This window comes from Bufo bufo, chromosome 3 (assembly GCF_905171765.1).
Source record: "Bufo bufo chromosome 3, aBufBuf1.1, whole genome shotgun sequence".
Lineage (NCBI taxonomy): Eukaryota > Metazoa > Chordata > Amphibia > Anura > Bufonidae > Bufo > Bufo bufo.
In genome coordinates this window covers 582,922,223-583,210,580 of record NC_053391.1, presented here as the reverse complement: position 1 = coordinate 583,210,580, position 288,358 = coordinate 582,922,223, and the positions used below count along the sequence as shown (strand labels likewise).

The 288,358-nt window shown below is 46.4% G+C and overlaps 4 protein-coding genes across 4 annotated transcripts; all 4 read right to left on the bottom strand.

Moving 5' to 3' along the window:
• Positions 1-23,798: 23,798 nt before the first annotated feature.
• LOC120993921 (transmembrane protein 70, mitochondrial-like) lies at positions 23,799-57,077 on the bottom strand. The gene is made up of 5 exons (XM_040422384.1): positions 56,983-57,077; positions 56,680-56,941; positions 27,592-27,741; positions 25,406-25,517; positions 23,799-24,264 (listed from the first exon to the last, which is right to left on the bottom strand). Exons 1-5 carry the CDS (start codon positions 57,075-57,077, stop codon positions 23,816-23,818), a joined length of 1,068 nt encoding a protein of 355 aa, XP_040278318.1. The 3' UTR covers positions 23,799-23,815.
• Positions 57,078-78,596: 21,519 nt separating this feature from the next.
• On the bottom strand, positions 78,597-119,685 carry LOC120996096 (MYG1 exonuclease-like). The gene is made up of 7 exons (XM_040425801.1): positions 119,440-119,685; positions 97,484-97,596; positions 97,239-97,398; positions 88,249-88,398; positions 79,655-79,777; positions 79,340-79,521; positions 78,597-78,860 (listed from the first exon to the last, which is right to left on the bottom strand). Exons 1-7 carry the CDS (start codon positions 119,659-119,661, stop codon positions 78,701-78,703), a joined length of 1,110 nt encoding a protein of 369 aa, XP_040281735.1. The 5' UTR covers positions 119,662-119,685; the 3' UTR covers positions 78,597-78,700.
• Positions 119,686-133,394: 13,709 nt separating this feature from the next.
• On the bottom strand, positions 133,395-140,460 carry PFDN5 (prefoldin subunit 5). Its single transcript, XM_040425800.1, has 6 exons — positions 140,358-140,460; positions 137,312-137,414; positions 137,164-137,195; positions 136,479-136,553; positions 136,229-136,334; positions 133,395-133,720 (listed from the first exon to the last, which is right to left on the bottom strand). The coding sequence occupies exons 1-6, from the start codon at positions 140,427-140,429 to the stop codon at positions 133,650-133,652; spliced, it is 459 nt and encodes a 152-aa protein (XP_040281734.1). The 5' UTR covers positions 140,430-140,460; the 3' UTR covers positions 133,395-133,649.
• A 7,489-nt stretch (positions 140,461-147,949) lies between these two features.
• Positions 147,950-254,089, bottom strand: ESPL1 (extra spindle pole bodies like 1, separase). The gene is made up of 31 exons (XM_040425799.1): positions 254,020-254,089; positions 250,753-250,852; positions 249,360-250,439; positions 247,415-247,519; positions 246,793-246,913; positions 244,997-245,133; positions 240,251-240,444; positions 228,616-228,858; positions 227,244-227,388; positions 221,872-222,025; positions 221,638-221,777; positions 219,570-219,704; positions 217,093-217,212; positions 216,270-216,441; positions 208,730-208,858; positions 208,478-208,634; positions 207,130-207,239; positions 205,307-206,295; positions 204,832-205,207; positions 197,864-198,034; positions 197,484-197,697; positions 195,666-195,841; positions 195,465-195,592; positions 169,540-169,662; positions 166,414-166,569; positions 159,611-159,781; positions 157,053-157,157; positions 156,688-156,803; positions 155,474-155,557; positions 155,222-155,386; positions 147,950-148,970 (listed from the first exon to the last, which is right to left on the bottom strand). The coding sequence occupies exons 2-31, from the start codon at positions 250,831-250,833 to the stop codon at positions 148,769-148,771; spliced, it is 6,399 nt and encodes a 2,132-aa protein (XP_040281733.1). The 5' UTR covers positions 250,834-250,852; positions 254,020-254,089; the 3' UTR covers positions 147,950-148,768.
• Positions 254,090-288,358: the final 34,269 nt, after the last annotated feature.

Here is a 288,358-nt window from a genome sequence, read left to right as displayed (position 1 = left end):
TGAGTTCGTTCCAGCGAGTCGAGTGTTTCACTGACTCCGTATTCTCTATCCACCACTCCCCCTTCTCTGGAAAAGTGGTTATGCTGGCACTCTGGTTTAGCTGCTACAGCTTGTTCTCCTCCACAGGTGCAGCTTTTCGCTAATGCTCGAGTTCGTGGTCGCTGCAGTGGGACATCCCCCTCAGGTAGGGGCCCTATCCTGGCGCTAGCTTGGCAGTTGCGCCTGTTCAGCGCCCTTCCAGGTAAAGTTTTTAAGGTTAGCTCTACTTAACTGGGACCGTATGGTACGTGGCTTCTACGGATAGCCTCAGGCCACCCCCTCAGTTTTGCGCTGACGGGGCAAGAGTTGGCTATTTCTGTGGGAGCGGTATTGCGTTACCACTACATGCTTGGGTTATTACTGCAGCTCTTTCGTCAGGCGGTGGACTCTTTTAGCACTGAATTCGGTGGCCTCTGCGGGTGGCCCCCTCCTCTGCCGGGGTATGAGGGCTAGCAATACAGTGTGACTCCCCTTGCCTGGCTTCCTCCTCAAGCGGAGTTGTTGGACTTCCACTTAATCCTTGGCTACTTCTGTATAGCGCCGGTCTGAGACGGGCAATGGGCTTACACCTAGCCTATTCTTCTGTCTTTTCCTCCTCTGGCTCATGGTTCATAGCCACCCCGCATGCCTTGGTAGTTCATACGATACTACCTTCCCTCATCTGCATTTGCACGGGGTATTCGTTTGGTGGCCTTCCATTCCAGGCACGCACCGGTCCCGACTGGTGGGCTGTAGCGCCCTCCACATCCCTCCTTGTGCTAACGGTATCTACACGAAAGCTTACCACCTTTCTCTCCAGAGCCAGAGTTCCGGAAGCATGCGACGTGGACGCCCTGATTTCTCCTTGGCGGGAGTTCTCCCCCCCCCACGTGTTTCTTTCCCTCCTTTCCAGGGTTCTACGGAAGATCAAGATGGAGGACATTCCGACAAATCCTAGTCGCTCCGAATTGACCCCATCGCGCGTGGTACGCCGACCTCGTTCTCCTTCTAGGAGACGTCCCTTGGTCACTGCCACTCAGAGACGGCCCTTATTCTCAGGGTCCGGTCTTACATCAGCATTTAGATGACGGCGTGGCTATTGAAACAGCTATTCTGACGTGGAGAGGGTTTTCGGCGGATGTCATCCACACTATGATTCAGGCCAGGAGCCTGCATCGCCCAGGATCTATTATGGGACCTGGAGGTCCTTCCTGGGCTTCTCTGAAAGCCGGGACATCCCCTCACTCCGTTTTTTCTCTCCCCACGGTCCTATCCTTTCTACAATCAGGGTTGGACCTTGGTTTAGCCCTTAGTTCCTTGATGGGTCAGGTGTTGGCGCTTCTGTCCTGGGGCAACTTTCCAGCGTCCTCTGGTTCCCATGGAAACCTTCCTTCAGGGAGTGGCACATACGGTTCCTCTGTACCGTCCTTACCGCCTGGGGATCTGAATATCTCTCAGCGTTCCAGTCTTCTCCCCTTGAGCCCTTGCAGGAGTTCTCACTCCGGCTCCTGTCCTAGTAGGTAGTTTTTCTTGTGGCTATCACATCCATCAGGCGGGTGTCTAAGTTGGGGGTGCTCACTTGCAAAAATTCCCTTCCTGGTTCTTCACAAGGATAAGGCGGTTCTCCGGCCCATTCCTTCTTCTCCTGAAAGTGGTCTCTGACTTCCATATCAATGAAGAAATTGTCCTTCCTTCACTGTCCCTCTCCTTCACACCCTACAGGAGCTAGTTACATTATTGGACATTGTCAGAGCTCTAATCCTAATTGGCAGCCTCCAGTCCCTTCCGGCGTACGGAACCCCTTTTGTCTTCTGGAAGGTCCTCGCTAGGGATTGGTCGCCTCCAAGGTGGCGATTGCATGTTGGATTCGGTCTGCAAATGCTGAAGCATACCGCGCCCGGATCAGGGTTACGCCCTTAGGTGTCACGGCTCATTTTCCCAGAGCGGTGGGCACTTCTTGGGCTAGGAGGAATCGTGCTTCGGCTGCACAGTTGTGTAAGGCAGCTGCTGGTCCTCCTTACACATGTTCACAAGAAATTACCAGGTGCATACTTATGCATCGACGGTTGCTGCTTTGGGCCACGTGGTCTTGCAGGCGGCAGTTTCTTAGATGCCTGCTTCCATGTGTTTTTTCCCTCCCTGTGGACTGCTTTTGGACCTCCCACGGTTCCGGTGTCCCCCAATGAATATGGGCGAGTAAAGGAGATTTTTGTATAACTTACCAGTAAAATCTCTTTCTCGCTCTTCATTGGGGGATACAGCACCCACCCAGTATTGTTGTCTGGCCACAGTTGTGGCTGTTGCTGGTTAGAACCCCGTTGGGTCCTTTGACATGGTTAGTGTTCCACGCAGGGCCGGTGCAAAGATTTTTGTCAACACAAGCGAATCTACATTTTGGCGCCCCCCCCCCCCCATAATTTCACATTTCTGCCCCTCATGATTCATGTCCATTTCTTGCCGCCCCCCCTCATTTCACATTTCTGCCCCTCATGATTCATGTCCATTTCTTGCCCCCACATCATTTAACATTTCTGCCCCTCATGATTCATGTCCATTTCTTGCCCCCCCATCATTTCACATTTCTGCCCATCATGATTCATGTCCATTTCTTGCCCCCCCATCATTTCACATTTCTGCCCCTCATGATTCATGTCCATTTCTTGCCCCCCCATCATTTCACCTTTCTGCCCCTCATGATTCATGTCCATTTCTTGCCCCCCATCATTTAACATTTCTGCCCCTCATGATTCATGTCCATTTCTTGCCCCCCCATCATTTCACATTTCTGCCCCTCATGATTCATGTCCATTTCTTGCCCCCCCCATGTGCTAATATCATAGTGCCTTCCTCTCCCCCTGCCCCCTAATGTGCCAGTATCAAGTGCCTCTCTCCTCCCCCCTCCATGTGCCAGTATCAAGGCGCCAATAGCCCCCCCTACCCCGTTGCAGTAAAGTCCGATATTTAAAAAGAAAACAAAAAACACTTTTATACTTACCTCCATGTCAGCGATGCGATGCAGGCCTCTTCCGGCCTGTGTTCCCACCAGCCTCACAGCTATGAGAGCTGTATAACCAGTTACTTAAAAAAAAAAAAAAAATTTATTTTTTTATTTCTACTGTAGATAACTTTGATACCTAGTGTATACCCATACACATGACAGCTGCCCCAGTACACTGTGTATGGATGTAGCAGAGCTGGGTGTGTTGGGGCAGCTGTCATGTGTATGGATGTACACTAGGTATCAAAGTTACCTACAGTAGAAGTCTTATATTTTTTTATTTTTTTTAAGTAACTGGCTATACAGCTCTCATAGATGCGTGGTTAAGTGACTTGCCTCTGATGTGAAAGGTCGTGAGTTTGAATCCCAGGAGAAACTTTTCTGAAAGACATGTTAAATGAGATTTAAATACACCAGGGTCTCGTGGGGCTGCGTGCCGCTCGCTCTGTGACTGAGACATTGAGGGGCTGCGTGGCACACAGGCTCAGTGGGGTAAGTTAATTGTTTGCTGCCCCCCTTCTCTGCGCCCTCAAGCAGCCGCTTGGGCTGCCTTATGATAGAGCCGGCCCTGGTTCCACATGTTTTCTCTTTGGTGGGCTTGCTTCTCCTATGGCTTGTACACAACCTGAAGCTCTCTCTCCAGGCTGGAGGGGGTATAGCTGCCAGGGGAGGAGCTAACAGCTTTTACTAGTGTCAACGCCTCCTAGAGGACATAGCTATACCCAAGGTTCCTGTGTCTTCCAATGAAGAGCGAGAGAGATTTTACTGGTAAGTTATACAAAAAATCACCTTTTTTGGGTAGAGACGCCTAGAATCCTTATATTATGCAGTATCTTATTGCTTTGGTATCGGAAACAAGAAGACCCTTCACTATGGTGGCTGCAGTTGTTTGCCTCAGTTCCTGTCACCCCTGGAAGCAGATGATTTTGCTAGGAGAGAAAATACAGTAGGGGTCAGTAATGTCACAGTCGTTACCTCTGGCTGTGACCTTCCGTCCTTGCTTGTTCGGCGCTCCTCGCTGAAGTTCTGTTCCTGTGTGTCTTTTGTGGTTCTTTATGGGTTAACTCCCCTGTGTGCCTATTAGGAGTTAATTCTCTGTCTGCTCCATGGGTGTGGTCTCTCTGCTGCACCCATGGAACCTGTATATAAGGCTGAGCTTTCCTCAGTTCTGTGTCAGCTCTCCTGGTGTGTGTTGTCTTGTCCTGCCCTGCTCCTGGTTTGTACTCTTTCTCCCATGCTGCTGACCCATGGGATCCGTGTCTGTCTGTCTGTGCTCTGTGGGTTTCCCTACTTGTTCATTAACGTCGTCTGTCTGTTATCTGTTCTGCCTGTTATGTTTTAGTTACTTTGTGTTTATTCTGATGTCTGTGTTCAGCAAGCCTTTGCAGCAGAGTGGCATGACAAGGCCATGCGGTTTACTACTGGTGGAGCAAGTCCTTCTCTGCTCATTGCCACTCCTGCTCCCTTGCATGAACTCCTGCTTGTATTAGTTGCCCTGTTTTGTATTCATATGTCTGTGTTCAGCAAGCCTTTGCAGCAGAGTGGCATGACAAGGCCATGCAGTTTACTACTGGTGGAGCAAGTCCTTCTCTGCTCATTGCCACTCCTGCTCCCTTGCATGAACTCCTGCTTGTATTAGTTGCCCTGTTTTGTATTCATATGTCTGTGTTCAGCAAGCCTTTGCAGCAGAGTGGCATGACAAGGCCATGCAGTTTACTACTGGTGGAGCAAGTCCTTCTCTGCTCATTGCCACTCCTGCTCCCTTGCATGAACTCCTGCTTGTGTTATTATTTGCCCTGTTATGTTTGCCTATGTGCCGTCGGTACCTTCTGGTACCTGTTGTCCATTCGCTCCTGCTGTCACTGTCTAGGTCACGCTCCAGAGTGGACTCTGGCAACTTCCTGCGGCTAAGTCTAACCCTACCATCTAGGGCTCTAGTGAAAACCAGGAGTTGCTTAGTTACGCCCCTCTGGAGTATTACTAGACAGTGGCGCAGTGGGGGTTTTCTCCCACTGTGCTGACGGTACATAGAGCTCATGTTTTCTCTGTGCTGCCTTTCATGTTTTTGTTTGTGCAATAAACTCTTATGTGTCTGTACCTGATTTCCGTTTATTGCTTGACGACGCGGTGGTCTCTCCTGGGACCTCCAACTCGTGACAAGTAACCTTTGGCTCTCCAGCTGTTGTGAAACTACAACTGCCAGGATACACATTTGCTTGGCCGTTCTCATAACTCCCATATAAGTGAATGGAGCATGCTTGGAGTTTTAGTTTCACAACAGCTGGAGAGCCAAAGGTTACAGGCCCCTGCATTACTGCACCCTATGGAGAATCACTTTTTTCTATGGCAGGGATGCCCAACCTGCAGCCCTCCAGCTGTTGCAAAACTACAACTCCTAGCATGCCCAGACAGCCTACAGCAGGGCATGATGGGAGTTGTAGATTTACAACAGCTGGAGGGCCACAGGTTGAGCATACCTGTTCTATGGGATTTGCATAACACACCTTGAGGTGTAGTGTCCCACTACGTAAGGGTGGGCACTACACAAGGGTCAATTGGGTCACGTTGTTCTCCACCTCCTGTGGAACATGGTCATTGTATTTTATATTGCATTTTGATGTATATTATCATATTGTCTCCTGTGTACCAGGCATGTTAGGGGTGTAGTTCCTCCTCCTAGGCAGTAGAGGGATCTAGGGATCCCCCTAGCATAAATAGACAGGTCTAGTTCAGAGAGGAGTTGAGTGTTCAGAAGCCAAGTGTGCACCTTAGTCAGAGAGTAGCTGAGGAGCAGCTTCTGACATGCAGCTACACTGCTCAAAAAAATAAAAGGAACACAAAAATAACACATCCTAGATCTGAATTAATTAAATATTCTTCTGAAATACTTTGTTCTTTACATAGTTGAATGTGCTGACAACAAAATCACACAAAAATTAAAAATGGAAATCAAATTTTTCAACCCATGGAGGCAGGGGCGTAGCTAGAAATGCATGGGCCCCATAGCAAAAAAAATTATGGGCCCCCCCCCCGTGCCATCCAAAGATCCCCCTCCCCTAAACAGTGCCATCCAAAGATCCCCCTCCCCTAAACAGTGCCATCCAAAGATCTCCCCCTAAACAGTGCCATCCACAGATCTCCCCCTAAACAGTGCCATCCACAGATCTCCCCCTAAACAGTGCCATCCACAGATCTCCCCCTAAACAGTGCCATCCACAGATCTCCCCCTAAACAGTGCCATCCACAGATCTCCCCCTAAACAGTGCCATCCACAGATCTCCCCCTAAACAGTGCCATCCACAGATCTCCCCCTAAACAGTGCCATCCACAGATCTCCCCCTAAACAGTGCCATCCACAGATCTCCCCCTAAACAGTGCCATCCACAGATCTCCCCCTAAACAGTGCCATCCACAGATCTCCCCCTAAACAGTGCCATCCACAGATCTCCCCCTAAACAGTGCCATCCACAGATCTCCCCCTAAACAGTGCCATCCACAGATCTCCCCCTAAACAGTGCCATCCACAGATCTCCCCCTAAACAGTGCCATCCACAGATCTCCCCCTAAACAGTGCCATCCACAGATCTCCCCCTAAACAGTGCCATCCACAGATCTCCCCCTAAACAGTGCCATCCACAGATCTCCCCCTAAACAGTGCCATCCACAGATCTCCCCCTAAACAGTGCCATCCACAGATCTCCCCCTAAACAGTGCCATCCACAGATCTCCCCCTAAACAGTGCCATCCACAGATCTCCCCCTAAACAGTGCCATCCACAGATCTCCCCCTAAACAGTGCCATCCACAGATCTCCCCCTAAACAGTGCCATCCACAGATCTCCCCCTAAACAGTGCCATCCACAGATCTCCCCCTAAACAGTGCCATCCACAGATCTCCCCCTAAACAGTGCCATCCACAGATCTCCCCCTAAACAGTGCCATCCACAGATCTCCCCCTAAACAGTGCCATCCACAGATCTCCCCCTAAACAGTGCCATCCACAGATCTCCCCCTAAACAGTGCCATCCACAGATCTCCCCCTAAACAGTGCCATCCACAGATCTCCCCCTAAACAGTGCCATCCACAGATCTCCCCCTAAACAGAGCCATCCACAGATCCCCCCTCCCCTAAACAGTGCCATGATGGCACTGTTTAGGGGAGGGGGGATCTGTGGATAGCACTGTTTAGGGGGGGATCTGTGGATGGCACTGTTTAGGGGAGGGGGGATCTGTGGATGGCACTGTAGGGGGATCTGTGGATGGCACTGCCATCCACAGATCCCTCTACAGTGCCATCCACAGATCCCCCTCCCCGACGCTCACAGCAGTATATTTATAAACTAATCAGTAACTACTTTAACTTTAATCATTGCTCATTGCTGATTTGGATATCTTACTTTGTCTTAGCTCCGGTAATAGCAGGCAGTGCGGGGGGCGGCGCTCACTCACTGACGTCACGCGCCTGCTCCTCCCACTAGGCGGCGCAGGCGCGTGACATCAGTGAGTGAGCGCCGCCCCCCGCACTGCCTGCTATTACCGGAGCTAAGACAAAGTAAGATATCCAAATAATCCAAGTAAAGAGCTCAGCAATGAGCAATGATTAAAGTTAAAGTAGTTACTGATTAGTTTATAAATATACTGCTGTGAGCGGCGTGGCCCTGTATATTCTAACCCCCAGGCAAGCGTCCCTGTCACCATGGGAACGCCTGAGGGTTAGAATATACCATCGGATTTGAGTTTTTACGATCTCACTGAGCTCGTAAAACTCAGATCCAATGGTATATTCTAACCCCCAGGCAAGCGTCCCCGTCACCATGGGAACGCCTGGGGGTTAGGGCCGGCGCCGCCTGCAGCGCACAAGTATTGTAAACTACCCGGGCCAGGGCTTTACTCATTATCTCCTGGGGGGCCCTGTGGGCCCCCCTGACTTAGGGGCCCGGTCGCAATTGCGACCGCTGCGACCCCTATAGCTACGCCACTGGGCTTGGGACTCCCCTCTAAGAGCTAAAACTGAGAGCTGCTTTGTATGAGCATCCCTGACTCAGTCAGACTTAGGTCACCCTTCTATTACAGGGACAGCCATTCATCCGAAATGAAATACCTGGCTGGATGTGGATGGTCGAGGCTTCCCCCAGCAAAATCAGCTGCTTTCTGGAGATGTTGAGAGAACATCAGCTGATGACTCCAGCGGCCACATTTTCAGTGAACAAGGAGTGAAGGAATGACAGCTCCTTTAACTTAGGGGTTTGCTACGAGGTCTGAAATAATTTAGGGTTCTGGTCAGAGGTTAGAATACATTTTAGAATTGCATTTTAATTTACTCAATTTTTTTTTTTACAATTTTGCAATCCATTAGATGGAACATTAAATGGTGCCACTAAAATGTACAACTGATGCCACAAGTCTTCATATGGATATCAGGGGTGCACCGCCAATGAGGTGAGGCGAGACAATTGCCTCTGGCAGCAAAAGGTAGGGGCAAGAGTGGGGCAGCGGAAGGGCCATGTCCAATAAGCACTTCCATTGTGGAAACGCTCATCTCTACATATTCAACTGCATCGCTGCACTCAGGACAGCAATACAGTGGATACCGTGACGGGACAGCGGAGGTCTCCATGGCCCACTGTTTTCTCTAATAGCCCTATTTCCTGTAGGCTATCAGAGGCCGGTGTCATCATTATCGCGCTGCCTGAGCCGGGCTGCATAGAGCTCAGGGCACAGACTAGAGGAAGTCTACGTCTTGCACTGCATTGCTTATTCTTTATTTTTATTTGGCAGCATGCTGTTGGGGCACAATGGGGTGGGAATCAAAATTTGTAACTGGAGAAAGCACTATGGGGACAGTGTAGCTGTAAAAAGGAGCATATTTGTACTGGCACACATTATAAGGGGGCCACTATGAGGATATTCGTTCTATTGGGGGCAGTAAAAGGGGGTGCTTTTTTGTACTGATACATGTTATAAGGGAGCTTTTTGTACTGGTGCATAAGGGGGTATTTTTTTGCACATTATAAAAGAGGATTTTTGTACTGGCACACATTCTAAGGTGGCCACTATGGGGACATTTGTTCTACAGGGGGCACTTTTTTTTGTACTGGCACACGGGAGCATTTTTTTGTACTGGCACACATAAGGAGGTATTTTTGCACTGCCACACATTATAAGGCCTCATTTTGTCTTCTGCCACACATTGTAGAGGGAGTTGTTACTTTTGGGGGTAAAATGAGGGACATTATTACTATTGGGTGCACTGTTACAAAATAGCGCACTCTGGCAGAGATTATCTTCCTGCACGGCCGCTGCTGCATCTCCCCGTTGCGCAGATGAAAACATCCAGCATCGGGGGGAGGGGGGGCAGCCAATAGCAGGCCGCCATATGAATAAGCCTCCCTAACGTTACCCACGATGCTAGGGAGGCTTGTTCCCGCCGCGGCCTGCTATTGCCCAAGCCCCCCCCCCCTCATCGATGGATGTTTTAATCGGCGCAACCGGGGGTGATACAGCGGTGGCCGTGTCAGCATCAGAAGCGACGTGGGTGTCAGGGAGCAAGGTAAATATAATCTGTGTGAGGGGATCAGGCATATGGGTCTTGGATAACCCATTTAATTCCTTTCTGAAGTATGCCATAATAGTATGCTATGGGGAGCAGATAGTTCCTGCACCAGCCCATACTATTAACCACTTCAGCCCCACTAGCTTAAACACCCTTAATGACCAGGCCACTTTTTACACTTCTGCACTACACTATTTTCACTGTTCATTGCTCGGTCATGCAACTTACCACCCAAATGAATTTTACCTCCTTTTCTTCTCACTAATAGAGCTTTCATTTGGTGGTATTTTATTGCTGCTGACATTTTTACTTTTTTTGTTATTAATCGAAATTTAACGAAATTTTTGCAAAAAAATTACATTTTTCACTTTCAGTTGTAAAATTTAAAAAAAAAAACGACATCCATATATAAATTTTTCTCTAAATTTATTGTTCTACATGTCTTTGATAAAAAAAAATGTTTGGGTAAAAAAAAAATGGTTTGGGTAAAAGTTATAGCGTTTACAAACTATGGTACAAAAATGTGAATTTCTGCTTTTTGAAGCAGTTCTGACTTTCTGAGCACCTGTCATGTTTCCTGAGGTTCTACAATGCCCAGACAGTAGAAAAACCCCACAAATGACCCCATTTCGGAAAGTAGACACCCTAAGGTATTCGCTGATGGGCATAGTGAGTTCAAAGAACTTTTTATTTTTTGTCACAAGTTAGCGGAAAATGATGATTTTTATATATATATTTTTTTCCTTACAAAGTCTCATATTCCACTAACTTTTGACAAAAAATAAAGATTTCCATGAACTCACTATGCCCATCAGGAAATACCTTGGGGTGTCTTCTTTCCAAAATGGGGTCACTTGTGGGGTAGTTATACTGCCCTGGCATTCTAGGGGCCCTAATGTGTGAGAAGTAGTTTGAAATCAAAATGTGTAAAAAATGCCCTGTGAAATCCGAAAGGTTCTCTTTGGAATGTGGGCCCTTTTGCCCACCTAGACTGCAAAAAAGTGTCACACATCTGGTATCGCCGTACTCAAAAGAAGTTGGGCTAACTTTGCGCTAACTTGGGACAAAAATTTAAATCTTTCATGGACTCAATATGCCCCTCACGGAATACCTTGGGGTGTCTTCTTTCCGAAATGGGGTCACATGTGGGGTATTTATACAGCCCTGGCATTTTAGGGGCCCTAAAGCATGAGACGAAGTCTGGAATATAAATGTCTAAAAAATGTTACGCATTTGGATTCCGTGAGGGGTATGGGGAGTTCATGTGAGATTTTATTTTTTGACACAAGTTAGTGGAATATGAAAAAAACAAAAAACAATTTCCGCTAACTTGTGCCAAAAAAATGTCTGAATGGAGCCTTACAGGGGGGTGATCAATGACAGGGGGGTGATCAGGGAGTCTATATGGGGTGATCACCCCCCTGTCATTGATCACCCCCCTGTAAGGCTCCATTCATACGTCCGTATGTGTTTTGCGGATCCGATCCATATATTCGTGGATCGGTAAAAAACATACGGACGTCTGAATGGAGCCTTACAGGGGGGTGATCAATGACAGGGGGGTGATCAAAGACAGGGGGGTGATCAGGGAGTCTAAATGGGGTGATCACCCCCCTGTCATTGATCACCCCCCTGTAAGGCTCCATTCAGACGTCTGTATGTGTTTTGCGGATCCGATCCATGTATCCGTGGATCGGTAAAAAACATACGGACGTCTGAATGGAGCCTTACAGGGGGGTGATCAATGACAGGGGGGTGATCAATGACAGGGGGGTGATCAGGGAGTCTAAATGGGGTGATCACCCCCCTGTCATTGATCACCCCCCTGTAAAGCTCCATTCAGATGTCTGTATGTTTTTTACGGATCCACGGATACATGGATCGGATCCGCAAAACACATACAGACGTCTGAATGGAGCCTTACAGGGGGGTGATCAATGACAGGGGGGTGATCAGGGAGTCTATATGGGGTGATCAACCCCCTGTAAGGCTCCATTCAGACGTCTGTATGTGTTTTGCGGATCCGATCCATGTATCCGTGGATCCGTAAAAAACATACGGACGTCTGAATGGAGCCTTACAGGGGGTTGATCAATGACAGGGGAGTGATCACCCCATATAGACTCCCTGATCACCCCCCTGTCATTGATCACCCCCCTGTAAGGCTCCATTCAGACGTCCGTATGTTTTTTACGGATCCACGGATACATGGATCGGATCCGCAAAACACATACAGACGTCTGAATGGAGCCTTACAGGGGGGTGATCAATGACAGGGGGGTGATCAGGGAGTCTATATGGGGTGATCACCCCCCTGTAAGGCTCCATTCAGACGTCTGTATGTGTTTTGCGGATCCGATCCATGTATCCGTGGATCCGTAAAAAACATACGGACGTCTGAATGGAGCCTTACAGGGGGTTGATCAATGACAGGGGGGTGATCACCCCATATAGACTCTCTGATCACCCCCCTGTCATTGATCACCCCCCTGTAAGGCTCCATTCAGACGTCCGTATGTTTTTTACGGATACATGGATCGGATCCGCAAAACACATACAGACGTCTGAATGGAGCCTTACAGGGGGGTGATCAATGACAGGGGGGTGATCAGGGAGTCTATATGGGGTGATCACCCCCCTGTCATTGATCACCCCCCTGTAAGGCTCCATTCAGACGTCCGTATGTGTTTTGCGGATCCGATCCATGTATCCGTGGATCCGAAAAAAACATACGGACGTTTGAAAGGAGCCTTACAGGGGGGTGATCAATGACAGGGGGGTGATTAATGACAGGGGGGTGATCAGGGAGTCTATATGAGGTGATCGCCCCCCTGTAATACTCCATTCAGACGTCTGTATGTGTTTTGCGCATCCGATCCGTGGATCCGTAAAAAACATACGGACGTCTGAATGGAGCCTTACAGGGGGGTGATCAATGACAGGGGGTGATCAATGACAGGGGGGTGATCAGGGAGTCTATATGGGGTGATCACCCCCCTGTCATTGTTCACCCCCCTGTAAGGCTCCATTCAGACGTCCGTATGTGTTTTGCGGATCCGATCCATGTATTCGTGGATCCGTAAAAAACATACGGACGTCTGAATGGAGCCTTACAGGGGGGTGATCAATGACAGGGGGGTGATCAGGGAGTCTATATGGGGTTATCAGGGATTAATAAGGGGTTAATAAGTGACAGGGGGGGGTGTAGTGTAGTGTGGTGCTTGGTGCTACTTATTACAGAGCTGCCTGTGTCCTCTGGTGGTCGATCCAAGCAAAAGGGACCACCAGAGGACCAGGTAGCAGGTATATTAGACGCTGTTATCAAAACAGCGTCTAATATACCTGTTAGGGGTTAAAAAAAATCGCATCTACAGCCTGCCAGTGAACGATCGCGGCTGGCAGGCTGCAGATCCACTCGCTTACCTTCCGATCCTGTGAACATGCGCGCGTTCACAGGAAATCTTGTGTCTCGCGAGATGACGCACGGATGCGTCCAGGAGGAATGAATCGACCGCCTCCAGGACGCATCCGTGCGTTAGGCGGTCCAAGGGGTTTCCCAGGAATTTATATTGATGACCTATTCTCTGGGCAGGTCATCAACGTCACATAGGTGGGGGTTCAACACCCAGGACCCCCGTCGATCAGCTCTTCCTAGGCCATGTGATATCATGTTCATCGGTCACGTGGCCTAGTCGCAGCTCAGCCCCATTAAAGTAAATGGGGCTGGGGGGCGTGGCCTGACTATGGCGGTGTGAGGACGCATTCTTATGGTGCACACACGCAAAGGGTCACTAGCGGGTGATCCCTCAGCAAGATCCCCCGGAGAAAAGAGCGGGTTGCTGAAGTATTTTGCAGCGGAGCCGGCTGATGGCAAAACAGGCCGCAACCCGAACGCGGCTCCCTTCACGCCGGTGCACCGGAGCAACTCCTCGGAAGCAGAGGTACCACCGAACTCTCAGGGGTCCCGATATCAGACCCAGAGTCGCATCGCGGCAAATCGATAACCTGACTCGCTCCGGTCCAAGCAGGATCTTCTGAGTGGAGGCGCCACTAGGCAGTCGCCATCTTGGGACGCGGCCTCATCTCCTCAGCACTGCCACGCTACAGCACAGACCCCTGGTACAGTAGAAATGGCAGAAGGTGGGAACTGAGGTGAAATCTGGGACATAAGGGAATATATTAAACTCTCTCCCACTAAGCTTGAAATGGAAAAATATGTGGAGCGACTGGAAAACTCATACAAGCAAGAGTTCTCCACGATTAAATCTAATGTGAAAGCTATTGAAGAGAAGTTGGAGGAAGTGGCGTCCCTGTATGATCACACAGCTGCGCAGGTAAATGAGCTTATGAATCGAGGGGAAGTTAGAGACCGTCACATTGGTCACCTTTACCGTCTACATGATGATATCGAAAACCGTAATAGACGGAATAACATCAGGATCAGAGGACTTCCTGAGGCCACTGTAACGGATCCGCTTCCGTTAATGGACGCTTCCTAGCTTGCGCCGAGGACCAAAAGCACCGCACTGGACACCACAAGCACCGCAGACTCCACAACCGCCGTAGCTTAACTGGAGCCGCGCCGTCTTCCTTCCACCCTGAATGAACCTCCAGCATTCAGGACCGTGTGGGAAAGATCTCTCCTCCAGGGAATATGCAGAGCATAGCAATCCCCAGCGTGATACAGCAATTCCCTCCAATAACGAGACAAGGCTGCGTTTTGAAGGGTTAGAAAAACAGGAACTGAGCATGAACTCTTTATTGAGGGCTACCCGCCCGTATTTATGCAGGTCCCCACAATGCATCATGGTCTCCTCCTCTCTGCCCTAGAGACACCCGAAGTGCAATTCAATTATCTCCTAGGACAAAGGGAGACCACCAATACACATGTGGGAACAATAGGAGAGGAATCCCCACCCGAATACACAAAATCCTCCCTTCTGTCTGGGATATAATTATGGATTAACATAACTATCACAGACAGTAAAAATACAGTTTTTAAACATACACTGTAACTTTAAAACCATACATATAAAAATTACATATTTAAACTCTGCATACATCAAACATAAACACTTCCAAAAATCACACAAATCCCTCCAGCGGATCAAAAGTTTAGTGGAAGTCCTTTTATGACCGACCGCAAGCACAACTTCCTGCCCAAAACAGTTCCATAGATTTGGGCTGTGCGGTCGGTCAATTCCATGCAGAAAAATGACTAAGTCCCATCTTCGAACGGGACTTAGTCTCTGGAGCTGAAAGTTCAGTATGGCAGAAGGTAAGGGTCAGCGGCGTTCGTGTATCCGCGCATCCGATTCCAGCTCCACAGAATCCCCAGCATACACCGCTGACCGCGTTCGGTCCCACCAACAGTCCAGACATGCGGCATAGTTCTGTTCCTGAAGGGTAATATGTCCCGGGGCCATAGTCGTAGGGCAGGAGGCTAGCCATAAGTCCTCTACAATGCCCAGTGGCAAATGGCAGTTTATCACAGCCACCAAGACGGAGGACTTGATATCTACATTACAAGGACTCTTTAGCACCATCCTAGGGGAACCTGTATCAGACCGGTTGGAAATGGACAGAGCGCACAGAGCTTTAGCCCCCATCAGCTCAGACCCCTCTAGGCCCAGAGATGTGATCTGCCGTCTCCACTATTATTCGGTAAAGGAGGCTATAATGAAAAAAGCGCGCAACTTTTCTACAATTGACTTCGACGGGGCCACTCTGACGATACTCCAGGACTTATCCAGGAACACCTTAGCCCAAAGGAGGGCACTTAAACCCTTGCTAGACCTCTTGAAGTCAAAGGATATTCCATACTCCTGGGGGTTCCCATTTCAACTGGTGGTTCGTAGGAATGGTCACCGTGTGGAACTGCGAGATCCTGATGACCTTGACATGTTCCTGTCTGCATTGAACCTGCCACCAATCCATCTACCTGACTGGCAGGTCATTCCAGTTCTACCATCTCGGTCCACGAGCGGGTATAGTAGAAGAGCAACCTCAGGGAGGATGAATCCTCAGCAACCAGCGTGACCGTGAATCCGAGGCTGAGTTTATAAGTGATCGTATCTCATGCTGTTCCAGGGACAACTTTGGAGACAAGTATTTATTTGGGGGGATTGAACCTGCATTTATGCTTTCTTCTCTCCAACTGTGTTATTTCCATGTCTATGGCTAACTATCCTATATTTCTCCTTAGGTTTACAGGATTTATTCTATTTGCAGTTAAGTGTTAATGCAATGCTTAGCTATGTAATGAAAGTTGTATGTGAATGTTTTCATGTTCACCTATTAGTCATGGCTCTTAGGGCTTCTCAGCCTTGTGGCGGCTTCCTTGCTCCGTCACTGGAAGTCCGTCTCCTATTGTAACCCTCGTTCTATCAGGTATAGGACGAGTCGGTCCCTCTACTTGGGACAGTTACTTGATATATTGCAACTTACCCCTTTCTTTCTCTTTTCTTTCCTTCCATCCCCTTTACCTCTACCCCCCTGTCTTGATAGTCGGTGATTGCCAGACCTCCTCAAGACGCAGGGTACTCTTGGGGTGGTTTGTGCGAACCATTGACTATTCCCCCACTACAGCGTTCTTAAGCATAGTTCAGAGCATAATTTGAGTTTCTCAAAATGGCGGGTCCGCCTAAAGTGAAATTGGCCTCCCTAAACGTTAGAGGTTTCAACACCCCAGAGAAGCGCTCAGGGGTTTTATACGGCATGCACAGGGAGAGGGTGCAAATTCTGCTGTTACAAGAAACACATTTCAAAAGAGAGCATGTACCAAAAATTCTGTCAAAACATTATACTTTCTGGGCTCATAGTACTAATCCGGATTCTAAATCTAAGGGCGTTTCAATTGCTCTTCATAAATCACTGCCTTATACCTTTTTAGAGTCGCAATTGGATCATCTGGGTCGGTTCCTGTTCCTGAAGCTGCGGATCCATGAGAGAGTGTACACCATTGTGAATATATACCTGCCAAATACCAGACAAAGCAGAGCTCTATCAGGTATTCTTACTAAGTTAGACACCTTTGCTGGGGGATTGGTGCTCCTGGGTGGTGATTTCAACATGATCATGGAGCCAATATTGGACTCCTCCTCGGGTAGAACTTCAGTTCCCTGGTCCACAATCAATAGATCCAAGCATCTGCTACATGCCAGACAATTGGTAGATGTCTGGAGGATACTTCATCCTAAAGACAAAGATTTCACTTACTTTTCCCCGGCGCACCAGTCTTACAGCAGGTTAGATAGATTCCTGATCTCCCACCATGCTTTGTCCTTTTCCCCTTGCTCACATATAGGCACCCCACTTTGGTCAGATCATGCACCAATATTTTTGTCTCTAGAACTGCCAGGCCTGGCAGCCAAAGAATCGACATGGAGGTTGAATGAGACCCTTTTGAGGGATAGTGTCTGTAGAGCTGATCTGGAGTCTTCGACCAGACAATTTTTTGAGAATCACTCACTAGATGACACAGCCCTCCCCTACAGTGGGAAGCGTTGAAATGTGTGTTGCGAGGTGTTTTGGTAAGCCATGGTGCCAGACTCAAAAGAGAGAAGGGAGCAAAAATTAGGCAACTTTTACTGCAGATAGCTGATCTTGAGCAGTCACATAAGCAATCACTGGACCCACACGTTCTTTCTGAACTCACGTCAGCTAGAGATCAACTTAAAAAGTTACTCTCAGACTCTGTTTTTAGGAACACTAAACGGTTTCGCAGCTACCTTTTTGCGCATTCCAATAAACCCGGGAAGGCGCTAGCGCGTTATATACACCCTCGACAACAAGCTGTCTTTATTCCGAATATATATGGGATGCTAATGGTGCTCTAGTACATCATCCGAGACAAATTGCGGAAACCTTTAAAGTATACTACAAGGGTTTATATAACATCCGGGGACAATTTGCGGATATGCATGGAGAGGCGTTTGTTGACCGGATAAATGTATATATGGAAGATACGGCTCTTCCCACGATACCTATAGAAAAGGGAACAGAAATTGAAGAAGATTTTACAGAACACGAGATAGGAGAAGTTTTGAAATCACTAAAAGGGGGGAAAAGCCTGGGTCCTGATGGGTTTATTGCACCCTTTTTCAAGGATTTTAAGGAGCTGTTATTACCTTTTCTCTTAAGAGTATTCAATAGCATTTCTCCTTCTTGTCCCTTTCCTAAACAGTCCCTGGAGGCCCATATAGTCGTAATTCCGAAACCTAATAAAGACCCAAAAGTTTGCACTAATTATCGTCCCATATCCCTGATTAATTGTGACATTAAAATATATTCCAAACTCATAGCGAATCGTCTTAATAGAATACTCCCTAGTGTTATACACGGCGATCAAGTAGGGTTTGTACCTGGTAGAGAAGCCAGGGATAATACTATACGCACAATTAACCTCATCTCTAGAGCTAAAAGTAGGGGGGATCCCCTCTGTCTCTTCTCGGTCGACGCAGAAAAAGCGTTTGACAGAGTTAATTGGGGATTTATGATTGCGGCGCTGAAACAAATTGGTTTAGGCCCCACGGTAATAGGGAAAATTGGTGCTTTATATACGAATCCCACTGCCAGAGTGAGAACAAATGGCATATTGGCCTCCTCTTTTAACATAAAAAATGGGACTCGGCAAGGGTGTCCGCTCTCTCCCTTGTTGTATGTGATAGTCATGGAACATTTAGCTAATGCCTTACGAGCTAACCCGAATATTAAAGGCATACAATTGGGGAACGCGCATCATAAATTAGCCCTGTATGCTGACGACCTCCTCATGTATATTTCAAATCCTCACGTTGCTGTCCCATCTATTCTACAGGAATTCCAGAGGTTCGGCTTTCTGAGTAACTTTAAAATGAATCCCACTAAAAGTGAGATGCTCAATATTTAATTCCCGTCAGATGTAGCTTCCCAAACTCAAAGCAATTTTCCCTTTCAATGGCAGAACGTTAGTTTAACATATTTAGGATTACAAATACCTAGGCAGCTCCATTTACTTTATCCTCTTAATTACCTACCCTTACAGAAGAAGGTACTGCAAAATTTACAGAAATTTTCTTTGAAGCACATCTCGTGGTTTGGAAGGCTTGGAGTCGTTAAGATGGACATTCTTCGGAGATTTCTGTATCTTTTGCAAACTGTCCCAATAAATGTACCAAGGGGGTATTTTGTGGTTCTTCAGAGGGCCATTAATCGATTCATCTGGAATTCAGGTAGAGTTAGGATTGGCTCTGTGGTTCTGGCTAAACATAGAGATAAGGGAGGGTTGGGTCTGCCAGATCTTAGGGTATATCATTCGTCAGCATTGCTGATGAGGATCATAAACTGGTCGGATAGAAACTCCCCGAAACTTTGGATTAAGATGGAAAGGGAGCTTTCCCCAGTAGATTTTTCGGTGGCACCATGGGTTTCCAACCGCCCAGCCCAGGAGGGTTGGCCTTTTCTGGTGAGACACGCCTTGGCCTGTTGGAATTATTGGACCTCGAAATTTCAGATTTCGCATAAAAAAGGTCCTATGACCCCAATCATGAGCAACCCTGATTTTCTGATAGGAGAAAGGGCACTTAATCTTTTGATTTGGCACAAATCCCAATGTCCTAGGGTCCGGGACGCTATGGCACAAAAACATCTACAAAATTATGACTCCCTTGTACCTGAGGATAGACGGAATGGCTCCATGTGGCTTGCATATGTTCAGATAAGATCTTTCATACATAGCTTATTCGACCGAAGGTCACGTCCTGATCTGACAGCTTTTGATAACATCTATGTGAAGCCTGATGTTCATTACAAGCTCATATCACAGTTGTATGGGCTTCTAATGGACTGTAGTAGTCCTGATTTAGCCCCGTTCTTTAAAAAATGGGAGTCTGATCTACAGCTGTCCTTTTCATCGGAGGATGTTCTTAAGGTGTGTGCACTCTCTCGTGGATTGTCTATAGCTGCTCACGCGAAGGAGAAGAACTTTAAAATCCTAGCCAGATGGTATTATTGCCCCTCGACTCTAAACAAGATGTTCCCGAATGTCTCTAACCTGTGCTGGAGATGTAATTCGGAGGTGGGTTCGATGTTGCACATATGGTGGGGGTGTCCAATAATAAAAAAAATTTGGGACCAGGTGTTCCTCATATGTAACAAATTCACGGCTAAAACGGTTCCCAACTCTCCTAAGATTGCTCTTCTATCGCTTATCCCAGGCTCGATGGCTAGTCTAAAGAAAAATCAGTTGCGGTTCTTTCTAGTAGCAGCTAGGGATCGACCGATTATCGGTTTGGCCGATATTATCGGCCGATATTGAGGATTTTGAACGTTATCGGTATCGGCATCTATTTTGCTGATATACCGATAACGTATGGGGAACACAGAACGCGCTGCTCTCAGCGCTCTCTGTGTTCCCTCCGCAGCACAGGGGAGAAGGAAGCAGTGTCTCCCTCCCCCTGTGCTGCTGCTGCCGCCAGTGATAGGAGAGAACACAAGAGGAGGGGCGGGGCTGTGGCCACTGCTCCACCAATGAAGATAAGCCTTTCATTCATTCATATACAGGAGGCGGGAGCTGGCTGCAGAATCACATAGCCGGCTCCCGACCTCTATGAGCGGTAGCTGCGGTCCGCGGTAGTTAACTCCTCAGGTGCCGCGGATCGCAGCCACCGCTCATAGAGGTCGGGAGCCGGCTATGTGATTCTGCAGCCAGCTCCCGCCTCCTGTATATGAATGATTGAGAGACTTATCTTCATTGGTGGCGCAGTGCGCCCCCCCCCCCCAAGCCCCCCAGTATTAATCATTGGTGGCGCAGTGTGCCCCCCACCCCCATCCCAATAGTAAAAACATTGGTGGCGCAGTGCGCCCCCCCCCCCCCCACCCAGTATTACTCATTGGTGGCATTGGCCACAGGGTCCCCTCTCCCTTGCTCCTCCGATCGGAGCCCCAGCTGTGTAAGCCTGGGGCTCCGATCGGTTACCATGGCAGCCAGGACGCTATTGAAGCCCTGGCTGCCATGGTAAGCTCCATGCTGCTGTGTGCACAGAGCACAGAGCAGCAGGGACAGTGTGAGCTCCTATTCACCCTGATAGAGCTCTATCAGGGGGAATAGGACAAGGGTTCTAGTCCCTAAGGGGGCTAAAATTTAGTAAAAAAAAAAACACAAAAATATTAAGTATAAATAAAAAAGATTTAAAAAAAAAAAAAATACACATTAACAATAAACAAAAAAAATACACATTAACAATAAACATATTAATTTTCAGCAGATGTGTAGGAAATTTTTTTTCCCTCAAAAATGAAAATTCCCAGAATATCGGTATAAATTATCGGCTATCGGCCTGAAAGTTCACAAATTATCGGTATCGGCCCTAAAAAATCAATATCGGTCGATCCCTAGTAGCAGCACGTATGGTTATTCCGCGTCGGTGGAAAAAGGTGGATGCTCCCTCTCTCTGTGCATGGGCGTCCGAACTCAGATATTTGTTAAGAATGGAAGAACTTTCAGCACTTTCGCAGGGTATGGAGAATCTATTCTATAGCAGGTGGAATACTCTGGTGGATTTTGTCCATTCTTCTGAGTTTTCAAGGCTACTGGGAGAACTCAGTAATACAGAGGAACTCAGGGAATAATAGTTTTGCAGCACGCTTCTATATTCCTCTCTTTTACAATTGCCTTTTCCTAACCTATATATCATATATAGATTACTTCCTATTTAAGGGTCTTTTTTGCTCTCTTTTTCTGGGCCCTAACGGTTTTATTTTTCATAAATGTTATATGTGAGATGACTTCTCTTGATTCTTTAGCGTCCTTTGGGGTGGGGTACTATAATGCTAAATTGATGTATAATATGTACAATGTCGCTTGTTTGAGAATATTCTCTACACTTTTCTAGTGCTATCTGTTTACTTTTCTCATTTGTATACATTGATTGTCACTGAAAATGTGGATCCTGCGTGATCCTTTACTGATATTTGGATATTTTTGCTGTTGGATGCTCGTATGCTCATTATACGAGATTGATACTTTGGAAAATAATAAAGTGAAGTAAACAAAGTAAATGGGGCTGAGCTGCAATACCAAGCACTGCTGCTATGGGATGTAGGGCACTGTGTGCAATGCGTGATGTGAACGCATTGCGCCCGCACGGAATCCGGAACCATTCATTTCAATGGGTCTGTGTACATGAGCGTTGGTTTTCACACATCACTTCTGCGTTGCGTGAAAATCGCAGCATGTTCTATATTCTGCAATTTACACGCAGCGCTGACCCCATAGAAGTGAATGGGGCTGCATGAGAATCACATCGCATCCACAAGCAAGCGATGCGTTTTTCACTGATGGTTGCTAATAGATGTTGTTTGTAAACATTCAGTTTTATTACGTGCGTGCAAAACGCATTAACTCGCATTGCACAAGCGCGATAAAAACTAAACAAGTGAACGCGATCGCAGACAAAACTAAGTGAACTTGCTTGCAAAATAACGCAGTTTTCACTGAACGCATTCTGCAACGTATCCGGACCTAATCCGCTCACGCTCGTCTGCAAGGGGCCTAAAGCTGCCGGCTGTGCTCACCAGAGCTCCAGTGAGTGCTGTAGCTCCCTGAAACATTTGATTGGCAGGGTGCCGGGACTTGGACCCCGCTGATGTAATCATGATGACTTCTAGGTCATCATAATCAATTTCTGGATTACCCCTTTAAGGCACAAGTTTGGCCCGCACACAGCTGACACCCTATTGCATTGGTCAGGACTGGAGTTAACCATGATCTCAGATGTAGTGATCAATACTGATCTAAAGAGTTACTACAGCAGAGAGCGCCAAGAAAGGTCCCCTGGTCTGGAATGAACTGAAGCCATGCCCAAGGCAGACTTAATAAGTTTCCTGTCAATGTAAGGCTCTGTTCACATCCTGTTTTCATTACCAGTATCATATATGTACCAGGAAAACTCCGGGCACACACATTGAATGTATTTATTATATCCCTCCCCCCGGCCAAGAGTGTGACGTTTTATGCATGCTAGACTTGTCTATTGTGCAATAATAATAATAAAATAAATAAAGTTATCCTGTATGGTATATGCTTTTTTTTTTCTTCTACAAAATGATAATGAAACTATCTGACCTGTTAAGAAAAATGATGTTTTAATATATGCAAATGAGCCTCTAGGAGCAACGGGGGCGTTACCATTACACCTAGACGCTCTGCTTTCTCTGCAGCTGCTGCGCCTTTTGATTGACAGGGCTTGCGCAGTGCAGATCTTAGAGGGAAAAGCCTCCTGAGATCAACCGCATATATATTTATATGTGTACAAGATTTAGAGCAGAACTTTTCAATAACTCCTGAGAGGACTCTTAGGAGAAACAGTAAGAGTCCCGATTACCCCACGCGCGCGCATAGTGATGGACAGCTCTCCCCGTTTCAGTATGTATACACAGTAAGCTGCCAATCATACTGTGTGGGCAGGGTCCTCAGGTGTCTCACCGTCTCTCCTAGGAGTCCTGGTCGGACTTACTCTCTGCACTCGGAGGACACCAGTCAGATTTGCTCAGTGTCATGTTGAGCATGCTATCTAATGTGGGGGCAGACTGTTATAAAGTCCTGTGGGTAGTGCTAAACAGTGACTGACAGCTAAGTATGCATATTCATAAAGGAGAGCCTGTCAATCACCATGTGCACCCATCCACTGGACTGCGCAGAACCGGGCTACATCGGACCCACGCCGAACACACAATGCTGGCGTATAAGGATATGCCATCAGTGTTACGGTATGGTCACACCGAGCAAGGAGCAGGGAAGTGGATAACATTTTCACAGATCTTATCCACACACTGCAGAAAATGTCTGCACCGAGATCCGCACGTAACGCCAGATGCAAATTGTAAATGCCAATTTATGCTGCGGATTTCTCCCTTTGCAATGGAAACTTGCATAATTATGCATAGAAATCTATAGTAAAACCTGCAAGATTTGGTGAGGATTTTGCCCCTGCAGATTTCATCCAGATATGCTATGTTTTTTCTGTAGTGGACCTGCTACATGTGGCTATACTCTGAGGGTCCCAGAGAACCCCTTTAATCGTACTGCGCTCTGAGCAGCTTCTCTTACGTACCATGAGGTATGTACCATCCTTTCATACATATCCTGTGGATGGAAAATTGTGCTCAACTTTACTCAAAACTTCAAGTGTGAAAGGAAGCGTTAAACGTCATCTTGAAAAAATAAAAAAAAATCTTAAGAAAATGACACTTTTACAAACACAAGGTTTATTTTTCCTTAGAGGGAGGATTTAGGTCTTCTAAATTAAAAGTGAAGGGTTTATCATAACCCATAAGGTGCTGATAATCATTGGAATTGGGAAATAACATTGGATTTATCAGCATGGATTTCTTCTTTACATAAAATGTGGTAAACATCTTGCTCACTCCAGGTACTTCAACATCTTCTGGGGAAAACGCTGTCCTTTTCTCTCTAAGAAATGCATTGTAAGTGATTGCAGTATAAAGGTCTCTCTCCTTGTTGTGATATAGGCGAACCACATAGCCCTTGGTCAACAAATGCAAAGTAACAGGAGTAATGAAGGTGAAGAATCCAACTATGCTGAAGAAAGCAATCTTCAATGGAAGACTGTCTACTCCGATGCCAGAATTTGCAAAAATCATTGGCAGAATAATTAAGCTGACCACGCTGGTAGAGTAGGAGAAGAACTTCACCCCTGTATGAATAATAAAGAACAGATTAGTAACACACATATTCTAACTGTATATGTATATATCTGGCAGGTTTAACACTGAAGACACAGTCCCTTTAAAAGCAACCTAGAACTTCGATCCAGAGAAAGCCAAAGACTAGGTGTAGAAAACATGTCTGCTCGCTCTGCTTTTCTAGGGTCTCCTGAATTGTATCCCATCATGCAACACAAAGATTCTGGCAGTATAATTATCCTCAGGATACGTCATCAGTATCTGATCAGCTGGGGTCCGACACTCGGGACCCCCACCGATCAGCTCACCAAGCACATCGCCGTACATAGAATAGTGGCTGTGCTTGGTATCGTGCTCAGCCCCATTCACTTCAATGGGGCTGAGCTGCTCCTAGGCCACGTGACACATGAACGTGTCTTTATTGGCCAGGGGAAAGCTATGAGAAGGTCGTGGTGCTACTGTGAGCGCTGGTACGTTCTCAAAACATCTGATTGGCAGAGGTCGGGGTGTCGGACCCCCACTGATCAGATACTGATGAACTATCCTGAGGATAGGCCATCAGTATACGTCTCATTGGGCAGTCATGTCTTTCCTGTATATCTAATACGAGACACTGCTGAAACACCATTACAGTGTGCAGGCAAAATGCCGATATACCAGATATTTACAGCAGTACAGACACCATATCTGCCCCCCAACACCTATGGCCGCCTGCACCTAGGGCAGAGTAGAGCCTATTCTCCACACTCCCTGTGAAAATACAGACATCAATGTCATCCCATATTCTATCTGCAATAAGAGGGGCATAAGATACTGCCAGGCACATTTAGGAGGGCTTATCTTTTAGGACAAAAGGGGATTAGGATTTTGAAATTCAACATGAAATTTCAATACCCTGTCTGGTCATTTACCGCATATAAAAGGTCACATAGAAGCAGCTCTTCAATATTTTCCCAGTTGACTGGTGCTTGCACCCGCTACCTCCGTGTAAGGTTGGGGCTACAAGGTGACACCACATCATCCAGGATCCAACATCTGGACCCTTGGTGGCAGGTTGATGTCACAGTGTAGCCCCAGTCTTACACTGATGCTGCTCCACCTGCATGGAGGACATCAAGTAGGATGTGGCAGACATATCAGCCAAGAACGTACCAAGCACTGCCGTTCCCAGGTTTCCAATGTAAACCAGTCTGTCCTCCTCATGGTTTACTGGAGTGGAGGACGTGCTGAGGAAACGAACAAACTTCACATCAGGTACAGAAACCTATTGTAGAGAAAGAAATAAAACGTTTGTGTCAGAGAATGTCAAAGCCACAACATGCGTGAAAGACAGGGAAGTGATGCTGGAAGTGGAAATTTAAAGGGGTTATCCCTAGTATAGGCCATCAATCATATATTAGCAGTAGTCAGACTCCCAGCACCCCCAGTGATCAGCGTTTGAACTGGTTCATCCTCAGATCGTGGTACTTTTCATTGTGGCCGTTCAGAGTACTGCAGTTCTCTGCCATTCAGGTGAACGGCACAATACACAGTAAACAGTACTAAACCAAAATAATACAAATAAATGTGTATAATAGACATTCTGCCGGCCCAGGTTTTACTGTAAGGGCTCTTTCACACGAGCGGATCCTGTGCGGGTAATCTGCTGCGTGAATGAGGGCCAAGCCCTCTCTCCGGACAGCAGAGACACGGAGCAGTAACATGATTGATAATGCTCCGTGCCTCTCTGTGATCTATTTACTATAAAATCACCATCAGATAAAGTTGTCACCGTGATTTTGTAGTAAAAAGATCACAGAGAGGCAAAGAGCATTATCAATCATGTTACTGCTCCGTGTCTCTGCTGTCCGGAGTGGGGCTTGGCTGTCTTTCACGCAGCGGATTCCCCGCACGGGATCTGCTCGTATGAAAGAGCCCTAAAGCCAACCACACACATAGGACAGCAATAAGCCAAATGCTTCTCTGGCTGATGATCAACTTTCCTGACTGCCCCATACATGTTGTTGTCCTTCATGTACCACCATCTTCTGCCCTCCCCTGATACTACATTAAAGAGGACCTGTCACCTCGCCTGAAATGCCTGTTTTAATAGCTATATATATTCCCCATGTAATAATAATTCTGGAGCATCTTTTCTTATGTCTCTATGTTGTGCCATTCCTTTGTTATTCCTACTAGAAGTTATGAATAAATTGCTAGCAGTCTGCAGTAAGGGTACAGAGGGGTGGTCACAAGTTGGGGGGGGGGGGGGTGTACCTGCACAGACTCACTCTATCCAATCAGTTGCCGTTTTCAGACTGAGCAGGTAACCCCCCTAACTGGTTACACCCCTCTGTACCCTTACTGAAGGCCAATAGCAGTTTATTCATAACTTATTGTGTAAATAATAGAGGAATAGCACAACACAGAGCCATAAGAAGAGATGTAACAGAATTGTTATTACATGGGGGATGCATGAAGATATTAAAACAGGCATGTCCGGAGAGGTCCTCTTTAAGGTTCTATCTCTCTCATATATACATTGCTGCATCCTTCAGAATTATCTCATTTCTGCATAAATTTGGCTTACATCACATCTGATTTTTACAGAAGTCCTAAAAGTAGATAAAGATCATACAAATGAGTCAAAAGTATTAGACTTGGTAATTTATTTATTACGGAAAGTGTTCCAATATCTCACGTCTGTGAGTGGCAGAAGCATGTCGCCCTCTAGGGCGCAGGTACACAGTGCCCTCGGTCGCCGCACCGTAGCGGCACTAGGATAGAAATGAATGGGGTGGCGGTGCAGCCACAGCCTCAGAATCTCCAGAAATGCAGCAGTGTTGGATTTGTTCCCATTATGGGGTCCCGTCAAATGAGTTAGTTACACTGTGACCCCATTCATTTCTCTGCTAGTACAACTACACTCCAATGCTGGGGCGCAGGCCCCGTGGATCTGAACCCTCACCACCAGGCCTCATTTACATGACTGCATCCATTTTGCAGTCCGCAAATCACGGATCCACAAAATACAGAGGTGGTCCTAGTGCTGTCCACCCTCCCACCCCATACACATCAGTCTGTTTGTTTCCCAACCAATGTGCCTCCAGCTGTTGCAAAACTACAACTCCCAGCATGCTCGGACAGCCTTGGGCTGTGCGGGCATGCTGGGAGTTGTAGTTTTGCAACAGCTGGAGGCACACTGTTTGGGAAACACTAAGGCGCCCATATTAGGCAGGCCTTAGGGTAAGGTGATGATGAGGGGTCCTGATGCACACTCCATACTGCGGTCAGTACAGCACCAGAGGCTACCTGCTGCACACACCACGTGACGCGTAGAGATACAAGGTCAGCCTCACCTGACGCCCGGGCGGCGCTCTGCTCCGCAGGGACAGGGAGAAGACACACGTCCGTGCCCTCCCCAGACACAGCGTCCCGCGCAGCGCCCCCCATACTGGGCAGCCCACAGCATCCTCGTCCTCTGCGCCGCTGACCCGGATGTGGTGCGGCTGTCATTCAGCGCTGCCACCCGGATACATTAAAAGTGACCCGGAAGTGATAGAGTCCACCCCGTGACCCCGCTGCCTGGTTACGGCTGGAGAAACAATAAAGTCACATGACTGGCGGCTGCTGGGCGGGGTTTACCGCTGCCTGGGAAACATAGGGGGAGACGTGTCAACAGCCTAAATAGCGGAGAAGTCAATTAACCCTTTACAGACTGCTCCTCCACAAACATCCAGCAGTGTCCCCAATAAATCAGACTGCCAGCCCGGGGTGTCACATAAGCCGCACCAGCCTCCCAACAGCCGCAGACTTCAGTGTTACATGGAATTTGCTGCGGTTTTCCCAGGAATTTGGGTGCAGAACACGCACTGAAATCAGTGTAGAAAGTCAACCATGTGAACACGTCCTCAGGGTATATTAAAGGGGTATTCTGGTTACATAACGTTAGCCGATATCCATAGGATAGGGAATAACTATTAGATCAGTGGGGGTCCTACCACGTGGGAGCCCCCAAAATGCGAAGCAGCTGGTCAGGCTTGTGCCCTGCCTCTCCATTCATTTCTATGGGAATTCTGCAGGGTAGGCTGAGCGGCTGCTTCATTCATTTCAGGGGGAATCCAAGGGGTATGGAGCCCACCGATCTAATAGTTATCCCTTATCTGGTGGATAGGGATCACTTTATATAACCGGAATACCCCTTTAACATCATACAAGGGATCCTCCACTTATGACCCCACTTTATTAGTCAGAGCTGCAAATGACTTCTGCTATGGCAGACAAGGCATAACTATGTACAGTCCTGCAGGGCCGGCTCCAGGTTCATTTGGGCCCTTGGGCGATAAAGCCTCAGTGGGCCCCCCTGTGCTAAGGCCCCTTGCAGACGAGCGTTCCCCCTGCAGCGAGTCCGCATCGCAGCACCCAGCCTGACCTCCCAGCACTGACGGGATTCACATAGCATTATATTGATTTATGATGCTATGTAACCCTTACAGTGCTGGAATGTATTAGATGACACTAACAGCATTATGCCAGTGTTATCCAATACATTCCAGAACTTTAAGGGTTAGATCAATCAATATAATGCTATGTGACCTCCGGCAGCGCTGGGAGGTCAGGCCGGGTGCTGCGATGTGGACTCCTGCGGGAGGAACGCTAGTCTGCAAGGGGCCTAAGGGCTCTTTCACATGAGCGGATGCCGTGCGGGTAATCCGCTGCGTGAAAGAGTGCCAAGCCCCGTCCCGGACAGCAGAGACACGGAGCAGTAACATGATTGATAATGCTCTTTGCCTCTCTGTGATCTTTTTACTACAAAATCATGGTGACAACTGTATCTCACTGTGATTTTGTAGTAAAAATGTCACAAAGAGACTGTCACCCTTAATTTAAGGGGGGCAGGGTCTAATTGAGGGGGCTGGGTAAGGGTGACAGGGTATGATTAAGGGGGGCAGTGGACTGGCCCTGGGTGACACTGGGTATGATTAAGAAGGGCAGGGGACTGGGTAAAGGTGACAGGGTATGATTAAGGGGGGCAGTGGACTGGCCCTGGGTGACACTGGGTATGATTAAGAAGGGCAGGGGACTGGGTAAAGGTGACAGGGTATGATTAAGGGGGACAGTGGACTGGCTATGGGTGACACTGGGTATGATTGTACTTGTTTGCACTTAAATTATCTGTAATTTAAAAAAAACTGTTTGTTACAAAGATTGTTTTCCTCTTTGTGTATGTTTAGGTGAACTGGGGGGGGGGGGGGGGGGGGCACAAGATTAGCTCGCACAGGGCGCCTGAATACCTAAGGCCAGCCCTGATCAGAACGTTGTATTTGGGCCTGGAATTCCCGTTCTTCTGGAGTAACAAGGAAACCTGGCATCAGGACATTGTATTAGGGCTTGGGCAGGGGCGTAGCTAGAAATGCATGGGCCCCATAGCAAAAAAAATGATGGGCCCCCCCCCCTGTGCCATCCAAAGATCCCCCTCCCCTAAACAGTGCCATCCACAGATCTCCCCCCTAAACAGTGCCATCCACAGATCTCCCCCCTAAACAGTGCCATCCACAGATCCCCCCTAAACAGTGCCATCCACAGATCCCCCTAAACAGTGCCATCCACAGATCCCCCCTCCCCTAAACAGTGCCATCCACAGATCCCCCTCCCCTAAACAGTGCCATCCACAGATCCCCCCTCCCCTAAACAGTGCCATCCACAGATCTCCCCCTAAACAGTGCCATCCACAGATCCCCCTACAGTGCCATCCACAGATCTCCCCCCTAAACAGTGCCATCCACAGATCCCCCCTCCCCTAAACAGTGCCATCCACAGATCCCCCCTCCCCTAAACAGTGCCATCCACAGATCTCCCTCCCCTGAACAGTGCCATCCACAGATCTCCCCCTAAACAGTGCCATCCACAGATCCCCCCTAAACAGTGCCATCCACAGATCTCCCCCATAAACAGTGCCATCCACAGATCCCCCCTAAACAGTGCCATCCACAGATCCCCCCTAAACAGTGCCATCCACAGATCCCCCCTAAACAGTGCCATCAACAGATCCCCCTAAACAGTGCCATCAACAGATCCCCCCTAAACAGTGCCATCCACAGATCCCCCCTCCCCTAAACAGTGCCATGATGGCACTGTTTAGGGGAGGGGGGATCTGTGGATAGCACTGTTTAGGGGGGATCTGTGGATGGCACTGTTTAGGGGGGATCTGTGGATGGCACTGTTTAGGGGGGAGATCTGTGGATGGCACTGTTTAGGGGAGGGGGGATCTGTGGATGGCACTGTAGGGGGATCTGTGGATGGCACTGTTTAGGGGGGAGATCTGTGGATGGCACTGTTTAGGGGGGAGATCTGTGGATGGCACTGTTTAGGGGGGAGATCTGTGGATGGCACTGTAGGGAGATCTGTGGATGGCACTGTTTAGGGGGGAGATCTGTGGATGGCACTGTTTAGGGGGGAGATCTGTGGATGGCACTGTTTAGGGGGGAGATCTGTGGATGGCACTGTAGGGGGATCTGTGGATGGCACTGCCATCCACAGATCCCCCTACAGTGCCATCCACAGATCCCCCTCCCCGACGCTCACAGCAGTATATTTATAAACTAATCAGTAACTACTTTAACTTTAATCATTGCTCATTGCTGATTTGGATATCTTACTTTGTCTTAGCTCCGGTAATTGCAGGCAGTGCGGGGGGCGGCGCTCACTCACTGACGTCACGCGCCTGCTCCTCTCACTAGGCGGTGCAGGCGCGTGACATCAGTGAGTGAGCGCCGCCCCCCGCACTGCCTGCTATTACCGGAGCTAAGACAAAGTAAGATATCCAAATAATCCAAGTAAAGAGCTCAGCAATGAGCAATGAGCAATGATTAAAGTTAAAGTAGTTACTGATTAGTTTATAAATATACTGCTGTGAGCGGCGGGGCCCTGTATATTCTAACCCCCAGGCAAGCGTCCCTGTCACCATGGGAACGCCTGTGGGTTAGAATATGCCATCGGATTTGAGTTTTTACGATCTCACTGAGCTCGTAAAACTCAGATCCGATGGTATATTCTTACCCCCAGGCAAGCGTCCCCGTCACCATGGGAACGCCTGGGGGTTAGGGCCAGCGCCGCCTGCAGCGCACAAGTATTGAAAACTACCCGGGCCAGGGCTTTACTCATTATCTCCTGGGGGGCCCCTTGGGCCCCCCTGGCTTAGGGGCCCGGTCGCAATTGCGACCGCTGCGACCCCTATAGCTACGCCACTGGGCTTGGGACTCCCCTCTAAGAGCTAAAACTGAGAGCTGCTTTGTATGAGCATCCCTGACTCAGTCAGACTTAGGTCACCCTTCTATTACAGGGACAGCCATTCATCCGAAATGAAATACCTGGCTGGATGTGGATGGTCGAGGCTTCCCCCAGCAAAATCAGCTGCTTTCTGGAGATGTTGAGAGAACATCAGCTGATGACTCCAGCGGCCACATTTTCAGTGAACAAGGAGTGAAGGAATGACAGCTCCTTTAACTTAGGGGTTTGCTACGAGGTCTGAAATAATTTAGGGTTCTGGTCAGAGGTTAGAATACATTTTTTGGCTTGGTTTGGGTCTGAATTAATTCAGAGGTCAGGTCTGGGGTCTCAATTACATATACAGCAAGCTGTAATGCATAGTGTGCTCTGACTCCTTTTTCCTGCTTCCAGTACATCAACTTCAGGAACTGAATGTTCACTTGTCACCTTATATGTATAATCCACAATTGATATTGACACAATATAATGTTATTCAGTTCACCTACGATATGTGGTTCCAATGTTATGGCTGATCGGTGTGTAATGTACTGTGCACCGCAGTTGGGCAGCCATATAGCAGAGCAAGTTTTCATTGCAACTTTAATTCTGATTTCTTTTCCTTAGGTGAGGCCATCAGTGCTTGATTTCTTGGAGTCTGCCATGTCCCCTTCATAGTATACACAGGCACAATACACTGCCCCTTTCTGCAGACCATGCCCAATTCTAATAGGCCACACATCCTTTTCATGACATGGCACTGCCCCCTCGGTGTACATTTGGGTGCCAGAGCTGCATCTGATCCCACACACAGGTTCATGGAGGACTGTAGTACGGGAAGTGCCAGAAGTCTTCCGTGATGCCCAGGAGATTTGCCAACTCATGCAATAGATCTCTCAATTTGTCAGGAGCCTCCTGGATATTCTTATTTTTTCTTTTCTTTTTGCTTTTTATCTCAAATACAGAATTAAATTAAACATATCGCAAAAAAAAGTTAAATACAAAAGCAGAGAAATAAAAATTTAGAAAATTTAGAAAAAGAGTCTCTTAATGGCTTGGATAATTAAAGCATCCCAAAGTTACTGATTTTTAAAACTAGGCTCTGTCAGGAAGGTGAAAAATAACAGGAACGGATGAAATCCATCTAGTGGGATTAATAATAATGCTTATTTACTGCATAGTGAAATAAAAAAAAAATTCCTTTAACCATATGTACCCTGCTATAAACAAAAAAGTTTAAGTATTTCAGGGGAAAAAGAGCAAAAGTATGGACACTAATGGGAAATTTAATTTGCATCAACCCTACCAACACTTTGCTCTGGGGGTAATAATTGGTCCACTCACAGTCGCACACATCAGTTGTGCTGCACTCAGGGCTCGGGCTGTTGTGTGCTCCTCCAGTCCCAGGCTGTAGAGAACAGAGAGCTGCTGATTGGTGGATTAGAATCTGATCAACCAATCAGCACTTCCCCTCAGAGACATGAATGATAATTGCTGTTACCAACTGTCATTCCCGGTTACCGGCTGCAGGAGGAGGAAGATCTCTCCCAGCTCTGCTGCATCACACCCCCCTCTGTCTGCAAGAGAGAAGCATCCGTGTGTCTGTAGTGAAGTCTGCGACCCCTCTTTAGATCATGGTAAGTTCTGACATTGCAGGAGGGGGATCATTACTGTACCAGGGAACTGTATGGGATGATTTATGTGTATGAAGAGGTTCATCTAAGGCTACTTTCACACCTGCGTTTAGGTCGGATCCGTCTGGTATGTGCCCAGACGGATCCGCACCTATAATGCAAACGCTTAGATCCGTTCAGAACGGATCCGTTTGCATTACCATGAACAAAAAAACAAAAAAAAAAAAAAAAAAATTATTATTTTTTTTTTTTTTGTTCATGATAATGCAAACGGATCCGTTTTGACTTTGCATTGAAAGTCAATGGGAGACGGATCCGTTTGAAAATTGAGCATACTGTGTCAACTTCAAACGGATCCGTCCCCATTGACTTACATTGTAAGTCTGGACGGATCCGTTTGCCTCCGCACGGCCAGGCAGACACCTGAACGCTGCAAGCTGCGTTCAGGTGTCCGCCTGCTGAGCGGAGCGGAGGACAAACGCCGTCAGACTGATGCATTCTGAGCGGATCCGCATCCATTCAGAATGCATTAGGGCTGGACGGATCCGTTCGGGGCCGCTTGTGAGCCCCTTCAAACGGAACTCACAAGCGGAGCCCTGAACGCTAGTGTGAAAGTAGCCTAAAGCACTGCATAAGACGAGCGGAGCTTGTTCATAGCAGCCAATAAGGTTCCAGCTTTCAGACCATTTGGAAAGTGCCTTTGGTTCATCTATTCACTGCCCCCTTTATCGTACTGGTCACTTCCCACCCTAATTTATAGATCACTGCCTTATCTTACAATTCACTTCCATATATTACTGGTCACTGGTAACTTACTGGTTATTACCCTACCTTACTGATCTCTATCCGCCCTATTTTACTGCTAACTGTCCTATCTTCAATTAATTAATGATATAGAACACCAAAGAAGATATGTTGGGAATTATGGGTTATCTCAATGTCCTGTTTTTGGGTATGGTCATGAATTAGTAAAATCATTTTTTTGATACTACAATTGGGGTTATGGATGATATTTATTGTAGGTGACTCTCCCAATTTACCCATTATTAATTACTGTATCGCCCATTATCGTATGTATCCGTGATCTTAATAGTCTGACATTTCCACTGTCCTGTCTTACTGGTCATTACCCTATCTTACTGGTTATTATTCATCCTATCTTACTGGTCTCTGTCCTATCTTACTGCTTACTATCTCCCTTATCTTCCTGGATGCTGCTCTATCTTACTGGTCAATGTTCCCCCTATTTCACTGGTCACTGTCCCTGGTCACACAAACAACAGCAACCATGATAACACCAAGGTAAGGAGAAGCGATGATTAAGGCTACTTTGAAACTGGCGTTTTGGCTTTCCGTTTGTGAGATCCGTTCAGGGCTCTCACAAGCGGTCCAAAACTGATCAGTTTTGCACTAATGCATTCTGAATAGAAAAGGATCAGATCAGAATTCATCAGTATGCCTCAGTTTGCCTTCATTCCATCTCCATTCCGCTTTGGTGTCCGTCTGACAAGACTGAGCCACAATGTAAGTCAATGGGGACGAATCCGTTTTTTATGACACAATCTGGCACAATAGAAAACTGATCCGTCCTCCATTGAATTTCAATGGTGTTCAAGACGGATCCGTCTTGGCTATGTTAAAGATAATACAAACAGATCCGTTCAGAACGGATGCAGACGGTTGTATTATCGGAACGGATCCATCTGTGCAGATCCATGACGGATCCGCACCAAACGCGAGTGTGAAAGTAGCCTAATTATTAAGTCCACTGCTTTTGGTAGTTCATAGCACAAGGAGAGATCTATCATTCCTGTACACCAGAAAACTGATAAACAAAAGTTGCAAATTCTGTTTAAAATGTTTGTAAATGGCGTTTTACTGCCAGCCTTTCCATTTTTTGAAAGGGGTGGGCTTAGACATCAGCCCCAGAAGATTTACTTGATGTATGCCAGTTTTCTGCTGTACATGATGACCGAAATCTATGGCAGCTGTGAGCTGGTCAAGAATTCATTCAGGGCGCATAGACTGTCAGAGGATGCACTTAATTTGTAACCAGGTATGAACTTCATGATAAATTAAATGCATCCCCCCTGCTCTTGATAAATTTCCCCTGAGATGTTTGGTGAGTGGAAAACAACTCCAAACATGTTCTGACAGTTGCTGGCTATTATGGGATGATGGGAGTTGTATTTCTACAGCAGCACTTGCTGAGCCAGAGGTCGTAGACCATTGTTCTAGAAGTTGAAATAATTTCTTGCATCAATCGTTATCAGGGTTTTTGTTTATTTCTAGTTTACATCAAATTTTATATTTCTCCTCTATTGCCTCCACAATTGCCTGGAAATGATTTATATCTTGTATTCTTCCTTGCAGGTGTGCACATGTCCATTTTGTAGGAAGGGTGACATCACAGCTACAGAGTTGACCATCTGATAGCCTAGCTCGACTGCCCACCTCTCCTGAAGACCCCCTCAGTCGAGTGGAGGACATCATCTCTGAAAGAGGGTCCCACAGATGCATCCTAGCAGTTTGAGCACCACTCCTACAAGAGTCAATGCCCTGAGTGATTTCACTAGGGAATTACTCCAGGATGGTACTTGTGTTGGGATACACCTCTGGCTGACTATCATCATTCTATAAGATAATGATGTAGGTGTGTGCTGTCAATAACCCCATAAAGATTTGTGAATGTTTAGATTAAATGGCTACTATCAGACAACCAGGAATGGATGTCTAACATCCCATGATCTATGCAGCTTATCTGGATACTTCATGCAGTACGGGAAGTCTAAGTGGCCATTTATGGACAGGTAGGAAAGATAGTTAGCTAACAAATGAGAAATGCATATATGAGTGATAATGTAATAATCAAAAGAGGAAAAAATGTGGCAGGAAAGAATTAACTCTGATTTCTTGTATCAATCATTATCAGAGTTTTGGTTCATGTCTGGTTTCTTTCCACTTTCCTGCTTCTCCTCTATTGATATAACATTCAATTATTGCCTGTAAATGATTAATATGTTATATTCCTAGTTGAGGGCGTGGATATGTCCATTTTGTAGGAAGGATGACATCACAGCTACAGAGTTGACCGTCTGATAGCCCAGCTCGACTGCCCACCTCTCCTGAAGACCCCTCAGCTTTTTGAGAGTTGGGTGGAGGACATCATCTCTGAAAGAGGGTCCCACAGATGCACCCTAGCAGTTTGAGCACCACTCTTACAAGAAGAGTCAATGCCCTAAAAGCGTGATTTCACCGGGGATTACTCCAGGGTGGTCCTTGTGTTGGGATGCACCTCTGGCAGGCTGTCGTCATCCTTTTAGGTAGATAATGAAGTGAGTGCTGTCAATAACCCCATAAAGAAGCGGCAATGTTCAGATGAAATAGCAACTATGAGGTGGTCAGGAAGGGGATATCTAACATTCCCCAATGTATACAGCTTATCTAGATACTTTATGCAGTACATTCAATTTAAGAGGCCTTTTCTAGACAGCTAGGACAGATAGTTAGCTAATAAATCAATGAGAAATGCATATATGAGTGATAATGTAATGATCAAAAGAGGAGAAAATGTGTCAGGAAAGAATTAACTCTGATTTCTTGTATCAATCATTATCAGGGTTTTGGTTCATGTCTGGTTTCTTTCCACTTTCCTGCTTCTCCTCTATTGATATAACATTCAATTATTGCCTGTAAATGATTAATATGTTATATTCCTAGTTGAGGGCGTGGATATGTCCATTTTGTAGGAAGGATGACATCACAGCTACAGAGTTGACCGTCTGATAGCCCAGCTCGACTGCCCACCTCTCCTGAAGACCCCTCAGCTTTTTGAGAGTTGGGTGGAGGACATCATCTCTGAAAGAGGGTCCCACAGATGCACCCTAGCAGTTTGAGCACCACTCCTACAAGAAGAGTCAATGCCCTAAAAGCGTGATTTCACCGGGGATTACTCCGGGGTGGTCCTTGTGTTGGGATGCACCTCTGGCTGGCTGTCGTCATCCTTTTAGGTAGATAATGAAGTAAGTGCTGTCAATAACCCCATAATGAAGTGGGAATGTTCAGATGAAATGACAACTATGAGGTGGTCAGGAAGGGATATCTAATATTACATGATGTATACAGCTTATCTAGATACTTCATGCAGTACATGCAATTTAAGGGGCCTTTTCTAAACAGCTAGGACAGATAGTTAGCTAATAAATCAATGAGAAATGCATATATGAGTGATAATGTAATGATCAAAATAGGAGAAAATGTGAAAGGAAAGAAGTAACTCTGATTTCTAGCATCAATCATTATCAGGGTTTTGGCTCATGTTTGGTTTCTTTCCACTTTCCTGCATATCTTTATTGATATAACATTCAATAATTACCTGGAAAAGATTAATATGTTATAATTCTAGTTAAGGGTGTGGACATGTCCATTTTGTAGGAAGGATGACATCACAGCTACAGAGTTGACCGTCTGATAGCCTAGCTCGACTGCCCACCGCTCCTGAAGACCCCTCAGCTTTTTGAGAGTTGGGTGGAGGACATCATCTCTGAAAGAGGGTCCCACAGATGCACCCTAGCAGTTTGAGCACCACTCCTACAAGAAGAGTCAATGCCCTAAAAGCGTGATTTCACCGGGGATTACTCCGGGGTGGTCCTTGTGTTGGGATGCACCTCTGGCTGGCTGTCGTCATCCTTTTAGGTAGATAATTATGTGTGTGTGTGTGTGTGTGTTGTCAACAAGTCCATAATGATGTGTGAATATTCAGATGAAATGGCTACTATGAGGCGGCCAGGAATGGATGTCTAACATCCCATGATCTATGCAGCTTATCTGTATACTTCATGCAGTACAGGCAGTCTAAGGGGCCTTTTCTAGACAGGTAGGTTAGATAGTTAGCTAATAAATCAATGAGAAATACATATGTGTGATAATGTAATCATCAAAATGGTGAAAAACGTTAAAGAAATAAATTATTTTTGATACCCTGCCTGCCTGTAATCGTATTTCATTCATATTAATAATATATTCTGTTGTGCTTGAGAAAATTCTACTTATAAACGCATAAAAACTTTTTTAACAAGAAGACCTCATATCTTGAGGACCCGTCGAGCCTACCATCAACACCTCAACATTCCAAGAAGACAGAAGACAAGGACACATATCTCTGGAATATGACTGATCGCATTCTAATTAGTTGTTTACCATGTTCAATACTACATGCTCTTTGCATGCTGTATGTGACTATATTGTAATCTTGTCATATTACTTTATTGTAATCCCCTGCGGGGACTGTTAAAATGAGTGGAGAGGCAATTCTACTTGAACTAGATGATCGCGTAAGAATGCCTTCATTAAACTGGGCAATGTTAACCAGTTGTTGACTGCCCATTTATATACATCTGGGGGGGGGTGTTGCATTTAACTCCACAAGGACATTTCTGAGTGTCCTTGCAGAGTTAGGATACTTTCACATCTGCGCTTTCACTTTGAACTATTGAGATCCGTCATAGGATCTCAAAAGTGGGGAAAACGCTTCAGTTTTGTCCCAATTCATTGTCAATGGGGACAAAACTGAACTGAAGGGAACAGAGTGCAGCAAAATGCATTCCATTCCGTTTCATTGTGTTCCAATGACGCACACAAAAACACTGCAAGCAGAGCTTTTGAGTGCGTCCTGGGATGCAGAGCAAGACGGATCCGTTATGACTCACAATTGTGACAGATTCGTTTTCTCGGACACAAAAAAAAAAGATCCGTCTTACAATGGTTTTAGAGACGGATCCGTCATGGCTATTTTAGACATAATACAATCGGATCCGTTCGTAATGGATGCAGAAGGCTGTATTATCATGACAGAAGCGTTTTTGCTGATCCATGACGGATCCAGCAAAAATGCAGATGTGAAAGTAGCCTTAGCAGTTGCAAGGACATCATGCATCTGCAGAAGCAGTATCCCCCTTAGCTTGGGCTAATATGTTGGCCTCTGTTACAGGAGAAATCAGCAATTAAAAGAAATGTCAAAAAATTTATTAAAACATTTATAAAAATTATAAAACACCACCAATCAGGGGCATTGCTGGGGTCTCAAAAGATCCAGGGCCCAAGCCCCAATGCATACGGCTCCAGTCGACACCCCACCACTCGCACTAACACTAAAGACATTTTAGGCTACTTTCACAATTGCGGTAGCAGGGTCCAGCAGGCATTATAGTGATTGGGGCCGGAGCAGACTTCCGATGGCATGGTGGGTTAGTGTTAGCACGGTTCCGGCAGGCTGTTCCCCCACTGGAACAGCCTGCCAAAACCTGCTGCCGCAAGTGTGAAAGTAGCCTTAATTGCTTTACTTGCTGCATAGACACTATCAAACATACAGGTGTCACGGCGGACGTGCACAAAGACTAACAGTTAAACCACCAACCAGGCTCTAGGTGAGAGGCAGGGAAAGGGTCACCTCCTAACTTATCCCTGACCTCTCTCCCTGCACTGCTCAGCCCACATGCATACCTTTGTGGTAGGTATGAAGTGTCCCCGTGCCTGGACTGAAACACCCTAAATTCCCTGAGATAGTGAAGAGGGGAAATAGGAGCAGCCTGCTCGCACAGAACCTGGATGGGGAAGATGACACCAAACAATCAAACAAGAAACCACACTTATCTCTCTGCGCTGGAACAGACAACCTTCCTCTCCAGCTTCCAAGACTTAAGTGAATAAAATAATCCGCTCAGAGCACTGGGGTGGAGTGCTATTTAACCACCTCCGGACCGCCTAACGCAGGTTCGCGTTCCGGAGGCGGCAGCCCTGCGCACAGTCACGCACATATGCGTCATCTCGCGAGACGCGAGATTTCCTGTGAACGCGCGCACACAGGCGCGCGCGTTCACAGGATTGGAAGGTAAGCGAGTGGATCTCCAGCCTGCCAGCGGCGATCGTTCGCTGGCAGGCTGGAGATGAGATTTTTTTAACCCCTGTGGGGATCCGCTCTGGTAGGCAGTGGTAGCGGGTGCAGTATAGAGGCATCACAGACCGGTCTTGGTGTAAAACACAATGCTTTGTTTATTCACACGGTGCATATTTGTGAAAGACGGTGCAGTTCATAGGGAGGGTGGTCACACACAGCAAAATAAAAGTTCAAACACAGCAAGTCCCTGCTGCAGGCTACTTGAGGCCTGTTTCCGTCACATAAAGCAAAGTTTATTTAAAGCCAGGAGTAATGTCACCTTTTCTCCTTGGTGAAGTAAATCCACGGGTCTGGCTCCTAGCCACAGGACATGGATCCCTCCTGGATTCAGCTGCGGGTCCCTGCACACTCCTTTCCAGGCCTCAGCACGCAGCCCAGCTCACCTCCACTCCTCACTCTCACAGCCAGAGAACACAGAAGCTCCACACTGTCCCCCACACCCTTGTTGCTGGTCAGGTTTTAACCTTCCCTGCAAAACCTGGCCTGGACCGTGGGGAGACAGGCACCCGCCCGCATATCTGCCTGCTCCCAATAAGAGCCGGCCCGGATCCGTTGTTAACAGCGTAACCGCTGCAAAATGCACTTTTCCGGCTCTTACTCCAGCGGGGCCAGGACCCCCGCTGGCACGTACCTCCCGTTTACCACCACCCCAGGTACTCTCCTACATATCCCCCCCCTTTGTTCAATCCTGAAGGGTTGCACACCCTGTTCAATCCTGAGAGGTTGGACACACGTACAACAGTGTACCCGGGACAGGGCATCGGCATTCCCCTGTAAGCGGCCTGCCCTGTGTTCGACACTGAACTTAAAATTATGGAGGGATAAGAACCATCTGGTGACCCGGGCACTCCCCTCCTTGGCCCGGCTCATCCACTGAAGAGGGGAATGGTCGGTCACCAGACGGAACCTTCTCCCTAACAGTTAGTACCTAAGGGACTCGAGGGCCCACTTAATGGCCAGGCATTCTCTCTCTACCACGCTGTACCTGGTTTCCGCTGGGGTGAGTTTGCGACTCAGGAAGACAACAGGGTGTTCCTCCCCACTGATTTCCTGAGAGAGTACTGCCCCTAGGCCCACTCCAGAGGCGTCCGTCTGAACGACAAATTCCCGTGTGAAGTCTGGTGTCACCAAAACCGGGGACCCACACAGAGCCGACTTCAAACGGGAGAACGCCTCTTCCGCCTGCTCATCCCAGCAGACCATCACAGTCTTCCTCCCCTTTAAAAGTCTTGTCAATGGGGCCGCCACTGTGGCAAAGTTGGGGATAAAGCGCCTGTAATATCCTATCATCCCTAGGAACGAACGTACTTGCTTGGTGGTAAGAGGTCTGGGCCAGCTCTTGATCGCTTCAACCTTGTCTACCTGGGGTTTGACAACTCCCCGCCCAATCACGTATCCCAGGTACCGGACCTCCTCAAACCCGATCGAACATTTTTTTGGGTTGGCCGTCAGTCCGGCTTTTCTAAGTGAATCGACTACGGCCTGTACCTTGGGCAGGTGACTCTCCCAGTCCTGGCTAAACACGATGATGTCGTCCAGATATGCCGAAGCATATGGACGATGGGGCCGTAGGATGACGTCCATCAATCGCTGGAAGGTGGCTGGAGCGCCATGTAGGCCAAAGGGCAAAACTTGGTACTGAAATAACCCCTCGGGGGTGACAAAGGCAGTCTTCTCCTTTGCCGCCTCCGTGAGAGGCACCTGCCAATATCCTTTTGTGAGGTCGAGGACCGAGAAATAGCGAGCTTTCCCTAGCCGTTCTATGAGCTCGTCTACCCGGGGCATGGGGTAGGCATCGAATTTCGACACTTCGTTGAGCTTTCTAAAGTCATTGCAGAAGCGCAGAGTACCGTCAGGTTTTGGGATGAGGACTATGGGGCTGGCCCACTCGCTCCTTGACTCCTCAATCACCCCTAACCTCAACATCGACCTTACTTCTTCTGCAATGGCCTGTCGCCGGGCCTCCGGTACACGATACGGCTTTAACCGTACCCTGACGTGGGGCTCGGTGACGATGTCATGTCGGACTACCGAAGTTCGACCAGGAAGCTCAGAGAACACGTCCCTATTTCGACTCACCAACTCTTTGGCTTCCTGAGCTTGTTTGGTCAACAGACCACCCGCTATCTTTACCGCGGAGGTGCCCTCCGGGACCTCGGGTGGAGCTGGGATCTTCCCCGCAGACAAGACAGTGCTGGGGCCGTCCCCAATGAGACACTCCCTATCTCTCCACGATTTCAGTAAATTTACATGATATACCTGTTCTGGCTTCCGCCGGCCTGGCTGGGATATCTTGTAATTCACTGGCCCTACCTTCTCTTTCACCTCGTAGGGACCTTGCCACCGTGCCAAAAACTTACTGTCAATGGTGGGGACTAGCACCAGTACCCGGTCACCCGGGTTAAATGTCCGGACCTGGGCACTCCGGTTGTATACCCGGCTCTGTGCCAGTTGGGCGGCCTCCATGTGTTCCCGGACGATTGGTAGGACTGTCTCGATACGGTCCTGCATCTTTTCTATATGCTCTATAATACTCTTGTGTGGGGTGGGCTGTTGCTCCCACGCCTCTTTAGTGATGTCCAGCAACCCTCTTGGCCGTCGACCGTACAATAGCTCGAAGGGCGAGAATCCCGTAGAGGCCTGGGGCACTTCTCGCACTGCGAACAATACGTACGGCAGCAACAAGTCCCAATCCTTTCCGTCTTTGGCTACGGTTCTTTTAAGCATAGTTTTTAGGGTTTTGTTAAAGCGCTCCACTAGTCCGTCGGTTTGAGGATGGTATACGGACGTGTGTAACCGTTTAACCCCTAAAAGCTTGCAGAGCTCCCTCGTCACCTTAGACATGAAGGGTGTCCCCTGGTCGGTCAGGATCTCTTTTGGAATCCCCACTCTTGCGAACATGCCCATGAGTTCTTTAGCTATGAGCTTAGCTGAAGTATGACGTAGTGGGATCGCTTCAGGATATCTGGTGGCATAGTCTAAGACCACAAAGATATGCTGGTGCCCTCTGGCCGACTTGTTTATGGGGCCTACCAGATCCATCCCTATTCTTTCGAAGGGGACCTCAATGATGGGCATGGGTACTAGGGGACTGCGATAGTGGGGTTGGGGGCTCGTCATCTGACACACTGGACAGGATTGGCAAAACCTTTTGACCTCCTCATAAACCCCGGGCCAATAGAACCTTTGCAGAATCCGCTCTTGGGTTTTTTTTACGCCCAAATGTCCACCCAGCACGTGGGAGTGGGCCAAGTCCAGTACCACACGGCGGTATGGCTGGGGTACCACAAGCTGCTCCACTACCTCGTGCTGCACTTTGTCCACCCTATACAGCAGGTCCTGGTTAAAAGCCAAATGGGGAAACACCGAGTCGGCCCCTGGGTGCTGAGCCACCCCATTTACCACTGTCACCCCTTCCCTCGCCCGCAATAATGTCGGATCCTGGAGCTGGGCGGTCCCGAACGTGTCACGGGATACCTCCAGGTCCGGGATGGACGGGGTTTCCACGGATTCGCCTGCCAACACCTCTAGGGGAAACCTATCGGGATGACACTCTACAGGTGATGTGGTGACCCCTACGGCTGGTATCCCCGCATCGGGATCCTCGGGCACTGGGCCAGATTGTCGTCTGTCCCTAAGGGAAGGCATATCGCTCTTCCATAGAGTCCAGAATAAAGGAAAATCCCTTCCCAGTATGGCGGCATAAGGGATTTGGCGTCCCACTCCGACGACATGCTGCACCTCTTTGCCCAACACGGACATGGTAACCCTGGCAGTGGGGTACTCCCGGCGATCCCCATGGATACAGACAATGGACAGGGTTTGCTTCTCTGGGAGTGTCTCAGACACTAAGGACGCATGCACTAGGGTTACCAGGCTCCCAGAGTCCAGCAAAGCATTAATCGGATGCCCATCGATCAAGACTTGGCACAGAGGTGGCATATCGGCGTCCGGCCAGGCATCTGCGGTACATACAGGCCGGGCAAAGAAAGAGGACCGGCGAGCGAACCCGCAGTCCATGGGTTCAGGTGTTTGAGGACAGTTCACTGCCCTATGTCCCAGGCCGTGGCAGTGCCAACATTGAATCCCCGTGGTCCCTCCCCGGTCTCTCTTCCCTGGAGTAGGACTAGCCTTCCCCCCCTTTGTCGTTGGGTCCCTTTTTCCGGATCCCTAGCCTGAGAGGGAGCCTGACGGGATTCCCGTACCTGCGCTGAGTCCCGCACCAAGTCCTGGGTCGCCACATACCTCTCGACTAGGCTTACTAACTGATCCAGGTTGCCGGGGTCTCCCTGACCAACCCAGCGCTGTATGGCCCTTGGCAGGGTCCGCACCAAACGATCGACCACCACCCGTTCCACCATCTGCGAGGGGCTCAATGTCTCAGGCTGCAGCCATTTTTTTACTAGGTGTAACAGGTCATAGGCCTGGGACCGAGCAGGCCGGGACTCAGAGAAGGCCCACTGGTAGACTCGATGTGCACGCACATAGGTATTAACCCCAAGACGAGCTAACACCTCCCCCTTCAGCCTCTTATAGCTCTTGGCTTCCTCCTGACTGAGGTCGAAGTAGGCCTTTTGTGCGTCTCCCACTAAAAATGGTGCTACTACTTCGGCCCACTGTTCTGCAGGTAACCTTTCCTGTTCCGCAGTGCGTTCAAAGACCATCAGGAATGCCTCGATATCATCCTCGGGGCCCATCTTTCTTAACGCTGAGCACACCTTATCCCGGGCAGCAGGTAGGACTGCGGTTCCCCCTGGGACGGCTTGTTGTTGTAACACACGCATGGACTCCTGCATAGTCGCCAGTTGCTGGGCCAGTAGACTATTCAACTGCCGCTGGTCTCTCAGGGCTTCCTCATGTCTCCGAGTAGCCTCCTCATTACTTTGCACCAAGTGTCTAATGGCTTCCTCCATCTTATCTGGAGCCACAAAACTTGCCGGTTTAATATATGACATACAGTCCAAACAACCCAATTTTTCGGCCTCACTGCTGTTTGCCCGCTGAAGCCACCAATTGTGGGGATCCGCTCTGGTAGGCAGTGGTAGCGGGTGCAGTATAGAGGCATCACAGACCGGTCTTGGTGTAAAACACAATGCTTTGTTTATTCACACGGTGCATATTTGTGAAAGACGGTGCAGTTCATAGGGAGGGTGGTCACACACAGCAAAATAAAAGTTCAAACACAGCAAGTCCCTGCTGCAGGCTACTTGAGGCCTGTTTCCGTCACATAAAGCAAAGTCTATTTAAAGCCAGGAGTAATGTCACCTTTTCTCCTTGGTGAAGTAAATCCACGGGTCCGGCTCCTAGCCACAGGACATGGATCCCTCCTGGATTCAGCTGCGGGTCCCTGCACACTCCTTTCCAGGCCTCAGCACGCAGCCCAGCTCACCTCCACTCCTCACTCTCACAGCCAGAGAACACAGAAGCTCCACACTGTCCCCCACACCCTTGTTGCTGGTCAGGTTTTAACCCTTCCCTGCAAAACCTGGCCTGGACCGTGGGGAGACAGGCACCCGCCCGCATATCTGCCTGCTCCCAATAAGAGCCGGCCCGGATCCGTTGTTAACAGCGTAACCGCTGCAAAATGCACTTTTCCGGCTCTTACTCCAGCGGGGCCAGGACCCCCGCTGGCACGTACCTCCCGTTTACCACCACCCCAGGTACTCTCCTACACCCCTAAAAGGTATATTAGACGCTGTTTTGATAACAGCGTCTAATATACCTGCTACCTGGTCCTCTAGTGGTCCCTTTTGTTTGGATCGACCACCAGAGGACACAGGCAGCTCAGTAATATGTAGCACCAAACACCACTACACTACACCCCCCCCTGTCACTTATTAACCCCTTATTAACCCCTGATCACCCCTGATCACCCAATATAGACTCCATGATCACCCCCCTGTCATTGATCACCCCCCTGTCATTGATCACCCCCCTGTAAGGCTCCATTCAGATGTCCGTATGTTTTTTACGGATCCACGGATACATGGATCGGATCCGCAAAACACATACGGACATCTGAATGGAGCCTTACAGGGGTATGATCAATGACAGGGGGGTGATCACCCCATATAGACTCCCTGATCACCCCCTGTCATTGATCACCCCCCTGTCATTGATCACCCCCCTGTAAGGCTGTATTCAGATGTCCGTATGTTTTTTACGGATCCACGGATACATGGATCGGATCCGCAAAACACATACGGACATCTGAATGGAGCCTTATAGGGGGGTGATCAATGACAGGGGGGTGATCACCCCATATAGACTCCCTGTTCACCCTCCTGTCATTGATCACCCCCCTGTCATTGATCACCCCCTGTAAGGCTCCATTCAGACATTTTTTTGGCCCAAGTTAGCGGAAATTTTTTTTTTTTTTTCTTACAAAGTCTCATATTCCACTAACTTGTGTCAAAAAATAAAATCTCACATGAACTCACCATACCCCTCATGGAATCCAAATGCGTAAAAATTTTTAGACATTTATATTCCAGACTTCTTCTCACGCTTTAGGGCCCCTAGAATGCCAGGGCAGTATAAATACCCCACATGTGACCCCATTTCGGAAGGAAGACACCCCAAGGTATTCCGTGAGGGGCATATTGAGTCCATGAAAGATTGAAATTTTTGTCCCAAGTTAGCGGAAAGGGAGACTTTGTGAGAAAAAAAAATAAAAAATCAATTTCCGCTAACTTGTGCCAAAAAAAATAAAATTCTATGAACTCGCCATGTCCCTCATTGAATACCTTGGGGTGTCTTCTTTCCAAAATGGGGTCACATGTGGGGTATTTATACTGCCCTGGCATTTTAGGGGCCCTAAAGCGTGAGAAGAAGTCTGGGATCCAAATGTCTAAAAATGCCCTCATAAAAGGAATGTGGGCCCCTTTGCGCATCTAGGCTGCAAAAAAGTGTCACACATTTGGTATCGCCATACTCAGGAGAAATTGGGCAATGTGTTTTGGGGTGTCATTTTACATATACCCATGCTGGCTGAGATAAATATCTTGGTCAAATGCCAACTTTGTATAAAAAATGGGAAAAGTTGTCTTTTGCCGAGATATTTCTCTCACCCAGCATGAGTATATGTAAAAAGACACCCCAAAACACATTGCCCTACTTCTCCTGAGTACGGCGATACCACATGTGTGACACTTTTTTGCAGCCTAGGTGGGCAAAGGGGCCCACATTCCAAAGAGCACCTTTAGGATTTCACAGGTCATTTACCTACTTACCACACATTAGGGCCCCTAGAATGCCAGGGCAGTATAACTACCCCACAAGTGACCCCATTTTGGAAAGAAGACACTCCAAGGTATTCCGTGAGGGGCATGGCGAGTTCCTAGAATTTTTTATTTTTTGTCACAAGTTAGCGGAAAAATGATGATTTATTTTATTTTATTTTTTTTCTTACAAAGTTTCATATTCCACTAACTTGTGACAAAAAATAAAAACTTCCATGAACTCACTATGCCCGTCACGAAATACCTTGGGGTGTCTTCTTTCCAAAATGGAGTCACTTGTGGGGTAGTTATACTGCCCTGGCATTTTAGGGGCCTGAATGCGTGAGAACTGGTTTGAAATCAAAATCTGTAAAAAATGGCCGGTGAAATCCGAAAGGTGCTCTTTGGAATGTGGGCCCCTTTGCCCACCTAGGCTGCAAAAAAGTGTCACACATCTGGTATCACCGTACTCAGGAGAAGTTGGGCAATGTGTTTTGGGGTGTCTTTTTACATATACCCATGCTGGGTGAGATAAATATCTTGGCAAAAGACAACTTTTCCCATTTTTTTATACAAAGTTGGCATTTGACCGAGATATTTATCTCACCCAGCATGGGTATATGTAAAATGACACCCCAAAACACATTGCCCAACTTCTCCTGATTATGGCAATACCAGATGTGTGACACTTTTTTGCAGCCTAGGTGGGCAAAGGGGCCCACATTCCAAAGAGCACCTTTCGGATTTCACCGGCCATTTTTTACAGATTTTGATTTCAAACTACTTCTCACGCATTCGGGCCCCTAAAATGCCAGGGCAGTATAACTACCCCACAAGTGACCCCATTTTGGAAAGAAGACACCCCCAGGTATTTCGTGATGGGCATAGTGAGTTCATGGAAGTTTTTATTTTTTGTCACAAGTTAGTGGAATATGAGACTTTGTAAGAAAAAAAAATATTTAAAAATCATCATTTTCCGCTAACTTGTGACAAAAATTAAAAAAATTCTAGGAACTCGCCATGCCCTTCACGGAATACCTTGGGGTGTCTTTTTTCCAAAATGGGGTCACTTGTGGGGTAGTTATACTGCCCTGGCATTCTAGGGGCCAGAATGTGTGGTAAGTATTTTGAAATCAAAATCTGTAAAAAATGGCCGGTGAAATCCCAAAGGTGCTCTTTGGGATGTGGGCCCCTTTGCCCACCTAGGCTGCAAAAAAGTGTCACACATGTGGTATCTCCGTACTCAGGAGAAGTTGGGCAATGTGTTTTGGGGTGTCATTTTTCATATACCTATGCTGGGTGAGAGAAATATCTTGGCAAAAGACAACTTTTCCCATTTTTTTTATACAAAGTTGGCATTTGACCAAGATATTTATCTCACCCAGCATGGGTATATGTAAAATGACACCCCAAAACACATTGCCCAACTTCTCCTGAGTACGGAGATACCACATGTGTGACACTTTTTTGCAGCCTAGATGCGCAAAGGGGCCCACATTCCTTTTAGGAGGGCATTTTTAGACATTTGGATACCAGACTTCTTCTCACGCTTTGGGGCCCCTAAAATGCCAGGGCAGTATAAATACCCCACATGTGACCCCATTTTGGAAAGAAGACACCCCAAGGTATTCAATGAGGGGCATGGCGAGTTCCTAGAATTTTTTTTTTTTTGGCACGAGTTAGCGGAAATTGATTTTTTTTTTGTTTTTTCGCACAAAGTCTCCATTTTCGCTAACTTGGGACAACAATTTCAATCTTTCATGGACTCAATATGCCCCTCAGTGAATACCTTGGGGTGTCTTCTTTCCAAAATGGGGTCATTTGTGGGGTGTTTGTACTGCCCTGGCATTTGAGGGTTTCCGCAATCATTACATGTATGCCCAGCATTAGGAGTTTCTGCTATTCTCCTTATATTGAGCATACGGGTAATGAGATTTTTTTTTTCCGTTCAGCCTCTGGGCTGAAAGAAAAAATTAACGGCACAGATTTCTTCATTCGCATCTATCAATGTGGATGAAAAAATCTCTGCCAAAAAAAAAAAATGGAGGGGAAAGGCGTCTGCCAGGACATAGGAGCTCCGCCCAACATCCATACCCACTTAGCTCGTATGCCCTGGCAAACCCGATTTCTCCATTCACATCAATCGATGTGAATGAATAAATCATTGCCGGGATTTTTTATTTTTTTTTATTTTTTTTTATATACAAAGTGTTTGCCAAAGTATATGAACACCGCCACCTCCTCAGCTCATATGTCTCGGCAAACGTAGCTTTTACTGCAGAGGAGAAATTTCGTCTTACAGCGCCGCATACACCGACTTGTGTGTAATCTGACAGCAGCGCAATGCTTCTGTCCGAATGCACATCAGTGCTGCAGCTAGTCGTTCGGTTGGTCCACCTGGAAGGTAAAAAAAACAAAACAAAAAAGAAAAAACCAGGCCGGCAACGCAATAAATTTATTAACTTTATAATAACTTTTGAACATAACATATAAACTTTATTGAACTGAACGTTAACTTTTATACTTACCGGTGATTTTTTTTTTGTTTTTTGTTTTTTGTTTTTTACCTTTATAGAACAATCCTCTCCTTCCCCATGGGACAATGTGCAAAGCGCAAATTGCCCAAAGATGTGGCGAAGTACGTTATGCACTTTATCCCAGGTGAAAGGAGAGGTTTGCAGCAGCTGTGAGAGAAAGGGCCCTAATAGCCCTGTGTGCCTGTCCTGTGAGATGCAATCCCTATGCTAAGTGTACCTGTGTGTGGTACTTCCGGAAACACTCTCCTAAGCATAGGGCAGGGTGGTCAGGACAGTCAGGACAGAAATAGCAGGTGTCACGCCTTATTCCACTCCTGCTACAGACACAACATTTTTTTCGGGGTGGCGGTTGGGTTGAGGTACCAGGAACGACACTGGGGAAATGTCGCTCGTGTAGACGGCTAACTACACTGGTGGTTGGGGCCACGGAACCTCCTGGATACAGGAGGTTCTCGATGATCTCTTCCTGAAATTTGAGGAAGGATCGTGTTCTCCCAGCCTTACTGTAGAGAACAAAACTATTATAGGCAGCCAATTGAATTAAATATACAGACACCTTCTTATACCAGCGTCTGGTGCGTCGGGAAACTAAATAGGGAGCCAACATCTGGTCATTGAAGTCCACCCCTCCCATGAGCGCATTATAGTCGTGGACACAGAGGGGCTTTTCAATGGCACGGGTTGCCCTTTCAATTTGGATTGTCGTGTCTGCGTGAATGGAGGAGATCATGTAAACGTCACGCTTGTCTCTCCATTTCACCGCGAGCAGTTCTTGGTTACACAAGGCAGCCCTCTCCCCCTTGCAAGACGGGTGGTAACGAGCCGTTGGGGGAAGCCCACGCGACTAGGTCGCACGGTGCCACAGGCGCCAATCTGTTCTAGGAACAAATGCCTGAAGAGGGGCACACTTGTGTAAAAATTGTCCACATAAAGATGGTACCCCTTGCCAAATAAGGGTGACACCAAGTCCCAGACTGTCTTCCCACTGCTCCCCAGGTAGTCAGGGCAACCGACCGGCTCCATGGTCTGATCTTTTCCCTCATAGATCCGAAATTTGTGGGTATAGCCTGTGGCCCTTTCACAGAGCTTATACAATTTGACCCCATACCGGGCACGCTTGCTTGGGATGTATTGTTTGAAGCCAAGGCGCCCGGTAAAATGTATTAGGGACTCGTCTATGCAGATGTTTTGCTCGGGGGTATACAAATCTGCAAATTTCTGGTTGAAGTGGTCTATGAGGGGTCGAATTTTGTGGAGCCGGTCAAAAGCTGGGTGGCCTCTGGGACGAGAGGTGCTGTTGTCGCTAAAGTGCAGGAAACGCAGGATGGTCTCAAAACGTGTCCTGGACATGGCAGCAGAGAACATGGGCATGTGATGAATCGGGTTCGTGGACCAATATGACCGCAATTCATGCTTTTTAGTTAGACCCATGTTGAGGAGAAGGCCCAGAAAAATTTTAATTTCGGAAACTTGGACTGGTTTCCACCGGAAAGGCTGGGCATAAAAGCTTCCCGGGTTGGCGGATATAAATTGAGTGGCATACCGATTTGTTTCTGCCACGACTAAGTCCAAGAGCTCCGCAGTCAAGAACAGCTCAAAAAATCCCAGGGCCGAACCGATCTGAGCTGTCTCAACCCGAACTCCAGACTGGGCGGTGAAAGGGGGAACTACAGGTGCGGCTGAAGTTGGTTACTGCCAATCAGGGTTTGCCAGCACCTCAGGGACTCTAGGGGCTCTACGGGCCTGTCTGCGCGGTGGCTGCGACGGGGTAACTACTGCACGTGCCACCGTACCAGCTTCAACTGCCCTTCTGGTGCTCGCCACTTCACCAGGTTTCTACGGCAGTGCTGGTACTAGGTCCAGGATGGGCTGCGCTGCTGGTGTATGCCTCACCACGTAATCCGACAGCGCCAGCCCCACTCTGCTGCCCTTGAAACGGATCCTGCACAACCTGTGGTCTAGCGACACGGGGCCTGGTACGCCTGGTGCTATCAGGGACCTCAACCTCCTCGTCCGAACTTTGGGTCAGAGTGCCACTGCTTTCTACAGGTTCATATTCTAGATTCGTCAGATGAGGGTTCCCATTCCTCATCCGATTGGGTCAGAATCCTGTAGGCCTCTTCAGAAGAATACCCCCTGTTTGACATTTGGACTACTAAATTTAGGGGTATTCCCTGAGATTACCCAAGAAAAAAAGCAAGCCTGTCTTACAAAGGGGAGGCTAGCGAAGTACCGGAGGCTGCTGCGGTTGATAAAAAATATCAAAACTGATTTTTTTATCGCCGCAGTGCGTGTAAAGTGAATGTGCAGTGATAAAAAAAATAAAAAATTTTTGCCACTGCGGTGGGGCGGGCGTGGGTGAACGCACGTGTGGGCGACCGATCAGGCCTGATCGGGCAAACACTGCGTTTTGGGTGGAGGGCGAGCTAAGGTGACACTAATACAATTATAGATCTGACTGTGATCAGTTTTGATCACTTACAGATACTATAAAAGTACAAATGCTGATTAGCGATACGCTAATCAGCGAATAAAAGTGACTGCGGTGCGGTGCGGTGGGCGCTAACTGACGCTAACTACCTAACCAAGGGACCTAAACTATCCTAAACCTAACAGCCAATACTAGTGGGAAAAAAAAGTGACACTGATCACTTTTTGTCTTTCACTAAGTGATTGACAGGGGGCGATCAAGGGGTTAATTTGGATGATGGGGGTGATGGAAGGTGATCTGGGGCAAAGGGCAGTGTTTGGTGGGTACTCACAGTTCTGTCTGCTCCTCTGCTGGATCCAACCGACGAAAAGGACCAGCAGAGGAGCAGACAAGCCATTTAACACCTTATATTTACTAATATAAGGTGTTAGATGGCTTCTGATTCGGTTTTTTAAAAATCAGCAACCTGCCAGCAACGATCATTGGCTGGCAGGTTGCTGATGCAATACTCCTTTAACTTTTGCCGGCCCGCGATGCGCATGCGCGGGCCGGCTGTGACCGAAATCTCGCGTCTCGCGAGAGGACGCGCCGGCGCGTCCAGGAGGAATCAATCAACCACCTCCAGGACGCGTCGCTGCGTTCGGCGGTCCGGAGGTGGTTAAACACCCTTAATGACCAGGCCACTTTTTACACTTCTGCACTACACTACTTTCACTGTTTATTGCTCGGTCATGCAACTTACCACCCAAATGAATTTTACCTCCTTTTCTTCTCACTAATAGAGCTTTCATTTGGTAGTATTTCATTGCTGCTGACATTTTTACTTTTTTTGTTATTAATCGAAATTTAACAAAATTTCGGCATAATTTTAAGGCAAATTATTTTGAAAAGTGGGTCACATTTTGTCACGTGAAAACTGGCTGATCCTCCATTTCCACAGGACCCCAATATATCCATGACCGGCTGTAGTTACATCCCCTGCCCACACCAAGGCTTGCCTGGCATTCCTCCCTGGACCAGCATCCTTGGCATTAGGCCTCATGCACACGACTATGTATTTTGTGATCCACAAGATACAGGTGACAGACATTTTTTTGTTAGTTTTTTACTGATCCACTGATTTCAAAGTGTCCGTGGTCTGCATTTAGTGGCCAAGTATAGGACATGTTCTATCTTTTTGTAGAACAGACATACAGATACTTAAGATACACGGATCATCAGCACTTCATCATCTGCTGGTAGGTAGTTCATGTTAATCCCTTGTCTTCTGGGTTACATTTCTGTATGTGGTTTTTCAAACTTTATTAAAAAATATAAAACTTTTGAATGAAAGAATTTCTGGCACACACCTTTACGCTGTTGGCACTGCTAAACCAACAATAGCTTTATTTTTAAAGGGAACCTGTCACTAGATTTTTGTGCCCTAGACCACCAGCATTGTGTAATACTGCTGGGCTAAAGGGGTTCTCCGTAAGTTCAGTAGTGATTATCTATCCTTACTGGATGTTAATGTCAGATGGGCGCCACCCCGCTAATATGCTGTTTTCAAGAGCTGCTGTGCAGGTGTAGTCACCATATCTGGTTACTGCAGCACTGCTACTGTTCACTTGAATGCTGCAGTAACCAGGCATGGCCTCTAGGCGGTGTACAGAGCTGGCGGACAGCAGCTCCTGAAAACAGCTGCGTGGTAGCGGTGATCTGATACTGATGATCTAGCCTAAGGATAGGCGATCTGTACATTTCGCTGTCAAATCTCACCATTAGAACAATGGGGGACATTTACTATTCATGTTATGCCAGAATTATGGTGTAAAATATGACAAAAATAATGGCATTTTGATTTGCAGCAAATATATCAGCTTTCTCCTTATTTTTCACCAGATAGAATGAAACATGCCAGAATAGTGTTTTGAATGTTAAAGTGGCTACTAAATTGGCTTATATTGCCCCCCCCCCCCCCCATTTATCAACTTGTGTTCGGCTTATAAGGCGCAAAATGTAGTGCTAAGTGAAGCCTGCTTCTGTGGTAGTGTAAATTGCTAAAAAGGCAGACGGCAGATCCGATAGACGCGACTTTTATTAAAAACATTTTACATGTCTCATATTGGCCCATACAAAATCAGTTGAGCACGGATGCATTGTCACAAATACAGATAAATATCTGATCTTAACACTTTGGCATAAAAAAAAAAGGGGTGAGGAGCCTCTCTCTTCCTCTGTGGTTGAAAAGCCCCCCCATCATCCATTCCTCAGACTTTCCTCGCTTGCTTGGCTGAAGGCATATGCTCTCTTCACGTTTAATTATATCTTCAGGTTTTTTTGCATACCTTGTGACCATACCTAAGAACAGTCACCAACACCGAAGTAAAAAGGGTGGGAAATTTAGGGGTGCTGTCATGGACTCTTGAAAATCAAATTACCGCTAAGTGTAATTATTATTTTTCCCCTATCGTCCATGACAGCACCATGAGAGATCCCAGAAAAAAGTAGGGTGGGACCACGGCCTGGAGAACCTTGCGACCAAAGTCAGAAGGAGAAGAAGAAAGATCCAACCTATAGTGCTTAAAGCTATTCTGTCATGAGATTTAAGGCCTATAACCTAAACATATGGCCAGGTCCCTACCGATACCCTGAATTCAAAACAGACCTTATTAAATGTGCCTGTGGCTCTATTAGCATATAAAACAGGTTTTTATAACCTGTCATTCACGTACCTAATGTGTCCAAGGGGACGTCTCATCATGAAGGGTGCCCAGCGCCACCTTCCGACTAGAAATCGCCGCCCTCCCTTTCAATAGAGCCGCCTACCTCACCTCATCGCCGCCTCCCTCATCTCAGCGCCGCCTCCGAAATCGTCCGCTCTCCTCAGCCAGATCCCGCACGTGCGCACTAGGCATAACATGAGGGACCGGACGATTTCGGAGGCGGGGCTGAGGTGAGGAAGGCGGCGATTTCAACTGGGAAGGCGGCGCTGGGCACCAGACGGAGATGGCTGCAGCCGGGCACCCTGCAGGATGAGACATCCCCTTGGACACATTAGGTACGAGAATGACAGGTTATAAAAACCTGTTTTATATGCTAAAAGAGCCACAGGCACATTTAATAAGGTCTGTTTCAGATTCAGGGTATTAGTAGGGACCTGGCCATATGTTTAGGTTATAGGCCTCAAATCTCATGACAGAATCCCTTTAAAGAAGGTCAAAGGAGAGGACCAAGTTGCAGATTTGCAGAGGTCTTGGATTGAAGCTTCTGCTCTCTCTGCCCAAAAAGTTGCCACCGCTCTTGTTGAGTGAGCCGACCATCCCCGGGGGAAATCGGCTTCCATAGGGAAACATAAGCTAAACAGATAGCCTGCCTTATCCACCTAGCTAATGAACTTTTGCTAGCTGATTTTCCTCTATTAGGGCCTGCAAATTGTATAAAACAAAGAAATTGTCTTCCTCCACCCCTTAAAAGCCTCTAAGTAAGCTAGTAAACATCTCCTAAAATCCAAATGATAGAGCTCAGCTTCCTTAGGGTGATCACAAAAGGAAGGGAGAAACACTTCCTGGCCCTTGTGAAAATCCGAGACTACTTTGGGGAGAAATGCTGGGGCACAGAGAAATCCTGTCCTCCTGAATGGATGAACGTATATGCCTGTAGTTACTTCTTTCCTACTTTTTAATAAAGTAGAGACTACCGACCCCGATAGCCCCTTTTTGATCAGTTGCGACCTTTCAAAAACCAGTCCTTGACACAACAGATCAGGAAGGACCCATGGCTCCTTGACAGACAGTAGTTTTAACCAGGTTAACCATGCTCAACGGGGCCAAAAGGGGGGGCTATCAAGATCACAGAAGCTCTGTCTTCCCTTATTTTGTTCAACACCCTGGGAATCAATTGTAATGGAGGGAAAGCATACAGAAGACCTCTGCCCCAGGGCTAAAGGAAGGCATCTACTGCTGAGAGAATCCCATGTACAAAGGGAATATAATTTTTTCACCTTCCTATAGCAAACAGGTCTATGTCTGGCAACCCCCACAGGCTTACTATCTTTGCAAATATGTCCTGATTCAAGGACCACTCCCTCTGGTCTAGTCTGTATCAACTTAGGTAGTCTGCTTTCCAGTTGTCTATACCCCTGATATGAAGGACTGATATTGGAAGGGAAGGTGTTGTCACTAAGGGAAATATTTGATTTGTAATTCCCATCAACTCCTTGGATAGGGTTCCCCCCTGATGATTTAAGTAGGCCACCACGGAACCATTGTCAGACAAAACCCTTAAATGCCGGTTCAGAAGCCAATCCAGGATCTTCTGCAGAGTCTTCAGAACTGCTGTCAATTCCTTTGCATTGGAAGAAATCTCCCAATCTGCACTGCCCAGGATCCCTCAAAGACTCTGTCCAGAACATGGGCCCCCCACCCAGACGGACTGGCGCCTGTAGTGATTACTAAAGGGTTTACCACCTTCCACAGAACCCCCTGATCTAGATTCTCCTGTATCAACCACCATTCTAGTGACCGACGGGTCTTCCTGGAAATTAGAATCTTGCTGTTCAGCTCCTCTGGTCTCCCTGACCATGACTGGAGAATCTCCCAATGGAGATCCCTGGAATGAGCTTGAGCCCACAGAACTGCTGGAATGCATGATGTCAAGGTACCAAGGACGGACATAGCTTTCTTGACTGAAACACAAGGGCATAGAATTAGATCTCGCACCACTGACCTTATTTTGTTCACTTTGTCCAAGGTCAGAAAGGATCTCTGGGAGGTTGAGTCGAGCAAAATCCCCAGGAACCTCTGCGACTGTAGGGGGATCATCTTGGACTACTCCATGTTCACTATCCAACCCAATGATTCCAGGATCTGAATTACTTGGTCTGCCTTTGAAAGACAACTCTGCCTGGATGGGGCTACTATTAAAAAAAAAAATCGTCCAGGTAGGGAACAAACAAGATGGCTGCTCACATAGGAGAGGACATCTCCACCACCAACTTGGTAAATATGCAGGGAGCCATAGAAATCCAGAATGGAAGCACCTGGAACTGAAAGTGTCTTACTCTCCCCATGTAGCTGGCCAGCTAAGACCTGTCCTAGGTTGCTAGTATAGCTTATATGAGTCCTAATATGTGTTTAGTACTGCTAATAAAGCTTATTTGAACTGAACTGACTCCAGACATCATAGGAATAGCTATAGACAGATCGACAGACAGAAAATTAGGCAAATCGATCAATCAAGAGAATGGGGGGCTTGTGCTCCTCAGTATGAATGTAGCAGAGGTCATACATGCGCGCTGCCTCTCATTCATCTCTATGGAGATAGTTGAGCTCTTGTACTTCTCCGGATGTCCCATAGTCTTAAAAACTGTGGCATGCATGACAGTCTGCGGCTCCATTCAATGGGGATCACGGGCCTCTGTTCTTGTGATTGAGAACTGGACCCACGCCTATGAGTGAGGCATGGATGGGAATGATTGCACTTCCTACACATGTTCTAATAGACAATAAGGGGCAGTAATATTTTTAGGAAAGCGGTGAGATCCCTTGCCTGCAGGGCTATTGTGCAGTTGTGCCGTTTTGATTTTATATTATATCAGGGATAGAGATCCTTCGGAACTCCAACTGATGTGAACCTACAACTCCCAGCATGCACACTTGCTCAGCTTTTTTCAGAAATTTCAAAGAAGTCAATAGCGCATGCTGGGAATTGTAGTTTCACAACAGCTAGTGTGCCGATGGCTGCTGACCCCTGTGTCATGGGTACCATTGCTGCCAAAAAAAATAAAAAATAAGTGGTGGTCTTATACTGTATTCCATATGGAGATGATTAAAGGGGTCAGTCACTTTTTGAAGCCCCCTTTACAATACCATAAACAAGTGGGTGCTGGGAAACCTGCTGTCCATGGACTCCATGTACAAACAGTGGCCACCAGCAGCAGCCACGTCTACAGCAATCAAGATGGCGGAGGTCACGTCATTTACCCGTGTGCCCGGCTGTGTCCTCTTCTGTGCCGGCTCAGACAGCATTCAGCGCATGCGCAGATACAGGGGGTCCTGCCGCATGTCTGCACATGCGATGAATGCTTTCAACTGCCATTTTCATTACTATGGACGGGATGCTGGAGTCAACTGTTTACACACAGAATCCATGCGAGGGCCCAAGAACTGGTGAGCTGCACTAAGAGATGGGGGAGGGATGGATTTCCTATGTAAGCACCCCGCAGTTAATGGCATAAAGGGGGTCGCCCATTCAATCCACTGAAAATAAATGGCGGCACGCTCCCCTGGGTGCCATATAACCAATGCATTCTCTATGTAACATAGACCCCACAGAGCACCATACAGCGACACAATGAGGGCCTACACTGCACAGTCCTGAGCGGCAGGGACTCTGTGCCCGGATTCATCCAGACTGGAGATTCCTACGTCAGACCTGATCTTCTGGGCCCCGGAGTGAGATGGACCAGATATATGAAGAGGAAGACGATTCTTAATAAATTAGACACATCTCAGGCCCACCGTGCGCCACAAAGTCAAATCCATGTCCTCTAGGAGCTGGATTAGACACGAGTTATAATTTATGCCGGTTCCTGGTGTAAATTATAGTAAATCCGGGGGAAGCTTCGCTCCTCACATTTTTGAACCACTTTGCTAAATTGTCGAGAAGCACAAAAAGGTTGCATATTATGGTGTAAATACAGCATGTGCCACAATCTGTGACTTTTTTCCGCCACTATTGTACACACAAACTTAATCATGCGGTTTCCCTACAGACAAAGCCGGGAGGGGATCCAAAAAGAAGAAAAAGTTTAATAAAATGTCAGGGAAGTGAAAAAAATAAGAGACTAATAAACTAGAGGAGATAACAACCATTGTAGATACTGAGCAGTTGGCAGGAAGCATCATGGTGGCCAGGCTGTGGTGATGTCACAAAGCACTGATCTACAGCAGGTTCCTCTGTATGACATCACAATGTTCAGGAACCTAGAAGACACCTCTGCACAGTCAGCTCAGCGCCATTTTCTTGAGTTCACACCTCGGTGTAAACTGCATTTTGGCTCCGGAAGAGAGAACTGGATTTTTCTTCTAGTGTTTGCTTCCGATTGTTTTTTCCTTTGAATTTTTCCCCTCAAGGCCCAATAATATCGGGGCCACTTGAGGACATTTTCATCAGGTCCGGCTCGGGAAACCAGAGATGGGATCCCGGGAATTACGACAGCTAAACGCCGATAACAACTCCTGGCTCAGTCGGCCCGAGAACGAGGGTAAGTGATGCTCTAAAGAAGAATTGGGCAGACTTTGATTTCATTATCTGTAGTGGGGACAACCAGTCTAAACTCCAACAGGACACATGGGTGCAACTATGTAATCTGGTCATAACTGAGATGTAAAAGGGGGTGAACATTGAGATGTTACAATAATACAACCGCCTGCATCTGTCATGAACGGATCCGGTTGTATTATGTCTTATATAGCCATTGAAAGTCAATGGGGGACAGATCTGTTTTCTATTGCGTCAGAGAAAACGGATTTGTCCCCATTGACTTACATTGTGTGTCAGGACGGATCCATCTTGCTCCACACCACATCGCGGACAGATTCTGTCCACGATGGGAGTGCAACCAAACAGAACGCATTTTGGCACACTCCGTTTCGCTCAGTTTTGTCCCCATTGACAATGAATGGGGAGAAAACTGAAGTGTTTTCATCCGCTATTGAGATCCTATGATGGATCTCAAAAGTGGAATTGAAAACACAGATGTAAAAGTAGCCTTACACTGGTTAAAGGGGTTGTCCAGACTTTAAGTGACAGTCTATCCTCATAATAGGATCACAGGATGCTCGGCAGGGGTCCGGCACCCCACATCCTTGCCGATCAGCTTTTCCGTGTAGCTCTGTCACCAGAAGTCAACGCTGGAGCTACAGTGGACAGCGCTAATCACAGCTCTCATTGACTTCAATGACAGCAGCAGTGACAAGCGCTGGACTCTACAATGCTGATCGTGCAGTGAAGTTTCAGCTGATCAGTGTGCGGGAGAGGTGTCCAATTACTGACGATCAGCTATAGATGGCCTGTCCTGAGAATGGACTATTACTTAAAAAAAGCTGGACAGCCCTTTAACAGGAACCAAAAAGACCACCTAAGTCACTATGTCCAGGCTACAACAGCAGACAGATATAGAAGAAATACTAGATAGATCCAGTATCTGGAGCCCATCTTCTGTTCTGTCAATCATATACTGGAAATAATTCCATTCGTCTTCATTTCTTTGCTCTTTTTTTTAGGTCAGACTATCCTGCGAGAGCGATTAAGATCAGCATCTGGGAGAGACAGGCAACATCCTAATGTCTCCGGAGTCAGAGCTCCACCTCGGCAATTACCATCTGCCAGGGAGAGAAGCCGCTCTCCAATAAGAGCTGAGCCGGCCCAAGACCCCCGACCATCTGGGGAGAGCAGCCGGGAGAGTGCTGGGCCCACCACCCCTGAGTTCCAACATCCTCGGCCCATACCACCGAGCCGCAGGACCAGGGAGATGCAGCCACCCAGGAGGTCTCCCATACACCCTGCATGGGATCGCCTCTTTAGCATCTTAGAACAGCTGCAGGGGATGGGCACCATGAGACCTCAGGCCATACCACCGCCAGAGCCCCCAACACCGGCTCCACTGGGTGTGCCCCACCAGCCTCCACCAAGCTTCAGGGCCCAGCAAATTAGAGACCTCCCTGCAAGGACCATCAATGCAGAGGAGAAACAGTCTTGCATCATCTGCCTCACTGATTTCATCCAGGGTGAGCAGGTGACATCCCTGCCATGCGGCCATTTATACCATCCTACCTGCATCGCCCAGTGGCTCCAAAACAGCCACCGCTGTCCCTTGTGCCGCAGGGACTGCTTTTAGCGGCTCTAAAAACATCATCTCCATCTTCTGTCAATACCACCAAGACAGAAAAAAACTGCACGGGGCGCCGAGGGGGCGTGAAAATTGCTGTAAGAGTCTTTGGAGTTTGCCCAGGTAAGTGACTTTTACATGTAGCAAAATTTACATAATTTTCTCACTTACTCTTTTCTTAAAATATATATTTGTTTTTTTAGATTCCCACCTATGGGATGACTCCATCTTGGTCACCATCCAATTTCATGCACATAAACAGCAATGACAAATCCACTGCAGGTGCAGTGTTCTGCGGATGTAGCACCTGGGTCAGTCTCTGGACCTCCTGATCTGCAAAATTCTCTTCTTCTACTCCTCAAAAAAAGACTAAACACCAACAGTATCAGAGGAGAGACCTGCAAGGCTGCCTCATATCCACCTACCTCTCACCTGAAGAACATCACCGACAGGTGGAGGACACACCTTCGTCCACTGCATCTACAAGGCCTACAAGACTTGATAATGAGTATCCCTTCTCCAAGTTCCAAATTCCTGCTCGATCCATCAGCACCTGCCATGGGGACTTTCTAATGGACTGTAATAGACCACATAACATCTCTGGTCCACCTCCACTTCTTGAGGAATAAATATTGCTGGTGACTTACCGTACTTCTGCTCGTCCATTCTTAGTGAATGTTTCTATCTCCATCTTTCTGATCACAGCGGGCCGCCTTCCATTTTCCCCCAGCAGGGGGCAGGGCTTGCTCCCTGTAATACTGCATGGGCCTCCTCTAAATCCTTTTTGGGTGCTGTCCCCTCCAGGTATTCCCTATCTATTCCCTAGACTTGAGTCATCAAATTGTGTTTTCTGAAGTTTTTAACAGGAACCTGTTATCATTTCACACGGCCAAATAATCATTTATTCATGTCCAGTGTTTGTCCAACAACCCACTGGTGTACTTTGTAGATCTAAAAGTGTAAACCACATTACAGTCATGCGACATATTAAGGTGCACCAATTCATACACTTGGCGCAGGCACACAAAGCAAAGCCAGACTTAAAACCGAGACAAAAACAACCTTAAATGATAAATTACCCCCTTAATGCTTGAATATGTTATCGTGCTCTATGCATATGAAAAGAGCGCTTTAGTTGAGGAGACTTATAGGCCATACATGCTCCTCTGGAATTCTGGGAAGAAAGGTATGCAAATGTAGCATCCAAGAACTGCCTATGTACCATCCCTTGCGAAGGAAAGTATTTGGCTCCACCTTTAGGGTACTTTCCCACTTGCGGCAGGACGGATCTGACAGGCTGTTCACCCTGTCGGATCCGTCCTTCCGCTATTTCGCCGTGCCGCCGCTCCATCCCCATTGACTATGAATGGGACGGGGCGGAGCTCCGGCGCAGTTCACAGTGAGAGGCCGCCGGACTAAAAAGTCGGACATGCAGGAATTTTAGTCCAGCGGCCTTTCGCCGTGCACTGCCGGAGCTCTGCCCCCGTTCCCATTATAGTCAATGGGGACAGAGCGGCGGTCCAGCGGCACGGCGAAATAGCGGAAGGACGGATCCGAACAGCCTGTCGGATCCGTCCTGCCGCCAGTGTGAAAGTACCCTAAAGGTGGAGCCAAATACTTTCCTTCGCAAGGGATGTTACATAGGCAGTTCTTAGATGCTACATCGCCTGACCAATTTTTTTTAACCATAAGGCCCGCCGGGCAGAGTTAACGATAGCGGCTCTGGCAGATAATCTAACAGTGTCTGCAGAGACATCTGCTAAAAAGTCTGCTGCCTTAGCAATAACTGTTCTCTGGGGACTCCATCTTTAATCTGAGACTCGAGCAGTTTGATCCATAAAACCAGGGCTCTGGCTGTGCAAGTACCGGCAATATTAGGCTTAAAGAGGCCCCCAGCGATTCCCATGTACGTCTCAAAAAACTGTCTGCCTTCCTATCCATAGTGTCTTTTAACTGACCCAAATCATCAAAGGGGAGGGAGAATCTACGGGATACCTTTGTTATAGGAACATTAATCTTTGGGGCCAATCCCAAGATTGACTATCTGATTCCTCAAAAGGGATACTTCCGCTTCACAGATGACAGAATAAAACTCAGTTTAGAATGTCATATGCCCCCGTACATACCCTCCATCCATACCACAGGCGCAGGGGTAGACGGCTCCTTCTGGTCACCAGTACTCTCCATGACCTTCAACAGCCTGGATCCGGACCTTCCCAAAAAAGATCTCGGCTTGTGGCTGGGTATCTAAATTTAATCTGGTCTGCAGGAACAAATCTCACATGCTCTCGCGTGCACATGACCCACCCGGCCCGTCCTCTTATTATAATATGACTCCACCCCCTCCCGGATTAGCGTGCCGCACGGGGAGCCTGTCTGGACTGCCGGAGATGCCCGCAACAGCAGGAGGCATTTCCGCCCGGTTAGTACACGGGGTGAGGGAAGAGTGAGGCGGAGGTGGACTAGGCAGCTCATCGCGTGTCTCCTCAGCACGTACTGAAGTCAGGCTACAAGCGGGAAGATGAAGGCACAGCCGCTCAGTACAGATGCCCTGCTTTCCAGTATAGTGCCCAATGGTGCCATGTCTTCGGGGTGTGTGGAGCGGGGAAGTCCCCCGGCGCCCCCAGCTAATAAAAAAAAACAACTCTCAGATGCCCAGGGAGAAACTACTCCCCTCTATGGCCATATCTGTAGGATCCACTTCCTAGGACAGGAAACAAAAAAAAAAACACACACACACCACATAGGGAAAAAAAATAATGTATCGCGTTTATAAAGTGACAGATTATTAGCCTAAAGTTACAAAGGACATCAAAAGGTGCCGACTATTTTTAAAATAAGGTGAGAGAAGTCACCACTTTTGACTCGTGATGCAAGGATTTTTCTGGTGCAAAATACGCCATTATTGATAAATATCCTCCATTATATATTAAAAAGAGCCTCACCTATAGAAGGAGCTATATGTAAATGACTGGAGAAGAGTCCGGAGTGCAGTGTACCAGCTACAGCTCCTTCTGTACACTGGACTCAGAATCAGACCCCCCCCAATCGTTCTAATATTAACGACCTGGGGATAGGTCATCAATAGCCAAGTACCAAAAAATCCTTTTCACTAGTTGCCGAGGTTCTTAAAGGGAAACTGACTGTCACCATGAAAATGCTAAATAATCTACAGTAAGGCAGCATGTTATAGTGCAGGAGGAGCCGACTTACATTGGTTTTAGCGCCGGATCCGGTTTGTTAAGTTTCTCTTTAATACAATCACATCCGAACAGAACAGACGCATCTAGATATATTAAATCAAACCAAAGCGTTTTACTCCAGTTTTGACATCCTCTGCCGGATCTCAAAGCCGGAATGCAAAACGCATATGCGAAAGGAGCCTAAGCCGGTGAACTCTGGCAGAACAGCTTGCATGATCCGTTAAACCCTTTACATGTACGGCACTGGAGCGATTTGCGAACATGGCTGCCGCTCTCACATGCAGCGAGCGTCATGGCCGGGATGTCTCTTCTGTTTCAAACAGCAGAGACCTGGGACTAATTACCGTGACAGCAATAATGCCGATTGCGGTAATTAAACGGTTTAGATGCTGTGATAAAGCGAGATCATGGCATCTAAATGCGCAAAAACGCGGAAGCTACCGATGCCCCGTGCGGCCAATGGAGGCATCAGTAGTTGCGCTGAACACTATGAGCCTCGCTGACTAGGCTGATCGTGTTCATACTACAATTCTTATATGGTGAGTACGTTCCAACGAGTCGAGTGTTTCACTGACTCCGTATTCTCTATCCACCACTCCCCCTTCTCTGGGAAAGTGGTTATGCTGGCACTCTGGTTTAGCTGCTACAGCTTGTTCTCCTCCACAGGTGCAGCTTTTCGCTAATGCTCGAATTTGTGCTCGCTGCAGTGGGACATCCCCCTCAGGTAGGGTCCCTACCCTGGCGCTAGCTTGGCAGTTGCGCCTGTTCAGCGCCCTTCCAGGTAAAGTTTTTAAGGTTAGCTCTACTTAACTGGGGCCGTATGGTACGTGTCTTCTACGGATAGCCTCAGGCCACCCCCTCAGTTTTGCGCTGACGGGGCAAGAGTTGGCTATTTCTGTGGGAGCGGTATTGCGTTACCACTACATGCTTGGGTTATTACTGCAGCTCTTTCGGCAGGCGGTGGACTCTTTTAGCACTGAATTCGGTGGCCTCTGCGGGTGGCCCCCTCCTCTGCCGGGGTATGAGGGCTAGCAATACAGTGTGACTCCCCTTGCCTGGCTTCCTCCTCAGGCGGAGTTGTTGCACTTCCACTTAATCCTTAGCTACTTCTGTATAGCGCCGGTCTCAGACAGGCAATGAGCTTAGACCTAGCCTATTCTTCTGTCTTTTCCTCCTCTGGCTCATGGTTCATAGCCACCGCGCATGCCTTGGTAGTTCCTACGATACTACCTTCCCTCATCTGCATTTGCACGGGGTATTCGTTTGGTGGCCTTCCATTCCAGGCACGCACCGGTCCTGACTGGTGGGCTGTGGCGCCCTCCACATCCCTCCTTCTACAGGGAATCTTCCATTGGTCCGGGTGTGCTAACGGTATCTACACAAAAGCTTCCCACCTTTCTCTCCAGAGCCAGAGTTCCGGAAGCATGCGACGTGGACGCCCTGATTTCTCCTCGTGTTTCTTTCCCTCCTTTCCAGGGTTCTACGGAAGATCAAGATGGAGGACATTCCGACAAATCCTAGTCGCTCCGAATTGACCCCATCGCGCGTGGTACGCTGACCTCGTTCTCCTTCTAGGAGACGTCCCTTGGTCACTGCCACTCAGAGACGACCCTTATTCTCAGGGTCCGGTCTTACATCAACATTTAGATGACGGCGTGGCTATTGAAACCGCCATTCTGACGTGGAGAGGGTTTTCGGCGGATGTCATCCGCACTATGATTCAGGCCAGGAGCCTGCATCGCCCAGGATCTATTATGGGACCTGGAGGTCCTTCCTGGGCTTCTCTGAAAGCCGGGACATCCCCTCACTCTGTTTTTTCTCTCCCCACGGTCCTATCCTTTCTACAATCAGGGTTGGACCTTGGTTTAGCCCTTAGTTCCTTGATGGGTCAGGTGCTGGCGCTTCTGTCCAGGGGTTCCTCCGTACCGTCCTTACCGCCTGGAGATCTGAATATCTCTCAGCGTTCCAGTCTTCTCCCCTTGAGCCCTTGCAGGAGTTCTCACTCCAGCTCCTGTCCTAGTAGGTAGTTTTTCTTGTAAATATCACATCCATCAGGCAGGTGTCTAAGTTGGGGGTGCTCTCTTGCAGAAATTCCCTTCCTGGTTCTTCACAAGGATAAGGCGGTTCTCCGGCCCATTCCTTCTTCTCCTGAAAGTGGTCTCTGACTTCCATATCAATGAAGAAATTGTCCTTCCTTCACTGTCCCTGTCCTTCACACCCTACGGAAGCTAGTTACATTATTGGACGTTGTCAGAGCTCTAATCCTAATTGGCAGCCTCCAGTCCCTACCGGCGTACGGAACCCCTTTTGTCTTCTGGACGTACTCGCTAGAGATTGGCGGCCTCCAAGGTGGCGATTGCACGTTGGATTCGGTCTGCAAATGCTGAAGCATACCGCGCCCGGATCAGGGTTACGCCCTTAGGTGTCAGGGCTCACTCTCCCAGAGCGGTGGGCGCTTCTTGGGCTAGGAGGAATCGCGCTTCGGCTGCACAGTTGTGTAAGGCAGCTGCCGGTCCTCCTTACACATGTTCACAAGAAATTACCAGGTGCATACTTATGCATCGACAGTTGCTGCTTTGGGCCACGTGGTCTTGCAGGCGGCAGTTTCTTAGATGCCTGCTTCCATGGGTTTCTTCCCTCCCTGTGGACTGCTTTTGGACGTCCCACGGTTCCGGTGTCCCCCAATGAATATGGGCGAGAAAAGGAGATTTTTGTATAACATACCAGTAAAATCTCTTTCTCGCTCTTCATTGGGGGATACAGCACCCACCCAGTATTGTTGTCTGGCCACAGTTGTGGCTGTTGCTGGTTAGAACCTCGTTGGGTCCTTTGACATGGTTGGTGTTCCACGCAGGGTCGGTGCAAGGATTTTTGTCAACACAAGCGAATCTTTGGCGCCCCCACCCCCCCATAATTTCACATTTCTGCCCCTCATGATTCATGTCCATTTCTTGCCGCCCCCCCCCCCTCATTTCACATTTCTGCCCCTCATGATTCATGTCCATTTCTTGCCCCCCCCCATCATTTCACATTTCTTCCCCTCATGATTGATGTCCATTTCTTGCCTCCCCCCATCATTTCACATTTCTGCCCCTCATGATTCATGTCCATTTCTTGCGCCCCCCCCCCATCATTTCACATTTCTGCCCCTCATGATTCATGTCCATTTCTTCCCCCCATCATTTCACATTTCTGCCCCTCATGATTCATGTCCATTTCTTGCCCCCCCATCATTTCACCTTGCTGCCCCTCATGATTCATGTCCATTTCTTGCCCCCCCCCATCATTTAACATTTCTGCCCCTCATGATTCATGTCCATTTCTTGCCCCCCATCATTTCACCTTGCTGCCCCTCATGATTCATGTCCATTTCTTGCCCCCCCCCCCATCATTTCACATTTCTTCCCCTCATGATTCATGTCCATTTCTTGCCCCCCCATCATTTCACATTTCTGCCCCTCATGATTCATGTCCATTTCTTCCCCCCCATCATTTAACATTTCTGCCCCTCATGATTCATGTCCATTTCTTGCCCCCCCCCCATCATTTCACATTTCTGCCCCTCATGATTCATGTCCATTTCTTACCCCCCCATCATTTCACCTTTCTGCCTCTCATGATTCATGTCCATTTCTTGCCCCCCCATCATTTAACATTCCTGCCCCTCATGATTCATGTCCATTTCTTGCCCCCCCATCATTTCACATTTATGCCCCTCATTATTCGTGTCCATTTCTTGCCCCCCCCTCATCATTTCACATTTCTGCCCCTTTATGATTCATGTCCATTTCTTGCCCCCCCCCATCATTTCTGCCCCTCATGATTCATGTCCATTTCTTGCACCCATCATTTCACATTTCTGCCCCTCATGATTCATGTCCATTTCTTGCCCCCCATGTGCTAATATCATAGTGCCTTCCTCTCCCCCTGCCCCCTAATGTGCCAGTATCAAGTGCCTCTCTCCTCCCCCCTCCATGTGCCAGTATCATGGCGCCAATAGCCCCCCCTACCCCGTTGCAGTAAAGTCCGATATTTAAAAAGAAAACAAAAAACACTTTTATACTTACCTCCATGTCAGCGATGCGATGCAGGCCTCTTCCGGCCTGTGTTCCCACCAGCCTCTAGTGTTGAAGATTTGGTGCTCATGTTCTTCTTTAGCCTGTCTTTCAGAACAGTTTATGCTGGGCAAGACACTTACCCACACAGCTATGAGAGCTGTATAGCCAAAATAAGACTTCTACTGTAGATAACTTTGATACCTAGTGTATACCCATACACATGACAGCTGCCCCAGTACACTGTGTATGGATGTAGCAGAGCTGGGTGTATTGGGGCAGCTGTCATGTGTATGGATGTACACTAGGTATCAAAGTTACCTACAGTAGAAGTCATATATATATATATATGTATATTTTTTTTTTTTTAAAGTAACTAGCTATACAGCTCTCATAGCTGTGTGGTTAAGTGACTTGCCTCTGATGTGAAAGGTCATGAGTTTGAATCCCAGGAGAAACTTTTCTGAAAGACATGTTAAATGAGATTTAAATACACCAGGGTCTCGTGGGGCTGCGTGCCGCTCGCTCTGTGACTGAGACATTGAGGGGCTGCGTGGCACACAGGCTCAGCGGGGTAAGTTAATTGTTTGCTGCCCCCCCCCCCTTCTCTGCGCCCTCAAGCAGCCGCTTGGGCTGCCTTATGATAGAGCCGGCCCTGTTTCCACGTGTTTTCTCTTTGGTGGGCTTGCTTCTCCTACGGCTTGTACACAAACTGAAGCTCTCTCTCCAGGCTGGAGGGGGTATAGCTGCCAGGGGAGGAGCTAACAGCTATTACTAGTGTCAACGCCTCCTAGAGGACATAGCTATACCCAAGGTTCCTGTGTCTTCCAGTGAAGAGCGAGAGAGATTTTACTGGTAAATTATACAAAAAATCACCTTTTTGGGTAGAGACGCCTAGAATCCTTACATTATGCAGTATCTTATTGCTTTGGTATCGGAAACAAGAAGACCCTTCACTATGGTGGCTGCAGTTGTGATCAGTTGTTTGCCTCAGTTCCTGTCACCCCTGGAAGCAGATGATTTTGCTAGGAGAGAACATACAGCAGGGGTCAGTAACCTTTGGCTCTCCAGCTGTTGTGAAACTACAACTGCCAGGATACACATTTGCTTGGCCGTTCTCATAACTCCCATATAAGTGAATGGAGCATGCTTGGAGTTTTAGTTTCACAACAGCTGGAGAGCCAAAGGTTGCAGGCCCCTGCATTACTGCACCCTATGGAGAATCACTTTTTTCTATGGCAGGGATGCCCAACCTGCAGTCCTCCAGCTGTTGTAAAACTACAACTCCTAGCATGCCCAGACAGCCTACAGCAGGGCATGATGGGAGTTGTAGATTTACAACAGCTGGAGGGCCACAGGTTGAGCATACCTGTTCTATGGGATTTGCATAACACACCTTGAAGTGTAGTGTCCCACTACGTAAGGGTTGGCACTACACAAGGGTCAATTGGGTCACGTTGTTCTCCACCTCCTGTGGAACATGGTCATTGTATTTTATATTGCATTTTGATGTATATTGTCATATTGTCTCCTGTGCACCAGGCCTGTTAGGGGTGTAGTTCCTCCTCTTAGGCAGTAGAGGGAGCTAGGGATCCCCCTAGTATAAATAGACAGGTCTAGTTCAGAGAGGAGTTGAGTGTTCAGAAGCCAAGTGTGCACCTTAGTCAGAGAGTAGCTGAGGAGCAGCTTCTGACATGCAGCTAGATAGCCCAGGCTCCTAGCTTGCCTCCAGGAGAAGGATTTGCCTCCTGAAGATATCTAGCACCTTAAAAAGTACAGAGCAGAGCAACTGCATTCCAGCCAAGTAGAAAGCTGAAGGGCAGAAGGATATTTACAGCAAGAGGATTTATAACAGAGGAAGTTTTCCCTACCCAAGGATAAAGCCAGCAATAGGGCATACGGGCCTTGGAGAAAGCCAGACAGGATCTGAGGAAAAGTGCAGCCTGATCTGTAAGTGTTATGCCCTCTGAGTATCTTGCAAAGACTTTGCCTGACATTTATGTGAAGCCTGCCTGTTACCAACCTTTTACCTATGGAACTAACTAAAGACTGTATATAGTTGAACTGTTCAGTTAAAAGACGTTCTGGTTCACTGCAACTTTGTGTACCTCAATTATTCCTACAACAAATCGGTGTGCCACCGTTACCGGCGTCACAAACTTTAAGAGATCTTGCCAAAGGCACACTAAACCTACAACACCCAGGGCACCTCACCTACCACCTGGCCTGGTCCCTATACACAGAGAGTGCCCCAGAGGTTCCATGTGCCAGCCTCTCCATCACTGCTGTATGCCTGCCCAGGGTATATAAAAACTGTGAGTACCAAGAGCAACCCTCGTTTGTTAACTACCCCTGTGACCTCACATTCACTCACCCTGCAGGGCTGCGTACTGCATATTTTGGTGTCACAAACAGAATACGGAATATTCCTACGCCATAGTGGAATCTGAACTGTGTGCCATTATTGCCTATAAAGTGATAAATGGCCTATCTGTTTATTTGAAAATTGTTGGGCCAAAGAACTGTGAAAAATCGCGGTGTGAAAACTGTATATTGTGGACTGTTTGCCGCTTCCTGAGTCACCGCTTGCCTAAGCTGACTAGAATTATTGCTGCGCCATCGCTGTATTTTGTTGGCAGGAAGATTTTGGCGCCTTCTGCTGAAAAGCGGGAAGGACTGTATGTTCGCGCCACCGCCTTATCATCTAATTTGCATGTCTGCCAAGATGGACTCCACCTCCCCCATGTTGGAGTACCTAGGGGGCGGCCTCCCGGATCAGTGGGAGGTCTTGTGTGAAGTATTGCGTGCCGCCCAGTCGTGTGCAGAAAAGGGATCGAGCATGTTGCAGAGTGGAGAGTCTCCTGCCGGAATGGCCTTACCTGCAAACAAGTACCCAGAGCCTGCAATGATTGAAGAGGGAGAAGCACCGCCGGCCTATACTCCGGGACTGGAGAGGCGACCCTGCTTTCCACCGCGGTCGCAGCCCGAGCCGTGCCTTGGCTCGCGGGATGGATTTATAAAGCCCTCTGCGCAATGGCCCTTGTTGATGGCCGAGATACGTGCTGCGGCAATACAAAAAACGACCAGAAAGAAAATCTACTTCGAGGAGCTTGCGAAAACTGTCTACGAGCGTCACGCGAATACTCAGCCCCGTCTGGAGAGAAGGATGGGGGTAGTGGTGGCGTTCAATAAAAACCGGGGGTTCAGCTTCATTAAAGACTACTCCACAGGCCGAGACCTTTTTGTGAACCGGAGGTCTGTAAAGCACAGCTACCTACCTAAACATTTGCACATCCTCCGCGAAGGAGAGGAAGTGGAGTTCACCCCCGCTGAGGGCCTGAGAGGTCCGTATGCCACAGCCGTAGCCCGTCCCAAGCTGGGACCAGAGGATTGGGAGGAGCCCACCAGTCCGGAATGTGAGCAAGAGAGACCGGTGGAACCTGCTCACAATACGTACCAGGAGAGGGGTTCCTTCACCGGCCCTAATATCTTCTGGCAGCCTACAGTGCTGGAGAAAGGGGTGAGTCCCTTTCCCTCACCTGAATTGCCCTGCAGGGAGAAGACACGAGCGGAGATGGAGAACATGCAGAGATTCCACGAGACCCTTGATGTCCTGCGACGAGGAAAAAGTTGCGGCCTTGCACCTGAGCCTGCTGTGACAGTGCCGGTTCCCTGCAGCGGAGCCTCACCCGAGAAAGTGGAGGATCAGATCGCCAGGTTAGAGATCCATCTTCATGGCCTGCACCAACTTGTTGCGTCCAGTGTGGCACCGATACCACCGGACAATAGTGATCCGCCAAATTACTCTGACGTCCCCGAGCCTGCAGTAGAAGTTCCCGTCACCACCAGCTCGGCGACCCCCATCGCTGTGCCCACCGTTGCTGTACCTGAGAAACTCTGCTATGCCAGGAATCGGGTCCGTTGCCTAAAGCCGGCGCCACCCAGACCTATGGAGCCTCCTGCAGCATCAACCCCCAGGCTTGCGGAGCCTATACCAGTGACAGGCCCATTTATTACACAGTTGCCTGTTAATACCATTTTGTGGGCCCAGCCAAGTATTGATCCACACAGGCCACGACTCAGAGCGGAGCCAGGATGCACCACATCTGATGACCAGTATGAATTGGATACGTACCTGTGAGTAGGCCTGCTAGGCCATAACTGCTGAAGGACCCATATACACTGCGTGCAGAATTATTAGGCAAATGAGTATTTTGACCACATCATCCTCTTTATGCATGTTGTCTTACTCCAAGCTGTATAGGCTCGAAATCCTACTACCAATTAAGCATATTAGGTGATGTGCATCTCTGTAATGAGAAGGGGTGTGGTCTAATGACATCAACACCCTATATTAGGTGTGCATAATTATTAGGCAACTCCCTTTTCTTTGGCAAAATGGGTCAAAAGAAGGACTTGACAGGCTCAGAAAAGTCAAAAATAGTGAGATATCTTGCAGAGGGATGCAGCACTCTTAAAATTGCAAAGCTTCTGAAGCGTGATCATCGAACAATCAAGCGTTTCATTCAAAATAGTCAACAGGGTCGCAAGAAGCGTGTGGAAAAACCAAGGCGCAAAATAACTGCCCATGAACTGAGAAAAGTCAAGCGTGCAGCTGCCAAGATGCCACTTGCCACCAGTTTGGCCATATTTCAGAGCTGCAACATCACTGGAGTGCCCAAAAGCACAAGGTGTGCAATACTCAGAGACATGGCCAAGGTAAGAAAGGCTGAAAGACGACCACCACTGAACAAGACACACAAGCTGAAACGTCAAGACTGGGCCAAGAAATATCTCAAGACTGATTTTTCTAAGGTTTTATGGACTGATGAAATGAGAGTGAGTCTTGATAGGCCAGATGGATGGGTCCGTGGCTGGATTGGTAAAGGGCAGAGAGCTCCAGTCCGACTCAGACGCCAGCAAGGTGGAGGTGGAGTACTGGTTTGGGCTGGTATCATCAAAGATGAGCTTGTGGGCCTTTTCGGGTTGAGGATGGAGTCAAGCTCAACTCCCAGTCCTACTGCCAGTTTTTGGAAGACACCTTCTTCAAGCAGTGGTACAGGAAGAAGTCTGCATCCTTCAAGAAAAACATGATTTTCATGCAGGACAATGCTCCATCACACGCGTCCAAGTACTCCACAGCGTGGCTGGCAAGAAAGGGTATAAAAGAAGAAAATCTAATGACATGGCCTCCTTGTTCACCTGATCTGAACCCCATTGAGAACCTGTGGTCCATCATCAAATGTGAGATTTACAAGGAGGGAAAACAGTACACCTCTCTGAACAGTGTCTGGGAGGCTGTGGTTGCTGCTGCACGCAATGTTGATGGTGAACAGATCAAAACACTGACAGAATCCATGGATGGCAGGCTTTTGAGTGTCCTTGCAAAGAAAGGTGGCTATATTGGTCACTGATTTGTTTTTGTTTTGTTTTTGAATTGTCAGAAATGTATATTTGTGAATGTTGAGATGTTATATTGGTTTCACTGGTAAAAATAAATAATTGAAATGGGTATATATTTGTTTTTTGTTAAGTTGCCTAATAATTATGCACAGTAATAGTCACCTGCACACACAGATATCCCCCTAAAATAGCTAAAACTAAAAACAAACTAAAAACTACTTCCAAAAATATTCAGCTTTGATATTAATGAGTTTTTTGGGTTCATTGAGAACATGGTTGTTGTTCAATAATAAAATTAATCCTCAAAAATACAACTTGCCTAATAATTCTGCACTCCCTGTATGTTGAATTTAACAGTTTCAGGACAGGAGTCCTATGTTTTGGCCCAAAGAGCTGTTGCCAGTTACCCACGGCCCAGTGGTAGTTGAAAAACCACTGAGGATACCAAGTGCTCTACTGCCATACTGTTTACCAGGACATCCTGCCTGCTTTAAAGTGCCAAATCCAAGTTGTGCCTGCTTTTTCTGTTATGCACCTTACCCTTTTTACCCCCCTTTTCAGGTTGAATAGGGATATTGCAGCACTACTTTTATCTACCAGGACTTGCCAGGGGAAAGTATCCCTGAAATGTAGAGTTCTGTGCTTTGACTTTTATGTGCAATCTTAATTCAAGAACTGTGCCCAGAGATGACCACAGTGCTTATGGGCCTCTGAGATGCTGTTTTATGGGACTATTGTATTTTATTATTATGGACTATCCTGGTTATCCCTGATACGCTGTGCCAGGTCAGCACCCCTGTTCCCTATACTATCCTGCGTGAAGAGAACAACGCCCCTTTTCACTGCACTTGTTCCTTTGCCAGCGGAGCCGCCTGATATTTTCATTGCAAATGTAGATGTATGTGTCTGCTTTGCATTTTTGTCTTTCAGGTCGCAGTTTCCAGCTGGGCGAGCCCCCTGTGTTGCGCCAAGGACGGGCAACTTCAAAGCAACAGGGTATGTAGTATCTCACTATGTAAGGTTGGGCACTACACAAGGGTCAATTTGGTCACGTTGTTCTCCACCTGCTGTGGAACATGGTCATTGTATTTTATATTGCATTTTGATGTATATTGTCTCCTGTGTACCAGGCCTGTTAGGGGTGTAGTTCCTCCTCCTAGGCAGTAGAGGGAGCTAAGGATCCCCCTAGTATAAATAGACAGGTCTAGTTCAGAGAGGAGTTGAGTGTTCAGAAGCCAAGTGTGCACCTTAGTCAGAGAGTAGCTGAGGTGTAGCTTCTGACATGCAGCTAGATAGCCCAGGCTCTGTTGTGCTTTTTCATAAGTGTAAACAGTTATATCTACTTATTTTAGTTATAATGGGTATTCATTGCCTTTAAGAGCAATGATGATTTTATATTCACCGTTTTGTATGGACTTTCATGTAGGCCAAAGTAAGTCCATGAGAAGATTACTGTGCTGTTCAAAAGCTAGTGTTATAGTAACAATATATTATACATTTAGAAAGTTAGAAGATACACCGCACCTGCAGATTCTGAGGCTTCATTGTTTTTCCTATCTGAACATGAATTCCACAGTGTGAGAATTGTCTAGATGTTCCTCAAAGTATACATTCATGTATCAAAGTTTGTCCCTCGGCCCTGAGACAAGGCCTCTAGACGTGAGAGGTGTAGTAGTGAAAATATCAGGCATGTATGAGTTAACCCTTAATGGTATGATGCCTATTGCTTATACAACAGTGCCACCTAGATATGAGCAGTTAATACTACATCAGTAGCAAAAGTGCATTCTGGGTAGTATTATGACGTCAGGCTCCTTATCAATGCACACACCCATCCAACAATGATTGGAAGTTCCAAACTCGGAGGGCGTGTTCATCTGATAAGTTTTGGGTTAAGAAACCAGTTACCAGAAAAAAAAGGAGGAAGGGGAAAAGAAAGAAAAAACAAACAAACAAATAAACACATTTGGATTATAGATCTCTGGAGAATCATTTGGATTATCAGGAAAAACTCTTGAGAGCTGACTGCCCCAAGACTCTGCACATCACTTGACCCTTGGGTAATGTATATTTTTGTTTTATGTAGTATTGATCTAAATTAATTGGCTTGATACTTAGTCAAATACCCGCTCATTTGCGGACGTGTAACGTTAGTTGCCACATCAGTATTCTCTCTTGTTTCAGTTACGATGCATATAACTGAATAAAAGGGATAATACTGGAGAAACTCTCTGTTGGGAATCTTTATACTCCCTAGTTTGACATCAAGCCAATAATTTATAAGTTTTGTTGCAATACTACGATTATCTGAGTTTGGTCATCATTTTTGGTGGAGCAAGGGCTCGTATCTGTCATCTTCTTGATTGAGTTTTCCGCATAATCCATTGATTGTATATCTCTCACAAATTTAAAGCTGTATTGCATAATATTCTTGTGTTGGTTGAGTATTGTTTTGCTGGCATCATATAGTGGTGAATTCTGGGTACTGCATATCATTGTATATTATTGAAATTTATGTTGATTCATTTTTGATTGTATTGTAAACTATTGTATAATAAACCATCTATATTTTTGCATAGACGCTTGTACCCTGTTTTACTGATTGCACAAAATAATCAGGTTCTTGATCGAACTCGTTTTGAGATGATTATGTCCATCTCCCAGATCAATATCGTTTGCATAATTTTTATTTTGATCCGCTAAATTATTATTTTTTAAATCTTTATATAAAGCATTTGCTTTATATACCCGACAGCTCCCAGCTTGCCTCCAGGAGAAGGGTTTGCCTCCTGAAGATATCTAGCACCTTAAAAAAGTACAGAGCAGAGCCACTGTATTCCAGCCAAGTAGAAAGCTGAAGGGCAGAAGGATATTTACAGCAAGAGGATTTATAACAGAGGAAGGTTTTCCCTACCCAAGGATAAAGCCAGCAATAGGGCATACAGGCCTTGGAGAAAGCCAGACAGGATCTGAGGAAAAGTGCAGCCTGATCTGTAAGTGTTATTCCCTCTGAGTATCTTGCAAAGACTTTGCCTGCCATTTATGTGAAGCCTGCCTGTTACCAACCTTTTACCTATGGAACTAACTAAAGACTGTATATAGTTGAACTGTTCAGTTAAAAGACGTTCTGGTTCACTGCAACTTTGTGTACCTCAATTATTCCTACAACAAATCGGTGTGCCACCGTTACCGGCGTCACGAACTTTAAGGGATCTTGCCACAGGCACAATAAACCTACAACAGCCAGGGCACCTCACCTACCACCTGGCCTGGTCCCTATACACAGAGAGTGCCCCAGAGTATCCATGTGCCAGCTTCTCCATCACTGCTGTACACCTGCCCGGGGTATATAAAAACTGAGTACCAAGAGCAAGCCTCAGTTTGTAAGCTACCCCTGTGACCTCACATTCGCTCACCCTGCAGGGCTGCGTACTGCAGAAGCCAGCCAGCATCAAGAGTCTGTGTGCTAGGACCTGGTATGGCCCCCAGGACTGAGGCCCAGTTGTAACCCCTATAGTTATACCACCAACTAAAGTAATATTGCCCCATAAAGAAGTTAGTCTCACATATTTGAAGTTGTTACGGCAGGACAATGCCCTTTACCAAGGTCCCATACCTGGAAATAATTTTAAATATGGGTTTACAGAAAAGACATAGCTAAAGACCAATTTAGTAAATGATTTTTTCCGTTTCATCCAGTACCCATTTGTTACAGTCAAACCCTGTGAAATAGGACATACATGTGTAGTCAGCATCTACAAGCAGAGGTGAGTGATGCTCCCCTTCCTGCTCGTAATATCTAGTTTTTATTTTATTCACTTATACAGCGCTGACAGACAACAAGGCTTTACAGACTTACTTGCTGTTTCAAAGGATGCTCACAATTTAAGTTCCCTATCAATATGTCTTTGTATGAGTTTCCTCCCACGCTCCAAACATGTGGAGAACACCCAAATTCCATGCAGATGTTGCCTTGTAGGGCTGGTCTTTGGTTTGAATCTGACCAAGGACATCAGTGCAAACTACTGAGCTGCCCGGGTGGATGGGTCCTATGTAGTATCGCCTCAGATATGTGCTGATGTATAGGTGCAGAAATGAGCATACTGCTCGTATATACACTTTAGAAGACAAGAAAGTAGAAAAAATAGATTTTCTTTCTTCCTGGGTGTGCCGAGAGCATGGATCCTCAACTTCTATCATTTATATACTATTTACAGCCTATAAAAACTTTTTAAATTGGATGTTGTGAACTGCAGAAGAGGAAAAAAATAAATCTAAAAAATACTGCACCAAGCTCACCAAAGCGTCATGTACAAAGATACAAAATCTACATGAAATATTGCTGCAAAGTAAGCCAACCAATAGTTGATAAAGTTAGAGAAAAAAAAGTGCCTATCCCTGCACCACATTTGTTATCTAGCCTGAGCCCCTGGGATGAATTTGGTGCGTGTCACTGACAGTTTCCACTGTCTATAGGATTAGTAAACCGCTCCTATGTGCTCTCGACATACATCTCAGCCTTCTGTTTATATAAGAAAGTGCAGCCTGCCGTGCTTTACTATACAACTGAAAAAAAGTAAGCCGACATACCACCCCTCTTGGCCTCCACTGGCTGAACTAGGGGCCAATGGCTAACTTTTCTCAGCATATACATTAAACGTATGGTTCGGTGCTAGTAACTATGCCCGTGTTTAAACAAACCCATCCCAAGGGTCAAAAAGGGCTACTGTGACCGACTATCCTGTTGAGTGCCTCAGGTTGTGCATGTACATGAACAGTCACACAACATGGTCAATACAAAAATATTTAGTGATGCCACATGGTATAAATACAAATTGTAGATTTTTCCGCATTGAATGGTACAGTTGGCTGTATCCTACGTAGTAACAACTCTAGGACGTCAATGCTTTCCGTGCCATCTCCAGAGCACCTTCCTGTGTCTCGTTTCCACCGATGAAACCGCTGGCATGAACAAAGATGCAACCAGGAATGCCACTAATGGAGGAGAGATCATCTGCTCGAAGACCACGCCAATCCTCTGGTAGAGAAAGCCTAGAGAAGAGTACAAGAAAGGATTTGCCAATTTTCCCCAAAAAGAACAAGGAAACAGGACATCTGATTCTTCTAGAAAACCATCAACTATTCTCTTACATTTCAATGAGACTATCATCTAGAAACAAAAATGTAAATTACACCAAATGACCAAAAAAATCTAACAATGTGATTTTTAGAATAAGTAAAGCCCATTTTTCCCTCTTAAAGGACCCCTCTGTGAACAGAATACATGCTCAGAAAGCCGCGGCCCGGAAGTTCAGGGCCGTGGCACGGAAATGCGGATGCGGACAGAACACTGTGCTGTCCGCATCTTTTCTGTCCCCATAGAGAATGAATGGGGACAGATGTGGACATGTGAATGGACCCTTAAGGTAAGTTAATTACGAGTATTTGTGATCCTGTTATTTATGCAATTCCTTTATCTAGAAGAATATAATGCCCCATAACCAAATTGAATTATCCTAATTACTACTAACCGATTCTGAAAGGTGTTGGGACCTGTGGGAACACACTGCACCCTCCACTTAGCGCTCTGATCTGGATAGATCACGTATTTAATTTGTTTCTCCAGATTGATTTCTTTTTCCACTTGGAATAAGTGCTCCTTCCATGGGCATCCACCTTGGGCCAAGATCACCACTTCTCCACTGCCATCCGCCTGTAAGAGACAGCAGTTGTCACTGCACATTACTGCCCCTAGAGGCAGACCAGAGACAAGTACACTGTCACTATGCTCAGGATTGGTCTCTGTTCCAAAATGCGGAGGCTAAAATCAATCACGGCTACTGAACCTGGAATCGCTGTCTGATGGCTTCTTCCACCAAAGATCGAGCCGGCAGCCAAGAACGGTGGTAAAAGTCCAAGCGTGACACAAACTCTGTCCCTGCCAGTTCCATCGCCTTCTTAAATCCAGCCTACAAAAGTAAATTTGTGAGAATACACATTACAATGCGAGCTGCATGTTCAAAGTTGTACAACTTATGCCATTTCCTCCACATAAGCGCCATGTACATTAAGAAGAAACCAGTCACAAAATACTCCCACAGCTTAGAATACAACACGATGTGTAGAAAATACTGCCATGTTCTCATCTACATCTCCGAGATCCGCCAGGACATTGTTAGTAAGTCTTACTGAGAAATTTAAAGGGAACCTGTCATCAACTGTACGCTGACCGCACTGAGGGCAGTATAAAGTAGTGACAGAAATGCTGATGTCAGCGGTGTGTCACTGATCAGCTAAATGTAAGTGGTTGCTGAGAACCAGCATCATAATCATTGCAGACTGGGCCTTGAAAAGAGTCAGATCTACCTGAGAAGAGTCCTGGTTATCCATAATCTCCTGCTCTCTCACCCATCTGCTGATGATTGGCAGTTCTCTCCTAGAGAGAAAGGGAGACAACTAGGTAGAAGCCTGTCAGTCATCAGCAGATGGGCAGGAGAGCAGGAATTCATGTATAACCAGGACTCTTCTCAGGTAGATTTAACTCTTTTCAAGGCCTGGGCTGCAATGATGATGATGATGCTGGTTCTCGGCACCACTTACTTTTAGCTAATGAGTGACAGACCGCTGACATCAGCATTCCTGTCACTACTTTATACTGCCCACAGTACGGCCAGCATTAAGTTGATGACAGGTTCCCTTTAAAGGAGTAGTTCTGTTATATAAAGTTATCCCCTATCCACAGGATAGGGGCTAACAGATTGGTGGGATTGTTACTGCCTGGACCCCCACCGATCACATGAATGGGGGTTCCATACACAGTGGAGACCCTGAAATGATCAGAACAGCCAGTCGCACGGCTACTCCATTAATTTCTATGGCAGTTTTGAAGATGGCGGAGTACAGCGCTCAGCCATCTCTAAAACTACCACAGAAATGAATGGCGCAGCTGAGCACAAGCCCAACCAACCTGTCGGTTCATCTGAACCAATTGTTATCCCCTGTCCCGTGTATAGGGGATAACTTTATATAACCAGAATAGCCCTTTAAATACCAATAGCCTCCCGATCCCCTACCGATAAGCACAATGAAGAACATGCAGGGACCCTGTAGGCCCTTCACTGCACTGACCACTGGAAGTCCTGGAGGCCATTAAAGGGGTTGTCTGAGTGATCCCTAAATTTGACCAACGCAGAATAGTAAATGTCTTAAAGGGGTTGTCTATACCTGCGTGGCTGGACCTGTGGAGGTAATCACACTTGTCTGATTCTCAACGCAGATATCAGGTCTCCCCCAGTTATTTTAACCACCTCAGCCCCCAGTGCTTAAACACCCTGAAAGACCAGGCCACTTTTTACACTTCTGACCTACACTACTTTCACCGTTTATTGCTCGGTCATGCAACTTACCACCCAAATGAATTTTACCTCCTTTTCTTCTCACTAATAGAGCTTTCATTTGGTGGTATTTCATTGCTGCTGACATTTTTACTTTTTTTGTTATTAATCGAAATTTAACGATTTTTTTGCAAAAAAATGACATTTTTCACTTTCAGTTGTAAAATTTTGCAAAAAAAACGACATCCATATAGAAATTTTGCTCTAAATTTATAGTTCTACATGTCTTTGATAAAAAAAAAATGTTTGGGTAAAAAAAAAATGGTTTGGGTAAAAGTTATAGCGTTTACAAACTATGGTACAAAAATGTGAATTTCCGCTTTTTGAAGCAGCTCTGACTTTCTGAGCACCTGTCATGTTTCCTGAGGTTCTACAATGCCCAGACAGTACAAACACCCCACAAATGACCCCATTTCTGAAAGTACACACCCTAAGGTATTCGCTGATGGGCATAGTGAGTTCATAGAACTTTTTATTTTTTGTCACAAGTTAGCGGAAAATGATGATTTTTTTTTTTTTTTTTTTTTTCCTTACAAAGTCTCATATTCCACTAACTTGTGACAAAAAATAAAAACTTCTATGAACTCACTATGCCCATCAGCGAATACCTTGGGGTCTCTTCTTTCCAAAATGGGGTCACTTGTGGGGTAGTTATACTGCCCTGGCATTCTAGGGGCCCAAATGTATGGTAAGGAGTTTGAAATCAAATTCTGTAAAAAATGACCTGTGAAATCCGAAAGGTGCTCTTTGGAATATGGGCCCCTTTGCCCACCTAGGCTGCAAAAAAGTGTCACACATCTGGTATCTCCGTACTCAGGAGAAGGTGGGGAATGTGTTTTGGGGTGTCATTTTATATATACCCATGCTGGGTGAGAGAAATATCTTGGCAAAAGACAACTTTTCCCATTTTTTTATACAAAGTTGTCATTTGACCAAGATATTTATCTCACCCAGCATGGGTATATGTAAAAAGACACCCCAAAACACATTCCTCAACTTCTCCTGAGTACGGGGATACCAGATGTGTGACACTTTTTTGCAGCCTAGGTGGGCAAAGGGGCCCATATTCCAAAGAGCACCTTTCGGATTTCACTCCTCATTTTTTCCTGAATTTGATTTCAAACTCCTTACCACACATTTGGGCCCCTAGAATACCAGGGCAGTATAACTACCCCACAAGTGACCCCATTTTGGAAAGAAGACACCCCAAGGTATTCCGTGAGGGGCATGGCGAGTTCCTAGAATTTTTTATTTTTTGTCACAAGTTAGTGGAAAATGATGATTTTTTTTTTTTTTTTTTTTTTTTCATACAAAGTCTCATATTCCACAAACTTGTGACAAAAAATAAAAACTTCCATGAACTCACTATGCCCATCAGCGAATACCTTGGGGTCTCTTCTTTCCAAAATGGGGTCACTTGTGTGGTAGTTATACTGCCCTGGCATTCTAGGGGCCCAAATGTGTGGTAAGTAGGTAAATGACCTGTGAAATCCGAAAGGTGCTCTTTGGAATGTGGGCCCCTTTGCCCACCTAGGCTGCAAAAAAGTGTCACACATCTGGTATCTCTGTATTCAGGAGAAGTTGAGGAATGTGTTTTGGGGTGTCTTTTTACATATACCCATGCTGGGTGAGATAAATATCTTGGTCAAATGCCAACTTTGTATAAAAAAATGGGAAAAGTTGTCTTTTGCCAAGATATTTCTCTCACCCAGCATGGGTATATGTAAAATGACACCCCAAAACACATTCCCCAACTTCTCCCGATTACGGAGATACCAGATGTGTGACACTTTTTTGCAGCCGAGGTGGGCAAAGGGGCCCATATTCAAAAGAGCACCTTTCGGATTTCACAGGTCATTTTTTACAGAATTTGATTTCAAACTCCTTACCACACATTTGGGCCCCTAGAATGCCAGGGCAGTATAACTACCCCACAAGTGACCCCATTTTGGAAAGAAGAGACCCCAAGGTATTCGCTGATGGGCAAAGTGAGTTCATGGAAGTTTTTATTTTTTGTCACAAGTTAGTGGAATATGAGACTTTGTATGAAAAAAAAAAAAAAAAAAAAAATAAGCATTTTCCACTAACTTGTGACAAAAAATAAAAAATTCTAGGAACTCGCCATGCCCCTCACAGAATACCTTGGGGTGTCTTCTTTCCAAAATGGGGTCACTTGTGGGGTAGTTATACTGCCCTGGCATTTTCCAGGGGCCCTAATGTGTGGTAAGTAGGTAAATGACCTGTGAAATCCTAAAGGTGCTCTTTGGAATATGGGCCCCTTTGCCCACCTAGGCTGCAAAAAAGTGTCACACATGTGGTATCGCCGTATTCAGGAGAAGTTGGGGAATGTGTTTTGGGGTGTCATTTTACATATACCCATGCTGGGTGAGAGAAATATCTTGGCAAAAGACAACTTTTCCCATTTTTTTATACAAAGTTGGCATTTGACCAAGATATTTCTCTCACCCAGCATGGGTATATGTAAAATGACACCCCAAAACACATTCCCCAACTTCTCCTGAGTACGGCGATACCAGATGTGTGACACTTTTTTGCAGCCTAGATGCGCAAAGGTGCCCAAATTCCTTTTAGGAGGGCATTTTTAGACATTTGGATACCAGACTTCTTCTCACGCTTTGGGGCCCCTAGAATGCCAGGGCAGTATAAATACCCCACATGTGACCCCATTTTGGAAAGAAGACACCCCAAGGTATTCAATGAGGGGCATGGCGAGTTCATAGAAATTTTTTTTTTTTGGCACAAGTTAGCGGAAATTGATATTTTTAATTTTTTTCTCACAAAGTCTCCCGTTCCGCTAACTTGGGACAAAAATTTCAATCTTTCATGGACTCAATATGCCCCTCACGGAATACCTGGGGGTGTCTTCTTTCCGAAATGGGGTCACATGTGGGGTATTTATACTGCCCTGGCATTCTAGGGGCCCTAAAGCGTGAGAAGAAGTCTGGAATATAAATGTCTAAAAAATTTTACGCATTTGGATTCCGTGAGGGGTATGGTGAGTTCATGTGAGATTTTATTTTTTGACACAAGTTAGTGGAATATGAGACTTTGTAAGAAAAAAAAAAAAAAATTCTGCTAACTTGGGCCAAAAAAATATCTGAATGGAGCCTTACAGAGGGGTGCTAAATGACAGGGGGGTGATAAATGACAGGGGGGTGATAAATGACAGGGGGGTGATAAATGACAGGGGGGTGATAAATGACAGGGGGGTGATCAATGACAGGGGGGTTGATCAATGACAGGGGGGGTGATCAATGACAGGGGGGTGATCAGGGAGTCTATATGGGGTGATCACCACAGTCATTGATCATGCCCCTGTAAGGCTTCATTCAGACGTCCGGATGCGTTTTGCGGATCGGATCCATCTATCAGTGCATCCGTAAAAATCATGCGGACATCTGAATGGAGCTTTACAGGGGGGTAATCAATGACAGGGGGGTGATCAATGACAGGGGGGTGATCAGGGAGTCTATATGGGGTGATCACCACAGTCATTGATCATGCCCCTGTAAGGCTTCATTCAGACGTCCGGATGCGTTTTGCGGATCGGATCCATCTATCAGTGCATCCGTAAAAATCATGCGGACATCTGAATGGAGCTTTACAGGGGGGTAATCAATGACAGGGGGGGTGATCACCACAGTCATTGATCATGCCCCTGTAAGGCTTCATTCAGACGACCGGATGCGTTTTGCGGATCCGATCCATGTATCAGTGCATCCGTAAAAATCATGCGGACATCTGAATGGAGCTTTACAGGGGGGTGATCAGGGAGTCTATATGGGGTGATCACCACAGTCATTGATCATGCCCCTGTAAGGCTTCATTCAGACGTCCGGATGCGTTTTGCGGATCCGATCCATCTATCAGTGCATCCGTAAAAATCATGCGGACATCTGAATGGAGCTTTACAGGGGGGTAATCAATGACAGGGGGGTAATCAATGACAGGGGGGTGATCAGGGAGTCTATATGGGGTGATCACCACAGTCATTGATCATGCCCCTGTAAGGCTTCATTCAGACGTCCGGATGCGTTTTGCGGATCCGATCCATCTATCAGTGCATCCGTAAAAATCATGCGGACATCTGAATGGAGCTTTACAGGGGGGTAATCAATGACAGGGGGGTGATCACCACAGTCATTGATCATGCCCCTGTAAGGCTTCATTCAGACGACCGGATGCGTTTTGCGGATCCGATCCATGTATCAGTGCATCCGTAAAAATCATGCGGACATCTGAATGGAGCTTTACAGGGGGGTAATCAATGACAGGGGGGTAATCAATGACAGGGGGGTGATCAGGGAGTCTATATGGGGTGATCACCACAGTCATTGATCATGCCCCTGTAAGGCTTCATTCAGACGTCCGGATGCGTTTTGCGGATCCGATCCATCTATCAGTGGATCCGTAAAAATCATGCGGACGTCTGAATGGAGCTTTACAGGGGGTTGATCAATGACAGGGGGGTAATCAATGACAGGGGGGTGATCAGGGAGTCTATATGGGGTGATCAGGGGTGATTAGGGGTGATCAGGGGCTAATAAGGGGTTAATAAGTGATGGGGGGGGGGTGTAGTGTAGTGTAGTGGTGCTTGGTGCTACTTTACTGAGCTACCTGTGTCCTCTGGTGGTCGATCCAAACAAAGGGGACCACCAGAGGACCAGGTAGCAGGTATATTAGACGCTGTTATCAAAACAGCGTCTAATATACCTGTTAGGGGTTAAAAAAAAACACATCTCCAGCCTGCCAGCGAACGATCGCCGCTGGCAGGCTGGAGATCAACTCTCTTACCTTCCGTTCCTGTGAGCGCGCGCGCCTGTGTGCGCGCGTTCACAGGAAATCTCGCGTCTCGCGAGATGACGCGTATATGCGTGACTGTGCGCAGCGCTGCCACCTCCGGAACGCGATCCTGCGTTAGGCGGTCCGGAGGTGGTTAAAGAGGTTGTCCCACAAAAAATATTGTACAGTTTTCAAACCAGCACCTGAATACTTTTGTAATTGCATGTAATAATAAATGTAGTATAGCCACCGAGTTATCACTGCAAAAGGTGCACCACAATGATATGCAGCTGACAACACTGGCTAATCCCTCAGGCTGATGTTAAAAACTGAGACTTTAGCCAATGTATTCCAGCCAGGAACACATCGGAGCCCTTTTTGCAACACAGTCAAGGTATCTCAGTGTGGCATGGGTCCTACCACTAGACTACCTACGGTGTGTGAACACTGACTGGTGCTAAGATCTAACTCACAGCCAAGCTCCCACATACCTCCATAGTGAGATCACTCATGCAGTGGGAGAAGGGATAGGGCTGCAAGCCCCCCTATAACAGGCCATGTGACACAGGCTACCAGGTGCAACAGAATGCTACCAGCAGTACACAATGGCACATTGTAAACATATCAAGAAAAATTACTGAAATAAAGTGGCCCAATATGGGAGGAAATGCTCAAAAACCCAAACACTGTGGCGTGTTTATAAACGGGAGCAATTCCTCCGCATGTGATCCGTTGCTATCGGCAATCCCCAGTTATAGGTGGAGCTTGCAGCCCTATCTCTTCTCCCACTGCATGAGTGATCTCACTATGGAGGTATGTGGGAGCTTGGCTGTGAGTTAGATCTTAGCACCATTCAGTGTTCACACACCATAGGTAGTCTAGTGGTAGGACCCATGCCACACTGAGATACCTTGACTGTGGTGCAGAAGGGCTCCATTGTGTTCCTAACTGGAATACATTAGCTAAAGTCTCCGTTTTTAACATCAGCTTGAGGGATTAGCCAGTGTTGTCAGTTGCATAACATTGTGGTGCACCTCCTTGCAGTAATCTATGTATTTGTATATTTTCATCCACACACTACTCCATCTTGTGTAGGATGCCTTGTGGTTCATATGGTCCGCTGCGACATCCTCCACTGTAAGCATTTTTTGCTGGGGATTACCGCTAGCAATGGATCACATGCGGAGGAATTGCTCCCCCGGTTATAAACACGCTACAGTGTTTGGGGGTTTTTGAGCATTTCCTCCCACTTAGGCCACTTTATTTTAGTGATAGCCACTCAGTTACTCAATAAAATGCATCTGTATAGCGTCACCTGCATTTTTTTTTTTCTTATTTCTTTGACCTGCTCACTGAGATGGCCGCACATGCTCAGTTTCATCCTTCAACTGCCTCCTGAGCTGTGATAGGGAGAGCATGGACACGCCCCCTGAGCTGCAGCAGAAAAGACACTCCCCTGAGCTGCCAGCTTGATATAAATCTAGCAGAGCAATGAATGGGGAGATATCTGGATCCATGTGAGGTACAGGACTGGTTCTAGCTTTGTTAGAAAGAGACTGTCGTGTACTATAGGATGTCCGATTTTTATTTTTTAAATTAGTCATTGGATAACCCCTTTAAGGTATTATTGGCAGCTTTTAGGATAACTAGCACAACCCTTTTAACATTTAGGCTCCAGGGACATCTTTTAATGCTCCCGATGCCAAGTGTAACGGCCCTTAGTGATAAAAGATTTCCCAAAAAAACCCATCATCTTTTGATATGGATACAACCAAAACTAGATTTTCCAGTGTCTACATGTTGACGACTTATCCTCTGGGGTCCCTGGCAACCCCACCGAGCACCTGTCTTCAGCAGCAATTTTTGTATAATGCACTACAGGGGAAGTAATTATTTTGTGGGGTGTACATCTCACAAAAACACCTAAAAATCACTACAACTGAATGTTTTTGGGCAAAAAAAAAAATTCACACAGAAAAAAAGTACATGTGGCAGCAATCTAAAACACTGCACATACAATGGTGATTTTGAGCACACAGTGAATGATACGCTCAGGGCATGTGAACAGATGCTAAATGCACTCATTGCAATGAAGACAGAATAGAGAATATATATATATATATCGAGGAATGCAGCATCCCAAATACACACGAGAGATTCTAGGAAACGTAACCACAATCGCAGGTCCTTAGTGGTATCCGTCTTATTGCTCAATTAACCAAAGCAACCCCATGAGCCATTACTTCTGTGTCCTGATCAGGTTCATTCCAGCGTGGGTTGAGATGTCCAACTCGGGAGCTCAGGTTGGTGGTAATGTTGTATCTCTGCTCCCCATCAAACTGGGATACTCCATTGTCTATAGCATCGATTTCTTCAACAAAGTTCTCATACATCTAGGAAATAGAAATATTAAAGATTTACACAATACATCCACGTATTGACTTCTTTAAAGAGCACGGACACTTTTGGGGCATTTTCTTTACTGAAAGGCATGTAGTTTCTCTACAAAAGTCATATTTGTAATTTTTATTTTTTTAAACATATTTTCGACCTCTTGGCTTCTGTAGCTTCTATGTATTACAATACACAGCCAGAGCTCATCTGATGGCTTGGTCCCCAAATGGGTCCATAACTTGCAAGAAAAATTCAACTCATATGTCCAAAATTAGGAAACCTCAGACAGACACTGCAGGATGGATTGTAAAGACTGCCTTGGAGCTCATGCACACGCTCGTTGCCAGTTTTGCAGTCCGCAAATTGCAGATCTGCATTTTGCGGAACGGAAGGTCCAGACCATAATAGAACAGTCCTATCCTTGTCGGTAATGTGGACAAGAATAAGACATGTTCTATATTTTTGAGAATGCCCTGTCCCTGAGGAGTGCTGTCCACATCTTTTGCAGCCCTATTAAATTGGTCCGCATCCGACAGGAATTTTTTTTTATATAATATATATATATATATATATATATATATATATATATATATATATATATATATATATATACACACACACACACACACACACACATACATACACACACACACACACACATATATATACTGCTCAAAAAAATAAAGGGAACACAAAAATAACACATCCTAGATCTGAGTTAATTAAATATTCTTCTGAAATACTTTGTTCTTTACATAGTTGAATGTGCCGACAACAAAATCACACAAAAAAAAAAAAATATGGAAATCGGATTTTTTAACCCATGGAGGTCTGGATTTGGAGTCACCCTCGAAATTAAAGTGGAAAAACACACTACAGGCTGATCCAACTTTGATGTAATGTCCTTAAAACAAGTCAAAATGAGGCTCAGTAGTGTGTGTGGCCTCCACATGCCTGTATGACCTCCATACAACGCCTGTGCATGCTCCTGATGAGGTGGCGGACGGTCTCCTGAGGGATCTCCTCCCAGACCTGGACTAAAGCATCTGCCAACTCCTGGACAGTCTGTGGTGCAACGTGACGTTGGTGGATAGAGCGAGACGTGATGTCCCAGATGTGCTCAATTGGATTCAGGTCTGGGGAACGGGCGGGCCAGTCCATAGCATCAATGCCTTTGTCTTGCAGGAACTGCTGACACACTCCAGCCACATGAGGTCTAGCATTGTCCTGCATTAGGAGGAACCCAGGGCCAACCGCACCAGCATATGGTCTCACAAGGGGTCTGAGGATCTCATCTCGGTACCTAATGGCAGTCAGGCTACCTCTGGCGAGCACATGGAGGGCTGTGCGGCCCTCCAAAGAAATGCCATCCCACACCATTACTGACCTAATGCCAAACCGGTCATGCTGGAGGATGTTGCAGGCAGCAGAACGTTCTCCACGGCATCTCCAGACTCTGTCACGTCTGTCACATGTGCTCAGTGTGAACCTGCTTTCATCTGTGAAGAGCACAGGGCGCCAGTGGCGAATTTGCCAATCTTTGTGTTTTCTGGCAAATGCCAAACGTCCTGCACAGTGTTGGGCTGTAAGCACAACCCCCACCTGTGGACGTCGGGCCCTCATATCACCCTCATGGAGTCTGTTTCTGACTGTTTGAGCAGACACATGCACATTTGTGGCCTGCTGGAGGTCATTTTTCAGGGCTCTGGCAGTGCTCCTCCTGTTCCTCCTTGCACAAAGGCGGAGGTAGCGGTCCTGCTGCTGGGTTGTTGCCCTCCTACGGCCTCCTCCACGTCTCCTTATGTACTGGCCTGTCTCCTGGTAGCGCCTCCATGCTCTGGACACTACGCTGACAGACACAGCAAACCTTCTTGCCACAGCTCGCATTGATGTGCCATCCTGGATAAGCTGCACTACCTGAGCCACTTGTGTGGGTTGTAGACTCCGTCTCATGCTACCACTAGAGTGAAAGCACCAGCAGCATTCAAAAGTGACCAAAACATCAGCCAGGAAGCAGGGGTGTCTTGCTAATTGCCTATAATTTCCACCTGTTGTCTATCCCATTTGCACAACAGCATGTGAAATTGATTGTCACTCAGTGTTGCTTCCTAAGTGGACAGTTTGATTTCACAGAAGTGTGATTGACTTGGAGTTACATTGTGTTGTTTAAGTGTTCCCTTTATTTTTTTGAGCAGTATATATATATATATATATATATATATATATATATATATATATATATATATATATATATATATATATATAAAAAAAATTCATAGGTTTCTAGTTAGCCGTGTACCAGAAATCTAGATGACCACTTCTGGTCGCAGCGCCACCCATAGCTGAAAAGCATGCTATTAGTTTGAAGAGCCTGAAATGTTCATTAAAACTAGGAATCCCATAAAAGTCAACTTTCTACAAGATTTATGGTTAACAGAAAATGGTGGGAGATCTAGAAGAAGATCGCCAGTGATGGCTAACCTCAGACACTCCAGCTGTGGTGAAACTACGACTCCCAGCATGCTCTATTCATTTCTATGGAGTTCTGAGCACAGCCAAGCAGGTGTACATCTCGGGAATTGTAGTTTTACCACAGCTGCAGTGCCGGAGGTTAGCCATCACAGCTTTAACCACCTCCGGACCGCCTAACGCAGATTCGCGTTCCGGAGGTGGCAGCGCTGCGCACAGTCACGCATATACGCGTCATCTCGCGAGACGCGAGATTTCGCTCCAAGCCGGCCCGCGCATGCGCATCGCGGGCCGGCAAAAGTTAAAGAACAAGTTAGTCACCAGCCTGCCAGCAACGATCATTGGCTGGCAGGCTGGCGATTTTTAAAAAATCCAATCACAAGCCATATAACAGATCATATTAGTAAATATGATCTGTTATATGGCTTCTCTGCTCCTGTGCTGGTCCTTTTCGTCGGTTGGATCCAGCACAGGAGCAGACTGAACTGTGAGTAGCACCAACACTACACCTTAGCCCCAGATCACCCCCCTGCACCCCAATTAACCCTTTGATCACCCCTTTGATCGCCCCTGTCAATCACCAGTGAAAGGAAAAAAAGTGATCAGTGTAAACTGTCACTTTTTTTTTTTCACTAGTATTGGCTGTTAGGTTTTAGGGATAGTTTAGGCCCCTTGGTTAGGTAGTTAGCGTCAGTTAGCGCCCACCCCACCGCACCGCAGTCACTTATATTCGCTGAATAGCGTATCGCTAATCAGCATTTGTACTTTTATAGTATCTGTAAGTGATCAAAACTGATCACGGTCAGATCTATAATAGTATTAGTGTCACTTTAGTTCGCCCTCCACCCAAAACGCAGTGTTTGCCCGATCAGGCCTGATCGGTCGCCCACACGTGCGTTCACCCACGCCCGCCCCACCGCAGTGACAAAAAATATATATTTTTTGATCACTGCACATTCATTTTACACGCACTGCGGCGATAAAAAAATCAGTTTTGATATTTTTTATCAACCGCAGCGGCCTCCGGTACTTCGCTAGCCTCCCCTTTGTAAGACAGGTTTGCTTTTTTTCTTGGGTAGTCTCAGGGAATACCCCTAAATTTAGTAGTCCAAAATGTCAAACAGGGGGTATTCTTCTGAAGAGGCCTACAGGATTCTGACCCAGTCGGATGAGGAGTGGGAACCCTCATCTGATGAATCTAGCGGGTCAGAATATGAACCTGTGGAAAGCAGTGGCTCTCTGACCCAAAGTTCGGACGAGGAGGTGGAGGTCCCTGGCAGCACCAGGCGTACCCGGCCCCATGTCGCTAGACCACAGGTTATGCAGGATCCGCTTCAAGAGCAGCAGAGTGGGGCTGTCGCTGCCGGATCACGTGGTGAGGCATACACCAGCAGCGCAGCCCTCCCTGGACCTAGTACCAGCACTGCCGTACAACATGGTGACGTGGCGAGCACCAGAAGGGCAGTTGAAGCTGGTACGGTGGCACGTGCACTAGTTACCCCGTCGCAGCCACCGCAAAGACAGGCCCGTAGAGCCCCTAGAATCCCTGAGGTGCTGGCAAACCCTGATTGGCAGTCACCAACTTCAGCCGCACCTGTAGTTCCCCCTTTCACCGCCCAGTCTGGAGTTCGGGTTGAGACGGCTCAAATCGGTTCGGCCCTGGGATTTTTTGAGCTGTTCTTGACTGCGGAGCTCTTGGACTTAGTCGTGGCAGAGACCAACCAGTATGCCACACAATTTATATCCGCCAACCCGGGAAGCTTTTATGCCCAGCCTTTCCGGTGGAAACCAGTCCAAGTTTCCGAAATTAAAATTTTTTTGGGCCTTCTCCTCAACATGGGCCTGACAAAAAAGCATGAATTGCGGTCATATTGGTCAACGCACCCGATTCATCACATGCCCATGTTCTCTGCTGCTATGTCCAGGGCACGATTTGAGGCCATCCTCCGTTTCCTGCATTTTAGCGACAACACCACCTCCCGTCCCAGAGGCCACCCAGCTTTTGACCGGCTCCACAAAATTCGGCCCCTCATAGACCATTTCAACCAGAAATTTGCAGATTTGTATACCCCCGAGCAAAACATCTGCGTAGACGAGTCCCTAATACATTTTACCGGGCGCCTTGGCTTCAAACAGTACATCCCAAGCAAGCGTGCCCGGTATGGGGTCAAATTGTATAAGCTCTGTGAAAGGGCCACAGGCTATACCCACAAATTTCGTGTCTATGAGGGAAAAGATCAGACCCTGGAGCCGGTCGGTTGCCCTGACTACCTGGGGAGCAGTGGGAAGACAGTCTGGGACTTGGTGTCACCCTTATTCGGCAAGGGGTACCATCTTTATGTGGACAATTTTTACACAAGTGTGGCCCTCTTTAGGCATTTGTTTCTAGAACGGATTTGCGCCTGTGGCACCGCGCGAACTAGTCGCGTGGGCTTCCCCCAACGGCTTGTAACCACCCGTCTTGCAAGGGGGCAGAGGGCTGCCTTGTGTAACGAAGAACTGCTCGCGGTGAAATGGAGAGACAAGCGTGACGTTTACATGCTCTCCTCCATTCACGCAGACACGACAATCCAAATTGAGCGAGCAACCCGTGTCATTGAAAAGCCCCTCTGTGTCCACGACTATAATGCGCTCATGGGAGGGGTGGACTTCAATGACCAGATGTTGTCTCCGTATTTAGTTTCCCGCAGAACCAGACGCTGGTATAAGAAGGTGTCTGTATATTTAATTCAATTGGCGCTGTACAATAGTTTTGTTCTCTACAGTAAGGCTGGGAGAACACGATCTTTCCTCAAATTCCAGGAAGAGATCATCGAGAACCTCCTTTACCCAGGAGGTTCCGTGGCCCCATCCCCCAGTGTAGTTAGCCGTCTACACGAGCGACATTTCCCCAGTGTCGTTCCTGGTACCTCAACCCAACCGTCACCCCGAAAAAGATGTCGTGTCTGTAGCAGGAGTGGAATAAGGCGTGACACCCGCTATTTCTGTCCTGACTGTGCTGACCACCCTGCCCTATGCTATGGAGAGTGTTTCCGGAAGTACCACACACAGGTACACCTAGCATAGGGATTGCATCTCACAGGACAGGCACACAGGGCTATTAGGGCCCTTTTACTCTCAGCTGCTGCAAACCTCTCCTTTCACCTGGGATAAAGTGCATAACGTACTTCGCCACATCTTTGGGCGATTTGCGCTTTGCACATTGTCCCATGGGGAAGGAGAGGTTTGTTCTATAAAGGTAAAAAAAACTAAACAAAAAAAAAAAATACCGGTAAGTAAAAAAGTTAAAAAAGTTTAAAAAAGTTAATATGTTCTGTTCTAAAGTTAATAAAGTTATTGCTTTGCGGCCTGGTTTTTTCTTTTTTGTTTTGTTTTTTTTACCTTCCAGGTGGACCAACCGATCGACCAGCTGCAGCACTGATGTGCATTCGGACAGAAGCATTGTGCTGCTGTCAGATTACACGCAAGTCGGTGTATGCGGCGCTGCAAGACGAGATTTCTCCTCTGCAGTAAAAGATATGTTTGCCGAGGCATATGAGCTGAGGAGGTGGCGGTGTTCATATACTTTGGCAAACACTTTGTATATATAAAAAAAAAAATCCCGGCAATGATTTATTCATCCACATCGATTGATGTGAATGGAGAAATCTGGTTTGCCAGGGCATACGAGCTGAAGTGGGTATGGATGTTGGGCGGAGCTCCTATGTCCTGGCAGACGCCTTTCCCCTCCTTTTTCTTTTTTTGGCAGAGATTTTTTCATCCACATTGATCGATGCGAATGAAGAAATCTGTGCCGTTCATTTTTTTCTTTCAGCCCAGAGGCTGAACGGAAAAAAAAAATCTCATTACCCGTATGCTCAATATAAGGAGAATAGCAGAAACTCCTAATGCTGGGCATACATGTAATGATTGCGGAGACCCTCAAATGCCAGGGCAGTACAAACACCCCACAAATAACACCATTTTGGAAAGAAGACACCCCAAGGTATTTGCTGAGGGGCATATTGAGTCCATGAAAGATTGAAATTTTTGTCCCAAGTTAGCGGAAAGGGAGACTTTGTGAGAACAAAATCCAAAAAATCAATTTCCGCTAACTTGTGCCAAAATTTTTTTTTTTCGATGAACTCGCCATGCCCCTCATTGAATACCTTGGGGTGTCTTCTTTCCAAAATGGGGTCACATGTGGGGTATTTATACTGCCCTGGCATTTTAGGGGCCCCAAAGCGTGAGAAGAAGTCTGGTATCCAAATGTCTAAAAATGCCCTCCTAAAAGGAATTTGGGCCCCTTTGCCCACCTAGGCTGCAAAAAAGTGTCACACATGTGGTATCTCCGTATTCAGCAGAAGTTGGGGAATATGTTTTGGGGTGTCATTTTACATATACCCATGCTGGGTGAGATAAATATCTTGGTCAAATGCCAACTTTGTATAAAAAAATGGGAAAAGTTGTCTTTTGCCAAGATATTTCTCTCACCCAGCATGGGTATATGTAAAATGACACCCCAAAACACATTCCTTACCTTCTCCTGAGTACGGAGATACCAGATGTGTGACACTTTTTTGCAGCCTAGCTGGGCAAAGGGGCCCACATTCCAAAGAGCACCTTTCAGATTTCACAGGTCATTTACCTACTTACCAGACATTAGGGCCCCTGGAAAATGCCAGGGCAGTATAACTGCCCCACAAGTGACCCCATTTTGGAAAGAAGACACCCCAAGGTATTCCGTGAGGGGCATGGCAAGTTCCTAGAATTTTTTATTTTTTGTCACAAGTTAGTGGAAAATGATGATTTTTTTTTTTTTTTTTTTTTCCATACAAAGTCTCCTATTCCACTAACTTGTGACAAAAAATTTTTTTTTCCATGAACTCACTATGCCCATCAGCGAATACCTTGGGGTCTCTTCTTTCCAAAATGGGGTCACTTGTGGGGTAGTTATACTGCCCTGGCATTCTAGGGGCCCAAATGTGTGGTAAGGAGTTTGAAATCAAATTCAGTAAAAAATGACGAGTGAAATCCGAAAGGTGCTCTTTGGAATATGGGCCCCTTTGCCCACCTAGGCTGCAAAAAAGTGTCACACATCTGGTATCTCCGTACTCAGGAGAAGGTGGGGAATGTGTTTTGGGGTGTCATTTTATATATACCCATGCTGGGTGAGAGAAATATCTTGGCAAAAGACAACTTTTCCCATTTTTTTATACAAAGTTGTCATTTGACCAAGATATTTATCTCACCCAGCATGGGTATATGTAAAAAGACACCCCAAAACACATTCCTCAACTTCTCCTGAGTACGGGGATACCAGATGTGTGACACTTTTTTGCAGCCTAGGTGGGCAAAGGGGCCCATATTCCAAAGAGCACCTTTCGGATTTCACTCGTCATTTTTTACTGAATTTGATTTCAAACTCCTTACCACACATTTGGGCCCCTAGAATGCCAGGGCAGTATAACTACCCCACAAGTGACCCCATTTTGGAAAGAAGAGACCCCAAGGTATTCGCTGATGGGCATAGTGAGTTCATAGAACTTTTTATTTTTTGTCACAAGTTAGTGGAATATGAGACTTTGTAAGAAAAAAAAAAAAAAAAAAAAAAAAATCATCATTTTCCGCTAACTTGTGACAAAAAATAAAAAGTTCTATGAACTCACTATGCCCATCAGCGAATACCTTAGGGTGTGTACTTTCAGAAATGGGGTCATTTGTGGGGTGTTTGTACTGTCTGGGCATTGTAGAACCTCAGGAAACATGACAGGTGCTCAGAAAGTCAGAGCTGCTTCAAAAAGCGGAAATTCACATTTTTGTACCATAGTTTGTAAACGCTATAACTTTTACCCAAACCATTTTTTTTTTTACCCAAACATTTTTTTTTTATCAAAGACATGTAGAACTATAAATTTAGAGCAAAATTTCTATATGGATGTCGTTTTTTTTGCAAAATTTTACAACTGAAAGTGAAAAATGTCATTTTTTTGCAAAAAAATCGTTAAATTTCGATTAATAACAAAAAAAGTAAAAATGTCAGCAGCAATGAAATACCACCAAATGAAATCTCTATTAGTGAGAAGAAAAGGAGGTAAAATTCATTTGGGTGGTAAGTTGCATGACCGAGCAATAAATGGTGAAAGTAGTGTAGGTCAGAAGTGTAAAAAGTGGCCTGGTCTTTCAGGGTGTTTAAGCACTGGGGGCTGAGGTGGTTAAAAGAAAAGCAGCTTTTGCTGTCCATAAGCAACCAATCACAACACAGCTTTCACTTCCTATTCTGCACTTCTAAAATAAAAGCTGTGCTGTGATTGGTTGCTTTGGGCACCAGAGAGTTACTCTTTCAAACAGCTTCATAAATCCTCCCCTGCTTCAGTTTTGTGTCACTCGCCTTGTCATATAGGACTGGTATAATAGGGTCCTCCTCATCGGTTCCCAGGAGCGTGGCTAGTATCTGTGTGCCAAAGTGGGCATATACCAGGCCAGCGCTGCTCAGCTTGGTAACCCACGGTTTGTCAGGATATAGGCTGTTCATGGTTTCACAGAAAGATCTGCAAAATTTCAAAACATGTAGATGTTACAAAGGCAAGAAAAAAGGACAAAACAACGAAGACATATAGATAGATGTAGTCTCACCTTTGATGGTGGTCGTAGCGGTTCCGAGAAGGGTCATACTCGCCGCCCACATCGACAACTACATCACACTGCGATAAAAGCTGCGGGTCCCGGGTTCTAACAATCTCTGCATCCTGATAAAGGGCAATATATATATTATATTGTTCATTTCATCTCAGAGGCTTCATGTACATTACATAGCAACAAGCTAGTCAGCGGTTAAAACAGTGAGGGTCCTCCTCGCAAGAGCTTACAATCCATCTATCCACATGTACACAAACACGCACATTTCACTCCACTATTCCCTTTGAGTAGGTGGTTTTCGGGATATAATTTGACATCACTCCGTGTATACGACTTCCTGTCATGGATCTTTACCTTCCTCCTTTCTTTGGACTTTTACCACAACAAACAGTTTTGCTCGACTTTCTCATTCATTCCATTCACTGCGATCAGAGAGGGAAGCGGGTGAGAGACTCCATTACAGGATCACACATGACACGGATAAGTGTAGAACTCTTCTGTGGACATCTTTATCTAGGCCTATCAAGAGAACAATACAGCTGTCATCCTAAATCTACTACTATTATACTAACAGATAACACCTCACAGCAGCAATAAACTGACCATGGATAACCTATCTATATAGGAGTTTTATCTCTGTGCCGACTTCTACAGAAGGACAGTAATTTTGTATATAATTTTCTAGGGCATAGTACTGCTTAAATAGAAAACACAGCCAAATAAAAAAAAAAAAAAAAAAAAAAAAGTTTTCTATGAATATTGAGTAAAAGTAAAAAACAAACAAAAAATAATAATTATGGAGGCGTCCCTTTAAAGTTTGGGCGTCAGAAAGGAGGCTATGGGGGGTGCTCTATCGTCAGGACACTGCCCTGTCACATACAGTTGTGTCTGCACATTACATCCCACATTGACCCTTTTATACTTAACCCCATAGGGACACAGCCTTATTTCACCTTAAGGACCAGGCCATTTTTTGCAAATCTGACCAGTGTCACTTTAAGTGGCGATAACTATAAAACGCTTTGACTTATCCAGGCCGTTCTGAGATTGTTTTTTTGTCACATATTGTACTTCATGACACTTAAAAAATGAAGTCAAAATTTAATTTTTTTTTGCATAAAAAAATATCTAATTTACCAAAAATTTGGAAAAATTAGCAAATTTCAAAGTTTCAGTTTCTCTACTTCTGTAATACATAGTAATACCCCCAAAAATTGTGATGACTTTACATTCCCCATATAATTTTGGTAATGATATTTTATTTTTTGGGGATGTTACAAGGCTTAGAAGTAAATCTTGAAATTTTTCAGAAATCCCATTTTTAGGGACCACTACAGGTCTGAAGTCTCTTTGCAAGGCTTACATAATAGAAACCACCCAAAAATGACCCCATTCTATAAAACTACACCCCTCAAGGTATTCAAAACTGATTTTACAAACTTTGTTAACCCTTTAGGTGTTGCACAAGATTTAATGGAAAATAGAGATACAATTTCAAAATTTCACTTTTTTGGCAGATTTTCCATTTTAATAATTTTTTTCCAGTTACAAAAGCAAGGGTTAACAGCCAAAAACTCAATATTTATGGCCCCGATTCTGTAGCCTATAGAAACACCCCATATGTGGTCGTAAACTGCTGTACGGGCACACGGCAGGGCGCAGAAGGAAAGGAATGCCATACGGTTTTTGGAAAGCAGATTTTGCTAGACAGTTTTTTTTGGACACCATGTCCCATTTGAAGCCCCCTGATGCACCCCTAGAGTAGAAACTCCAAAAAAGTGACCCCATTTTAGAAACTACGGGATAGGGTGGCAGTATTGTTGGTACTAGTTTAGGGTACATATGATTTTTGGTTGCTCTATAATACACTTTTTGTGAGGCAAGGTAATAAGAAATAGCTTTTTTGGCACTTTTTTTGTTATTTACAACATTCATCTGACAGGTTAGATCATGTGGTAATTTTATAGAGCAGGTTGTCATGGACGCAGCGATACATAAAAAAAAAAAAAAAAAAAAACATACATATTAGGTAAGTTTTACACAATGATTTCATTTTGAAAACAAAGAAAATGTCTTAGTGTCTCCATAGTCTAAGAGCCATAGTTTTTTCAGTTTTCGGGCGATTATCTTAAGTAGGGTCTCATTTTTTGCGGGATGAGATGACGGTTTGATTGGCACTATTTTGGGGTGCATATGACTTTTTGATCGCTTGCCATTACACTTTTTGTGACGTAAGATGACAAAAAAAAAATGGCTTTTTTACACGTTATTTTTAATTTTTTACGGTGGTCACCTGAGGGGTTAGATCATGTGATATTTTTATAGAGCCGGCTGATACGGACGCGGCGATACATAAATTTAAAAAAAAAGTATACATATTAGGTAAGTTTTACACAATGATTTCATTTTTTAAACAAAAAAAAATAAAAAATAAAAAATCATGTTTTAGTGTTTCCATAGTCTAAGAGCCATAGTTTTTTCAGTTTTGGGGCGATTATCTTGGGTAGGGTATGATTTTTGCGGGATGAGATGACGGTTTGATTGTTACAATTTTGGCATACATGCGACTTTTTTGATCACTTATTACCTTTTTTTGGGAAGTAAGGTAGGCAAAATTTCAATTTCATCATAGTTTTTTATTTTTTATTTTTATGGCGTTCACCGTTAGGGTAAAGTAACATGACCGTTTTATAGATCAGGTCGTTACGGACGCGGCGATACCAAACATGTGTAGGGAATTTTTTTTTTTTTTCATTTTTACTTTATCCTCTTTTTTTTACCCAGACCCACTTTGTCTGAACAGATCTATGCCTTCAGCACAGATCTTTTCAGCACCATGGACAGCAGGATGCCTGAGACGGCATCCTGTTGCCATGGGAACCTTCCCCGTCTGCTCAGTTGTGGCCACAACTGCGCAGACGTGGAAGGGTAAGGACAGGGCTGTCTGGGAGCTCTCTCCCTCTCCCATCGGGGGGCTGCAAAGGCACAGCAGCCCCCCGATCGGAGAGGGAGGGAGCTGCCTGAGCTGTTAACCTTTTTCATACAGCGGTCCGTACGGACCGCAGTATGGAAAGGGTTAAACGGCTGACATCGCATCACCGATGTCAGCAATGTGCTGGCACCCTGGTATACCCACTAGCCACCAACGATCATTCAAGGGGAGGCGGGCGGGGGATCGCAATCCTCCCGCAACCCTCCCCCTGCACCTCCCACCGCCATAAAATAATTCAGGGGGGGGGGGGGGTGAAACATATATTTTGGGCATTAAAGTCAGGGACCGCGGGGATCAGAAACAGCAAAAAGCGCATCAAACTGCAGGTCTGAATTGACCTGCGGTTTGTTGCGATCGCCGACATTGACCCCCCCGCGCATTTAGCCTAGGTGCCTGCTCAATGATTTGAGCAGGCACCTTGTTCCGATCATTGCCGGCCGGGCGGCAGTGATCGGAACACCACATGACGTACCAGTACGTCATGTGTCCTTAAGAGGTTAATGCACTCTTAAGGGGTTTGTATGTCAGATAAGCTCGGCTATTTTATGGCAAGAGAACCCCATTACATATCCCTCGGCATGGTGCCTACTGGGTTGGGTACTTTCACACTTGCGTTAAAGTTTTCTGGTATTGAGTTCTGTCCTAGGGGCTCAATGCCGGGGAAAAAAAATGTTTTATCCTTTTCCCACAGACATTCAGCTGAAGATCATACTAACTGTATTCAGGATCACAATTACTGACAAGTAGGAGAGGATGAGGCATCTCTTTACCTCAGTGTTGTAAAGTAACTTGTCCTGCTGTGCAATTAGGACAGGTTGTGTGTGTCCTAATAGGATGGCGGCCATTTTATTTCTACTAATTGTTCCCTAGACAAAATGAGTCATAACTAATGAAAGGTATTTGGGAATGTATTCATAATAAAGTAATATTTAAGTATTTTCATTTTCTTAATTCACAGGTAACCCTTTTAACGAAGTACCTGTGCAACCTACACCTAAGGTGGCAGTGGAGGTACAGGGAAAGCATAAATAGCCTGTATGACAAAGTGCATAATTCCTTTGTTCCTATGGGAGATAAGCCCCATCCAGAGTGGTCCATCAGCTACATAGTCCACTCTTCCCCTTAAAATAGACATGCACACTCGGCCATGCATGGTTATGATGGAGTCGGGTGAAACAGTGGACAACCTGTAATAAGTTTTACGACTAATACACCTTCTGTTTTAATTCTTCACCATTTCCAGGATCTCTGCTTGCCATCTATGAATAGGAACTCATTCAACATCAACAGGTTGCCTTCTTCTCTCGCCATGACATGTCGCTAGACTGCCTCAGTCATGCGACATCACCTCGGATGAGACAAAAGGATTCCCAACAGTGATGTCATGAAGACCCCGGCATAATTTTAAGGCAAATTATTTTGAAAAGTGGGTCACATTTTTTCACGTGAAAACTGGCTGATCCTCCATTTCCACAGGACCCCAATATATCCATGACCGGCTGTAGTTACATCCCCTGCCCACACCAAGGCTTGCCTGGCATTCCTCCCTGGACCAGCATCCTTGGCATTAGGCCTCATGCACACGACTATGTATTTTGTGATCCACAAGATACAGGTGACAGACATTTTATTTGTTTGTTTTTTTACTGATCCACTGATTTCAAAGTGTCCGTGGTCTGCATTTAGTGGCCAAGTATAGGACATGTTCTATCTTTTTGTAGAACAGACAGATACTTAAGATACACGGATCAGCACTTCATCTGCTGGTAGGTAGTTCATGTTAACCCCTTGTCTTCTGGGTTACATTTCTGTATGTGGTTTTTCAAACTTTATTAAAAAGTATAAAACTTTTGAATGAAAGAATTTCTGGCACACACCTTTACGCTGTTGGCACTGCTAAACCAACAATAGCTTTATTTTTTCAAGGGAACCTGTAACTAGATTTTTGTGCCCTAGACCACCAGCATTGTGTAATACTGCTGGGCTAAAGGGGTTCTCCGTAAGTTCAGTAGTGATCATCTATCCTTACTGGATGTTAATGTCAGATGGGCGCCACCCCGCTAATATGCTGTTTTCAAGAGCTGCTGTGCAGGTGTAGTCACCATATCTGGTTACTGCAGCACTGCTACTGTTCACTTGAATGCTGCAGTAACCAGGCATGGCCTCTAGGCGGTGTACAGAGCTGGCGGACAGCAGCTCCTGAAAACAGCTGCGTGGTAGCGGTGCTCTGATACTGATGATCTAGCCTAAGGATAGGCGATCTGTACATTTCGCTGTCAAATCTCACCATTAGAACAATGGGGGACATGTACTTTACTTTCCTCGCTTGCTTGGCTGTAGGCATATGCTCTCTTCACGTTTAATTATATCTTCTGTTTTTTTTGCATACCTCGTGACCATACCTAAGAACAGTCACCAAGACCGAAGTAAAAAGGGTGGGAAATTTAGGGGTGCTGTCATGGACTCTTGAAAAATCAAATTACCTGTAAGTGTAATTATTATTTTTCCCCTATCGTCCATGACAGCACAATGAGAGATCCCAGAAAAAAGTAGGGTGGGACCACGGCCTGGAGAACCTTGCGACCAAAGTCAGAAGGAGAAGAAGAAAGATCCAACCTATAGTGCTTAAAGAAGGTCAAAGGAGATGACCAAGTTGCAGCTTTGCAGAGGTCTTGGATTGAAGCTTCTGCTCTCTCTGCCCAAGAAGTTGCCACCGCTCTTGTTTAGTGAGCCGACCATCCCCGAGGGAAATCGCCTTCCATAGGGAAACATAAGCTAAACAGATAGCCTGCCTTATCCACCTAGCTAATGAACTTTTGCTAGCTGATTTTCCTCTATTAGGGCCTGCAAATTGTATAAAACAAAGAAATTGTCTTCCTCCACCCCTTGGAAGCCTCTAAGTAAGCCAGTACACATCTCCTAAAATCCAAATGATAGAGCTCAGCTTCCTTAGGGTGATCACAAAAGGAAGGGAGAAACACTTCCTGGCCCTTGTGAAAATCCGAGACTACTTTGGGGAGAAATGCTGGGGCGCAGAGAAATCCTGTCCTCCTGAATGGACATATAAGGAGGGATGATGGAAAAAGCTTGCATCTCACCTAATCTCTTGGCCGATGTGATGGCCACTATGACACATTTTAATGTTAGAATCTTAATGGGGACTTCAGAGAGGGGTTCAAAGGGCGCTTTAACCAAAGCCTGAAGGACCAGGCCAAGGTCCCAAGGAGGGACCCTAGAGATCCTAGCCAGGATGTTCCTAGCAAGGGCCTTACAAAATCTAAACAATCAAAGGATGAGAAGCTAGACTCGAATCAAAGGGCCAAAATCGGAACTTTTAAAAAGGTACTTAAGCCCAACCCCTTATCTAAACCCCTCTGGAGAAACTCTAAAATCCTAGGAATGGTAAGCCGACAAGGTGAAGAAGAAATCCCTAAAAACTTAAAGAAAACCGACCATACTCTAGCGTATATGACTGTAGTTACTTCTTTCCTACTTTTAAATAAAGTAGAGACTACCGACCCCGATAGCCCCTTTTTGATCAGTTGCGACCTTTCAAAAAACCTAGCCGTTAAGTGAAGGCCCTTGACTGGGGGATGTATCACTGGGCCTTGACACAAGAGATCCAGAGTTTCCAGAAGGACCCATGGCTCCGACAGATGGTAGTTTTAACCAGGTGAACCATGCTCAACGGGGCCAAAAGGGGGGCTATCAAGATCACAAAAGCTCTGTCTTCCCTTATTTTGTTCAACACCCTGGGAATCAATTGTAATGGAGGGAAAACATACAGAAGACCCCTGCCCCAGGGCTAAAGGAAGGAATCTACTGCTGTGAGAGAATCCTCTGTACAAAAGGGAATATAATTTTTTAACCTTCCTGTAGCAAAAAGGGTCTATGTCTGGCAACCCCCACAGGCTTACTATCTTTGCAAATATGTCCTGATTCAAGGACCACTCCCTCTGGTCTAGTCTGTATCAACTTAGGTAGTCTGCTTTCCAGTTGTCTATACCCCTGATATGAAGGACTGATATTGGAAGGGAAGGTGTTGTCACTAAGGGAAATATTTGATTTGTAATTCCCATCAACTCCTCGGATCGGGTTCCCCCCTGATGATTTAAGTAGACCACCACGGAACCATTGTCAGACAAAACCCTTAAATGCCGGTTCTGAAGCCAATCCAGGATCTTCTGCAGAGTCTTCAGAACTGCTGTCAATTCCTTTGCATTGGAAGACATCTCCCAATCTGCACTGCCCAGGATCCCTCAAAGACTCTGTCCAGAACATGGGCCCCCCACCCAGATGGACTGGCGCCTGTAGTGATTACTAGAGGGTTTACCACCTTCCACAGGACCCCCTGATCTAGATTCTCCTGTATCAACCACCATTCTAGTGACCGATGGGTCTTCCTGGAGATTAGAATCTTGCTGTTCAGCTCCTCTGGTCTCCCTGACCATGACTGGAGAATCTCCCAATGGAGATCCCTGGAATGAGCTTGAGCCCACAGAACTGCTGGAATGCATGATGATGTCAAAGGTACCGAGGACGGACATAGCTTTCTTGACTGAAACACAAGGGCATAGAATTAGATCTCGCACCACTGACCTTATTTTGTTCACTTTGTCCAAGGTCAGAAAGGATCTCTGGGAGGTCGAGTCGAGCAAAATCCCCAGGAACATCTGCGACTGTAGGGGGATCATCTTGGACTTCTCCATGTTCACTATCCAACCCAATGATTCCAGGATCTGAATTACTTGGTCTGCCTTTGAAAGACAACTCTGCCTGGATGGGGCTACTATTTAAAAAAAAAAAAATCGTCCAGGTAGGGAACAAACAAGATGGCTGCTCACATAGGAGAGGACATCTCCACCACCAACTTGGTAAATATGCAGGGAGCCATAGAATCCAGAATGGAAGCACCTGGAACTGAAAGTGTCTTACTCTCCCCATGTAGCTGGCCAGCTAAGACCTGTCCTAGGTTGCTAGTATAGCTTATATGAGTCCTAATATGTGTTTAGTACTGCTATTAATAAAGCTTATTTGAACTGAACTGACTCCAGACATCATAGGAATAGCTATAGACAGATCGACAGACAGAAAATTAGGCAAATCGATCAATCAAGAGAATGGGGGGCTTGTGCTCCTCAGTATGAATGTAGCAGAGGTCATACATGCGCGCTGCCTCTCATTCATCTCTATGGAGATAGTTGAGCTCTTGTACTTCTCCGGATGTCCCATAGTCTTAAAAACTGTGGCATGCATGACAGTCTGCGGCTCCATTCAATGGGGATCACGGGCCTCTGTTCTTGTGATTGAGAACTGGACCCACGACTAGGAGTGAGGCATGGATGGGAATGATTGCACTTCCTACACATGTTCTAATAGACAATAAGGGGCAGTAATATTTTTAGGAAAGCGGTGAGATCCCTTGCCTGCAGGGCTATTGTGCAGTTGTGCTTTTTTCAGAAATTTCAAAGAAGTCAATAGGGCATGCTGGGAATTGTAGTTTCACAACAGCTAGTGTGCAAATGGCTGCTGACCCCTGTGTCATGGGTACCATTGCTGCCAATTATTTTTTTTTTTATAATAGTATTATTAATAAGTGGTGGTCTTCTACTGTATTCCACATGGAGATGATTAAAGGGGTCAGTCACTTTTTGAAGCCCCCTTTACAATACCATAAATAAGTGGGTGCTGGGAAACCTGTACATGGAGTCCATGTACAAACAGTGGCCACCAGCAGCAGCCGCGTCTACAGCAATCAAGATGGCGGAGGTCACGTCAGTGCCCGGCTGTGTCCTCTTCTGTGCCGGCTCAGACAGCATTCAGCGCATGCGCAGATACAGGGGGTCCTGCCGCGTGTCTGCACATGCGCCGAATGCTTTCAACTGCCATTTTCATTACTATGGACGGGATGCTGGAGTCAACTGTTTACACACAGAATCCATGCGAGGGGCCAAGAACTGGTGAGCTGCACTAAGAGATGGATTTCCTATGTAAGCGCCACGCAGTGTACGGCATAAAGGGGTCGCCCATTCAATCCACTGAAAATAAATGGCGGCACGCTCCCCTGGGTGCCATATAACCAATGTATTCTCTATGTAACATGGACCCCACAGAGCACCATACAGCGACACAATGAGGGCCTACACTGCACAGTCCTGAGCGGCAGGGACTCTGTGCCCGGATTCATCCAGACTGGAGATTCCTACGTCAGACCTGATCTTCTGGGCCCCGGAGTGAGATGGACCAGATATATGAAGAGGAAGACGATTCTTAATAAATCAGACACATCTCAGGCCCACCGTGCGCCACAAAGTCAAATCCATGTCCTCTAGAAGCTGGATTAGACACGAGTTATAATTTATGCCGGTTCCTGGTGTAAATTATAGTAAATCTGGGGGAAGCTTCGCTCCTCACATTTTTGAACCACTTTGCTAAATTGTCGAGAAGCACAAAAAGGTTGCATATTATGGTGTAAATACCGCATGTGCCACAACCTGTGACTTTTTTCCGCCACTATTGTACACACAAACTTAATCATGCAGTTTCCCTACAGACAAAGCCGGGAGGGCATCCAAAAAGAAGAAAAAGTTTAATAAAATATCAGGGAAGTGAAAAAAATAAGAGACTAATAAAGTAGAGGAGATAACAACCATTGTAGATACTGAGCAGTTGGCAGGAAGCATCATGGTGGCCAGGCTGTGGTGATGTCACAAAGCACTGATCTACAGCAGGTTCCTCTGTATGACATCACAATGTTCAGGAACCTAGAAGACACCTCTGCACAGTCAGCTCAGCGCCATTTTCTTGAGTTCACACCTCGGTGTAAACTGCATTTTGGCTCCGGAAGAGAGAACTGGATTTTTCTTCTAGTGTTTGCTTCCGATTGTTTTTTCCTTTGATTTTTTCTCCACAAGGCCCAATAATATCGGGGCCACTTGAGGACATTTTCATCAGGTCCGGCTCGGGAAACCAGAGATGGGATCCCGGGAATTACGACAGCTAAACGCCGATAACAACTCCTGGCTCAGTCGGCCCGAGAACGAAGGTAAGTGATGCTCTGAAGAAGAATTGGGCAGACTTTGATTTCATTATCTGTAGTGGGGACAACCAGTCTAAACTCCAACAGGACACATGGGTGCAACTATGTCATCTGGTCATAACTGAGATGTAAAAGGGGGTGAACATTGAGAGGTTACAATAATACAACCGCCTGCATCTGTCATGAACGGATCCGGTTGTATTATGTCTTATATAGCCATTGAAAGTCAATGGGGGACAGATCTGTTTTCTATTGCGTCAGAGAAAACGGATTTGTCCCCATTGACTTACATTGTGTGTCAGGACGGATCCATCTTGCGCCACACCACATCGCGGACAGATTCTGTCCGCGATGGGAGTGCAACCAAACAGAACGCATTTTGGCGCATTCAGTTTCGCTCAGTTTTGTCCCCATTGACAATGAATGGGGAGAAAACTGAAGTGTTTTCATCCACTATTGAGACCCTATGATGGATCTCAAAAGCGGAATTGAAAACACAGATGTAAAAGTAGCCTTACACTGGTTAAAGGGGTTGTCCAGACTTTAAGTGACAGTCTATCCTCATAATAGGATCACAGGATGCTCGGCAGGGGTCCGGCACCCCACATCCTTGCCGATCAGCTTTTCCGTGTAGCTCTGTCACCAGAAGTCAACACTGGAGCTACAGTGGACAGAGCTAATCACAGCTCTCATTGACTTCAATGACAGCAGCAGTGACAAGCGCTGGACTCTACAATGCTGATCGTGCAGTGAAGTTTCAGCTGATCAGTGTGCGGGAGAGGTGTCCAATTACTGACGATCAGCTATAGATGGCCTGTCCTGAGAATGGACTATTACTTAAAAAAAGCTGGACAGCCCTTTAACAGGAACCAAAAAGACCACCTAAGTCACTATGTCCAGGCTACAACAGCAGACAGATATAGAAGAAATACTAGATAGATCCAGTATCTGGAGCCCATCTTCTGTTCTATCAATCATATACTGGAAATACTTCCATTCGTCTTCATTTCTTTGCTCTTTTTTTTAGGTCAGACTATCCTGCGAGAGCGATTAAGATCAGCATCTGGGAGAGACAGGCAACATCCTAATGTCTCCAGAGTCAGAGCTCCACCTCGGCAATTACCATCTGCCAGGGAGAGAAGCCGCTCTCCAATAAGAGCTGAGCCGGCCCAAGACCCCCGACCATCTGGGGAGAGCAGCCGGGAGAGTGCTGGGCCCACCACCCCTGAGTTCCAACATCCTCGGCCCATACCACCGAGCCGCAGGACCAGGGAGATGCAGCCACCCAGGAGGTCTCCCATACACCCTGCATGGGATCGCCTCTTTAACATCTTAGAACAGCTGCAGGGGATGGGCACCATGAGACCTCAGGCCATACCACCGCCAGAGCCCCCAACACCGGCTCCACTGGGTGTGCCCCACCAGCCTCCACCAAGCTCCAGGGCCCAGCAAATTGGAGACCTCCCTGCAAGGACCATCAATGCAGAGGAGAAACAGTCTTGCGTCATCTGCCTCACTGATTTCATCCAGGGTGAGCAGGTGACATCCCTGCCATGCGGCCATTTATACCATCCTACCTGCATCGCCCAGTGGCTCCAAAACAGCCACCGCTGTCCCTTGTGCCGCAGGGACTGCTTTTAGCGGCTCTAAAAACATCTCCATCTTCTGTCAATACCACCAAGACAGAAAAAAAAACTGCACGGGGCGCCGAGGGGGCGTGAAAATTGCTGTAAGAGTCTTTGGAGTTTGCCCAGGTAAGTGACTTTTACATGTAGCAAAATTTACATCATTTTCTCACTTACCCTTTTCTTGACATATAGATTTGTTTTTTTTAGATTCCCACCTATGGGATGACTCCATCTTGGTCACCATCCAATTTCATGCACATAAACAGCAATGACAAATCAACTGCAGGTGCAGTGTTCTGCGGATGTAGCACCTGGGTCAGTCTCTGGACCTCCTGATCTGCAAAATTCTCTTCTTCTACTCCTCAAAAAAAGACTAAACACCGACAGCATCAGAGGAAAGACCTGCAAGGCTGCCTCATATCCACCTACCTCCCACCTGAAGAACATCACCGACAAGTGGAGGACACACCTTCGTCCACTGCATCTACAAGGCCTACAAGACTTGATAATGAGTATCCCTTCTCCAAGTTCCAAATTCCTGCTCGATCCATCAGCACCTGCCATGGGGACTTTCTAATGGACTGTAATAGACCACATAACATCTCTGGTCCACCTCCACTTCTTGAGGAATAAATATTGCTGGTGATTTATCGTACTTCTGCTCGTCCATTCTTAGTGAATGTTTCTATCTCCATCTTTCTGATCACAGCGGGCTGCCTTCTATTTTCCCCCAGCAGGGGGCAGGGCTTGCTCCCTGTAATACTGCATGGGCCTCCTCTAAATCCTTTTTGGGTGCTGTCCCCTCCAGGTATTCCCTATCTATTCCCTAGACTGTTATCATTTCACACTAGGGATCGACCGATATTGATTTTTTAGGGCAGATACCGATAATTTGTACCGATATTCTGGGAATTTTCATTTTTGAGAAAAAAAAAAATTCCTACACAAATCTGCTGAAAATTAATATGTTTATTGTTAATGTGTATTTTTTTTTAATAAATCTTTTTCATTTATACTTAATATTTTTGTGGGTTTTTTTTACTAACTTTTAGCCCCCTTAGGGACTAGAACCCTTGTCCTATTCCCCCTGATAGATCTCTATCAGGGTGAATAGGAGCTCACATTGTCCCTGCTGCTCCGTGCTTTGTGCACACAGCAGCATGGAGCTTACCATGGCAGCCAGGGCTTCAATAGCGTCCTGGCTGCCATGGTAACCGATCGGAGCCCCAGGCTTACACTGCTGGGGCTCCGATCGGAGGAGCAGGGGAGAGGGGATCCTGTGGCCACTGCCACCAATGAGTAATACTGGGTGGGGGGGCACACTGCGCCACCAATGTTTTTACTATTGGCCGGGATTGGGAAGGGGGTGGGGGGCGCACTGCGCCACCAATGAATACTGGGGGGCTTGGGGGGGGGGCGCACTGCGCCACCAATGAAGATAAGTCTCTCAATCATTCATATACAGGAGGCGGGAGCTGGCTGCAGAATCACATAGCCGGCTTCCGACCTCTATGAGCGGTAGCTGCGATCCGCGGCACCTGAGGAGTTAACTACCGCGGACCGCAGCTACAGTTCATAGAGGTCGGGAGCCGGCTATGTGATTCTGCAGCCAGCTCCCGCCTCCTGTATATGAATGAATGAATGGCTTATCTTCATTGGTGGCGCAGCGGCCACAGCCCATCCCCTCCTCTTATGTTCTCTCCTCTCATTGGCGGCAGCGGCAGCAGCAGCAGCAGCACAGGGGGAGGGAGACACTGCTTCCTTCTCCCCTGTGCTGCGGAGGGAACACAGAGAGCGCTGAGAGCAGGTATATCGGCAAAATAGATGCAGATACCGATAACGTTCAAAATCCTCAATATCGGCCAAACCGATAATCGGTCGATCCCTATTTCACACAGTCAAATAATCATTTATTCATGTCCAGTGTTTGTCCAACAACCCACTGGTGTACTTTTTAGATCTAAAGGTGTAAACCACATTACAGTCATGCGACATATTAAGGTGCACCAATTCATACACTTGGCGCAGGCACACAAAGCAAAGCCAGACTTAAAACCGAGACAAAAACAACCTTAAATGATAAATTACCCCCTTAATGCTTGACTATGTTATCGTGCTCTATGCATATGAAAAGAGCGCTTTAGTTGGGGAGACTTATAGGCCATACATGCTCCTCTGGAATTCTGGGAAGAAAGGTATGCAAATGTAGCATCCAAGAACTGCCTATGTAACATCCCTTGCGAAGGAAAGTATTTGGCTCCACCTTTAGGGTACTTTCCCACTTGCGGCAGGACGGATCTGACAGGCTGTTCACCCTGTCGGATCCGTCCTTCCGCTATTTCGCCGTGCCGCCGCTCCATCCCCATTGACTATAAATGGGACGGGGCGGAGCTCCGGCGCAGTACGGCAGTTCGCAGTGAGAGGCCGCCGGACTAAAAAGTCGGACATGCAGGACTTTTAGTCCGGTGGCCTTACGCCGTGCACTGCCGGAGCTCTGCCCCCGTTCCCATTATAGTCAATGGGGACGGAGCAGCGGTCCAGCGGCACGGCGAAATAGCGGAAGGACGGATCCGAACAGCCTGTCGGATCCGTCCTGCCGCCAGTGTGAAAGTTTCCTAAAGGTGGAGCCAAATACTTTCCTTCGCAAGGGATGTTACATAGGCAGTTCTAAGGGCTCTTTCACACCTGCGTTATTGTCTTCCGGCATAGAGTTCCGTCGTCGGGGCTCTATGCCGGAAGAATCCTGATCAGGATTATCCTAATGCATTCTGAATGGAGAGTAATCCGTTCAGGATGCATCAGGATGTCTTCGGTTCCGGTACGGAACGTTTGTTGGCCGGAGAAAATACCGCAGCATGCTGCGCTTTTTGCTCCGGCCAAAAATCCGGAACACTTGCCGCAAGGCCGGATCCGGAATTAATGCCCATTGGAAGGCATTGATCCGGATCCGGCCTTAAGCTAAACGTCGTTTCGGCGCATTGCCGGAGCCGACATTTAGCTTTTTCAGAGTGGTTACCATGGCTGCCGGGACGCTAAAGTCCTGACAGCCATGGTAAGTGTAGCGGGGAGCGGGGGAGCAGTGTACTTACCGTCCGTGCGGCTCCCCGGGCGCTCCAGAGTGACGTCAGGGCGCCCCAAGCGCATGGATCACGTCATCCATGCGCATGGGGCGCTCTGACGTCATTCTGGAGCGCCCCGGGAGCCGCACGGACTGTAAGTATACCGCTCCCCCGCTCCCCGCTCCTACTATGGCAACCAGGACTTTAATAGCGTCCTGGGTGCCATAGTAACACTGAAAGCATTTGGAAGACGGTTCCGTCTTCAAATGCTTTCAGTACACTTGCGTTTTTCCGGATCCGGAGTGTAATTCCGGCAAGTGGAGTACACGCCGGATCCGGACAACGCAAGTGTGAAAGAGGCCTTAGATGCTACATCGCCTGACCAATTTTTTTTAACCATAAGGCCCGCCGGGCAGAGTTAACGATAGCGGCTCTGGCAGATAATCTAACAGTGTCTGCAGAGACATCTGCTAAAAAGTCTGCTGCCTTAGCAATAACTGTAATCTGAGACTCGAGCAGTTTGATCCATAAAACCAGGGCTCTGGCTGTGCAAGTACCGGCAATATTAGGCTTAAAGAGGCCCCCAGCGATTCCCATGTACGTCTCAAAAAACTGTCTGCCTTCCTATCCATAGTGTCTTTTAACTGACCCAAATCATCAAAGGGGAGGGAGAATCTACGGTATACCTTTGTTATAGGAACATCAATCTTTGGGGCCAATCCCAAGATTGACTATCTGACTCCTCAAAAGGGATACTTCCGCTTCACAGATGACAGACTAAAACTCAGTTTAGAATGTCATATGCCCCCGTACATACCCTCCATCCATACCACAGGCGCAGGGGTAGACGGCTCCTTCTGGTCACCAGTACTCTCCACGGCCTTCAACAGCCTGGATCCGGATCTTCCCAAAAAAAGATCTCGGCTTGTGGCTGGGTATCTAAATTTAATCTGGTCTGCAGGAACAAATCTCACATGCTCTCGCGTGCACATGACCCACCCGGCCCGTCCTCTTATTATAATATGACTCCACCCCCTCCCGGATTAGCGTGCCGCACGGGGAGCCTGTCTGGACTGCCGGAGATGCCCGCAACAGCAGGAGGCATTTCCACCCGGTTAGTACACGGGGTGAGGGAAGAGTGAGGCGGAGGTGGACTAGGCAGCTCATCGCGTGTCTCCTCGGCACGTACTGAAGTCAGGCTACAAGCGGGAAGATGAAGGCACAGCCGCTCAGTACAGATGCCCTGCTTTCCAGTATAGTGCCCAATGGTGCCATGTCTTCGGGGTGTGTGGAGCGGGGAAGTCCCCCGGCGCCCCCAGCTAATAATAAAAACAACTCTCAGATGCCCAGGGAGAAACTACTCCCCTCTATGGCCATACCTGTAGGATCCACTTCCTAGGACAGGAAACAAACAAAAAAAAAAAAAAAACACACCACACCACACCACGTTTATAAAGTGACGGATTATTAGACTAAAGTTACAAAAGACATCAAAAGGTGCCGGCTATTTTTAAAATAAGGTGAGAGAAGTCACCACTTTTGACTCGTGATGCAAGGATTTTTCTGGTGCAAAATACGCCATTATTGATAAATATCTTCTATTATACAGTTGCAAGAAAAAGTATGTGAACCCTTTGGAATGATATGGATTTCTGCACAAATTGGTCATAAAATGTGATCTGATCTTCATCTAAGTCACAACAATAGACAATCACAGTCTGCTTAAACTAATAACACAAAGAATTAAATGTTACCATGTTTTTATTGAACACACCATGTAAACATTCACAGTGCAGGTGGAAAAGGTATGTGAACCCCTAGACTAATGACATCTCCAAGAGCTAATTGGAGTGAGGTGTCAGCCAACTAGGGTTGTTGCGGGTATCGAAATTTCGATACCCAATCGATACTTTTGTCCCGGTATCGATACGATACCGGGATTTCCGTTTTTTCGATACTGGGCTGCGCTTCTGCGCAGTCTAGTATCTCTGAACATGAGCGCGCTGCTATCGGCGCGCTCATGTTCTCTCTCAGCAGCACGGGGAGAAGGAAGCTGTCCTCCCTCCCCCTGTGCTGCTGCCGCTGCCACCAATGAGAAGAGAGGGGGTGGAGGAGGGGCGGCAATGAGAAGAGAGGGGGTGGAGGAGGGGCGGCAATGAGAAGAGAGGGGCAGGCGCACTGCGCCACCAATGATAGGATTACTATCGGAGCGATGGGAGGAGACATCAGCTTCACTAGTGGGCGTTCCTTTTCCCTGCGCTGCGATTGGACAGCGCTACAGCCAGTGAGAAGGAACGCCCACTAGTGAAGCTGATGTCTCCTCCCATCGCTCCGATAGTAATCAGCAGCATGTGGAGCAGGAGAGGAGACAGTAATGGGGCACTGCGGGCGAACGGAGCGGCGCCCAGGACTAAATGGTGAGTGCTGAGACATCGCTGGGCGCCGCTCTGTGTGGCCTAATAGTGAAAGTCTGGACTCATATACAGTAGTCAGTCTTCAACTCATACAGGAGGCGGGTGCCGGCAGCAGAATCGCATTGCCGGCACCCTGCCCCTGACAGGGAGCTGCGATCAGCGGCAGTTAACTGCCGCTGATCTGCTAGTACCCGCCTCCTGTATAAAGGGGTAAAATCATTGGTGGTGCAGTGTGCCCCCCCCCCCCCCCTCAATCCCCCCATCCCATTAAAATCATTGGTGGCACAGTGCGCCGGCCCCTCTCAACCCTCCAGTATTAAAATCATTGGTGGCAGTGGCCACAGGGACCTCTCCACTCCCCCTCATTGGTGGTGCAGTGGCAGCTTCTGATCGGAGCCCCAGCTGTGTAAGCCTGGGGTTCCATGGCAGCCAGGACGCTACAGAAGCCCTGGTTGCCATGGTAACATCCCTGATGCTGTGTGCACAAAGCACAGAGCAGCAGGGACAGTGTGGAGTCCTATTCACCCTGATAGAGATCTATCAGGGTGAATAGGAAAAGGGGTGAAAGATCCCAGGTTCTAGCCCCTAAGGGGGGAAATAGTTATTAAATAAAAAGTGAAAAAAAACAAAACACTAAAATATGAAGTATAAATCACCCCCCTTTTCCCAATTTCACATATAAAATATATAAACATATTACATCGCCACGTCAGAAAAGTCCAAACTATTAAAATATAAAAAAAAAATCTAGGTGGTGAATGCCGGAACAGAAAAAATAAAATAAAAACTGCGCGATTCGCCATTTTTAAAAATGAGGAATGCACGTGGCTTTTTTTGTTTATATTTTTCGCGTGGTATCGAATGGTATCGAGTATCGCAATACTTTTTCATGGTATCGAAACCGAATCAAAAATTTGGTATCGCAACAACTCTACAGCCAACTGGAGTCCAATCAATGAAATGAGATTGGAGGTGTTGGTTACAGGTGCCCTGCCCTATAAAAAACACACACCAGTTCTGGGTTTGCTTTTCACAAGAAGCATTGCCTGATGTGAATGATGCCTCGCACAAAAGAGCTCTCAGAAGACCTACGATTAAGAATTGTTGACTTGCATAAAGCTGGAAAGGGTTATAAAAGTATCTCCAAAAGCCTTGCTGTTCATCAGTCCACGGTAAGACAAATTGTCTATAAATGGAGAAAGTTCAGCACTGCTGCTACTCTCTATAGGAGTGGCCGTCCTGTAAAGATGACTGCAAGAGCACAGCGCAGACTGCTCAATGAGGTGAAGAAGAATCCTAGAGTGTCAGCTAAAGACTTACAAAAGTCTTGGGCATATGCTAACATCCCTGTTAGCGAATCTACGATACGTAAAACACTAAACAAGAATGGATTTCATGGGAGGATACCACAGAGGAAGCCACTGCTGTCCAAAAAAACCATTGCTGCACTTTTACAGTTTTCACGAGCACCTGGATGTTCCACAGCAGTACTGGCAAAATATTCTGTGGACAGATAAAACCAAAGTTGAGTTGTTTGGAAGAAACACAGAACACTATGTGTGGAGAAAAAGAGGAACAGCACACCAACATCAAAACCTCATCCCAACTGTGAAGTATGGTGGTGGGGGCATCATGGTTTGGGGCTGCTTTGCTGCGTCAGGGCCTGGACGGATTGCCATCATCGAAGGAAAAATGAATTCCCAAGTTTATCAAGACATTTTGCAGGAGAACTTAAGGCCATCTATCCACCAGCTGAAGCTCAACAGAGGATGGGTGTTGCAACAGGACAACGACCCAAAGCATAGAAGTAAATCAACAACAGAATGGCTTAAACAGAAGAAAATACACCTTCTGGAGTGGCCCAGTCAGAGTCCTGACCTCAACCCGATTGAGATGCTGTGGCATGACCTCAAGAAAGCGATTCACACCAGACATCCCAAGAATATTGCTGAACTGAAACAGTTCTGTAAAGAGGAATGGTCAAGAATTACTCCTGACCGTTGTGCACGTCTGATCTGCAACTACAGGAAACGTTTGGTTGAAGTTATTGCTGCCAAAGGAGGTTCAACCAGTTATTAAATCCAAGGGTTCACATACTTTTTCCACCTGCACTGTGAATGTTTACATGGTGTGTTCAATAAAAACATGGTAACATTTAATTCTTTGTGTGTTATTAGTTTAAGCAGACTGTGATTGTCTATTGTTGTGACTTAGGCCTCATGCACACGACCGTTGTTGTGTTCCGTGTCCGTTATTCCGTTTTCCGTGATTTTCTGCGGACCCAAATCTGTTGAAAACTCGGATAATGCACCGTTTGTCATCCGTGTCCGTGATCCGTGTTTCCAGTCCGTCAAAAAAATATGACCTGTCCTATTTTTTTCACAGACAGCGGTTCGCAGACCGATTCAAGTCAATGGGTCCGTGAAAAAACACGGAGGCACACAAGATTGTCATCCGCGTCCGTGTCAGTTTTTTTCCTATCATTTGCAAGGCAAACTTGACTTAATTTTTTTTTCACTTTTTATGTCTGGTGATCCTCCAAAAGTCAAGGAAGACACACGGAAACGGATCAGAGAACAACGGAACCCCGTTTTGCGGACCGTGAAAAAATACTGTCGTGTGCATGAGGCCCTAGATGAAGATCAGATCACATTTTATGACCAATTTGTGCAGAAATCCATATCATTCCAAAGGGTTCACATACTTTTTTCTTGCAACTGTATATTAAAGAGCCTCACCTATAGAAGGAGCTGTATGTAAATGACTGGAGAAGAGTCCGGAGTGCAGTGTACCGGCTACAGCTCCTTCTGCACAATGTACACTGGACTCAGAATCAGACCCCACCCCCCCCAATCGTTCTTATATTAACGACCTGGGGATAGGTCATCAATAGCCAAGTACCAAAAAATCCTTTGCACTAGTTGCCGAGGTTCTTAAAGGGAAACTGTCACCATGAAAATGCTAAATAATCTACAGTAAGGCAGCATGTTATAGAGCAGGAGGAGCCGACTTACATTGGTTTTAGCGCCGGATCCGGTTTGTTAAGTTTCGCTTTAATACAATCACATCCGAACAGACCAGACACATCTAGATATATTAAATCAAACCAAAGCGTTTTACTCCAGTTTTGACATCCTCTGCCGGATCTCAAAACCGGAATGCAAAACGCATATGCGAAAGGAGCCTAAGCCGGTGAACTCTGGCAGAACAGCTTGCCTGATCCGTTTAACCCTTTACATGTACGGCGCTGGAGCGACTTGCGAACATGGCTGCCGCTCTCACATGCGAGAGTCATGGCCGGGATGTCTCTTCTGTTTCAAACAGCAGAGACATGGGACTAATTACCGTGACAGCAATAATGCCGATCCCGGTAATTAAAGGGTTTAGATGCTGTGATAAAGCGAGATCATGGCATCTAAATGCGCAAAAACGCAGAAGCTTCCGATGCCCCGTGCGGCCAATGGAGGAATCAGTAGTTGCGCTGAACACTATGAGCCTCGCTGACTAGGCTGATCGTGTTCATGCTGCAATTCTTATTTTGGCCACCAGATGGCAGGCCAGGATAAGAAGTGAGCAATTTCCAATAGTAAACCCCATTTTAAAAATCCCTGATAGTATATAATGAAGAATTAAAAAACATAATTTAGGCTAGTTTCACACTAGCGGCAGGGGAGCACGGCAGACTGTTCCAGCTGTCGGATCCGTCCTGCCGCTAGTTCACGTGTGGCCCCCGAACTGCCGCTCCGTCCCCATTGACTATTAAGGAGGCGGGGGCGAAGTTCTGGCGGCAGCATGGCGAAACGCAGCCGGACTAAAAGTACTGCATGTTGTAGCTTGACAAAGGCTCCATTGAGAGAGCTGAAATGCTGCATTGCTGTTGGGTGTAATAAAATCCACCTTTTTCACCACAAGACCGGAGTGCTGCCCTCATTCCGCCGATTTTGTTCTACTGTTTCTGGTCCAGGAATTAAAGCGGGATTTGCACCTGGCAACCTAAAGAGTGCTGCTGCTGGATTTTCGTTTTTTTATTATATATATTTATTTTTACACCATTTAGACATAAAAAAGCAATACATATGGGGTATTATTGTAATCGTACTGACCCAGAGAATTAAAGGCACAGGTCAGTTTTGCCACAAACGAAAAGCCATGAGAAAAAAAAAAAAACTATAAAACTGGAGGAACTAAGTCCCCCAACCCCCCCCCCCCCAAATTCCATCCCATTTGGATTTTTTTTTTTTTACCGCTTCCCACTACGTTTTATGCCAGAATTAATGGTGGCATTAGAAAGTACAACTTGTCCCACACAAAAAAAAAGCCCTCATACAGCTGTGACCGGAAATAAAACAAAACACACTCCAGTATTGAAAGGGTTAACACAAGTGTGAACCTACCCTTTAAATAATGTTAATCGAAATGAGACACTTTCTGTCCCTGTGAAAAATTTATATTATATAATATATATATATATATATATATATATATATATATATATATATATTATATATTTTTATTTATTTATTTTTCTATAACACACACACACACACACACACACACACACACCTGTATATGTGAATAAAGCTGAACATGCCGCCTGTGTAAGGAAGGCCTATCACAGGGACAAGTTAACCCCTCTAGAGCCCAAAACAAAGATGGCCTTTGGCTAATAGGCAGTAATGAGAAGCTGGAGCATGGCGAGGACTTGGAGGGTTAACCCCCACAGGACCCAGCACTGAGCCCCGACATACTAGATCAGCACCCCCTGCACACGGTGGATTAGGCGGCCGCCTATAGGCGCACCTGTCAGAAGGCGGCACTCACTCTGTACGGCTCCAGCGTCCCCAGCAGGTAACACGCCAGCGCCTCGTCGCAGTGGAAGGTCCCGTTGTGGGTGCCGATTTTCAGCGCCATGGGTCGTTCCTCCCGTCGGGGCCGCTTTGGGTCTTCCGGCATCAAGAGTGGAGAGAAGCCGCCTGCAGAGACGGAGAAGCGGGAGCGGCGGAGCAGATGGACCGTGCGGGACTGCACGACCCGCCACACCATGTGGAACCAAATAGACCGTGGAGCGGAAAGGGTAAAGGTGTGGACCCAACACTTCCGGGAGCCGCTGCGGCCATGGAGAGTCAGGGCGCTTGCCCATAGTAGCGCTCTGTGCGGCTCCTGCTCCGGGCCCTGCTATCCTGATTTTATAGCACTTGTCAGCCCTATTAACCCGTTCCTGACCAGACACATTTTTTCATTCTCTTTAGTACATGCATCCAAAGCTATACCATTCTTTAACCTTGTGCTTTTTTAAATAATCTTTGCATCTTTTTTTTTACAATTTTTTTTATTATAGGTATTATTTTTTATAATTGAGAATGTAAAAAAAAAAAAGAGGGGGGGGATGTCTGTTTTTTTTTAATAGCACAAAATAAAAAGGGGTTATCCAATATCTACCACATGCCCCCCAATGCCCAGGCCCCTCACATAGATTATACTTAGCCGACATGGCTGTCACAGCCTGCTATTGGCTGCTCCGCCGTCGCATTGGGGGGCATGTGTTAGACACTGGATAACCCCTTTAAACTAAAATACTTTTTTTTAAATATATATATATTTTTTGAAATGTACTCTTTGGTGATTTTGATATAGGGGATCTGTAGAAGCCGCAGTCTGAGTGTTCTGTTATTACTATTTTTTATATATATTTTAATCTTTGGCTATATCACATAAGGCTACTTTCACACTGGCGTTTTGTGCGGATCCGTCATGGACGGCTCTGTTCAGATAATACCGTCGTCTGCATCCATTCAGAACGGATACGTTTGTATTATCTTTAACATAGCCAAGGCGGATCCGTCTTAAACACCATTGAAAGTCAATGGGAGACGAATCCGTTTTCTATTGTGTCAGAGAAAACGGATCCGTCCCCATTGACTTACATTGTGTGCCAGGACAGATCCGTTTGTCTCAGTTTCATCAGACGGACACCAAATCGCCGACTTGGGGCTGACGTAGAACCTCCTGACATGCACTGCAGGGTGGATCCGGGTCGGCTGAGACCCAGCGTCTTCTACAGTCACCCAATGATCTCATGATCGCCAGGATCGGAGCAGGACGCGACTGCCACTGCCTGATCAGGGGTCTTTATTTCTCTATCTACTGTGTATGGTTTGGGACCCTTCTCCTGGACCCACGTTTGTCTTCTGGTGTGCCATTGAAATGTACATGGCATTCATTGAGTGGCCTATATGCAGCGATGGAGAAGGAAGGGATTCACACAAGTGTAACACACAGCATTATGGCATGTCCCTACCAGACCATGGATCTCATCACCCAAACTAATAGTGCTATAGGGATCGATGAGGTTAGATCAGGTCCTTCAACCTTTGATCAGGTCCTTCAACCTTGATGTCAGGCCAAGACTTGCGGCTGTAATTAGACTTAGGCTACTTTCAGATGAGCGAGTTGCACAGAGCGTGAGTATCAGACAGCTCCTGTCCTGAACTTCCAGCACTGCCGGGGTCACAAAGCATTATATTGAGTTAAGATGCTATGTAACCCTTTCACATTCACACGTCCGTAAGTGTTTTGCGGATCCGCAAAACACGGACACCGGCAATATGCGTTCCGTATTTTGCAGACCGCACATCGCCGACACTTAATAGAAAATGCCTAATCTATTCTTGTCCGCAATTGCGGACGAGGACATGTTCTATGAACGGATACGGGCAGCACACCGTGCGGCCCCATAGAAATGAATGGGTCCACAATTCCGTTCCACACAATGCAGAACAGATTTGCGGACGTGTGAATGGACCAACCCCTTTCACACGGGCGAGAATTCCGCGCGGGTGTAATGCGTGAGGTGAACGCATTGCACCCGCATTGAATCCAGAACCATTCACTTCAATGGGGCTGTTCACATGAGCGGTGATTTTCACGCATCACTTGTGCGTTGCGTGAAAATCGCAGCAAGCTCTATATTGTGCGCTTTTCACGCAACGCAGGCCCCATAGAAGTGAATGGGACTGCGTGAAAATCGCATGCATCCGCAAGCAAGTGCAGATGCGGTGCGATTTTCTTGCATGGTTGCTAGGAAACGATCGGGATGGGGACCCGATCTTTATTATTTTTCCTTATAACATGTTATAAGGGAAAATAATAGCTTTCCTAATACAGAATGCTAAGCAAATTAGGGATGGAGGGGTTAAAAAATAATTAAACTCACCTCATCCACTTGTTCGCACAGCCCGGCTTGTCTTCTATCTTCTTCTTTGAGGACCTGGCACATCTTCTTATCCCTGGGAAAATGAATTACACAGGTTGCAGGTCATAATGTAACCACCCAAGCGATACTCCGTCTAAGCTATAACTAACAGTTATGTTTAGACATTTCCATCTTACCATTCAGATGGCAACCCCATGCTGCATAACGCACACTCCTTATTTTTCTTCTTTGCCCCCACTTTTTTGGGCTTAGCTGGGGCAGAAACCGTGGGATCCTCGGACCGCTTCTGATGGCTCTCGTCCTCCATTGCTACTCAGAAGAGACGCCGGCCAACAAACTCGCGCTCCTCTCATAGGCGCCTGTAGATAACGTCACTGCCGGCGTCAGAGGCCGGCCATGTGACTTTAGGAGCGCTCCACGGCCTGCTCACAGCCGGAGCCGCTCCTCTTCCTCCCCCTGGTGGTCAGCGTCTTCTTCCGGCGTAACACATGCCGCCGTCTCCCCGTACACTGCCGCCCCCTCCGGAGCTCAGTTGTGACTCTGCCAGCTCTTGCCGTCTTACCAGGGATCGCAGGTTAGTGGGGAACCACCAGAGGGAAGGATCCAGCATGTCGATCTGCAGGCTTCCCATCAGAGACAGGAAACCACACTGAAGAGGAGGAGTATGCCCGCCCGTTTTATTCTGCAGGTTTCCTGTCTCTGTGGGGCTGATCCTCCTCTCTCCGGTGGTGCTGTCATGGGCGATAGGAAAAAGGACCTTTGGTGAGGTCACTGCGCTCATCACATGGTCCATCACCATGGTGATGGACCATGTGATGAGCGCAGTGACGTCACCAAAGGTCCTTTTCCTCCTAGGTCCTCAAAGAAGAAGATAGAAGACAAGCCGAGCTGCGCGAACAGGTGGATGAGGTGAGTTTAATTTTTAATTATTTTTTTTTTTAACCCCTCCAGCCCTATTTTACTAAGCATTCTGTATTAAGAATGCTATTATTTTCCCTTATAACCATGTTATAAGGGAAAATAATAAAATCTACACAACACCGATCCCAAACATGCCGATTTTTCTCACGCGCGTGCAAAACGCTTTGCACTCGCGCAGAAAAAAAGCGCATTTTCCCGCAACACACCCCCATTTTTTCCCTCAACGCCCGTGTGAACCCAGCCTTAGAGGTCTGGAATGTATTGGATTACACTGACATAATGCTGTTAGTGTTATCCAACACATTCCAGAACTGTAAGGGTTACATAGCATTATAGATCAATATAATGCTATGGGACCTCGTCAGTGCTGAAAGTTCAGGACGAGAGCTGTCTTAGGCTACTTTCACACTAGTGTTTTTTGCGGATCTGCAAAAACGCTTCCGTTACAATAATACAACCGCATGCATCCGTCGTGAACGGATCCGGTTGTATTATGTCTTCTACAGCCATGACGGATCCATTGAGAGTCCCTAGGGGACGGATCAGTTTTCTATTGTGCCTTAGGCTATGTTCACATGGAGCAGACGTGTTGGAAATATTTATGCAACTGAAAACTGGTTCCATTCTTCTAAATAGGGTTGTTTCTGCAGCAAACCTATGGATTCCCTTAAACCACATTCACATGAATGAGCCCAGAGACTTCTGCAGCAAATCTGTTACATGTGAAAGTACAATTTCCTGTGTAATGTATACATACAGTTGCAAGAAAAAAGTATGTGAACCCTTTGGAATTATATGGATTTCTGCACAAATTGGTCATAAAATGTGATCTGATCTTCATCTAAGTCCAAACAATAGACAATCACAGTCTGCTTAAACTAATAACACACAAAGAATTAAATGTTACCATGTTTTTATTGACCACACCATGTAAACATTCACAGTGCAGGTGGAAAAAGTATGTGAACCCTTGGATTTAATAACTGGTTGAACCTCCTTTGGCAGCAATAACTTCAACCAAACGTTTCCTGTAGTTGCAGATCAGACGTGCACAACGGTCAGGAGTAATTCTTGACCATTCCTCTTTACAGAACTGTTTCAGTTCAGCAATATTCTTGGGATGTCTGGTCTGAATCGCTTTCTTGAGGTCATGCCACAGCATCTCAATCGGGTTGAGGTCAGGACTCTGACTGGGCCACTCCAGAAGGCATATTTTCTTCTGTTTAAGCCATTCTGTTGTTGATTTACTTCTATGCTTTGCGTCGTTGTCCTGTTGCAACACCCATCTTCTGTTGAGCTTCAGCTGGTGGACAGATGGCCTTAAGTTCTCCTGCAAAATGTCTTGATAAACTTGGGAATTACTTTTTCCTTCGATGATGGCAATCCGTCCAGGCCCTGACGCAGCAAAGCAGCCCCAAACCATGATGCCCCCACCACCATACTTCACAGTTGGGATGAGGTTTTGATGTTGGAGTGCTGTGCCTCTTTTTCTCCACACATAGTGTTGTTGGTTTCATCTGTCCACAGAATATTTTGCCAGTACTGCTGTGGAACATCCAGGTGCTCTTGTGCAAACTGTAAACTTGCAGCAATGTTTTTTTTGGACAGCAGTGGCTTCCTCTGTGGTATCCTCCCATGAAATCCATTCTTGTTTAGTGTTTTACGTATCGTAGATTTGCTAACAGGGATGTTAGCATATGCCCAAGACTTTTGTAAGTCTTTAGCTGACACTCTAGGATTCTTCTTCACCTCATTGATCAGTCTGCGCTGTGCTCTTGCAGTCATCTTTACAGGATGGCCACTCCTAGGGAGAGTAGCAGCAGTGCTGAACTTTCTCCATTTATAGACAATTTGTCTTACCGTGGACTGATGAACAGCAAGGCTTTTGGAGATACTTTTATAACCCTTTCCAGCTTTATGCAAGTCAACAATTCTTAATCGTAGGTCTTCTGAGAGCTCTTTTGTGCGAGGCATCATTCACATCAGGCAATGCTTCTTGTGAAAAGCAAACCCAGAACTGGTGTGTGTTTTTTATAGGGCAGCAGTAACCAACACCTCCAATCTCATCTCCTTGATTGGACTCCAGTTTTCTGACACCTCACTCCAATTAGCTCTTGGAGATGTCATTAGGGGTTCACATACCTTTTCCACCTGCACTGTGAATGTTTACATGGTGTGTTCACTAAAAACATGGTAACATTGAATTCTTTGTGTGTTATTAGTTTAAGCAGACTGTGATTGTCTATTGTTGTGACTTAGATGAAGATCAGATCACATTTTATGACCAATTTGTGCAGAAATCCATATCATTCCAAAGGGTTCACATACTTTTTCTTGCACCTGTAAGACCATATACTGTAATGTTTCATTCATGCCTCCAGAAGTTACTTCGTGTGTTACTCCAGCTGTGACAGTAAAGACCCCCCGACTGCCCCAGTATCGCCATGTAAAAAGCAAAAAGATACAGTTGGAGGGGCACCGCAAAAAAAAAAAAGACAAAATAAAAAAGCTGCTGCACGCTTCCAGGGAGACTAAATCCAAATCCTCACGACAAATGAATAGGAAGAAGGCAGCACTCCAAAATAAATCCATGTTTTATTCACCCAATGTCAGCCTTATTTTGGAGTGCTGCCTTCTTCTCATTCATTTGCCATGTATACAGGACGCAGGCCTCCTCCGCATTTATAGGATGCAAGATGGTGGCGATCACATGCCTGCTTCCTCAGGGGGGTTCCTGACCACATCCACTTCAGCACAGACATTGAACATGTGCAGATACAGACAGCACAATCCCCTGTATCTTGTGCATGCACTGGACGCCTCCAGTTACCATTCAGCACCGCTGCGGCCAAAGTGGAGGAAGCCAGGCACATGCGGCGGTCATCTTGCGGAGGAGTCCAGCTTCCTGTATACATCGCCAGTAATGGGGAAGGCGGGGTAAAATACAAAGTCATGTATGGTTGCAGGAATGGAACGTACTGTTTATGGCCCTTTTTAAAAAAAATATAAAAATGTACATATAAATTGTCTAACTCCTTAAAGAACTGTTGAGACTTGGTCTGGGGATGATGGGCGCTGTGGCTGTATAAGGTGTGATTTTCCTAACTGTTACCACTTACCTGTACTTTCAATGTATTTCCTATACAAAGCATGAATCCGTTTTCTTTTTTATTGCATGTAAAGTCAATTAATTCATACATTGTCTTAGATTAGTCCATGCTGTTTGCAGGGCCCTGTAATCTCATGCTATACCAGTAATGCACTGGCTGGATCCTGCCTATACGTCATATGAACGTACCTCTACATTTGTCATCTGCATCCACAATCTTCCAGGGGTCACACAAGTTGGGGCTACGATCATCAGCTGAGGCTGCGTTTCTATGTCTCAATTTTGGCATGCTGGGAATGCTCCTGATGTAGTTGCCAAACACATCTATGTAGGCCAAAAGTATGTCCTTTTGGTCTCCATCTGGTAGACTTAGGCCCCTTTCACACAGGCGAGAATTCCGTGCGGGTGCAATGCTTGAGGTGAACGTATTGCACCCGGACCCATTCACTTCTATGGGGCCTTGCACGAGCTGTGATTTTCATGCATCACTGGTGTGTTGCGTGAAAATCGCAGTAAGATTTATATTGTACGTTTTTCACGCAACACAGGCCCCATAGAAGCGAATGGGGCTGCGTGAAAATCGCAAGCAAGTGCGAATGCGGTGCGATTTTCACGCACGGTTGCTAGGAGATGATCGGGATGGGGACCAGATCTTTATTATTTTCCATTGTAACATGGTGATAAGGGAAAATAATCACATTCTTAATACAGAATACACTTGAACACTCAGCCTGTCATGTCTTCTTTCTTTTTTGATAAAAAGGACCTGTGGTGATGTCACTGCGCTCATCACCATAGTGATGGACCAGGTGATGAGCGCAGTGACATCATCAAAAGGTCCTTTAGCCAGGTCCTGAAGAAAGTAGAAAGAAGAGGAGATCCGCGATGAAGTGGATGGGGAGAGTTAAATTTATTTATTTATTATTTTTAACCCCTCAATGGACATTTTACTAAGCATTCTGTATTAAGAATGCTATTATTTTCCCTTATAGCCATGTTATAAGGGAAAATAATAAAAGCCACACAACACCGATCCCAAACCCGAACTTCTGTGAAGAAGTCCGGGTCTGAGTACCAAAAATGCTGATTTTTCTCCCGCGCAAAACGCATTAAACCGCTTTGCACTCGCGTGAAAAATCAGCGCATTTTCCTGCATCTTGTCTGGCCCTCACAAGCGACGCCTGTGTGAAAGAGGCCTTACAGTCAGTAGACCGACTTACATAGGCGTCCGTTAACTGTATATATCATGAGCTTTTATGTTATAGTCCTTGGGTCATGGTTGCGTTAAACAGATGCCCAACAGTGTCGTCCATCACCCATAGGCTAGAATGGCATCATAAGCTTTTCACGACATACTGGTCAAACTGATGCCACTATAGCCTATGCTGGATGCCATGCAGCAATCAACTGACTGTTTAATATATACGTCGGCAGCTTTTTGCCGTGTATACGTTAAAGGGGGTTATCCTGGAAATATTGACAACCTATCCTTCGTTGGATATAAGGGGTTGCCATGGGCACATAACACCTTTAGCAGTTTTTGATGAATGTTTCCACAGGAAAAGCAAAACCAATCTAGTACTCCGCTTAATACAGGTGACTGCAGGCTCAGTAAAGGTATATAAGCTTCATATGGAGGGGGTTCCTGTCTAAGGGCTCACGCACACGACCGTATGCATTTTGCGGTCCACAAAAAAACCGCAATTAGACTTACCGGTAATTCCGTTTCCTTGAATCCACCATGACGGCCCACATTGAGATTGACCCTTGACCTCTGTAGGGGCAGGAACACAGAGTTTAAGAACCCCCCACCCCTCCACCTCCTCAGTGCTTTACAATTACCCGAAAGGTGGAACAAAAGTAAAAGGATATTGATTCATACCCTTAAACTCCTATTAATCTTCTGCATGTATATGCAACTTATATACCAAGTTTTTATATATATATATATATATATATATATTTTTTTTTTGGGAAGGGGAATAGTATGGGCTGTCATGGTGGATTCAAGGAAACTGAATTACCGGTAAGTCTAATTGCGGTATTTCCATTTCATCCACCATGACGGCCCACATTGAGACATATCAGATAACTAAATGGGTGGGGATATCGCCTGTAAAACCTTCCGGCCGAAAAGAGCTTCATTCGAGTCCGGAAGATTAAGACGGTAGTGTCTTACAAAAGTATTAGCGCTAGACCAGGTTGCGGCTTTACAGATCTGGTCCAGCGAGACCCCTCCTTTCTCGGCCCAAGAAGAGGCAGTGGCCCTAGTAGAATGGGCTTTAACATTTCCAGGACTGGGCTTGTTCTGGATCTTGTAGCAACATTCAATAGTGGATCTGATCCATCTCGCTATGGAAGACCTGGCTAACTTCTTTCCTTTATTTTTTCCCGAAAACTGAATAAGAAGATTGTTATCCACCCTGAAATCTCTGGTAGAATCCAGGTAATGGATAACTATGTCCCTAACATCCAGGAGATGTAACCTATCGCTAGACCCTGTATGTTCGGATCTAGGGATAGAGGGTAGGAAGATCTCCTGCTCTAGATGGAAAGGGGAGACTACTTTAGGGAGAAAACCTGGGTCGAGAGTTAGACGGATGTGATCTTTGCTGATCTGGAGGTAGGGCTCTCTACAAGAAAAGGCCTGGATCTCTCCAATGCATCTGGCTGAGGTGATAGCAGTTTTTAGGGAAAGGTGTTTTAAAGAGATCTCCGACAATGGTACAAATGGAGGTTTAGGCCTTCTAGGACGATGTTAAGATCCCAAGTCGGAGCTCTGGATCTCAGAGAGGGTCTCAATCTTGAAACTGCTCTGAAGAACCTCCTGATCCACTTGATCGCGTAGCGGATCTCCTCTTCTTTCTACTTTCTTCAGGACCTGGCTAAAGGACCTTTTGATGTCACTGCGCTCATCACATGGTCCATCACTATGGTGATGAGCGCAGTGACATCACCACAGGTCCTTTTTATCAAAAAAGAAAGAAGACATGACAGGCTGAGCGTTCAAGTGTATTCTGTATTAAGAATGTGAATATTTTCCCTTATAACCATGTTACAATGGAAAATAAAGATCTGGTCCCCATCCCGATAGTCTCCTAGCAACCGTGCGTGAAAATCGCACCGCATTCGCACTTGCTTGCGATTTTCACGCAGCCCCATTCGCTTCTATGGGGCCTGTGTTGCGTGAAAAACGTACAATATAAATCTTACTGCGATTTTCACGCAGTCGTAGAAGGAGCTGAGGGCAGAAATTTGGACCTTCAGAGTACTAGGTCTCAGGCCTAACTCAAGGCCGCACTGTAGAAAGTCCAAAATCCTGTTGATGGGAGGAGAGGTGGTGTCTGGGTGCTCAACTCCTAACCAGGAACAGTATTTCTTCCAGATCTTAAGGTAGATGGAGGAGGTCACCTTTTTTCTACTCGCCCTCAGAGTAAGTATCACCTTTTCCAAAAGCCCCCTGCTTCTTAATGTCTCGCCCTCAGGATCCAGGCTGACAGTTTGAATATACCTGGGTCTGGATGAAGAAGAGGGCCCTGGACTAGAATATCCCTCTGGAAGGGAATCTCCCACGGATCTTCCAGCGATAGTTGTTTTAGAGTGGAGAACCAACTTCTCTTTGGCCATAGAGGGGCTATTAGGATGAGAGTAGTTGGTTCCTCCAGGAGCTTCTGGACGACCCGAGGTAGTAGTGGTATTGGGGGAAAGGCGTAGGCTAGTTTCCATTTCCATTGTATTGACAGGGCATCGATTGCCCATGGACTGTCTCCTGGGTTTAGGGAGCAGAAACATTTTACCTGCGCATTTCTTCTGGAGGCGAATAAGTCTACCTCTGGACAGCCCCATCTTTCCGAGATCTTCTGGAAGATACTCCTGTTCAGAGACCATTCTCCTGGATCTACTGTCTCTCTGCTCAGAAAGTCTGCTACTGCATTTTCGCAGCCCCTTAGGTGGATGGCTGATAGAGATAAAGCGTTCTCTTCTGCCCAGGAGAAGATTATTTTTGCTATCTCGCCTAGAGGCCGTGACCTTGTCCCTCCTTGGTGACGCAGATAAGCAACCGTTGTGGTATTGTCTGACATTATTCTTAGGTGTCGCCCCTTTAGAAGACACTCTCCTTTTAATAATGCTTCCAGGACTGCGTATAGTTCTCGGTAGTTGGAGGATCTGTCTCTTATCTCGGCAGGCCAGGTACCCTGTAGAAGATGATCTCCTATCTTTGCTCCCCAGCCTCGGAGGCTTGCGTCCGTGATTACTTGGACGGCCGGATGGTTCCGCCACTGAAGGCCTCCTAGCAGTCTTTTTACTTTCCACCAATCCAAGTCTGTTTTTACGGCCTGAGGGATCCGAAAAATCCTGTCTAGGCTTACTTGTCTTCCGTCCCAAATAGTTAAGATCCAATTTTGGATTACTCTTGTGTGGCTTTGGCACCATGCCACCGAGGGAATGCAGGCGGTTAGGCTTCCCAGGAGACTCATGGCCTTTCTGATGGAGCAATTGCGAGTCCTCTGGAATGCGCTGATTTTCTCTGTCAGCGCAGTAGCCTTGTCCTGAGGGAGGAAGGTCATCAGCCGGGACGAATCCAATTCCACACCCAGGAACCTTATTCTCATGGATGGGGTTAGGGTGGATTTTTTTATATTTATAATCCAGCCGAGGTTTTTTAAGAATTCCGAGAATCTTTGGGTTGCCAGAAGGTTCTCGGATTCTGTCTTGCCCAGAATTAAAAAGTCGTCGAGATATGGAATGATTGTGATTCCTTCCTGACGAAGGTAGGCTACCATCTCTACCACGACTTTTGTGAAGACCCTGGGGGGCTGAGGAAATACAGAAAGGGAGGGCGACATATTGGAAGTGATGGATAGACCTGTCTGGTCCTCTTAGAGCGAATCTTAGATATTTTTGGGAGAGATGATGGATGGGGACATGGTAGTAAGCGTCCTTTAGATCAATTGACGACATGAACGCCCCTTTTGGAATCAGAGGGATTGTGGATGGGATGGTCTCCATCCTGAACCTCCTGTATAGAATAAACCTGTTTAGGGGTTTTAGGTTTATTATCGTGCGAAAGGATTGGTCTGGTTTTTTTTACTAAAAAAAGACTGGAATAAAATAGTCTCCTTTCCTCTAGGATAGGGACCTTTTGAATTACCCCTAGCTCTAAGAGGTCCTGGACGCCTTGCCAAATTTTCGGAAGATCTGATCTGCTCTGAGGTGTGATGCAGAATCTTCTCGGGGGGACTGATGTGAACTCTAGCTTGTAACCCTGAGAGATTACGTTTAGAACCCAGGGATTTGAAGTTACCTGACTCCAGGAGGATAGAAAACCCATCAGTCGCCCCCCTACCCTGGCGTCATTGCTGTTTGTTTTGTCTATTCTGGGGATTGAGGATGAAGCCTCTTCCTCTCCCTCCTTTAGGATAGCTCCATCGGCCAGACTTCCCTTTCCCCCTGTAGGATCTCTGCTGGGGTTGGTACTGACGAAAGGGCTTCTTTTTTGGTTCTTTGTCCTCTGGAAAACCCTTCTTCTTGTCTGCTCCTCCCTCTAGGATCTTATCCAGAGTGGGGCCGAAGACAAATTCCCCTGAAAAGGGGATAGAACAAAGCTTGGCCTTGGATGCCTTGTCTCCAGACCAGGCTTTCATCCATAAAGCCCGTCGGGCTGCGTTAGAAAGAGCAGCATCCTTGGCGGAAAACCGGATGGACTCTGCTGACGCATCGGCCAAAAATGCTGTGGCGGAGGGGAGAAGGGGGAGAGAGTCCCTGATCTCTTCTCTTGGAGTCTTGTTTTTTAGATGTTCGTCCAGTTCTCCTAGCCATATATACATCGCTCTGGCGATGGAGGTAGCAGCAATATTAGTTTTTACCCCAAACATAGCTGACTCCCAGGATTTTTTTAGGAGGCCATCTGCCTTTCTATCCATAGGATCGCCTAGCTGAGAGGAATCCTCAAAGGGTAGGGCGGTCTTCTTTACTACCTTGGCCACTTGTAAATCGACCTTAGGCGTCTGGTTGTATATTTTGCTTTCAGACGGGTCAAAGCAGAGCCTATTCCTGAATTCTTTGGGAACACCAAGCCTCTTTTCTGGATCTGACCACTCCTCCAATATCATTTCTTTTATATTTTCATTGATGGGAAAAACAATAGAAGACCTGGATCTAAGACCCCCAAACATCTCATCTTGTACCGTACGGGGCCTAGGAGTATCTTCAATGCCCATAGTGGACCTGACCGCTCGTAGCAACTCCTCCATTTCATCAGTGGAAAAAAGTATTTTTTATCCTCTTCTAGAATTTCCCCGTCCGACAAGGGTTCCTCATTAGGAAACTGTCTGGATGAGGCGGAGGCCACTTCTACCTCTTCGCCCTCAGAAGAAGAAATAACAAACACTTTGCGTTTCTTAGAAGGGATGGGGTTGCTGGAGGGGGTAGACAAGGTGGCTAAAGAGGACTTAATCTCGTCTGAAATAAAAGACTTCATTTCCGAGAGTATATCTGGTTGCTCTTCCTTCCAAATTTCCGTGGTGCAAGGTTTGCATAGCCTCTTTTTATAATTTTCAGGGAGACGCTTGGAACAAGCACAGCATTTTAAGAGTTTTGTTTTTAACTCCTTGCTGCCCTGCAGAAGGAAGCAATCAGATATCCCAACATTAGTAATTCAGGCTAGAAAACTGAAATATACACCCCCCAGAAGGGGACTCACAGTACTGGTGGCAGAAGGGTCAGGACCTTCCTGGCGGGGAGCAGGTGTCTCAGACATCGCGGTGTAGCAGGCGAGGGGCCGAAAGGAACCGCAGTCTTCTCTTTTAAAAATCCCGGCGTCTGACGTCATCTAGCTGCGCCTTGTTGACGGCGTGGGCCTGCGCCGCACCAGCCTACTAAGGGATACGTGCGTCGCCCGGCCCGCCCATAGAGACGCTCCATGCGCCGCACCTGCTCCCCCTGCCGGACACTAGCGCTCGGCCCTCCTCCAGAAGGAAAGGACGCCGAGCGCAGCGCGCGATGATCCGTGAAGCCGGCACCTCCAACTGCTTCCTCAAGGAGGGAAAGAAGTATGAAGGTATGGGGAAGACCACAGGCCTTGGCATAGGCCAAGACGAGGGTCCTCGATGCTCCTAGCTGGCCAGCCTTAGCCCCTGCCGCGGGAGGCCAGCTGGAGAACCTATAAAGAAAATAAGGTTATTTTATCCTCCATGAAGGAGGAACTCTCCACGTGTTGGCCCCTGTAGGGGCAGGAAAGCACTGAGGAGGTGGAGGGGTGGGGGGTTCTTAAACTCTCTATGTGTTCCTGCCCCTACAGAGGTCAAGGGTCAATCTCAATGTGGGCCGTCATGGTGGATGAAATGGAAATTACGGATGACATCCGTGTGCATCCAGTATTTTGCGGAACGGAACAGCTGGCCTTTAATAGAACAGTCCTATCCTTGTCCCTAATGCGGACAATAGGACATGTTCTATTTATTTTTTTGCACAACTGACATACGGAAACAGAATACGCACGGACAACTGATGCCCAAATAACAACATGAATCGTTTCCTTGAGTCTGGATGCCTTTATATCATATACAAAAAAAAAAGAAAAGAATAAATTAACCCCTTGGCTGAGAAAGCAGTAGAAGTGTCACACACAGTCTCTGAGGCGACGCTCGGCTGGTGCTGGTTGTAGTGAAGGGGTTTACTGCATTGGCAGGCACGGCCAGGGATACCAGTCATCACCCCTCACTGCAGGAAGATGGGGCAGCATCTGCTGTGAAGAGGATCTGTGCCAGGCGCTCGCTGTAGACTGGACTAGGCCTTGGATGTGCCAGCCTGTGCCGCTGACAACTGCTGGAGTTTTATGCTCATCATTTCTATCACGGCTGTAGGAGTAAGCACAAGGGGGTTAAAATCTGCACTGCACATGAGAAAATTCACTACCTGATCTTCAAAGGTTTTATAGGGAGTGACCGCTATGTGGAGCTCGGCACAGACCAAGAACTTCCTAAAAATATAAGGTTGGGTCTATCACAGGGGTGTCAAACTCAATTTTGCCAATAGGAGCATCATCCGCAGCCTTATGGTCGTCTTCAAAGGGCCGTTAGTAATTCTGCGACTGTATAAATGTTGTAGCTACATTTATAGCCCGTTGAAGGCAACCATAAGGCTGATGTTAAGATATTCTTTAATGCAGAGGGCCTACTGCCACCAGTTGCATTTACCTTCTTCACGCAGGAACAAAAAGAAAATGGAGCATTGCAATGATCTGTGCTCGCCAATCCCATCCTGCCCGCTCAGCCACCATGTCAATGCAGTGCGCCCCGGCTGCTCTGCTACCACTGCCTAGCATGGAGGTGGAGCCGTGGCACGCTGCATCGACGTGATCACTGAGCGTCCGAGACAGGATTGGCGAGTGTACATATACATGGGAGTAGTGACTACACTGCCACAGCGCACTGCTCATAGGGGTCGCGCTGCTGCTGCGCTACTCAGATATTATGGGCCTTATTTCTCAGCAGCCACCCACATCACTGGCGGGCCACAAAAAACAAGGTCGCAGGCCAGATTTGGCCCAAGGGTCTTGTGTTTGACACATGTGGTCTATGAGATGTACAACCAGCCCAAGTCGCTAGTTCCCTTGTGAATCTTAAAACAACATTTATTTTGTGTGCAAACCATGTTGCTCTAGGGAGTACCCCTACTTTTTACATTTCTTATTGAGTAAATGCTACAGATAGAGAGCATCAGCATTTGGAACCTATTTCCTCCAAAGCCAAGTAAATCTAAAGTGGCTACTCACCACTCCATTCCCAGCCCCATGCCTGTAAACTTCTGGACTGGGCCACGTGCACCGATGTGGCCAATCACTAGCCTCAGTGGTGATGTGTCCCCAAGCAGTACAAAGCTGCAGGATCAAGATCCACTTGGGGACATGTCACCGCTGAGGCCAGTGATTTGCCACAGCAGCGCACGTGACCCCATCCAGATGTGTACAAGGCAAGGACTGTCTGTAGCCAGGCCAAACCCTCAGCACTGGAAAGGAGCAGCGGGAAGCAGGTCAATAACTTCTTTATTTTAGGATTAATGCTCTACTCACCAAAATAAAAATTTACATAAAAGCGGTTATGCCGGGAAAATTATTACTTGTGCAGTGAATGTCAAATAAAATATTGGTTGGCGTTTCTATGTACATAACATTTTCCTCTCTGGTAACGCCTTCTGCTGTTTCTTCTGTTGCTGAAATTCTGGTCCACCTTCTTCTGCATGTACTAACATGCTCAGTGTCTTCTCTGCTCATTCCCTCCTCTCAGTGCGGTCTCATAGTAAGGCCCCCGTCACACGAACGTGTGCTTCCAGTTGCCGTATTGCGGATCCGCAATACAGGGACACCGTTCCGTGTGCATTCCGCATCACAGATGCGGACCGATTCACTTCAATGGGTCAGCAAATCCGGAGAATGTGGAGTGGTGCGGAACAGAAGCATGGAGCGGAACCCTACGGAGTGCTTCCGTGGGGTTTTGTCCCGTACTTCCATTCTGCAAAAAGATAGAACATGTCCAATCTTTTTGCGGAACGGCTGGATCGCGGACCCATTAAAGTGAATGGGTCCACGATTCGCTACGGCTGACCTACGGTGGGTGTTCGTGCAATTTGCGGGCGGCAGCACGGCCACGGGGCGCACACGTTCGTGTGCAGGAGGCCTAAGGCAGCAGACTCCTGTCATTCATATGCCCCCACCTCTAAATTCATAGAACTGTACCGTTATATCTCAAGCTACATGGTTTTGGGGCATTGCATCGCAAAGTACTATTTATTAGTAGAATCCCTGGGTCGGTGTATGTCTGCTATGCAGGGAGACAGGAGAGCTGACTGCAATGTACTTCTGGGAGATGGAGATGCTTCACTGGCATATGGGACGAGCTGCTGCCCACCCACAGAAAGGGAAGAGACAAGAGCTGAGCAACCAGAGGTGAATTAGAAAGAGAAAAGTTACTCCAGACATATCTGCTTTTCTCTTAAATCCTGAGATAACCTGTCTCAGGCTAGGGTTCCAGCTTAAAAGGATTTTCTGAGACTTTACTACTGATTACCTATCCTCTGGATAGGTCCTCAGTATCTGATCGGTGGGGTCTGACCCCAGTCTCAGAAAAACCCTTTAAGATTTCTAATGCAGTTTTTGAAGCCAAAGCCAGGCCTTTCCTGTATATGTGCACTCAGTTTAGGATCCACTCCTGGCTTGGCTTCAAAAACCACATGAAGAAACCCGAAGGCGCTCTCCTTAGTGGCCGTCTTTATTGCGTCATATAGATGCCATGCTGTAGCGGGAGGAGCGGTATCTACAGAATACTTCCACACTTCATAACCTGGTGCAATATAAAGCTCGGCATCACCTTGCTTCATAGCATGCTTTTCCTGCAGAGCCGGCTGAATCTTCTCAATTTGCTTCGTAAGGAAATCAATCTTTCTCTTGAAGAAATCTTTGGCATCACCCGCAGCCTAGACAGAGATTCAGATCGTGCAGAAGATTAAATATAGTAGTAATATTCCATTCACTGACATAGAAAAGTCCAGCATGGCAGGTAGGTAGCCAAAGGCACCCAAATCTGCATCCACAGAGGGTGAATAACGAAAAACTCTTACCTTATCTACATAATATCCAGTGCCCACATCTATGAGCACATTGGATACGTCGCAGAGTGTACCCGGCACATACATCTGCAGGAAGGCCTGGTTAAGAAACGCATAGCAACCGACCAGGAGATGGAACTTACAGTTTTAGCTCTAAAATGCCATACATTACCACGAAGAGGGGATATTTTGGTGGGAGCACCCACAGTGAGACATGTCAATGATTTTAAAGAGTGTTTTCTTTATAATTTTTTTTGCCTGTATGAGTTGGCAGCTTCATAAAGTACATTAGTGTATAACAAGAGATAACCACTTACGAAATGCAACCCTGGGGGGGTCAATCAGATGATCGCCCCAGGCCCTGTCCCCGGAAACCCCAGCAAATAGCTGACTTTGCCAAAAGAAACCGTTCCCAGGAAATGAACGACCATCCCAGGACAGCTGAAATCCATCAGAGCCCTGGCTCTAAGAGGATGGGGGCTGAGCAGGGCTCCCCCAGCGCCCGTATACCCCAATATGGCACATGTAAGAGAGGTCGTCTCGTATAGCTGCAGGGATGCCTTACATTTATGGTGCAGGGCACAAAGGGGTTAATGATCCCTGTTCAGACTGTCTCAAATGGTTAGGATTTCCATACGAAGTAAAGTAGAGAATCTCACATTCCCCATGTGATATCAACCGCCAGTGAAAAGGATACAGAACTCGTCAGAGGGACAAGAATTAGTTTCCCTGTAAAAAAATAAATAAAAAAAAAATTAAAAATTAAAAAAAAGGAAGGACAATGTTATTGAATATAAAGGGACACAGGCCACCAAGGAAAGGCTGCACAGCGTACGGTCACTTACCTTCATTGCTCTTATGTAACACGCTCAGACACTCCTTCGCCTCTACATACTTGGTTTGCACGACTTTCAGCTGAGCGATGGAGGAGGACAGGAACTCCACTTCCTAGCAGTAAAAACAAGAGGAATTAGGGGAACTGCAGCATTTAAAGGGTTATTCAGCCCAGCCGTCAGTATTAGATCAGTGGGCAATACTACCATTCACCTGGATCAAAACTGCAATACCATGTGCTACCACTGCTAAAAGGATGGCGCTCTGAGTACAATGAGGGTCCAGAGTGATGAAGGGGAGCAAGCGAGCACTGCAGCCCCTTCAAACACCTCGGCCGTTGACACTAAGGGCTCACGCACACGAACGTGCGCCGGCCGTGCCCGTATTGTGCGCCGCAAACAAGGGGTCCACAATACAAGGCCTCCGGCCGTGTGCTCGCTGTATCACGGATACGGACCCGTTCACCTGTAAGGGTCCGCAATCCGGAAGTAGCGGAGTGCTTCCGCGGTTTTCGGTCCGTGCCTCCGCACCGCAAAACAATGAAACGTGTTCCATTTTCTTTCAGTGCGGACGGATCATAGACCCATTCAAGTTGAATGGGTCTGGGTCCGTTTGCGGCAGCCGCATGGATGATGCCCGTGCATTGGGGACCACGTTCGTGTACATGAGCCCTAAGCAGTAGGTGCTGAGTAAAGGTAGAGAGGGGGAGGGGGGGGTGCTGGTATCACACTAAACACAGCTTTTGTCCGTTTTTTTGGAGTAGCAAAGATGTTGCAGCCAGATGTTATATGTTGGCCCATGGAAAATGCCTTTTTTTTTTGTTTTGTTTCCTGGAGTCCTTATCAAATCTCAGCATGCTCTGGGTGTCACACTTTTACAGACATTTTAATACTGATTTCTGTGCAAAAAAAAAAAAAAAATGCAAGCAAAATGTGAAAACAAAACAAAAAAAAAAAGCTAAAAAAACCCCCAAAGAAAACAGTGTGAAAGCACACACCAAGGACGGTTTCGGATGAGAGGGTTCAGTGTGTGGGAGACGTATTTCCCGGACTGAACACTGCTCCTCTAAAGTGAACTCACAGCATTATAATTAGGGATGAGCCAATCGACTTCAGATGAAACATCCGAAGTCGATTCGCATAAAACTTCGAGGATCTCCGTACAGTATTAGAATGTATTGGCTCCGATGAAGTCTCGTGAGACTTCGTGCAATAACTTCATAAATTAATCTGTAATGTAAAAAACCATTTCCAAGTGGTACCTCGGAACCAAACCCGAGCTCGGGAAATGGTTTTTTACAGCACAAATAAATTTATGAAGTTATTGCACAAAGTCTCACGAGACTTCATCGGAGCCAATACATTCTAATACTGTACGGAGCGGACGTTTCATCCGAAGTCGATGCGCTCATCCCTAATCGTAATGATTTCCGATGCTGTGGGTTCCCATCTCACTCTACTGAACTGTAGTTACCGCATTACGCGACTACAATTCAGCAGACTCAGGAAGGAAACCATTATGATGCTGCGAGAAGAATTTAGAGGAGCAGTGTTCAGTCCGGGACTAATACGCTTATCTGAGGCTGGCCTACGGCCTCCATCACAGGAGTGATACGGATTGGTTCAGGGTGCGTTCAGTGAAACTCGCTCCATTTTGAAAGCAAGTTCAGTTTTGTCTACAATTGCGTTTAGTTTTTTTTTTGCGCGGGTGCAATCAGTTTTGATGCGTTTTTCATGTGAGTGAAAAAGACTGAAGGTTTACAAACGACATCTCCTAGCAACCTTCAGTGAAAAACGCATCGCACCGGGACAGCGTCCGGATTACATGGTTTTCACTGAAGCCCCATTCACTTCTATGGGGCCAGGGCTGCGTGAAAACGACAGAATATAGAACATGCTGCGATTCTCACGCAACGCAGAACTGATGCGTGAAAAACAACGCTCATGTACACAGACCCATTGAAATGAATGGGTCAGGATTCAGTGCGGGTGCTGTGCGTTCACTTCATACATCGCACCCGAAAGGGGTCTAAAAGTATGGAGCTTCAGCTCTGCGAGGACGTGACAGCGTATGGACCTCAGAGGAGGGGCCCCAGCATCTTCACTCTGGACAATGATGGCCCTTAGGCCTCTTTCACACGAGCGTGACTGATTAGGTCCGGATGCGTTCAGGGAAACTCGCACCATTTTGCAAGCAAGTTCAGTCAGTTTGGTCTGCGATTGCGTTCAGTAGTTCAGTCTTTTTCTGCGCAAGTGCAATGCGTGATAAAAAAAACCCTGAAGGTTTACAAACAACATCTCCCAGAAACCATCAGTAAACCGTACTGTATCCGCACTTGCTTCCGGATGCAATGCGTTTTTCACTCGAGCCCCATTCACTTCTATGGGGCCAGGGCTGCGTGACGTGAACGCATAGCACCCGCACTGAATCCGGACCCATTCATTTCAATAGGTCTATACGCGGCATGTTCTATATTCTACGTTTTTCACGCAGCTCTGGCCCCATAGAAGTGAATGGGGCGTCAGTGAAAAACGCATTGCATCCGGAAGCAAGTGCGGGTGCAGTACGGTTTTCACTGATGGTTGTTCGGAGATGTTGCTTGTAAACCTTCCGGGTTTTTTTATCACACGCTTGAAAAACGCATCAAAACGCATTGCACCCGCGCAGAAAAAAACTGAACAACTGAACGCAATCGCAGACAAAACTGACTGAACTTGCTTGCAAAATGGTGCGAGTTTCTCTGAACGGGGCCTTAGACTGTAATGCAGCACAATGACAGGTGAAGGGGCCACACACCCTCCGCGGATCGGTGCAGTGCGGAGCCCTCATCAGTCATATTCAACCGATCTGCTACCTGTAGCCCTCCTGCTGTTGTAGAACTACAACTCCCAGCATGCTGGTGTATATGCTGAGCAGCTCCTCCTACACTGAAGTCCCCAGGAGCAGCCGGTGGTGGAGGGACTACAAGTCTCAGCCGGGGCCCCCTACAGACAGGCAGCTGACAGCACACTACCGGCCACGTGCGGCAGTGAGGAGCCGCTCGGGCGCCGTTCTTACCTGATCCAGCTGACTTTTCAATCCCTCGAGCTGCTGCAGAGACAGATCCGTAATGTTCACAGTCTGCGCCATCTTGGAGGAGGAGGAAGAGCTCCTCCTTGTGGCGTTCCCGTTACGGCAGTTAGCGCGACTCTCGCGTGATTTCCTGCCATGAGGACCGCTCTGGTGTCCCGGGCCGTCTCTTTGGTAACGCTTTCGCGTGGGGTCGAAATGCGCAGGCGCAAGCTTGTGAGCTTTCGACTGAAGAGTTTATAAAAGGCTATTCTCAAAACGCATTTACGGTCCTGACCCTAATTTAAAGGGGTTGTCTACTTTTTTTCGTTAATGCAAAGTGCCTAGGTCCTGAAAGAATAAGAACACTCATGCTTACAGCCAATCACTAGCCTCATTGGTCTCAGGCCATACAGTGATTGACAGCAGCACTGGATCAGAGCAGGCTGGACAGATGAATGTAAGTCCGGTTATTATCAGGGATCAGGCAGTTTACAAAAAAATAACATGGACAACTCTTTAGCCCTCAGTAACCCTGCGGGGGAAAAGATCCCTTTCCAGTGGCCAAGTGAAAGTGTTACCCCAGAGAGCGCCCGGTGATCAGGGTTATTCCCATCTCATACATTAATGGATATTGCTTTGCAAATGTTTGAGAAGGCAGCGGCGCTCCAGCAGCCCCGCGGCCTTCTCACTGTTTACCGCTGGCCCAGTGACGTCATGACTAGTATCAACTGGCCTGGGCGGGGCTAAGCTCCATTCAAGTGAAGAGTTTAGCCCCGCCCAGGCCAGTGATACTAGTGGTGACGTCACTGGGCCAGCAGTAAACAGTGAGAAGAACACGGGGCTGCTGGAGTGCCGCTGCCTTCTCAAACAGCTGATCGGCGGGGGTCCCGGGTGTCAGACCTTGGTTCTCCTGACGAAGCCTACGTGGCGAAACACGTGTCGAGGTTGAGGCATTTGGGGACCAATTGTCACCGCGAGCAGCAGCAATATGGGTATGTAATATGGAGACATTGTTGATGTCTAGACTGGCGGCATTACCTAGTGTTAAGTAGTTACCAAGATTACAGGCTTTGTCCATTAGTCATACAACAAGATAACGCCGCAGTCTGACATTCAACTTGCTTTCTAGATTGAGGAGGGTGAAGGGAGTTTTTGGATAATTATGTTAGGGGTCTGATATGATATTTTGCCATTATTGTTATCCATTACAAGCTTGATGGTCACCTGACTCTTCATTATTTTGTGGACCGCGGCTGCATCAAGGTGTGATTTTCCTCCGATGTGATTCTTCGCATTGTTGAGCCCATTTTTTTAGAGGCTCGTTTTTCTGTATCCCATCCCTTTTGACTACAAGTGATATTTATTGTGTGATGTAATTTAATAAAATTATAATTTTTTTTTATAAACAATATCCTCATTTTTTGGTGTTTGCCTTATGTTGTTCTTTTTTGAGGATTGATGTGTTGCTATTATGGGGCGTTGTAGGTCTAATAGTTATCAGGGCCGAGGCAGTTTGCAAAAAAATAACATGGACAACCCTTTAGCCCTCAGTAACCCTGCGGGGGAATAGATCTCTTTCCAGTGGCCAAGTGAAAGCGTTACCCCAGAGAGCGCCTGGTGTTCAGGGTTATTCCCATCTCATACATTGATGGATATTGCTTTGCAAATGTTTGAGAAGGCAGCGGCGCTCCAGCAGCCCCGCGGCCTTCTCACTGTTTACCGCTGGCCCAGTGACGTCATGACTAGTATCAACTGGCCTGGGCGGGGCTAAGCTCCATTCAAGTGAAGAGCTTAGCCCCGCCCAGGCCAGTGATACTAGTGGTGACGTCACTGGGCCAGCAGTAAACAGTGAGAAGAACGCGGGGCTGTTGGAGTGCCGCTGCCTTCTCAAACAGCTGATCGGTGGGGGTCCCAAGTGTCAGACCCCCGCCGATCTGATGCTGATGATCTATCCAGAGGATAGATCATCAGTTAAAAACAAACTGCAGAACCCCTTTAAACGTGGCTGACATCCTTGCAGATGATAATGATCTATCATCAATTGGCTAAAACAATCATTTGTTGTTAAATTCCACCCGACGTTCCTTTTGGTTAACATCATCAGTTTTGATCAACTTTAGACTACTGTGTATGGCCACCTTTATCCCATATGCTGTGGACAGAGGAGATTATCCTAAAGGGGTTTTCAAACCAGCAGCTGGATCTGAATACTTTTGTAATTGCATGCAATTAAAAACTTAGCATAGCCACTGAGTTACTCAATGAAATGTATCTGTACAGCACCATCAGCTTTTTGTTTTTTACCCCTTATTTCTTTGTCCTGCTCACTGAGATGGCCGCACATGCTCAGTTTCATTCTTCATCTTCCTCCTGAGCTGTGATAGGGAGAACATGGACACGCCCCCTTAGCTGCAGCAGAAAAGACACTCCCCTGAGCTGCCAGCTTGATATAAATCTAGCAGAGCAATGAATGGGGAGATCTCTGGACCCATGTGTGGTTCTAGCTTTGTTAGAAAGAGCTTGTCATATACAAGATGTACGATTTTAATTTTTTACATTAGTCATGGGATAATCCCTTTAATATATATTGGCTTTAGGAGGGTTTTCCAGGAATTGATGGCCCTAAGCCTGCTTCACCTACAGACAGATTGATACTTTCCTGTTCCCTGCTGCTCTGGCTCCTGTTTGTCCATCTTCTGGTCCGGGTATTGACATGGTCTCCTGTGTCACTGCAGCCGATGAAAGGCTTCAGCAGGGATTTGTCGCTTGGGGACAACAGCTGAATGACAGTGGAACAGATATGGCCCCCATCTAATACTGATGGCCTATGTTGAGGATAGATCTTAAATAAACTGAAACCCCCTTTAACTTCACAATGTAATATTACAGGTAGGTATAGTGAGTAGTTTACTGTACACTTAGATATATCACTAGTCTTATAGGTACGCATACTGCATCTTGCATGTGTACCCAACTGTGCAGCATCCATAATAAATAAAACCAGTCCCACATACTTGCAGATATGCCCAGGGCAGGCCCCTGGTCGGCCTGTGACAACTGCCTCAAGAAAACACAGCCAACATACCTCCGAGAAAACAGCAGCAGACCTCAGGATCAGGGCTTAGACACAAGTAACTGGAGGTGGACGTGAAGTCTAATACTTAGCACCCATTTGTATTGAGATCATGTTGTGTTTATTTAGCCCTGTTAATGGAGCCCCAAGCAGCAATAGCCTAAAAACCAATTCACTCTGAATACGGGCATGTTGGTTAATTAGAAAGACTATACTAGAGCCTGGCAATAGGTTAGTAATATTAAAGGGGTTGTCCCATCTTGGAGCATATCATTTGGATATGCCCCCAATTTCTGATAAATACAGGTCCCATCTCTGGGATCCGCAGCAATTCTTAGAACAGACTCCTCACCGCACAGGGACCGCTGCCCTCCATTTATCTCTATGGGAGTGCCAAAAGTAGCCAAGCAGTGTGCTCAGCTATTTTCAGAAGTCCCATTGAATTATATGGGTAGTGCACTGCACAATCTTTTTTCAGCAATTATGTTCACATGGCGAACAACTGCCGCATTTATAGTTACCAGCCGGCAACCTCTCCTGCAACCAATTAGTCTTTTTTTCTCCCAAAAATCTGCTTCTCACAATCCTATCTTTTATTGTGTGACGTCTATACGTGACTAACGGTTTATCATCCACTATGCCTCTCAGGCTCCCATCTTTTTTCAGGATATCCCAGTGCTTAAGTATTGCTGTGCGTATAGAATTAGCCATTGGGCTAAATTTAAATGAAAATGCACATCTTTTTTGTTGTTATTTTTATTTTCCTGTTGCCCATTCCTACCATTCCCTCTTTTTCCTGCTAATAACTCATCTTGGGACATTTTCTCAACCTCTTTTATGATGTTCTCATCCAATAAATGTTCAGGATAGCCTCTCTGCAATAACCATTCTTTCAAATGCAGTGCTTGTTTTATATATCCTTCATCTTTGCTATTTATGCGCCTCAACCTAACAAATTGCCCATAAGGCACAGATTTTTTGACGGGATATGGATGGAAACGGTCGTGGTGTAGCAGAGAGTTGGTCGCCGTGGGCTTGCGATAGCCCTCCGTAACCAACTCTCCGCCACAAACACATCCAGAAATTACAAACGTGGCCCCCCGAAATTCATCGCCATACAATTCTCTTCATTGAGGTGCTGTACAAATTCCCTACACATGTTCTCTGTCCCGGACCAAACTATAAAAACATTGTCCACAAACCGTAGGAACAATTTAATGTACTGTAGGGAAGGATTACTGGTATTGAAAATACACTTGTCTTCCAATCTAGCGAGGCACATCTAATACTGATGGCCTATGTTGAGAATAGATCTTAAATATATTCAAACCAGAAAACCCCTTTAACTACACAATGTAATATTACAGGTAGGTATAGTGAGTAGTTTACTGTACACTTAGAGATATCACTAGTCTTAGGCCCCTTTCACACGGGTGAGAATTCTGTGCGGGTACAATGCGTGACATGAACGCATTGCACCCGCACTGAATCCGGACCCATTCATTTCTATGGTGCTGTGCACATGAGCAGTGATTTACAACGATCACTTGTGCGTTGCGTGAAAATCGCAGCATGCTCTATTTTGTGTGTTTTTCACGCAACGCAGGCCCCATAGAAGTGAATGGGGCTGCGTGAAAATTGCAAGCATCCGCAAGCAAGTGCGGATGCGGTGCAATTTTCACGCACGCACGGTTGCTAGGAGACGATCGGGATGGAGACCCGATCATTATTATTTTCCCTTATAACATGGTTATAAGGGAAAATAATAGCATTCTGAATACAGAATGCATAGTACAATAGGGCTGGAGGGGTTTAAAATATTTTTTTACTCGCCTTAATCCACTTGTTTGCGCAGCCGGCATCTCTTCTGTCTTCATCTGTGAGGAAAAGGACCTTTGATGACGTCACTGCGATCATCACATGGTCTGTCACATGATCCATCACCATGGTAAAAGATCATGTGATGAGCGCAATGACGTCATCAAAGGTCCTATTCCTCAAAGAAGACAGAAGAGATGCCAGGCTGCTCGAACAAGTGGATTAAGGGGAGTTAAATTATTTTTTTTAACCCCTCCAGCCCTATTGTACTATGCATTCTGTATTCAGAATGCTATTATTTTCCCTTATAACCATGTTATAAGGGGAAATACTACAATCTACTCTACAACTGACCCAAACCTGAACTTCTGTGAAGAAGTTCGGGTCTGGGTACCACATTCAGTTTTTTATCAAGCGCGTGCAAAACGCATTTCACACGCGCGATAAAAACTGAACAACGGAACGGAATCGCAATCAAAACTGACTGCAATTGGGTACCTACTCGCGCGGGTTTGACGCAACGCATCCGGACACGCTCGTGTTAAAGAGGCCTTATAGGTACGCATACTGCATCTTGCATGTGTACCCAACTGTGCAGCATCTACAATAGATAAAACCAGTCCCACATACTTCCAGATATGCCCAGGGCAGGCCCCTGGTCGGCCTGTGACAACTGCCTCAAGAAAACACAGCCAACATACCTCCGAGAAAACAGCAGCAGACCTCAGGATCAGGGCTTAGACACAAGTAACTGGAGGTGGACGTGAAGTCTAATACTTAGCACCCATTTGTATTGAGATCATGTGGGGGATTCAATCAGCACAACCCTATATGCAGGTGCACATCACTATGGCGAAATACATATACAAAGAAAAAGACACAAATACAATAGCACTCTGCAACCAGCACTCCGCCCTGCCTCTATGCTGGGTGAGGCATTGGTGTACATTTTGGCCAAAGCGTAATAAGCCACTCACCACGTCAAGGTCGCCTCTATGGAGTGGTCCCTAACACTAGTTCCTACCTGTTTGTGGGCCATGATAGCCACACAAAGTCCAGGGAATGCAGGTGCAGCATGCACGCCAAGCACACTCTGCTTTTAACCCCGTCCGGTGCCATTACAGCTTTCATCGGATCCAGGGATGCAAGTACCATGCTGAGCCCACTATATACTTCTCTTGGAGCCAAATGGCTACTGGTAGGTGCTATATAAGCAGACTCAGTTTTATACTGACTTTAAAACCAGCCTCCAGGACAGACTAACTGGTCAGGTGTGCATGACTGCATGGAGATCGCCACACCTCCAATACATACTACAAAGAAAAAATGTGGGGGATACAGTCAGCACAACTCTATATGCAGGTGCACATCGCTATGGCAAAATACATATACAAAGAAAAAGACACAAATGCAATAGCACTCTGCAACCAGCACTCCGCCCTGCCTCCATGCTGGATGAGGCATTGGTGTACATTTTGGCCAAAGCGTAATAAGCCACTCACCTGTATTGAGATCATGTTGTGTTTATTTAGCCCTGTTAATTGAGCCCCAAGCAGCAATAGCCTAAAAACCAATTCACTCTGAATACGGGCATGTTGGTTAATTAGAAAGACTAGACTAGAGCCTGGCAATAGGTATGCAATATGTTAGTAATATTAAAGGGGTTGTCCCATCTTGGACATGTGGGAGCATATCATTTGGATATGCCCCCAATTGCTGATAGATACAGGTCCCATCTCTGGGATTTGCAGCGATTCTTAGAACAGACTCCTCACCGCACAGGGACCGCTGCCCTCCATTTATCTCTATGGGAGTGCCAAAAGTAGCCAAGCGGTGTGCTCAGCTATTTTCAGAAGTCCCATTGAATAAAATGGGTAGTGCACTGCAAAAGTGCAGAGACCGCTCCATTCACTTCTATGGGGCTTGCGGAAATAGCCAAGCCAGCGCTCAGCTATTTTTGGCACTCCCATAGAAATGAATGGAGGGGGGCTGCGCATGCGTGGTGCGTCCTGCATTACTTTAGGGCTCTGTTCTAAGGATAAGTGTGGATCCCTTTGATGGCAACTAGTTCACACTTGTTTCCTTTGGATGGGATCCATTCTCAGTTTTTGGAAATAAAATTAAAACATATGTAAAGCAATGCAAACCATATTGCGGTTCTCTAGTACGGTGTAGGTCCATTGTGCACCAGAGGCAATCTCATCACAAGCAGGAAATGCGGGGTCTGCTCCCATGTTAGCAGGAATGATAAGTTATCTACTGCAGTATTAACCTGCATCTGGTTGATTATTTAGGACTAATTAAAATAGAAAATGGCGTCACACGTGTGATCCAGCGCAGAGACCGCATTGAAGCCACAGGAAGATAATAGACCACCGAGGAAGGCCTTGACAGGCCGGAACGTCCGGTCACAATCTAATACCAATAATTAATTGCGCTTCAGAGATATTACTGGATCATGAATTCTATGTGATGAGATTTGAATAAAATGCCTTAAATTGCAAATGAAGAGCCGTGTGGCGCAATTTTCTATTTTACTTGCTACGACTGACAAGTCCTTGCTGGCACTGGCAACTACGGTGTGCGGTGCTCTACCTTTAAGATAATTTAAGACTAAACTCAGAGCCCAGGAAACTCAAACTAAAGACCAAGCGTAAGGAAGACAGAAGACGTTGTCTTTATTATGCAAGTTTATATATTTCCCTGAACACATTTGCACATTAGAAACATTTTCTTAAACTTTCATCTCTAAAATGTAGTCAGGTATAAATATATACTTCAATATATAAAACAGCCCGTGAGCCTGTGCAGAAATAGTGTACTCATAAATATCAGAACGTAATCTGTTTCCAGTAAAGAAAAAGGAGACACACACCCCCCCCCCCTTCCGATGCTCTGATCCAGAGGGACTGGTCCCCTGCATGTAAGCTTCCCAATGGGGTCAGGTGTGCTCAGTGGTGACATTTCCCCAAGCGGCATTGACCCAGCAGTAAGGCCAGTGACGGCTGCAGTGGCGCACGTGACCCTGTTTGATAGTTTATATGCTGAGCCAGACCCTTGGCGCTAAAATATTAGCCAGCAGGTAAGAACGGTGTTGCATATAATGACACAAAGGATGTTCTTTGACTCCTCCTCCCTACAAACAGTTTAAAGGGGTTTTCTGGGATTTTGATACCGATGACCGATCCTCAGGATAGGTTATCGGTATCAAAATGCCAGAAAAACCCTTTAAAAACATAGGAAATTTAATTTTACTACACATTAAAATAGCATTTACATTGTTTACATATCGGCCGCCTACACGCTGTCAGTATCTGGTCAGTATTTTACTTGGTCAGTATTTGTAAGCCAAAACCAGGAGTGGAAAGTACAGGTAAGTGTAATGGAAATGTAAGTTCTCCTTCTCGTTTTGGCTTGCAAATACGGATAAAAAAAATACTGACCAAACACTGACCGCGTGAAAGAGGCCTTTTTCAGCACTATAAATAGGTTTCTATACAATACATTTAATGTGACTGGGACTATGTCATTGCAGGGCCACAGGTAAACCATAAGCTACAGGAGCTGCACCAATGATGTACTTCAGCTTGGGAGCCTGGCGAGACTCAGATAAGTATTTCAGAAGTGATGCGCCGGGTCCTGCCTTCAACCATCCTTGCAGGAAAGCCACCGTGTACCGGTCAATTTCTCGGTCTGTGACGTCCCACAAGTTCCCGACCACTAGGGGGCTGCATTAAAAAATAAATGTATGAAAACACATTACTTACTAGGGACTTCCGATGGGCAAGTCCTAAAACTTAAAGGGGTTCTGCAGTTTGTTTTAACTGATGATCTATCCTCTGGATAGATAATCAGCATCTGACCGGCAGGGTCCGACACCCGGGACGACCCCTGCCGATCAGCTGTTTGAGAAGGCAGCAGCGCTGCGGCCTTCTCACTGTTTACTGCAGGCCCAGTGACGTCACGACTAGTATCAATGGCCTGGACGGGGCTAAGCTTCATTCAAGTAAACAGAGCTTAGCCCCGCCCAGGCCAGTGATACTAGTCATGACGTCACTGGGCCTGCGGTAAACCGTGAGAAGGCCAATCAGATTCTGAGTCAGATCCAGAGGATAGATCATCAGTAAAAAAACAAACTGCAGAACCCATTTAAGCTAGGTTATACTCTTCCTTCTTTCTTTCCAATAATGCAATCCAAAAATGTGGGAAAATATAATTCTTTTATGGATATCCCAGATAGTAGTTAGGTCTCTGGATGAGGGGCTTTCAGTACCCCTGTTTGCACTTCGGAGTGCATAAGCCGAGTCTGTGCCTCTACCCTTAACCATGTCCCATTCTCAAGCAATGGTCTTCGAGAACTTGTCACCCATCATGACTTGTCTGTAGTAATTAGCAACAACTTACATTCCCCTTGCAAAAATAAATTTTAGGGCATTTTTTTTTTTCTCGCCCATATTCCTTGGGGGACACAGGAAACCATGGGTATAGCTCTGCTCCCTAGGAGGCGTGACACTAAGCGAAAGCTGTAAGCCCCTCCTCCATCAGCTATACCCTTCAGCCTGGAGAAGAGACTGCCAGTTTTTGCTTAGTGTCCAAGGAGGCAAGACACCCCCTGCTTATGCAGGGTTGTTATCCTATGATTTTTATTTTTTACGTATTTCCTAGTGACCCCTCCCGAGCTAGGCACTCTCAGAAGCGTATTAGAGTAGAGCGAGCCTCCTCCTCGGATGCCTCCCTCTCCCCGCCACGCGTGCGCACCCAGACGAGCCTCTCCTCTCCAAAGGATTCGCTCTCTGAAGGTGAATTGGCGGCTTCAGATTTGGAAATGGACTCGGCCCTGCCGTCCAAGCTAGCCTCAGCGATGGGTCAACTCATCTCTGATATACGTGACACCTTTAAGGTGCAGGATGACCCCCCTAGCTCGGACGCAGCTAGCGTCTCCTTTATCAGACCCAGGCAGGCCTCAAAAGTCTTTCCAATCCACTCTGATTTCTCCTCCGTGGTGTCTAAGGCTTGGGCTCGCCCGGACGCCCGTTTTGTCAACCCAAAGAAGCTGGACATTTGCTATCCTTTTCCAGCCGATGTCGTGGCCACCTGGTCTTCCCCACCCAAGGTAGACCCCCCTGTGGCCCGGCTGTCAAAGAACACGGCCATCCCTGTTCCCGACGGGTCCTCTCTTCAGTCAGCGGAGGACCGTCGCATGGAGACCCTGTCCAAGGGCATTTTTGCTGCCTCCGGTTCTGCCCTCAGACCGGTTTTTGCCTCTGCTTGGGCAGGGAAAGCAATCTCTGCTTGGGGTACGCAGCTGGAACAGGAGTTGGACTCGGACATCCCCATCCAGGACCTACGTTCCTTGGCCCAGCTTATTATTCGGGCCGGGAATTTTGTCTGTGAGGCCTCCCTTGATGCGGGAGCCCTTATTGCGCGCTCCTCCGCCCTGGCAGTTGCCGTCAGGAGGGAGCTCTGGCTGAAGGTCTGGAAAGCGGACGCTGCCTCCAAACGTTCCTTTTCGGGGTCCGCTTAGACGAACTTATTTCAGAGGCCACGGGTGGTAAAAGCACCCATCTTCCTCAACCCCAAGCCAGGGGCGCCCCCCGCGGACGCCCTGGTGCGTCTCGTTTTCGGTCCTCCCGCAGGGCCTCTGGGGCTCCCACCACAGCTGCCGCTTCGGCTCCTCCCCAGGACAAGCGTAGGAAGCCGTTTTTTCGGGCGCAGCCCTCCTGGCGCAAGCCGCAGGCTGCCCGCACACCCGCGGCAAAACAGTCCTCTGCCTGAAGGCGCGCCCCCACCCACCCGGGTGGGGGGCCGGCTCCTCCTTTTCAAGGACGTCTGGATGGCTCACGTCTCCGACGCCTGGGCCCTCGAAATTGTGTCCTCCGGATACAAAATCGAATTTGCATCCTTCCCTCCGGATCGGTTCTTTCGCTCCCGCCCCACGCGAGACCCGAAAGACGCGGCCGCGTTCTCCGCGGCCGTTCAAGCTTTACTGGACAGGGGGGTGATTACCCCCGTTCCTCTAGAGGAAAGATTCCAAGGGTTCTACTCGAACCTCTTTGTAGTTCCCAAGAAGGGAGGTTCGGTGCGGCCCATTTTGGACCTCAAAAAGCTCAACCGTTTTCTCCTCCTTCGACGGTTTCGGATGGAGTCCCTCCGCTCCGCGGTGGCTTCCCTGGAGCAGGGAGATTTCATGTCTTCCATCGATATACAGGATGCCTACCTCCATGTTCCGGTAGCCCAGTGTCACCATCGCTTCCTTCGATTCGCCGTGGGGGACCTCCACTTCCAATTTGTCGCCCTTCCCTTTGGACTGGCAACAGCCCCCCGGGTGTTCACCAAGGTCCTGGCCCCGGTTTTAGCCTTACTCCGTTCCAGGGGTGTTTTTCTGCTACCGTACTTGGACGATATCCTCATCAAGGCTCCGTCCCTTTCTCAAGCGGTTGCCAGCGTGGATCTCACTCTAGAGACTCTGGCGAGGTTTGGTTGGGTCATCAACTTCCCCAAGTCCTCCCTTCCCCCCTCCAGACAACTCGTCTTCCTGGGAATGCTTTTAGACACGGGAGCGGCGGAGGTACGTCTTCCCTCGGAAAAACGTCTGATCCTCCGTGGGGCGGTTCGGGGTCTCCTTCTCCATCGTCGACCGTCCTTCCGCTTCTGCATGCGGGTATTGGGGCAGATGGTTGCCTGCTTCGAGGCGATCCCATTTGCGCAGTTTCACTCCCGCCCTCTCCAACGGGCGATCCTCTCCTCCTGGGACAAATCGCCGAAGTCTCTGGATCATCCCTTCCATCTGTCGCCTCCGGTGCGGTCATCTCTCCGCTGGTGGTTACAGTCCCCTCTTCTGGGCAGGTCCTTTCTGCCACTCAACTGGTTGGTGGTTACAACCGATGCCAGTCTCTCGGGCTGGGGAGGCGTGTTTCCTCCCCGATCCGTCCAGGGCATTTGGTCTCCATCGGAGTCCAAACTCTCGATCAATGTCCTGGAACTGAGAGCGGCCCTTCTGTCTCTACGACACTGGACTCATCTGCTGAAGGGTCATCCAGTTCGTGTACAATCAGACAACGCCACGGCCGTGGCGTACATAAACCACCAGGGGGGCACTCGCAGCGCTGCAGCGATGCGGGAGGTCACCAGCATTCTCCGTTGGGCGGAAGCCCACGTCCCGGCCCTATCTGCAATTTTTATTCCAGGGGTGGACAATTGGGCGGCGGACTTCCTCAGTCGCACCACCGTCGACCCCGGCGAGTGGTCTCTTCACCCGGAGGTATTCGAGGCCATTTGCCTTCGTTGGGGCATTCCGGACGTGGACCTCATGGCCTCAAAATTCAATCACAAGGTCCCCGCCTATCTGTCCAGGGCCAGGGATCCGGGAGCTTGCGGAGCCGACGCCCTCGTTCTTCCTTGGCGAGGCTTCGCGCGCCCATACATATTCCCTCCCATCCCTCTCCTGCCCAAGGTCCTTCGGAAGATCGCGGCGGAAGGCGTCTCGGTGATTCTGGTCGCTCCGGACTGGCCCCGCCGGTCTTGGTATGCCGACCTCATGCTGCTCCTGGCAGACGCGCCCTGGCCACTGCCCGCCAGGGAAGATCTTCTCTCTCAGGGACCGATCTTCCACCCGCGTTTAGGGTCCCTACGTTTGACGGCGTGGTTGTTGAGACCACCGTCCTGACACGTAGGGGTTTTTCTGCGGATGTCGTCCGCACCATGATCCGCGCCCGTAAGCCGTCCTCTTCTAGGATCTATTATAGGACCTGGAGGACTTTTTTGGGGTTCTGTGCCGATCTGGGGATTCCTCCGCTCCGCTTTTCTCTCCCCACCGTTTTGTCCTTCCTGCAGAGCGGACTGGCCCAAGGTCTAGGCCTTAGTTCTTTGAAGGGTCAGGTATCTGCGCTGTCCATTTTGTTTCAGCGCCCACTGGCCCCCCTTGGTCCTGTCAAGACCTTCCTTCAGGGCGTGGCTCACGCGGTTCCCCCGTATCGCCCTCCGGCACCGCCCTGGGACCTGAACCTGGTTCTCTCAGCGCTCCAGGCTTCTCCTTTCGAGCCTCTGCGGACGGTTTCCTTGCGACTTCTGTCCTGCAAGGTTATTTTCCTTGTAGCCATCACCTCTCTTCGGAGGGTGTCCGAATTGGCTGCACTCTCCTGTCTGGAACCTTTCCTAGTGTTCCACCAGGACAAGGTGGTTCTTCGTCCGGTCCCTTCCTTCCTTCCTAAGGTGGTCTCCGCCTTTCATCTGAACGAGGACATCGTTCTCCCCTCTTTGTGTCCTTCCCCTTCCCATCCGCGGGAGAGGAAGCTTCATCGCCTGGACGTTGTCAGGGCGCTCAAGATTTACCTGGAAGTAACCAGCTCTTTCAGGCATACTGACTCGCTCTTTGTGGTCCCGGAAGGGTCGCGCAGAGGGATGGCGGCATCCAAAGTTGCTATCGCTCGTTTTGTCAAGATGGCTGTTACTGAGGCTTATCTCGCCAAGGGCAGGGTTCCTCCCCTTGGTGTTACCGCTCACTCCACTAGAGCGGTCGGGGCTTCCTGGGCTCAGAGAAATCGGGCTTCTTCGGAGCAGATTTGCAAGGCGGCCACTTGGTCCTCCTTGCACACCTTCACCAAGTTCTACAGGGTGCATACTCATGCGTCGGCTGACGCTGCTTTAGGCCGTCTGGTGTTGCAGGCGGCAGTTGATTGATGCCTCTGGCGTTGGTTGAGTTTGTTCTGGTCCCTCCCTTCTGGGACTGCTCTGGAACGTCCCATGGTTTCCTGTGTCCCCCAAGGAATATGGGCGAGAAAAGGAGACTTTTGTATTACTTACCAGTAAAGTCTCTTTCTCGCTCTTCCTTGGGGGACACAGCACCCGCCCTTCATTGGGTTACAGTTGTGGTTCCGGCTTGGTTGCCCCCGTTGGGGCTCGACAGTTCTTTTTCCGGTTGGTGGTTATCTTTCACTACTTGGACACGCAACTGGCAGTCTCTTCTCCAGGCTGAAGGGTATAGCTGATGGAGGAGGGGCTTACAGCTTTCGCTTAGTGTCACGCCTCCTAGGGAGCAGAGCTATACCCATGGTTTCCTGTGTCCCCCAAGGAAGAGCGAGAAAGAGACTTTACTGGTAAGTAATACAAAAGTCTCCTTTTTATATAAATCTATGTTGTTCTATTAATTCTACCATAAATTCTTTTTTGCAGACTGTTGGCAATTCATTCAATAATAGAAGGATTAATAGAAGAATTGCACAACAGAGTTATAGGAAAAGATGCTGCAGAATTGTTATTATATGGGGAATTCAAATAGTTTTCTAAATCAGACTTGTCAGGAGAGGTAACCGCTCCCTTTTAAGATGAAGGGGCCAAGGGACCAATTTTTTTTCTTCCAGATTTCTATGCAGCATTTTACTGAAGCCTGCAGTTTCGAAATAATCTCCTGATAAAGGGGTATTAGGCCCCTCATCTTATGTTATCACTAGCAAATTCATAACATTATGCAGTGGGAATCCAACCCCTCGACCCCAGTTATCCAAGTTAATGGGGCCTTATTGTAGCTACTTACACAGTGGCTAAGGCTTAAAGGGGTATTCCAGGTTTTTGCGATTGACAGCCTATCCTAGGAATATTCTACTCCCCTATCCCCCCCACTGTGTAGTGTATGGAGCAGGTTACTGCAGTGCGGCTTCCAATTAAGTCAATGGGAGAAGTGCTGCAATAACCAGTGCCGTCCACTACACACTGGATGGAGCCGTGTAGAGACGGAGCTATTCTGAAACAGCTGTTCAGAGGGGGTATGGGGAGTTGGTGCCCCGCCAATCAGATATAGATGACCTATCCCCTGAGGATAGGCCATCAGTAACAAAGACCTGGAATACCCATTTAACTAATGCAATAGCCCCTTGATTCGAAGCATTGGTGGTGGTGGTGGTGGTGGTGGGGGGGGGGGGGGGATGTCAAACAACTACCCACAGACTTTACTTATTCAGAAACTGATAGACAGTAGACTTACCACCCGGCCATTAAGTATTTCAAGACTATCCCAGCTCCTTCCAGGTTTCCTCGAACTGCCAAGGCAGCACTGCTACATCCAAACAGTAGCACTACTGCATTACAGTCTAGTCGCTGCAGAGTCGGAGCATCCAGGAAGTGTGCGCCTGCGCCATGCCCCACGTAACTGTGTAGAGGACACGTTGTAGTCATACAGTTAGTAGCCAGTGGTATCATAACTTATACAGACGATGCTAAAACCTCATATACTTACATATACAGGTCCTGTTTCGTCAGGGCAGACTGGACCTCATCAGATTTTGGAGCAGATCTAATCACTCCTTTCCATCCTGATTCACTGCAAAACAATTCAGAGGGTTAAAAAAGGACAAACCATCATTCATATAAAAATAGAATGCTCTTATATTCTAATACTAGCAATAAAGCCCATAGAGTGAAAAAAAATATACAGCGGGCTCTAGAAAACTCTGCCCTCTCTTATACCCCCACCCTGTCCTCTATGCGCCATCACTGTCCCATGTGTCACCACTCTGCTACCTATATGCCTATTGTGCAAAAAATACAGCGGGGTCTAGAAGGCTCTGCCCTCTATTATGACCCCACTCTGTCCCCTGTGCGCCATCACCATCCCGTGTGTCACCAAGCTGCTCCCTGTATGCCTATTGCGCAAAACAACAAAAAACAAAAAAACTAAATCTTGGTTGACATTGTTCTCATGAATCATTAAAGTACAAAATACAGAACCATTTGCAGGATGAGAATCCTCCCAGGGCAGAAGATGTGGACCTCCTTCCGCATGTAGCTTTATAGTTTTCATGTTTTTAGATTTTTTTTTGCTTCCCCCATATGTATTATACAAACTGTAAAAACCCTCTGCATAATAGAAGTCTATGGGCTGCAAAACTGATCCGTCCCGTTTCCGTTATGTAAAGGAGTCCTCTCCTGCATAACAAAAACGGGACGGATCTGTTATGCAGCCCATAGACTTCTATTATGACGGAATGAATAATGGAATGCCTCTAAAGGTTATGGTCCGTGGTAACAGAATCCATAACGCAATTCTGCTTTTACCACCAAACGAAGAGTGAACGAATTTCATAACATCAGAGCTGGCTTTCATTAGTAAGTGCCTTGTATTAACTTTGTTTATATGATAAATGCCATTTGCCTCTAAGTCAAAAAAAATATATAGATCGAAATGTATAAATTACAAGTTTTCATATTTTTCCCCACAAATCTATATAATCAATCTGCACATCTCCTCCTGCTCTATAACATGCTGCCTGCAGACTTCACTGCCTTATGTGGTGACAGGGTCCCTTTAAAACACCAACCCAATAAAGGAGCTTGCAGTAATGGATGCTTGTGCTAGATATGACTTTTGAAGAACATTCTTCATGAATCTGAAATACAGATTTTTGTCTAGGAATAGCAGCTTGTTTATGTGGCAGTTTGTGGTGAACTTACTTTTTGAACCAATCTCTGAAACGCTCCTCTGTTCCAGGTAGGTTGCAGTGGGGATTAAGGACATAAAAGGTTTTCTTCGGATCAACCCCTTGAACAAGGACACTCTGAGGCTGGTGCTGCAGGAAGAACAAAGACCGTTTAAAGCTGAAGGTGCCAAACCAAAACCCACTGCCCCTAATCAAAAGGCACAATGCCAGCTTTGATTTTATAGGAGCCACAAATATGTTCTTGCAATAAAATGAAGGAAGGCTGAAGACATTGTGTTCTTAATTCGCTGCCAATGTGGGACACCAGCATGCACTGCCAGTTTTCCATACTTTAAAATGGATTCAATCCCAGCAAGAAGGCGCAGAGCAGCAATGTACCTTTTTCAGCAGTCCATAGTTAAGCAAAAAATGCAGGGATGGAAGACGAGTCACTGATCTGGTGAGCAGGCATGGCATACTTTCCCAAGGCAGCTTCTGAAGGTGCTGTAGAAGGGTTATACAAAAGGGTTAGAAGGAGGTCAATAGTAATAAAGTATTACGCTTAATGCTTTCTAAGCGAAGTATGACATGTACAGAAGAAGATGTTGGAAAGGGGTTAAAGTTTTTTTTTCGATTAACACCACTTATCCCCTACCCCTAGCGATAATGAGAACGGAGTTCAAGAAGCGCTTCATGAGACCGTGCACAACCACGCCATTCTCATGGGGTACTTCAGGACCTCCTATCTTCTGATGGCAATGGATCTGGAGCTCTGTACAAGAAAACCAAAGCTACGACTATTAGGAGCAAATTAGGAAACCAAAAGCAACAAAATTTGAGGCTCAGTAGTGTGTGTGGCCTCCACGTGCCTGTATGACCTCCCTACAACGCCTGTGCATGCTCCTGATGAGGTGGCGGACGGTCTCCTGAGGGATCTCTTCCCAGACCTGGACTAAAGCATTTGCCAACTCCTGGACAGTCTGTGGTGCAACGTGACGTTGGTGGATAGAGCAAGACATGATGTGCCAGATGTGCTCAATTGGATTCAGGTCTGGGGAACGGGCGGGCCAGTCCATAGCATCAATGCCTTCTACTTGCAGGAACTGCTGACACACTTCAGCCACATGAGGTCTAGCATTGTCTTGCATTAGGAGGAACCCAGGGCCAACCGCACCAGCATATGGTCTCACAAGGGGTCTGAGGATCTCATCTCGGTACCTAATGGCAGTCAGGCTACCTCTGGCGAGCACATGGAGGGCTGTGCGGCTCTCCAAAGAAATGCCACCACACACCATTACTGACCTAATGCCAAACCGGTCATGCTGGAGGATGTTGCAGGCAGCAGAACGTTCTCCACGGCGTCTCCAGACTCTGTCACGTCTGTCACATGTGCTCAGTGTGAACCTGCTTTCATCTGTGAAGAGCACAGGGCGCCAGTGGCGAATTTGCCAATCTTGGTGTTCTCTGGCAAATGCCAAACGTCCTGGACGGTGTTGGGCTGTAAGCACAACCCCCACCTGTGGACGTCGGGCCCTCATATCACCCTCATGGAGTCTGTTTCTGACCGTTTGAGCAGACACATGCACATTTGTGGCCTGCTGGAGGTCATTTTGCAGGGCACTGGCAGTGCTCCTCCTGTTCCTCCTTGCACAAAGGCGCTGGGTTGTTGCCCTCCTACGGCCTCCTCCACGTCTCCTGATGTACTGGCCTGTCTCCTGGTAGCGCCTCCATGCTCTGGACACTACGATGACAGACACAGCAAACCTTCTTGCCACAGCTCGCATTGATGTGCCATCCTGGATAAGCTGCACTACATGAGCCACTTGTGTGGGTTGTAGACTCCGTCTCATGCTACCACTAGAGTGAAAGCACCGCCAGCATTCAAAAGTGACCAAAACATCAGCCAGGAAGCATAGGTACTGAGAAGTGATCTGTGGTCACCACCTGCAGAACACTCTTTTATTGGGGGGTGTCTTGCTAATTGCCTATAATTGCCACCTGTTGTCTATCCCATTTGCACAACAGCATGTGAAATTGATTGCCACTCAGTGTTGCTTCCTAAGTGGACAGTTTGATTTCACAGAAGTGTGATTGACTTGGAGTTACATTGTGTTGTTTAAGTGTTCCCTTTATTTTTTTGAGAAATTATATATATATATATATATATATATATATATATACACACACACACACACACATATACACACATACACAGCACTTATTGAACACTGTGTACACGCAAAGTTGATGGCAGGGATGGTAAAATAAAGAGAGCAGGGAGATGACAGCCGCATCCATGATTAGCATGCACCTGCTAACTCTGCAAGGACTTTCAGGAACGTTCTTGCAGAGTTATATGCGAATGTTTAAAATCTACAGACAGGCAAGCAGTTAAAAGGGTTTTCCGAGATGATCTATCCAGATAGGTTATCAGTATCTGATTAGTGGGGATCCGACACCCGGGTCCCCTGCCAATCAGCTGTTTGAGAAGCTTACCAAGCACAGTGCTGGACCTAGGCCACGTGACAGAAGAATGTGTCGTCACTGGCCTAGGAGAAGGCTGTGGCCCTACTGCAAGCACAACTGCCTTCTAAAACAACTGATTAGAGATTAGCCAATTCATTTACTGGTAAAAGGTGAATTGCGTTATGGATTCCATTACCACGGACCATAATGCAATTCTATGACGGAATGCCTTTAGAGGCATTCTGTTATTCATTCCGTCATAATAGAAGTCGACGGGCTGCAAAACAGATACTAAGAAAAGCCATTTATTCAGATAAGCTGGCCCAGAGAGGCAGAAATCGTACAGTGTGGCCCAGACCTTATTACCTGAAGGCGTTAGATAGCTTCACGCTTGAGCTATCTTGTCACTTAGAAAAGTTTTCAGACAGCCTGTCCTAGTAATCTTTCTACTGGAAAAAGTATGGCATCAATATAAAAATATTGTGGCTCACCTTATCCAATATGAGAACCAGATGCCCTTCAGTATGTTCCATTTTCAGTTTCAGCCTATCCACAGCTTTTTGAAAAAGTTCCTCAGCCTGTTCAAACTTTGAGGTACAAAATCCTTGGACCAAAGATCGGATGTGCTGTGGGCGTAAATGGTGGCAGGCTCCTAAAATGACCTGCAGAGAATGAGCACAACCATCTATAATTCACCAATACATTTTGTACTAACCCCTGGATTTCTGCTGCAGATTAAAACAACCGCTGTGGGACTGTCTATGATGGTTATGGCCACCCACTATGTGTTTTAGTTCTAAAAAGGGGCGATTAAGCTTTTTTCTGTGACGTGTAAAAATCCAGTGTATAATGAGGACATTATACAATGTGGATGCGGACAAATGTAGGCAGATCCCACATGTAATGCGGTGGGTGTACATATCCTTCTCTGTACAAAAATTCATAAAATTTTCTAATATACTTTGTCAATTCCTCATCACCATCAAGAAAACTTTTCTCGTAGGATGCATTGGGGGACACAGCACAATGGGTATATGCCCAGCTGCCACTAGAAGTAAAAAGTGTTGGCTCCTAGTATCTGGGCTATACCCACTGCAGATGCAGGAGCAAACCAGTAGGTAGAAAAGCAGTAGGAGCACAAGAAAAAACTGTAAGCCAACAAGTCCTAAACCAGAGAGGACCAACAGAAAAAAAACGTAGCCACAAAGGGTGAGATCTGTGTCCCCCAATGCATCCTACGAGTAAAGAATTTAACGGTGAGTACAAAAATCCAGTTTTCTCTTGAATGCATTGGGGGACACAGCACCATGGGACGTCCTAAAGCAGTCCACGAGGGAGGGCAGAAAACAGCCATGGAGCACAACTCACGGCTGCTTGCTGAACCCTGCGACCCAAACTCGCATCAGCAGAGGCTAAGGAGTGGATGTGATAAAATTTGGAAAACATATGGACAGAGGCCAAGGTGGCGGCCTTGCAGACCTGGGAAGCTGAGACCTGATGTCTAACCGCCCAAGAAGCCCCGACCGCCCTAGTGGAGTGAGCGGTCAATCGAAAGGGAGGAACACGACACTTGGCAACATAGGCCTCCTAAACTACCGACCTAATCCAACGGGATATGGTGGCCTTGGAAGCTTGCAGGCCCTTGCGAGGACCCTCAAGGATCACAAAGAGGGAGTCCAACCGGCGGAAGGGCTCAGTCAACCGAAGATAAACGCAAAGGGCCCTAACAACATCCAAACGGTGAAGAGAACGCTCCCTAGGATGAGAGGGGTTAGGACAGAAGGACGCTAGAACAATCTCCTCGTTAATGTGGAATGAGGACACCACCTTAGGGAGGAAGGAAGGGACCGGACACAGAACGACCTTATCCTGATGAAACACCAAGTAAGGGGATCTGCAAGAGAGCACAGCAAGTTCAGAAACTCTGTGAATAGAAGTAATCGCCACAAGAAAGGAGACCTAGAAGTAGTCGCCACAAGAAAGGAGACCTTAAAGGAAACCTGTCACCATGATTTTGCGCATAGAGCTGGGGACATGGGCTGCTAGATGGCCACTAGCTCATCTGCAGTACCCAGGTCCCATAGCTCTCTGCGCTTTTATTGTGTTAAAAAACCGTTTTGAGTGATATGCAAATTACCTGATATGAGTCCTGTAGCCGGAGATGAGTCAAGCGGAAAGGAGCCCAGCACCGCCCCGCGTCCTCCGAATCTCCTCCTTGCCGGCTGACGTCACAGAGCTGGAGCGCCGAAATCTCGCGATGCGCGAGCTAGCGCATGTGCAGTGTCGGCATCATGTTCATTCCCTGTGCTGGCATCAGCACAGGGAACGAACTACGCATGCGCTAGCTCGCGCATCGCGAGATTTCGGCACTCCAGCTCTGTGACGTCAGCCGGCAAGGAGGAGATTCGGAGGACGCGGGGCGGTGCTGGGCTCCTTTCCGCTTGACTCATCTCCGGCTACAGGACTCATATCAGGTAATTTGCATATCACTCAAAACGTTTTTTTAACACAATAAAAGCGCAGAGAGCTATGGGACCTGGGTACTGCAGATGAGCTAGTGGCCATCTAGCAGCCCATGTCCCCAGCTCTATGCGCAAAATCATGGTGACAGGTTTCCTTTAAACGAGACAAAGGAAAGAGAAATATCATGTAAAGGCTCAAAAGGAGAGGCCTGAAGAGCGTCCGGGACAATGTTCAAGTCCCACGGTTCCACAGGAGGACGAAAAAGCGGAACGCGGCGAGCGACCCCCTGCAGAAAGGTTCTCACTTGGCGGCGAGAAGCCAGGGGTTTCTGGAAAAGAACAGATAGGGCCGAAATCTGACCCTTGAGAGAGGCTAGCCGAAGGCCCTTGTCTAAGCCCGCCTGAAGGAAAGATAAGACCCTTGGAATAGACAGGTAGAGAGGGTGAAACTGAGCAGCCTCACACCAGGAAAAATAAGTCTTTCAAGTATGATGATAAACTCTGGAAGACTGGGGCTTGCGTGCATGGAGCATAGTCTGGATAACAGACTCCGAGAGACCGCGGAACCTCAGAACCGTGGCCTCAACAGCCACACCGTTAAACGCAGCTGATGTAAATTCGGGTGGAGTAGCAGACCTTGGGAAAGGAGGTCGGGACGTAGAGGGAGGCGCAAAGGCGCGTCTGCGAGTAGGAACAAAAGATCCGTGTACCATGCACGGCAAGGCCAGTCCGAGGCCACCAGAATCGCCGAAACCCAGGCAGACTTCAGGCGCTTGAGAACCCTGGGAAGGAGCGGAATGGGAGGAACGAGGTACACGAGACCGAACTGGGACCAAGGAAGGACCAGAGCATCTGAGGCCAGCACCTGAAGGTCCCGGGACCTTGAAAAATAACATGGGACCTTGTGGTTGAGACGGGAGGCGAAAAGGTCTATGTCCGGCATGCCCCAACACTGACAGAGGAAGAAACACCTCTGGGTGAAGAGACCACTACCCCAGGTCGGGGTTTTGGCGACAGAGTCCGCCGCCCAATTGTCGACCCTGGGAACGTGGACTGCGGAGAGGACCGGAACGAAGGACTCCGCCCACCGAAGTATGCGAGATGCCTCTTGCATGACCCTCACGCTTCTGGTGCCCCCCTGATGATTCAGGTACGCCACCGCAGTGGAGTTGTCAGTCTGGATTCGGACTGGAATACCGGAGAGAAGGTTTGTCCAATGAGAGAGAGAGCCAGAAAGATCGCCCTGAGCTCCAGAATATTGATGTGCAGGGAGGATTCCACTGCTGACCACAGGCCCTTAGCAGAGAGGGACCCGAAGACAGTTCCCCAACCCATCAGGCTGGCGTCTGTGGAGATCACCTGCCAACGAGGGGGAAGAAAGGACTTGCCCAGAGATAGGGTATGAGGTAGAAGCCACCAGCACAACTCCTTGCGGACAAGATGGGGAAGACGAACCAGACGGTCGAGGTCTGGCTGGGACTTGTCCCAGCTGGATAGGATCGCCAGCTGAAGAGGCCTGGAATGGAATTGCACAAATGGGATTTCCTCGAGGCAACCATCCGACCCAAAACCCACATGCACGTCCGAAGAGGTAGAGGGGACAGCTTGCGAAGGCGAACCACTGCATCTTGGAGAGCCACCACCTTGTTCTGGGGAAGGAACACTCGACAGAGGAGAGTGTCTAAGGTCATGCCCAGGAAATCCTCTCTCTGACGGAGAACCAGGGAGTACTTGGGATAGTTGACCAACCACCCAAACTGAGACAGGACAGACAGGGTGATACGGACGCTGGCCAGGTTGTCCTCCAGAGACTGAGATTTCACCAACAGGTCGTCCAGGTAGGGAATCACTGCCACCCCCAGAGTGCGGAGGAGAGCGATAAGAGTGGCCAGGACCTTCGTGAAGACCCTCTGGGCGGACGCTAAGCCAAAGTGCAGAGCCACAAATTGGAAATGCAGAGAACCCACCGCGAAGGAACTGCTGATGGGCCACGGCAATGGGAATATGGAGGTATGCGTCATGTATGTCGATGAACGACAAAAATTCGCCCTCCTCCAGGGAGGCAATCACCGACCTGAGTGACTCCATGCGGAAGTGCCGGGTCCGAACAAGGTGGTTGAGCGCCTTCAGATCCAGGATAGGGCGGAGGGAGCCGCTCTTTTTGGGAACCGTAAGAAGATTTGAATAAAATCCCTGGAAGCGTTCCGACACGGGGACAGGAACGATCACTCCGAGGGATTAAATAAAATGAATGGCCCGGAAAAAATCTGCCGCCTTTACGGGACGCAACATGAAAAACCGACTCGCAGGAAGAGTGGAAAACGCTATTCTGTAACCGGAGGAAATGATCTCCAGGACCGATGCATCACCCACGCCACAACTCCTGGAAGTCGAGCAAACGGCCCCCCACATGTGGTAAAGCGCAGTCATGCAGAAGAGGTTTTTGCAGACTGGGGCTTTGAAGGCTTGGGGCGAGAATGCCAGGGAGGTCTGGCCTTGAAGGAAGGCCCTCCCGACTTCTTGTCCGAGCGGGAGTAAGAGTCCCGAAAGGAGCAAAAATTTTTGGACCTTGAAGTCGCCAAGGGAGGGCGACGGCGGTTCTGGGGGAGGAGGGAGCTTTATCCTCCCGTGGCCTCTGAAATAAGCTCCACCAGGCGCTTCCCAAACAGCTTTTTACCTTGAAAGGGGAGAGAGATCAGCACCTTTTTGGAAGCTACATCTGCCGCCCATGAACGGAGCCAGACCGTATGGCGGATGGCCACAGAGTTAGTAGCCGCCCTGCTAGACCAGCGAGCTGATACCAGGTAGACATCACATAGGTACCAGGAAGCCTGGGGGGGGGGGGGGGGGGAGAAGGTGGGACCGACCTGGAGGCAATATTGCAGGCCCAAGGTCCCCCCCATGTCTAGCACATGCTTCCCTGAGCAGACGCCCCGGCCAAGGTGAAGGGTCAATGGTCCTGGAGAGGGGGAGAGGGCACGCCACGTTCCAGAGCTGTACTTGCCCTCTGACGCCCTCAGGCGCGGCAGGGTCACACCATCAGCAGACTCAACGCGGCCCGTGGGAATGCTGGCAATCCACTGCGGCGGCAGTAATGGGGACTGGGTGACCAGCGGTACCGAAGTACGCACCCGCAGAGGGTGCAACTAAAGTGGCAACCCACGATGGAGCACCCCTTGCAGCAGGAGAAAAACCTGCATAAAGAGAAAAAATAAGAAAAAATAAAACAAATTAGCAGCAAGACCTGCAGGAAAAAAGCAGGTGGTGTCTGCCTCCTATAGACACTAGAAAAAAACGTGTTTGCTCCTGCATGTGCAGTGGGTATAGCCCAGATAGGGGGAGCCAACACTTTTTACTTCTAGTGTTAGCTGGGCATATACCCATGGTGCTGTGTCCCCCAATGCATTCAAGTGAAACTGTATTTGATTGCAGTCAGTGAATGAGAACACTCATTTAACCAGTCCTGCTCCCAGACGAAAAGTGGAAGCAGTTGTATTAAATCTAAGCAATGTTCTGAGACCTAAAGAGCCTGATACATTGCAGCAAAGTATCAGAGATTTGTGCAACTGTTACTCAGAGCATTTTCTACACTGGAAAAACAAGTCGCTAATCTTCTGAAGGTCCCATCAACCCCACACTATGGCTCTTGTCCACACTGCACTGCAAGTGAGGACATGTCATTCCCATGGCCACTCCACAGGAATGACACATGGCCGGTGGCAGGCTGACGTAATCCCGTGAGTGGGAGCCACAGCAGTGGATCAGTAGGACCTTCAATTGTTTTACACCCTCTTCCTTCACCAGATAGGCTTAATGAGGGTTTAAAAAGTATGTCTAATCCCACGAAGTATACTCTTAAAAGGGTATGCCATGAGTTTCCTATTGATCTTCTGTGCTCACAATAGGCCATTAAAGGGGTTGTCTCACTTCAGCAAATGGCATTTATCATGTAGACAAAGCGAATACAAAAGACTTACTAATGTACTGTAATTGACCATGTTGCCTCCTTTTCTGGCTGGATTCATTTTTCCATCACATTATACACTGCTCGTTTCCATGGTTATAACCTCCTTGCAATCCAGCAGCAGTGGCTGTGCTTGCACACTATAGAACAAAGTGCTGGTCTATACTATGGTGGTCAGGACTGTGGGACCGCACATAGGCACATATGCGCAGGAGCTCCTGTCTCAGTCACCTCATATCTGTGCTGCAACAGTGACCATAAGCCCTGGGAATGAGCAGTGCATAATGTGATGGAAAAATAAATCCAGCCAGCAATGGAGGCAATATGGACAATAACAATACATTGGTTAAATGCCGAATATCTACCTGATAAATGCCATTTACTGAAGTGAATCAACCCCTTTAATATCTAACCAGCAGCAGTGCGACACCCGTACTTCAACTGATCAGGTCTTCTGTAAAAGTTCAAAAACTGCATAGGCCCATCCACTGTGTAGTAGATGGAGCTGGTTTCTGCAAATGGGAGCAGCGCTGCAATAATCAGCTCCTTCCACTATACAATAGATGGAGCTGTGCAGTTCTGTCGCTACTCAAACAGCTGATGAGCAGGGGTTTAGGGTGTCAGACCCCTGCCAATCCTGAGGATAGGCCATCAACCGTAAAATCCTGGATAACCCCTTTAAGGCAATGTTACCCCCCAATTACACACATACAGTAGCTATTTTGTGTTCAGAGTGTGCAGGAAGAAACAAACAGGCATGCTGCGACTGTCTTCTAATATCCTATCTAGACATTGGTAGATAGGATAAGAGAACAATCCTCAAAAATCTAGTTGTGGTGAAATAGACGGACGTATTTCCAGGAGTCACCTTCAGAAGTGCCGTTTCTTTTCTCCTCCAGCCACATAGTGAGAGCGCCTTAGAGAGTCCTTTAGCTTCTTCTTCTAATACTGACAGTGAACAAGGTGGAGACAGTAGACTCCTCCAACATCCCAGCACCTGCTCCTCTAGGGACTGTATTAATGCCTACATGGGAGAGAAGCAGAGCAGACATAAGAACGTGATGTATTCCTACATACCCACAGACTGCATGCAAATCACAGCTCAGCGTATGCAGGACATTCACCATTAGGCCCCTTTCACACGGGCGAGAATTCCGCGCGGGTGCAATGCGTGAGGTGAACCCACTTCACTTCTATGGAGCTGTGCACATGAGCGGTGATTTTCACGCATCACTTGTGCGTTGCATGAAAATCGCAGCAAGCTCTATATTCTGCGTTTTTCACGCAAAGCAGGCCACATAGAAAAAAAAAGGGTCTGCGTGAAAATCGCAAGTATCCGCAAGCAAGTGCAGATGCGGTGCGATTTTCACACATGGTTGCTAGGAGACGATAGGGATGAGCAACCCCATTAAAGTCTAATAACTATTATTTTCCCTTCTAACATGGTTATGAGGGAAAATAATAGCATTCTTAATACAGAATGCTTACTAAAATGTGGCATGAGGGGTTAAAAAATTAAAAAAAATTAACACAAGAGGATGAGGTGAGTTAAAAAATAAATTTAACCTCTCAAGGCACATTTTAGTAAGCATTCTGTATTACGAATGCCATTATTTCCCTTTATAACCATGTTATAAGGGAAAATAATAAAATCCACTGAACACCTAACCCAAACCCGAACTTCAGTGAAGTCCGGGTTCGGGTCTGGGTACCACATTCAGTTTTTTCTCACGCGCATGCAAAACGCATTGTACTGGCGCGGAAAAATCGGAACGCAATCAGACAAAACTGACTGCAATTGTGTGCCTTCTCGCGCGGTTTTCCCGCAATACACACGTGAAGCAACCGGAGCACATCTGGGACGCCCGTGTGAAAGAGGCCTAACAGTTTTTTTTATAAATAATCTTTTTATTGTAATTTTCAGTTACAGTACATATAAAAAGTATAACAATAAGTCATAAAAAAAGGTGATATATTAATATTAAGACACAGGTGTAACTTATACGCACATATTTTATAAATGTTTTAAATATTTAGTTTCCCTAGGGTGTTTTTATATTTTTCTACATTATACCATTCTGTGTGTTGGAATGGAGTCAACAGATTTTCTATTTCGTGAGTTTGCAAGTGTTTCAATAAAAGTTTTAAATTTTTTAAAGAAATTGTGTTCTTTTTTTCTTTGTTATTTAATGTAGCTATTCTCTCCAAACACATCATGTATTTCATTTGGGATATCACTTCTGTAGTTGTGGGGGTTGTTCATGATACATCTTTTAGCTACTATCAGTACTGCATGGATTATTTGTGAGGTTTGATTTTTCCGGTCTTGTTCTTTGTAATAAAATCTATATGATATCGGGTCTAGTGGTAGATTTATTTTCCAGTGTGCTTCTATATTTTGTTGGATGTTTTGCCAGAAGTTTTGAATGTTGCTGCGCGTCCATAATCCGCGCCATAGGTCTGAGTTTGAGGAGTTACTGTACATCTAGGACAGTTTGTTATTCTTTTTGGATTTTTATCATTTTTAGGGATGTTAAATCCTAGATATACTTTATGTATTATTTTGAAGAATGTTTTTTTTCCATCTTTAGCTATATGTACATTTTTTTACTTTTGACCATCCTAATATTTTTTTTTTGTATGCTTTGATCTGAAAGCTGAAGGGCCCACGTCTTAAAAAGCTTTTGGATAGGTGTATGTGAATAGAAAGTTTTTATATAGGTTTGAAATTGGGGTTTGGTTTTGAGGTGTTTTCAGCGAAAGATCAAATGTTGTTTCTGTAGATTCTTTCATCTAGACTGGAGAAAAGAGATTTGTGAGTAGGTGAGGAACTGGTTATTTTTTAGGTTCTATTTCATTTATTTTTCTGTAAGCCATCTTTTATCAGATTCATGCAATAGTTGACCCGCTGTGCGAATTCATTTTTTTCTATACTTTAAATAATGGGCTGTCTTTTCCAGGAGTAAATTCTATATGGCTCCATAGTGGCATGTGTTTAGATAAGAGATACGGTAGCTTGTGAATTTTTCGGATTTTTTTCCATGTTACCAGTGTCTCTCTTAGGACTATTGATCTCTTAGCTATGGTCAGCCAGTAGGTGTATTCTGTGTGTAAGAGACTTTTGAGATTTTCTGGAGCACACAACCGTAGTTATGGTCCGCATCCGAGTTTTTGCAGCTCCGATGCAGACCCATTCACTTCAATGGGGCCGCAATAGATGTGGACAGCACTCCGTGTGCTGTCCGCGTCCGTTGCTCCGTTCTGAGGCCTCGCAAAAAAAATATAGCATGTCCTATTCTTGTCTGCAAAACGGCATGTCTACAATGGGCCGTTTTTTTTGTATGTTCCGTTTTTATCTGTATGTTTTAATAATATAGGGATGGTTTGAAGTGGATATAGTAATTTTCGTCCCAATAATGATCGTGGTAAATGTTCCCATTTTAGTAATACTTCAGTTATTATTTTTTTTAATAAAGGGGGGTAGTTTAAACTATATAGTGTGTCAGGGGTACATCCAATTTTTAAACAGATTTTAAAAGTGGATTCATAACCTCTTTAAGAAGTGAAATCCACAGATAATAAGGCCACCATGGCATGACTTCATAGGGAATGGCCATAGAGGACGTTTTTACTCGGTATCCTGTGACCATTCCCTTAGAATAAAGAAGATCTGATGCCCATTTGGTGAGTGCCGTAGCCTTATTTCCTGTGGATTGTGCACAGCACCACTACATATGAACATTTGATCCTAAACTATGCGCCACCAGGCTAGCCTGGGACCTGTTTCACAGCTAGACACTCCACAGCAGGGCCAGCTCCCTCTTCAGAAAGGGTTTAGTGGAAAGGATGAAGTGGGTCCGACTGCACTCAGAGACTTTTATTACAATGAAGGCAATTAATTACCTACATCCCACAAGCGTTTTTTCATCTCTCAAAAACACAAGCAGAGTCATACAATATATAGGAACAAGGCTGGAAAGGGATATTTGGGTACCTTCATGCGGCAGTCCAGAGTGGTGCGTCCTTCCCACCATTCCTTTTTATCAGTTAGATTGTTGACTGTTTTCTGTTCTTTCTGAATTTCATCAAACTCTAGTAGCGCTGAGCTTAGAGGCATCTATGGAAAAAAATAGTAGGAGAATGTCATCTATATATAAGGGTAAAGGAACTTTTCTGACTACTACAGGGTGGGCCATTTATATGGATGCACCTTATTAAAATGGGAATGGTTGGTGATATTAACTTCCTGTTTGTGGCACATTAGTATATGTGAGGGGGGAAACTTTTCAAGATGGGTGGTGACCATGGCGGCCATTTTGAATCCAACTTTTGTTTTTTCAATAGGAAGAGGGTCATGTGACACATCAAACTTATTGGGAATTTCACAATAAAAACAATGGTGTGCTTGGTTTTAACGTAACTTTATTCTTTCATGAGTTATTTACAAGTTTCTCTTTGTTTACAGCCATTGACATGTCGCCTAGGTTAACACGTGAGGAGCGGATAGAAATTGTGTTGATGTCTGGTAAACGCAGTAACCGGGTCATTGCAGCAGATTTCAATGCAAGACACCCTGTGAGACCACCATCTCCCATGCTACAGTTAGCAAACTGCTTGCTAAGTTTCGTGAAACTGGTTCAGTGTTGGATTTGCCAAAATGTGGACGCATGAAATCTGTCTCTAATGAAGAAACATCAGTGGCGGTCCTAGCTTCATTCAGCAAGAGCCCACAGCGTAGAACTCGCAGCATGTCACTGGAGAGTGGCATTAGTCGAACATCCCTTCGGCGGATATTAGCTACTCACATGTGGCACCCTTACAAACTCCAGCTACTGCAGCATCTCAACGAGGATGACCCAGATCGGCGCACTGAATTTGCAGAATGGGCAAAACAAAAATTGGAACAGGACCCTCAGTTTACGGAGAAGATTTTGTTCAGTGATGAGGCAAACTTATGTGAATGGTGAAGTTAACAAACAAAACCACCGCTATTGGTCTGACACTAACCCACATTGGATAGATCCCTCCAAGACTGTTGGAACAAAAAAATTGATGGTATGGTGTGGTATATGGGGTACAAAGATAGTGGGGCCATTCTTCATCAATGGAAACCTCAAGGCCACTGGATATGCGAAATTGCTACATGATGATGTGTTTCCCTCTTTATGCACTGAAGCTGGCACGTTCCCTGAGTTTTTCCAGCAAGATGGTGCACCACATTATGGGTGTCAGGTCCGAGCATTCCTAGATGAACAGTTTCCTGGAAAGTGGATTGGTCGTTGAATGGCCCCCAAGGTCTCCCGATCTGACCCCCTTAGACTATTATCTTTGGGGTCATCTGAAGGCAATTGTCTATGCTGTGAAGATACGAGATGTGCAGCACCTGAAACCAGGGCTGTGGAGTCTGAGTCGGGGGAAATTTTGGGTACCTGGAGTCGGCAAACAATGCACCGACTCCGACTCCTACAAAATTTAGATTGGAATAAAAAAAAAAAAAGCAAGTTTAAATGTCCCAATTCACAAAAAGTTATAATTAATGACTGTAAAAATAAAGACCAATGCATGCAGTGCCTCACGTAACCGCAAAACGAACACGTTAAGTGACCGTGAAGAAGCATGCTTTTCATGTGCTTCACTATATGGCACACAACGCACAATTAGGAGCTGCAATACTTATACTTTCCATAGTGTTGTGTTCTGCTTTTACAGGGAACGCAGCGTCCATGTGTAACCTAGCCTCTCACTGATAAGGGATTAAATAAATATGTTTTTTGCAGGACTAGAGAGTGAGACACTTGTATAAGTGAAGGGAATGGAGGGCCAATAGTTCAAGACTGAAGCTGTAAACCATTGGAAAAACTGCTGTCATTTAGCTAAGGCTATAAAAACTTGTAAACTCTGATTGTTAGCTTAACCACTTCAGCCCCCAGTGCTTAAACACCCTGAAAGACCAGGCCACTTTTTACACTTCTGACCTACACTACTTTCACCGTTTATTGCTCGGTCATGCAACTTACCACCCAAATGAATTTTACCTCCTTTTCTTCTCACTAATAGAGCTTTCATTTGGTGGTATTTCATTGCTGCTGACATTTTTACTTTTTTTGTTATTAATCGAAATTTAACGATTTTTTTGCAAAAAAATGACATTTTTCACTTTCAGTTGTAAAATTTTGCAAAAAAAACGAGATCCATATAGAAATTTTGCTCTAAATTTATAGTTCTACATGTCTTTGATAAAAAAAAAATGTTTGGGTAAAAAAAAAAATGGTTTGGGTAAAAGTTATAGCGTTTACAAACTATGGTACAAAAATGTGAATTTCCGCTTTTTGAAGCAGCTCTGACTTTCTGAGCACCTGTCATGTTTCCTGAGCTTCTACAATGGCCAGACAGTACAAACACCCCACAAATGACCCCATTTTGGAAAGTACACACCCTAAGGTATTCGCTGATGGGCATAGTGAGTTCATAGAACTTTTTATTTTTTGTCACAAGTTAGTGGAAAATGATGATTTTTTTTTTTTTTTTCGTACAAAGTCTCATATTCCACTAACTTGTGACAAAAAATAAAAACTTCTATGAACTCACTATGCCCATCACGAAATACCTTGGGGTCTCTTCTTTCCAAAATGGGGTCACTTGTGGGGTAGTTATACTGCCCTGGCATTCTAGGGGCCCAAATGTGTGGTAAGGAGTTTGAAATCAAATTCTGTAAAAAATGACCTGTGAAATCCGAAAGGTGCTCTTTGGAATATGCGCCCCTTTGCCCACCAAGGCTGCAAAAAAGTGTCACACATCTGGTATCTCCGTACTCAGGAGAAGGTGGGGAATGTGTTTTGGGGTGTCTTTTTACATATACCCATGCTGGGTGAGATAAATATCTTGGTCAAATGCCAACTTTGTATAAAAAAATGGGAAAAGTTGTCTTTTGCCAAGATATTTCTCTCACCCAGCATGGGTATATGTAAAATGACACCCCAAAACACATTCCCCACCTTCTCCTGAGTACGGCGATACCAGATGTGTGACACTTTTTTGCAGCCTAGGTGGGCAAAGGGGCCCATATTCCAAAGAGCACCTTTCGGATTTCACAGGTCATTTTTTACAGAATTTGATTTCAAACTCCTTACCACACATTTGGGCCCCTAGAATGCCAGGGCAGTATAACTACCCCACAAGTGACCCCATTTTAAAAAAAGAAGACACCCCAAGGTATTCCGTGAGGGGCATGGCAAGTTCCTAGAATTTTTTATTTTTTGTCACAAGTTAGTGGAAAATGATGATTTATTTTTTTTTTTTTCATACAAAGTCTCATATTCCACTAACTTGTGACAAAAAATAAAAACTTCCATGAACTCACTATGCCCATCAGCGAATACCTTGGGGTCTCTTCTTTCCAAAATGGGGTCACTTGTGGGGTAGTTATACTGCCCTGGCATTCTAGGGGCCCAAATGTGTGGTAAGGAGTTTGAAATCAAATTCTGTAAAAAATGACCTGTGAAATCCGAAAGGTGCTCTTTGGAATATGGGCCCCTTTGCCCACCTAGGCTGCAAAAAAGTGTCACACATCTGGTATTGCCGTACTCAGGAGAAGGTGGGGAATGTGTTTTGGGGTGTCATTTTACATATACCCATGCTGGGTGAGATAAATATCTTGGTCAAATGCCAACTTTGTATAAAAAAATGGGAAAAGTTGTCTTTTGCCAAGATATTTCTCTCACCCAGCATGGGTATATGTAAAATGACACCCCAAAACACATTCCCCAACTTCTCCTGAGTACGGCGATACCAGATGTGTGACACTTTTTCGCAGCCTAGGTGGGCAAAGGGGCCCATATTCCAAAGAGCACCTTTCGGATTTCACAGGTCATTTTTTACAGAATTTGATTTCAAACTCCTTACCACACATTTGGGCCCCTAGAATGCCAGGGCAGTATAACTACACCACAAGTGACCCCATTTTGGAAAGAAGAGACCCCAAGGTATTCGCTGATGGGCATAGTGAGTTCATGGAAGTTTTTATTTTTTGTCACAAGTTAGTGGAATATGAGATTTTGTATGAAAAAAAAAAATCATCATTTTCCACTAACTTGTGACAAAAAATAAAAAATTCTAGGAACTCGCCATGCCCCTCACGGAATACCTTGGGGTGTCTTCTTTCCAAAATGGGGTCACTTGTGGGGTAGTTATACTGCCCTGGCATTTTCCAGGGGCCCTAATGTGTGGTAAGTAGGTAAATGACCAGTGAAATCCTAAAGGTGCTCTTTGGAATATGGGCCCCTTTGCCCACCTAGGCTGCAAAAAAGTGTCACACATGTGGTATCTCCGTACTCGGGAGAAGTTGGGGAATGTGTTTTGGGGTGTCATTTTACATATACCCATGCTGGGTGAGAGAAATATCTTGGCAAAAGACAACTTTTCCCATTTTTTTATACAAAGTTGGCATTTGACCAAGATATTTCTCTCACCCAGCATGGGTATATGTAAAAAGACACCCCAAAACACATTCCCCAACTTCTCCTGAGTACGGCGATACCAGATGTGTGACACTTTTTTGCAGCCTAGATGCGCAAAGGTGCCCAAATTCCTTTTAGGAGGGCATTTTTAGACATTTGGATACCAGACTTCTTCTCACGCTTTGGGGCCCCTAGAATGCCAGGGCAGTATAAATACCCCACATGTGACCCCATTTTGGAAATAAGACACCCCAAGGTATTCAATGAGGGGCATGGCGAGTTCATAGAATTTTTTTTTTTTTGTCACAAGTTAGCAGAAATTGATATTTTTAATTCTTTTCTCACAAAGTCTCCCGTTCCGCTAACTTGGGACAAAAATTTCAATCTTTCATGGACTCAATATGCCCCTCACGGAATACCTGGGGGTGTCTTCTTTCCGAAATGGGGTCACATGTGGGGTATTTATACTGCCCTGGCATTCTAGGGGCCCTAAAGCGTGAGAAGAAGTCTGGAATATAAATGTCTAAAAAATTTTACGCATTTGGATTCCGTGAGGGGTATGGTGAGTTCATGTGAGATTTTATTTTTTGAGTTAGTGGAATATGAGACTTTGTAAGAAAAAAAAATAAATAATTCCGCTAACTTGGGCCAAAAAAATGTCTGAATGGAGCCTTACAGAGGGGTGATCAATGACAGGGGGGTGATCAATGACAGGGGTGGTGATCAATGACAGGGGGGGTGATCAATGACAGGGGGGGGTGATCAATGACAGGGGGGGGTGATCAATGACAGGGGGGGTGATCAGGGAGTCTATATGGGGTGATCACCACAGTCATTGATCATGCCCCTGTAAGGCTTCATTCAGACGTCCGGATGCGTTTTGCGGATCGGATCCATCTATCAGTGCATCCGTAAAAATCATGCGGACATCTGAATGGAGCTTTACAGGGGGGTGATCAGGGAGTCTATATGGGGTGATCACCACAGTCATTGATCATGACCCTGTAAGGCTTCATTCAGACGTCCGGATGCGTTTTGCGGATCCGATCCATCTATCAGTGCATCCGTAAAAATCATGCGGACATCTGAATGGAGCTTTACAGGGGGGTGATCAGGGAGTCTATATGGGGTGATCACCACAGTCATTGATCATGCCCCTGTAAGGCTTCATTCAGACGTCCGGATGCGTTTTGCGGATCCGATCCATCTATCAGTGCATCCGTAAAAATCATGCGGACATCTGAATGGAGCTTTACAGGGGGGTAATCAATGACAGGGGGGTGATCACCACAGTCATTGATCATGCCCCTGTAAGGCTTCATTCAGACGTCCGGATGCGTTTTGCGGATCGGATCCATCTATCAGTGCATCCGTAAAAATCATGTGGACATCTGAATGGAGCTTTACAGGGGGGTGATCAGGGAGTCTATATGGGGTGATCACCACAGTCATTGATCATGCCCCTGTAAGGCTTCATTCAGACGTCCGGATGCGTTTTGCGGATCCGATCCATCTATCAGTGCATCCGTAAAAATCATGCGGACATCTGAATGGAGCTTTACAGGGGGGTAATCAATGACAGGGGGGTGATCACCACAGTCATTGATCATGCCCCTGTAAGGCTTCATTCAGACGTCCGGATGCGTTTTGCGGATCGGATCCATCTATCAGTGCATCCGTAAAAATCATGCGGACATCTGAATGGAGCTTTACAGGGGGGTAATCAATGACAGGGGGGTGATCACCACAGTCATTGATCATGCCCCTGTAAGGCTTCATTCAGACGTCCGGATGCGTTTTGCGGATCGGATCCATCTATCAGTGCATCCGTAAAAATCATGCGGACATCTGAATGGAGCTTTACAGGGGGGTAATCAATGACAGGGGGGTGATCAGGGAGTCTATATGGGGTGATCACCACAGTCATTGATCATGCCCCTGTAAGGCTTCATTCAGACGTCCGGATGCGTTTTGCGGATCGGATCCATCTATCAGTGCATCCGTAAAAATCATGCGGACATCTGAATGGAGCTTTACAGGGGGGTAATCAATGACAGGGGGGTAATCAGGGAGTCTATATGGGGTGATCAGGGGTGATCAGGGGCTAATAAGGGGTTAATAAGTGACGGGGGGGGGGGGTGTAGTGTAGTGTAGTGGTGTTTGGTGCTACTTTACTGAGCTACCTGTGTCCTCTGGTGGTCGATCCAAACAAAGGGGACCACCAGAGGACCAGGTAGCAGGTATATTAGACGCTGTTATCAAAACAGCGTCTAATATACCTGTTAGGGGTTAAAAAAAACACATCTCCAGCCTGCCAGCGAACGATCGCCGCTGGCAGGCTGGAGATCAACTCTCTTACCTTCCGTTCCTGTGAGCGCGCGCGCCTGTGTGCGCGCGTTCACAGGAAATCTCGGCCATCGCGAGATGACGCATATATGCGTGACTCTGCGCAGGGCTGCCACCTCCGGAACGCGATCCTGCGTTAGGCGGTCCGGAGGTGGTTAAAGAGGACCTTTCATCAGAATCAAGTATGTAAACTGAATATACATACATGGAGAGCGGCGCCCAGGGACCCCCCTGCACCTATTATCCCCGGGCGCCGCTCCGTTCTCCGGTGATAGCCTCCGGTAAAGTCATAGTTAGGCTCCACCCATTTGAGCCTGCCGGCGTCTCTTTCTCCTATGCTGTAGCGCTGGCCAATCGCAGCGCTCAGCTCTTAGCAATGCTATGAGCTGAGCGCTGCGATTGGCCAGCGCTACAGCATAGGAGAAGGAGACGCCTGCAGGCTCAAATGGGTGGAGCCTAACTATGACTTTACCGGAGGCTATCACCGGAGAACGGAGCGGCGCCCGGGGATAATAGTAAGTGCAGGGGGGTCCCTGGGCGCCGCTCTCCATGTATGTATATTCAGTTTACATACTTGATTCTGATGAAAGGTCCTCTTTAAACTTTAAACATGACTATGGGATTCTCCTAGGAAAATCGTGTTTTAGAATAAATGCCCCACTGCCCTATCTTCAGCAGCAGATAAATTCCTGTAAAGATCCTATCCTGATGTTTATGCCTGCTGCTACTATCCAGCCACTTGATTGATTAATAAAAAAAAAATTAATAAAACTTTGTTTTCATTGTGTTTGTCTTTTGCTTAAACTGTGCAATACAGTAGACTGTTGGCTTCCCAGCCAGTAGTCCTGTGGTAGGTTGCGTTTCTTTCCCTCAAGGAATGTATAAAATACATTCGCATATTAATACAGAGGAGTCGGAAGTACATAAAACTGAGGAGTCGGAACATTTATCTGCCGACTCCACAGCCCTGCCTGAAACTACGGATATTGGAAGCCTGTGCTAGCATTTCTCCTGCGGTGTTGCTATCAGTGTGTGAAGAGTGGGAGAAGAGGGCTGCATTGACAATCCAACACAAAGGGCAGCACATTGAACACATTTTATAAGTGGTCAGAAACTTGTAAATAACTCATGAAAGAATAAAGTTACGTTAAAACCAAGCACACCATTGTTTTTCTTGTGAAATTCCCAATAAGTTTGATGTGTCACATGACCCTCTTCCTATTGAAAAAACAAAAGTTGGATTCAAAATGGCCGCCATGGTCACCACCCATCTTGAAAAGTTTCCCCCCTCACATATACTAATGTGCCACAAACAGGAAGTTAATATCACCAACCATTCCCATATAAATGGCCCACCCTGTATATCACTGAACGAACTTTTGTAGGGAAAAAAAACAAAAAAAATCTAAAACACACACCTTAAAGGGAACCTGTCACCTGGATTTTGTGTATAGAGCTGAGGACATGGGTTGCTAGATCGCCGCTAGCACATCCGAAATATCCAGTCCCCATAGCTCTGTGTGCTTTTATTGTGTCAAAAAAAAACTATTTTATAGATATGTAAATTATCCTGTTCGTTCCCTGAGGCTGATGCCAGCACAGGGAAGGAACACTATGCTGACACTGCGCATGCGCTAGCTCAAGCATTGTGAGATTACGGCGCTCTAGCTTTGTGACGTTGGGGAACAAGGAGGAGATTCAGAGGATGCAGGGCGGTGCTGGGCTCCTTCACAGTGGACGTGGCTGGGCTCCGGAAAAGTTAGTAGCCTCATTTACATACATACTAATTTTATATATATATATATATATATATATATATATATATATATATATATATATATATATATATATATATATATATATATATAAATAATTGGTGGGGGGGTTTTGACACAATTAAAGCACACAGAGCTATGGGGACTGGATATTGCAGATGTGCTGGCGGCCATCTAGCAGCCCATGTCCTCAGCTCTATATCCAAAATCCAGGTTACAGGTTCCCTTTAATACCTAATGGGCCACAAGGTGCTGGCTGCAACTCCTTTCTGCTAAATCCACAATCACATGAGGCCATTTTGCAAATCAGCTAGGAGTCATTATACTTTGAGTACACTGCACGCTTTTGGAAGGCACCCTCCCATTCAGGGCAACGTTCAGTAAGTGCAAAGGCACCCACTGCATTTAGAGGACAGGGACAATTTTCATTTTTCCCCTCTATTTTTTACTTTTTCCGTTCAGAGTTTTAGGAGGGCTTTGTTTGTTTTTTCGGGACAAATAGTATTTTTAAGGTTACCATACCATGTATTGATAAATGGGGGGGAAATCCTTGTGGGTGAAATTGAGAAAAATACAAACCCAGAATTTTTTTTTTTTTTTATGATGTTCACTGCATGCTAAAATTTCTTTATTAATACCATTTTAGGGTACATATAACAAGCACTTTTTCTTTCGGGGGGGGGGGGGGGGGATAGAGTTTAGGCAACAATAGTGACTCATTTTTGTTCAGTTCAGTATTCACTGCTCAGGAACAACACTTTAAAAGGGGTTTTGCCACTTCAGAAAATAGCATTTATTATGCAGAGAAAGTTTCCACGGTTACGACCTCCCTGCTGTCCAGCAGTGGTGGCCGTGCTTGCACACCAATAGAAAAAAAGCACCAGCCTACGTGACCTCCCACGGTCCTAACCACCAGAGAGGCTGGCACTTTGTCCTATAATGTGCAAGCATGGCCACTGCTGATGGATTACAGGGTGGTTGTAACCATGGAAACAAGCATTGTATAATGTAATAGAAGAATTAATCCAACTAGCAAAGGAAGCAATATGGATAATCACAATACATTAGTAAGTGGCTTGTATTAACCCCTTAAGGACTCAGCCCTATTTCACCTTAAAGGGACTCTGTCACCACTTTCTAACCCCCCCTTTTAAAAGTATTGTTCTCTCCATGGCGCCCTTGTGATTACAAAGGTGTTGTTATAACAAATTCGCCGTCTCGTTTTGATAAAAATACCTTTCATCTAACCTGTCAATCTTGTGGATAAGGTGCCCAGGGCGTTTCTGAAGGTCTGAAGCTGCCGCCCGCCGCCGTTGGTGCCCAGCTCCTCCCCTGATCCTTTCAGTGCCGCCTGAATGTAAAGAAATCCGCCTCCGGCTCTCGCTCAGTGCCCCCTCCTCCTTTTCAAAGATCCCGCGCGTGCGCACAGGCCTGTGCCTGATGCGCCCGTGCGGACATTTAGAATCAGCCTCATTGAGCGAAGTGCGCATGCGCGCACTTCGCTCAACCTCCTCATAAGACGAGCACTGCAGCCAGCCACCCAGAGCCTGCCAAGCGCTGTATGGAGCCGCAGGCTCTGAGTGGCTGGCTGCAGTGCTCGTCTTATGAGGAGGTTGAGCGAAGTGCGCGCATGCGCACTTCGCTCAATGAGGCTGATTCTAAATGTCCGCACGGGCGCATCAGGCACAGGCCTGTGCGCAGGATCTTTGAAAAGGAGGAGGGGGCACTGAGCGAGAGCCGGAGGCGGATTTCTTTACATTCAGGCGGCGCTGAAAGGATCAGGGGAGGAGCTGGGCACCAACGGCGGCGGGCGGCAGCTTCAGACCTTCAGAAACGCCCTGGGCACCTTATCCACAAGATTGACAGGTTAGATAAAAGGTATTTTTATCAAAACGAGACGGCGAATTTATGTTATAACAACACCTTTGTAATCACAAGGGCGCCATGGAGAGAACAATACTTTTAAAAGGGGGGGTTAGAAAGTGGTGACAGAGTCCCTTTAAGGACTTGGCCATTTTTTGCAAATCTGATCAGTGTCACTAAGTGCTGATAACTTTAAAACGCTTTGACTTATCCAGGCCATTCTGAGACTGTTTTTTTGTCACATATTGTACTTCATGACACTGGTAAAATGAAGTAAAATTTTTTTTTTTTTTATTTATAAAAAAAATACCAAATTTATCAAAAAATTTTAAAAAATTGCAAATTTACAAGTTTCAATTTCTCTACTTCTATAATACATAGTAATACCTCCAAAAATAGTTATTACTTTACATTCCCCATATGTCTACTTCATGTTTGGATAATTTTTAGGGACCAGTTCAGGTCTGAAGTCACTTTGCGAGGCTTACATAATAGAAACCACCCAAAAATGACCCCATTCTATAAACTACACCCCTCAAGGTATTCAAAACTGATTTTACAAACGTCGTTAACCCTTTAGGTGTTCCACAAGAATTAATGGAAAATAGAGATACAATTTCAAAATTTCACTTTTTTAGCAGATTTTCCATTTTAATATTTTTTTTCCAGTTACAAAGCAAGGGTTAACAGCCAAACCAAACTCAATATTTATGGTCCTGATTCTGTAGTTTACAGAAACACTCCATATGTGGTCGTAAACTGCTGTACGGGCACACGGCAGGGCGCAGAAGGAAAGGAATGCCATACGGTTTTTGGAAGGCAGGTTTTGCTGGACTGTTTGTTTTTTACACCATATACCATTTGAAGCCCCCCTGATGCACCCCTAGAGTAGAAACTCCATAAAAGTGACCCCATTTTAGAAACTACGGGATAGGGTGGCAGTATTGTTAGTACTAGTTTAGGGTACATATGATTTTTGGTTGCTCTATATTACACTTTTTGTGAGGCAAGGTAACAAGAAATAGATGTTTTGGCACAGTTTAAATTTTTTGTTATTTACAACATTCGTCTGACAGGTTAGATCATGTGATATTTTTATAAAGCCGGTCGATACGGACGCTGCGATACCCAATATGTATACTTTTTATTTATGTAAGTTTTACACAATAACAGCTTTTTTAAAACAAAAAAAAAATAATTAGGGGGGTGGCCAATTTGCTATTTTTTGTCACTTCAACTACCAAATAATTTTTTTAATTAAAAAAAAGTGATCAAAAACAAGATTTTTGTGAACTCACCTGTAAAATCTCTTTATCACTTGATTCATTGGGGGACCGTGGGTATAGCTTGCTGCTGCCACTAGGCTGAAAACGGTTAGCGCCTCCCCTGCAGGCTATACCCCCTCCAGCCTGGAGAGAGCATCTCAGTTTGTGCTCCAGCAGTAGGAGAGACCAGAATAAAGTGAAAATCAACAGAAAACTGAACACAGCCATGAGACCGAACCAAACACAAGGTCCCAACTGGCAAAACAGAGACCCCATGTGCCTTACAACTATATGTGGGTGGGTGCTGTGCCCCCAATAAATCAAGCGAGAAAGAGATTTTACAGGTGAGTTCACAAAAATCTTGTTTTCTCGCTCATATCATTGGGGGAAACAGGACCGTGGGACGTCCTAAAGCAGTCCCCGGAGTGGGAAACAAATACTCCCAAACCAACTTTCTATGGAAGTCACTGTACTGCGGCCTGCAGAACCCTGCGGCCGAGAGAAGCATCCGCCGAGGCCAAGGAATGCACCCGGTAAAATTTAGTAAAGGTGTGTAGAGAGGACCAAGTCGTTGCTTTACACAACTGAGACGCCGAAGCGTGGCGGAGTTGTGCCCAAGAAGCGCCGACCGCTCTGGTAGAATGAACCGTGATCCCGGGCAGAGGAACCTTGTCCCTGGAACGATAAGCCTCGGCAATGGCCGAGCAAATCTACCAAGCAATAGTCACCTTTGAAGCCGCCAAACCTTTACAAGGGCCTTCCGAGATAACGAACAGAGTGTCAGTGCGTCTGAAGGGAGCCACCACAGACAGATCTTCAAGGCCCGTACTATGTCCAGACAATGGAGAGAGTCCTCCAGTGGATGTGAAGGCAGAGGGCAAAACAATGTCCTCGTTCACATGAAAGGCAGAAACAACCTTTGGTAAGAAAGATGGCACTGGATGAAAAACCACCTCGTCTTGGTGAAACACCAAAAATAACAAAAATAATTCCTTGTAGGAGAGAGCTGCCAGCTCCGAAACCCGTCAAATAGAAGTAATGGCCACTAAAAAGGCCACTTTCCAGGAAAGTAGACGGACGGAAACTTCAGAGGTTCGAACGGCGCTGCCTGGAGTGAACCGAGAACCAGGTTTAGGTCCCAAGAGTGCAACGGAGGCCGATATGGGGGTACGGTGTGAGCTACTCCTTGCAAGAAAGTCTTGACCGGACCTAGGACGGCTAGAGTACGTTGGAAAAAAATGGACAGGGCAGAGACCTGCCCTTTGAGTGAACTGAGAGCCATGCCCAGGTCCAATCCTGACTGAAGGAACGCTAGAACTGTAGGAAGGGAAAAACGCCTGGGAGGAAGAGCCCGTTCCTCGCAGAATCGCAAGAAGGATTTCCAGGTCCGGTAGTAAATCCTAGAAGAGGAAGGTTTCCTGGCCCTAATCATGGTTCGAATGACCGCATCAGAAAAACCTCTATGTTTCAGCAGAAAGGTTTCAACAGCCACGCCGTTAAACGTAGCGTATCTAAATTCTGATGGAAGACTGGGCCCTGGGAGAGCAGATCGGTTCTGAGTGGCAAAGGCCACAGAGCATCTCCTAGCAGAAGAATGAGTTCTGAGTACAAAGATAGTCGAGGCCAGTCTGGGGCGATCAGGATTGTCTTGATGCCTTCCTTCCTGATTCTGCGTAGGATCCGAGGTAGAATTGGTAACGGTGGGAACATGTAAAGGAACGCAAAGCTGTCCCAAGGTGCCACGAGAGCGTCCAAATTGTGTGCTGTTGGATCCCTTGCGCGAGAGAGGAAGCACGGAAGCTTGTGATTGAACCTGGACGCCATCAGGTCCACTTCCGGACGTCCCCATCTGAGGCAGATGGCCTCGAACACCTCCGGATGGAGGGACCACTCCCCCGGGTCCACTGTTGTCCGGCTGAGAAAGTCTGCCGTCCAGTTGTCCACTCCCGGGATGAAGACTGCCGAAATCATCGGAACATGGGACTCTGCCCACTGTAAAATGTTTGCGGACTCCTGCATCACTGCGAGACAGAGTCCCTCCTTGGTGGTTGATGGAGAGATAAATGGCCCGGAGTTCCAATATGTTAATGGGAAGTTTGGACTCCGATGGAGACCAAACGCCCTGAACGTCCGTGTGGCGAGAACTTTGCCCCAACCGCGAAGGCTGGCGTCTGTTGTAATGATAGTCCATATCACTGGAAGGAAGGATTTCCCCGCCAACAGATGCGCAGACTCTGCCCACCAACTGAGGGCTGTACGCGTTTGGAGGGACAGCCTGAGCCGGCGATCCAGAGAATCCAGGGATTTGTCCCAAGATGACAAAATGGCTTGTTGAAAATAACTCGTGTGAAATTGAGCAAAGGGAATGGCTTCAAATGAGGCCACCATCATGCCCAGCACCCGCATGCAATCACGGCGTTGGAGTAATATGCGTATAGATCTCTGAATGTCCACGCTCTTGTCCGGTGGCAGGCGTACTACGGCTGCACCTGAGTCTAGTATCATGCCCAGAAACCTGATTTGTGTGGTGGGAGACCAGCAGGATTTCCGTCGATTGACTATCCAACCGAAGCGGGACAGAGTGCTCAAAGTGATCTGAAGACTCCTCGCATTGGGAGACCGTAGACGCTTTGATCAAGATGTCGTCTAGATATGGGAGGAGAGTAATGCCCCTGGAGCGCAGGAGACCCAGGAGGGGGGGCAAGTACCTTTGTGAACACTCTCGGAGCTGTCGCTAGGCCGAATGGCAGGGCGACGAACTGGTAGGGACATGAATGAATGGCAAAACGGAGAAAACATTGATGAGCGAATGCGATGGGAACGTGTAAGTAAGCGTCTTGGATATCCATCGACGCCATGAGCTCCCTCTGCACAATGAGGCAATCACAGAGCGGAGTGACTCCATCCTGAATCGTTGAATGCGGAGGAAGCGTATCACCATCTTGAGGTCCAGCACAGGGCGGACATCGCCTTCCTTTTTGGGTACTACATAAAGGTTTGAATAGAAACCCGTAAATCTCTTTTGTAAGGGGACCGGAATTATCACCCCCCGTATGAGGAGGGACTGAACTGCTTGGAAGAAAGCAGCCGCCCGAACTGGATCCTTGGGCGGCTGGGAGAGGAAAAAACGGTTGGGTGGGATAGATTTGAATTCTATCTTGTATCCTGATGTCACTACCTCTCGTGCCCAAGCGTCCGAAATATGAGTTCGCTACATTTCCTGAAAAAGGGGCTGCACCTTTATGCTGAGGGCTGTTTCCCGGAAGCGGAACGAGGCTGCTGGCTGTGGTTTGAAGGATGGGCCCTTTAGTTAGTCCTGATTGGGTGGTCTGGCTGCAGGTGGGGCCGCCGGACGAGTGCCCGCAAACCTACAAAAGAACTGGTAACGGGAAGATGTGACCCTAGGACGAAAGGAACGTTTCGCCTTGGATTGCGGTAAATGGGTGCTTTTTCCCCCTGTTGCTTCCGAAATAATGTCATCTAGTCGGGTACCAAAGAGTCGAGACCCGGCAAAGGGAAGTCTTGAAAGAGAACGTTTGGAGGATGAATCCGCCAACCAGACTAAGCCATAGCTCTCGGCTGATAGATACCGCGAGAGCCAAGGAGCGGGCAACCATTGTCCCCGCGTCCAAAGCCGCTTCGCAGAGGAACTTTCCTGCCTGGGAAATTTGTACCGCCAAGGACTGGAGTTCCGCCGGAGGAAGATGGAACCAAGACCTTGTGACCAAACGGAGGGCCCACTCCCACTCCGGTGATTTCTCTACCAAACGACCCAGCAACGCAAGGGTGGAATGGGAGACTTTGGAGAGGTCTTCTACTGCCTGGGACAGGGACCTTGCCCAGTAAGGTTCTCCACAGCCAGAGGGGTCTTGCACTCCTGTGGGTTGTGGCAATATGGATGGATGGCTTTGTGGGGCCGCATGACATGCAGAGCATAGTGAGAGTGACTGGCCACGAGGGAATTTTACAGAACATGAAGTGCAGGCATAATAGGTGGTCCTGCAGGGTGCCTGGGGAGGTGTTTTGGCCGGGTCAGACATTGTGTGGCCTCTTTATGCTGGAGGGGGTAGCGATCTCCTAGTCATCAGGGGTCCGGGCAGGATAGGGCTGGTGAGAAGGTGGCCCTATTGCTGGTGGGAAGCAGGGGAGCGAGGCTGCCCTGGTCCACTTGGGGGGATGGGGGGGGGGGGCAAGGCGGTGGGACAACCGACATCTGCTAGCCTCCCAGGGAGACAGACTCATGCGAATCTGTGCCCCGCCTCCTACGACACTAAGCTAAAAACTGAGATGCTCTCTCCAGGCTGTAGGGGGTATAGCCTGCAGGGGAGGAGCTAACAGTTTTCAGCCTAGTGTCGCCTCCTAGTGGCAGCAGCAAGCTATACCCACGGTCATGTGTCCCCCAATGATATGAGCGAGAAAAGTCGCACACTCTTCAAATTGGTATCACTGAAAAGAACCCATCATCCTGCAAACAATTAGCCCTCACAGCCCCGTACACAACTACAAAAAAGTTATAGGGTTCAGAAAATGGTTTATTAAAAAAAAAATTAAATTTTTTTTATACAAGTGTGGTATCGTAACCGTACTGACCTGGAGAATGAAGATAACAATAATCAATTTTACCGCATAGTGTACAGTGTAAAAAACAAACCTCTATCAGAATTGCGTTTTTTCCCCAATTCTACCCAATTTAGAATTTTTTCCCCGCTTCCTACTACATGGTATGCAACCATAAATAGTGCTATTAGAAAGTACAATTTGTCCCGCAAAAAATAAGCCCTCAAAGGCTATGTGAATGGAAAAATAAAAAAAAGTCAGGACTATGGGAAGGCGGGGAGTGAAAAACAAAAAACGCACAAATGGAAAATCTCAGGGTCCTTAAAGGGGTTATCCCATCTTAGACAATGGGGGCATATCGCTTAGATATGCCCCCACTGTCTTATAGGTGCGGGTCCCACCTCTGGGACCTGCACCTACAAGGAGAACGGAGTCGGGGAGAGTTGTGGCTGGAGGACCCCGGGTTTCCCAGGGTCCATCCACAACCAGGCGCAGCTCCCCACCTCTCCCATTGAAGTGAATGGGAGCGCACCGCTCATGCGCGGCTACTGCTCCCATTAATTTCTATGTGGGCGACGGAAATAGCCGAGCCAGCGCTCGGCTATTTTCGGCGGCTCCTTAGAAATGAATGGAGGGCGGCTGCGCATGCGCAGTGTGCCCTCCTCCACTTTGTCCGCTCCGTTCTCCTTGTAGGTGCAGGTCCCAGCGGAGGGACCCGCAGCCATTAGAAATGGGGGCATATCCTGGCAATATACCCCCATTGTCTAAGATGGGATAATCCCTTTAACCCCTTAAAGGGAACCGGTCACCGGGATTTTGTGTTTAGAGCTGAAGACATGGGTTGCTAGATGGCCGCTAGCACATCCGCAATACCCAGTCCCCATAGCTCTGTGTGCTTTTATTGTGTAAAAAAAAAAAAAATTGATACATATGCAAATTAACCTGAGATGAGTCCAGTCTGTCCCTGACTCATCTCAGGAACAGGACTCATCTCAGGTTAATTTGCATATGTATCAAATAGTTTTTTTTTACACAATAAAAGCACACAGAGCTATGGCGACTGGGTATTGCGGATGTGCTAGCGGCCATCTAGCAACCCATGTCCTCAGCACTATACACAAAATACCAGTGACCGGCTCCCTTCAAGGACCAGGCTCATTTTCACCTTAAAGGAACAGGCCATTTTTTGCAAATCTGACCAGTGTCACTTTGTATGTGAATAACTTTAAAATGCTTTTACTTATCCAGGCCATTCTGAGATTTTTTCGTCACATATTTTACTTCATGACACTGGTAGAATGGAGTAAAAAAAAGTAAAAAAAAAATAATAATCATTTTTATTTATAAAAAAAATACCAACAATTTTGAAAAAGTTGCAAATTTCCAAGTTTCAATTTCTCTACTTATATACAGTAATACCTCCAAAAATAGTCATTCATTTACATTCCCCATATGTCTACTTCTGTTTGGATCATTTTGGGAATGCCATTTTATTTTTGTGGGGATGTTACAAGGCTTAGAAGTTCAGAAGCAAATCTTAAAAGTTTTCAGAAATTTTCCAAATCCCACTTTTTAAGGACCAGTTCAGGTCTGAAGTAACTTTGTGAGGCTTACATAATAGAAACCACCCAAAAATGACCCCATTTTACAAACTACACCCCTCAAGGTATTCAAAACTGATTTTTGCAAGCAAATGGAGATGAAATTTCAGAATTTTAATTTTTGGGCAAATTTTCCATTGTAATCAATTTTTTCCAGTAACAAAGCAAGGGTTAACAGCTAAACAAAACTCAATATTTATTGCCCTGATTCTGTAGTTTATAGAAACACCCCATATGTGGTCGTAAACTACTGTACGGGCACACGGCAGGGCGCAGAACGAAAGGAACACCATATGGTTTCTGGAAGGCAGATTTTGCTGGACTGGTTTATTTACACCATGTCCCATTTGAAGCCCCCCCCGATGCACCCTTGGAGTAGAAACTCCATAAAAGTGACCCCATTTTGGAAACTACGTGATAAGGTGGCAGTTTTGTTGGGACTATTTTTAAGGTACATATGATTTTTGGTTGCTCTATTACATTTTTGTAAGGCAAGGTTACAAAAAATTTTAATTCTGAAATTTCATCTCCATTTGCCAAAAACTCTTGTGGAACACCTAAAGGGTTAACAACGTTTGCAAAATCAGTTTTTAATACCTTGAGGGGTGTAGTTTTTTTTAGATGGGGTCACTTTTATGGAGTTTCTACTCTAGGGGTGCATCAGCGGGGCTTCAAATAGGACATGGTTTCAAAAAACCAGTCCAGCAAAATCTGCCTTACAAAAACCGTATGGCGTTTTCCTTGTGCGCCCTGCCGTTTGTCCGTACAGTAGTGCACGACCACATATGGGGTGTTTCTGTAAACTAAAGAATCAGGGCAATAAATATAGAGTTTTGTTTGACTGTTAATCCTTACTTTGTTAATGGAAAAAATGGATTAAAAATGAAAATTTGGCAAAAAATAGCTGTTTTCGCAGTTTTTATTTTTTGACTGTTCATTTGAGGGGTAAGGTCATGTGTTATTTTTATAGAGCAGATTCTTACGGACGCGGCAATACCTAATATGTCTACTTTTTTAAACAACCTCAGCTCCCCTAGCTTAAACACCCTTAATGACCAGACCACTTTTTACACTTCTGACCTACACTACTTTCACCGTTTATTGCTCGGTCATGCAACTTACCACCCAAATGAATTTTACCTCCTTTTCTTCTCACTAATAGAGCTTTCATTTGGTGGTATTTCATTGCTGCTGACAATTTACTTTTTTGTTATTAATCGAAATTTACCGAAATTTTTGCAAAGAAATGACATTTTTCTCTTTCAGTTGTAATTTAAAAAAAAAATAAAAATACATTTCTATATAAATTTTTCTCAAAATTTATTGTTCTACATGTCTTTGATAAAAAAAAATGTTTGGGTAAAAAAAAAAAAAATGGTTTGGGTAAAAGCTATAGCGTTTACAAACTATGGTACAAAAATGTGAATTTCCGCTTTTTGAAGCAGCTCTGACTTAAAAAACTTCCATGAACTCACTATGCCCATCACGAAATACCTTGGGGTGTCTTTGCAAAATGGGGTCACTTGTGGGGTAGTTATACTGCCCTGGCATTTTAGGGGCCCTAATGAGTGAGAAGTAGTTTGAAATCAAAATGTGTAAAAAATGCCCTGTGAAATCCTAAAGGTGCTCTTTGGAATATGGGCCCCTTTGCCCACCTAGGCTGCAAAAAAGTGTCACACATGTGGTATCGCCGTACTCAGAAGAAGTTGGGCAATGTGTTTTGGGGTGTCTTTCTACATATACCCATGCTGGGTGAGAGAAATATCTCTCTAAAAGACAACTTTTCCCATTTTTTTATACAAAGTTGGCATTTGACCGATATATTTATCTCACCCAGCATGGGTATATGTAAAATGATACCCCAAAACACATTGCCCAACTTCTCCTGAGTATGGCGATACCACATGTGTGACACTTTTTTGCAGCCTAGGTGCGCAAAGGGGCCCAAATTCCTTTAGGGAGGGCATTTTTAGACATTTGGATTCCAAACTTCTTCTCACGCTTTAGGGCCCCTAAAATGCCAGGGCAGTATAAATACCCCACAAGTGACCCCATTTTGGAAAGAAGACACCCCAAGGTATTCCGTGAGGGGCATGGAGAGTTCATCGAAACAAGTTAGCGGAAATAGATTTTTTTTTTTTTTCTCACAAAGTCTCCCTTTCCGCTAACTTGTGACAAAAAGTTCAATCTTTAATGGACTCAATATGCCCCTCAGCGCATACCTTAGGCCTCTTTCACACGACCGTTGTGTGCACCCGTGGCCGTTGTGCCGTTTTCCTTTTTTTTTCGCGGACCCCATGACTTTCAATGGGTCCGTGGAAAAAACGGAAAATGCACCGTTTTGCAGCCGCATCCGAGATCCGTGTTTCGTGGCCGTGAAAAAAATATGACCTGTCCTATTTTTTTCACGGCCAACGGTTCACGGACCCATTCAAGTCAATGGGTCCGTGAAAGAACACGGATGCACACAAGATTGGCATCCGTGTCCGTGATCCGTGGCCGTAGGTTACTTTTTATACAGACGGATCCGAAGATCCGTCTGCATAAAAGCTTTTTCATAGCTGAGTTTTCACTTCGTGAAAACTCAGAACCGACAGTATATTCTAACACAGAAGCGTTCCCATGGTGATGGGGACGCTTCTAGTTAGAATACACTACAAACTGTGTACAAGACTGCCCCCTGCTGCCTGGCAGCACCCGATCTCTTACAGGGGGCCGTGATCAGCACAATTAACCCCTTCAGGTGCGGCACCTGAATGGGTTAATTGTACTATCATATCCCCCTGTAAGAGATCAGGGCTGCCAGGCAGCAGGGGGCAGACCCTCCCCCCCTCCCCAGTTTGAATATCATTGGTGGCCAGTGCGACCCCCCCCCCTCTATTGTAATAATAGGTTGGTGGCCAGTGCGGCCCCCCCCCCCTCCCTCTATTGTAATAATTCGTTGGTGGCACAGTGTGCGCCCTCCATCGGCCCCCCCTCCCTCTATAGCATTAACAACATTGTTAGCCAGTGTGCGGCCTCCCATCTCCCCCCCCATCATTGGTGGCAGCGGAGTTCCGATCGGAGTCCCAGTTTAATCGCTGGGGCTCCGATCGGTAACCATGGCAACCAGGACGCTACTACAGTCCTGGTTGCCATGGTTACTTAGCAATAGTACAATAGTAGAAGATTCATACTTACCTGCTGCTGGCTGCTGCTGCGATGTTCGTGTCCGGCCGGGAGCTCCACCTACTGGTAAGTGACAGGGTCTGTGCGGCGCATTGCTAAATGAACTGTCACTTACCAGTAGGAGGAGCTCCCGGCCGGACACGAAAATCGCAGCTCCCAGGTAAGTATGAATCTTTTACTATTGTACTATTGCTAGTAACCCGCTGCCACCAATGATCGGGGGGGGGGGGGGGGGGGGGGAGATGGGAGGCTGCACACTGGCCACCAATGTTGTTAATGCTATAGAGGGAGGGGGGGCCGATGGGGGGCGCACACTGTGCCACCAACGATTTATTACAATAGAGGGAGGAAGGGGGAGGGGGGGCGCACACTGTGCCACCAACGATTTATTACAATAGAGGGAGGAAGGGGGGGGGGCGCACACTGTGCCACCAACGATTTATTACAATAGAGGGAGGAAGGGGGGGGGCGCACACTGTGCCACCAACGAATTATTACAATAGAGGGAGGAAGGGGGGGGCCGCACTGGCCACCAATGATATTCAAACTGGGGAGGGGGTGGGGTCTGCCCCCTGCTGCCTGGCAGCCCTGATCTCTTACAGGGGGATATGATAGTACAATTAACCCCTTCAGGTGCGGCACCTGAGGGGTTAATTGTGCTGATCACGGCCCCCTGTAAGAGATCGGATACTGCTAGGCAGCAGGGGGCAGACATGTACACAGTTTGTAGTATATTCTAACTAGAAGCGTCCCCATCACCATGGGAACGCCTCTGTGTTAGAATATACTGTCGGAAATGAGGTTTCACGATCTAACTCATATCCGACAGTATATTCTAACATAGAGGCGTTCCCATGGTGATGGGGACGCTTCAAGTTAAAATATACCATCGGATTGGAGAAAACTCCGATCCGATGGTATAAAAGGGACTCCAGACTTTACATTGAAAGTCAATGGGGGACGGATACGTTTGAAATGGCACCATATTGTGTCAACGTCAAACGGATCCGTCCCCATTGACTTGCATTGTAATTCAGGACGGATCCGTTTGGCTCCGCACGGCCAGGCGGACACCAAAACGACTTTTTTTTCATGTCCGAGGATCCTCCAAAAATCAAGGAAGACCCACGGACGAAAAAACGGTCACGGATCACGGAAAAACGGGACCCCGTTTTGCGGACCGTGAAAATATACTGTCGTGTGCAATAAGCCTTAGTCTGAGAGTCAGTTTTTTTTTTTGTTTTTAGCAGATTGTCTTAGGTAGGGGCTCATTTTTTATGGGATGAGAGGACGGCTTTATTGGCACTATTTTGGGATGCATATGACTTGTTGATCGCTTGCTATCAGACATTGTGATGTAAGGTGACAAAAAAAAAAAATAATAGCTTTTTTTACACCGTTTTTTTTTTTTTTTTTTTTTTACTGCGTTCATCTGAGGGGTTCGGTCATGTGGTATTTTCATAGTTAAGGTTCTTAAGGACATGGCGATACCCAATATGTATACTTATTATTTATTTTAGTTTTACAAAGTAATATTTTTGAAAATTTGTTTTAGTCCGAGAGCCATATTTTTTATTTTTTTTCTGGGCGATTGTCTGTGGCCCAAAAGAATTAAAATTGGGGAAGGAGATTATAAATGTAGTACTCCATGGAAGTGTAGTACTCCCTGAAGCAACCGTCAATGCAGAGGCCCAGATGATTGGAGCACGTGTCACACTGAGTGGTGGTGTCCTTCCGTATCCCCCTCCTGTGACACACACTGCACTTTTTTTTGGGACCGTCCCTTCTTTCCAGTATGGGGGACCACACCTGGAAAGTGTTGGCCAGGGACGATCCGGGCGCCTCCAGTTCCCGAGGTACTTCGGCCTGCTCTTTCCCGGTCAGAAAAGATCAGGGCCTTGAGGACTGCCTCATAGAACTGCAGGAATTTCCCTGTGTTGCCAGCACTCTGGGACAGTTCATTTTCGAATGGCCTCAAAACTGGAACGTGTCATGGCCACATAGTAGAGTGGGGTCTGGTAGAGGACGTCCCCACTCCAGTACTGCCCGATACTGGGTTTTTTGACTAGGCCCATGTGCAGTACGAGGGCCCAAAACGTCCTCATCTCAGCTGCACTGACCGAAGTGCAGCCACCGGACCTAGCCAAAAAGGAGCCCGGGTGTTGAGCAATTAACTGTTGGGCGAACAAGTTCGTTTGCTCCACCATCAGATTCACAAAGTGGTCACTGAAAAAAAAAAAAAGTAATATTCAGTGAAGCCCATTGGACGAATCTGGATTCCTGGTTGGCCAACAAAGTCAGGAATCACGGGCTCAAAATCCTTTGGGGTACACCGGACAAGTTCACCGGTAGGGGGGTCAGGTGGACTTTTCTGGTGGTCCGGAAAACTAGTACGAGCCCCAGGGCTGCTCATACTAGTGTGGGCCACAGGGTCCCTGGCATGGGGGTCCCCTGGCTCCGCCGCCTTGGGGGCTCATCACCACTAGATGATGAGGAGGACGGATGACAAGAAGAAAGTGGGGTCATCCTCGACCTCACTGGGGCTCTCTGAGTCGGAGACAAGCAGGGCGTATGCCTCCTCGGCCGAGAACGTCTGGCGGCCCCCAATTAAAAGCCCCCCCCCCCCCCTAAAAAAAAAGATTCAGACTCTCTGATCAGCGGTGGGGTGGGCGATGCGCTAACAGTGGCCGGAAGCTAAGAACCTTGCTTTTGGGGGGGGGGGGGGGGGGGGGGGTGTCTAGTGTCGCACAGCTGAGTGTGCTGTGGACCCCAGACACCCGATCAGGGTGAAGCCCTAAAAAAAAAAATGTCCCTCAGTTTCCTGGCCTAATCTAACTTTTCCCTAAACCTGTCCCTGCGAACTTTTAAGTGCCAGATGGCACTAAGGTGGCTCACATGGGGGTGCTGGTCACAGGACCCCCCTCGGAATTGTCACAGAGCGCCTGCTGAATGATTTCAGCAGGCACTCTGTTCCGATCAACGCCCGCCGCGCGGCGGTGATCGGAAATACACAATACGCCCTGTGTCCTTAAGGGGTTAAGGAGTTAAAGTGTAACTAATTTTTTTTTTGTAATGTGTTGGGCCAGTGATGCCGACCATTTTTGTAATATACTTTCATTACTGAAATCATACATTTCTATTAGAAAATAGCTCTAATGTGGCCCATTTTGAGCGTTAGCAGCGCTCCTCTGTCTTCTGTTTACATAACAGTGGAGACTTGCTCAAAATGGGCCACATTAGAGCTATTTTCTAATAGAAATGTATGATTTCAGTAATGAAAGTATATTACAAAAATGGTCAGTATGACTGGCCCTACACATTACAAAAAATAAATAAAAATGAATGACAGTTACGCCCAGATTTCAAACCCAGTGACCGATCGCATCGAAAAGACACTTTCTGTATGCCTTTGAATACTGGCATTTGCAGTGGTGGTTTATGATTTGTGCTGTCTTTTTTATGAAATGCAAAAGGAGTGTGCCTTGAACTTTTGTACATTGCACACAATTAAAGGGGTTCTACCTAGTGTTATCCCCTACAGCAGTGTTCCTCAACTCCAGTCCTCAGGACTCACCTGTCGGTCATGATTTGAGAATATCCCATAGAATGCATACCTGTGATAAGTCCAGATGCATTGACACTAATTACCAGTATATCACCTGCTCAATACTAAGGAAATCCTGAAACCATGACTGGCAGGTGGGCCCTGAGGACTGGAGTTGAAGAACACTGCCCTACAGCACTTGGTCATCTCTGGTAGCCCAGAGTATGAATGAAACAGCAGTGGGCATACAAGGACTGTAGTTCCATTAGGATGGGGACATGTGACCTCTGTTCTCAGGATCAGTGGCGGTCTAAGCGGTCAGAACTCATGTGATCAGTTAGGGGATAACAAATATTTGGCAGGTGGTGCCAAGCATTAAAGTTATCCCCTAACTGATCGCAGACAACTTAAAGGGGTTTTCCTATCCTCTGGATAGGTCATCAGTATCTGATCAGTGGTGGGGGTCCGACACCCAGGACTCCTGATGATCTATCAGCTGTTTGATAAGGCACTGGCACTCTTAGTAGCACCGCAACCTTCTCTCTACTCACCAAGCACAGCGCTGTACATAGTATAGTGGATGTGCGTGGTATAACAGCTAAGCCCCATTCATTTCACCAAAACTGAGCTGCGCCTAGGCCAAGTGACCAATAAATCTGATGTCACATGACCTAGGCAAAGATGAGAGAAGGCCGCTGCGCTACTACGAGCGCCAATGCCTTCTTAAACAGCTGAGCAGTGGGGGTCCATGGTGTCAGACCCACCACCGCATCAGTTTAAAAAAAACAAAAAAACTTTAAGGGTACATTAACAATAGCGTTTTCGTTTTACGGTATTGAGTGCAGTCACAGGAGCTCAATACCAGAAAAAACTGATCAGTTATCATAATGCATTCTAAATGGAGAGCACTCTGTTCCGGATGCATCAGTTCAGTCCCTTTTACGGTTTTTGGACGGAGAAAGTACCGCAGCATGCTGCAGTTTTATCTCCGGCCAAAAATCCTTAACACTTGCCAGCATTCATTTACATTGAAGTCTATTAGTGCCGGATCCGGTATTAAGTGTTTCGGCAAAACGGATCCGGCTTTTCGGTCTGCGCATGCGCAGACCTCTAAAATGCAAAAAAATAATAATTATACCGTATACGGATCAGTCGGACAAATGCCGTCAGTTTGCGTCTGGATTGCCGCGACGGAACTGCCTGCCGAAATCCTATGCCGCAAGTGTAAAAGTACCCTAACACTTGCTTTCAAGGCCTGTTGGATGCACTGGTATTAGGCCTTTGCAGAATCTGACAATTATATTAGACAGCGTTGTCATTTCAATTCCTAGATTCAAGAATTACCTTCAGATGTGCTGTAGGTATTTGTACAGTAACCGGAGTATTTCCCCGTTCAACCCTACAAAGTAGCAACGTATCTCCAGGATTCCTGGTCTGGGAGTCCGCTAGAGTCAGGATGCACACCGCCGTGTCTGGAAAATACCAGAGCTTTGTCAGTGATCTCACAACTGTCAGAACACAAATCCAGGTCTGTAAGAAACATACTTGCTGGGATCTGTTGGATCTGCTCCTTGAACGCATCTGCTTGTAGGGACTGTTTTGGGAACTGGAAAAGGGTCTCAAGCTGTAAGAGATACTGAACCCTGGGGTCTTTGTGATCATCGAGAGACATGCACTGTAACTTGTCAGTCAGATCATCTAAGCCCTCTTTCTTTAGTTTCCTAAGGGATTAAGAAAGCATCATTTATGGATAAATGCCCAAGACACATTTACATTTAAAAAACAAACAAACGTTAAAATGTTGTATGAAATTAGAACATTGCAGCTTTTTTCGTGAACATTGACACTTGTTCAAGGGTGGCGAATGGTGCTGCAGCTTAGTTCCACCACACACAAAACCCTAAGGATAAGAATGGCGCTGTTTCTGGGACAGTAACAATGCATAAACCCTCCCAAAAATTTCATTTTTAATTGTAGATTTTTAAATTTATGTTTCGAATAGTGACACGAGTTATGCGGCAACTAAGTAGCTAAAATGCACTTAAGTCACCTAAATAATTTAGCCTTAAGAAACAGTAACATCTCCCCATGTTCCGGCAGTCATAACTTTCTTTTTTTTTTCCAATTAAGGGCACGTTCATATCTGCAACAGATGCCAAGTATGGGGCCTTCGTCAGACTGTCAAATATAGTGGAGTTTCGTCCTGCATTTTCTTTCTCCACTACAAAAAATAAAGTGTTCTCCTGAACGGAATTCGAATGGACCCAATTATAGTCAATGGGATCTGCTAGGCTCCATTCCGGTTAGTGTTTTGTCGAATTCGGCACTTCTGTTATTTTCCTTCTTCTGCTCCTATAACGGAGCAGAAAAATGGAAATAAATAGTGCTGATGTGAAAGTGCTCTTTGCCTTTTGACCTTGAATTTTGTGGGAAGTTTTAGGGTGGGGGTTAAAAAACAATTTAAACATTGTTTTTTGGCTTTTTTTTTCCACCATGTGGTATACATAAGATGACTATTCTTTGGGTTAGTATAATTATAGTGACACCAAATTAATCGTTTTGAATATATTCTACATGAACAATAAAAACACATTTTTTTTCCTTACAAAATAAGGGTTGCCACATTTCAGAAATCATTAACATTTACAGTACTTTTGTGTGAGACTTGTAATTTTCTTGGGGCTTTTTATTCTGTTTTTAGTAGGAGATGAGTAGCATCACCAATTCTGTACTTTTTTTTACTGTATTTACTGTGACCAATACATGTATTAAATGGAATCTGTCAACAGTTTTGACCATGCTAAAGTGCTGACAGCACTAGGTAAGGGCTGGGGAGAGCAGGACAAACATACCTTTTTTGGAGCCTTTATTATTAGAAGCAATAGGAATATAAATTTTTATGCTGCCAAATTCTGCTCTTGCAAGTGCCCATGAGGCAGAGCTTCACTGTGGAGTAGTAAGGTGCTTTACAGCCTTTGCCTTCTGTTCTGGGTGACATCTGTAGCATCCAAGCAGGCGATCACTACAGTCACCACTCAGCACAGAGGGGAGTTACTGTAAAGCAGCTCAATGCAGAGAGCACCTCCTGGACACTTGCAAGAGCAGAATCTGGCAGAATAAAACTTCACGTCCACACTACTCCTGATGAAAAAATCTCATCTAAGAGGTATGTTTGTACTACTGTGCAGGGAAAAACTGCGTTTGATTAAGGGCTGGCAGTCTGATCCTCACTAAATATGGGCACATATTAGTGACGCGTGTTAGGCTTTTTGTACTAAAATTTAGTTCTGCCCTATGGAAAGAATTTAACAAATCTTCTTAGAAGCTATCCTTATGATCACAATCAATTTATGAACACGTTACCTTAGCTTCCGATGAATGTCACTGAGTAACTGATGTCTTAAAGTGATAGCAACAGATTCCCCAACTAGAAGTGCAGTCATATAGGGGTCTTGTCCTCCGGAGCAAAGAGCAAGAAGTCGGCATATCCTAGAATATAAGTCACAGGGAGGAAAGTGGGCTACAGACTCCAAAGCTTCCTGGAGAAGAGAAGATACTGACTCCAGATCAGAGGTACCTGGTGAAAGCAAGAAGACAATCAAGCAATTCACAAATAAAATGTAACAAGCAATTATAAAAGAACATTTTCATTTGGATACAGTTTCCCACTGTCTAATGTAATAATAAATCATGAGTCAGGCCAAAATCTATAATAGTTTCCATTTCATTTGAATTTTACTTACTGAATGTATCTGGTAGAGAAGAAGAAAGTCCAGAAAAGCTGAAAATGTTTGTATCAGTTTCCCGTTGTCTTGCTCCTGGAGTCCAGCTCTGCCGATCAGCTCCAATATCTCTTCTAAGAATTTCACACTCTGCTACCTTCTCCTTTTTGGAGTATTTTTGTCCCTTGTAACCTAGAGAGGGTTTGTGGTATATTTAAACATATTGAAAATATCAGATTATACACTATACAATCAGATCATGTTCTGCTCACATCACGTTCCGAGCCTACGTCCCAGGTATACAAGGGAGCATCTCCAGTGTATACCTCTGGCAGAAGGCTGCGTCGTACCCCACTGTATAGGCACACAGTGAGATACGTTGCAAACAGGCTCCCATTATTTTAAAAAAGGAGACTTTTGTATTACTTACCAGTAAAGTCTCTTTCTCGCTCTTCCTTGGGGGACACAGGAAACCATGGGTATAGCTCTGCTCCCTAGGAGGCGTGACACTAAGTGAAAGCTGTAAGCCCCTCCTCCATCAGCTATACCCCTCAGCCTGGAGAAGAGACTGTCAGTTGCGTGTCCAAGTAGTGAAAGATAACCACCAACCGGAAAAAGAACTGTCAAGCCCCAACGGGGGCAACCAAGCCGGAACCACAACTGTAAACCCAAATGAAGGGCGGGTGCTGTGTCCCCCAAGGAAGAGCGAGAAAGAGACTTTACTGGTAAGTAATACAAAAGTCTCCTTTTCTCGCCCATATTCCTTGGGGGACACAGGAAACCATGGGACGTTCCAGAGCAGTCCCAGAAGGGAGGGACCAGAACAAACTAGACCAACACCGGAGGCATCAATCAACTGCCGCCTGCAACACCAGACGGCCTAAAGCAGCGTCAGCCGACGCATGAGTATGCACCCTGTAGAACTTGGTGAAGGTGTGCAAGGAGGACCAAGTGGCCGCCTTGCAAATCTGCTCCGTAGAAGCCCGATTTCTCTGAGCCCAGGAAGCCCCGACCGCTCTAGTGGAATGAGCGGTAACACCGAGGGGCGGAACCTTGCCCTTGGCGAGATAAGCCTCAGTAACAGCCATCTTGACAAAACGGGCGATAGCAACTTTGGATGCCGCCAACCCTCTGCGTGACCCCTCCGGAACCACAAAGAGCGAGTCAGTACGCCTGAAAGAGCCGGTTACCTCCAGGTAAGCCTTGAGCGCCCTGACAACGTCCAGGCGATGAAGTTCCCTCTCCCTAGGGTGGGAAGGGGAAGGACACAAAGAGGGGAGAACGATGTCCTCGTTCAGATGAAAGGCGGAGACCACCTTAGGAAGGAAGGAAGGGACCGGACGAAGAACTACCTTGTCCTGGTGGAACACTAGGAAAGGTTCCAGACAGGAGAGTGCAGCCAATTCGGACACCCTCCGAAGAGAGGTGACTGCTACAAGGAAAATAACCTTGCAGGACAGAAGTCGCAAGGAAACCGTCCGCAGAGGCTCGAAAGGAGAAGCCTGGAGCGCTGAGAGAACCAGGTTCAGGTCCCAGGGCGGTACCGGAGGCCGGTACGGGGGAACCGCGTGAGCCACGCCCTGAAGGAAGGTCTTGACAGGACCAAGGGGGGCCAGTGGGCGCTGAAACAAAATGGACAGCGCAGACACCTGACCCTTCAAAGAACTAAGACCCAGACCTTGGGCAAGTCCGCTCTGCAGGAAGGACAAAACGGTGGGGAGAGAAAAGCGGAGCGGAGGAATCCCTAGATCGGCACAGAACCCCAAATAGGTCCTCCAGGTCCTATAATAGATCCTAGAAGAGGACGGCTTACGGGCGCGGATCATGGTGCGGACGACGTCCGCAGAAAAACCCCTACGTGTCAGGACGGTGGTCTCAACAACCACGCCGTCAAATGTAGGGACCTTAAACGCGGGTGGAAGATCGGTCCCTGAGAGAGAAGATCTTCCCTGGCGGGCAGCGGCCAGGGCGCGTCTGCCAGGAGCAGCATGAGGTCGGCATACCAAGACCGGCGGGGCCAGTCCGGAGCGACCAGAATCACCGAGACGCCTTCCGCCGCGATCTTCCGAAGGACCTTGGGCAGGAGTGGGATGGGAGGGAATATGTATGGACGCGCGAAGCCTCGCCAAGGAAGAACGAGGGCGTCGGCTCCGCAAGCTCCCGGATCCCTGGCCCTGGACAGATAGGCGGGGACCTTGTGATTGAACTTGGAGGCCATGAGGTCCACGTCCGGTATGCCCCAACGAAGGCAAATGGCCTCGAATACCTCCGGGTGAAGAGACCACTCGCCGGGGTCGACAGTGGTGCGACTGAGGAAGTCCGCCGCCCAATTGTCCACCCCTGGAATAAAAATTGCCGATAGGGCCGGGACGTGGGCTTCCGCCCAACGGAGAATGCTGGAGACCTCCCTCATTGCAGCAGCGCTGCGAGTGCCCCCCTGGTGGTTTATGTACGCCACAGCCGTGGCGTTGTCCGATTGTACACGAACTGGATGACCCTTCAACAGATGAGTCCAGTGTCGTAGAGACAAAAGGGCCGCTCTCAGCTCCAGGACATTGATCGAGAGTTTGGACTCCAATGGAGACCAAATGCCCTGGACGGATCGGGGAGGAAACACGCCTCCCCAGCCCAAGAGACTGGCATCGGTTGTAACCACCAACCAGTTGAGTGGCAGAAAAGACCTGCCCAGAAGAGGGGACTGTAACCACCAGCGGAGAGATGACCTCACCGGAGGCGATAGATGGAAGGGATGATCCAGAGACTGCGGCGATTTGTCCCAGGAGGAGAGGATCGCCCGTTGGAGAGGGCGGGAGTGAAACTGCGCAAACGGGATCGCCTCGAAGCAGGCAACCATCTGCCCCAAGACCCGCATGCAGAAGCGGAAGGACGGTCGACGGTGGAGAAGGAGACCCCGAACCGCCCCACGGAGGATCAGACGTTTTTCCGAGGGAAGACGTACTTCCGCCGCTCCCGTGTCTAAAAGCATTCCCAGGAAGACCAGTTGTCTGGAGGGGGGAAGGGAGGACTTGGGGAAGTTGATGACCCAACCGAACCTCGTCAGAGTCTCTAGAGTGAGATCCACGCTGGCAACCGCTTGAGAAAGGGACGGAGCCTTGATGAGGATATCGTCCAAGTACGGTAGCAGAAAAACACCCCTGGAACGGAGTAAGGCCAAAACCGGGGCCAGGACCTTGGTGAACACCCGGGGGGCTGTTGCCAGCCCAAAGGGAAGGGCGACAAACTGGAAGTGGAGGTCCCCCACGGCGAACCGGAGGAAGCGATGGTGACACCGGGCTACCGGAACATGGAGGTAGGCATCCTGTATATCGATGGAAGACATGAAATCTCCCTGCTCCAGGGAAGCCACCGCGGAACGGAGGGACTCCATCCGAAACCGTCGAAGGAGGAGAAAACGGTTGAGCTTTTTGAGGTCCAAAATGGGCCGCATGGAACCTCCCTTCTTGGGAACTACAAAGAGGTTCGAGTAGAACCCTTGGAACCTTTCCTCTAGAGGAACGGGGGTAATCACCCCCCTGTCCAGTAAGGCTTGAACGGCCGCGGAGAACGCAACCGCGCGTTTCGGGTCCCGTGGCAGGCGGGAGCGAAAGAACCGATCTGGAGGGAAGGATGCAAATTCGATTTTGTATCCGGAGCACACAATTTCGAGGGCCCAGGCGTCGGAGACGTGAGCCAACCAGACGTCCCTGAAAAGGAGGAGCCGGCCCCCCACCCGGGTGGGTGGGGGCGCGCCTTCAGGCAGAGGATTGCTTTGCTGCGGGTGTGCGGGCAGCCTGCGGCTTGCGCCAGGAGGGCTGCGCCCGAAAAAACGGCTTCCTATGCTTATCCTGGGGAGGAGCCGAAGCGGCAGCTGTGGTGGGAGCCCCAGAGGCCCTGCGGGAGGACCGAAAACGAGACGCACCAGGGCGTCCGCGGGGGGCGCCCCTGGCTTGGGGTTGAGGAAGATGGGTGCTTTTACCACCCGTGGCCTCCGAAATAAGTTCGTCTAGGCGGACCCCGAAAAGGCGGGAACCCGCAAACGGTAGCCCCGCCAAGGAACGTTTGGAGGCAGCGTCCGCTTTCCAAACCTTCAGCCAGAGCTCCCTCCTGACGGAAACTGCCAGGGCGGAGGAGCGTGCAATAAGGGCTCCCGCATCAAGGGAGGCCTCACAAACAAAATTCCCGGCCCGAACAATAAGCTGGGCCAAGGAACGCAGGTCCTGGATAGGGACGTCCGAGTCCAACTCCTGTTCCAGCTGCGCACCCCAAGCAGAGATTGCTTTCCCTGCCCAAGCAGAGGCAAAAACCGGTCTGAGAGCCGAACCGGAGGCAGCAAAAATGCCCTTAGAAAGGGTCTCCATGCGACGGTCCTCCGCTGACTGAAGAGAGGACCCGTCGGGAACAGGGATGGCCGTGTTCTTCGACAGCCGGGCCACAGGGGGGTCCACCTTGGGTGGGGAAGACCATGTGGCCACGACATCTGCTGGAAAAGGATAGCAAATGTCCAGCTTCTTGGGGTTGACAAAACGGGCGTCCGGTCGAGCCCAAGCCTTAGACACCACAGAGGAGAAATCAGAGTGGATTGGGAAGACTTTTGAGACCTGCCTGGGTCTGATAAATGAGACGCTAGCTGCGTCCGAGCTAGGGGGATCATCCTGCACCTTAAAGGTGTCACGAATATCAGAGATGAGTTGACCCATCGCTGAGGCTAGCTTGGACGGCAGGGCCAATTCACCTTCAGAGAGCGAATCCTTTGGGGAGGAGAGGCTCGTCTGGGTGCGCACGCGTGGCGGGGAGAGGGAGGCATCCGAGGAGGAGGCTCGCTCTACTCTAATACGCTTCTGAGAGTGCCTAGCTCGGGAGGGGTCACTAAAGGAGAGTGAACCCGCTGCAGCGGCAGAAGCGGTGGACCCGGAGGGCGCGACAGTAAGAGTGGCGTCCTGCGGGGTAGGCGGCCTGTCTATTAGGCGGCCCACGACATGAGTGAGGCTTTCCACGGCCTGGGACAGGGATCTAGCCCAGTCAGGCGGGTCAGAGGCAGCAGGGAGCGACACAGCGGGCGACTGAGGCTGCGGTGGAGCCCGACATGCAGTACAGTGCGGATCAGACTGCCCCCGGGGAAAGGGTTCCCTACAAGCAGTACAGGCATGGTACCAAGGCTTGGCGGCTGCAGAAGGGTCTGACATGGTGGAACAAAGATGTTGCACTTAAAGTGGGAGACCCCAAGGAAAGAAACGGGGATAACACCCAAGCGACAGTACTGTGGCACGGAGGGGGTTAAAAGTCCTACCAGACCCGGATGATGCAAGCGGCAGCGGTAAGGGGGAACAGACTGAGGAGGCTGTGGAGGAGAGGCAGCAGCACCGGCTTCGGATCGCACTGCAGAGAGGATTCCACGCAGCACTGTGCGATGAACCCGGAAGTAGCGGAGCGCATGTAGGAAGCTCCGCCCCCTCCCTGCCGCTCTGAAGCAGAGCCGCGCGCGCGCGGCAAAATGAACTTAACCCCCAAGGATAATGAAGTGCCGGCCTGAAATGGCGCCGTTCACGCCAAGAAAGCGGCCCCCTCCGCGCCTGGATGTGGCAGAAGGCAGCGTCCCTGCCAAGGACTTGCCCAGATAAACTCCCCTGCCCGGTAACGGTCCGATATCGGGGGGGGGGGGGGGGGGAGGGGTGGGCGCACGATGTAGCAGTGGCCATGTAGTAACAGTGGCCATGGGAGCCCAGGAGGCCTGTAGCAGCGGTGGGAGGGAGGAAGGGGAGGCTGGAGCAGCCTGTCTCACCATACGCTGTCTTCACCCTCAATCCATCCAGCGGGGTCGCCCCTTCAGCTCCTGGCACCGCAGTGGCAGCAAGCCGGGGGAGGGACTTGGCGTGCGGGCGACCCTGAGCTGGCGGGACGCAGGGGAGCGAGGCTGCCCTGGTCCACCTTGTCTTCTGTGGGGGAGGCGGCAGTGCGGAATTACCGGCACTGGCGCAACTCAACCCCGGGAGAAACAGAGGGGTCTAATGCGCCTCTGTTGTCCCTGTAAGTAGAAAAAAACCGAATTAAAAACAACAAATAACGTAAAAATAAAAAATCATAGGAAAACAACCCTGCATAAGCAGGGGGTGTCTTGCCTCCTTGGACACTAAGCAAAAACTGACAGTCTCTTCTCCAGGCTGAGGGGTATAGCTGATGGAGGAGGGGCTTACAGCTTTCACTTAGTGTCACGCCTCCTAGGGAGCAGAGCTATACCCATGGTTTCCTGTGTCCCCCAAGGAATATGGGCGAGAAATATATATATAAAAAGGTCTACTGCATGGTATACATGTTTAACTGCATGTATGAAACAATGTAGTCCTTTATGCAATACAGCAAAAACAAGTATACCAAAGTAAACTGGCCAAAAGGACACTTACAGCATCTGTTGGGTTAATGGAGCCCTATGGATAGTCCGGGAACTTACTGTAGCTTCCAAACCTGATATGAACAAGGCCCAGTGAATGCAGCAGAGTGCATAAAAAATTAGGCATTCCGGAAGAGAAGTAGATATCTTATAATCTCTCTCTTCAAGGGTCTTTCTATTTGAAGAGTATAATAAAAGGCCATATAACTCATTCAATATCGTACCCTACTAGGCGACATCTTGCTGCCAGCATGGGTGATGGGCCAAAGAAATTAACCTTTAAGACGTTAACCAGCCCTGTATACAAAAAAAAAAAAAAAAAAAAAAAGGTCATTTGCTTTAATGCAAATGTTTGTAGACAGGTGATCAAAGATCACCAACACCAGTCATGGTCATTTGTGTATACCCTCTGCTTTTAACCATGGTGGGAAATGCAATCCCTTCAAAGAAGTCCTTTAACACTGCCATCTCCATACAGAATGTATAACTTACCTGTACATCTAAGTAGCAATGATTATTGTGTACACCAGGGATTTTCAGGTTTTCACATCAGACTGCAATTTAAGAGCCTTTCAAAACAGTTAGGTAATATCCAGCAATTTACCTCTTGGTGGTTTTGGCTCCTCTGTATCAGATGCCCGCAGTTCATCAATACTGAGATCTAACAACTCAGGTTCTTCCTCTATCGATCTCAAAACGTCCACAGAAGGAATATCCGTTTTCCCTTGTGGACGGCGCCTTTGCGTGGCAGGAGAGCTGCTCTCTTTTGGGGCTTTTTTTGTGCTTCCTCTTCCTGTCCTGGCCCGACTCTTTGTGATCACTTCATCCTCAGAGTCTGAAGCAGTTGGCACCACACCGCTCTTTGTGCTCCCTCTTGCTCGGGTGCCAGGTTTTGCACGCTCCACTGGCCTTTTACTGTTCCAAGTTGGGTCATTATCAGTGTCATCTGGCATTTCCAAGTCACTGTCGCTGAAATCAACCTGCAAAAACGGTGCAAGAGAATCCCATTTGAACATTAATCTTTTGACATAAGGTATAGAAGATGAACGGGTAAAACAGATTGACTTTTATACACTCACCTTGATCACTGTTCTCGTCTTGCGTCTTCTTGGAGCTCTTGGTTCTAGTTCTGGCTGGGGAAACTCTTCATTATAGACTGTGACAGAACTCTTTTTGGTAACGGTTGATAGAGCAGACTTGGGTTGTGAGGTCAGATGCTCCTTTCGCAGAGGAGTTTGAGCCTTGGTAAGCACAGACTGAAAAGAGGAATCCGGTTCCTCCGGAGAAAATATATCACTGAGATCTGCTGAAGACCTCTGAGATCCTTTCCTTTTATTGATGGGTGCATTAAAACTGTTGACATTACTCTTCAGACTGACAGCTTTTTTCCCTTCTTGCTGTTGTCTCCAGCCCCATACTTGCATGAAGAGATCTGCAATGCATCCACCATGTTTCGTCGCCAGCTTGTAAAAGGAGTCCATTGCTTTGACTACCAAAAGACTCGCCATCCAGTGCTTGGGAAAAGTAGTTGGACGGGAAGAAACAAAGCGTAAGCCATCTTCTAACGTCCCCTCAGGAAGGCTGGGAGGAGGGCTCAAAGATACTATACCCTGGTACACTCGAGCGGTGAGCTCATCAGCAATTCCAAGGTCTCCATCATTTGCACAGAGAAGCCCATTCAAAATTTTAGAGAATCGAAGGTTTATGGACTGACAACGCTTCAGAGCTGATCGCAACAAGGCTCGGCTCTGGGGGTCATTCTCTGCTTGAGCAACCTGCCACCTTGTGCATAGCAGAGAAAGAACAAGGTCCGAGCATAAGGGACATGTGCAGTCTATTGTATGTGACACAAACTGAGGAGGGCTCTTCATAGAGGACAGTGCAGTCGTAGGCGATTCTGGATGCTTTGGCAAGTCTCTGGTATCCACAAAATTAAACTGAACACCCTTCAGGAAGTCATCCTTTGGAGGGCTAGGTGTAAATGCAGGAGTCTTCCCTTTTTTATTTGACTGCTTCCCTTTAGAAAGTTTTATTTTCACTTCTTTTTGTTGAGATTTTGCAGAGAAATCTAACAGAGGCCAAGTGAAAAAAATGTTGGTGAAACTGCACATGTAAAACACATATCATGCTTAAAGACTATAGACACCTTTGGGGCAATGTTTTTTTACACACATTCATTTAAGCCATATTCTTATCAGTTTGATTAGAGTTTAGCTATAATGAGTGTTTATGAGGTGAAGAGATCAGATATAAGGCTTCACACGAGTCATCAGCTGACAGAACTCCGGATGGACACAAAAACTGCTGAAAATTTTTAATGAAGACCAATTGGACAAATTATTTTTAGCCCAAAATGAGTAAAATGGCAGAATATATATATTTTTTATTGCCCTAAACGTGTCTATAGCCTTTAAAGGGGTTGACTCACTTCAGAACATAGCATTTATCATGTAGACAAATACAAGGCACTTAGTAATGTATTGTTATTGTCCATATTGCCTCCTTTGCTGCCTTGATTCATTTTTACATCGCACTATACACTGCTCATATCCAGGGGTTATGGGCACCATTGCAGCACAGATATGATGTGGCTGGGATGGGAGCTGCCACGCATGCTTGCCTATGTGAGCTCCCACTGTCTTGGCCACCTATATTGTGCAAGCACGACCATCGCTGCTGGACTGCACGGTGGACATGACCCCTGTATACGAGCAGTGTATAATGCCAGCAAAGGAAGCAATGTGGACAGTGACAATACACTAATTAGTAAGTGCCTTGTATTAAACTTTCGCTACATGATAAATGCCACTTGCTGAAGGGACACAAGCCCTTTAAAGCAATGCAATGTCATGTTACTGATGACACTGAGTGAAAGGTGTCGATGAAAACAAGTTTAGCTTACCTGTACAAGACTCCATAAGGAAAACCACATATTGCAAATCATCCTCACATTGCTGAGTCTCGGCACGCAAACCCTCTAGCTCAGCTTTTCTCACCAAAAAGTCTGCACAGCTGTAATGGCAAAGATATCAATAAAAATAAATAACAAAGTTCTCTTTTACGTTGAGATGGTTTCTTTTCGGCACTGCTGATCTCCGTGTGAGGTGGGTACAGTTCACATTCAACTGTATTTATTTCATGAAGGTGATCGCGCTGCCAAATACAGAGAGTAACTGACAAGTGAGGCCAGGAAGCATCAGGCTCTTCTCATGCAACCACACATCCAAGTTCCAGCAAGGATAGCCCTATCACAAACAATCCACAAATTTTATTACACTCACAAAGGAGATGAATTAAAAAGCTTTAAAACAAACACCCAAGCTCGTGGATCCGCCTGACCCAGGTTTCGCCTATTCGCTTCGTCAGGATGTTTGTTAAAAGCTTTTTAATTCATCTCCTTTGTGAGTATAATAAAATTGTTAAAGATTATTTTCCTGGTGGATCTTCACTATGTGGACAAAATTCTAACCTCCGCAGAAGGATCGTTCGTGATAGGGCTATCCCTGCTGGAACTCGGATGTTTGGTTGCATATAAGAGCCTGATATTTCCTGACCTCACTTGGCAGCGCGATCACCTTCATGAAATAAAGATAATATATTTCACTACTTCAAAAGGGTACAAACCACCCATGAAAATGTACAAATTCTACCAATAATGAAAGGAATACACATCTTACTTGAACAAAAATGTAATGTCCCCTTAAATTATGTATCTAAGAGTTTAGAAGGGGTTTTCTGAGCTGCGATACCAAGCACAGCCGCTATCAAATGAGCGGTGCAGTGCTTGGTGAGCAGAGAGAAGGCCGCGGCACTACTACAAGCATCAATGCCTTCTCAAACAGCTGATCACCGAGGGTTCCGGGTATCGGACAGGGTTGGTGCTGTTTTTGGAATAAAGCAACCATGTTTTTCTAATCCTGGACAACCCCTTTAAGTTCAGAACAGATGGCAGGAGAAGCTAGAGCATCAGCTGCACAGGATCTTTGCAGGCGAGGATTCAGTATTTGATGGCTGCCTGAGCAAGTGACCCACCCTGACTATCCTGCAGCATCACCTGACATCAGTTCGTAGAGTTACAGTTCAATAAACACAGGTGAAATCATGGCGGATCATCGTATGAGCTCTATGACGATGACGACCTCAAAGTGCAAAATATCTTTATTATACCATTATAAAACTATAGAAAAAGAACGGCACGGGAATATAATACACGATTAACACCAAGCTTGTGGTAGATGGTAACTACTTACTGTCGCATGCTATGAAGACTTTTAGCTAATCTTAGTCCCTCCAAGCAAAAAGACTTTGCCTCTGAAACACTGCCAAGACGGCTCAGGGTGCTGATGAGATCCTGGGAGCAACTCAGCAGATCAGCAAGTACCTGCCACTTCTGGAGAAGGTTCTCTCCTAATCAGAGTCCAAAAAGATAAAAAAAAATTTGATTTAAATAATTTTCTTAATTTCCTATCTACCTCATTCAAAGCAAACTACATTTCTCGTACCATTGTCCACAAAGCGTGTATCAGAAGTGGCCTTCGGAGTGGACAGAACATCATTTCCAAGTAAAAGAAGAACAATACTCCTAAGCAGCTTGTGAGCTTCTGTTAGCGCAGTTTCTGAGTTATGCCATCCTGTAAGTACAAAAACCAGAAGATTCAGAGTCCAGATAACACGATAATCTACAGGCACTCTACAGTATTGCCATTCTGAAAGAAGTATCCCTTCTACAGAACATATACAATGAATCACCCACTTTTTTTTATTTTTAAAGGGAACCTGTCACCTGGACTTTGTGTATAGAGCTGAGGACATGGGTTGCTAGATGGCCGCCAGCACATCTGCAATACCCAGTCCCCATAGCTCTGTGTGCTTTTATTGGGTCAAAAAACGAATATATATATATATATATATATATATATATATATATATATATATATATATATATATGAAGCACGTAAGAAGCCCAAGCAGCTGCTACTAACATTTCCGGAGCCCAGCCACGCCCATTGTGAAGGAGCCCAGCACCGCCCCGCACCCTCCGAATCTCCTCCATGCTCCCCGATGTCACAAAGCTAGAGCGCCGTAATCTCGCGATGCGCGAGCTAGCACATGTGCAGTGTCAGCATAGTGTTCCTTACTTGTGCTGGCATCAGCCTCAGGGAACGAGCTGCGCATGCGTTAGCTCACGGCGCTCTAGCTTTGTGACGTCTGGGGGCAAGGAGGAGATTTGGAGGATGCGGGGCGGTGCTGGGCTCCTTCACAGTGGGCGTAGCTGGACTCATCTCTCAAGCATGGAGGAGACAGGACTCATCTAAGGTTAATTTACATATCTATAAAATCGTTTTTTGACACAATAAAAGCACACAGAGCTATGGGGATTGGATATTGCGGATGTGCTAGCAGCGATCTAGCAACCCATGTCCTCAGCTCTATACACAAGATCCAGGTGACAGGTTCCCTTTAACCACCTCAGCCCCCATAGCTTAAACCCCCTTAATGACCAGGCCACTTTTTACACTTCTGACCTACACTACTTTCACAGTTTATTGCGCGGTCATACAACTTACCACCCAAATGAATTTTACCTCCTTTTCTTCTCACTAATAGAGCTTTCATTTGGTGGCATTTCATTGCTGCTGACATTTTAACTTTTTTGTTATTAATCGAAATTGACCCAAATTTTTGCAAAAAAATGACATTTCACTTTCAGTTGTAAAATTTTTCAAATAAAACTACATTTCTATATAAATTTCTCTCTAAATTTATTGTTCTACAGGTCTTTGATTAAAAAAAATGCAATAAGTGTATATTTATTGGTTTGCGCAAAAGTTATAGCTTTTACAAACTATGGTACAAAAATTTGAATTTCCGCATTTTGAAGCAGCTCTGACTGAGGTTCTACAATGCCCAGACAGTAGAAACACCCCACAAATGACCCATTTCGGAAAGTAGACACCCTAAGGTATTTGCTGATGGGCATAGTGAGTTCATGGAAGTTTTTATTTTTTGTCACAAGTTAGCGGAAAATGATATATTTATTTATTTATTTATATTTTCTTACAAAGTCTCATTCCACTAACTTGTGACAAAAAATAAAATTTTACATGAACTCACTATGCCTGTCACGGAATACCTTGGGGTGTCTTCTTTCCAAAATGGGGTCACTTGTGGGGTATTTATACTGCCCTTGCATTTTAGGAGCCCTAAAGCGTGAGAAGTCTGGAATCCAAATTCGTAAAAAATGCCCAGTGAAATCGTAAAGATACTCTTTGGAATTTGGGCCCCTTTGCGCACCTAGGCTGAAATGTCACACATGTGGTATCGCCATACTCAGAAGAAGTAGGGCAATGTGTTTTGGGGTGTATTTTTACATATACCCATACTGGATGAGAGAAATATCTCTGTAAAAGACAACTTTTCCAATTTTTTTATACAAAGTTGTCATTTTACAGAGATATTTCTCTCACCCAGCATGGGTATATGTAAAAAGACACCCCAAAACACATTGCCCAACTTCTCCTGAGTACGGCTATACCACATGTGTGACACTTTTTTGGAGCCTAGGTGTGCAAAGGGGCCCAAATTTCAATGAGTACCTTTTAGGAGGGCATTTTTAGACATTTGGATTCAAGACTTCTTCTCACGCTTTAGGGCCTCTAAAATGTCAGGGCAGTATAAATACCCCACATGTGACCCCATTTTGGAAAGAAGACACCCCAAGGTATTCCGTGAGGGGCATGGCGAGTTCATAGAAGATTTTTTTTTGGCACAAGTTAGCGGAAATTGATTTTATTTTTGTTTTTTCTCACAAAGTCTCCCTTTCTGCTAACTTGGGACAAAAAGTTCAATCTTTCATGGACTCAATATGCCCCTCAGCAAAACCTTGGGGTGTATTCTTTCCAAAATGGGGTCATTTGTGGGGTGTTTGTACTGCCCTGGCATTTGAGGGTCTCCGCAATCATTACATGTATGGCCAGCATTAGGAGTTTCTGCTATTCTCCTTATATTGAGCATACGGGTAATGAGATTTTTTATTTCCGTTCAGCCTCTGGGCTGAAAGAAAAAATGAACGGCACAGATTTCTTCATTCGCATCAATGTGGATGAAAAAACCTCTGCCAAAAAATATAAAAAAGGGGGGGAAAGGAGTCTGCCAGGACATAGGAGCTCCGCCCAACATCCATACCCACTCAGCCTGTATGCCCTGGCAAACCCGATTTCTCCATTCACATCAATCGATGTGGATGAATAAATCATTGCCGGGATTTTTTATTTTTTATATTATACAAAGTGTTTGCCAAAGCATATGAACACCGCCCCTCAGCTCATAAGCCTCGGCAAACGTATCTTTTTTACTGCAGAGGAGAAATCTCGTCTTGCAGCGCCGCATACACCGACTTTTGTGTAATCTGACAGCAGCGCAATGCTTCTGTCAGAATGCACATCAGTGCTGCAGCTCGTTCATCGGTTGGTCCACCTATAAGGTAAAAAAACGAAACAAAAAAAAAAAAAAAACAGGCCGCAACGCAATAAATTTATTAACATTAACTTTATATAACATTTGAAACAGAACATTAACTTTTATAAACTTTATTGAACTTTTGGAACATTAACTTTTTTGCTTGGGCCTTGTTCACATCAGCGTTCAGCCTTTCCGTTCTCCTGCTCAGTTATAGGAGCAGGAGAACGGAAAGGACGGAGAAGGCACATAACTGAGCCGAACGGAGCCTATAGACCCCATAGACTATAATGGGGTCCGTTAGGTTTCCGCTCAGAAGATGATTTTGGAGCGGAGACAAAAGTCCTGCATGCACAACTTTTGTCTCCGCTCCAAAATCATATTCTGAGCGGAAACTTAACGGACCCCATTATAGTCTATAATGCTCAGTTATGTGCCGAATCCGTCCTTTCCGTTCTCCTGCTCCTATAACTGAGCAGGAGAACGGAAAGGCTGAACGCTGATGTGAACTAAGCCTTACCTGTGATTTTTTTTTTTTTTTTACCTTTATAGGACAAACCTCTCCTTCCCCATGGCACAATGTGCAAAGCACAAATCGCCCAGAGATGTGGCGAAGTACATTATGCACTTTGTCCCAGGTGAAAGGAGAGGTTTGCAGCAGCTGTGAGTGAAAGGGCCCTAAGACCCCTGTGTGCCTGTCCTGTGTCACGCAATCCCTATACTAATAGTGTACCTGTGTGTGGTACTTCCGGAAACACTCCCCTAAGCATAGGGCAGGGTGGTCAGGGCAGTCAGGACAGAAATAGCGGGTGTCACGCCTTATTCCACTCCTGCTACAGACACGACATCTTTTTCGGGGGGTGGCGCTTGGGTTGAGGTACCAGCAACGACATTGGGGAAATGTCGCTCGTGTAGACTGCTCACTACACTGGTGGATGGGGCCACGGAACCTCCTGGATACAGGAGGTTCTCGATCTCTTCCTGAAATTTGAGGAAGGATCCTGTTCTCCCAGCCTTACTGTAGAGAACAAAACTATTGTACATAGCCAATAGAATTAAATATACAGACACCTTCCTTTACCAGCGTCTGGTGCGGCGGGACACTAAATAAAGAGCCAACATCTGGTAATTGAAGTCCACCCCTCCAATGAGCAAATTATAGTCGTGGACCAAGAGGGGTTTTTCAATTACACTGGTTGCTCGTTCAATTTGGATTGTCGTGTCTGCGTGAATGGAGGAGAGCATGTAAACGTCACGCTTGTCTCTCCATTTCACCGCGAGCAGTTCTTCGTTACACAAGGCAGCCCTCTCCCCCCTTGCAAGACGGGTGGTAACGAGCCGTTGGGGGAAGCCCCGGCGACTAGGTCGCACGGTGCCACAGCAGCCAATCTGTTCTAGAAACAAATGCCTGAAGAAGGGCACACTTGTGTAGAAATTGTCCACATAAAGATGGTACCCCTTGCCAAATAAGGGTGACACCAAGTCCCAGACGGTCTTCCCACTGCTCCCCAGGTAGTCAGGGCAACCGACTGGCTCCAGGGTCTGATCTTTTCCCTCAGACTCGAAATTTGTGCGTATAGCCTGTGGCCCTTTCACAGAGCTTATACAATTTGACCCCACACCAGGCGCACTTGCTTGGGATGTATTGTTTGAAGCCAAGGCGCCCGGTAAAATGTATCAGGGACTCGTCTATGCAGATGTTTTGCTCAGGGGTATACAAATCTGCAAATTTGGTGTTAAGGTGGTCTATGAGGGGCTGAATTTTATGGAGCCGGTCAAAAGCTGGGTGGCCTCTGGGACGAGAGGTGCTATTATCACTAAAGTGCAGGAAACGCAGGATGATCTCAAATCGTGTCCTGGACATGGCAGCAGAGAACATGGGCATGTGATGAATTGGGTTCGTGGACCAATATGCCCGCAATTCATGCTTTTTTGTCAGGCCCATGTTGAGAAGGCCCAGAAAAGTTTTAAATTCGGAAACTTGGACGGGTTTCCACCGGAAAGACTGGGCATAAAAGCTTCCCGGGTTGGCGGATATAAATTGTGTGGCATACCGGTTTGTCTCTGCCACGACTAAGTCCAAGAGCTCCGCAGTCAAGAACAGCTCAAAAACCCCCAGTGCCGATCCGATCTGAGCCGTCTCAACCCGAACTCCAGACTGGGCGGTGAAAGGGGGAACTACTGGTGCAGCTGAAGTTGGTGACTGCCAATCAGGATTTGCCAGCACCTCAGGGATTCTAGGGGCTCTACAGGCCTGTCTGTGCGGTGGCTGCGACAGGGGAACTAATGCACGTGCCACCGTACCAGCTTTAACTGCCCTTCTGGTGCTCGCCACTTCACCATGTTCTATGGCAGTGCTGGTACTAGGTCCAGGATGGGCTGCGCTGCTGGTGTATGCCTCACCACGTAATCAGACAGCGCCAGCCCCACTCTGCTGCCCTTGAAGCGGATCCTGCGCAACCTGTGGTCTAGCAACATTGGGCCGGGTACGCCTGGTGGTATCAGGGACCTCAACCTCATCGTCCGAACTTTGGGTCAGACTGCCACTGCTTTCTACAGGTTCGTATTCTGACCCGCTAGATTAGTCAGATGAGGGTTCCCATTCCTCAACCGACTGGGTCACAATCCTGTAGGCCTCTTCAGAAGAATACCCCTTACTTGCCATTTGGTCAACTAAATTTAGGGGGTATTCCCCGAGACTACCCAAGAAAAAAAAAAGCAAGCCTGTCCTACAAATGGGAGGCTAGCAAAATACAGGAAGCCGCTGCGATTGAAAAAAAATATCAAAACAGATTTTTTTATCGCCGCAGCGTTTGTGAAGTGATTGTGCAGTGATAAAAAAAAAATATATATATATATATATTTTTTGTCACTGCAGCGGGGCGGGCGTGGGTGAACGCACGTGTGGGCGACCGATCAGGCCTGATCGGGCAAACACTGCGTTTAGGGTAGAGGGCAAGCTAAGGTGACACTAATACTATTATAGATCTGACTGATCAGTTCTGATCACTTACAGATACTATAAAAGTACCAATGCTGATTAGCGATACGCTAATCAGCGAATCAGTGACTGCGGTGCAGTGGGCTGGGCGCTAACCGACGCTAACTACCTACCAAAGGGGCCTAAACTAACCTAAAACCTAACAGTCAATACTGGTGAAAAAAAAAAGTGACAGTTTACACTGATCACTTTTTTCCCTTTCACTAGTGATCGACAGGGGTGATCAAGGGGTTAATTGGGGTGATGGGTGGGTGATCTGGGGCTAAATGTGTTGTGCTTGGTGTACTCACAGTGATGTGTGCTCTCTGCTGGGACCAACCAACGAAAAGGAACCAGCAGAGAGCACAGAAGCCATTTAACACATTATACTTATAAATATAATGTGTTAAATGGCTTGTGATTAGATTTTTTGAAAATCACCAACCTGCCAGCGATGATCATTGGCTGGCAGGCTGGTGACGAACTCCTCTAACTTTTGCCGGCCCGCACTGCGCATGCGCGGGCCGGCTATGCGCGTTCTCGCGTCTCGCGAGATGACGCGCCGAATCGTGAAGGAGGAATAAATCGACGGCTGCCGGAACACAATCCTGCGTTAGGCGGTCCGGAGGCAGTTAACAAAGAGGCAGAATGATAAAAAAAATAAAAGCTGCATTACTCACCTCACCCATCCTCCCTGTTGCTGCCGTTCTACCGCTTACCAGGCTGGTCTCCTCTTTCTGGTCCTGGCTCAACATGCAGGAAATGGCAGGAGATACCTGATCAGCAAACCATTGGCAACAGCAGTGACCCACCTCAGAAATACTCCTTTATTCAGTGTCGAGTAGGGACCAAAAGTGGAGACCAAGGAGGACCATGGTAAGCGTCAGAATGGCAGCAGAGGGGAAATTGGGGAGGCGAGTAAGGATACTTTCACACTAGCGTTTTTCTTTTCCGGTGTTGAGTTCCATCACAGGAGCTCAATACCGGAAAAAAAACTGATCAGTTTTATCCTAATGCATTCTGAATGGAGAACAATCCGTTCAGGATGCATCAGATCAGTCCTTCCCAGCATGCAGCAGTTTCCTCTCTGGCCAAAAATCTTGAACACTTGCCGGAATGCCGGCATTCATTTCCATTGAAATGTATTAGTGTCGGCAAGTGTTCCTGCAAAACGTATCCAGTTTTTCGGTCTGCGCATGCGCAGACCTTTAAAAATGCAAAAAATTTAATAAATACCGGATCCGTTTTTCCGGATGACACCGGAGAGACGGATCCGGTATTTCAATGCATTTGTCAAACGGATCCGGATTCATCTGACAAATGCCATCCGTTTGCGTCAGGATTGCCGGATCTGAAAGGCAGTTTCGGCGACGGAACTGCCTGCTGGAATCCTCTGCCGCAAGTGTGAAAGTACCCTAATGCGTATTTTTTTTTTTTTTTTTTTTTAAAGAAATAAAATAATTTTAAAAATGCTGCAGATAACTTTACGTACACATGGATATGCCTTTAGTTAAAAGTAGCTTGTCCTAGGTACAACATTAAATTTTCAAATTGAAATAGACATACAAATTATTGAATCTGCCATAAAGCTATATTCACATTACCATGAGAATGGAGCTGCTTGTAGAGATCCTGGGGCAGAATTGAAGGTGGAAGTCTAAGAAACAATGAAAGCTCTCGCAAAATTTGAACCTTTAGCAGGTACCAAGCTTTGGAAGACTTTTGCAGAGATGGGTGTTGGAGAAGATTCACAAGGAGCTGTACTGCTTTCTCCACCTATAATGCAGCAAGTAAAACAGTTAATCCCACTTAAAGAGGACCTTTCACTGGTCCTGACATAATATTAGTACCTGGCAGTGTAGGGCATGATCAGTAGATGTCCCCGCGCTAATGTATTTAAGATCAGCCGCTCCATTGGGGCGCTGTGCCCCTCGTTCCCTTTTGCCACCCTGTATCCTAATTAGTAGCATTAGTACAGAGAGGAGGAGAAGACAGACGTGTTTCTCAAAAGGGACATCTCCTTCTCCCTATGAGCTGCCTAATCGCAGCGGACAGCATCACAGCCAGGGAGAAGGTGACGCCCCTTGAGAAATTATAACTATATTTATTAGGGCCGGTTCATAAGGAGCTTTTTTGACACTGATGTTGTAGCGTTTCCGCCTTGAAACAGCATCCCATTAATTTCAATGTTTAAAAAAAAAAAAAAAAAACAGCAGCATTGCTGGGGCGGAATACGCTCTGAATCTTCCATTGAAATAAATGGGAAGAATAAACAGCTCCGTATGTTTCTATGCAGCTTCTGGGTGCTTTCTGTGCAGTTTTTGGTGTGGATGCACGCCAAAACCACGTGCTGAAAACGCTGGTTTTTATTGAGGTAAACACCTATTGGTATAAAAAAAAAAAACACAAAAAACATGTGGAAAGTACCTGGTTTGTCACTCGGCAAAGATGAGCATGAAGCAGCTGACAGCAACAGTCAGTCAACACGTAGGCTTCAGAGGAAGCATCAGCTCGCAGCAAAGCCGCTTCTGCCTCCTGCAGGGTAACCTGGAAAAATATAATTAAATACAAGGGGTCAGGATAAGGCTACTTTAACACTCACGTTTTGGGTGGATCAGTTATAGATCTGCGAAACGGATCAGTTACAATAATACAACTGCATGCATCCGTCATGAAAGGATCCGTTTGTATTATCTGTAACATAGCCAAGATGGATCCGTCATGAACTCCATTGACAGTCAATAGGAGACTGTTTCATTTTCTATTGTGCCAGATTGTGTCAGAGAAAACTGATCCATCCCCCATTGGCTTACATTGTGTGCCAGGACGGATCCGATTGGACCAGTTTCGTCAAGCGGACAGCAAAACGCTACAGGCAGCGTTTTGGTGTCCGCCTCCAGAGCGGAATGGAGACTGAACGGAGGCAAACTGATGCATTCTGAGCGGATCCTTATCCATTCAGAATGCATTAGGGCAAAACTGATCCGTTTTGGACCGCTTGTGAGAGCCCTGAACGGAGGTCACAAATGGAAAGCCAAAACGCGAGTATGAAAGTAGCCTAAGGTACAATGAGCCAGATACAATGATAACCACTAGAGCCTCATTAGCACGTTAGAATGTGTTACCAAAACAGTATATCGCTGTATTTCAGATGTGTGTATATGTATGTATATTGATACACTATCAATTATTTATTGCTTTTATATAATATGTTTACACAATGTTTTTAATTATTTACGCTACCAAATGTATTTGTGGACCGAACCTGTCAATCCAATTATGTCATTTCCTGTTTTTTTTAAATAAATCCTGGTGTGTGCCACTCTTCTGGGTCAGCCTGAAGAAGCCGATGGAGCGTCGGTGAAACGCATAGCTAAACTAAGACCCGATCACTTTGTTTATGTCTAGTTTTATACTAAAATAAAGTGTGGTTAAATCTTAGCGCCCCGGTAGTACTGCAATTTTTACCTAAATTTACCTCTGATCACCGGGACCTACTCTTGATGCCCGCGGCAAAAAGGAGCTGCTTCGATACCACACAAGCTATTCCACATACGCTTTTCCAATGTTGTGCCTGGCATGCACAACCTGATCTGGCGAGTTACGGGGGGGGGGGGGGGGGGGGGGGGGCTTTGGTCCTTCTCTAGTCTCTTCTATATGCAGGACTGAGACACTAAAGCTAAATGCACATATTCAGAACTTCATGAGGATTTAGTAGTGGATTCTGCATCTAAATACCATTAAATCCAACATTAGGCATCCAATGGACTTTAAACTCCATTCACATGCAAAAAAAAATCTCAGATTTTTGTCTGCAACATAGAAAAAACAGAATCCACAAGAAGAGTATGTCCATCATTCTTATGGATTCTAAATGAAAACAATACATGGAGCTCCATCAAGGTGGAACTGCAGCACTTCCGTGGCACAATTGCAAGCATCAGCCTCGGATCCTCCTGTAAAACACATGCTGGATTGCCCATATGCAAATTCCCAACACGTGAACTTAGTCTTAGGAAACGATTTGACCATGTAACAGTCAGAAAATCTATTCTCTCATTGCCAGGAAGTTTGTATGTTCTCCTGATTACCTCAGGTTATTTGGTGTATAGGAGTCTGGTGGGTCTTCATACAGACTGCCACTGCACACAGATACCAGGTGCCTGTGTAAAATATACTAAACCAATCTAGCAACTACTGAATCAGAAGGGCCACTTTCAAGACACACTTAAAGGGGTTGTCTGGGTTCAGAGCTGAACCCAGACAAACCTCCATTTTCACTCAGGCAGCCCCCCTGACTTGAGCAGTAGAGCAGTTCATGCTCCGATGCTCTCCTTTGCCCTGCGCTAAATTGCGCAGGGCAAAGGCATTTTCAGGAGTTCCGGTGACGTACCCGGCTCTCCATGGGGCTGCCAGGAAGCCCGGTGACTTCACCGGCACTGATGGGCGGGCTTTAGCGCTGCCCTAGCCTGTAAAACGGTTAGCCCTATAGCACGCCCATCAGAGCCAGTGACGTCAACGAACACACTGCCGGGCGGAAACCTCCACCCGGCAGTGTGTTATTGTAAACAAAAGAGCCTGTGCCCTGTGCGATCTAGCTGGGTGAAAATATGGGTATGTCCAGGTTCAGCTCTGAACTCGGACAACCCCTTTAAAGCTAATGATCCAGCCTAATGACAAGGCTGGTAGATGACGATCAGAATGGAGATCCAAGCATGGTGGAGAGCTTTACACTAGTGAGAAGGTGTAATGAGCAACAAAGCAGAGGTCTTCATATAAAGACATGAAGATCAACCTTGCTTGTGCATCCTCTTGGTTAAAATATATAATTTTTTTATATATTTTTTTAAAATGTATTACATGTTGTCATCTCTTTTAGAACCAAGCTGGAGGAAGAGACTTACCTTTGCATAACCAGGACTTTTCAGATAAAACAATATTTTAGTGACATGACACAGGGCTCCGGCCGCCCGGATGTCATCACCGAGGGAACAGCATAGATGCCTCACAAGCAGAAAGCTCTTTATGGCCTGCATAGGCTGAGGAAAATAAAATGGAAAAGGTTATCTGCGTAATATATACGGTTGGCATGAAGATTTAGCCCATAGCTACTATAAATTTTCATTTCCATTTCTCAATTTCCATTATTTTGCTCTTGGACATTGTATGGTTTATAATGAACAAGTAAAAAAATAATAATTTCCTACAATAGACTGTACATAAGTTTATATTATAAGTAGCTTAAAGGGGTTGTCCAGGGTCTAGATTAGCCATCAATATCAGATGGGTGGGGATCCAATGCCTAGCACCCTCACCAATCAGCTGTTCTCAGCAGCCACCAGCTCCGGAAATAAAACGCTGGACGAAGCTGGAAGCAGAAAGTTCTGTCACTGTGTAGAGGTCCGGCCAGGTTACTGAACTCAGTGAATGGGACCTGAGCCGCAGTATACCGACACTAGCACTACATAGAGCTTTTGGCTTCCAGCTCTGTCCAATTTTGGCACAACTGAACAGCTGCTTGGTGGGGTGCCAGGTGTAAGACTAATACCGATCTACTACTGATGACTTATCCTTAGGACAGGCCTTCAATATCTAGAATCCAGAAAACTCTTAAAGGGGTTGTCTCATCACAGACAATGGGGGCATATCACTAGGATAAGCACCCATTGTCTTATTGGTGCGAGTCCCACCGCTGGGACCTGCACCTATATCGAGAACGGAGCCCCGAAAGTGTTGGAGGGCTCACTACGCATGCGCAGCCGCCCTCCATTCATTTTCTATGGCGCCGCAGCTCGGCTATTTCCGTCGGTCCTATAGAAGTGAATAGGAGCGGTGGCCGGTCATGCGCGGTGTGCTCCCATTCACTTCTATGGGGAGTATGCTTCATGGTGGCCGGACCGTAGTCCTCCAGCCACCACCTTGCGGGGCTTCGTTCCAGATATGGGTGCGGGTCCGAGTGGTGGAACCCGCACCTATAAGACAATGGGGGCATATCCTAGCAATATGCCCCCATTGTCTGTGATAATACAACTCCTTTAATAGATGGCTTTGAGAGACCAATATAACAAAAACAAAGACAGGTGCACTCTGCGGTCTTACTAACCCTCAAACTGGTGTAAAATTGAGAGATTAGCTAACATATCCTACTTGGAGGACATGTCTGAGCCCGAGAACCGCGCCATGGTTTCTCAAGTAGCTCAGGACCTAACGTTAAATCTACCTGGGCCGTATGGGCAATACCAGGAGCCAGTGGGTAAATTACAGGAGCGCAAGGTCCGACTCACAGCAATCTCCCAGTAACCTCCAGCATGTGACCATGCATACAATGGGAGGAGGGAGAGAGCTCTGAGCCCCACCCAAGACTGGCTGATATAGCCCAGGCCTCACATGTGCACCAGAGCTCTCTTCCTCCTCCCATTGTATGCATGGTCACATGCTGGAGGTTACTGGGAGATTGCTGTGAGTCGGACCTTGCGCTCCTGTAATTCGCCCACTGGCTCCTGGTATTGCCCATACGGCCCAGGTAGGTTTAGCGTTAGGTCTCGAGCTACTTGAGAAACCTTGGCACGGTGCTCGGGCTCAGACATTTCCTCCAAGTAGGATATGTTGGCTAATCTCTCAATTTTACATCAGTATGAGGGATAGTAAGATCGCAGAGTGCACCGGTCTTTGTTTTTGTTATATTATCTTTACTGTTTATCACATCCACACATTTGCTATCCTGTGTAGGATGTCCATTGTGGTACTTGTGGTCCGCTGCAGGCATCCTCCATTGTATGCATTTTTGCTGGGGATTGCCATTAGCAGCGGACCACAAGTGCAGGATCTGCCCCCCCTGTATAGATGCGCCACTGCATATGGGGTTGAGCACTTCCTGCTTTTTAATACCACGCCAATCTGTAGTTTGTACTTTGAGAGACCAAGCATAACAGAGTAAATAAACACAGCTAATAGCAAAATTAAGGGGTTCACCTTTCCCATGAGTCGAAATAGAGAGCCCAATAGATGCAGTGAGAACACCGTCTGTTCACTGCTATTAAGGGATGGAACTTTGGATCCTGAAAGGAGATCTTTCCACAGGTCCAGAGCTTGATCCAGGCCTTTCATGGGTCCTATTCCCGAAAAAAGCAAAAGCGTTAAACATTGTATATATAAAAGATTTACAGAACTGTTTTCTATAATTAAACCAAATAAGCTCTCTCTCACCTGCCTCCCCAGCCAACGTAAAACAGACGCCATCTCTGGCAGACTGGTCATCATGAAGTTTGTCTTCATAGTTGAGGTCATTGGGTTCATAGTCTATACCAGTCCACTGTAACTGGGCATCCAGCTTTTCTTTCCTTTGTTGCTCCTCCAAACCCTGTATATTCAGCACCATTAACAATTTAATTGAAAAAAAAAAAAAACATGAATTAACAGTGGACCAATTACACTACAATAGATATGTACATTTAATGGGATCCAGTCACCAACATTAAAGGGGTTATAATGACCCGCCCAATGCATGAGCTTCTCATATAGTTTATACTTATCCGGCTCCCTGGCACCCGCATCGCTCCTGTTGCCCGCACGGCTGCCGCATCTCCCCATCGTGCGGATCAAAACATCCGGCGACGGGGTGGGGCAGCCAATAGCAGGCGTTATGGGGGACAAGCCTCCCGAGTGTCACCCGCAATACTAGGGTGGCTTGTCCCTGTTGTGGCCTGTTGTGGCCTGCTATGGGCTGCCCCCCCCCCCCTCCTTCCCCAATCGCTGGATGTTATGATAAGTGCGAAGGGGAGATTCAGAGGCCGCCAGGCGGGCAACAGGAGTGTTGCGGATGCCACGGTAAGTATAATCCCTATAAGGGGCCTAGGCATTTGAAGGGGGGGGGGGGAAGAGAGAGAGGAGTCATTATAGGGGTTGGATAACCCTTTTTTAAGCCACCTAAACTGCAGTCCCCTTTCAGTACTAGCATCTCTGAGTAGCATAATGATCTCTCTTACTAATTTTAAAGGGGTTTTCTTACTCTAACTAATGACCTATTCTCTGGATAGGTCATCAGTATCCGACCGGTGGTGGACTGATAACTGGGCACCAGGGATCAGCTGTTGAAAAAGCATCAGTGAACGCCGCAGCTTAGCAAGTTCAGCGCCATACATTGTATGCCAGCTGTGCTTGGTGTTGCGCCTAGCCCACATGACTGATAAACGTGACATAACTAGCCTAGGATAATTTGCGAGGTGGTCGCCAGAGGATATTCTACTAGAAGTTATGAATAAATTGCTAGCAGTCTGCAGTAAGGGTACAGAGGGGTGGTAACCAGTTGGGGGGTGTACCTGCACAGACTCACTCTATCCAGTCAGTGCTACCATTGACTGTGCAGGTACACACTACCAACTGGTCAAAAGGGGTTTTCCGGGATTTTAATATTGATGACTTATCCTCAAGATAAGGCGAGTGTCGGAAACCCGGCAACCCCACCGACGAGCTGGTTGGAGAGAAGGATGTGCTCCTTTGTGAGCACAGCCTTCCCTTCATTGTTTACCTGCTCGCCGCTGTCATCGCAGTGGTGAGCAGGTGTAATTTACAAGCCATCCCATTCACTTCTATGGGACGTCTCCTTCCAATTCAAGTGTATATGAAAGAGCCTAGTAGGTTTGTAATTACACCTGCGATGTCAGCGGTGAGCAGCTAAACAATGAAGTGAAGACTTCTCTTCAACCAGCTGATCATTGATTTCTAATTACCCAGAGCAAAGAGTAGATACAAAAAGCAGGCTATGGACATCTTTGGGACAGATTTTTTTTTTTTATTATTGCACTGAACTCATTTTTAGCTAAAAAATCTTTTTTCATTTGGTCTTTATGAAAAAATGAGTCCCCCTCTGTATGTCCTTGAGATTCTCTGTATTTTTACTGTATTCCAGCAGCTGACCGCTCCTTATCTCTGACCTGCTAAACAGTCATTATAGCTCAATTCTTATCTTACTGATACGAACGTGGCTTAGGCCTCTTTCACACTTGCGTTGTTGGGATCCGGCATGCACTTCCGTTGCCGGAGGTGCCCGCCGGATCCGGAAAAACGCAAGTGTACTGAAAGCATTTGAAGACGGAACAGTCTTCCAAATGCTTTCAGTGTTACTATGGCACCCAGGACGCTATTAAAGTCCTGGTTGCCATAGTAGGAGCAGGGAGCGGTATACTTACAGTCCGTGCGGCTCCCCGGGCGCTCCAGAATGACGTCAGAGCGCCCCAGGCGCATGGATGACGTGATCCATGCGATCACGTGATCCATGCGCTTGGGGCGCCCTGACGTCACTCTGGAGCGCCCGGGGAGCCGCACGGAAGGCAAGTACACTGCTCCCCCGCTCCCCGCTACACTTTACCATGGCTGCCAGGACTTTAGCGTCCCGGCAGCCATGGTAACCATTCAAAAAAAGCTAAATGTCGGCTCCGGCAATGCGCCGAAACGACGTTTAGCTTAAGGTGCTGCACCAGAGGGGTTAATTGCGGCGGATCGCAGCGCGCAGTCAGAGGCTGGGTGCCAGGTATGGGATATGGCCAGCACCCGCAGCCTACGTTTGTATTCAGGCATAAACTATATATTCATTGGTGGCGCAGTGGCCACAGCCCCTCCCCTCCTCCTGCCTGCCATCAGTCTATTCGTGGCAGCGGCACATGGGGGAGGGACTGCCTCCTTCTCCCCTGTGCTGCTGAGGAGAACATGGCGCACGCTGAGAGCAGCTCGTGCCATGTCGGTGCAACTCGCATGTGTCTGCTGGATGAAAGCCTTTTCTTCTTAAAGAGGAAGAACAGTGGAAAGTCTAGGCGCAAACGGCGACAAGACTACAAAGTCTTGTCGCCATTTTGCAATTCGCATTGGCGACCATTTTGGTCGCCATCTGGAGCCCTGCTTCATCTGTTTCGTCATGTCTGGCTGGCTCATGTCTTCGATGCCTGGGTGAGAGAGGTTATCTCAGAGGGTTACAAACTGGAATTCAGGTTCCCCCCCAACCTCTCCCTCTGCCGCAAATTCCTTTTTTCAGGCCATCCACATACTTCTGCGGCAGGGAGTGATCGTCCCGGTTCCTGCGCAAGGTTCTACTCCAATCTCTTTGTGTTCCCCAAAAAGGAGGGTACGTTCCGTCCCATTCTGGACCGCAAAGCACTCAACCGCTTCCTTCAGCTCCGCCGCTTCCGGATGGAGTCCCTGAGATCAGTCATTGCGTCCATGGAACCGGGGTAGTACCTGTCCTCGATAGACATCAAGGACGGTTAACTCCACGTCCCCATTTGTGTCAGTCACCAGAAATTTCTCCGGTTCGGAGTGGGTCCCTTTCACTCCATTCAAGGTGTGCGGTCACGCGAGGAGCACTCCCTCCCAATCAACATTCTGGAAATGAGGGCAATTAGTCTCTCCCTGCTTCATTGAACCGACCATCTCCGGGGTCGTCCGGTTCAAGTTCAGTCCGACAACTCCGCGGCTGTGGCGTACCTCAGTCACCAGGGCAGCACCCAGAGCCCGGCAGCCATGGCGGAAAAAGCACAGATTCTCAGCTGGGCGGAGAGCCATGCTCAGACGCCGTCGGCAGTTCACATCCCAGACGTCGACAATCCCAGCCAATGGGCTCTTCACCAGAAAGTTTTTCTAGCCATCTTCGAGCTTTGGGGTCGTCCGGACGTAGATCTCATGGCCTCCCGCTTCAACCACAAGGTAGAGAACTTTGATGCGCAGTCCAAGGATCCCATGGCCCTGGCGTACGATTCTGTGGAATCAGTTCACGTTTCCTTACGTGTTCCCCCCTCTTCCCGCGTCTCCTCCAGAAAATCAGGTCTGAAGGACTGCCCGTCACTCTCGTGGCCCCCGAGCGGTCACGCAGAGTGTGGCACGCATACCTAATCGCCCTCCTCGCCGACGAACCCTAGCGTCTTCCCCTTCGGGAGGACCTCTTGTCGCAGGGACCAATATTCCACCCGAATTTAAGGTCTCTACAATTAACGGCATGGCTGTCTAAGCCGTCGTACTAAGGGCTCGGTTGTCCAGACAATTATTTGTGCCACAAAGCAGTCGTCCTCCTGAATTTACAACCGGACCTGAAAGTCCTACTTTTTTTGTTGCCGCGAGCATCACCAGCTTTCTCCAATTCATTTTTTGTTGCCGCGACTCTTGTCTTTCCTGCAGTCGGGCATGGACTTGGGGCTGGCTCTTCGCTCCCTCAAAGGGCAAGTTTCAGCTTTCTATTGTTTTTCAGTGGAATTTGGCTTTCTGCAGGGAGTTGCAGAAGCTGTGCCCCCTTACAGTCCTCAGTTTCATCCTTGGGATCTTAATCTAGTGCTCAGCGGCGCGCTCTCCAGTCTTCACCGCTTGAGCCTTTGCTTCCTGTTCTACAAGGTGGCCTTTTTGGTGGCGATCACTTCCATCCGTAGGGTGTTGGAACTAGCGGCTCTTTCCTGTTGGTCGCCCTTCCTGATCCTCCATTAGGACAAAGTAGTCCTTCCATCCGAAGGTTGTGTCGGCATTCCATCTCAATGAAGAGATCACTCAACCTTCCGTTTGTCCTGCCCAGTCTCATCCTCGTGAACAGTCGCTCCACCCTCTGGATTTGGTACGAGCCGTTCGCATCTGTCACAGACGCAATCTTTTCGACAGACTGATTCACTGTTTGTCATTCCAGAGGGGCCTAGACTTCCATTTCCCGATGGATTTGTTTGGCCATTGTGGAAGTGTACAGCATCAGTGACGGGGACCAACCCTTTCGGGTTACTTCTCATTTTGCTCGGGCAGTGGGGGTCTCTTAAGCAGTGCATCATGGGGCTTCGGCCCTTCAGGTATGCACGGCGGCTACCTGGTCATCTTTGCACACCTTTTCCAAATTTTACAGAGTACACACCTTTGCGTCTTCTCTGGGGCGTCGAGTTGTGCAGACGGCGGTTCTCCGATTGGCAGGAGGGTTTCAGGTTATGCCCACCCCTGGGACTGCTCTGTACAGTCCCATGGTCAATCCTGTGCCCCCCAATAATACGGATGAGAAAACTAGATTTTTGTACTTACCGTAAAATTTGTTTCTCTTCCGTTCATTGGGGGGCGACGACACACACAGCTCCCACCAGTTCTCTCTTTTTACGGGCCTCTTTTGGCCGATGTGGTTCTGTGTTTTTACATACTTTGCTTCTCCTACTGCTTTTGCACTAACTGATTTAGCTTAGTCCCTGGAGAAAGGGTATAGTTGTAGGGAGGAGCTCACACTTTTGTACTTAGTGTCCGCCTCCTAGTGGCAACAGCTATACCCATGGTCAAGCCTGTGTTCCCCAACGGAAGAGAAACCGATTTTACGGTAAGTACAAAAATCTAGTTTTTGAGCTATTAGTAATTTAGAGATGAGTGTTATTAGATGGACACACAAAGTGAAAGTAAGATTCTCAGAATGTAATCCTTTATGACAAAGCTGCTTAATATTTTTAATAAAGACAAATTGAAAAAAGGATTTGAAGCTCAAAACGAGTAAAATGAAACCATGAAAACAAATTACCCCAAATGTGTACATAATAACCAACTGGAGGTGAACACAGAGCAAGACCTTGAAAAGCTTAAATTACCTCACGCATGTTGGCTTCCAGAGTGCAGATATACTGCCACAGCAGTGCTTGGGCTTTTATATCCAACAAACACGTCTGGTTTTCTGAACTTTGTGAAGCGGAATCAAGAAGCCTGAGACAATCCTGCACCGCATCTAAAGCAGTACTGGGGAGGAAGAAAAAAAAAAAAAAAACATTGACCCATCATAAAGACACTGAAGGCATCTCATAAAACATTTGTTATATTGGCAAGAGCGCCTGTGATCTCATATAAACTAACTCAACATCCACTCAACAGAGGTGGCAGAATAGCACAGTCGTTGCAGCAGAGGAACCATGGACCTAGTCGAACTCCTGTATCCTACAAGCACTTAAAGAGGACCTTTCATGGGTTTGTGTGTTAGAAACTGGTATGCTTACTAGAAAGCGCTGCCCCTACAGATGCCAACACATTTTTTTGTAATATACCCCTCCATTCGCAGCCAGGGAGAAAAAAACAGCTCACCTTCTCCCAGGGAGAAGGAGACGCCCATTGACAAACCCTGCCATCTCCTCCAACCTGTACCGATACTCTAAATTAACATACTGGGCGCCAAAAACAGCAGGGGACACAGCCCCGGAACGGAGGGGTATTTTAGAATAAAAAATAAAAAAGTGCTTGCACGTGTAGGGGCCGCATACCAGTTTCTAACACAAACCCATGAAAGGTCCACTTTTAAGCAAGGATCAGCAACCTCCGGCACTGCAGCTGAGGTGAAACTAAAATTCCCAGCATGGACACTTTCTGGGAGTTGCATTTTCACCACAGCTGAAGTGCCGGAGGTTGCTGAGCCCTGTCTTAAAGGGAATTTGCCTGTATGCTGTCCTATCGTACGGTACTGACAAAGACTCTTGTAGTTACTTTCGTAAAATCACTGTTTAATCAGTTATAGTGTGAGCAAAGCTCTCGCATTCATGAGCATTGGCTCCTGACGACCTCTCAATGCTTATTGACCGCTTTCTCCCTATACTGTGCATTAGTGGCGGGTGCGCTGGGGAGCTACAGCTCATGAATATGAGGTCTCCTCAGCACGTGCACATCACCGAGAGGACTTCAGCACTCGACACTAATTTTATGAAAACTACAGCAAGAAAACAGTAAATTACAGCGCTGGAATCAGGGTAAGTGTCACTACTTTATACTGTCCCCAGATATGGCGGTAGACACCAGACGAAGTGTCACTACTTTATACTGTCCACAGATATGGCGGCAGACACCAGGCGACAGAGTCCCTTTAACAGCAAAGACATTTATCTATCTTCTTGTATAACTCCATTTAAGCCAAAATAACACAAGCTAGCAACAGCGTGAACACTACAGCTTGCTATGTCACATTACTTCTGATCATATTACCATTCAGTCTGTCCCGAATAGTCATGGTAGCAGAGAACCTGAGCAAGCTCGAGAAGGAAGGCTGGACGGTGATGAGAGAGGCTGCTGTCTTCAGCGCAGAGTTCAAGGAGGTCACAGATTGTATTATAACGCTCCTGTCCAGTGTCCCCATGGACAGATTTATATCCCTTCAGCTCTTCAGATAGGAGGCAAAGCATCAGTTCAGGATCCATAGGATAATCAGCAAGCCCATCCTTCAATGTACTGTGAATAGGTATAAAATAATACAGTTTAGAGTGCAAAGTGTTAAGTGTTGTAAAGCTAAACAGGATAAAACTAGACATATGGAAACTGCCTAATTTATCAAAAGGTGCACACAGAATAAATCTAAAAAGGCATGGTTGCCGTTCTTTACATTAATATTGTACGCCAAAAATTGTGCATACCATTAACCCTTTCGCTACCTGGATCGATAGGCAAACATGGCGCCCGCACGCACATGCATCAGGCGTCATGTCTCTGCTGTCTCAATGAATTATCGCGACCATCAGTAATGCCAATTGCAGTAATTAAAGCCTTTAGATCAGGGGTGCACAACCTTTTTTTGGTCTGGGGGCCGCATTGTCACATCGCTCTATTTGAAGGGGCCGCAAATAAAAAAATGTTGATCAGCGCTCATCTGCCTATTACACAAGCCAGTGCAAAGTGACTGGGGAGGAGTGATCACTGCCACAGTCGTGCTGCAGATAATCTGACATCTTTCATCCTGATAAAATATGCAAATCAGCCGACAAATGAGCAATTCCTTGTTTATCGACTGATCAGCTGCACGATTATACCGGCCAGATATAAGCGCTCCTATGAACACTTGTTCCCAGTAATTGTCCAAAATACCGTGCTGCAGCATAGCCCCTGAAACCGAAGAGTTATACTTACCTCCGGTTCTTCGAACTGCCTCCGCTGTTTACACCTGGCAGTGCATGGACATGGTCATACACCACTCCAGACAATGACTGGCTTAGGCGGTGATGTGGCCACAAGCAGCGTGTCACTGCTGAAGCCAGTCATTGACTGGAGCCGTGCAAGTGACCATGGCCATGCACTGTCAGGTGTAAAGAACATCGGTGTAAAAAGCAAGAACTGGAAGATGGAGGCAGCGCAGAGGACCAGAGCGGAGTGGAGCAGGTAATTATAAATTTTCCATTTCAGAGGCCATGCTCCAGGCCTCATTTTTACCAGAAAAGTGGCGACATTTCCTTCCATCCTGCCTCCTATTTATAAATCAGCAGTTTCCTTCACTGCAGAGGACGGAGCTCACTTGTTATCACCATCTCCTGCCAATCCAGTTATAGGCGACCTGCAGTAACCAGTAAGCACATTACCTTGCTAGTGGGGAAGGCACCTATTGGTTAACGCTTAAATGACCAGGCCCGAAAAAGGCCTTAATGACCAGACACTTTTTTGCGATTTAGCACGCATGGTGGTTCAAATGGTTGTAACTATCTTATTTGTTGGACTACCAAGATAATTTTAGCAACAATTTTTATTTGGGGGAAACTGTACAAAACATTTTTAAAAAGTATATATTTTTTCAAACTATAGCTCCTTATTCTTTAAATATGCAAACCTACACCAAAATAAATTATTATAATTAGATCTCTATTTTGTGTATTTTTGTATATAATATGAAAAGTTTCACGTGAATGGGGCGGTAATGGTGACGGTTTTGATTGGTGTGGGTGTCTTTTCTTTTACTTAATATATTTCTGCTACATAATATATCCCCCAAGAGGTCATAAAAAGACCTTGGGGGACACTGTCAGTTTTTTAAATGTTGCACTTTTTCATAAAAAGACTGTGGTGGGACAGTGAACAGTGAACACTCTCTTATTAAGCACTTTTTCCTTTTTATTTTATTTTTTAATTTATTTATTTTTCAAATTTTTTACTTTTTTTTAAATATATTTTTACCACATAATTTGTCCCCAAGAGGTCACTGAAAGACCTTTGGGAGACAATAAGTGACTTTTTTTGTACTATTTCCACTGTAACTGGAGCATCCAAAGGAGCCCTAGTTACAGGGAAACCAGCCTGCTGTGGAGGCTTTGTACCAGGGCAGCGCTCCTCTGTTCCAGAGACACCCAGAGATCACGTGATCGCTGGGTCTACACTGCAGAGCGCTCATAGAGGAGAAGGCAGAAGCGCTAATAAAGCGCTTCTGTCTCCTCCTCGGCTTCCCCGCTCTCACTAATAGCCAGGGACCCTTTCTGCTCCTGCTACAGTGCAGGAGCAAAACCTGTGATCCATCTGCTGTGCGGCGCTCTGTGCAGAAACACAGCTGATTGCAGGATCAGCTGTGTTTCTACCCAGCAGGGCGGGGGCCGCAAAACATGGCTCTGGGGGCCGCATGCGGCCCGCAGGTTATGCACCCCTGCTTTAGATGCTGTGATCAAGTGAGATCACAGCATCTAAATGGTCATAAACCCGAAAGTTCGCGCTTCTGGGGTTGTTACCGGCATCTTTTGAGGCCAGTGAGGTTGCCAGTAATTGATTTGAATGCGCTCAGCCTTGCACAAGAGGTTGTGGGCATTTATTCTGCATTAAAAAAATTGATTTATACGTTCAAATACGAGCTTCAAAATTATTCCCCAAAAAAGTTTAACCTCTTCCGGACACATGACGTACCAGTACGGCGGTGATCGGAACAAGATGCCTGCTCAAATGCTCGGGGGGTGGGGGGTCCCATGAGCCCCTTGTGTCGGCGATCACCGCAAAACGCATGTCAATTCAGGTTGCGGCGGTGCCATCGGGTCCCCATGGGGCTGTAGGGGGGACCCGATAGCATGGAAGGCAGCGCGATGCCATCTTGAGGCATCGGCGCTGCCTTCCTGTGACGAGCCTGTGAGAACCAGCCCCCTGGATCTCACAGGCCGGAAGCTGTATGAGTAATACTCACTGTATTACTCATACAGCCAATGCATTCCAATACAGAAGTATTGGAATGCATTGTAAAGGATAAGACACCCAAAAGTTGAAGTCCCAAAGTGGGACAAAAAATAAAGTGAAAAAAAAAAAATTTTCCCCCCAAAAAATAAAGTTTTAAGTACAAATAAACAAAAACGTAATTTTCCCAAAATAAAGTTAAAAATAAAAAATAGGAAAAAATGGATACATATTAGGTATCGCCGCGTCCGTATCGACCGGCTTTTTAAACATATCACATGACCTAACCCCTCACATGAACACCGTAAAAAATAAAAAAAACTGTGCTTAAACAATTTTGTGTCACCTTACATCACAAAAAGTGTAATAGCAAGCGATCAGAAAGTCATATGCACCCCAAAATAGTGCCAAACAGTCATCTCATCCCGCAAAAATCATACCCTACCCAAGATAATTGCCCAAAAACTGAAAAAACTATGGCTCTCAGACTATGGAAACACCAAAACATGTTTTTTTTTGTTTCAAAAATGAAATCATTGTGTAAAACTTAAATAAATTTAAAGTATATATTAGATATCGCCGCGTCCGTGACAACCTGGTCTATAAAAATACCACATGATCTAACCTGTCAGATGAATGTTGTAAATAACAAAATAAAAAAAACTGTGCCAAAACAACTATTTCTTGTTACCTTGCCTCAAAAAAAGTGTACTATAGAGCAACGAAAAATCATATGTACCCTAAAATAGTACCAACAAAACTGCCACCCTATCCCATAGTTTCTAAAATGGGGTCACTTTTTAGGAGTTTCTACTCTAGGGGTGCATCAGGGGGTCTTCAAATGGGACATGGTGTCAAAAAAACAGTCTAGCAAAATCTGCCTTCCAAAAACCGTATGGCATTCCTTTCCTTCTGCGCCCTGCCGTGCGCCCGTACAGCGGTTTACGACCACATATGGGGTGTTTCTGTAAACTACAGAATCAGGGCCATAAATATTGAGTTTGGTTTGGCTGTTAACCCTTGCTTTGTAACCGGAAAAAAAAAAAAAATTTAAATGGAAAAAGTGCCAAAAAAGTGAAATTTTTAAATGTAATCTCTATTTTCCATTAATCCTTGTGGAACACCTAAAGGGTAAACAAAGTTTGTAAAATCAGTTTTGAATACCTTGAGGGTTGTAGTTTCTGGAATGGGGTCATTTTTGGGTGGTTTCTATTATGTAAGCCTCACAAAGTGACTTCAGACCTGAAGTGGTCCTTGAAAAGTGTCTTTTTGAAAAAAGATTTGCTTCTAAACTTCTAAGCCTGTAAGGTCCCCCCCAAAAAAAAAGTCATTCCCAAAATGATCTAAACAAAGTAGACATATGGGGAATGTAAAGTAATAATTTTTGTAGGTATTACTATGTATTATAGAAGTAGAGAAATTGAAACTTGGAAAATTTGAAATTTTTTCCAACATTTTGGCAAATTGTATTTTTTTATAAATAAAAATGAATTTTTTTTATTCAATTTTACCAGTGTCATGAAGTACAATATGTGACGAAAAAAATCTCAGAATGGCCTGGATAAGTCAAAGCGTTTTAAAGTTATCACCATATAAATTGACACTGGTCAGATTTGCAAAAAATGGCCTGGTCCTTAAGGAGTTAAAAAAAAAAATTATATATCTATATCTATCTATATATAACCCACCTTTCCAAATAACACAAATTATATACATCACAGGTATCACTGAGCGAAAACGGCCGTACTATTAAAATAAAGATATTTTTCCAATGCGACAAATGGCGTAACAGAAAAAAGGGTCAAAATGGCCAATTTGCTATTTTTCTCATTGCTTCTCTTATCCCCAAAAAAGTAATAAAACATGATAAAAATTCACACACACACACACTCCAAAATGGTACCAACAATTCTTTTTTTTCAAAAGTTTACATTTATTTTTACACTATTCAGACATTAAAAAAAAACTATACATATGGGGTATTGTTGGAATCGTACTGACCCAGAGAATGAAGGGCATTGGTCAGTTTTGCCGCAAATGGAATGCCGTGGGAAGAAAACTCGTAAAACGGAGGAATTGCTTTCCCCCCCCCCCCCCCAATTCCAACCCATTTGGTATTTTTTTTACCGCTTCCCTCTACATTGTATGCCATAATTTTTACAGGTGCACCATAGAATCTGTTATCACATACTGCATTACAGTGTGGTACTTCGGCTGCTCTTCTGAGGACAAGAAGACCCTCAAGCGCATCATCAGAATGGCTGGCAGAATCACTAGTACTCAGCTACCATCACTGGAGGACATCTTCACTGCTCGCTGCAGCAACAGGGCAAAAATTATCTGCGGGGATCCAACTCACCCCGGCCACAGCCTTTTCATTCTCCTACCCTCTGGTAGGTGTCTTAGAGCCCTACATACCCGCACCACTAGGCTGAAGAACAGCTTTTACACCAAAGCAATCAGTCTCCTAAATGCTCAGAGACTATTGCCCCTTCCAAGGATAGAAACTACCACAGACTGAAAGTGACTGCTGCATTCATGACCCCATGATGATCTCTTGTCTGCAGTGGTGTCTGAATCAGTGTGAATATATACTCATAAGCACTTCCTACTTTGCTCTTGAGAGAGATATAATAAAATTGTATATATGTATATATATATATATATATATATATATATATATATATATATATACACACACACACACATACCTAAAGAATTATTAGGAACACCATACTAATACGGTGTTGGACCCCCTTTTGCCTTCAGAACTGCCTTAATTCTACGTGGCATTGATTCAACAAGGTGCTGATAGCATTCTTTAGAAATGTTGGCCCATATTGATAGGATAGCAACTTGCAGTTGGAGATTTGAGGGATGCACATACAGGGCACGAAGCTCCCGTTCCACCACATCCCAAAGATGCTCTATTGGGTTGAGATTTGGTGACTGTGGGGCCATTTTAGTACAGTGAACTCCTTGTCATGTTCAAGAAACCAATTTGAAATGATTCGAGCTTTGTGACATGGTGCATTATCCTGCTGGAAGTAGCCATCAGAGGATGGATACATGTTCTAATTCTGTTTACGCCAAATTCGGACTCTACCATTTGAATGTCTCAACAGAAATCGAGACTCATCAGACCAGGCAACATTTTTCCAGTCTTCAACAGTCCAATTTTGGTGAGCTCATGCAAATTGTAGCCTCTTTTTCCTATTTGTAGTGGAGATGAGTGGTACCCGGTGGGGTCTTCTGCTGTTCTAGCCCATCCGCCTCAAGGTTGTGCGTGTTGTGGCTTCACAAATGCTTTGCTGCATACCTCGGTTGTAACGAGTGGTTATTTCAGTCAACGTTGCTCTTCTATCAGCTTGAATCAGTCGGCCCATTCTCCTCTGACCTCTAGCATCCACAAGGCATTTTTGCCCACAGGACTGGCGCATACTGGATGTTTTTCCCTTTTCACACTATTCTTTGTAAACCCTAGAAATGGTTGTGTGTGAAAATCCCAGTAACTGAGCCGATTGTGAAATACTCAGACCGGCCCGTCTGGCACCAACAACCATGCCACGCTCAAAATTGCTTAAATCACCTTTCTTTCCCATTCTGACATTCAGTTTGGAGTTCAGGAGATTGTCTTGACCAGGACCACCCCCCTAAATGCATTGAAGCAACTGCCATGTGATTGGTTGACTAGATAATTGCATTAATGAGAAATAGAACAGGTGTTCCTAATAATTCTTTAGGTGAGTGTATATATACACATACTGTGAACTGTGAATAGTAATGCTTTCTAGTGCAATGTTTTGTTTTTTTTCTAGTGTAATACTTTAGTTTAAATGTCAGTTCTTGTTCCTCTGTCCATGGCATCTAGGATTACTCCAAACAACATTTCATTGTATTGTACATTGTATTGTACAGTGACAATAAAGGCATCTTATCTTATCTTAATTAATGGTGGCATTAGAAAGTACAACTTGTCCCGCAAAAAAGTAAGCCCTCATACAGCTATGTGAATGGAAATTAAAAAAAGTTATGGCTCAAGGAAGATCGGAAGAAAAATGAAAACGCAAAAACTTCTGGTATCTAGTGTTCGGGTTCATGCTCGGGTGCTCAAGTAGAAAACCTCGGGATGCTCTACCGAGCACAATGGAAGTCAATGGGAGAACCTGAGCATTAAACCAGGCACCCTCTGCTCTGAAGAGGGGGGGGGGGGGGGGGGTCTGGTTCACATGAAAAAGGTCAGAAATTAATGGAAACAACCACTGAAATGGTTCGGGAACAGCATGGGGAGGATGTTTGGAAGCATCTTGGACTCCCGGGTCGCTGCTGGGAACGATGTTGTCCGAGTAGCACGCCACTTTTACAGACTGACAATAATATGCACAAAACCAAAGATAAAATCGATTTTAGAGGAAAAATTGTTAAGAAACATTCTTTCCTGTATATTTACTTGTATATAAAGTGCAAGTGCTGCCAAAAATTACAAGGAAGAGGCACTCCGATACAACCTGTATATCACATAAAGGAGGGCCTCATTCACATTGTGGTACAATTGTTCAGGTAGTGGGACTCCTACACTCAAAGACTATGCACTAAGTGAAAGGGCTGACAAAAACAACCGACACTCCAATACACTATTACACATAAAGGAGGGCATCATACACACCCTTGAAAAATTATGACTGAAGGCATGCTGGTGACCCTCAAAAATATAAGGGACGAGGGCCTGCTGCTGAGATGACCTTATTAAACATTAGGAGCGAGGGCAGCCTAATAAGCATGTTGATATGATGGAGGAGGACGAGAAAAGGAAAATTGAACCATATACCCTTTTTAGTGGTGGAAGGGGTGCATGGGAATACAGTATATTCAATACACCATAAAAGCCACAATTAAAGTGCCTTATTGTTCAGCCGCTTTCCTCTGGTGGAGTAGAGAAGTCAGGGGCAATCCAGGCCTTGTTCATTTTGAGAAGAGTCCACCTGTCAGCATTTTCAGTTGACAGGCGGATGCACTTATCAGTTATTATGCCCCCAGCAGCACTAAAAACCCACTATGACAAAACGCTGGCGTCAGGGCAGGCCAGCACCTCCAAGGCGTAGAGCGCCAGTTCGTGCCACATGTCCAGCTTGGACACCCAATAGTTGTAAGGCACAGAGGGATCATTGAGGACGCTGACACGGTCTGCTACGTACTCCACCATCTTCCAAAAGGTTTCCCTCCTTGTGACAGTAGGCCGTGCATCAGGGTGAGGGTGCTGGCCCAGGCCTTGGAGAGTGTTGCCTTGCCTCTGTTGGAACTGCTGTGTGTTCCCCCTCATCTCTCCTCCTCGGTTGCCCAAGGAACTACGTACTCTGCTGCCGGCGTTGTCAGCTGGAAATTTTTGGACCAATTTTTCCACAAGGACCTTCTGGTATTGCACCATTTTGCTAGTCCTCTCCACCACAGTAATGAGAGATGAGAAGTTCTCTTTGTAGCGGGGGTCGAGAAGGGTGAACAACCAGTAATCGGTGTTTTGGGCAAAATGCGTATAACGCGAGGGTCACGGGAAAGGCAGCATAACAGTCAGCCATGTGTGCCAGAGTCCCAACAGACAAGACTTCGCTGTCTTCATTGAGAGGATGACTAAATCTCCTCATCCTCTTTGGCCCATCCACGCTGAACAGATGGAATAAACCTGCTATGGGTACTACCCTCTGTAGCGGAGGCAACCGTCTCCTGCTCCTCCTTATCATCCAATTCGTGCTGAGAAGACGAACTGAGGGTGGTCTGCCTATCACCCTGTGTACTGTCTTCCCCCCATTTCCACATGCAAAGCGTCCGCCTTCATTGTGTGCAGCGAGCGTTTTAGTAGACACAGAAGTGGGATGGTTACGCTGATAATAGCAGCATTGCTACTCACCATCTGTGAGTAGACACAGAGGTCAGACATCCATGCCCACTCGTCGCTTGTGAAGCGCGGAAGCTGACTGGAAAGGAGACAACCATGTTGCAGCTGGTATTCCACTACTGCCCTCTGCTGCTCACAAAGCCCGGCCAACATCTGGAACGTGGAGTTCCAGCGCGTGCTCGCGTCGCACAACAGTCGGTGAGCTGGCAATTGCAAGCGCTGCCAGACCGGCGGCAGCTGTAGATAACTTTCTGAAATTAGCACATACGCGGTGCACCTTCACCAGTAGCTCAGGCAAATTGGGGTACGTTTTGAGAAACCGCTGAACCACTAAGTTGAATACGTGAGCTAGGCATGATATGTGTGTGAGCTTGCCAAGCTCCAAAGCTGCCACCAAGTTACAGCCACTATCAGACACAACCATGCCTGGTTGTAGGTTGAGTGGCGAGACCCACAGCTCAGTCTGATCCCTTATACCCTGCCACAGCTCTGCGGCGGTGTGCCGTTTGTCAGCTAAGCAAATAAGTTTCAGCACAGCCTGTTGCCGCTTCCCCACTGCAGTGCTACACTGCTTCCAGCTACTGACTGATGGCACTGCAAGATGACAATTCAGAGGTGGAAGTGGAGAAGGGGGGGGTTGCAGCCACTAATGTAGGTGGTGGCAGAAATCTTGATGGAAGTAGGGCCGCAATCCTTGGCATCGGTAGCACCTGTGCCATCCCAGGGTACGAATCGCTCCCGGCCTCCACAACGTTCACCCAGTATGCAGTCAGGGAAATTTAGCGTCCCTGGCCACAAGCACTTGTCCATGCAAGTTATTACGTGGACCTTCCCAATAACTGCGTTGGTCAGGGCACGGGTGATGTTACGGGACACATGCTGGTGTAAGGCGGGGACGGCACACTAGGAAAAATAGTGGCGGCTGGGGACTGAGTAACAAGGGACGGCCACCGCCATCAGACTGCGGAAAGCCTCAGCGTCCACAAGCCTAAATGGCAACATTTCCAGGGTCAGCAATTTGGAAAGGTGTGCATTTAGTGCTATGGTCTGTGGGTGGCTGGCTGGGTATTTGCGCTTTCGTTCAAAGGCCTGGGGTATGGATATCTGTACGCTGCACTGGGACACAGAAGTGGATGTGCTAGCCGATAGTGCTTGCGAAAGTCAAGGTGCAGGGCGGGAGGCATCCGGGCATGCGTCTTGGACAGGAAATTGGCCAGCACGTAACAAAAAGGGGAAGAGGAGGCAGTGGTATGACCCGCAGACACTGATTGTGGACCCAGGCGTTCGGCCCACCTATTAGGGTGCTTTGATGCCATGTGGGGGATCATGCTGGTGGTGGTGAGGTTGCTAGTGTTCACACCACTGCTCATTTTGTAACGGCACAGGTTGCAAATGACAATTCTTTTATCGCCCGCACTTTCCTCACAAAAGCGCCAGACTGGGGAACACCTACCCCTTGGCAAGGAAGATTTCCGCAAGGGGGTGCTCCGGGGAGCAGTTTCGGGCCTGTTAGGTGTGGCCCGTTTCCCCCTTTTGCCAACCCCACTGCCTCTCGCGGTCTGATGCGGTGCTGCGGATCCCTCCCCCTCTGTACTGCTGTTCTCGCTCAGCTTGCCACCTTCCCAGGTTGGGTCAGTGATTTCATCATCCACAACTCCTTCCTCACTCTGGTCATCCTCTTGACTTGTTGACCTAACAACAACCTCACTTATTGACAACTGTGTCTCATCCTCAACCTCTTGAGACACTAATTGCCGTTGACTTATTGGCAACTGTGTTTCATCATCCACCTTGTGAAACACTAATTGTCGTTTCCCACAGCCATCTTCTTCTGACTGTGGATGCTCAAGAGTTTCGGAATCAGGGCACAAGATCTAATGTCCCTCTTCAAGCGGGCTTAGCGAGAGGCCCAAATTAACGAATAGCGCTGAAAAGAGCTCCTCGGAATATCAGAGTGTGGGATCACTTGTTTGCAAAGACTCTCCATGGAAGCGTTTCATTAGTACAGGAGGACCTGTACTCACCGCTTCCTGGTCCTCGGCTCGGCTGTGCAGGGCTGCGCACAGCATGAGGTCACTCTGTGACCTCACACTGTGCGCCGCGATACACAGCAGACAGCAGGAAGAAGAGGATCGCGATGGTGACCAGGAGAGGTAAGTGTTTTTTATTTTATTTGCGCTGACATAAGGGCTGAAACGGGGGGGGGGGGGGGCTTATGGCGAAAAATACGGTACAGTGCAGCAGAGACCTGGTGTAGCAGAGACCCGATGCAGCAGAGACCCTAGTCAGTTTATATAGTTGTTATATAGTGTTATATATTTAAATATGCATCTTGTGTTTTGTTATGCACGCGAGTCAGTCAGCGCCAACTAGCACCCCCTGAGCCCCCGCCCCCAGCCAACAAACGTGCGGGGAGAAGACTCGAGCATTGCGCTCGAGCACACGTGGTATTCGGCCAAACATTGCGATGCTAGAGACAAAACTTGTGTTCGGCCGAGCATGCTCGCTCAACACTACCGGTATCCTAAGACGCATTTTACGACTACCCACCTTCATTTTTCTAGACACTTTATAAGGGCTCCAGTACATGAACGTGCACGACCTGTGCCCATATTGCGGGCCGCAAACAGCGGTTGCGCAATATACGGGCACCGGCTGTGTGTGCTCAGTATTCACTTGAATGAGTCCGCAAGATACAGAGCGGAGGCTCATGGAGGCACTACGGACCGCTATGTGCATGAGCCCTAACTGGACGACTTGCTCTACTTTTTTGTGTCCAGATTTTGGCAAATCTTCCCCAATTGTCTAAATGATCTCACTCACTGCAGACGCAGATCTTCATCTCCATTCCTTGCACCATCAATTTTAAGCCTGACCCATTGGGCAACCGGTTCCGCCATCTGCTGAGACACTTGGGAGCGCAAAGCGCGTAACCAAAGAGTCACAGCTGCCAGACCAAGAGCAGAGTTCCCAGCCTTCTTGCAACTCTCCACAAGCAGCTTAAAGCAACGGTGCACCTGCAAAAACACAATATCATATGAAGGAAAACAAGCAAAATCATAACCAATTTTGAGATTTAATGACCAATGTATTATATTTGTATTTATAAGAAACTTATATTCTGATAAATCACAAGTATATGCAATCCTTAAAGGGAACCTGTCATCAGGATTTTGTGTATAGAGCTAAGGACATGGGTTGCTAGATGGCCGCTAGCACATCCGCAATACCCAGTCCCCATAGCTCTGTGTGCTTTTATTGTGTAAAAAAACTGATTCGATGCATATGCAAATTAACCTGAGATGAGTCCTGTACGTGAGAGGAGTCAGGGACAGGACTCGTCTCAGATTAATTTGCATATGTATCGAATCAGTTTTTTTTACACAATAAAAGCACACAGAGCTATGGGGACTGGGTATTGCGGATGTGCTAGCGGCCATCTAGCAACCCATGTCCTCAGCTCTATACACAAAATCTCAGTGACAGGTTCCCTTTAAAGGGGATGCCCAGGCAATAAACAGTATTGGTCATTAATTTTACTTTGTATATACCTTTCAGTTTGCAATATAATTTATGTACCTGTGTTGTCTGTATCTAAACTGCAGAAATATGACCTCATCCATTGCTCTGCTCCTCTGTCTTCCAGTCCCATTAGCTTACACTGCTTGATTTGCCTGGACAGTAAATTAGTACAAATCCTTCCCCCCTGTCAAGGAGTATGCACTCTTTGCAGAGGGTCCATAGCCAGGACTGGGGAACGGACTGCCCATGCAAGTCAGTAAAGGTGATACAGTCAGACTCTCCAGACCTGAAGACAGAAGAGCAGAGCAATGGACTTGACATCAGCGGAAGGACTGTCTTGTGGAGTGGATGGGGTCATGTGAAACGGGTTCAAATAGGTAAATAACGTACATTACAATCTGAAAGCTAAAAAGTCAAGTTAATGACCAATGCTTACTGTTGTCCAGAGAACCCCTTTAAATCCGATAAGACATTTTGTCTAAGAACACTGGGTAGTAATAAGGCAAAAGCGAAGTATGACCCGTGTGATCTAAGATGCTGTGAGCAGCAGCCCAACTGTGGGTCTATTGTCTCACCACATGATCATCTGGGTATGGGACAGTAGACCGGCAGTCAGGCTGGAGCTCACAGCATCACTGATCACTGGGATCCAGCGAGTTTGGGTCAGAATGGGAAATGCCCCTGTCACAAGGACTGTATCTGCACGTTTTAAACTAGTCTAAAAAGGACCTATCACCTAGTAAAACGTTTAAATTTACCTACATGCTTCAGTCACTATAAGGCCTCATGCACACAACAGTGCCTGTTTTGCGGTCTGCAAACTGTGAATCCGCAAAATACAGATGATATTTTTTGCAGACCCACTGACAATGGCTCAGTGATCCGCTTTCCGCATCTGTATGTTCGTTCCGCCAAAAGGATAGAACATGTCCTATATTTGGTCTCAAAATGTGGACCACTAACCCATTGAAGTCAATGGACCTGCAAAGAACATGGATCGCAAAATACATGCAGTTGTGTGCACGAGGCCTGGCTGATTAAAACTAAGAAACAGTGACAATCCTTAAAACAGACAAAATTGAGGGTGCAATACAAGATGCATTATAGGGTTTGTCCCACAATTAAAAGGGGTTCTCCACTTTTGCTATATTGATGATCTATCCTTAGGATATATAGCAAAGAACAGGGGTGGAGGCATTACATTTTTTTTTTTTAAAAAGTGACATTTTATTACACAAAATCTCAAAGGGGAAATTTATCAAAATGGTGTAAAGTAGAACTGGCTTAGTTGCCCATAGCAACTAGATTTCACCTTTCATTTTTGACAGCTCCTTTGGAAAATGAAAGGTGGAATCTGATTGGTTGCTATGGGCGCCTACACCAGTTCTACTTTCCACCAGTTTGATAAATCTCCCCCATACTATATAGAACACACACAGTGAAAGGGATGCCGTAAAAGGGAGAACCCTTTTAATCCAGTCCCCTACAGCAATGTGTAAATTGCTGCAACACAAAGTAATCATTTTATATTGTAAACTTAATCCAAATACTTTGAGATAAAATGAATGCATAGTGCTACATAAAGCAGAAAATCAACCAACATGAGCCAAATGAATCAAAATGTGGGCGTCTAAAAATAAACATAAATGGAATAATAAGATACAAACACCCGTGTGCAGCTAGGCTAGAATTGCTTGCGGTTTGAGATTTTGTATAATAAGATGTATTAGGGTCCATTCACACATCCGTATGTGTTTGGCGGATCCGCAGAACACGGACACCGGCAATGTGCCTTCCGCATTTTGCGGACCGCACATCGCCGGCACCCTCATAGAAAATGCCTTTTCTTGCTCGCAATTGCGGACAAGAATAGGACATGTTCTATTTTTTGGCGGATACGGAAGTGCGGATGCGGACAGCATATTCCGGCCCCATTGAAAATGAATGGGTCCGCACCTGTTCCGCAAAATTGCGGAACGGATGTGCACCCATTTTGCGGACGTGTGAATGGACCCTTACATCGTCAATTATTGAGTAGTGCTTCCTCTTTATACCTTCATCCCTGTTCTTTGCCATGTATAAGGACTTGGATTGGGGAGGTTGGTAGCACCACGATCATATTAGCTGTGCCAGTCCATTGTCTTGTTCTATCATCAATATCAGATCGGATATGTGTTTGTGACTTTTTAAAGGACATCTGTCAGCAGATTTGTACCTATGACACTGGCTGACCTGTTACATGTGCGCTTGGCAGCTGAAGGCATCTGTGTTGGTCGCATATTCACATGTGCCCGCATTACTGAGAAAAAGGATCTTTCAATATATGCAAATGAGAAAGCTCTGCTTCCTCTGCAACTACCGTGCCCTCTCCAAGTGTGGCGAGGGTGGGCCAGCAGGTTCAGCAAATTTATCTTCATTTATGCCAGTTTTCTGGAATAAAAGACTGAAATCTACAGCAGTATGCAGCTGTCGTGGATTTCAGTTTAGGTGCACAGAGTGCTAGTGGGTGCACCTAATTTATTACAAGGTCTGCGCCTCACCAGAAATTAGACCCATTCTCCAGCAGTGCAGGGATCATCAAGACACATGTAGAAAATGCCGGTCTTGTTAAATCTTCCCCAATGTGTCTCATGGCACCACCGTGAAAATGTGTCTAATGGCGCTATGAAAAGCAGCTTCTAATGCACCGATACTTAGGCCCCTTTCACACGGGCGAGTATTCCGCGCGGATGCGATGCGCGAGTTGAATGCATTGCACCCGCACTGAATACCGACCCATTCATTTCTATGGGGCTGTTCAGATGAGCGGTGATTTTCACGCATCACTTATGCAGTGCGTGAAAATCACAGCATGCTCTATATTCTGCGTTTTTCACGCAACGCAGGCCCCATAGAAGTGAATAGGGTTGCGTGAAAATCGCAAGCAAGTGCGGATGCGGTGCGATTTTCACGCACGGTTGCTAGGAGACGATCGGGATGGAGACCCGATCATTATTATTTTCCCTTATAACATGGTTATAAGGGAAAATAATAACATTCTGAATACAGAATGCAAAGTAAAATAGCGCTGGAGGGGTTGAAAAAAATAAAAAATAATTTAGCTCACCTTAATCCACTTGCTCGCGCTGCCCGGCTTCTCCTTCTGTCTCCTTTGTTGAATAGGACCTGTGGTGAGCATTAAATAGTTACAGGACCTTTGATGACATCACTCCGGTCATCACATGGTACGTCACATGATCTTTTACCATGGTGATGGATCATGTGATGACCGGAGTGACGTCATCAAAGGTCCTTTACCCAGGTCCTAAAGAAAGAATACAGAAGGAGATGCCGGGTGCGCTATCAAGTGGACTAAGGTGAGTTAAAAAAAAAATGTATTCCCTCCAGCGCTATTTTACTATGCATTCTGTATTCAGAATGCTATTATTTTCACTTATAACCAAAATAATACAATCTACAGAACACCGATCCCAAGCCCGAACTTCTGTGAAGTTCGGGTTTGGGTACCAAACATGCGTGATTTTTCTCACGCGAGTGCAAAACGCATTACAGTGTTTTGCACTCGCGCGGAAAAATCGCGGGTGTTCCCGCAACGCACCCGCACATTTTCCCGCAACGCCCGTGTGAAAGAGGCCTTAGTGGCTGTCCTGCAGCTCATGTGCAAGCAGAACTGAGACACATTAGGCAGATATTTGGAGGGTGAATTAAAAGGACACCTGAGGGCGTCATAAAAGGCACGTAAAGAAGCATTTTTTTTTTAAAATGATTCCAATATAAAAATTGCTGTTTTACCCGATGTAAAATAAAGGAATATATATTAATTTATTGAAAAACCCTTTAACATTTTACTAGAGTAGATACAGAAGAAGCAGGGAAATATGACTGCAGTGCACGATTTTCATGAGAAGTCAATCTATTGCCCAGTACACACTGGCAAGGCTGAGGAGGTTTATCAGGACGAGAAGTTCTATATGTGTCTGTGCCCTTCAGCACTATTCCATATAACAGGGAGATTCCTTTAAACTGTTGGCTGTAAGCATAGCTTACCCTTTCCAGAGCCAGCTCAGGTTCACCTCCCGGCCCTGCTCCAGCAAGTCTCTCGCAAAACGGAGACACCAGATCCAAGGCTTCTTGATATTTTTTCTGGCTATAGAACCAATAAGTCATATTATGTACACAGGAAGCTGTGGAAACACAAACGCTGACTTAAAGGGGTTATCCATGAAAAACATTCTGCAGTTTTCAAACCAGCACCTGGATCGGAATATTTTCGTAATTGCATGCATTTACAAATTTAATATAGCCAGTGAGCTAGTCAATAAAATGTATCTGTTTAGCGCCACCTGCTGTTCTTTTTCTTATTTCTCTGTCCACCTGAGGTGGACGCTCATGCTCAGTCCCATCCCTCAACTGCCTCCTGAGCTGTGATAGGAAGAGATCTTCAACACAGAGGACACATCTCCTTAGCTACAGCAGAAAGGACGCCTCCCCCCCCCCCCCCCAGATCTGCCAGCTTGAGATAAATTTAGGAGAACAATTGGAGCAATGAATGGGGAAATCTCTGGATCTATGTAAGATGCAGTGCTGGTTGTACCTTTTAGAAAGATTGGAATCTACTATATGATGTCTGATTTTAATTTTTTTACATTAAAGGGGTTGTGCAGCTTTTTTGTATTGATGACCTATCCTCAGGATAGGACATCAATATCTGATCACTGTGTGTCCGACACTCAAAAACCCTGCCGATCTGCAGAGGAGGTGGTGCCCCATGTGAGCGCTGCTTCCTCTTCATTACACTGCCCCTCGTCTCGGAAGTGCAGCATAATGACAAAAACTTGTAATTACATTACACCGCCTATACAGGGGAGACGACACGTAATGTAATGAAGAGGAAGCAGTGCTCACAGAGCGCCAGCTCCTCTTCAAACAGCTGATCAGCAGGGGTCCCAGTGTCAGACCCCCACCAATCAGATATCGATGACCTATCCTGAGGATAGGTCATCAATACAAACAGGCTGCACGACCTCTTTAAATTATGGGTATCATGTTACACATGCATGGTTTGCCTTTTCATTATGTGTGTCCCTTCTCTCTTCCCCTAGCTTCTGCTCTCTCTTGTCTCCTCCCCTCTTCTTCATTCTGGCTTCACCCCTCATCTCAGCTACTTGTTCTGTTAGCTGCTCACAGCATGATTTTTTGACCTATCCATTTGTTCATCGGTGTATGATCTGCACAGTTTGGAATAAACTTCTTCACGATCTACAAGGTGTCGTTTGGATCGAGTCACTGTCAGCCAATTCAACTAAGATTGAGGTTACCGCTATCTCAGCACAACTGTAAGTTACAGAGATAACACTTTCGATGCTTAGATTGGAGAGGCAGAACAATGGGATAACCCATTTAAAGGGAACCTGTCACTTCTACTATCCTACCCTCACTGAGCGTTTCTAAATGTTCATTGTGTTGCCCTAAACATATAAATTACACTTTTAATTTCATTTGCAGACAAATTCAATAAGTATTATGCATTTTTGTACTTCCCGCCTTTTATTTAAATTAACATAAAAGAGTCATATCTTACTTGTGTGACCAGAGAAGAGTCATATTTTCAAGCTCTGACTCATCTCAGGTTAATTTGCATATGTTTAAGATCGTTTTTTTACACAATAAAAGCACACAGAGCTATGGGGACTGGATATTGCGGACTTGCTAGTGGCCATCTAGCAGCCCATGTCCTCAGCTCTATACACAAAATCCCGGTGACATGGATTTTGAATGGAATTTTTTTTTCCAATTCCAAGTCAGTTTTGTAGTAACACAGACATTGTGGGTGAGTAATAAACCTGTTATATTTAAGAATTCTGTGGTGTCTTGAGCAGAAAGGCCCCGTATGGCGATCAGCATCCTGGACACGCTGTCTTTGCAGGCTCCCATCAGTAGCTGCAACTCATCGGTTTTCACGTCCTACAAAGAAACCAAATGACAATTTCAAACTCATACAGAGGAGTCAGGATCAGGATATCAACCTATCGATGCAGGTACTCCTTCCATAATGTAGACTGTACTCGCTACAGTGGTGCAGAGCGACAATCTGCCAACCGGTGATATTACACACAATGGTCAAGAGCGGACCCTACTGACTCCTATGGGAGAATGTTCTGGGCAGAGGGCATTGTACAAGGGAAGACTAGATAAGAGGTGACATCACCTATTGTGAATGATGGACCCTGTCTTATCTGTACACAGAGGCAATATCATTACTGGCAGGGTTAGAATGACAGATAAGCAGATAACTGCAGGAAAGTCATCTGTACAGACCAAGAAGTGGCACCCATTATTATACATTCCCTTTAAGAGACCATCTGCTTGAGGATTTAAAAAAAAAAAAAAAAAGCACAATATTTGTAATTTTGTATAGTCTAACCCCGGACTTCCACATACAAGTCACAACCTCATGTCTGGTACCTTGCAGTTTTGGAGAAATGAGCAGGCCACGTTTGTAAATTGCTGGAGGCCGCAGAACTGCTGCTGTTTTAAGGATCGGAGTAGGCGAGACCCATCACTAGGAACCTGAGAGAAAAATATACATGCAATAGTGTACAGCAAATGTAGCTGAAGTGTTCATTATGGTTTACACAGACAAAATGATGATTTCCAAGGCAATCTTTCTATATATGGGTATCCTGGTTTGGGATCTAATGTGGTGGCATAGATCAGACCTTACCAAAATTTTAAGGAGTTTTCAAGATCTTTATACTGATGACCGATCCTCAGGATAGGTCATCGGTATCTGATCAGTGGGGGTCTGACATCCTGATCAGCTGTTTGAAAAGGAACCGGCGCTCGCAGTACTGGAGCACAGCACAGCACTATACAGCGGCTGTGCTTGGTTTCGCAGCTCAACCCCATTTACTTCAATGCACCTGAGCTACTGCTAGGCCACATGACCGATGAACCTTACGTCACTTGGCCTAGGCCAGGGATGGCCAACCTGCGGCTCTCCAGCTGCGGTAAAACTACAACTCCCACCATGCCCTGCTGTAGGCTGATAGCTGTAGGCAGTGTGGGCATGCTGAGAGTTGTAGTTTTGCAACAGCTGGAGAGCCGCAGGTTGGCCATCCCTGGCCTAGGCCATGTGACGTCAGGTTCATCGGTCATGTGGCCTAGGAGTAGCTCAGGTGCATTGAAGTAAATGGGGTTGAGCTGCGAAACCAAGCACAGCCGCAGTACAATGTATAATGCTGTGCGGTGTGATCACGGAGAAGGCTGTGGCAGACACCAGAAGACCAGTGCCTTCTCAAACAGCTAATTGGCAACGGTTCCGGGTGTGGGACCCCCACCGATCAAATACAGATGGCCTATCCAGAGGATAGATCATTAGTGAAAGAGTCTCGGAAAACCCCTTTAAAGACTACTATAGTCACAAGCTGAATCCCACACCACTTCCAGTGCTGTTCTCCAGCCTCCCTAAGAAACTGGAAAAGTTAGCAAATAGGGGACAGATGGAATGGGGTACAACTGCAGATCAGACTATACAGCATTACCATGAAGGCACATAGGAGCTGTAGACCCAAAACACCATTTTTAAATCAAGGCTATTTGCAAAGTTGCTTCATTTTAGATGCATTAGCAAAAGTGGCTGCAAAGGTGTACATAGCATTTACAGGGGTACTCCACTACCAAGACGTTATCTCCTATCCAGTGGAAATAACTGTCAGACTGGTGGGAGTCCAATTGCTGGGACTCCCATGGATCTCTATGACCAATGTTTGAATGGAGCAATGGACAAGCATAAGCACCACCGCTCTGTCCAAAGTCTATGGGACTGCCGAATATAGCCGCTCTGCTATTACCAGTAGCCCTGCAGTTTGAATGGAGAGGTGATGTGCTTACTCAACCATCACTCCACCCAATTGTGGGACACAGGACTCCTGTTCTCATGACCGTTAAGGGTCCCAGTAGATAGGGCATACTTGTTAGGCCTCATGCACACGGCTGTTACCTGTATTGCGGACTGCAAACAGCGGGTCCGCAATATACGGGCCCCAGTCGTGCGCACACTACATATTCACTTGTATGGGTCCACAATCCGGAAGGTGCGATGCGGAACAGAGGCACGGAAACCCGTGGAGAGCTTCCGTGGTGTTTCTCTCCGTGCCTTGCACCAGTGCAGACGGATCACGGACCCATTCAAGTCTGGACCCGTCTGTGGAGGCTGCACAGATTTTTCCCGTGCATTGGGAGACCCTTATGGGAATACCCCTTTATATTATACTAATATATTATTATATACATATTATGAGCAGATCATCATCTCTTATAAAGAACAAAATCACTGTATGAATCACTTCTATTGACAAAAGATGGAAAAACTGCTAACTACTACCCTCACTGGAATTAACGTACATACCGCAGAAACTTGTTTCTCCAATAGCTTAAAGTGTGCCTCAAGAAATCTGGCCAGACTAAGAACAGCGTGTGCTCCCTGCTTCACAGAGTCTGAGGCATGCTTGAGGCGACCATCCAGACATGAAACTGTAAACTGACAGCACTCACTGAGGGCATGGCACTGCCAACCATCCCCAAGGGAGGAGACCCCATCAACAGTCTCTGCCATCTGCGTCAGACGCTTCCCAATCTCAAAGGACTTTCTCCACTCGTGGATTTCTATGGCAAAGTTTAAAAGCCCCAGTGCAGATTGGCAGCAGCCATCGGACTCCTTCAGACACGGAATGGCTTGCTGGATGACCTCACTGGCCTGGTGGAGGCAGCTGCTTTTACAGAGCACCCGAATCCTCTCCAATGTCATGTCCACCAGCGACAAGGCCCACGGGTGGGTTAACTTCTTCTGAGTCTGTAAAGGTTTAATCAACAGATTTTCCAGGCATTCACTAAGAAAACAGGCATCACTTTGGCTGCAAGATTTCCCTTTGGCTTCAAAGGCCAAAGTGGCATATTTGGCATGGCGAGAAATAGTAACGGGAGAGTCGGCATGAGAAGACGACATCTCCACCAACATGAGGAACCGCAGCGCGTGTAGGCGCAGACACAGGACGTCCCGGTTGTACGGGCTGGCACCGGATTTCTGCTCACGTTCTCCTGCCGCCTTCCACAGACACTGAAAGCTGCTTTTAGCAACAGCTGCAAAGTCACCGCCATTTTGGTGCTGTGAAGGGCAGTCACTGAGGTAGAGATAAAGGAGACCCGAGAGTTGCGTGCAGGCCTGAAACTCAGATTCGTGTGCGGAGACATTCTTCAGGAGGTGAAATAATATCTTCTCCAAATAGAAAGGCGTTCGCTGGGGGCTGGACACGCAAAAGCCCCGACTCGCCAGCTCTACCAGAGGCACCAGGCTTTGTAGGTGCTGTCCATGGCAGGTGGACTCTGCGGCCCAGTGGTTACAGGCGCGCAGAAGACGGTCGCAGACAACACGCTGATCTGATAGCTGGTCTGGACGGGATGGCTCGCAGGGGACATCGGTCATACATGACTGAAAGGCAAGACGTGTTGTATTAGTATTACCATCCACATACAAAGAACAGAAATATTCACGTGAGCAGAAATCCGCAACGTAAACGGACATACAGAGAAAATCCACAAGTAATGTGCGGATTTTATCGCAGAAAATTTCCACAGCGCGGGGATGAGATTTGATACCAATGTCATCCCCTTTGCGCCTATTGTGTGGCTATGTTAATCAGGAGTTTTTTTCTATGCTAAAAAAAAAGCAAAAAAAAAAAAGGAGGGCAACAGTTTGTAGCCCACGGGGTCAGAAGACTCCCTCCCGCCGCCTGAACACTTACCTGAAGTTCAGCATGCAGTTTCACTACCTCCTCTAGTGACGAGGTCAACTTTATAAAGTCTGCTGCTTTAAAGGCCTTCATCTATACTTCAAATAGGTATCTGTAGGGAAAGAATAAAAGTGGATTCAAAAACTAAAACTAAAAACCATAACAGGCTCTTGTCCAGCTATGGCTACTGTGTATCATAAGGATCTGCGCAGTGCCCAACAGGGTACAACTGCTTTGAGGGCAAGAACAAACTTTAAAGGAAATGTATCTTGTATCATCTGGTCAAATAGTCATCACCGTATACCACCATGATATTAATAGTGAGAGGTCACCGATCTATGATGGGCAGGGGTCTTCTCCCTCACTGTTCTGCAGCAGCTCTGGGGTCAGAAGTCAGTGGATAAAGATGTCTGGTGCTGGAGCTATTCTGAAACATCTGATCAACAGACTTTTGGGGTGTCTAACGATCAGATATTTTACTTGATCATATAACGGCAACTTATTTTGCATGGCTTTATGGACATTATCATAGCTTTGGAGTGTGGGGGGAAATCGGAGGAACACAAGCAGAACATACAAACTCCATGCAGATGTTGTCCTTGGTCGGAACTGAACCCAGGACCTCAGCGCTAACCACTGAGCCACCGTGCCCAAAAATACCCGTAAAAGGAGTATTCTGGGGAAATCATTTTAATTAAAAACTGAGTGGTAGGGTAAAATGACAATCTGCACTTGATCGCCCTCGCCCACCGCTGCTCCTCCAGTCTCATCTTTAACACACAAGAAATGGCTTGGACTGCTGGCTCACTGGCTGAGGGGGATCACATGGGTGTCGGAGCCTCAGTTGCATATTTTGGCATATTTGCTAGAAAATATAGCGCAGCATGCAGTGGATTTTTTTTTCAGCAAAATGACACCATGGCGGAACTCCTACAGACCTCATAATTCAAGAGGGAACATTGGGCGCCATTGGTGTCCTTTATTATAGATCTGGTGCTCCAGAATTTTTGGTTTTCTGCTCCTAAACCGGAAATGTCACCGCAGATGTGAACTAAGGGTCTGCTTAGGGCTCTGCCCGATCTTCAGGCAGGACGAGCACAGATAAACGCACTGATCGGCAATCGTTTGCTTTGGTTTATTACACTGGCGTTTACAATGTAATAGGGGCTTTACACAGGCAATGTCCTTCAGCACCTCACAAATGATGAGGCAATGGGGGCCACACCTATCTCCTAAAAGGAGCCCCGAAAGTAGTGGAGGGCGTACGGCACATGCACAGCCCCCCTCCATTCATTTCTATGGGGCCACCGAAAATAACCGATCACTGGCTCGGCTATTTCCATCGTGTCCATAGAGGTGAATGGGTGTGGTGGATACTCTCCCATTCACTTCTATAGAGCGCACTTGGTGGTGGCCGGACCGTAGTCCTCCAGCCAATCTCAAGGGTCCAGTCACACGTCCGCAAAATGGGTCCTCAATTTTGCGGAACAGGTGCAGACCCATTCATTTTCAATAGGTCCAGAATGTGCGCATTTGCAAAAAAAAAAAAATAGAACATGTCCTATTCTTCTCCGCAATTGCGAACAAAAAAAGGCATTTTCTATGAGAGTGCCGGCGATGTGCGGTCCGCAAAACGCAGAACACACATTGCTGGTGTCTGCAAAACACATACAGACGTGTGAATGGACCCTACGTCCGGGTCCCAGCGTTTGGACCCGCACCTATCAGACAATGGGGGCATATCCTAGCAATATGCCCCCCATTGTCTCAGATGAGAGAACCCATTTAAACCTAAATTAAAAGGGTTTTCTGTGACTTATATGATAACCTATCCTCTGGACAGGTCATCAGTATCGGATTAGTGGGGGTCTGACACCAGGGACACCAGCGGCAACCCTGTGAGCGCCGCTGACATCTCTGCTCACCAAGCACAGTGCTGTACATTGTATACCGGATCTGCTTAATATCGCGCTCAGCCCCATTCACTTCTATGGGGCTGAACTTCGTCTAGGCCATGTGACCGATGAACGGGAGGTCACTTGGTCTAAGGAAAGCTGCGAGAAGGACGAGGATCTACTGCAAGCTGATCGGCAGGGGTCCCGGGTGTCAAACCCCCCACAGATCAGATGATAGGTCACATCAGTATTAAAGTCTCAGAAAACCTCTTTAAACTAAACAAATTTTTTTTTTTTTTGTGTACTTATAACCCCTATCCTGCCATATTGCCATACATTGTGTTATTAATAATTTTCGTTCAGTAGATTTAGCAAAAAACGTACTTTTATGATATGCTAATTACCTTTCTACCAGCAAGTAGGGCGTCTACTTGCTGGTAGCAGCCGCAGAAAACCGCCCCCTCCTTCTGTTGATTGACAGGGCCAGCCGCGATCTCCTCCTCCGGCCAGCCCTGTCAGCATTTCAAAAATCGCGCGCCTGTGTTGATTTGGCGCAGGCGCTCTGAGATAAGGAGGCTCGCCTCCGCAGAACTCCCTCAGTGCGCCTGCGCCGATGACATCACCGAAATAGAAGACGTCATCGGCGCAGGCGCACTGAGGGAGTGCTGAGGAGGCGAGCCTCCTCATCTCAGAGCGCCTGCACCGAATCAACACAGGCGCGCGATTTTTGAAATGCTGACAGGGCCAGTTGGAGGAGGAGATCCCGGCTGGCCCTGTCACTCAACAAGAGGAGGGGGCGGATTTCTGCGGCTGCTACCAGCAAGTAGACGCCCTACTTGCTGGTAGAAAGGTAATTAGCATATCGTAAAAGTACGTTTTTTGCTAAATCTACTGAACGAAAATTATTAACAACATAATGTATGGCAATATGGCAGGATAGGGATTATAAGTACACAAAAAAAAAAAAAAAAGAGTTTAGTGGGGTGACAGAAGCCCTTTAACAACAACAAAAAAAATGATATAGTTCTAGGTCCTTTTACGATTAGGCCTGAAGGGGGCAAGCTCCTATACAACCCCAGGACAGGCTCCAGGATAAAGGAGGAGTTCTAATAGACAGGAATAAAACCCTCTTCTGGAGGCAGTGATGTCAGCTTATGACGTCATGGAAAACACAACAGAGAGGAAATATCACTGATAAATGCGAAGCCATGCACTAACATGGCACGTCTGGCTGCAGGACTCGTGTCCCCCGCACCAGAGGGACTGCTCACTATGGTGACCGGTGACATCTGCATGGAGACGGACTGTCCAGTACACAGGACTGGCAGTTACACACGGTAATGGCTGCCGTGAACCGTCACTACACTCCCAGCCCCAGCCATACCGGTCTCCGGTCAGCAGGCTCCGCTCTCCGCCGCACTCTGCTCCGGATTGACTTTCGCCCCGGCTCCCGCCTGCACTATTTTCAAATCTCGCTCCACAGCCAACCAGCGTGCGCCATAGGCGGCGTGTCATCACGTGCGAGCAGCCCCGGGGCATGCCGGGAACTGTAGTCTCTGAGAACTTATGACTTCGCAGTCAGACGCTTTGGTCATTTGGCAGGGCCGGGGAAGTTGTCCTAGTTCTTGTTGTGTACATGTACTGTAGAGGAGATCTGTGTTATATGTGGGGGCTGTGCTGCTTGTAATGTAGGTTTTATTTTTTTTATGTTGGTCCCACAGCTGTCTTACATTGATGACTGAAACTCCATACCTCCCAACTTTTTGGACGGTCAAAGGGGGGCACTTAAAGGGAGTCTTTCACCTTTATCTGAGCGTTTTAGACCGCTCAGATCAGGTTATAGACTCTGACCCTCATTACAATGGTACCTTTGTTTTCTGTGTCCCTCGTCCAGATCATGAAAAAAAACACTTTTTAAACGTATGCAAATGAGCTTCTGAAGGTGCCCAGCGGTGGCGTTACTGGGCGATGTGCCCAGAAAAACACACCTCTTTCAGCTCTCTGGCCCTCCCTTCTGTCCTACTATTACCTTCTCCAGCCGGCGGACGTCACGAGCGGCAAGAGAAGAAGTCAGGCTGGGAGCTGGCCCGCACCTGCGCACTGCTCTGCCCATTATGGGCAGAGGAACAGCTATTGCGTGTGCGCCAGCCAACTAAAGACAGCCGGCCGGCGCATGCGCAATATGAAAAGCTGTTCCTCTGCCCATAATGGGCAGAGCAGTGCGCAGGTGCGGGCCAGCTCCCAGCCTGACTTCTTCTCGTGACGTCCGCCAGCTGGAGGAGGTAATAATAGGACAGAAGGTAAAGCAAAGATTGCTTGCCGGCTCCCCACTCATTCTCCTGCAGGGCAGCGATGCACCACTAGGCTCCCATGATGTCAACATCCATTTTTACCTCACTGCAGCCAATCACTGGCTGCGACTGAGACAGGATCCCTTGTGTCAGGTGACCATTTCCATACCTCCCAACTCGCGGGATCGTCCTAGATTTTTTTGGCTGTGCCGTGGTCTCGTAATGGCTGAGGTATGTCCCGCTCTCAGCCGAGAGCGGACACAGATACATACAGTATTGTAAATGGGGCACATCTGGGCATAACTATTGTGGAAGCACAATGTGGGCATAACTACTGTGAAGGGGGCACATCTGGGCATAACTATTCATTTGTCATGATTTTAGGGGAGCCATCACTGCTGTGGCGATGTCAAACTGGATGTTGACATCGAGGGATGCCTCGCTACTTTGGGTGGGCACAGTCTCCACTCACCCTCTGTCGCAGGTCTGTTTTTTTGGACCCTCACCCCTTCTCTGACTATCGCAGTGGGCTCGCGCACTGGTGTCCTGTATGTCTGTTAGGCAAAATATATTTTGATTTGAACCTCACCTCATTCTCCAGTACTGGAAGGGCTAAACCCTCCTTTGGTTCTGTGTGCAGCTGCTTCTAATGTGTTTATCAGCTTCTGTTATATATGTTTTTCTGTTGGCCCATTCTCTGCCTGAGCAATAGCTTTACTAGTCTTCTAGTTCCTGCTAAAGTGTGCTGTATTTAATTGCCTGTGTACTGACTTCTGCCCGATTCCTGGATTTGACCCTTTGCTGCCTGACCGGACCTGTTTACCGTATTTAACCTTTGCTGCCCTGGACTTGGACCTGTTTATCGGATTTTCATGTACTCTGTTTGCCCTGACCTAAGCCTGCTACTGACTGCGAGTTCACCGTTGTCTTTGGTACTACGCACCAGTGTCTCTTGACCCCCTAGGGTTAGCAGTCAACCACACAGAGACTACTCCAAGAGGTAGTGGCCCGGACTTCCCAGACTTCTGCCTATCACTCGTAGTCCAGTGGAACATATCAATCTGATCTTGTCAATACCTTTGTCACTTTGCTTTCCACTTTGCTTTCCATGCAACAATCATTCCACCAATGCAACACCAAAATATTAAGTTTAAATCACCCTTTTCCCATTTTTACATATAAAATATACACTGCAAGTCGCCACTGTAACAGAAGCCCTCTGTTTGTCTGTTGGAATATTGTGGATTTTGGATTACTTTTTAATGCGTTATAAAAAAAAAGTGGTGTTACTGTCTCGAGATGATTAGGTTACCTACAGTGTCTGACCTAATTATCTCCCAGTCAGGGGGGAGGCGTTGTACGTCCTGTATGGGGGTCTTTATACACAATGTGGTTTTACTGTCAGGAGATAATTAGGTTACCTACAGTGTCTAACCTGATTATCTCCCAGGCAGAGGGGAGACATTGTGTGGGACTGTCCCGGATTGTGTGATTATTTCTATTGGTCTGTGTCGTTGTAACGCAGTTCTCCATCAGGTCCACGGGGGAGGGCCCCTTCCATAGAGGCTTGTATATAAGGCCAAGAGTGGCACCAATAAATGTTGTTCTTCTTTCCCTCAACTCGCAGCCTCGTCTCGTGTTGTAGGGAACAGCTATATCACTACTAGCTCTTGTAAGAGCTGCACAGCTACTGGAAATCGCAACTCGGTTTGGAAATCTCAGGAGCAGCTCTACAGCTGACCAGGGGAGAAGGATGTCGCCAATGGTTGACACCGTTACAGCCACCAATAAAAAGCCTTAAGCTTTGATTACGGCACGCATTCGCTGTGGCATTGTTTCGATAAGCTTCTGCAATGTCACAAGATTTATTTCCATCCAGTGTTGCATTCATTTTTCACCAAGATCTTGCATTGATGATGGTAGAGTCTGACCGATGCGCAAAGCCTTCTCCAGCACATCACAAAGATTCTCAATGGGGTTAAGGTCTCGACTCTGCGGTGGCCAATCCATGTGTGAAAATGATGTCTCATGCTCCCTGAACCACTGTTTCACAATTTGAGCCCGATGAATCCTGACATTGTCATCTTGGATTATGCCCGTGCCATCAGGGAAGAAAAAATCCATTGATGGAATAACCTGGTCATTCAGTATGTTCAGGTAGTCAGCTGAACTCATTCTTGGAGCACATACTGTTGCTGAACATAGACCTCACCAACTGCAGCAACCCCAGATCATAGCACTGCACCCACAGGCTTGTACAGTAGGCACTAGGCATGATGGGTGCATCACTTCATCTCCCTCTCTTCTTACCCCGATGCGCCCATCACTCTGGAACAGGGTAAATCTGGACTCATCAGACCACATGACCTTCTTCCATTGCTCCAGTCCAATCTTTATGCTCCCTAGCAAATTAAAGCCTTTATTGCTGGCTTGCCTCACTGATTAGTGGTTTTCTTACGGCTACACAGCTGTTCAGTCCCAATCCCTTGAGTTCCCTTCGCATTGTGCGTGTGGAAATGCTCTTACTTTGACTATTAAACATAGACAGACCCAGGTGCTACCATCTTGATTGAAAATTCTGAGCAACTCCTCCTTCTCCATGCCCAGCCTGTACTTTTATTTACTCACAAAAGGTGTAAAAGGGGCTGGCCCAAGACAAGGATACAGGAAGCGATAACATACAGGAAGTGATGACATATCAAAGGACTGGGAGGGGCAATCAATGTGGCTGGACAGACAATGCACACACCCCACCCCTGTATAAGGAAGGATGAGTCATGTCCATTGTCTGACCAGCCAGGTGGCCGCCCACCCCCCATCACTGTCAGCATGGACCTCATTCAATACTGCTCAAAAGTGATCAGTATCTAATAAAGATCATTCTACTGGTTCTTATAGGTTTGAGATTATCTGCGAGACATTGCTACGGCTATTGTCAGTACACGGTACGAGTATACCGACAAGGCAGATATGCATGTCTTAAAAACAGATATGTATCCAGAAAGGGATAGCGAAGCCGCAGCAGAGGTATAATATGTATCTCTCATTATGCAGACTTCACTTCTCTAATGTGTATAGACATCTGAAGGGAAGAAGCCCAGTGCAGTGCACTTGGTGCTCACAATTCCGCAAACGCCCCCCCTACACACTGAGAAACGTCTCCAAGCCCATGAGAAGGTTTTCATACTGACGGTTTTACCACTGGTCCCGATTCAGCCAAAGTATCCTCTGCTAGAGCGCTCTTTGGCTAAATCCGACACAGGGAGACAGATGACAATCTATAAAAACACACACACATCCTAAAGTAAAATGTCCGCATAATAAAATTTCCACAACAGTCCCTCCTCTTTGTCATATGCTCCCCAATGTCCCTCGACGGATATCGATCTTCTTCTTTGAAAAAAACTGTCTTGTAAAACAAAACAGATGATGGAAAACAGAAAGTCAATCTTGTCACGTAGCTTCTTTTCTTCGGGAGGTGACTTAGGAGGTGGCGTTTCGCGTTGGTCGCCGGCTGGTTTGGGATCCTCTGCAGCTGGTCCATGGTTTGGTCTTCAGGGTGTCTTGTCTGTTCGGGCTTCGGTAACTCAGTCGATTAGACATCAGGAACATCTCACTCCGGCGTATAGAAGGAATGGAAACAAAAAAACATAAGTATATGTCCATATGTCCTATTTCCTTTCGCCCGGATCCAATGGAAAACCAGTGAGCCCCAAGACCTCCCAAAGCTTTAAAAAGGATTCTGACCCTCACTAGTCATAGCTCGCCTCTGCCCTGCTCCTGTCAGTATGGTGGGCCTGACACTTGTCAATGGTGTCTGCTAGCCAGGCATAACCGTATACCTTCCTCACAACTGGAGGATCCCACATCTATGGGTCGCCTAGCTGCCCGGACACCCATACAGGATTAACAAGCAAGGAGCAGGAGCCAGAGCTAATATTAATATTACCCTCTAGGAATGTATCGTTATGTGCTATCAACAAATGCCTCCTTGTAACAAATAAACAAAAGTGATACTCTGCATTCTTTGACTTAGTTGAGCAGCTTCTTGCAGTGACCGGTGTGGATCCAGTTGTCTTGTCCCTCGAACTTCAGAGAGGTTGGCGTCATCAACAGCACCTGGAATGGCCCAAGATATCTCGGCTCTAGTCCCGTCCTCGGATGTTTCTTTAGCACGGCCCAATCACCTGGTTGACTAGAATGAACACTGGTTATTGAGTCTGGGTCCGGGAGAAACTGCCGAACCCGGTGGTGGACATCGGGTGATAACCCGTGGGGCTGCCTGGGGGCATACCTGATGGAATAAAAGGGTTACAGTGGAACATTCAGGCCATGGATCGGCCGTGATTTTTACCTTCTTTGCAAAAATCTGACCCAAGTACCATCAAAGAAAAGGCACTCATGATGGTCCTTAGCGTAATTCCCTACTAGGTTAGAAATTGATTGACATTTGAGAGGTTAGAAAGTTTGAAGATCGTTGTTTTCGGCACCACTTTCCTCCCTTCTCATCGTCCTTAAAACCAGGACGAAGAGAAGCTGGATTAAACATGGTGCATCGTCTCAAAGTTAGATGGAGGGATGAGAGAGATAGAGAAAGAGAAAAGCGCTTCTCTTGGACTCTGCAGTCTTAGCGGGACAGGAGTACTGTCACGGCGGACGTGCACTCAGACTAACAGATAAACCACCAACCAGGCTCTAGGCGAGAGGCAGGGGAAGGGTCACCTCCTAGCTAATCCCTGACCTCTCTCCCTGCACTGCTCAGCCCACATGCAGACCTTTGTGGTAGGTATGAAGTGTCCCCCTGCCTGGGCTGAAACACCCTAAATTCTCTGAGATGGTGAAGAGTGGAAATAGGAGCAGCCTGCTCGCACAGAACCTGGATGGGAGAGATGGCACAAAACAATCAAACTTGAAACCACACTTATCTTTCTGAGCTGGAACAGACAACCTTCCTTCCTAGCTTCCAAGACCAAAGTGATTCCTATAATCCGCTCAGAGCACTGGGGTGGAGTGCTATTTAAACTCATGACCCCACCCAGTGCACCTGATGAGAGGCGGATCCAGCACGGCTCCAAAACAAAACACTAAACTCGTGCTGCTATTCTGGCCGACCTCTGCACATAGTCAGGGCGGGGCATGACAAGTACATGACAGTGTTAGTTCGCACTGTCTGGGACTTTTGAATGCCCTGTTGCTGGAGATCGATGGATTCATGCAGCCACAGTTCTGCTTTCTGGAGGGAACCATGGCTTTGGAGTCTAGTGGGGAATTTACAGACAAACTTTTTCCCAATCCAGACCTCAAAGGTCCCTTCTTTGGGGATGGTCCACTCTGAACCTACAGTCCATTGGTGCCAATCTTTGAGGGGCTTAACAACTCCTCCTCCATAGATGGATTTCATGTGCTTCTTGGCTGTCCTATAGTCAGAAGTGGTACCCTTCTGTTCCCTAGATTTCCCTAAACCCATGCTTTAGCCTTCTAAAAGTAGGTGCGTCCACCTCCAGTGTCCCGCGACAAACGCCTGGACGGCTGCTACTCCCCTTCGATCGCCTCTGAGTTGCCCTAGGGTTTCTGGCACCAACACACGGACTCCGTTCACCCTAGTTAGACCTCAGGAAAAGGAGTAATCAGTGTGAGGAAAAGGGCTCTGAGTCTCCTAATGAGATATACCAGCCTCGGTTTTGGCTCTGAATATTGACCTGACCACAGCATAGGGCTTCCAATTGACCTGGAGTGGAAAAAGGGGTGCACAGAGAACACACAGTACCTTCTGTGGGGACGAGGGGTGCACAGGAAACAAACACACAGTACTCCTGTGGGGAATGGGGTTACTCACACAGCTATTGGTATGCCCGGGTGATATATATCACCTTGTCTCCTTAAAAAAAGCTCATCAACTCACTTTCCTTTGCCTATATGATTCTATATAGTCAAGCTGAACAGCACACGAAGCCCTTTTTGCAGTGACTGATCAAAAACCTCTCACTCAGCAGCAACCCTTGAATTCAGACAGTAGTTCCCACACAATATCATGAGACCCCCAGTACTCCTAACCAAATCTACAGAGAAGAGAGAGGGCTAGAAAGAGAAAAAGAAAGAAAAAGAGAAAAGCGCCAAAATATGAAAAAGGAAAAAAATAATAATAGACTAAAAATAAAAATGGGTTGGTAAATAAGGAAAAACTGAAAGAAACTTCAAGAAAAACCTAAAAAATAAAAATGGATTAGTAAAAGAAGAAAAATGTAAATGTAAATTAATCAAAGAAATACCCAAACAAAAATAACTGAAAATGAAACCGAAAAAGATGCCAAAATATGAAAAAGGATAAAAATGAATAATAGAAATAAGGAGAAACTGAAAGAAACTTCAATAAAAACCTAAAAAAAATAAAAATGGATTAGTAGAAGACCTGTAAACAGGAGAGAAAAACAAACATAGTAAACTTCAGTTACAGACAGTCCTGTTATATACATTGAGATTCAGTAAAAAGTTAATTTTAACTTAAAACCCAAAACTCAAATACAAAACCTAAACCCTTAGGAACACATACAATTGTATAGGACTGAATTAACAAATCAATGTCTTGGAGGGTTCCCCTGAAACCGTACTGAAGAATTTCTACCCACCCAGTCATTGAAATGTTAATTTGCCCAGCCCCAAACAGCTTCAGATTCATTTTACCAGAGAAGCAGGATTTAACACTACAAGGTCCTAAAACCGGTTTTTCAAAGACCTTGGCTGTCCCTGGGTTCTCTGCCTTTGCAAAGAGGCATGTCTGGGACCATTACCCCACCTTGCTGAATAAACCACTTCACTTCTAGGTGTGGTTCTGGGGTACTTAACATACCTGTGTCTGTTGCCATTAGCAACGTCACAATATCGTGCAATGTGCCCGTATTCCCTTCATGCAAAACAAAGGATAGTTCGCCTCCCTGCACAATACCTTGTCTGGGCACATGGCGATTTGGCTTAACGCACAACATTAACCATCCAAGCATGACTAGATCCCACACTACCATCTGAATTGAGTCCTCTTACCATGAGGAATCTTCTGGCCTTGTGTTAATACTTCCAACTCCAGGGTCAGACGCATTGTCCATCTCCATCCCCGAGTCGGTTCCGCTATCTAAACCACAATCCTCAGACTTCTCCATGCTTACAGCCCATACATTGCCTCTAACCCCAGACACATTACTCTCCAATGGTTGTTTCAATAACTCTGGCAATTCCCTTACAGCACCCTGTGCATGCGTCAGGCTTTCAGATAAACATTCATTTTCCTTGCGCAGCTCAGTATTACATCTTACAGTACATTCATAATTAGCGCTAGCTTCAGCTGCCTGCTGGACAAGAGTTCTCAATTTAACAATTTCCACTTTTAAATCTTCCACTTCTCCTTCCAAACTCAGCTTCAGCCTACAAGACTCCTGATATTTATCCGCTATCCACCCAGCATCAAAAATCAGAGCATATTTGCCTTTCCTTTTGCGCCATTTTTTGGTACCGATCAGGTTTGCTACACAATTCTGAGCCTGCAGCCATGGATCAGTAGATCCCTGCATAGCCTGAAGAATGGCCGCCGTGTCCTTCAACTTTGCTACTTCTTTAAAAATACTTTCCATTGCACAAGAAAAAACAAACACCACAATGGTTGCTACAAAAAAAAAAAAACACTAGTACCAATTTATAGGAGTTGTCCCAATACTTTTGGCACAGAACCTTTCTACACTGTAGTACCCGTATTAATTATGCCAAACAATTCTACAATTCAGTGTAACAGCCACAGATATACAAACATTAAGCAGAATCATCAACTATAGGACAATTTCACCACTAAACTGCCACTAATGCTCACACAATGATTCCTGTATCATACTGGTCACTGAGCTATACCATAACCGAACACTCAACTGATATGCAGCACAAAACTTATCAAAACAATATCAAACTGTACATAGAAAGGTTACAAAAAGACAAGATAACTATTCAACAAAACTAACATTTCAGGAAAAAACAATCAGATCGCTTTCCGTAGTAAACTAACTAAGATGGCCGACATAAACTTAAAGATGGCCGACAAGCACATGGTCATCACACAAAGGAAATCAAGATAGTGTCTACAATATCCAGCAATAGGAACCCTGTTCCCTACCCCCGAAACCAGAGCAAAACCTCCACTCTGTGGATGATTTACAGGTTAACAATATAAAAATACTCTCTAAATGCTGTCTCTAATGTACAAACACTAAAACCAATTGCTGCTTCTATAAACCTCTATAAAAATCGCCTCTTACAAAATCACAGTAACATAAAAGTTAAGAAGTTACAAAAAAAACACAATACCCTGTACTGCTCATCATACAATCTCTGTACAATCAACTCAGATCCACCAAAAACTACACAAGGGAAAAACTCTTACCTTATCCTTACACCCCTTGACGCAGCAGACAACAACCACATACACCAAAAGGTTCTTTAAATAGATTACTTTCTGATGTCAGCAGATTGGAGTACACAGATTTCAGTTCACAAAGAGCAAAACTTTCTCAAAAATGAGAGTAAGGAAAAGTATATTACCTTAGGCCGGCCTTTTTTGCTTTTTGAAAACTAAGCTGTGTCTCCTTTAAGTTCTGCTGACAACGGGGAAAAAAATTATCTCCTACCTGGCTCGCCAAACTGTTGTAGAAATATTAATAGTTGTAATCTGCTCTCATCAAAGTTTGTGTAAGGAAAAAGGTAAATCCCCTTTTCCCTCAGCCGCAGTCAGAGACAGACCCAGGTGCTACCATCTTGATTGAAAATTCTGAGCAACTCCTCCTTCTCCCTGCCCAGCCTGTACTTTTATTTACTCACAAAAGGTGTAAAAGGGGCTGGCCCAAGACAAGGATGCAGGAAGCGATAACATACAGGAAGTGATGACATATCAAAGGACTGGGAGGGGCAATCAATGTGGCTGGACAGACAATGCACACACCCCATCCCTGTATAAGGAAGGATGAGTCATGTCCATTGTCTGATCAGCCAGGTGGCCGCCCACCCCCCATCACTGTCAGCATGGACCTCATTCAATACTGCTCAAAAGTGATCAGTATCTAATAAAGATTATTCTACTGGTTCTTATAGGTTTGAGATTATCTGCGAGACATTGCTACGGCTATTGTCAGTATACGGTACGAGTATACCGACAAGGCAGATATGCATGTCTTAAAAGCAGATATGTATCCAGAAAGGGATAGCGAAGCCGCAGCAGAGGTATAATATGTATCTCTCGTTATACAGACTTCACTTCTCTAATGTGTATAGACATCTGAAGGGAAGAAGCCCAGTGCAGTGCACTTGGTGCTCACAAACCGGCAAACGCCCCCCTACACACTGAGAAACCTCTCCAAGCCAATGAGAAGGTTTTCATACTGACGGTTTTACCACTGGTCCCCGATTCAGCCAAAGTGCCCTCTGCTAGAGCGCTCTTTGGCTAAATCCGACACATGAAGACAGATGACAATCTATAAAAACACACACACATCCTAAGATAAAATGTCCACATAATAAAATTTCCACAACACCACTATCCTTCCAGTTTTTAATGCGTTGGACAGTTCTTAACCCAATTTTAGTAGTTTCTGCAATCTCCTTATATGTTTTCTCAGTTTGATGCATGCCAATGATTTGACCCTTCTCCAACAGACTAACATCTTTTCCACGAGCACGAGATGTGTCTTTCGACATGGTTGTTTAAGAAATGAGAAGCAACTCATTGCACCAGTTGGGGTTAAATAACTTGTTGCCATCTGAAAGATAATCGCCCATGCAGTAATTATCCAATAGGAGGCTCATAACTATTTGCTTAGTTAAATCCAGGTGGCGACTTTTTTTTTGGACAGGCAGTGTATAAACAATAAATAAACATATTACGTATCACCACGTCCAAAAAGTCCAATCTATTAAAATATAAAAAAATATTTCCTATGCGGTGAAAGCTGTAACAGAAAAAAAAAAAAAACGCCTGATTCGCCATTTTTTAGTCACAACCCAAAAAATAGGATAGGACTGTTCTATTATGAGCCAGACGTTCCATAAAATGCAGAACGCATGCAGCTTTTTTGGTGTTTTATTTTTTTTGCGTGGTATCGAGTATCGCAATACTTATTTATTGTAGCAAAATCTAATCAAAATTTTGGTATCGTGACAACCCTAGTTACAAGTTGTGTCTCCCTGCCTCCTTACTTGTTCCTAAATCCTTCCATGTGTCTCTTCTAAAGTCAACTGTTATTCTAGACAATCTACTCCTGATTCCTCTCCGGTCAGAACTGAAGGCACGTACAAAGTTAAGAACATTCTGGGTATGAATAAGAGTAGAGGTAAAACCTTCCTGATAGACTGGAAAGGGTTCTGGTCTGAAGGAGAGGTTGTAAGAGCCTGTGGAGAATATTGATGTTCTTGTTCTGTTGAAGAGGACAATGTTTTCTGATTTAAACCTCACCTCATTCTGCAGTATTGCAACGGTTAAACCCTCCTTTAGTTATGTGTGCAGCTGCTTGTAATGTTTTCATCAGCCTCCCCTATATATGCTGTGCTGTTTGTCTTATTCTCTGCCTGAGCAATAGTCTGCTGGTTCCTACTAAGGTGTGCTGTATCTGATTGCCTACCCTTGTACAGACTTCTGTCCAATTCCTGGATTCTGTCCCTTCTCTGCCTGACCCAAACTATGCCTGTTTACTGTATTGACCCCTTGCTTCTTGCCCTGACCTTGGCCCTGTTTCTCAGATTTGCCCGTACTCTGCCTGCCCTGACCTCGGCCTGTCATTGACTACGAGTTTGTCCTTTAAGTGTTACCCACCCATGTCTCTTGACCCTCATGGGTCAGCAGCCAACCAACACGGAAACTACTCCAAGAGGTAGCAGCCTGGTGTGTTCCTTGCAGCGAAGACCAAATCCCTGTATAGGGGTTAAAAGGTGAAAACTAGTGAAATGCCAGAATGACACACTTAGGTTTAGCCTAAGGCCAATTCCTTTGGTTGGCAGTTTGCACAGTGGTTCTAGAATCACTGTCCATAGCAGGTTTCCACCATGAAGGAGGAGGTGTGATGGTGTGGGGGTACTGTGTAGGTGATACTGTTGGTGATTTATTCAAAATTCAAGGCAAAATTAACCAGCATGGCTACCACAGCATTCTGCAGAAACATACCATCCTGCTTAGTGGGACCATTATTTGTTTTTTAACAGTACAGTGACCCCCAAATTCACCTCCAGGCCATGTAAGGACTATCTGACCAAGAAGGAGAGTAATGGAGGGCTGAATGAGATGACATGGCATCCACAATCACTTGACCTTAACCCATATTGAGATGGTTTGGGATGAGTTGGATCACACAGTAAAGGAAAAGCAGCCAAAAAGTGCTCAGCATCTCTGGGAACTCCTTCAAGACAATTGAAAAACCATTCCAGGCGACTGTCTTATGAAACTGATTGAGAGCACGCCAGGAGTGTGGAAAGATGTCATCAAAGCAATATGGGGTTACTGTGAACAATCTCAAACAAAAAACATATTCTGGTTTGCTTAACCCCTTAACAGTCACATTACAATTGGTAAAACCCTCCCAAAAAAATATCACCTTTTTTTATTGTAGATTTAGAATTTTTGTCAGAATTTAGTCAGCGCACAACTTAGGGTACTTTCACACTAGCGTTTTTCTTTTCCGGCGCTGAGTTCCGTCCTAGGGGCTCAAATCCGGAAAAGAACTGATCAGTTTTATCCCCATGCATTCTGAATGGAGAGTCAGTCCTTCAGGATGTCTTCAGTTCAGTCTTTTTGACTGTTCAGGCTTTTCAGAAAAACGTAGCATGCTGTATTTTTACCTCCGGCCAAAAAGCCTGAACACTTTGACTGAACGCCGGATCAGGCCTTTTTCCCATTGACTTGCATTAACGCCGGATCTGGCGCTGTGTGTTCAGTCAAAAGGGATCCGGCTTTTGCATGTTAAACCCGAAAAATGTGAAAAAAAAGTTAAAGTCCATAAATGGCGGATCCGTTTTTTCCAATGCATTTTTTCATTGTGATCAAAATCCTGATCAGGATTCAAATGTAATCCGTTTTCACACGTTTTTCCGGATCCGGCGGGCAGTTCCGGTGTCGGAATTGAACGCCGGATTAAAACAACGCTAGTGTGAAAGTAGCCTTATCGGACACAAGTGCATTTTAACCCCTTAGTAACATGACTAATTGTAGCCTTAGAGGGATAACTGTTATTTTTTATTTATTTGCTAGTTCATTAGAGCTAGGCATGTATACCTGAGTTAGTCTGTCAATGATTCTCAAAAGATCTGTAATTACCTTATAATAACAGCTTTCATTAATGTCCCCTGTCCCTTTCCACTGCTCCCTTAAAAGACCGTTGCTATGGCTTTCTGTCTCTGGCTAGGAAGACAGAGGGGCGGTTCTTCACACTGCATGCCTGCATTAGGCTTCAGAGTGAGGAGGCGTGTCTCTCAGTAATCCAATCTGATTGGCTGGCAGGAAGCTGCTGGCTATAGCAAGTTTGTATGTGACCTGAGGGAATGCAGTTTTGGCCTCAGAGAACTGGCAGAGGAGCCATCTTGAGAAGGTCCTCATAATGTAGGATTCAAAACAGCCGTAACTAAGGGTGAAAACTGAAGGAAAACAGTGGTAAGTGAAGAAACTAAAGATTGCTTTATGCATAATGCAGCAGTAGCATATGCTAAAATAGATTTTTTTATGAAAATATGACAGTTATCCTTTAAAGACCAGTAACATTTTTCCCTCTGTTCAAACAGTCATAACTTTTTATTTTTTCTTCAGTTAAGCTGTGAAAAACCTTGAATTTTGCTTTGTATTTTTTTAGGAACCATTTTGGGGTTCATATAGTGTATTAAACTTATATTATTTTATTTTAGGGGGAAAGAAAGAAAAATGCAATTAACTTTTTTTGTGGGATTTATTTACTGCTTTCACAGTATAAATAACATAACTTTATTCTATGGGACACTATAATTATGATGCTGCCAAATTTATATATTTTTTACCCCCTCTTCTCTAGAGGAATAACATGGAATGAAAGGTGTGTCCAGCCCAGGGCCGTTTCTTGCTGTCAGAAGGGGGGCACCAGCAGGGCACAGCAGGAGATGAGCTCTGTGCTTCCATTGTGGAAGCGCTCACTCATCTCCATAGTTATCTGTATCGCCGTCCTCAGGACGGCGATACAAATGTCTGTGCTGCGGCAGGGGCAGGGGTGTGTCCCCTCCCTGTTCCTCTGATAGGCTGCCAGCACTAGGCTGGCAGCCTATCAGAGGCCGGTGCAGGCGGCGCGATGATGTCATCATGCCGCCTGAGCCAGCGAGGGACACAGGCCGGAAGAGGCCTGCATCGCATCGCTGGAGAAGGTAAGTATAATTTTTTTTTTTTTTTTTTTTATATATATGTACAAATTACAATACTGGCACATAAGGGGGGCTGCTGGCACATAAGGGGGGGCTACTGGCACAGACATAAGGGGGACTACTGGCACATGATAGGGGGGCTACTGGCACATAAGGGGGACTACTGGCACATAAGGGGGACTACTGGCACATAAGGGGGACTACTGGCACATAAGGGGGACTACTGGCACATAGGGGGGCTACTGGCACATAAGGGAGACTATTGGCACATAAGGGGGGCTACTGGCACATAAGGGAGCTACTGGCACATAAGGGGGGCTACTGGCACATAAGGGGAGCTACTGGCACATAAGGGGGACTACTGGCACATAAGAGGGGCTACTGGCACATAAGGGGGGCTACTGGAACATAATAGGAGGCTACTGGCACATAAGGGGGGCTTCTGGCACATGATAGGAGGCTACTGGCACATAAGGGGGGCTACTGGCACATGATAGGAGGCTACTGGCACATAAGGGGGGCTTCTGGCACATGATAGGAGGCTACTGGCACATAAGGGGGGCTACTGGCACATGATAGGAGGCTACTGGCACATATGGGGGGGCTACTGGCACATAAGGGGGCTACTTGCACTTGATAGGGGGGCACTCTGGCTACTGGCACATGATGGTGGGGGGGCTCTTATTACTTGCACATGATTGGGGGCATCTATGGGGGCTCTTATTACTGGCACATGATTGGGGGACATATATTGGGGCACTTATTACTGGCACATTATTGGGTGGCACTATAGGGGCATCTACTGAGGCTAAAAAGAAGGGGTATTTTATATGGGGGGCTCTGTATAGGGGCATTTTATACTGGGACACATTATGGTGGGTACTATGGGGAAGGGGGGAGAGGAGCACTATGGGGGCACTGAGAAGGGGTATTTTATATTGGCACATTATGGGAACATTAGCTCAACTGGGGGCATTACAAGGGGGTATGTTTTGCACATTATAAGGAGAATTATTTCTACTAGGGGGGGCATTATGGTGGGCTTTATTACTCCCCCATGGTATGACCCCCTAGTAGCAGCACCATCCTCTCCCTGCTATGCTATTCCTCTGACCTTTCTGACCAAATCCTTATTATGAAATCTTTCTCATTAGGATAAAGCGCAACATCAGCTCCACCAAGCCCCTCGGCCAAAGTGTTGAAGTGTCGTCCGAGATCCCCAAGGGCCAAGTCAAGTAATTGTAAGTTTTCATGTGGAGTATGTTTATGTTATACACATATAGCCTACACTGTGCCACACAATATACAGTATACCTCTACACTGTGTAGGGGTTATACTGTTTATTGTACAGCATGGCACAGAGGTTATATTGTCCGGCATGGTGTAACCTCCATACATTTTATGTACAGTATACAGTAATCCGCCTTGCCATCTATGCTTTGAATCTGGTTTTATATGTTACTTGGTTTTTGTACATTTACTTGCGTGTGCTAGTTGAGACCTGCTGTGATTGGATTTTAGTTAGTTATTAAATGCTAACATGACAGTTTTTTGGTTTTGCACATTGATGATTGTATTTCATGACTACTCTTCTAAGGGTATTGCCTTCCTTTATACTGCAGTTCTCCTGTACCACTCTGCCTGCGACTTTTAGCAGTTTAAGCAGTAATTTATGATTTTCTTTTGCTCTCAATAAATCTTGTGTTAAGCATAAAAAAATATATATATATGGTGAGACAGTTGCAAGTACTCTTCTGATATGATTTCATCGAGCAGTTTTGATTGGGGGTGGGGGGAGTTTTTTTTACACTCGCCCTGAGAGAAATTTTACCTAGAAACTGCACTGGTCCAGCCCTTTGACTAGTACTGTATATCTATTGGGACACCTACAGGAGCTTTAAGGACCTCCCATTAATTTGTAGTTGCCCCCCCCTTCCGGTAACTAAAACAACTCCCACTCTTCTGGAAAGGCTTTCTACAAGATTTTGGAGTGTGTCTGTGGGAATTTTTACCCATTCACCCAGAAGAGAATTTGTGAAGTCAGACACTGATGTTGGATGAGAGGGTCTGGCTCGCAATCTCCATTCTAGTTCATCCCAAAGGTGTTTGATGGGGTTGAGGTGAGGATTCTGTGTGGGCCAATCAAGTTCTTCCACACCAAACTCACCCAACCATGCCTTTATGGACTTTGCTTTTTGCACTTGCGCACATGCTGGAACAGAAAAAACAGCCTTCCCCAAACTGTTCCCACAAAGTTGGAAGCATACAATTGTCCAAAGTGTTTTGGTATGCTGAAGCATTGAGATTTCTCTTCACTGGAACACAATGAAGTAGGTCAGGTACCATTCTCCTGGCATTTGTCAAGCTCTTCCATGAGACTGCCAGATAGAGAAGCATGATCCTCAATCCACAGAACACATTTCCACTGCACCAAAGACCACTCCATCTGACGCTTGGCATTGTGCTTGGTGATGTAAGGTTTGTATCCAGCTGCTTGGCCATGGAAACCCATGTGATAAAGCTCTCAGCACATAGCATCTGTGCTTTACGTGGTCTCTACTTCATGGCTGAGGTGCTATGGTTTTTTAAATGTTTCCACTTTACAATAATACCACTCACAGTTGGAACATCTAGGAGGGAAAAATTTTGACGAACTGATGTAGCAGCGATAGCATCCCATTGAAGTACCAAGCTGGAATTCACTGAGATCTTTAGAACGACCCATTCTTTCACAACTCGCCTGGCTCTGTCAATGCCATGCCTGCTCCGTTGTTCCAAGTAGCAGCGCAAACCCAAAGGATCTGCTGCTGCTATCTGAACAGTGCAGATGCTTACTGTACATGCGCCGCTCCACTTACGGGTTTACCCAGACGTGAGTGGCACATGCACAGTCAGTATCTGTGCTGTTCAGGTAGCAGTAGTAGATCCTCTGAGCTTTCGCTGCTACTCAGAGCAATTGCGCAGGTTTGAGATTGACAGGGCCAGGTGATATGTCTGATCCTGTTAACCAAGGGGAGGGGGAGTCTCTTAAACAGCACTGCTAGCCCCTCACAGCTCAAGGAGGCTGATTTTTTTTTTTATGGATTTGATTTGTATGAATCTATTTGGTCATCACTAGTCTAAATAATTTTACATACTCTGAGGTGTGGCCACCTGAATGCACTCCTATTATCCCACCTATTACACAGGCTGCTTTTAAACCCTTAAGGACCCGTGCCGTACATGTATGGCACAGATGTCCATGACTTAAGGACCAGCACCGTACATGTATGGCGCTGTGATCAGGCGGGTGCAGGAGTTGCGCCCACCGTATCCGCGGCAGGGGTCTGGCAGTCATTGATAGCTGGACCCCTGCTGCATGCGCCGGCATTGGTGAAATCACCGATGCCGGCGCATCAACCCTTGATGTGCCGCGGTCAGCGCTGACCGCAGCACGTGCGATGTACTTGCGGGGATCGGAGCTGCCATCGGGTCCCTGCGCTGCTGTGACAGGGACCCGATAGCAGGGAAGGCAGCCCGATGTCTTCCTTAGGCATCGTGGCTGCCTTCCCTGGATCTCACAGGCAGAAAGCTGTAAGTGTATTACAGTGTGTAATACACTTAGAGCCAATGCATCACAATACAGAAGTATTGTAAAGCGGATCAGACCCCCAAAAGTTGAAGTCCCAGAGTGCGACAAAAATAGAGTAAAAAATAAAGTTTTGCAAAAAAATTAAAAGTTTCAAGTAAAAAAAATTAAAAAGTGTCCTTTTCCCAAAATAAAGTAAAAATAAATTTAGGTATACATATTAGGTATCACCGCGTCCATATCGACCAGCTCTATAAAAATACTACATTACCTAACCCCTCAGATGAACACCGTCAAGAAAATAAATGTAATAGCAAGCAATCAAAAAGTCATATGCACCCCAAAATAGTGCAAATCTAACCGTCATCTCATCCCACAAAAAATGATACCCTACCTAAGACAATCGCCCAAAACATAAAAAAAACTATGGAGACACTAAAACATTAATTTTTTTTGTTTCAAAAATGATATTATTGTGTAAAACTAAAATTAAAAAAGTATACATACTAGGTATTGCCACGTCCGTAACGACCTGCTCTATAAAAATACCACATGACCTAACCCCTCAGGTGAACACCGTCAAAAATAAAAATAAAAACTGCACCTTACATCACTAAAAGTGCAACACCAAGCGATCAAAAAGGCGTATGCCCCCCAAAATAGTTCCAATTAAACCATCATCTCATCCCGCAAAAATGATACCCTACCTAAGACAATCGCCTAAAAAAAATAAAAAAAACTATGGCTCTCAGACTATGGAGACACTAAAATGATTTGTTTTTGTTTCAAAAATGATATTATTGTGTAAAACTTAAATTAAAAAAGTAGACATATTAAGTATCGCCGCGTCCGTAAGAACCTGCTGTATAAAAATATCACATGACCTACCCCCTCAGATGAACACCTTAAAAAAATAAAATAAAAAGTGTGTCAAAAAGCAATTTTTTTGTCACCTTACATCACAAAAAGTGTAATAGCAAGCAATGAAAAAGTCATATGCAGCCCAAAATAGTGCCAATCAAACCGTCATCTTATCCCGCAAAAATGATACTCTACCTAAGACAATCGCCCAAAAAAATATATATATATGGCTCTCAGACTATGGAGACACTAAAATGTTTTTTTTTTTTGTTTCAAAAATTATATTATTGGGTAAAATTTAAAAAAAAAAAAAAAAGTTGACATATTAGGTATCGCCGCGTCCATAAGAACCTGCTGTATAAAAATATCACATGACTTTAACCCCTCAGGTGAACACCGTAGAAAAAAATTTAAAGTGTCAAAGAATCCACAAAAAGTGTAATGTCAAGCGATCAAAAAGTCATATGCACCCTAAAATAGTACCAATCAAACCGTCATCTCATACCGAAGAAAATGAGCCCCTATATAAGACAGTCGCCCAAAAAATATAAAAACTACGGCTTTCAGAATGTGGAGACACTAAAAAATATTTTTTTTCAAAAATGCTTTATTATGTAAAACTGAAACAAACAACCAAAAAAAGTAGTCATATTTGGTATTGTCGGGTCCGTAGCAACCTGCTCTATTTATAAAAATAGCACATGATCTAACCTGTCAGATGAACGTTGTAAATAACAAAAAATAAAAACGGTGCCAAAACAGCTATTTTTTGCTACCTTGCCTCACAAAAAGTGTAATATAGAGCAACCAAAAATCATATGTACCCTAAAATAGTACCAACAAAACTGCCACCTTATCCCATAGTTTCCAAAATGGAGTCCATTTTTTGGAGTTTCTACTCTAGGGGTGCATCAGGGGGGCTTCAAATGGGACATGGTGTCAAAAAAACAGTCCAGCAAAATCTGCCCTCCAAAAACCATATGGCATTCCTTTCCTTCTGCACCCTGCCGTGTGCCCATACAGCAGTTTACGACAACATATGGGGTGCTTCTGTAAACTAGAGAATCAGGGCAATAAATATTAACCCTTGCTTTGTTACAGGAAAAAAATTGATTAAAATGAAAAATCTGCCTAAAAAGTGAAATTCTGAAATTTCTTCTCCATTTTCCTTTAACTCTTGTGGAACACCTAAAGGGTTAACAAAGTTTGTAAAATCAGTTTTGAATACCTTGAGGGGTTTCGTTTCTAAAATGGGGTCATTTTTGGGTGGTTTCTATTATGTAAGCCTCACAAAGTGACTTCAGACCTGAACTGGTCCTTAAAAAGTGGATTTTGGAAATTTTCTGAAAAAGTTCGAGATTTGCTTCTAAACTTCTAAGCCTTCTAACGTCTCCAAAAATTTAATGGCATTCACAAAATGATCCAAACATTAGGTAGACATATGGGGAATGTAAAGTATTACCGTAACTATTTTTGGAGGTATTACTATCTATTATAAAAGTAGAGAAATTGAAATTTGCTAATTTTTATTTTTTTTTGGTAAATTTGGTATTTTTTTTATAAATAAAAATGAAATATTTTGACTCAATTTTGCCACTGTCATGAAGTACAATATGTGACGAGAAAACAGTCTCAGAATGGCCTGGATAAGTAAAAGCGTTTTAAACTTATCACCACATAAAGGGACACATGTCAGATTTGCAAAAAAATGGCCTGGTCCTTAAGGGGTTATGTGAACCCACCATTAAGGTGAAATATGACAGGGTCCTTAAGGGGTTAATTAGGTGATACATATAGCTGAGTTGGCTTAAAATGCACACCAGAGGTAACAAGTAGCAGCACAGTGTCTCCCTTCTGAATGTAGATGCCCACTGGCATAGAGGTAGGTATTAAACAGAGTAGGTTCTTGTCTGGAATGAGGTCAGCTTGCCATGGTAGGTGGGCTCAGATCCAAATATTTTTGCTAATAACCTTATATTTTTTATCATATTAAATGCGGTATTAGTTAAAGAGGTTATCCAACCCCTAAAACGCCTCCCCATACACCTGGGCCCCTTACCTAGGTTATACATACTTGGCTTCCCGACACCCACATCAGTTCTGATGTCCGCACGGCCACCTTTGCATCTCCCCTAAAACATCTGTCGTCAGGGGAGGGTGGCAGCCAATAGCAGGCCGCGACAGGAACGAGCCTCAGAAGAAATGCGGATGCCGGGGAGCCAGGTAAGGGTACTTTCACACTTGCGTTTTTCTTTTCCGGCATAGAGTTCCGTCCTAGGGGCTCTATACCGGAAAAGAACTGATCAGTTTTATCCCCATGCATTCTGAATGGAGAGCAATCCGTTCAGGATGCATCAGGATGTCTTCAGTTCAGTCTTTTTGACTGATCAGGACAGAGATAAAACCGCAGCATGCTACGGTTTTATCTCCGGCCAAAAAAACTGAACACTTGCCTGAATGCCGGATCCGGCATTTTTTTCTATAGGAATGTATTAGTGCCGGAATGACTTCCGGTTCCGGCGCTGGGATGCAGGACGCGGAGTGAGTGAGCTCCGGCGCCTGTCCCTATATCTTCACCTGCGCTCCGACCTAGTGGACAACAAGGGACCCCGAAGGTCATCTGGGGGATCCCACTGAGCGACGATCGACGGTCCATGGACCGATATTTGCTGAGGAGCGGCAGACGACAAGTGGTGAGCGGGACGAAAAAGACCGCAAGTGCTGTGCAGGGCAAGATGGCGGATTCCCGCCCTCACTCCCCGATTGCGATTCAGGGGGTTACAGAGGTGGTGGAAAGTGGCAGCAAGCTTGCTGGGGATCTAAGTAGCATAGACTACAAGACTCTAGCTATCGAAGTAGCCAAATACCTGGCCCCAGATATTAAAGAGACTCTTGCTAAGACCCTCACACAGTCCTTGCATGAGCTGCACAACACGGTGGCAAGGCATGAGGCAAGCATAGAGGAGCTGGAACAAAGGGTTTCGGCGATGGAGGATGATGTGACCAGATATACCCATGAAGCTCAAGATCTTTTTAAGCAGAACATCGTGCTGAAAGACCGCCTGGAGGACCTGGAAAATAGGTCCAGGCGGAATAATTTAAGAATAGTGGGCCTACCAGAAAGCATTAAACAGCCTGCCTTGAAAGAGATCTGCGAGGTAGAGATACCTCAAGCTTTGAACCTGAACGGTAGACACATAGTGGAGAGGGTCCACAGAGTAGGCCCTGCCATGGACTTTCAGACACAAAACCGCAATATCTCGCAAAACCTTCAGTCTAGACCGCGGCAAGTCATTATGCGGTTCCTAGATTATAACGACAAGGAAGCCATTCTAAGAGCTTTTAGGGCCCGCAAAGGTCCACTGAAGGTCAGAGGACATACCTTACTAATGTTTGCCGACTATTCTGCAATGGTGGCAAAAAAGAGGCGCGAATTCAGCGCTGTCTGTTCGGAGCTGTATAGGCAACAAATACGATTCCAGTTATTGTATCCGGCGATTTTGAAAATCTCAACTACTGATGGCGAGGTCAAAACGTACCAGGATCCTGTGGCTGCGGAGGAGTTCCTGCGAGACAACAACTTGGAAGGTGAGCCACGACGCAGAGGAAGGTCGCCAAGACAGCATCAACGGAGCAGGGAGATGGCAAGGAGCCCGGAGTGGAGACGCTCGCCCCCCACAGATAGACGGGGAAGAGATTGGGAGGTGGTCCCAGCTGATAAGAGAGGACCTCGTCCTACAAGAAGAAGGGATTCGTGGTCAAGATAAAGTGGACATTACTGGTAGCTATGCTGAGTTTTGTTACGGGTTATTGATAGCCCATTTTTTCTACCAGCAATAAAAAGTGGACATGGGTTAATCCGTGCAGTGGGAGCGGGACTGCACACAGAAGTGAACTCTATAATTTAGCCTGTGAGATTACATGGTTATACGATTTAAAAAGCACTGTGGTTAGTGTAGTATAAAGTATGGGGGACAGGTGGATGAGCACTGTAGCCCAGAAAAAAGAGAAGTCAGGAATAAGGAAGGAGGTTGTTAAGTAGGTAATATGTGTAATAATGACAGCTTGGTTTTAGGAGATTTTCCTAATTGGGGTGGGGGGGGGGAGGGGGGTAGTTTACAATATTGTATGTGATACTGTTCATGTTTATTTCTGTGCATCAGCTGGCGCTTATCCTGGGAGTATCTTGGTAATAGGCTATGTTTATCCAGTCATTATCCTAGTCATTATCCTAGTCATAAGAAGATCAAACTCTGTAGTTAGTACTAAGTATGAAGATAGTTAGTTGGAATGTGAAGGGCCTCCGCTCTCCGCAGAAGAGATGGATGATCCTCCGCCACCTTAAAAAATTAAAACCTGATATAGCATTACTTCAGGAAACTCACCTATCAGCAGGGGACTTTGGCAGGATGCAAAAATTATGGGTGGGTGAGGTGATAGGATCGTCCTCCTCAGAGCGGAAAGCGGGGGTCCTGATTCTGTTCAACAAAGCTTTCAACTTCACCCTGCTGGGGTCGGTAGCTGATGACAAAGGGAGATGGGTAAAGGTGTCGATAAAGGTCCAAAATATGGAGTACACTATTTTCAATGTATATGGTCCGAATGCCAATAACTCACAATTTTTCAGGGCGCTAGAAGGTAAATTACTGCTAGACAAGACTTCAAACCTAATAGTGGGAGGAGACTTCAACTCAGTTATGATGGGGCAGGAGGACAGAAAGACCAAGTCGAAAGGAGGCAGAATTACAGTGGCTCACGACGCAGTTTTGGGACAGATGATAGAGTCAATGGGACTGATGGATCCCTGGAGGCAGCTTCATCCTGATGACAGGGAGTACTCCTTCTACTCTCATGCTCAAGATTCTTGGTCGCGCATTGACTACATTTTTGTCCAGGGCTCTCTATCAGGGTTGGTGGAACATGCTGATGTTGGGGACATTACTATATCAGATCATGCTCCGGTAACCCTGATCTTGAGAGACACTTTCTCAAAGGGCTCAGATTACCTGTGGAGGTTCCCCTCAGGTCTATTGGGAAATGTGGACTTTCAAAATAAGCTAATAGGCTGGTGGGAAGAGTATAAGGAGGATAACCAGGTCCACATGGACAATCCGGAACTTTTCTGGCAGACGTCAAAGGTGGTCCTGAGGGGGCGCATCATGAGTTACATTTTTGGCCGAAAGAAAGCGTGTCAGCAGTCATTAGAAAGAGCAAGCAACAGAGTTAGACAAATGTACAGGCAATTCACCGAAATGCCCTCAGCGGATAATAAGGTAAAATGGGTAGAAGCACGCCAGGCCTTTGAAGCTAGTGAAAAGCATAAAGAATCTCTCAGGCAAACCCAGTTTGAAGCTAAATTATACCGTTTTGGTAATAAAGCGGGCCGTTTGCTGGCCAATCTAGCAAAAGGCGGGAGAGAGCCTCAGTATATATCTTGTCTAAAAGATGATGAAGGGAAGATAGTCATTGACCCGGCAGGCATTAGCGAGATAGTAGGTCAATATTATGAGGCTTTATACAAGGATCACTCTCCAACATCACTAGTTGATACCCTCTTGGATAGGGTGGAGTTGCCCACGGTGACATCTGAACAGCTCCTGAAATTAAACGCGGATGTGACCGTGGAGGAACTCCAGCTGGTCATTAGAGGCCTGAAAAACGCGAAAGCTCCAGGGCCTGATGGCTTCACGGGAGAATATTATAAGGTATTAATCTCGCAGGTCTCCCCAATAATGGTGCAGCTTTATAATGACATATTGAAGGGCAAGTCCCATCCAGATAAAGATAATGTATCTTACATTAAACTCCTGCCTAAACCAGGGAAAGACCCCCTTATGCCTAGTTCATATAGACCTATATCCCTAATAAACGTAGACACAAAGATCCTATCTAAACTCATTGCTGACAGGCTAGCCTCTTTTTTACCGTCTTTGATAGGCGCTGAACAAGTGGGTTTTGTCCAGGGCCGCTCAGCGGTCAAAAATATTTGGACGGTTTTAGCAGTTCTAGATAGGGTTAGACATGACCCTCAATCAGGTGAACGTCCAGCCATGCTCACCTTAGACGCTGAAAAAGCCTTTGATAATGTAAGGTGGGCATGGCTGGAGGCGGTACTGGACAGATTGGGATTTAAAGGGGCTTTTAGGACATTTATTACAAATTTGTACAACAACCCAAAAGCGCGGGTATATACTCAGGGCTACCTCTCCAAACCGTTTAAACTGGAAAAGGGAACAAGACAGGGGTGCCCGCTTTCTCCTCTGCTCTTCAACCTAGCGCTTGAGCCCCTATCGCGGCTTCTTTGCTCGTCAGACTTGTATACAGGTGTTGAGGTGGGAACAAAACAAGTGAAGGCGGCGCTCTTTGCCGATGATGTGGTGTTATTTCTGGCTAGACCGGGGGAACACATCCCAGTTATTTTCGAGGCTTTAGAGGCTTTTGGAAGCTATTCAGGATATAAGGTAAACATTTCCAAATACAAACTTTTACCTTTGGTGCCCATGAGTAATATCTTACATAAGGTAAAAAGGGATCAAAGAATTAGTATAGCCAAATCTAGCATAACATATCTCGGGGTGAAAATAGGGAGAGACCCGCACTCTCTATATCAATTAAATTTCCCACCATTGCTGTCCCGTATAGGAGCCGATCTGGATAGATGGCAAGGCCTACCCCTCTCTCTGATGGGAAGGTGCTGCTTAGTGAAGATGATGGGAGTCGCTAGATTGTTATATCCAATGCAGACTATTCCACTATTACTAAGACATGCTGATGTCAAACTCCTGGAAAGCAAATTTGTGCGGTTTATATGGCAAGGCAAGAAACCGAGAATTGCTCTGGACAAACTGAAACTGAGAAGGGAGGTGGGGGGAATCAACTTCCCGGACGTCAGAGGTTATAATATCGCGTGTAATAGCAGATACATATTGGATTGGGCAAATCAGACTTCTTACTATACAAATCTCAGTCTGGAGAAACAGCAAAACCTTGGGACCTGATGGCATTATTACACACCAGTATACCTAACTTACCAAGATCAATTAAAAAGTCATTGTTATTAAGAGATACTATTGTAGTATGGAAAATACTGCGGAAGATGTATGGTTTGCCCTATCGAATATCTAAGCATCTCCCAATTGCAGCCAACCCTAGTTTTGAGCCAGGAAGGAGTAGCAAAGATATAGCAATATGGTTAAGTAAAGGGATAAGGAAGATGGGTGATTTATTCCATGAGACAGAATTTAGATGGAAAACGCAGGAGGAGTTGAAAGAGAAGTGGGGATTGCAGGGTCTAACATTCCTACCGTACATGCAACTTATGTCATATGGCAAAGAGTTGTGTAAGGATCTAACAAAAGAATGGAGGGCAAATGAATTTGACAGACTCCTGCGGCTAAAAATTAGACCGACAATTTCACTTCTCTATCAATCTCTGAGAAATAAATGGGAGAGAGTTGACTCCAAGAAAATGTTCCGGAAGTGGGAAATACTATTAGAGGTTAAAGACGTGCACCAGTTGGTTTGGGCAGGCATAGGGGCGCTACATCAGGCTGTTCCAGATGAAAATTGGCGTGAGACCCACTTCAAAATTTTGCATCACGCAATATATGGTTTTGATGTTCCAAATGCAGGCTCAAAACAAGACAGATTGGTAGCATGTCCAAAGTGTGATTTTTCTAGATCAGATCTATACCATGGATTATGGAGCTGTCCAAGATTGAGATCATATTGGGACGAAGTCTCGGATCTACTGAAAAAATGTGGTAGGAACGAGACGGAAATTACTCCTGTAGTGGTGATCCTACACGTCCAATACAACAAGGATGACCAGTCCGATAGCTACACAACGACCTCTCTTTTGCCACTGGAACATAAGATTGTACTGGGGGCAAAAAAATGCTTGTTAAGCTTATGGCTTCAATCTCAGACTCCCTCTGTCTCTATGGTCATCACGCGTCTCAGACGTATATTTCATCTAGAATGGCTGGAGGCGACACAACAAAAAGAGGTTGGAGGGAAGAAATTATATTTAACATGGCGCAAATTTATTCTGGGTCATATTGATCCAGGTGAATATAAGCGGATTATGTCTCCTTTTAAACTGATGGAGTGGTATCTGTTAGAGGACCTAAAGGATAGACTGGGAATTTTGAAGGTGACATAGGTGTTGCCAAGAACACATATAGTCGTGTGATGCCAGGTGGGGTGCTTAAGCTGATGCTGGGAAGGGAGGGGGGAAGGGGGGAAATGTTATGTTATGTTAATTTATTTTAATATTCCTAGGATGTAACATGCTGAACATGTATCCTCAATAGCTCTCTTGCTATTTGTCTCATTTTCTATGTCAAAGTCATGTTCATGTATGCAATGATATGATGTGAAATTGTTACTTTTTGGATTGGGAGAAAAAAAAATAATAATTATATTTTAAAAAAAATACCGGAATGCCGGATTCGTTTTTCCGGATGACACCGGAAAGACGGATTCGGCATTTCAATGCATTTGTTAGGGCTCTTTCACACCTGCGTTATTGTCTTCCGGCATAGAGTTCCGTCGTCGGGGCTCTATGCCGGAAGAATCCTGATCAGGATTATCCTAATGCATTCTGAATGGAGAGAAATCCGTTCAGGATGCATCAGGATGTCTTCAGTTCCGGAAAACGGAACGTTTTTTGGCCGGAGAAAATACCGCAGCATGCTGCGCTTTTTGCTCCGGCCAAAAATCCGGAACACTTGCCGCAAGGCCGGATCCGGAATTAATGCCCATTGGAAGGCATTGATCCGGATCCGGCCTTAAGCTAAACGTCGTTTCGGCGCATTGCCGGAGCCGACATTTAGCTTTTTCAGAGTGGTTACCATGGCTGCCGGGACGCTAAAGTCCTGACAGCCATGGTAAGTGTAGCGGGGAGCGGGGGAGCAGTGTACTTACCGTCCGTGCGGCTCCCCGGGCGCTCCAGAGTGACGTCAGGGCGCCCCAAGCGCATGGATCACGTGATCGCATGGATCACGTCATCCATGCGCATGGGGCGCTCTGACGTCATTCTGGAGCGCCCCGGGAGCCGCACGGACTGTAAGTATACCGCTCCCCCGCTCCCCGCTCCTACTATGGCAACCAGGACTTTAATAGCGTCCTGGGTGCCATAGTAACACTGAAAGCATTTGGAAGACGGTTCCGTCTTCAAATGCTTTCAGTACACTTGCGTTTTTCCGGATCCGGAGTGTAATTCCGGCAAGTGGAGTACACGCCGGATCCGGACAACGCAAGTGTGAAAGAGGCCTAAGACGGATCAGGATCCTGATCCGTCTTACAAATGCCATCAGTTGGCATACATTTTGACGGATCCAGCAGGCAGTTCCGGCAACAAAACTGGTTGCCGGATCACTCTGCCGCAAGTGTGAAAGTAGCTTAAGTATAACCTCTGTCAGGGGCAAGGGTGTATGGGGAGGCATTTTAGGGGTTGGATAACCTCTTTAATATATAGATTTTGCAGTTAGTTTTGAAAGTGTTATTGCACATTGATAATACTTCTGTCCATATGTAAAAGGTGAAATAAGTCTCCAAGGGTAGCCAAATGTATACAGTATTTTCTAATAGTTCTCCCAAACCACTGTCTTTTGATTCTGGATGACGTTATCATTTAATAAGAATGGCATTTTTAATAAAGTGGTACAACTTGTAATTAATTTTGTGTAAACTCTCTCAATAAGGTTTATGTCTGTTCCATGGTAGACATTGGGTATGGAAATAAAAATAATAAATTCCTAGGCAAATAGGAAAGTTATTGAATTGCCTTTTCATGTACTTACTGGTATCATTCAAGGTTATGAGTGGTCCCTTTCAGTATTCATTCAGCCTTTGTGGATTACTGTTCTAACCTATGTATCTCAAATTCCACATCCACAATTGCTTTCCCGAATCTGGACAAGGATCAAAGTCATGTTGTGGATAATCCAATTATTTGGAATAAATTATGACTGTTATTAAATGGTTTCCTAGTGGTTAGACTACTGGTATTGATAGGCTGCCAATAGAGTGGTATGTACATTCCTTGGAGGATCTGGCCCCTATCTCATTACAAATCAAGACGTCTTTAAGAAGGGTGCACTCCCGCCTTTTGTGAAATAAGAGAACATAGTTGTCCCTGCTACTTGTGAAGAACCTGGAGTTTTCAAATATATTTATAGACGTCAGTCTGGATTTGACATTAAGCATAGATTTTTCACGGGATGCTCTGAAGATTTACATGGCATCTACATTAAATATTTGCTTGAAATAAACCCTGTGCAATTTCCTATTATTGGTATTACCCTCCAGTGCCGTAAGTAATATATGTTATAGCACTGAGCAGAAAGCTTGTTCAGCACAATAAAGACAACGTATCCCCTATGCACTGGTTAGGGGAGAAGTGTCTGATTGTTGGGGGTCCGACCACTGGGGCCCCAGCTGATCACAATAATGGGGTCTGTGCTCTTCGTTTGAATGGAGAGGCAGACATGCATGAGTGTGCACTGCTCTATTCAACACTATGGGACTGCCAGAGAAAGCGGAGTTCAAGCTCTCAGCCCTATGGAACGAAACGGAGTGGCAGCGAGCACGCATGACCATCCCTCCATTCAAACGGGAGAGAGTAGGCCCCTGCTCTCAAGATCTAAAGGGGCCCCAGCTGTCAGACCCCCAATGATCAGACACTTATCCCCTATTCTGTTGATAGGGGATAAGTTGTCTTCATGGGACAACCCCTCTAAGCTGACGTTTTCCTGGATTAGTTATGAATAAGTTGGGTCGGTGATACACATCATCATGCTGTTGCGCCGATTTGCATCTTTCAGGTGAGCGCAATCGGTCCTCTGATCACCATCGTAGAATAGATGTATACATACCTAGACTTTTAACAAGTACGCACCTCCCAACGAAGCCAGCAGGTGAAACGCGCGTCGAGGTGTTTTTTTTCCTGGTTGCGCTTTATCCTGCCTACATCATGTCTCGGGGTATGTATCTGTAAATTCATTTTGCCTATATGCTTGCAACTATTTTACTGCAGATGATGGTGCTATTGGGCACTTGCTAGATGTTCTATCCATTGCTTTATGTTTGCATTGGACATATTCTGCATTGTAGTTGGTTTATGGCTATAGCACATACACTACTGCATTATTTTGATATATCATATCCCAATACATAAATGGTACATGTTATAACTGCTATCGTGCCATTTCATTTACCATTATTAGACATGTGGTGGGACACGTGACACCAGGGTGCGCTCTGTAGAGGGGTTTTCTTCCCCCCTCTTTTCAGCAATACTTTCTCCGTGTACTTTTATTGGAATCACGTATTAATACAGCTTGTGATATATTTTTTATCTTGGACCAGTACTTTAATTTCTTATTTTTGCTCGTAGTTTTGAATAAGGCCTGTCCCTGAGGCCCACAAGAGGAAATTATACTGGGGGCCCACCCTCTGTGTATATAGGACCTCATGGGCCCTGTTTTATTAGGAGTCCGCTATTGTCAGCGCTTGGGCCCACAGGAGGATCCTCTGGTGGGCCTGTCCAACCCTGTCTATAGGTCTGAACATGAACAAAATATATGGCATGTGACTGCTGCGGCCAGTGATTGGCTGGAGCGGTCATGTGTCAGCATGGCTCATCATCACTTCAGCAAGGTAAGCAGAAACTGGTGGAGAAATTAAGTGGTGAGTGTGGGCTTTTTTTTACTTTTTCTAAGTTTTTTCATATGTCTGTTTTTTTTTTTAAGTTAGGAAGCATGTAATTATAAAAATTACCCACTGTCTAAGGGTGGCCTGAAACACAATTTAGCTCAAGGCGTTTTTTGAGGTGTTTTTTTTTTTCACCAAAAAAGTTTGACTTGATAAGCATTTTCTTGAGTCGTTTTTGCCCATATACTGTGTTTTAGCATCTGGCATTTTTTTGCACGCCTGGCATTTTGTTAGATCAACGTATGTGCCTCCTTCTGTTGTCACCTTCACTGTAGAGGTGTATGGAAAAAAAAGTATTGTTAAAAAAATGCTATGCAAAAACGCCATCACAAATGCTAAGGCTACTTTCACACTCGCGTTTTGGGCGGATCCGTCATGGATCTGCAAAAACAAATCCGTTACAATAATACAACCGCATGCATCCGTCATGAACGGATCCGTTTGTATTATCTGTAACATAGCCAAGACGGATCCGTCATGAACTCCATTGAAAGTCAATGGAAGACTGGTCCGTTTTCTATTGTGCCAGATTGTGTCAGAGAAACGGACCCGTCCCTATTGGCTTACATTGTGTGCCAGGACGGATCCGTTTGGCTTAGTTTCGTCAGGCGAACAGCGAAACGCTGCAGGCAGCATTTTGGTGTCCGCCTCCAGAGCGTAATGGAGACTGATCGGAGGCAAACTGATGCATTCTGAGCGGATCCTTTTTTCCATTCAGAATGTATTAGGGCAAAACTGATCCGTTTTGGACCGCTTGTGAGAGCCCTCAATGGAAAGCCAAAACGCTAGTGTGAAAGTAGCCTAACACACATTAAACGTGTTTTGTTTTTTTTAAGCTTAAAAAAGAACAGTGGAGGTCTATGGGAGTAAAACGCCAGACCCAGAACATGCTGTGACTGGGAAGAAAAACATTGACACAAAAAAAGTACATCAAGGGTGAAAAAAATGCCACTACAAAAAAAAATATATATATGTGAACCCGCCATTAAGCAAGTTTTTATGTTAAACATATTTTTACTTATTATTTTTTTTAACATTTTACATACTTCTATTTTTATATATATATATATATATATATAAATAAAAATAAAAAAATTTAGCAATCTTCACTCTAGCCACTGAGCCACGTAGGTTGGCACTTGCTGTTCTGTACAAATCTCTTTTCTTTTCTACTCCACTCCCTGCGCAATGACCTCTGCACAGGTCACGGAGCATGCCTAGAAAACTCTCCCAAAGAAGTCAGTGACATTCATATTACATGTAAAAAATAAAATTTGGGACATTTAAGCCCCATCCTCAAACTGCCCAAAAAGTCCACTTTGCATTTATGCAGGCCTTGCCTCTTTCATGGTCAGGTTTGTGTGATTGTCCTGCCAAAATTGGCACTGTTAGCAAGTATACATTGACCATCTCATGTCCATGTGGTTGTTGTAAGGCTAGTTTCACACTAAAGGTAAATTCTTCTGGCAGAGGAACAGACTGCCGGAAGACATTGGATCCGGATACTACCTTTCCCCGACGGAGCCCAAGTTCTATAATGGGACTCGGTGGGGATCTGGCCCGTTTCTGGCAATAGTGCTGGGATTTGGCTGGACTAAAAATGCTGCTTGCAGTGGTATTTGGCCGGCCAGATGCCCGCCGAGTCCCATTATAGTAAATGAGGTCTGGCGGTGTCGGATACGATGTCTTCCAACAGGCTGTTCCTCTGCCGGAACAATTTACTGCTAGTGTGAAACTAGCCTAAACCTTAACTCTTAGGATAGGGCTACACGACAACATTTGTCACGCAACTATTTGTCGCAGCAATGTTGCGCAACATTTTTGGTAATGATAGTCAATGGTGTCACACTGCAACTTGTGACATGCTGCGACTGCGTCACAACAGTCGCACAAAAATCCTTCCAAGTTGGATTTTTTTGTGCGCCTGTTGTGTCACAGTCGTAGCATGTCATAGTGCGACACCATTGACTATCATTACAAAAAATGTTGCGTGACATTGCTGTGACACATCACAATGTAGTTGTACCCTTTTTGTCGCGCGACAAATGCCGTTGTGTAGCCGTACCCCAAATGCTGTTAGCAGCAGCTCCGTTGCCTGCAATGCAGGAAGTGGCAGAGCTACAGCGCATGGGCACGGAGTAAACCAACTCTTAACAAGCTCTGCCTCGAATGCCACCAGAGGAGCATGTATGGCCTATAAGTCTCCTCACGCCGATTACGGTGCGCTCTCCCCAAGGAGATATAGTACCCCCCGAATCAGGGAGTAAACCTGAATGTCCCAATCAGAACAGACAGCACACTGCTGGGACACAACTAAAGGGGGAGAAATCTGGCCGTACCAGACCACCTAATTAAAATTCTACCACCACAACCACATTTCTGAAGAAAAGAACGACCAAGGCGTCTGATAATGTCATCAGTTTGGAAAGATGCATTCCCCAAAATTGAATTAAATTGCAGACAATTATGTTTTAGATGATCTGACGCTTCAGCTGTGTTTATGTTGGTGGGAAAACCTCTAAGTTCTTGGAAATGTTCCTTTAATAGTTCTTTAAAAAAACTATCGGTGGTGCTGGTATTGTATTTATGCGTTGATTAGAATAACATGCACTGATATAGGGAGTGCAGTGTAAATGTGGATCCTGTACAAGGAAAAGATATTTCAATGTGTAGAAATCATACATTATGTTGCAAAACAGATTCATCTACCAAACATAGTATGTTGGCAGTAACATTGGCCTCTATAGCAAGCCGTTCCAATAGTCAAATGATCACCATGGGTACAGCTTGTATTGACAGAAGCTCCTGATGGGGCAACACATTTCCCCTGCAGCAGCCACTTCAAGGGTAATGTAGACTTACGTGTCGTGCAGTCAGTACTTTTATTATGGAATTATTATAGCTATTTTCTATATCAGGGGTCTCAAACATACTGGCTACATGCGGCCTCTGGGGCAATTCTATGCGGCATGGCAGTTTATTGTGGGCCATGGGAACCTGTCCCCACCGCGCAGTCTCATGGGCTGCGATGACATCACTGTGACCTCATGCGCCAGGTGGCGCAATGACGTGGTCACAAACTCCTTCATCCTGACAAAGATGTGTGTAATCATTTCATCACGCCTCCTGAGACCTTGCGCAGGATTTTGGTGCAATTTCTTCGCAGAACTAGTGAGAATACTACATGGGGAACATTGGGCATTATACATACTGGCACTACAGGAGCCTTATAATACAGGATGCACTACGGGGATTAGAGCTGAATAGGGCATTAGAACTACAGGGGGCGTTATAAATACAGGGAGTGCAGAATTATTAGGCAAGTTGTATTTTTGAGGATTAATTTTATTATTGAACAACAACCATGTTCTCAATGAACCCAAAAAACTCATTAATATCAAAGCTGAATATTTTTGGAAGTAGTTTTTAGTTTGTTTTTAGTTTTAGCTATTTTAGGGGGATATCTGTGTGTGCAGGTGACTATTACTGTGCATAATTATTAGGCAACTTAACAAAAAACAAATATATACCCATTTCAATTATTTATTTTTACCAGTGAAACCAATATAACATCTCAACATTCACAAATATACATTTCTGACATTCAAAAACAAAACAAAAACAAATCAGTGACCAATATAGCTACCTTTCTTTGCAAGGACACTCAAAAGCCTGCCATCCATGGATTCTGTCAGTGTTTTGATCTGTTCACCATCAACATTGCATGCAGCAGCAACCACAGCCTCCCAGACACTGTTCAGAGAGGTGTACTGTTTTCCCTCCTTGTAAATCTCACATTTGATGATGGACCACAGGTTCTCAATGGGGTTCAGATCAGGTGAACAAGGAGGCCATGTCATTAGATTTTCTTCTTTTATACCCTTTCTTG

Bases quoted from the DNA above. Each gene is read 5' to 3' on its own strand.
- ESPL1 (XM_040425799.1), bottom strand. From the start codon at position 250,833: ATGAAGGCCTTTAAAGCAGCAGACTTTATAAAGTTGACCTCGTCACTA. The intron at 217,213-219,569 runs GTAAGTCTCTTC...ATATTTTTCCAG, and splicing joins AAAGTCCTGGTTATGCAAAG to GTTACCCTGCAGGAGGCAGA. The intron at 207,240-208,477 runs GTAAGTAGTTAC...TTGCCATTACAG, and splicing joins AGTCTTCATAGCATGCGACA to CTGTGCAGACTTTTTGGTGA.
- LOC120993921 (XM_040422384.1), bottom strand. From the start codon at position 57,077: ATGATCCCCCTACAGTCGCAGAGGTTCCTGGGGATTTTGCTCGACTCA. The intron at 56,942-56,982 runs GTCAGTGGTGCG...CTTGTGTTTCAG, and splicing joins GACAAAGTGAACAAAATAAG to TCAAGAAAGCTATGTCCGTC. The intron at 24,265-25,405 runs GTACGTTCTTGG...TTATTCATACAG, and splicing joins CCTGGGAACGGCAGTGCTTG to GGGTGAAGTTCTTCTCCTAC.
- LOC120996096 (XM_040425801.1), bottom strand. From the start codon at position 119,661: ATGGTGTGGCGGGTCGTGCAGTCCCGCACGGTCCATCTGCTCCGCCGC. The intron at 97,597-119,439 runs GTGAGTGCCGCC...GCCCTTTATCAG, and splicing joins GGACGCTGGAGCCGTACAGA to GATGCAGAGATTGTTAGAAC. The intron at 97,399-97,483 runs GTGAGACTACAT...GAAATTTTGCAG, and splicing joins CGCTACGACCACCATCAAAG to ATCTTTCTGTGAAACCATGA.
- PFDN5 (XM_040425800.1), bottom strand. From the start codon at position 140,429: ATGGCGCAGACTGTGAACATTACGGATCTGTCTCTGCAGCAGCTCGAG. The intron at 137,196-137,311 runs GTAAGTGACCGT...ATTTTTTTACAG, and splicing joins GTTACATAAGAGCAATGAAG to GGAAACTAATTCTTGTCCCT. The intron at 136,554-137,163 runs GTATCCTTTTCA...GCCTTCCTGCAG, and splicing joins TTGTCCCTCTGACGAGTTCT to ATGTATGTGCCGGGTACACT.